Source organism: Gobio gobio, assembly GCF_949357685.1.
Source record: "Gobio gobio genome assembly, chromosome: 4".
NCBI classification, from domain to species: domain Eukaryota; kingdom Metazoa; phylum Chordata; class Actinopteri; order Cypriniformes; family Gobionidae; genus Gobio; species Gobio gobio.
This window is the reverse complement of record NC_137100.1, coordinates 44,685,232-44,967,855: the sequence shown is the minus strand read 5'-3', so window position 1 is coordinate 44,967,855 and position 282,624 is coordinate 44,685,232. Positions and strand designations below refer to the sequence as shown.

At 40.5% G+C, this 282,624-nt stretch overlaps 3 protein-coding genes across 3 annotated transcripts in view; 2 read left to right on the top strand and 1 right to left on the bottom strand.

Moving 5' to 3' along the window:
* The window catches only part of sfrp1a (secreted frizzled-related protein 1a), a 10,789-nt gene extending 4,994 nt beyond the window's left edge, over positions 1-5,795 (top strand). Inside the window, exon 4 of the mRNA XM_079814837.1 lies at positions 4,328-5,795. Coding sequence (XP_079670963.1) covers positions 4,328-4,653 — 326 coding nt within the window. The 3' untranslated portion in view covers positions 4,654-5,795. The remainder of the gene's footprint in view (positions 1-4,327) is intronic.
* Positions 5,796-41,440: 35,645 nt separating this feature from the next.
* zmat4a (zinc finger, matrin-type 4a) lies at positions 41,441-222,708 on the top strand. The gene is made up of 7 exons (XM_079814692.1): positions 41,441-41,563; positions 80,486-80,587; positions 110,984-111,073; positions 154,359-154,515; positions 166,315-166,539; positions 192,289-192,385; positions 220,897-222,708. Exons 1-7 carry the CDS (start codon positions 41,477-41,479, stop codon positions 220,922-220,924), a joined length of 786 nt encoding a protein of 261 aa, XP_079670818.1. The 5' UTR covers positions 41,441-41,476; the 3' UTR covers positions 220,925-222,708.
* Positions 222,709-274,145: 51,437 nt separating this feature from the next.
* tcima (transcriptional and immune response regulator a) lies at positions 274,146-275,071 on the bottom strand. Its single transcript, XM_079814437.1, has one exon. The coding sequence runs from the start codon at positions 274,991-274,993 to the stop codon at positions 274,691-274,693; it is 303 nt and encodes a 100-aa protein (XP_079670563.1). The 5' UTR covers positions 274,994-275,071; the 3' UTR covers positions 274,146-274,690.
* Positions 275,072-282,624: the final 7,553 nt, after the last annotated feature.

Below are 282,624 nucleotides of genomic sequence, written 5' to 3'. Positions count from 1 at the left end.
TCTCTCTCTCTCTCTCTCTCTCTCTCTCCTCTCTCTCCCTCTCTCTCTCCTCTCTCTCTCTCTCTCCCTCTCTCTCTCCTCTCTCTCTCTCTCTCTCTAGATTCTGGGTTAGTAAGGGTTTTTTTTTAAAGAAGAAATGAATACATTTCTATTTCAAATTATTTCTGACCTTTTAAACTTTCTATTCATCAAAAAATTCTGAAAGAAATGTATCACTGTATTTATCATTTCAACATTGATAGTAATTTCCCATTAATAAATGTAGCCTTGGTGAGCATAAGAGACTTCTTTAAAAAAAATCTATGGTATATTATAGAGAGTGTGTGTATGTATATTTTACCAAGGCTGCATTTATTTAATCAGTAAAAACAGTACTATATGTACACACAGTATATTAGTATAAATAGTTGAACATTGAGACATTGGTGGTCTTTATTATCTACTGTTTAAGTAAGGTGGGTTTAATTATTAGATTTTCAGTGTGACTGAACATTTAGATTTGTGGATGGTTAACAACAATGACTGTTAAATGAGCCTATAACTGCAGCCATTAAGGCCAATCACAGCAGGAGTTACCTCAACAAAGGGAGAGCAGTGTGAGAGTGACTTCCTGCTTCCCTCTAAAGAAGAAAACAAAAGCTGGTTTTGGTTAGCCTCTGACAAAACCATAAAGTTTCATTTAGTGCTTGAAATGGGTAAGCTATCTCTGGAAAGCTGCCGTCTTTCTCTGGTCAGCTTTATGTATACCAACTCCACTGACACTCTCTCTGTGACCTCAGTACTAAATTTCTAATCCAGGATATTGAAAAAGACAGACAGTGAAGGAAGACAGGGTTCACACTGTGAAGTATTGATTTGAAGTAAATGTGAGGAATAGTTTCTCTATCCTTAGATATTTCGAACGGCCCTGGATACTCCTATAAAAAAATTAAGTTTCGTCCAGATTTTAAATACCAGATTTTTGAAGACTATGGAAACAGAAACCAAAGTATAGATAGAATTGTATTGCCATCCTAGCGTTCCTCTTCTATCTTTCCTCTCCGACAAAACAGTACGGCATTAGCACACTTTAGTTGGCTGTCTATCCTGTGGTCAGTGATGCATGCAACTTTCCTGTAGTAAAACTGTATGGTGTTGCACTATTTTAACTGGAGCTCACCCAGAGCCACAGGTGCCATGTTTGTGAATTGTTTCAGCCCAAACTCTCCCTACTGAGTTTATGGCATCGTTACATCTGGCTGCGGACATGTCTCCAAAATGACAGAGGAAGCGAGGTCAAAGATCAGGTTAAAAGGTTTTTTAAAGCAATATTTATCACAGAAGAAATGTGAATACTTTCACTGTTTTTTTTATCAAACTGATTAATTTCATTTTGGAAAGAACACTGATTGTGACCGCATGATTTCTGAGATATGCTCTCTTTGTTTATATCTTATTTATCAAATATTTACCAAAGCTTTCAAGCATGAAGTACTTATTTGGACCATCTGAGATTGAAACATTATCTGCTTGGGCTTGTGTTTAGAATATGATCTACCGCATGTGCTCGTAAACGTTAACGTTATTATGGCTGCTTCTTGTTTTTGTGGCATACAATATAGATCTATATGTGGAGTCTTTGAGCACAATATTTGCTTATTATCCTCATGTGGTTCCGTAAACTAGTTCTGCTGATGTAGATCTGTTAAGACTGGTGGTATTCTAGTCAACACCCCCTTGTTTACTCATATTGTCTTATCAGTTTTAGGGAGATTAGAAAGGCATCTCAAACGGCTTGATTTATGTGGCGCTTTATTGTGGCGTGCCCTTTTTGAGACACTGGATTACAGTGAACAAGAGAGACTAACTCTGTTATAGCTTTCCCATTGTTATTGTTCGGAAAGTGTGGCGTTACATGTATTAGCTGTAAAGCCACATCTGAAGGTATTTGACTGTACCCATGCACCCAAGGATTACATTCACAAACACAAGGTGCAAAATGAGTTCACCATGGGGTTAAAGTGGGATTTGAACTAAGATAAAGTGGTTGTGGGAGGTAGGCAACACTCTTTCTAGCCTGACTTGATAATTCTTTAACCTTCAGACCATTTTTTTTTTTCATCAAACACTAAGCCCTTTTATAGACTTTAGATCAAGCTGTAATCCCTTCCATGTGCACTTATAATACTGGGAAGACTCTGGCTTATTTCTGCAAGAGTCATTAGAAGTGAGAAGTTGTGAGATATGGGTTGCAGAATAGAACACATTTCTTCATGTAACTCTTTGAATTACCATATGTCTTTAAGTGTTAAGCTACTCTTCTGACTTGAAAGGGGTCTTGTTGGGGGACTTTAACTTTGCTTCAGACTGCAGAGAATATATATAGCTCACTGACAGCCAGTGGAGACTGATCAGGGCTGCGTTTCCCAAAAGCATCGTAAGCATCGTAAGTTGATCATAGAGCCCATTGGTTGAGCCCATCTCAAATTTTTTCTACAATCAACTTAAGCTTACGATACTTTTGGGAAATGCAGCCCAGGTTGTTAAAGCATAATTAGCAGTAAATCTCAATATAGATGCCTGCTCATTTCCACGGGTCTTTAGAATCGGCCTGCTAATTGGTCCAAATTCTTCTGAATGTGCCTGAAGTTCACCGGTGGGTCACTGATGTTAGACTGCTGAAGATGATAAGATGTTACGCTCTGCATGTTTTTCCATCGTTAACCCAGAACGAGAAAAAAAATCTCCTGCAAGGCGATGTGACACAGGAACAGCCATTGAAGTTTCACTCTCTGGCAGGACCACCGTGGAGTTGACTCGTGCATAGCAAGGTTAAGGAAATGAAAAGATTAACAGGTTAAAGAGAGTTTACTGACAGATCAGACAGATTAAGGCAAATCTAAGAATGTGGAGTAAGATTAAACCAGGAGTTAAATGGTCATGACAGAGTTCCCCCTAGTAAAATTCACAAGAGTCTTACTGATATTACAATTAAAACACTGTAAGGTGCGTGATTTTTTTTATTTTATTTTTTTATTAAATTTTGCATAGATTTTTACCAATGGTTATTTGTTACTTTTAGGGTTACTCAGTATGTTGGTAACACAACCAGTATTAAAGTTTTTTTGGCCAATATTAGATTTTTTTTTTTTTTAAATCGGTATCAGTTAATATGGGATATTTACTTGTTCATTTAAATTGCTAATTTCCCTATTTTTATATTTAAATTTCCTTATTAATCACCTAATCTTTAAAAACACTAATTTATCAGTTAGTATTTAGCAAATCTTAAAATGAATATCCATTTTCATACTGTGCATTATAATGTTGTGATGCTAAAGTCACTTCTAGTATTTCAAATGATTTTAATGATTTTTAAATTGAGGAATTTTAATATCAGGCATTTATTGGTTGTCAGCCATAACAGAGAAATAAATATCAACTTGCGAATCAAGAGCTTAGTTACTGGTGCATCCCTGTATACTTTTGGTGTTTGATGAATGTGGATGGTTTTCTCCAGTGGAGCAACAGTTGAATGGGAACCATTTCAACTGCAGCCAATATATCCATGTAGAACATTTTTGAACTTTGACTAATTGCCTTAAGCTTATAAGAGAGGTATTCAAAGGAACAAAACCTAGTATCTCGTTACATCTGGAGGGGCAGAGGGCAGTGAAGCCGCAATTTGGGACATTCTTGCCCCCTGGGAAAAGAATACGGCACTGAGAGCGGTTTTGGTTTGCATGGATGTCGATGATTTCTCTTGAACTTGACAGAGTTCATGACAGAGAGACCAGTATCATTATGGCTTTGCCCTGAGCCCATTGGCAGAGAAGACAGGCCTGATATTGATTACACCTTCATTCTTCATTTTTTTTCTTCCATTCCTTCATTTCTCTTCTGCCCCCTGCATTACTTAGCAGCCTAATCTCTCTTTTATGGCCTTGGACGTTTGGGAACTGCCAGCGATACCCCTTGCAACCCAAACCCTTCTTGGCCTCTTTGAACCCAGCACATGGCCTGAGGGATTAGATGACTTTGTGTGGATGTGAGAGCGCTGCACAGTCCAGGGCACAACATAAGTTTAAATGAAGCTTTGGAATATCATAGACCACAACAGATGCAGTAGGTGGGAGCAGTGTTTAAAAAACACTGTGGGGGCTTTTCCTGGCAGCTCTCAAAATCTCCATGTCATTATGGCACTAAACACAATGGCTTATTTGAAGAAATACAGAAAACTAATATTTACTGGCACGATGATGTAATCTTCGCTCTCCTCTCCGCCCACCGGAGAAGATGATAATTTCAGAAAGCTGATCGCAGTTCTCTCTGTTCTCTTTATCCACAGCCATAAAGACTAAGATCAAGGAGGTCAAACGGGAGAACATGGACCGCAAGGTGATCCTGCAGAAGAGGAAAAAACCCCTAAAGATGGGCTCTTTAAAGAAGAAAGACCTGAAGAAACTCACTCTGTACCTGAAGAATGGAGCCGACTGCCCCTGCACGCAGCTAGAAAATCTCGGAAACACATACCTTATCATGGGACGCAAGGTGGACAAACAGTACCTTCTCACCGGTATTCACAAGTGGGACAAATCCAGCAAGGAGTTCAAAAAGACCATGAAAAAACTCAAAAGCCACAAGTGCCCTGCTTTTGAGAATGTCTTCAAATAAACACTCTCAGAGCTCCCACTTACTTAATGAACTTGCACATCCAGGCATCCCAAAATATTGTTTTATTTTTCATTGTTTATATACTATATATATATATATATATTTCTCATGTATTTTGTAGATCAAACACTTGTTTTGTCTTGGATCTGTGCTGTTTAAGACTGAACAGATAATGAATGACACAGTAGACACCTAACTCTCCACCAAAACCACCTGATCACTTTTGTACATATCCAAACATGTAACTGTTGATAATATCTTGTGAAATTATCAGAATTCACCTGCAACTGATTGTTGATCTTTCTTTTCTAACAAAAAAAAACACAAAAAAAAAAACCTAAACATGACCGATTTCCAAATAGTTCAACACGTATTGGTACATTTTTGTACACACTGTGAAAGTACATACCATATAAGCCATTTCTTTAGGCATATTGAGTCTATTATAAGTTGCTAGAATTACCCTAAATTTAAAAGACAATATTATTTTGCAGCGTGCATTGGTTACATTCTTTTCTGTGACCTGTACTGTGACCATCAAGCAATCAGTCTTCAAACTTGTTTAGCAACTCTCTGTTGACTCTAATAAGTCTGTTTTTCGTAAGTACTGACAAGATATATATGCATAACATTTATTGCACTGCTAAATCCATGTATATGACAAATTGAATAGCCCAGTCCCATATGATTGGGTTGATAATGGATTCTGTTTGATGGTAGGATACTATATACATCGGCCAATACTTTATCTGCTGTAGAACAAGCTGTTTTCTGACTAGTAAAATGATTATAAAAGAACAGTACTCAACAGCATTATAGCACAATATCAACAATACTGCTAAAAATGTTCATTGGTACAGGACATTTTTCCATGTAAACCGACAACTCGCTACAGTTATTAGTGTATACCGCTGTTTGCATTGCAGGTTTTATTCACTGCAAACCTCTTGACATTATAGCCAACAGCTTTTTCTAAACCAATCATTTTAAGAATGCATAGTGTGCGTTACATAAAGCATCTCTTCATTTTTTTCTTGCTGTGGTGTAGAACTCTTTTTCAATGTTCCTCAATTCCCATTTTTTATGTTGGCAATCATTTTGTATATAAAATTCTAGCACAAATATAAAATAAAGACTATAAAAAGGTTGATGTCTTCTGCACGCCATGTTATTTCCAGTCCTATATTAGACTAGTAATCCAAAGTTTTTAGGCAGAAAATGTTTCTTGAACATTTGCAATCATATACTGTCATTCTTCCATATACAAAAATATTCTGTGGTTAATCACACTACACTATAGTAGTAGAGCTAACTCGAATTAAACAAGTGAACTTTTATGAGTATTTTAGAGCTTTCTTTTGAGTTCTCAAAACTGACACTTTAAGTAATCTGAATTTGTTTTAGTTTTATGAACTTGTTTCTTTTAATTTAGACTAATTTAAATTGAACCAAAACCATGCTTTGCCGTGACACTCAAAAGGGACAGTAATAGCCAAAATGAAGAGATATATTATGTTTTTCTGTGCGAGTGGAGCATGAGCTTAGTTTGAGAACCTATATACAACGATCAGGTATAACATTATGACCACCTTCCTAATATTGTGTTGGTCCCCCTTTTGCTGCCAAAACAGCCCTGACCCGTCGGGTCATGGACTCCACTAGACCCCTGAAGGTGTGCTGTGGTATCTGGCACCAAGATGTTAGCAGAAGATTCTTTAAGTCTTGTAAGTTGCAAGGTGGGGCCATGGATCAGACTTCTTTGTTCAGAACATCCCACAGATGCTCGATTGGATTGAAATTTGGAGGCTAAGTCAACACCTCAAACTCGTTGTGCTCCTCAAACCATTCCTGAACCATTTTTGCTTTGTGGCAAGGTGCATTGTCCTGCTGAATGAGGCCACAGCCACCGGGGAATACCGTTTCCATGAAAGAGTGTACATGGTCTTCAACAATGCTTAGGTAGGTGGTACGTGTCAAAGTAACATCCACATGGATGGCAGGACCCAAGGTTTCCCAGCAGAACATTGCCTGTGTTCCCCAGGTAAGCGACGCACACGCACCCGGCCATCCACATGATGTAAAAGAAAACGTGATCCATCAGACCCGGCCACCTTCTTCCATTGCTCCGTGGTCCAGTTCTGATGCTCGCGTTCCCACTGTTGGCACGTTCGGCGGTGGACAGGGGTCAGCATGGACACCCTGACTGGTCTGCGGCTATGCAGCCCCATACGCAACAAACTGCGATGCACTGTGTATTCTGACACCTTTCTATCAGAACCAGCATTAAAAGGTTAGTTCAACCAAAAATGAAAATTCTGTCATTAATTACTTACCCTCATGTCGTTCGACATCCGTAAGACCTCCGTTCATCTTCGGAACACAAATGAAGATATTTTAGTTGAAATCCGATGGCTCAGAAAGGCCTCCATTGGCACAATGCACTGTACACTCTCAAGACCCATAAAAGGTACTAAAGACGTCATTACACATCTCACTACAGTGGTTCTACAATAACTTTATAAAGCAACGAGAATAGTTTTGTGCGCAAAAAAAGCCTAAATAACGACTTATATAGTGATGACCGATTTCAAAACACTGCATCATGAAGCTTCGAAGCGTTATGAATCAGCGAGTCGATTCAGCGGTTCGAAACGCCAAAGTCACGTGATTTCAGCAGTTTGGCGGTTTGATAAAATCATGATTCGACTCGCTGATTCATAACGCTTCGAAGCTTCAGTGTTTTGAAATCGGTCATCATCCACATGAGGGTAAGTAATTAAAGACAGAATTTTCATTTTTGGGTGAACTAACCCTTTAACTTCTTGAGCAATTTGAGCTATAGTAGCTCGTCTGTTTGATCGGACCACACGGGCCAGCCTTCGCTCCCCATGTGCATCAATGAGCCTTGGCCGCCCATGACCCTGTTGCCGGTTCACCACTGTTCCTTCCTTGGACCACTTTTGATAGATACTGTCCACTGCAGACCGGGAACACCCCACAAGAGCTGCAGTTTTGGATATGCTCTGACCCAGTCGACATCTATAGCCATCACAATTTGGCCCTTGTCAAACTCGCTAACTCACAAACTCGCTAAAACGCTTGCCATTTTTCCTGCTTCTGTGACAGATTGAAAATGAACATGTGATATATATCTATATATATATTCGCTATTTTGAATATGTAGAAACGTTTATAAAATGTAAATATGTAGTTTATGGTTATTCAGAGTTTATCTGTTATCAGTTAGTTGGCATGATAAGTTAGACGATCGATTGCTCTGGTCTGCGCGAACACTAGGGGGAGAGCTTGCGGGATTTCTCCATTCTACATAAAGCTTGCAGTGGAGAAACAGCGCAAGTTTTCTGTGATTGTAATATTCTCCCCTTTTCAGGGGTACAACACTTCTAACACATCAGTTTTGAGGACAAAATGTTCACTTGCTGCCTAGTATATCCCACCCACTAACAGGTGCCGTGATGAAGAGATAATCAGTGTTATTCACTTCACCTCTCAGTGGTCATGATGTTATGCCTGATCGGTGTATGTTAAATGTATTATTATATTGCTGTCCTGTCCTCATTCAGAAAGTGATATGCTATGCTAATGCATTGTGTAACCAATTAGCAAGGTGGCATTTATTGAATTAGCTTGATAAAGCTAGTCAAGTTTCCACTACAAAAAAATTGAGATTACATGATATTTTTAAGTTCAATGTATGAATTAGCTTACTCAAATATTTCAAGTTCAGAGCAATTCAAATGTATGATTACAAAATAAAAATCTGCAAGTTCAGCTTGATTAGACTTTACATTTCTTAACTTAAAAAAATTGAGCCAACTGATTGCTTCAATTTATTTGAGTATTGTCAACTTATTCGGGTTCACAGTGCATTGCAAAACACTTGTATTGTTCATACGAGTATTCAGTTTGCACATTTGGAACATTCCGATTATTTTCTTGTTGTCTTTGCTTAGTTGATTTTAGTTTATCCGTGAATTTGGTGCACTATATGATGTATGATGGATTTTTCATAATGATGGTTATGCCATAACAGGTAGCAACTGAAAGGTTCAGGCCAAACACACAGACTGGTATACATCATTTCAGAGAAAAGAGTACATGCATGCTGGCCAAGATACATTTTTCACAAAGTGAAATTACTTCAATATACTTAAAACAATAAATAAGAATAGCAGTATTCATTCTTACTGTCTGAAGTGTTTTTAAGCATGTTAATCCTGTCTGGAATGTTGCAACAGTCTTATATCAACAATGAGCACAAGTTCAATAAACTGCAATTTCACTGCCATGGTCCAGATGATTTATGGGCCATCCATGCTCCACGTAAAAAAAAAACAAGCCAGCTCTGGAAACGATTGCATGGATGAGTACAATAGACTGTCAGACTTAATCAAACTGTCTGCATCCACCGATATGACTGCCAGATACAGCTAATTGTTGTTTTTATGCTCAATTTTACCTCTGTGGTGTTTTGAGAAGAATCCCAACCATAGGCATGCTTTTCTTATTTGTTTCAATATGGTTATGATATGAAATGCTACCTCTTACAAATGTCTTATGTTCTAGCTGTAAAACTGATTTCACAGAGTTGGTCTTGGTTGATGGCATATCCATACCAACTATACATAGCCGAATATATTGCACGGTCGTTGCTGACAGAGCTTTAATAAGTTTTAATGTTGGAAATGGTTAATTACCTTTCAACATTCGTGTGCTCTGAAAATTACATTTTAATAGTCCTTGTTTGTGGTTTAGCCTAGCTCTCGCCTTTCCTTTTCTAAAACAGTATTTTGGCACAATGACTCACGTTTTAAGGTAACAATAAACCACATCAACCGATCAATTAACATGTTAAATCAATCAGTGAAACAACTACATAACCTAAGATTGATCGGTGTAATGTTCAAACACAGATCTATTGTTAAAATGCCAATAAATGCAGAGTTCCTGTTAACACCGGTAAGGACTAAAAAAGCTAATTACTTTGGTGTGTATCTCAATAGAAAAAACATAAACGAATGAAAAATGCAGGAATAATACCAAGACCAATCTTTGGACATATGGTTTTAGAAAATGACCTAGTATTGCAAAATGTATTTCAGATGTGGTTTCATCCCTGTCATAGTTAAAGCAGCTGTCTTCAAAAGCCTGGAAAGAGTCAGGCTGCAGCTTTCCCTTATTAGGAAACAATCTATGATTAAAACTCTCTCTCTTTTCAAAGGTCAGACAACACCTTCTGCTTTTAATTAGAGTTTGCATACTTCAGTGGGGTTTATTAGAGTTTACAATATACAGTGAGATGAGTTTGAATAATAATGAAAATGTGGACAAACATAATTTTGATCAAGAGAAAAGTGTGGGCAAATAAATTACAATCCACACAACAGGTTGTGTAACATGCTGAGTCATTCTCATCTAAATTATAAGTAGTATGTTCTGCAAATTACTGACTGCTTATTGTTGTAGATCAGATGTCATTTTGGCATACAAAAAGCTTGACACTTCATAAATTTGAATACACATCAATTACATCAAAAATAATTTGTTAATTCCAGGTTAATTTCTGCCATTTTTTTGAGTTCTTGCAACAAGGCTTACTTAGTGGGCGGGACTAGTTCTCACCTTTCACCATCAGCGTTTTGATTTCAGCAAATAATTTTGGACAAGCGCAAACTACTTGATAAACATTCATAGCGACAGACACACAGCTGCTGAGCATTCGCCATCTGGGGTATTCCAGAAAGCAGGTTATGTGTCAGAGTAAACGGATAACCTCGACTTTCAGTTCCAAAAAGTGGAGGTAACTTTCAGGGTATAGCCATAGCAACTATCTGAACAACCTGCTCTGGAGCAGAGGTTCTGTTCCAGGGTTAGTTTGTTTCAGAGGTATTCAGAGCATGATGAGGGTCCAGTGAGCATAACAGATTTCACATTATTTTTTATATAGTATCTGTTTCATAAAGCAATGTTATTTTACTGTAATTTATTTATCTTATTTAATTCTCTTCTCACACATCTTAGATGTGCATTCAAAAGGTTTTTGGATGAAAATGGGACATATTGTATAATGTATTTCCATAATAAAATGCATGTGACAAATATTACAACAAATGTGGAAGTAAAATAGCTAAACAAATAAATAAACGTTTTAATTGATATATTTAGCATCAAACTTGTTCAAAGTAATAAGAAACTGATTAAAGAAAGATTAAAAGATAGGATTAAAAAACATTGCAAAACCGGCCATTAGGTGGTGATATGTAGGCTACTAAGAATGTAAATCGCCATTAAACAAAAGAAGAAGAAAGAAGAAGTATCATGTGCTGCGTCCCAATAGAGTGCCGAAGTTATGACGTCACTTTGTAGGCCAAAACGCGGAAGTGAGTTAGCATTTTAGCACTTCCGGTTCCCTCGCCCTAAAGTCTATGGGTTTTTTGAATGGGTTTGTGCTAAATCGCCTGAAATAAGGTCTGTAGTTAACAAAGCCTCTAAATATTTTCACGTTTTGATCTATGACATAAAACACATTAGTTAAAACCTGCTTGTGATTTTTTAAAACTTTATTGTGTCTTAAAAACGGTGGTTGCTAACAAGTTGGCGGGGACTTTAGATGTCATCGTGACAAACAGGAAATCTCTCACTAGCCCGCGTTTCAGCATCACTTATGAAGAACTTATGTGGCGTGAATAAATCGCGCCAAACGCGCGAAGTTGGATGCTTGAACATTGAGTTTACTCGCTTCATTCGCGTGGGACACTACACAACAGAATTCGCGTCATAGGAGGAGCTTCTGCCAGCGGCTCATCTCGTTGAGAAATGGCTGACATGGGCTGTGTTTACACATCTTTTTTTTTGTTAAAATCTACTGTTAATGTGTGACAAAACGTAGTTTTAAGACTTTTTTAGGCGATAATGTAGTTGTTTAAAGCTCAAATCTGTGGTTTATTTATAAGAAGAGTGCCTATTTGAACATTTTATCTGGCGTTTTCGGAGTTGTGAGCTCCAGTGGATCAGCAGCGCTCCGCGCTTGTTTACCCGGTGAGAGTAGACTTTCCTCGGCTAGTCCTTCTGCCGTCTGCCGCTGGCTCTGATGTCTCTGTGGCGTCTCCAGCTATAATTCGTCTTTTAATATAATATAATATAATATAATTTGTTCCCTGGCAAATCGTTTAGGCTGAGGGCAAAGTGAAGTTGCATTACTTTTTTATTTTAGGCTATTTAACTTTACGTTACCGTTTTAGCCTACTAGCACTGACTTTGAATGTTTGACTGAATTGTTTGCTTTATTTAATGTATAGCTTGTACCTTTTACTTATACTTTTGTATTATTGATACAAAAACATACATACATAAACTTGCATTAAACAAAAATAGACTGGGTTGTGTTTCATGCCATTTAATGCTATCACAGTGATAATCATATTGTCTGAAAAAACATTAACAAAAGATAAATCTCAGAGAGGCACCCATAAACAAAATTAGTTTCTAACATTTTTGGAAAAAACGAATGGGCAATATTTTTAATGAAAAAGTGGATAAGTGTTCATACACAGCGCAGATCATAATGAGCGAGTTGGGTTCCCTCGATCGAAAAGCCATGCATTTTCCCCATAGACTTTTGGAAAATCGCAAAAATAAGATCTGTGTTCAACAAAGAGTTATGACCCTCACACGTTTTGTCTATCAAGATAATCTTTACAAATTAATCCAAAATGTATACATTTTGAAGCCTAAATAAAGCCGTCAGATATAAAATGCTAACGGTAGGCTATAAACGGACTACAGCACACCATGGTCGCGGATCAACGTCATCATCAAGCTTCCTCATTATGATCTGCGCTGTGTATGAACACTTATCCACTTTTTCATGAGAAATATTGCCCATTCGTTTTTTCCAAAAATGTTAGAAACTAATTTTGTTTATGTGTGCCTCTCTGAGATTTTTTTTATCTTTTGTTAATGTTTTTTCAGACAATGATTATCACTGTGATAACATTAAATGACAAGAAACACAACCCAGTCTCTTTTTGTTAAATGCAAGTTTATGTATGTTCAATAATACAAAAGTATAAGTAAAAGGTATAATAAGCTATACATTAAATAAAGCAAACAATTCAGTCAAACATTCAAAGTCAGTGCTAGTCGGCTACAACGGTAACGTAAAGTTATAGCCTAAAAATAAACAAGTAATGAAACTTCACTTTGCCCTCAGCCTAAACGATTTGCCAGGGAACAAATTATAGATCCATAAGACCAAAGATCGCCGTTACAAGACGAATTATAGCTCAATACACCACAGAGACATCAGAGCCAGTGGCAGACGGCAGAAGGACTGGCCGAGGAAAGGTTGCCCTCGCCGGCGTTGACAAGCGCGCTCACCGCCGCTGATCCACTGGAGCTCACAACTCCGAAAACGCCAGATAAAATGTTCAAATAAGCACTCTTCTTCTAAATAAACCACAGATTTGAGCTTTAAACAACTACATTATCGCCTAAAAAGTCTTAAAACTACGTTGTCACACATTAGATTTTAACAAAAAATGACGTGTAAACACAGCCCATGTCAGCCATTTCTCAACGAGACGAGCATGTGAAGCGAGTAAACTCCAAATGTTCAAGCATCCAACTTTGCGCGAATAGCGCGATTTATTCACGCCACATAAGTTCTTCATAAGTGAGGCTGAAACGCGGGCTAGTGAGAGATTTCCTGTTTGTCACGATGACGTCTAAAGTCCCCGCCAAAGTATGTAGTCCCTTTTAGCAACTTGTTAGCAACCACCGTTTTTAAGACACAATAAAGTTTTAAAAAATCACAAGCAGCTTTTAACTAATGTGTTTTATGTCATAGATCAAAACGTGAAAATATTTAGAGGCTTTGTTAACCACAGACCTTATTTCAGGCGATATAGCAAAAACCCATTAAAAAAACCCATAGACTTTAGGGCGAGGGAACCGGAAGGGATAAAATGCTAACTCACTTCCGCGTTTTGGCCTACAAAGTGACGTCATAACTTCGGCACTCTATTCGCCTACTTATACTACGTCCTAAAAGTATGTACTCTTTTTGTGAAGAAAAAGTACATACTTTTGAGTGTGTAGCAGAAAAGTATGCAAGCTTTGGGACGTACTACTTCGTCATCTTTAACAGACTCTGTTGCTTAGTTATGTGTCCCGTCACCGTTTAAACTGCCCTGTCAATCATCGTCACAGTTCAAATCCTCCACATTCAATTTAATTTCCTACCGTATCGGAGAGAAATGTAGTAGCACGTTGATCTGCCATTCGTGGGTCTTTAATGTAGAGACTCCTCTCATGTGTTTGCAAAGTTAATGGCCAAACGTATCATTACAAAAGTTCTCAATGCTGTTGCAGGTGAAAGATAATGTGGCTAACATTGAATAAATATCTTTTCGTCAGGTTAAATACTGATAATTGCTCACTCAAGCCCCTTTATCTAATCCTCTCTACTTAGCCGTCAGACTCGCGTAACCGCCATGTTTGTAGTTTTTTTAACACTTTTTATCCGCGTTTGTAGTTTTCGCAATGGGTTGTGGGCAATATCAGCCGTTAGAGTGCGCATCAATCTGCTATAATAGTAGACCATCCGGGAATCTTTGGAATACTCTTTTCAACATACTACGATTTGGGACATACTAATTCTTTTTTCGAATACTATTTAGTACGGATAATATGCGAATTGGGACGTAGCAATGGGCTAAATCCGAAATCGCCCACTAAACCCTCAATCACTATTTCCTAATTTAGTCCACTAATACAGTACAGTTTACTTGAAGGAGTGAATGAAAACAAGTGAGTGAATTCGGACAGCCGTTGTGTGTACATTGGCTGTACACTCGTTATAGCGGTGCAATGTGGGATACAATGAGTGCACTCAATAACGTCCACTCTGGTTTCGGACACCACTACAAATGGCTGTCCCTTCAAATAGTGCCCTATTTAAGGGTATAGTGGGCGATTTCAGATTCAGCCATGGTGACTCATGAGGTGCGTCCCAGTTTGCATACTTATGCACTATACTCTGATGTTTTGTAGTATAAATAGTGTGAGTAGTGTTCACACTGAAAATTCCCCAACAAAACATGAAAAAGTGCACTTTAAATACCCGAATGATGCACTTAATTAACCGAAAAAACGAAGTGTGAAATTAAGTTGGACACTTCATGCACTCAACTGTCACAGCTTCATTTACGTAGTGGAGGGGCTGACAGACTCTATGTTTAATGACGGAAAAAACGGTCGGACTGCCCGGTGCAGATTGCGTAATCACATCGGAAAGGTCACGCTAGACGTAGGCGGAAGTACCGCGCCAAGCGAACGTGCGAAGACTAATACAAACGCCCTTTACCAAAGAAAACTCTGTTTGTATTAGGGCGTTTGTATTAATCTTCGCATGTGCGCGTTGTAAACATAGTTGCGGTACTTCCGCCTACGTCTAGCGTGACCTTTCCGACATGATTGCGTAATCTGTGGTACGCCGCAGAGCAGTGAAAGATGAGCAATTTAGGTTAAAAAAAAGTATATAATTTTTTTTAAATGACCGATCGTTTCTCTAGTTAAGACCCTAGTCCTCATCTGGGATCGTGCATAGCTCTCTAAAGCCCTTCGAAGCCCTTTGAAACTGCATTGATTTGGACCTTCAACCTGTTGGTTGCCATTAAAGTACTTTATGTGGAGAAAAATCCTGGAATGTTTTCCTAAAAAAACTTAATTTCTTTTCAACTGAAGAAAGGAAGACATTTTGTCTTTCAATAGGAAATTTTCATTCTGAAATGAACTAATCGTTTAACCTTCTCGAGTAAGCAAAGTTTGGAGATTTCAGGGTATATGTGTCAGGAAAGTTAACCTTTCTTTCTGGAATAATCCCCTAAGGAAAGGCGTGAGCGAAACAGAAGCTTTCTTCGACTATTTTGATTTGTTAATCACAGACTTCAGAATCCCTTTTTTTCCTCAGAAACACATGATCAATGATGTCTCAACACAACTGCTAGCCAGTTTAATATGGAAATGTGCTTTTTAATTCATACATGATGCTTGATTGACTGTTTCTTAAACCTGTCCAGTTTTTGTGCTATCAAATTAAGAATATATATTTTTAAAAGCTGTTTAAAACTGTGTTGTATTGTAAAGAGCGGCTGATGGAATTTAAAAATGAAAACATTTCAGGTTGTTCCTACACCTTCTACGCTTGACTTGCATCCATTTACAAAACCAAAATGATACTTAAAAGGAATTTTCATGAGTCTGATAATGCTTGTTTAGATTCCTTACACATATTATGTTATGATTACTCTCTGTAAAATGCTTGCATCAAAGTATGCTAAGGTGCTTTGCATCTCTCAGTCACCTCTATCCCCATTTTGCCTTTGACTCCTCTCTTACTTAGGAATTTGGTTCATAATGTCCAGGAATAGATAACAGGCAACCTCTTGGTTAAATAAATGCTGATAAAGCTGGAAAAAGCCTCTGTAATTTTTAAAGACATAATATAAACTGTAAGTGCTACTTATCTTCATGCAGTGGCCAAGAGAGATCTAACATAGCGTTCTGGCACAACGTGGGAGGTCTGATCTGATATTTGCAGTGTTGGGCACGTTACTTTAAAAAAGTAATTAGTTATAGTTACTAGTTACTTCTTACAAATAGTAACTGAGTTAGTAACTGAGTTACATCATTATAAAAGTAACTAATTACCAGGGAAAGTAATTAATGTGTTACTTTTTTTTTCCTTCAAATGTTCAAATATGTCAAATAACTTGGATGCCCCCAATATTAAATATGTTAAATGAATGAATTGGACACTAAATAGAATAAATTATTATTATAAAACATTGTACATTAATGTACACTATTGTAATGTTGCTGTGGGACAATGTGAGAGACACCTGTCAAATTCAATATATTATTGTAAATATTATCAGTAGACCTACTATAGTGTACATATTGTGTAAATATTATCAGTAGACCTACTATAGTGTAAATATTGTGTAAATAGTATCAGTACTTCTTTACTACTCCTCTGGTAGTGGAGCTCACGTTATCACCTGGGTTTTTAGCCACTAATGTTGTGGCTGTGATGACGTGAGGCTTCATTAGATTAGAAATAGAATTACTTTCCACCGACGTGGAGAGACTCTTTCTTCTTGGGCATAAGCTGCACGTTACAATAAACATTCTTACCTTTCACCTCAACGAGGGAAAAGTAGCGTTTATACTTTCAGTTTGCGAAAGCTACCTTTGAAGTCGTTGGACTGCCATCGCTGACTGGGCATATGCGTGTGCGTCATAGGTGTGTGTGTGTGAACTCAACCTATCAACGCGCGCGCGTTGCACGTTGCAGGTCCGACTGACAGAGAGCCTGTTCGGATGAAAACCGCTTCAATGAGCTCAATTATAGTAACGCCGCATTTTTTTCCCTCAGTAACGCTAACGGCGTTGTAACGGAAGAAACAATAATTCGTTTGATTACTCGTTACTGAAAAAAGTAATTCCGTTAGTAACGCCGTTTATCTATAACGCCGTTATTCCCAACACTGGATATTTGATGAGTGGACACACTCATCTGACCTGGCTGAATTCCTGTAGTTCTAGTAGATGTTAAGATTTGACCTGACTGAAAAAAAGGGTTTCCGCTGAGTATATCATATAAACGTTTAGGACAACACTTTGACATATTTGTTAAATCAAATGGCTGGAACCTAGGAGCAGATTAACAATAATAGTTCCCTTTCGAAAGGGAACTCTCGCTGCGTCTAGCTGACGCTATGGGGGAACGCCCTCGGCGTGACTGGTGTCTGAAGCTACTATCGAATCACGGCAAAGTCTTTGACCGACGTCAGCCCATGACGTCATCAACGTGCGACCGGGAAGTATAAAAGGGCGCCGTGCCAACACATACACATCTTTCTCGTCTTCAGGGACTGTCTGTTTGAACTGCTATACGAGTTAAGGTAAAACAAATTCAATTATTAATACACACGAGTGTGTATTTACTGCCTGCGATCAAGAGCATGCACAGTCAAGTTCATTTGAAGTTGTTTGTGTGTGAGTGTGAGCGGTTTTCAATCTGAGATCGCTCCACTCTAGTCTGGCTTTTTTCCTGAGGGAAGAAAGTTTGGCATCTGGGACTGGATGATGCTGTCCCGCTCAAGCTGAGGCTGAGCGTTGGCATACATCATGGGTTCTCAGATGCTAACGGGTTAACGAGACTAAACAGCAAGTGCTCTTAGGGATGGCTGGTGAGAGTGGTATGAATCCTCTCAGCCACCTTGGCCGTGTATGCTGAGCTGATGAATGTTATGGAACGTGCTGCGGGCAGGCTGCTGCTGCCATGTTGGCGCGTTAGAGGAGAGATCGCTCGTGATAAATTGCACGATCGATTTCTCCTTGGCCATAAACCATCAGCTCAGATGAGCCTTCCATTTCTTCTTGATCTTCTTACAGAGATCGAGAGGGCATGGAAGAATCCATATTCTACCCAATGTTCATCAACATCAGCGTTTTAACTTCGCTGATGTCGAGGGGATAGGGGAATATGGATATGTGTTGAGGCTACCGACTGGCGAGGAAAGTTTGCGAACTTGTCTCACGTTTCGTGGGCATCAACACTGAAGAGCTCAAACTCTGCTTTTCTAAATCACGTTGTGCTTTAATGGCAGGGGCATACACGGCAGCGGGTCAGGCTGGTGCTGCTTTTCACACCATGGCGGTGTTTCAGGCGTACCAGGCGGACCTGCTGGAGGATCTCGACCAGGGGGCCGGGGTTGCTGAGCTGCGCCGCACCACAGATCTGTCTCTCCGGGCCACCAAGCAGACTGCTGCTGCTATCGGCCGCTCTATGGCGGCTATGGTGGTTACGGAGAGGCATCTGTGGTTGGGCCTGGCTGATATCGGGGAGAGAGAAAAGGGTTTTCTCTTTTCGATTCGCCGGATTCGCCTACTGAACTTTTCGGCACCTCCGTGGAGGCGGTGGTTGGAAAGTTCAGGGAGGCGAAGGCGCGCTCAGCGGCATTTAAGAATAAAACATGCATACCGCTGAGATCCGCGCCCCCACCCAGGCAGGCGGGACCTGGTCCTTCACGGTCTGAGGACCGTAGGCAGGACCAGAGTGCTAGCGTCTCCTCTCGTGCCCCCCCCCCCCCCCCTTGGAGGAGCAGGGTACAGAGGAGACGGGATTCCCGTGGGAAAAAGGATCTAAGGGAGGTGATCCAGGACAAACGTTCTCAACGAAGGCGTTGGTGATGGATCACTTCCCTTGAGGGCAATTACATCATAGCCCTCTCCTTTTTCCTTTTTAATGTCTTTTTATGACTTTTACCCAGGCGCTTCTTACATCAGGCCTGAGGCGGGCCTATGGTGAGTAGAACTATGTTCTGATGGTCCGCCCGGACTTGCTCAGTGAGAACGCCCCTTTCAGGCATTCAAGGGCGGTAGAACATGGTGGTGAGAACCGCACAATGAGTCTTCGCTCAGCATGCCGCAGGTGAGAGTGGTCATTTTTGTGTGTTATACTAAAAATATGTATTTCTTACAGACCCCAGGTTCCTGTATAGAGTTGGGTATTCATCAGAGAGAACTGTCTTTCCCCTGCTTAGTTAGGCTTTAACACAGCACCATTCTCTGGGCTGTGTATGTGAGCGTGTGTTGGCTTTCCCTGGTTGGTCAAGATGGCGCCAGATAGGCCACCGCTTATGGTTATCAGAAGATGGGCCTCCTCTCATATTGAGAGTAGTGTTTAGGCCGCCGCTCTTTTCTTTGAAATGTTTGCGGATTACTAGGCGGTAGCACACTTTTCTGATAGAATGTAGTGTTTGTCTACCGCTTAGGGTTACTATTGTCTTCGGTTCCCTAAGCCACTGCAGGTTGGATTAGTTTGTCTCTGTTACAGCTGAGCGCTACGGCGTCAGTCGGTATGTGGATGAAGGAGGCGCATTGCTGAGGCACCGTCACCTTTGGTTGTACACCACTTAGATCGGAGGCCTCCTCTCATTGAGAGTCGTTGGTTTAAATAGCAGTCAGTTTGTTTGTCTGGCAGTTATTTCTCGTTTTTGCGAAACTCGTACAGCTTGTAGGCTTTTACAAGCCTCCCTGGAACGGGTCCCCATAGTAATGGGTAGCTATCATGTGTTAGGCCTCAGCAGGCCTCCATGAAAACGAGCCGTAGGGTCTAATGTTACTACAACCCACATTTTGCAAATATGTCTGTCCCAGTTAGCAGGAAGGATTGCACCATTTTCAAGATTAAACGGTGACAGTGGTAGGCCTTATCAGGCCTCTAGTAAGGCAGGTGACAATGCTTAAGCATCAAGGTACTACTAGCCTAGCTGGCTATCAGGTTAAAAAGGGGTAATTACGCTCTCCTGAAGGTCGGCTGTCAATTGTAGGCCTCAGTAGGCCTCTTGAACAAGGCGCATTATCAGTTGGAAGGCCTCAAACCAGGCCTCACTGGAGGTATGTACCGATGTGCGCATCAGGACAGCTAGCCTGGAGGCTATCAGGTTGTAGGCCTCATCAGGCCTCCCCGAAGGCCCGCTGTTAGTTGTAAGGCCTTACTAGGCTTTCCTGAGGGTGAGTTCCCAGATTGTGGTCACTCTCAGAGGCAGGTTGTAGGCCTTATCAGGCCTCCCTGAAAGCCTGCTGTTAATTCTAGGCCTTAAAAGGCCTCCCTGACTCGAACAAGGTAGTAGGCCCCATCAGGCCTCCCTAAGGTGTTCCTGGGACCCAGTCATTTGAAACAGTTAGCACGTATTGCAAACAGGTAGTAGGCCTCTCCAGGCCTCCCCAAAGGCTGGTTATCAGGTAGTAGGCCCTAATAGGCCTCCCTTGAGGACGGGTTCCTTAAACAGGATGCCCGACTAGCCTGCGTAGCTTGACTGTCAAGTAGTAGGCCTCCATTAGGCCTCCTTGAGAAAACAAGGGTAACCTCAGCAGGACCATGCTTCGCTAAAATTGTCGGTATTGCTGTCAGGTAGTAGGCCTCACTAGGCCTCCCTGAGGACGGAGTCCCGAGCCAGGATGCTTGGGTTTCCAGCATGGCTTGCGGTTAGGTAGTAGGCCTCTATAGGCCTCCCTGGAATACCCGCTATAAAGTAGTAGGCCCACAGGGCCTCCTTGAAGGTGAAGTTCCTGAGCTAGGCACTTGATTACCAGTTCTCTGTGAGAACTTGTGGTAGTTGGGCCTACAGCTGGAGGTTACTCGCCAGGCAGGCTCAGCTGCTCCCCTCAATGAGGGTCGTCTATGAGTGCTCAGCCGCCTGAGCCTGGTCAGACGGTCGTAGGCCTCTCATGAGGCCTCCCTGTTAGATCAGTCATTAAGGCCCTTTCGGCCTCCCTACTGCTTTGAAACACAAGCACCTGGTAGATCCTTGATTTGAGCAGGCAGACTCCCCTCGATAGCAAGGGTTGAAAAGCACTACGCTGAGTATTGCTCTCTTGGATAACCCTTCTCTGAGTTCCGGGCTAAGTAGGACTGCCAGTGTTTCAGTCCCTTAGCTTGGACGCTCCTTGGGCACCATCCAGAGGCTCTGTTTTGAACAGACAGGGTTGGCTAAACCGAAGTGTCCATAACACTTAGGGCACCAGGTCAAGCCTCCCTGGTGGCACTCGGGAGAACTTTTTTCCCGGGTAGTGACTGGCTGGGGTTCCTTCGGGTCCCCTAGCCACATTCCCTTAAAGGGACCCCTTCGGTGGAAGTAGTGGTCCCGGGCCTTCGAGCTGTCTGGATGGAACCCCACGCAGTGCGTTAGGGTTCCGTTTAGTTGTGTAGCTTGGGCTATGACCGTAGGGAGTGCTGTCACTGTCAGCCCAGGGACCTGAGGGGGAATCGCTCAGGTTTTTCTATGAATTACTTGTGTTGACAGTTGTCACTGCCAATGGGCAGACACTCCCCTTAGCATGGCGGCGTTGGTATATCGTTCCCCATAGCATCAGCTAGACGCAGCGAGAGTTCCCTTTCGAAAGGGAACGTCTAAGGTTACGTATGTAACCTCTGTTCCCTGAGAACAGGGAACGAGCGCTGCGTCGCGTTGCCATGCTTCAGGGCCTATCTGCCATACAGTCCCTTCAGACGAGAAGATGTGTATGTGTTGGCACGGCGCCCTTTTATACTTCCAGGTCGCACGTTGATGACGTCATGGGCTGACGTCGGTCAAAGACTTTGCCGTGATTCGATAGTAGCTTCAGACACCAGTCACGCCGAGGGCGTTCCCCCATAGCGTCAGCTAGACGCAGCGCTCGTTCCCTGTTCTCAGGGAACAGAGGTTACATACGTAACCTTAGACGTTTTGTGGTGAATCAAAGGCAAACAACCCATGGCAAGCAAATATAAGGAGATTTTTTGGCAACTCACTAAAATATTTGCAACGATGCTAATCACAAATATTAGCGAGTGAAAAATATTTTAATCACTTTTATGTTAAACTTTCATTATTGATAGGAATAAAATATCCATGATGATGTTTATACATGTCATATCTGAAACTGTCATATTTCAAAATTCAGCTTAGTGGTCTAGCTTTCAAAAACAGATTAAATATCACATATCAGGCTTTACTTTTCAATGTGGGTCACCTACTAATAATAAAAGAAACCCAAGAGCATAAAATGAAATAAATAAATAAATAGGCAAACATCTAAATCTTACAATAAAGAGCATTTTATGCTACTAAAATGACCTAATTTATAAAAGCAACTATTTAAGAAAAAAAGTACTATTTAAGATTGTTTTCAGTCGTTCATAATGTTCCATTATTTGTTACAGCTCTCATATGAAAGCCTCTCTTGTTGCTGGAAAAAGGACGCAATTTGGCAAACCCAGGGTTTTATTTAACAGGTTCCTGTGTCCTGACGTAGAGTTTGCAATAGAAATGTATTCAGTGCAGGAGTTTCAGTTGAAAGTTCAGTGTTCTGTGTTGCTATTGTTGGATTCCTTTGGGTATAGCAAAACCCTAAAGGGAACATGAATGTAAAAGTAATTTACAGCCTGAAAGGCTCGCCTTTAAGCCATCCAAAAACCAGACGAACCAAATGAAGGTTAAGGGTTGAACGTTCTTGAAATTATCCATAAATATTACATTGAGTAATGAAGTGTTAAGTGACCAGGGAAATTAAAATGGTAGCATTACTGCAGAGACATATATTTACAGGTTAGCTGAGTGTTTTATTGAAACATGTCGCACTAAAGCTTTCAGTCTGAGGGAAATGTGCAGTAATTGTACATTACATACAGTATACATATAATTTATGGTTCACAAGAACAAAACATGATCATACAAAAGCGACTTTATCGTGGTTTAAATATAACTGTCTATTTCTCTTCTGGCTTCAAGGTGTCTCCTAACGAGACTAAGATGAACACAAATTTGCAAAGCTTTCCCAGACCCCTCACACTCTGAGAGACGGGGTGCTGAGAGAGACGGGGGACCGAAAGACTGGGGGTGTGGGAGACCAGGGTTTGCCAGCTAAGCAGCTCAGGCAGCTATTGTTGGTGCACCTGGCCACAAGACTCATTTCTAATTTATAAAGCGCCTCCCCGATCTGCCAAGGGGAGCTTACTCCTGAGGCACCTCAGACCACTATTGTTTATTATTCTCCCCCAGCTCCCACTTACAACTGACTGCAGAACGTTGACCAGAAACACACTTGTGGCTCGATTTTTCATTTTAGCGTGGAGCTTGGGAGGTGAGTCATGGTTAGAATGCGTTTTATACCAGGCATATACAGCACCCACATTTATTCATATTGTAAACACACTTAACCCACTCGGACTCCATGCAGCACACACAGAGCCATAAATGTACATGCTCAAACTGCTCATTCCATCATTCAATCATCATTAGTTTGTGTGTGTAAGGCCGGTAAAATATACAGCACATTCACAAGAATCACTAGTAATGTTCAGATTATTTTTATTATCATTATTATTAAAATGTATTTATTGTTTGGTGAAAAATGATAGATCCTTTTAAAAAGATTACTTTTACTCAGCTTTTGTCAGAGGATTTTGTATTTTTATAACTGAAAAATTATTCTGAAAGGTGTCCAGGTTCATTTCTGCGATTTAAAGGAATAGTTCACCCAAAAATGTCAATTCTGTCATCATCTACTCTCCCTCAAGGTGTTCCAAATCTGGACAAAAAGTTGTTCTTTCTTCTGCTGAACACAAAATAAGATATTTTGAAGAATGTCGGTAACCAGATGGGGCCCACTGTATGGAAAAAAATACTATGAAAGTCAATGGGGCCCATCAACTGTTTGGTCACTGACATTCTTCAAAATATCATCTTTTGTGTTCAAAAAGAAGTGTAAATGTCTCCTACTATATAATGTAACCATGTAATGTAATGTTACCAGCAGCCATATCACCCTGACGCCCAAGACTGGTTTCCCACTGCAGCTAAGCAGGGCTGAGCTTGGTTAGTACCTGGATGGGAGACCAACTGGGAAAACCAGGTAGCTGCTGGTAAAGGTGTTAGTGAGGCCAGCAGGGGGTGCTCACCCTGTGGTCTGTGTGGGTCCTAACACCCCAGTATAGTGATTGGGACATTATACTGTAACAAGCACCGTCCTTCGGATGAGACGTTAAACCGAGGTCCTGACTCTCTGTGGTCATTAAAAATCCCATGTCCTTCGATAAAGAGTAGGGGTGTAACCCCGGCATCCTGGCCAAATTTGCCCATTGGCCCCTGTCCACCATGGCCTCCTAATCATCCCCATATACAGATTGGCTTCATCACTCTGTCTCCTCTCCACCAATCAGCTGGTGTGTGGTGGGCGTTCTGGCGCAATATGGCTGCCGTCGCATCATCCAGGTGGATGCTGCACATTGGTGGTGGTTGAGGAGAATCCCCCTTCTATATGTAAAGCGCTTTGAGTGCCTAGAAAAGTGCTATATAAATGTAACAAATTAAATGTAACAAATTAATTAAATTTCACATGACGTTTTTATCTTTGCAAAATGCCAAGGAATGGTTTACCCCAAAATTAAAATTGTCATAATTTACTTCATTTTGAACATTCATTTAGTTGTTATGAATATCTTTTTTTTCTTCTTCTTTTTTTCATGGAACACAACCTGAGAAAATGGTGACCATGAGAAAAAATTATAAAAAGCCCCAAAAGTATTTTGTTCAGTCCATGTGCTATATTTTTAAGTTTTCTCAAGAAGTTTTTTGTAAGCAACTTAACAGAAGCTCTCAAATCTCATTCATGTTCATCTTGAAATGTGGTGCATCAGACCAGGTTTTGATGTTAATAATGCCAAACGTTGTTGGTTCTCAGGTGTCTCATGACCAATTAATTACAATATTCAAATAAAAAAAAGAATTGAGAGGTACATCAGAGGAGACATAAATTTGACTTTTTTTAATTAAAATATTAGTCTGTACTCACACAAAGCTACCACATGTCATATGAAATTTTTCTTTTTTAGTTTGGCTTTTTTTTATCATACTTGACAGCCCCTAGTCATTTAACAAATAACAATCAAAAATAACAACCTGAACTTTAACATCTCTTTTTGTGTTAATCAGAAGAAAGTATGTAGGTTTAAAGTTAAATTATGTTAATCACATGATGGCAGAATGTTCATTTTTGGATTAACTGTATCGCTCTTCTCTTCATTTTTTTTTATTGTGTTCTGGATCCAGAACACAATAAAACAGAATTTCTGAACACACATCTTATATGTGAAGCACCCAAAAAATTGCCTTCTCAGTAAAGAATGGACTGAGACTAGATTCAAGCTAATGAGCTCCAACTAGAGTCATACCTGCGTTTTTCTTCTAGACAATGTGTCTTTGTGCTAGACTTGGAGATGGAGAACTATCAACTTTCCAAGTGCCTATGGCTAGTCAGACAGGGAGAGAGAAAGAGAGAGACTGAGGAAAGATACCCATCTCAGAAGACCTTATTTTTTTCTAAATTTGACAGAACATTACCTTACTTAAAAAACAGAAAGGAAAAAGCAGGGGGAGAGCAACAGATAATACTAGGAAGATAAAGTTAATTTATCTTTTGGCTAATCTCCCTGTTGGAGAAAGTTTCCCTGAAGTTTACCAAAACTCCTACAATCGTGTCTGTCTCAAGTCTCCCCCTGTTGGAGAAAAGTGAATAGCGACAATTTAAGGCCTTTCCCCTTTTCACGGCCAATTAGACATTTGCCTTTGATAAATCTGTTGCTATTTGACAGGAGTTCTTCATTCTTCTGCCCGATTTTTTTTTTTTTTTTTTTTTTTTTTTTTTTTTGAAGGAGAAATACACATTGATGAATTTACAACTTGGCTTGATAATCATAGGGCATAAATGTATGTTGTGCTGTCCATGGGTAAAGTTTATTCTTTAATTGAATATATGTATGTATTTCATATTAATAGATCCAATAACAAACAAATATTTGGGAAGTGCTGCCATATAGCAACTATGTACCTGTAACTTATAGTGTTATTTTTGTATCAATTTCTCTAATTAAATTCATGTTTTGGGATATTCATGAAACTTGCACAAATAAATTCTGTTTTAGAAAATATGAATGTTGTCATAAGGCAATTCATAAGGTAAAATTGCAATAATGCATTTTCTAAAAATGGGGAAATAAAAAGGCAATAAGCCTTATGACAACATTCATATTTTCTAAAACAGAATTTATTTGTGGAAGTTTTATGAATATCCCAAAACATGAATTTAATTAGAGAAATTGATATAAAAAACACTTTTTACGGTAAAACAGAATTTACTGAAACTATTGTATATAGATAAAGTATATCTGTAAACAGAAACATCTAACATATACTGATGCATCAAAACAACTTTTCTACACCTCCATGAAGTTAATTATAGATTACATATCATCATGTGTCAATCATCAGATTCTTCTGTCCACCCTTTCATCACTGGGCATCACAGAGATTCCACTCCACTGGTTTGAGTCCTATATCACATAGGTCTTTCAAGGTTGTCTGGAGAGGGGAGGTATCCAAAGCATATCAGCTGACCACAGGAGTTCCTCAGGGCTCAGTGCTTGGACCTCTCCTCTACTCCATTTACACTACATCATTGGGACCCATCATACAGGCACATGGCTTCTCATACCACTGCTATGCTGATGACACTCTACCTTTCATTCCAACCAGACCACCCCACCCCACATTAGCTTCAAGAATCTCCAGCTGTCTGGCGGACGTCTCGGCATGGATGAAAAAACATCACCTGCAGCTCAACCTGGCAAAGACTGAACTGCTCGTCTTCCCTGCCAATCCGACAATACAACATGACTTCACCATCCAGCTAGGTTAATCTCGGATCAGCCCTTCAGGGTCGGTCAGAAACCTTGGCGGAATCTTTGACGACCAGCTGTCCTTCAAAGACCACATTTCAAAGACAGCTCGCTCATGCAGGTTTGCGCTCCACAACATCAGGAAGATCAGACCCAGAGCATGCAACCCAGCTTCTCGTCCAGGCCCTGGTCATTTCTAGGCTTGACTACTGCAATGCGCTTCTGGCTGGACTTCCCTCATGTGTGATCAAAACGCTCCAAATGATCCAGAATGCAGCAGCACGTCTTATCTTCAACGAACCCAAAAGGGCTCACGTCACACCACTCTTCATCTCTCTGCACTACCACTCGCTGCTCACATCAAAAAAAGTTAAGATTTGCTTTAGTAATACGAAATTGTGAAAAATCCTAAATTAACTTATCATATCTTAAGTTAAGACCTAAGATAGAAAGTTTCTGTAATATGCCCCCAGAAACCAACATTTTTTCATTTATTTTTACTTGGTCTCCTCTGGCACGACAGGCAAGGTAGTCATTGTTCACTATTATTCACTTACTGCGATCTCCAGTGTGCAAGGAGGTGAGACGTTGTTGGACATTTACACCCCAACCTAATACTCCGTCTCGGAGGAAGATGGGGACTTCTCGTATGTGAGGAAGAGGGAATCCAAGACTAACAGCCCAGTCACTGGCTCTTCTCCATCCCTCTGGGCAAGGCTGGCTCCCGTCATGCACTTCTCTGCCAGCACCTCATTGGCTCTGACTGCCTTCTTTAATTGCAAGCACCACTCATTCCCAGAATGCCTCACTCAGTTTTCCAGCTCATACCCCCCACATTTCTAGACAGTCTAGTAGTTTAGGGAAAGTGAAAGCTTTGGGTTTGGAATGAAAGAGTAAGAAATGAAGTGTGAAGAGGGAAGCCCTATATACACTGCTGTCGTAATCCACAATAACTACTCCCTTCCTTCAAGTTTTCCTGCTCTCAGCGGCTGACTCACAATTGAAAAAAATATGTTTTAAAACACTTTTTTTCATATAACTTTCTGTAGTTAATCAATATTTTCCAGACCACCACAAGAGGGAGACAAATTATTTGAAACAGCCTACTTTCATGTTAGAGATCTTTTTAAAACATGAACTATTTAGATGAGAACATACTGATGTAAACTGACAGTTTCCAAGTTTATATTTTAATAGGCTTTCAAATTTGTAAATAGTACATGATTTATTTTTTGCATATTCCACCTCCATCATAAATAGCACAGCCCCATGTGTGTAGTTTGATGGATGCTGTTGCTCTCGGGGACATTGATCTGTGGGTGTTTGTGGGCAGATTGCATGAATATCCCTATAACCCTCTCTGCCCACAGTGTTCTCAAATCTCTTATGTTCTTTTTAGTTGATAGAGACAATGATGGAAGATAGACTACTGGGGCCTGTTTCAGAAAGGAGGTTCAACAAACTCTGAGTTTAAACCTGAACTCTGAGTTGACTTACTCTGAGATGGGAAACTCTGAGTTTTGGGTTTCAGAACAGCTGAATTGAGGTAGTTCAATCAACTCTGAGTAGACTGACTCTGAGTTAAGCTCATGCATTCCAACTATGAAAAGCCACGATCAATGGAGCTCCGAAATTACGATTCACCATGGCAACAGCACCCAACAAAAAGACGTTTGCATACTTCCGGGTCAATACACAAGTTTAATTCTTATTTATTTTAATTAAGTTTAATTTTCATGGTATCCAAAAGGCAAACAAAGAATGTGGCAGCAGCTAAAAAAAAAAAAAAAAAAAAACATAATTCAATCAGGAAAAGCTTTAAGCATAAAATGTTCATGGGTGTAGGTTTAATGACTTTACAAACATTTGACATATTAAATAAATATCATTCAGTGTCCAATGTGCAGCAGCTTTTCCCACATAGACCCTTTTCACAGACTGTGATGACGTGTTTTAATGGTCATCAATATCGTAAATCCTGCAATGTTTTTTTTATTTATTTTTTATGTGTGTACATTTATAACACTAATACATTGTATTATATTACTTTTGCATCAAATTACAAAAATCAAGTTACCGCTGCTGTGAGAGTGTTTCTAATACAGCGTCTATGGGAGTGATAGTTAAAATTAACATCTTTCTCTCTTTTCACTGCAGTTATCAATCTCACTTTAATTTTTCCATCTTTTTGAAAGTTGTGAAATCACTATTGTGGAGTTTTTCTTTTGCTATTTGAGCAAATGGAGACACAAAAATATATATTTAATGTATTCTCTCATTCACCGCTATAAGAGTTAACCCAACTATGACGACTTCAGCTTCGGAAACCCAGAAATGTGAAAAGGGTCTATGCTCTTTTCACATAATGAAATGTTCTCTGATCCTACCTGTTACATTTATTAATCAGGGTAATGACATTATTGACTTCTACTCAGGCCAGCCAAACTCCAGCACCACTGACAGATGAAAAGGAGATGGAGGAAGAATATTAACACCCAACAGGAAAAAGAATAAAGTATTTGTAGGAAATAAAGATGACTATAAAAATGTAAATAAATGTATTTAACAGCTGTGGTGGTGGTTATGCCATATATCTCGTACTACCATCTGGCAGCATCCTTCCATTCCATACAGTAATCCGTTTTCAGAAAGTGTGATGATGGGTATATGAGTGTCATAAATGTGTCCAACCACTGGAAATCCTAAAGGAAATTCTAATTATTAGGTTACTTCTAGAGGATTATCAAGTGAACGTCAGGATCTTGTATAAAACATGCCATTTTTGTCACTTTGACAGTGTCCTCATGTGCTTTTCTTACTTTGTATTTTTGTCAAGTGGCAGAAAATTTAATTTGTTTTAAGTAAACTTTGCTTACTTTAGATTTAGATTAAATTTATAATTTTTTTTATATTTATACTTGAAATATGACCAAAATACTCAGTAAGAAAAGCATTTGTGGCGTTTGAATGAATGAATAAAGTATTTAAACACTGCTGGTGCTTTAAAAAGGGGGAGGAGAACGAAAGAAACTCTGGGTTTACCAAAGAAAACCTGCCTCTGACCAGGTTAGGTTCACAGAGTAAGTTACCCTGGTAACTGACTCTGAGTATAAGTTACCTCTCTTTCAGAAACGGGCTTGGCTTACCCTGCTTTCTCGGGTTTGACATACCTCCCATTCTGAAACAGAAAACCCAGAGTTTCCCTTATTTCAGGGTTAACCTACTCAGAGTTTTCACTTAACCTCCTTTCTGAAACGGGCCCCTGCTATTAGAAATGACGTAGGCCTATTGTTTGTCTGTAAAAAAAACATCATATTGTCAACAAATGCATCATACAAAACAGGCTATTAATAAGGTTAGGGGAGGATTTGTGCCTTATTTGCTGGCTCTAAAGGATTTTTTACCATTTAAAACAAATAGGTCACCTATCTCACTCCCTGTTGCGTTGCTATAATAAAAGTAGAGCATGTGAAGAAATGTCTCAATTTTGTTGTTTTAAAAATGCAGCATAGATTCCCCCTCAATAAATCTTAAGGGAATATTCTGAGTACAATACAAGTTCAATTGACAACAGTTAGTTAGGCACTTTCAATGGAATTAAATTGGGCCAATTTTATGAAAGCATTTCCAATAATTATCCCATTAAAGCTAGTATTATTTGAGCTAAAGTTGTTCTTGTCAATTATATAGCCATTTTAGGCTGTTGATTAGATGGAGGCAGATCTGAATGTGTGGTAGTTTGTGGGCGATTGTTGGGGTGGGGTTTAGGTGGACTTAATGATTGGAGAAGTCATAAGTCATCAGAGAGAAGTCTGTCATTTCACCGGAATGCCGAGCTAAAACATTTTGATAAAAAATTCATGAAAAAAAAAAACATATGCATGAATTAATCATTCACAATAGATCAATAGCAGGCATTTAGAAAATAGTTAGGGTGAAATTCCATTTGATGCTGGCTTTTCAGGGTATGCATTGACATCACTTTCCCGCCAGGAACCGCCCACTCAGCTGGACTGAGTGGCAAAACATACCGAAAGCTGCTCACTGCAGAGCAAATGGGTGGAGCTAGAATATAGAATATACAACCACACCATAACCCTACCCACAACTCTATTCATCCGCCCCTTTAGATGTCCGGAGAGGGGGAGCTGGACTAATCCTACCCCATTGGAAGTCCAGAGAGGAGGAGCTGGACATTATTTGACTCTGCAGTGAGTACCACTTGAAACATACTGCAACATGACTGGCTTTTATAGGGGAAACTACAAAAACGGAGTAAAACAAGCGATTAACTTCTTAAATGAAAGGCAGTTGGACTCGAAAGTGATTCTTACAACTTAGCAAAGAACCAGTGGTCCATGGACATTGACATGTGGCCAGGAATCAGGTTTCCTGACATTTATATGTACCTGATTTAGAAGCCATACAGGGGGGAAACATAAAGCAAAGCCTGTGAACTCTTTATCTGCTAGGCAACACTAAAAGGTAGATCTAAATCAGAATGATTACTTATATCATTGTTATATTGAAATGAAAATGACAAGGATGATATATGGATATTCTGGTCTTTTAAAGTTATCTAAACAGTCAGCGTTTACCGTGAGGCAGATGATACAGTGTTCTGGGGTGTAAACTGAATTTATTAAAAGAACGCCTTTGTGCTCCTATCTTTTTATCCATCCATCCATCCATCCATCCATCCATCCATCCATCCACCCACCCACCCACCCACCCACCCACCCACCCACCCACCCACCCATCCATCCATCCATCCATCCATCCATCCATCCATCCATCCATCCATCCATCCATCCATCCATCCATCCATCCATCCATCCATCCATCCATCCATCCATCCATCCATCCATCCATCCATCCATCCATCCATCCATCCATCCATCCATCCATCCATCCATCCATCCATCCATCCATCCATCCATCCATCCATCCATCCATCCATCCATCCATCCATCCATCCATCCATCCATCCATCCATCCATCCATCCATCCATCCATCCATCCATCCATCCATCCATCCATCCATCCATCCATCCATCCATCCATCCATCCATCCATCCATCCATCCATCCATCCATCCATCCATCCATCCATCCATCCATCCATCCATCCATCCATCCATCCATCCATCCATCCATCCATCCATCCATCCATCCATCCATCCATCCATCCATCCATCCATCCATCCATCCATCCATCCATCCATCCATCCATCCATCCATCCATCCATCCATCCATCCATCCATCCATCCATCCATCCATCCATCCATCCATCCATCCATCCATCCATCCATCCATCCATCCATCCATCCATCCATCCATCCATCCATCCATCCATCCCTCCATCCATCCATCCATCCATCCATCCATCCCTCCATCCCTCCATCCCTATTTTTAACCTGTTTTAACATCGGGAGACCAGAGAGACCAGAAAAGAACAGCATCCAACCTGAAGTTAGAACCCATGGCGGCGCTTATTGTTAGCTCCGAAAAAAAGTTGGTTACGTGTATTCGACTTGAAGCGGTGCTGTGCAGACCGATCGATATATGACATCAAAGTACTGCAAGAGTGGTGGTCAGTGACTGTATAACGTCTTGCGGCTATACTTTTGAGTATTTTAACATGTATGGATTGGCCCCACTCACCTACACTGTAAGTGCCTCACTGTAACCCTATTTATTGCATTTTGTAGTTATGCAAATTAATGAGAATTTCCATTAAAATTTATTTATTTTGTAGTAATCAACATTATGCCACAAGTGCTGTCAATTGATCTTACCTTGACCTCTGAACTCCTCTAAATCCCTCTAAACATATGCTCAACCAGAAGAATACAATGTCTAGTAGTTTTCACTCTTGAAGTCGGTAAAAAGACAAAGGAAAAAATGAATGCTCTTTTTAACAGTAAGCACACAGGAATATGATTATTAAATTAGCCTTGAACACTGGCACAGAGCGCTACAAGCTGTCCTTGCCCTTTACAACCCTCAGAATCACCAATGGTGGCACACAAGAGCTTGCAGCTGCGTGAGTGACCTCAATTTCACAAGGGCCTGATTCTGCTACACTACTGGTGCACACTTGGAATGGTGTCAGAGGAAGAAAAATCACATCTCCTCACATCATTTCCTTGGGCGTATTCATTCACCCTTGCCACTTATCAATCTTTAAAAAATGCCTATGCATAAGTGACTGACAGCCCAGCAGAAGCAACCATGCATTGATAAGACATCTTACCTTTAAATTGAAAACAGAATATATTTCACTTCAGGCTCCAGTTTGAGGCTGCCTTCACGTGCTTATCTTAAATTATAGCTTCCCTTATCCAGGCACAAGGCGTCCTAAAGGAAACGGCAAAATTGATCTCGAAGTGCCCAAAACCATTTCAAGCATCACCAAGAACTAGGTCTTGACACCTGTGGGTACACCGCATATGACATCACTGAATGTTTTACCCTGAGGTTATAGCGTTCACCCGTTTTATGCTTTATATAAATAAAGTGCTTTTTATAATGGTTCTTGACATTTCCACAGGTTTATTCACACGAGGCCTCGGAAAGGGTGTGGGGGTAAACATATTGGTCAGTTATAGAGAGATTTTTCCATTCAGTGGAAAGCACATCCAATTTGTTCTAGCAGAGGTCTGCTGTACCTCTAGAAACACCTTTGTGTCACATTCAGTGCAAAATGACATCATTTGTTGAATGTGACTTGAATCTTTTATTATGTCCTAAATCGTGCATTGCATGCGTTACAAAGCATGAAGGATAAAAATGGGATCAAATGCATCGCTGTTACAATCGTGACACATTGCATGTCCGTCTTTAAGTAGCTATAAAAAAAAATCTCTGGTGGACTGATAGCCCATTAGTTCCCCCATCTCTTCTCTTTTTCTTTTCTCTTTGTGTTTGTGTTGGGGAATTGGAGTTGCCTCAGGAAGAAGCTGTGACATTACTGTAGGTGACCTTGGTTCCCCATCAGCCATAGCCGTATGGAAACTGGTATGAGTGTGTGCGTGCATGTGTGAAAACGTGTGTGTGTGTGCTCAGGCATAGAGCTGTGCAGTGGCTGTGAACCAGAACATTAGCTTAACTTTTGAGGTGCATTTGGCTAAAGTGTGAATGAAGGTGTTTTTCTTGTCATTTTTCTTGTCTTCTGGAGAAAGCTGCAACCTGTGTCATACTTTTAAAACTGACATACATGCCTGTGTACTACAGAGCTTAGCAACCACATTGTCAGTAAGCAAAACCTCTATTTTTTGTACAATATATGTAAGATGAAAAATTAACTCATTCTAGTCAACCACAATATGTCAAATACTAGCAAATTAAAAAAAAAAAATTATATTGTTCCTTAATTCTGAAAATTCTGAACATATTATTTAAAATCAACTAATAAATGTAAAAGCACATGAAATTAAATAAAAAATAATATTTAATTCCTCAAAATTATCCAGAATTTCCTCTAATACTAAATCAAAATGTATGGCTTTTCAATGAGCTGTGTCTTAACCACATTTTCAGTAATATTTGTATGAAACGCATATTAACTTGTGCCACAATATATCAAATGCTGTAAAGCATTTATTTATTATATTATTGTCCCTTGATCATGCTTTTTCAGAAAATATTAATACATTAAAATGGAACAAATAAATATAATACAAATAAATAAATATAATAAATATAATTTAACAAAAATATATATTTGATGGCTCATAATTTAACCAGAAGATTTCTCTAATACTAAATCAAAATGCATGGCTTTTCAATGCCCACCAGGGCGAGATGATAAAATGAAAAAGTACAAGAGACGGGGTCATGGGTGTCATCTGTGAAGGACCCCAGGCTAGGGCTACAGACCTGACATGTCACATTTGGATCTGGCAGGGGCTGGGCAAAGAAACTGTATCTCACTGTGTACAGCTCCTGCTAATGGTACAGGTACGGGTTGAACATGACTCACTAAGTATAAGCAAACATCTATATGTTATCTGCTTCAGTATACATTTAAGGAATATTTATTTTAGTTATGAGCCACATTATATCACATTCTCTTTTTTCAGAGGGCACTGGCACTAGATTTTAAAAATAGTTTTTAATTGTTTCAACCATTTAGGCCTCTGCACTGCCGTTTCAATCTGCCATGACTGCTTTGATTGCCTTTGTGATTTATTATGCTGGTATGCGATGGCCATTGAACAGAGAAAGTCACACAGCTTCTACTTTTGAATTCTTGATGCCTATTTACCTAGAATTCCTGAAGAGAATGTAAATGAGCTGTTGGGAATTTGAATGTAGCTACAAGACTAAGAATGGAATGAAAAGGGAATACAGGAGATTTTTCTTCAGGCATTCTCCAGAATCTCAGAATTCGTAGTACTGTAATAAAGGAGTCTATATTAAATGACTGGGTTTATATAATAAGAACCTTTTATTATTATGTTTAACATGATGGATTTGTAATCGCAGTATTCTGGTGTACACTGAAAATGAACAAACCAAAATATCTTTTAAAATCAATAAGCCCTATTAATTCCTGGAGAGCTCTTGTTTTATGATTTAAGATATATAGAACATCTTTTTAGTAGGCCAAACAGGTCGTTGCAGTTGTTCTGATGAATCGTAAGTTAAAGGGATAATTCACCCAAAAATGAAAATTCTGCCATCATCTACCCACACAAATGTGCATGACTCCCATTTACAGTGCCTCAAAATAAACTCTATAAGACATCTGAACAACATAGACTGTGGCCTGAAAATTGCAAGCTGAGACAAGTTCAAACTTGTGCATAGCACAGGAGAAATAAACCAGATGATAATATTTAAATAAAAGCATTGATACATTGATAAAAGCATCAGCTATAGATATTTGAGTAGATCATTGATATTCAGTACTTGAGTGATGCAGTGAGACCCCGATGACCAATGATTATTTCAGAGATCAAATTTGAATAAATAACCGATTTTATTCGAATGTAGAATAATAGAGACAAATAACCGAATCAAGTAAATATTAAAATTGTAATAGCAAATTGTATTTGTGTATAGAGGGTCAATGGCCGTTGGTCCAATGATGGGGGTGGGGTGGGGTGGGGGGGGCTTATCTTAATTGAAAATGTTTTTTTTTTTAATGAAAAACATGGTAAGTTAATTTTGTTCAGTTTTGCTGAAACCATGTGAAGTTTCAAATAAAATCCGTTGGACTTATTAATGAAATATGTCTCTTCATTAGTGATGTTGTTACATTTTATTTGAAAACAATTGCATTCAGCATTGGGAACATGTGCCCTAATTCAATTCATTAAAATGTAGTTAAATGGTAGCACATTTAAAATACTGTAAGATATGTAATGGTCAAAGTATTGTACAAAGTAATTGATCATTCAAAGTAATTAATCATTAAAACAATTGAAGTATACTGATGATTAGTCTGGCTGCAAGTAAGCATATTCATTTTATACCAGGGATACTTTTGCCAACATTCTACACCTTCAAGTGGGATTGTGAAACTTGAGTGAATGCTCAAACATTTTCAGAGCGTGACAGCTTCTGTAAAACTGGTCTAAGTCTGTAATGGCTTGTTACCTGAAAATGAGATTTGATGCTGAGTGACTCTACAGCCACAGGAAGTGAGTGGAACGGTTTTAAGTGCATATTTAAACCCGTCTTTTTGGCATTTATGCTTTAATAAACAATGTAGACAAGAAGCGCTAATGACAGAATGCTGTTCATTGAGATAATTATGTCAATAATGAGCAGATGTCAGAACATGCAATGCTGAGCAGAATGAACAAAATCAATTGGGCATGTAAATGTGAAGTTGTCTCATGTCACAATATGAATCTTTGTCCTTTATTTAAAAAGAATTTTAATTTGACGTAGATGTGTGGCCATCTATCTGACGAATGGTTCTGTAACAAAAGAGAATATTTGCTTTTTTGCAAAGGATCTCAAAGTCGAGTTTAGCCTAAGGCCACATTCTCTTTAGTGTCATCCTGATGAACTGCTCCCCACACAGCCTGGCATCACTTCAAATTATAATCAAAATTCACTCTAAGGTCAATGGATTTTTCAGAGTAAAAACATGTGATATGTTTTCTTTAGGACCTTTTCAAGGTAAACACTTACACAGGAAAATGCAGTAAACTTCGGAAGCCCTAAGAGGAAATGTTTTAGCTGTCAGATATGAAAAGGACTTCATTCATAGACCTGCACTGTAAAAAAATCATGTTAAATTAAAAAAGCAAACAACAATAAATAAAAAAAACTTGCTGCTGTGGTTTCCAGAAATTCACATATAAATACTGTGATAATGTATCACATTTTGCTAGTAATTTGAATCGCAACAGAGTGATCACAAAATAAATAAATAAATAAATAAATAAATAAATAAACATATTGAGTAGATTTTAATAGATTTTAATAGTCTTATCAGAAAATTATCTTAAATCTTCTGCTAAGAAAAAATGGTCCTTAACGTACAGAAATATCCATAATAGCATAGATATAGGGCTGTCCCAATGCTCACACTTGCGGTCTTTGCACTTGTCAACTTACTTACATTAAGCATTTCTTGTATTTGGCTCAAGCATTCAAGCAGATATTAAGACCGCAAATATGTGTAGAACTTTTGGGTAACACTTTATTTTACAGTGTTAAATATGTTACATGTAATTATAGTATTAACTATAAATTATACATAATTACATGCAACTAACCCTAAACCAAATCAATCCCTAATCCATACCCTTTAAGTTCATGTAGTTACTTAATATTACTTGTATTACTTAATTACAGTGTAACAAAGACACCTTAAAATAAAGTGTAACTTGTGATTTCCCTGATTGGACACATTTTTACAACATAATGTTGTAAATAAAAATTATATGTAATATTCATTTAACTTACAATTTTCCTTAACTTGGAGGCTGTGTCTGAAATCACAGTAGGTACTTCTTTTGATTAAGTAATTACTTTGTGACCACAAAAAAAAAATGATGTTCTATATATATGAATGTAATCTGGATGTACTACAAACCCATGACTTTACACCCGTGAACTCGTACTAGATTGATGTACTCCCAGTTATGAGCTCTGACGTCACATAGCCTGCGAAACAACAATGGCAGCCCCTACGGATGTGGTGAGAATATACAAATAACGTAAAATAAAAGATATAAAAGCTTCTCTTGCTTTAATTATACGCCATTTTTCTCCTCCCTTTCCCTCAAATTGGGATGTGAGATGGTGGTTCAGTGGGTTAAACCATGGAACTGATACGCAGAAGGTTGCTGGTTCGATCCCAGCGGTCACCACCAGTGTGTCCTTGAGCAAGGCACTTTACTCCATGTTGCTTCAGGGGGATTGTCCCTGTACGAAGGGCACTGTAAGTCGCTTTGGATAAAAGCGTCTGCGAAATGCATAAATGTAAATTAGCAAGGAGTAAGCACCTTGGAGATAGAAATGATTGTAAATGAGCATAAGCCCCATACGGTCCGCCATTCTTTTTTTACAGCTACTACAATTTCTTGCGCTTTGCCTGAAACGCTACAAAGTCGTGAGTCGTGGTTTGAAGTAGTAATTTACGGGCTCAAAAACCTGCCTGGAACACAGCATTATTTGCAGCGCATGTGTTGTCAAACTGATGAAGATGTTTTCTTACAGTTTTTCTGAATTGCTAAAACACATTTTCTCGAAACCATCACCCACTTTCTCAAAACCTTAAACACAAAACCATATCCTCAAACTACATTCAGAGAACATCTGACTCTTCTGGCAAAATCAAACAACTGACCTTAAACCCATTTATCATATACTCACCTAAAGGATTATTAGGAACACCTGTTCAGTTTCTCAGTAATTCAATTATCTATAATCAACCAATCACATGGCAGTTGCTTCAATGCATTTAGGAGTGTGGTCCTGGTCAAGACAATCTCCTGAACTCCAAACTGAATGTCAGAATGGGAAAGAAAGGTGATTTAAGCAATTTTGAGTGTGGCATGGTTGTTGGTGCCAGACGGGCCGGTCTGAGTATTTCACAATCTGCTCAGTTACGGGGATTTTCACGCACGTCCATTTCTAGGGTTTACAAAGTATGGTGTGAAAAGGGAAAAACATCCAGTATGCGGCAGTCCTGTGGGCGAAAATGCCTTGTTGATGCTAGAGGTCAGAGGAGAATGGGCCGACTGATTCAAGCTGATAGAAGAGCAACTTTGACTGAAATTACAACTTGTTACAACCGAGGTATGCAGCATGGCATTTGTGAAGCCACAACACGCACAACCTTGAGGCGGATGGGCTACAACAGCAGAAGACCCCACCGGGTACCACTCATCTCCACTACAAATAGGAAAAAGAGGCTACAATTTGCACAAGCTCACCAAAATTGGACAGTTGAAGACTGGAAAAATGTTGCCTGGTCTGATGAGTCTCGATTTCTGTTGAGACATTCAGATGGTAGAGTCAGAATTTGGCGTAAACAGAATGAGAACATGGATCCATCATGCCTTGTTACCACTGTGCAGGCTGGTGGTGGTGGTGTAATGGTGTGGGGGATGTTTTCTTGCCACACTTTAGGCCCCTTAGTGCCAATTGGGCATCGTTTAAATGCCACGGCCTACCTGAGCATTGTTTCTGACCATGTCCATCCCTTTATGACCACCATGTACCCATCCTCTGATGGCTACTTCCAGCAGGATAATGCACCATGTCACAAAGCTCGAATCATTTCAAATTGGTTTTTTGAACATGACAATCAGTGGCGCAAAAAGTCGGTATGCGCTATATGCGGCGCATAGGGGCGCAGCACCTTACCAAAAAATTTTGGTATTTTCTATATGTAGCTGCTGTTGTGCGTTTCTAAATCATTTCTGTATTTCCTCAATATTATATAACATTTTAGAGGACTAACAGCAGCAAAACGCACATTCTTGACGTGTGATTTACCACAAAAACGTCAGTTCTTATAAGGTGCGCTTTGGGGTCAAGGAAAACGCGCGTTTCCGTTCCGTTCACGTCGAGGACGCGCGCTATGAGTCGGACAAAACACACGTTATTAACGTGTAGGCTAAACAGGTAAACCAAACAGGCAGTGCAAACTTGTGTTTGAAGTATCCAAACAGACTAAAGAACGTGCTCTTTCCTTGGTTTTCTCAAAATTGCATGCTTACTTTTTAGGGCACACCTCTTATAAAGTAAAGTTACATATATATTGTTGACCATCTTTTTAAGTCATTACACTATTTTCACTGGGTAGTTGCGCCCCTGATGACAATGAGTTCACTGTACTAAAATGGCCCCCACAGTCACCAGATCTCAACCCAATAGAGCATCTTTGGGATGTGGTGGAACGGGAGCTTCGTGCCCTGGATGTGCATCCCACAAATCTCCATCAACTGCAAGATGCTATCCTATCAATATGGACCAACATTTCTAAAGAATGCTTTCAGCACCTTGTTGAATCAATGCCACGTAGAATTAAGGCAGTTCTGAAGGCGAAAGGGGGTCAAACACAGTATTAGTATGGTGTTCCTAATAATCCTTTAGGTGAGTGTATAGATACAAAAATCGAGAATCCAAAGCATGCAGTAGTACAGAAAAAAATGTATATTGTAACAAAGAAAATTAATTTTGCAATTATGTAAAAAAAGATGTGCGAGTTCCAGCCATGACAACACCTTGCTCTTTCTCGTCCTCAGCCTCTTCCTCCTCATCCACCACCTCTTACACATACTCTTCCTCCTCTGCCTCTTATTGTTCCCATCCATTGTTGGTATCAACATTCAGTGCACCATTTTCAATCAATTTTGGCACTCTGAACTGACTTGTATGTACAGTTGGTTTGGTAACATCTTTAGAAATAAGTGTGAAGGATTTTTAGTAGTGTGTAAACAATGACAACTGTGTTGTAGTTGTGTTTAACTTTTGCCTGCCTGTGTGTAGCATTTTGAAACATAAGTGCATTACAGTGCAATGTGTTTTAGTGAGTGAGAATGTTTTGCAAAAAGTGTGCAGGTGATTTACAAACAGTGTCTAACTGTCTAAAAAACAGAAAGAGTGACTTATTTGACAAATTGAATTAGGCTATTGTGAATTTGGTTCAGAGAATGGGATGTAGTGTTTTAGCAATTCAGATTTTTTTTTTCTATTCTCATGTGTTTTCATTGTTGCAGCGTTGAGCTAGCGGCCACCATTAGAATCACTTTAAAAATAATGAACTAAATAAAAATACATCTTTTGCCTTGTTGAATTCTGACTTAATCCATCTAATTCAGCTTCATATTCTTTCTGATATTTCTTATTCGCGCTCTAAAGTGTTTTAGCCTACAATCTATGCCAGTTTAAGCAAAACTACTGCAGAAAAAACTACTCCAGCAATCCAGCCAATGGAGGACGTCGGGGCGGAGAACGCTCTGCAATTGAACTAAAGGACCGCAGGCAGCTGAACACGAGCATCCTCTATTCTACACACGCGCCCACATCACACAGTCAATGGATTACACCTTCTCTCTCCAAGTGCAACACCATCTGACCGTGTACCCGACGCACTTTTGCGAGGACTACAGCTTGGAGTTACAGGTATGTTTAAAAAAAAAAAATCAAAGTCGCATTGATGAGCGCGGCTCCAAACTAACCCTTCTCTCGACACTATTGAAGATACTTGGCAAACATATGAGCAACATTACCAGACCAGATATCTCGTATACTTTAAAATATGGCAGTGTTATACTTTCTCAGATTTCATGACGCTGTTGAACGCTAAACGCCAGTTTTAGCGCGAGCTCGATGAATGTGTCGCGTGCTGTGATGTTTACATGATAAGGGACACAGGAACTGTAGATACACTTCATAGTATCATAATTGCGTTTAATATTGAGAGATTTTAACAGTATAGTTTTCGTATGATCTTTGTTGCAGTGAAAAACAACACGCACATCTGTGGCACGAGGCACTGTTGACATTGCTCTCGGTTTCGTCAATCTCACAGCTGTTTCATTTACTGCAAATGATCAATTATGTATCACTGTACAGTCCCGGGAACCCTGTTGATGCAGACAGTGTCAATTTTCAGTCAAGTGCGCTTTGATCTTCGTTTTCACCTGTTGTGATCTGTGTAATTTACTGAGACAGGCTGTTTGATTGTTGTAGCGTCAACCCTTGACTATATCAGGATTTAGTGTAGTGCCCTGGGCAACAGTGGGATTATTACCTGTCATATATCTTGCTTAGCTGGGAGACCAATTGATTTAGACTTATAAAATTTACAGTTTTACTATGTAATAGGAAACACATTACTACAATTATTCAAAGTAAATTCGATTGTGAATAGTTATTTTTCAGAGTCTTTGTTGGCTGAATGATCTTGCTTAAGCAGTGTGCATTGTGCAGAACTCTGAATGTACACTGAAAAGGACTGGAGCAGAATGTTTCATGAACTTTTTCATTTTTTGCAGCCTTTGTAAGTTTTGAAATCGCTTTCCATAAAAGCATTATGCCCACATAAGTAATCATATTTATTTCAATTCATGCATTTTATTATCATTGATGAATTTTGATACCGTTTATTGTGAAGCTTTTTTGAAATAAAATGTATTTCATAAAGCATTACATAAATAAATGTGACTAAAGCAATTGAAGAATGTTTGCATTTATTTTGTACTAATATACACACCTGAGCTATGAATATATATGCATTTTAATTTTCAGTATATTACATGTAGCTATAGTCATTCTTTTATTTTTAGCCTTTGGAAGTGAGTCTGTCCCTTTAAAGTTTCTCCTCCAGGTGCTGCTTAGATCATCTTTTTGTGGAACAAAGGTAGCATTACATTTTCTCTTTCATATTCCTTGGAGTGCAAATATGTGACACAAAAGCAGATGTCTTTTCATAATAAGTAGCTTCCCTCTACTTTAACCCTGGATGTGTACTTAGTCTTCAGTTGATTATTTGCTAGTTAGTCAAGCGCCAGATCTCATTCCCTTAGTTTAAACTGGACTATTTGTGTATGTTCTATTAAATTCTAGTATTGCCATCTAGATGAAAAATACATTATGATAAGTGACACTAAAATCAAATTTTTTAATTTTATCTATTGCTGTATTGTCTAACAAGCTTGGCTAATAAGCAGTTGTTAGGAGAGAGTAGAGTGAGAGTAAGATGTGAATTATTAATGTTTTCTTGACTGTTTTTCCTGTGAAGAGAAAATGGGTTCATCTTTAATTTCTGGTATTATGGCGTGTTTACGAATTAGCATTCACTGCCTTCAAGCTAGTCAGTGGCAAACAGTATAACGAGTGAGGAGTGCCAGATATAACAGCATCACTTTTATTGCGCATGCATTATAGATGCATCATAGTCCGAAATGCCCAGCTATAGTGTGCTTTTCAGCGATAAGGAAGTAGAACAACTTCAAAGTTGGCTCATTTGAACATTATTTCCTGTCAGCATTCACACGTGTGCCCCCCTGCCTCATGCCATGTTTCTAAAATCAAGCCATTTTCTAAGTATTAGGGGCAATGAAATTGCACAGCTTTGGGTGGGAGGTTGGTTTAATTGTCTTAGAAAATGTTCATCCGTGCACCACAAGGTGGCTCTGTTTGTGTAGAGTCACCTATGCTCAGAATGACCTCTGGTTGGATCCTTTTTTATCACTGACTCCTGTGCAAAGCCCTCCTAACCCTACAGATGCATTTTCTGTTGAGGTTCATTTGTGTGGACTGCCCTATCACAGTAATGGACTGCTTTATACTTCAGAGTTTGTTTACTGGTGATAAAACCGCTGAGTGATAAAATCGCAATAATTGCAATAATTTAAAAAGAGACGTTCAGATCATGATGCAAAAATATTTGATAATAATTAGGGCAATTTAACTCTTTGAGGCATACTTATAACAACGTTTTTTTTCTAACATACAATGAAAAATGAAAAATCTGCTCTCTCTAACCAGAGCATCATAATTTTCCTCCCAGGACTTCTGAGCCAGAAGTGACAGCCCATTGCCTCTCCAATACTGTTTTTCCACTGGGAGTGACAAAGCCCACACTTATGGAGAGGAAAATGCCTTGCCAAAGCCTAGGGATGGGATATGATATGATATTATCTTTCTCCATCTATCTCCATTTTTTTTCCTCACAGGATTTAAGTAGCAGAGCTGAGGTTTAGACTCTCAGCAGTATTTACAGCAAGACTTACAGAAATGCTAGCTCAACGCACCGTATGCTGATAAAAACCTTCTAAAGTGCCAGACGTGTTCTTATTTACTAAAAATGTGGCGTTATAGTCATTTATTATATAAAATGGGTGTTGTCTTAACGTGTACTGCTGCTTGTCTTATATTGTTTATCGTCAGTAAAGGTTATTAGGCTTGAAGGAGTAAGAAGGTTGAGTATTTGTGTCCTTTATTTGAACCCATGTCTGTGGGGTCCTAGTGTGATAAAGAAAATGAGTTTTCTCATTTAATCTAATGTATAATACATATTCCACATAAAAAAGCTTAGTGTGAGTAAGGGTGTATATTCTTAGCTGGCTTTGAAAGCACCCTGCAGATATTAAAGGAGCGAAAAGGTAGCTCCAAATTAAGTGGCACAGTATATAACCAGTGGCGGTGTTCAAGGTCGTTTTTTTTTGTGCTTATACCCAGTGAATTGTCGGTTGACAACCTTGCAGTGCATGTTCTGAACTGTTTTTCGTGCTTTTTTTTAATTATTATTTTATTCGCTTATAAGACATCACATTGTAAGACAAGATATAAAAAGACAGCATCTAGTACTTCTCAAACAAGAAAGTTTGGTTTTTATATGTGATTTATGTGAAGTGTGTGTTGGTGAGGTTGTTCATGTGTACCTCTCTATCTTTCATGTATCTAAATGTATAGAAATAATAAATAAATAAATAAATATGTTTAATAAATATTATTTATTTAAATATTATATGGGGAGGGGGTTCAGTTGGTGAATGCCCCAAGGTGATGCAGGGTGGCCTATCCACCATTTGGGGGATTAGAGTGGAACAGCAGGGCAACAGCTTGCAAAAAAACAGCATGCAAAACAAGATTTGTATAGAATTAAAAAAGCACATTTGAACCCTGTTATTTTCTCTGGCTTTGGGCTATAGGCTGATTCATAGCTCAGGTGTGAGAGTTATGTGCTCTTCCATGAAGATTCAGGTCACACTGCATAGGGCTGTGTATTTTCAATACATGCTACCCATCATAAAGCACGAGACAAACAGGGTCGGAGGAGAAGACTGGAAAATGTGACAAAATGGACAATATTCGTCCGTTGCAATTCATGAGCGGTTCAGCGAGACAAACATTGCCAGTGTGAATCATGCACGACGGGCGCGCCTCCCTCTGCACATTTCACGGAGGAAAACATCCACAATCTTCGCGAATTCAATGCCAGATTTGCACAACGTCAGCTGCGCGAGACAAACACGGCCAGTGCGTGGATGCACGACGTGCGTGCTGCACATCTCACGGAGGAAAACATCCACAATCTTTGCGAGTTCAATACAGGATTCGCACCACGGCTTGTCCTGAAAGCTGGATTTACAAACACACTTCCGTATTGGCTTCAAGAGAAACTACGGGAGGTGCCGCTTGGTCCACACGATCATGAGGGTGCGCGCGGCAAAAATGACATCATCGCAGAGTGCTAAGCCTCTCTCACACACGCTGGTTGCTTTATTTGATCGTGTCATCAAACGCGGTAAATAAATTCTGTAAAATTTATTTGGTCTTTTCACTTATTCGGCCGAACAGCGAAAGTGCAATTTTTGCTATTTTCAGCCGAATAATTTCGGTTGCCGAATATTCGGTGCATCCCTAATGTTTTTACCCTTATACGGTTTTTAATTGTAACAGTAGCAAACCCACAAGAGTGGTCAGGTGTTAATTTGCACTTTAATATTCAAAGTCTTACAGTACAACACAGGGATATGTACGATTACAATTTATTTTTATTTTTTAAAGAAGTCTCTTAAGCTGAATATGCAATTTCCCCCCAAGAGAAAAGAACAGCATTTATCTGAAATAGAAAGCTTCCAAAGTATTGTGAAATTTTTTTCACAACTGTTTTCAACACTGATAACAATCACAAATGTTTCTTGAGCAGCAAAACATCATATTAGAATGATTTCTGCAGGATCATGTGACCCTGATGACTGGAGTAATGATGCTGAAAATACAGCTTTACATCACATGAATACATTACAATTTATTATTATATTCATAGAAAACAGCCATTTTAAATTGCAATAATATTTCACAATATAACGTTTTTTACTGTATTTTTGATCAAATAAATGCAGCCTTGGTGAGCAGAAGAGACTTTTAAAAACAAGAAATGTTGATGGATTTCTCTCAAACGTTAAACAGAACTTTTATTTTTGGCGGAAACACGGAAGGAAGAACCTGAGTAAGACCTGAGTACTTCTTTTAGTTGACAAGTCACTACAGATTTATAAAATTATTCTCATTACGGATTTGGAAAGAGGTTTGGTGCATGTTGCGTTCCCAAATAAATTTGGAGTGACTCAAACATATAGCACTGGCATAGAAGCATTTATTGTGAACAGAAACTGCAAGCTATGCTGTGCTACTCCGTCCAAAACATGCAGCACGTCAGACAAGATATTCGCACTAAACCATATCACATTCTCAACTCCATCCATTCATAAAAAGGTTACCGGGCAACTGATGAGTAGTCAGACTAGCACCGTTTCAGCGCCGATTTTTCTCGCACTTTGCACTTTTGAACCCTGGCTAACAAGCTGATGGTACCGGGAGTTTCCATTTCGCGAATTCAATTAAGTAACATACAGCAAGAAGTAAATTGATGTGCTCTTGGGGGGCCCTCTGGTGGTCAAGGGTCAGATCCACGTCAGGGCTGCGTTCAGCCCCAACAAAACGTTGCAAAACGTTTTTTAAACGGAAACGGTTCTGCGTTGAACACCCTGTTCTGAAGACGCAAGAGTTGCAACAATGGCAGCTGAGAAGACCATTCTTTGTGTTCTTTTTGAGGAATTTTCGGAGCATGATGAAATCGATATAAATACGTGTTTAATACTGTAAAATACATGCAATCACTGCCCTTGCCGTCCAGAATAAAAGACAACATCCCAATCCCATTTAATGAACCTTTTTTTTATCTCCTGGTAATTTTATTTTATTTCTAGTTCTTACTTTTTTAATAGCTTGTATTTTCTTTCTCATTTTTATGTAAAGCACTTAATTACCATATATGAAATTTGCCTTGCAATGAAGCTAAAAATATAAATAAATACATCATCATGTTGATATATATGCTGTATTTTTTTTTAATGACAATCATGTCTTCTAATATCTTCAAATGTTGCGTATACTGAGCTGTTGTAAACATCTTTATCCATTTGTAAACATCTTTACTTGGACCCATTGTGCGAGCTGTCTCTTTAATACCGCGTGGTTTATACACATGTTGCTGCTGATTGGGCTGACATTTTTGACACACCCACCAAACGAGATAAAACGCATCTCAAACCTGTTGCACACCGTTGCACACCGTTTCCAGGAAACATGACGTTCAACCGGAAACCGTAGCAAAACGTTGCGTACCGGTCCCGCTTTGAACGTGCCCCAGGTCTTAAACTGTCACCAAATTTGATTGGTTGATTGGAATGTTGTTCCAGGATCAAGAAAGATGTTAATCCAGGAACATATTGCACTTGGTGAAATCAGGTTCTGCTTCCTCATCTTCTTCTGAATCAGTTTTCGGTTCAAACATATATGGCTGAATTAAACCAAAATATTTCCAATTGCCATTGTGTAGCATTTGCTACAGTTGAGCGAGAGGATCATGTAGTCCGAGCTATGATATAATTAGCATATCAATGACTATAGGCCTGTACACAATCGCCAGCGTTTTTCGCGACGTTTTTCGGCGTGTCTTGAGTGTTCACACCCAATCGATTTTCACTGGCGATGCGGCGAGTGAACGTGCAACTAGCCTACCGGTACAACCAAGCGTTGGAAACGTGTAATAGGGTTTCTCATGTTTGTCGTGTTTCGAAAATATTTTAGTTTAGTTTGACACAACTTGAATATAGTGTGACTCTTGTCCAGGTCATTTTCCCCTTCAACTTCTTAGAAGCCAAAGTGCTTCCATAGTACGTTAGCTTTTAATGCAGAGGGTGCCGGTCGAATTTCTCGCTCAGCCATCATGCGTCTCTGTTATGTGCATGCCACAGATGGTCCGGGCACTGCACTTTATTTAAGCTATTTAATATTATTATTATTTTTTTTACATATTGATTTGAGATTTAACAATTATTGGCAGACCCCCTGCATCGTTGCTATGGGTACACTGAGGGTCACACACCTCCTGTCTCTCTGGTTTTGTTTCTTTTGCTCACATGAGGCCCATCTGAATGTTTCACGACTTCCAATTAAAGTGATAGAACGGGATAATGATATTTGACCTTCAGCTACCCACAGGAAAGAAGCAATGAGCAATGTTTTTGCTTTGAGAAATGGGCTGACATTGAAACCGTATACAAAGGTTTGCAAAGGTGAAGAGGGAAATAAGTTGATCATTTCTCAAGATATTTCTCCTTCAAGAGAACTGGTAATTATGTTTTGTGTTGTGTTAAATCTAGATGGCACTTAAAATGTCAGATATGTGATCGATTCTATTGTTAGTTGAATGCAAACTCATCAACACAGCATTTATTTAGTTAGATGGGGTTTATTGTAGCATGGCCACATTATTACATAAAGCCATCTTAATTTGCTCCATGATAATCACCCACCGTTACAAATGTATTATCTGCCGTCGGGAACAGGTCGCTTTCCTTCATCGTGCTTCAATAAATTCTATCACATCTCCTTGCTCCTCTGCACATGACGGCAGATGTTTTCCTCATCGCCTGGACACATAACACCACTGTCTTCTGTAGGATGGTGGAAAAAGCATTTTGTAGCCTACTATATCCACATAACAGCCCATGTCCATGAAGCATCCAAAATTCATGAGTCTGGCAAAGAGAGAGATACTTTGTTCTTGTGCATCGAAACATCTGCTGTGTAAAAGAATCTCCTCTGTCGCTTTATTTTGAAAACCGTTGGGGTTCAGGACCCGACCCACCCAGCATTTGGCGTGTGAAGCTCTTTCTGAGAAGTCAAGGAGCATCATTTTTCTCTCATTATTTATCTCGGCACATATTGTACACAGGTTCTGAATTATCCATAAGCACTCCAAGGGTAGTTTCAAAGCCCTGTCAGGGAGACTAAACAACTGTGTGAATACAACACAACATTAGAAAGATTAGCAGATGAGAACGGGCAGATGCTGAGCAGTGCAAGGCTCTCTTTTCTCTCTTTTACATTCTTTATCTTATTTTCTTGAGACATCTTCTTCTGTCACTCCTGTTTATGTAGTATGAGGAGGAGCTGCTGTTATTTTGTTTAGGGGAAAAAAGAACAAATCTTGTTTCTTGCCCTGAAGTTTTGTTTGCTTATAGACCTACTTAAGGGATGTTCTAAAATTAACTTTTGCAAAGTGTCACCCAAGTTATAGTTTCATGAAACATGGTTTTGATATTCTAATCTTCAAGTGATTTTTATACTCTCTTTGACTTTTAAATACAGCTTTATAGTGATCTTATAGTGTGTTTCTGTCAGCTCTTGAAAAGATAACGATAAACCGGAGTTCATTAACACTCCTGAGAGATGTACATCTCATTTTATCTCAGTTCTTTCCCTTTTGTCTTTCCTGTTTGCTATGAGCTTTGTCCTAATTTTGTCACAATTTTCAAATGAGTTTGCTTATGCTTATGAATCTTTTTAGTTTAAAAATTTATCTTTTATTCAATCTTCTAATACATTCGAGTTAAGATGAAAAGAAAAATGTCAATGACTAATAATTTAGTTTTAATTTTCATATATGCACACAAGTTCAAAAGATTAGGGGTTTGTTTTAAATACATTATTCAGCAAGGATGCATTAAATTGATCAATTATTTCTATTTCAAATAAATTATGTTCTTTTAAAATGTATCACAACTGTTTTCAATATGGATGATGAGATTTTAAAATGGGTATTTTACAATTACTGTACTTTTGTTAAAATGAATGCAGTCTTGGTAAGCATAAGAAAGTTCTTTCAAAATTGTACCAACCCCAAACTATTGAATCATTTTAATTATCAAAGGGTTAAAACCAATTGATAATCTGCACACAGTCAGTTTTGACAAGCAAAACAGCTGTTATGGAGTTGCTGTAGTAATTTAACAAACAACATCCTGCTGGAGACCCCCTCATGCATCAGTTCATTAAAATCCAGTCTAGCATATTGCGTTTGGAATGAAAAGCTTTTCAAAATCACAGTGTATGATTACAGCAAAATCCTTGATAACTTCTTTATATCATTGATTTTGTTTTTTTGCATTAAGGTAATCTATAACACAAAACCATGAGAGTTGTTTCTTCATAATGACCAGTGTTGGGAGTAACGCATTACAAAAGTAAAGGCATTACAGTAATGTATTACTCTTTGCTGTTACACAGTATTATAAAGCAATAGTTATAAAATCTCAGTAACTCATGTTACAACAACGCATTGTAACCCGAAATTAAGAGGGATTCGTTTTTGTTGTTGTTTTAAGAATTTACCAACAACGAAAGATATTCTATCACCAGATCAAAAAATTCCTTAGGGAAAATAGTATGTCTATTTCCTGTTGCTGGAATTCGATGGTTGAGATGACTGCAGAGATGGATTCTACATTTGTGAGATGGACATAGTCCCATTATTTTCAGTTCGTCAGAGAAAAGGACAAGAGCGTAATAGTTAAGTGCAATCTATGTGCGACACAGAGGGAACTCTCTACATCGAGAAATAGCATGAGTAACTTGAGGAAACACCTGGACCGGTGCCACGCTAACACTAAGCTAACCGAAAGAGCTGCAGGGTCAGAGACAGGCCCGGCTCTAAGCTTCCTCAAACTAGGGATGCACCGAATCCAGATTTTTGGGGTTCGACCGAATACCGAATCCACTGGTTAAGATTCGGCCGAATCCGAAACCGAATACCGAATCCTACTCCCATCCTCAGTCCATTATCACAGGAAACACATTAATGAAGTAAACAACTTCTACAGCAGTGTAGGCTATGCTATTGACCGTTTAACCGTTAACCGAAAGTAAGAACTTTGACCGATTAATATTATCAGTTAAACAGTTTAAATGTTTTTAACGTTTTTTTGCTGCATGGTTAAAGAAAAATATGCTTTATAGCGTTATTTGTTCACTCACGGAGCACATCGACATGTGCAACCACACACCAGACATATTTCGCAAAATGAAGCAATAGAAAAGCTTACTGTGGGACCAATTCGACAGAAAAATACAGCAGTAGTACAAGCTCCTGACTGGTGGAAAGCAAATGAACGGCGCTTCCCGAGGGTGGCCACTCTAGTGAGGCGTTCTCTCTGTATTCCCGGGACATCAGTGCCATCTCTATAGAGGTCTTCACGGGTCCAAAAATTCATACCCGAACCCGAAGAGACCCGTAATGTGCTTAACGGAACCGACCCGGACCCGTCTATTATTTCAAAAGCTGGACCCGGACCCGTGAAGATCCGAGAAATGCCAAAAACGTAGTACCCGGAACCGACCTGGACCCGTCTATTATTTAAAAGCTGGAACCGAACCCGGCGTGAAGACACAGACCCGACTGGACCCGTTTGTCACATATTCCACAATAACTGATATTAACAAGTCAATAAACAAGTTATGAAAAATATAACTTTTTGTCTTACCTAGCCGTCGTCTCCCTTCCTTGTAACGTTACTTGTGATGCATTACATCCTTGCCAAAAAGTTAAATCCATGTTATTCCTCTCTTGTTATTCCAAGCATGCTTAATTCACTCATCATTTCAGCTTTAAAAGTCCACTTTATGTCATGGTGACGGATGACAAATGCGTCTTTGCAGATTTGCATTTCGACTCGAGTTAACTCGCATAATAACTTTGACTGTTTGCCTTTTTGAACTATAATAGCCGTTCGGTGGCCGCTGACGTCCGCATTATTTATTTGCTATAATCTCTGTGAGCGAGCCTGACCACCAAAACTTTAAGAAATAAGACGGTTCATTCATATTATTATTAAAGTCAATCACAGCGGAAGCTCGGGTTGCCATAGAAATGACACGCGCTTGATACTGCGCACATGCGCGGTGGCTGGAGCAACCTGAAATATGAGCTTTTTTACGCAATTTGAGCATCATAGAAAACATTTGTGACAGTTCAACTGAGATTTTGTTGCTGATTTTAAATATATTATTTAAATATAATTTCAAATCAAACTTCAACAGTGCGTCACACGTAGACAGCACTTACTTTTTTCTCATGTTTGTCCACAATATGCATGAAGGATGCCCGGACAGAAGAGGTGCCCGTGGGTTTAACTTCTTTATATTCGTTGTTTTTTAGCTTTTTTCACACATCACTCATGAAGGTAACCATTATTATTACCGTGCGCTTGCAGAGAGAGCGAGCGAGCGAGAGAGAGAGAGAGCGCGAGCGCGTGAGGCGAGCGAGCAAGAGAGAGAGAGATCGCTCGTGTTTTTCTTCTTTCTTTTTTTTAAACCTTATTTCCCGGCTCACACTTTTCTTATCCTAATTTTACAGTTGCAAGTTACAAAAAACACACAAGCAGTGCTGACTGACTCTGATCACGGGCAGGTGTTCTCCGAGTCCGGATCGACTCGGGTATTGCACACAATATTAAACAGACCCGGGACCCGTAGTAATAGATTGGGACCCGACCCGGACCCGGCTGATCATTTAAAATATAGACCCGAACCCGTACGGGTCCCGGGTCGGGTCCCGGGTCCACGGGTCTCGGGGGCTCCGTGAAGACCTCTACATCTGAAGCCTTGTTTAAGGCTTTCGTAGTGTGGTTTTGGTCAAGTTTACTGAAGTAAACATTGTCACGTATGTTCTACTCGCCGCTATTTCCTGATGGTTTATAGAACAATTACTCCGAGTCGCCCTCTGTCATTTCAAAGAACAACACAACGGGGAGCGCAGGGGGCGCGCGTGCAGTCAGAGGCTCGCTCTGCGGAGACAGAAGGATTGAGAGGTTGTTTTCTGCCACGGGTTTAACTGTTAACAGACTGCTCTCCAGACTAACCCACATCATGTTACTTAAAAAAACAAAACAAACATACAAGCTGTGGTTTGAGGTAGGCCTGCTACCTGAAGTTGCTGCATTTTGGCTGCTGTCTGTATTCCTTCATGCACAACTGGTATTCTTTCGGATGTTTCATATGCAAATGTTTTAACAGCGGCTATTGTTTAAGGTCCTTGCCACCACGAGACAAATGGGCATTGCAAATTGAACATGTAGCACGACTTGAATCGCCTTTCTTTTGACTTAAAGTACTGCCACGTTTTCTGTTCATGAGTTCCATTTTCACTTTCTCACAGCCGACTGGATTCGAACGGTCCACCTAGTAAACACCTTCCTGTAGCCTAGTCAATGGCGGCGTCATTACGTTCGACCAGGGGAGCGCGCATAGTGCAAACCTAGGGTTCGTTCGGTGGAAAAAAATTCTGAGTTTCGGCAGAAACTGAACCCCGTCAAAAAGCCCAATATTCATCCGAATCCTGGATTCGGTGCATCCCTACCTCAAACGGAAGCAAGATCACCCTTAGTTGATACACTGATACAAAAAAAATATTTTGTGGTGAAGTAAATACTAAAGCAAAAACGTAAAATTTTAAGTAAATTTACTTCAAAAAATATACGTGCAAAAACTTGCCAAAGAAAAATTAAGTAAATCTTACTTATTGTTTTTTTCAGTGTACTGCAATTAGAGATGTTCCGATACCCTTTTTCCCTTCCCTATTCCGATACCTGGGCTCAGGGTATCCGCCGATGCCGAGTACTGATCCGAAACCTAGGTGTGTATCTGTATATACAGCTATATATACACTACTAGCCCTGTATGAATTGCTAGAATAATTTTATGGTCTGCTTCAGACTTATCCCTTAATAAAACATGAACAAATACATATGGTGAACTACTGTATTTATTACAGTATTTTTATCATCTGACATGCATTTGATAATAATATTATTTATTTTTCTTAAGCGAAAAAGAACTTCAAATGCAGCCACAAATCGAACACTTTTTTTTTTTTTTTAGATTTTTACAATATATAAATGTATAAAAAACAGTGCAACAAATAAATGTAGGAATATAAAAAATTATATATTAATCATAAAATAATCTCTTTACAACCTTCTAGGCATAATTATTATTATTAGTAGAGACGTATTATTATTATTACATAGAGACGTAGCTAAATCTACTGTAGGCTACAACAGTAGCCTAATATATTCAGAAAATTTCTTCACGTTAAACCGAACCTTTATTTTGACGGGTTGCCATGAACACATTTGAGTGTCTCATGACACGCCCGGGCGCCCGCCATCCAAACAGACGACATACTGCTAAACAGCGGAAATACTGCTAACGCTTTTTCATTTCTTCTTCACTGCTCTAAACAGTGGTTGCTTGTGGCAACACAGCACAACTTCCTGTGTTTGCAATACATTCTGAGCAGCGAAGAAGAACCGTGCAGCAGTTAGGCAAAGCTAGCGGTCATAATAACTAGGTCTTGTAAGAAAATGGTATCGGATCGGAACATGGGTTCAAGTACTCGCCGATACCGATGCCAGAATTTGTTGTGGTATCGGTGATATTTCCGATACTAGTATCGGAATCCGAACAACTCTAACTGCAATAATATATTGGTGAAAACAAATTTGGCAAACGCTCCCGTGCATATTTGTGTGTTGTGCTCTGGAGAATATCAAATGTATCTATTTAAAAGTTGTGGGTTTTTTTGGCAGCGATGAGCAATGTTGCCAATCACAGACATTCGTTGTTGATCTCTTGAACGCAATGGCCAATCAGGTGTTTAAAGTAAGATCAGGATTTTTGGAGCCGATCGCTGATCACAAGAAGCAGTATCTGCCGATAACGATCACCGGTACTGAAATTTTTATGGACGATAAATTGGCCAAGAAATTATTGCGATAAACAATAAAATTGTCGTTCTGAGACCATTTTCATCTAAAATAATGATAATGGCATAATAATGCAGGTACACCTTTTCAAAGATCAATAAACTTTTATTTCTAAAGACTATTTAACACTGAAAACGCAAAGAATTTTAAATATCCACAATAAATGAACAAAACAACCAAAACAAAAAAAGCAATGGACTCTCAGTCTGTTAACAAACAAATGCACTTGAATAAACAGCTGGAAAACTGCAACGGATGATTGTGTTTTAGGTAGTGCTGGGAATCAATAAAAATTTTTTTATGAATTAATCATATTTTTGTTCTGTAATTAATCATGATTAATATGTTTTTAATGTTTTGATATTGTAATCATTTCAGTTACTCTCGAAATTAATGTAGAAACTATTTATTGACAGCATATTTTAAATATGTGTTGTATTGTCATGTTTTTGTGATTGAAGGCCAGTATCACTGACCCAGCAGGCACCAGACGTCAATATGACGTCAGATTGACGTTGGACCCCAACGTCGGACAGACGTTGCATTTTGGTTGAAAATGAAAATCAGGTTGACGTCAGAACATAACATCAAATTGACGATGGGTTCTGACGTCAACCCGATTTTCATTTTCAACCAAAATGCAACATCCGTCCAACGTGGGATGTTGATGTCAACCTGACGTTGGGTTCTGACGTCAATCTGACGTAGGGTTCTAAACACAACACCAGATTGACATCAACCTCCAACGTTGGACAGACATTACATTCATATTGAAACTGGCCATTATCTCATCTGTCATCAGCCTGTGGATATAAAAAGAAAAGGATTTAATTGTCCAAATAATTAATAATACACCGGTTGTCATAGTTTTTGTCAGGTTCGTCATATCTAATGCAGATGTCACACTGGTTCTACTCTGGTGCTAGATGGAAGGTCATGGGCTCACCCATGCCAGGTTTTTATCTTTTGGCAACACAAGGGATAACATGCAATTCCAAAATCTAAAACCTAAAAATCTCTAAACATTTACTTAGGTCTGTTGTGAATATACAAAAAAAGAGAAGAAACAACAAACAACTGACTGAGCAAATATTAAAAGCAATGGTTTAGGATATTTAACACTATGAATTCAGTGATATCACCAGTCTTTAATCGTTGTCATTGCTGCTGCTTCTTCTTCGCTTGTTTTAATCAAGAGATGCTGTACTCATTCAGGAGATGTGTAATAGCGCCCCCTAACGTATAACATGGAAAGTGGAAAATATCGTAGAGATAACAAAAGACAGAAAAAAAATCACTCACGACTCTTGACGGAATAACTTTTAATAAGGGTTCATCTATATTTATATGCAGTGATATATAATTTAATGCAGACTATGCAGTAATATTTTACATTTGATTACTATTTGTGTACCTGAAAATCTAGTTTAGACCTATATTAGCCTACATCATTTGTATGTTTGTTCTGCTGTGCTGTTGCTCGTAATTTGATTATTTGTTCTTATTTTATTACTGATTGTCTTTAACAATATTTACAATATTATATTAGTTAGGCTAGTAGTTTTTGGAGTCATAAACTTATTTATTAAGGTTACATGGATCAAAAACCACAAAAACAATACTGGGCTTATTTTATTTTATTTATTACTTTTTTGTGGTGGGGCCAGTGAAAACTTTGGCAGGGCAAGTAGAAAAAAATCCTTATATAAAAAATGAGTCCTTATAAAAAATAAATTAAAAAAAACAACGGACGCGTGAGCTCCATGTAGAACAGAAAAGGTGACAATACTAAACAGACCGTCTACTGGGTGCCGCATCTGACAACACCACGTATCCGTAACACGCCCGCTCCTCAACACTAGTAGTTTCGGGAGGTCTACTTCACTACAAATGTGTTAAAACCAACAAAATATCAGCGTCTAATGATGTTAGAGTTTCCTGTTTCATGTTAGAGTTTCACAACCTAAAACGAATCAAATATCAACGTCTAATGATGTTAGAATCTGACGTCAATATGATGTTGGCTTGAGACGTTGGCTCAACGTTAGATTTTGGTTAGTTAATACCACAACCTAAAACCAACAAAGGATCAACGGCTAATGATGTTAGAATCTGACGTCAATATGATGTTGGCTTGAGACGTTGGTTCAACGTTAGATTTTGGTTACTTTACAACACAACCTAAAAACAACTAAATATCAACATCAGCTGACGTTGGTATTGGACGTCAAATTAACGTTGACATTAGACGTTGAATTTTGGTCACCTGACGTTGCAACCAAAATGTAACCAAATATCAATGTCTTATGACGTTGTGTGCCTGCTGGGCGATGTCTCTATGAAACTTTAATTACATTACATTACAGTATAACTGAAAGCTGCCAATTTCGACATTTATTAGGCTTTAAAAAAACAACTTTTAATTTAAGTGAACTTAAAACAATCTTTACATAAACCCATTATAATAAATGTTATTTTTACCTGTGCCTTCCCTGTTAGACATATACAGAAATGTAATAGTTATCAAACACCTTTCTTAACTGCATAAATAATAAATGAAATATAGATTAATCATCATTAAAGCTACATTTTTCTATGTTCCCGTTGTTCTTTGATGAACATTAATGACAGGCATCATCAGTGCTCCTGTCACTTTAAGAACGGCCGCTAACGAACATGCACGGGACAGCGCGTGAGATCCGCGTCATCTCATTTTCCTCAACTCTTTAAGTTCATTTAAGACGTTATTTAACTAATTTAAGACTCCTAATATAAGAATTCTCAAAATTCTCTGTGTTGTTGTTATTGTTTGTTCATGAGCAAAAGAGAACTTGATGGGAGCAGGAGACACACACACACACACACACACACAGACACACACACACACACACACACACACAGACAGGACATTGACATACAGCGCGTTATCTTGTGGCTTGTCGCGATTAGAAGCATTTACATGTATAAGAGCGTGATCATATAATGTAACTCTCTGCAAAAATGGATATAAAAACGGACGCTGGAAATTATCACGGCTGGAAAAATTATCGAGCTCATTTTTTTTAATCGTGCGATTAATTGATTTATTGACTATCGCGACAGGCCTAATCATGCAGAATTATTTATTGCTCCAATCAGGATTTTTTACATTCATTCAGGCCCTGAATTTCTTTTTTAAATCCCCCCTTAGGCGACTCTTTTTTTCCCCCCTATTATGGAAGTCAATGGGGTCCATCAGTTGTTTAGTTACCCATTTTCTTCAAAATATCTTTTGTGTTCAGCAGAACAAAGAATTTCATTCAAGTTTGGAACAACTTAAGGGTGAGTTAATGATGACATAATTTTCATTTTTGGGTGAAGTATCCCTCTAAGTTTGTCAAAATCAACTCACCGCTCAACTTTTATTATTCAGTGCCGAGTTATGCAGTCTTGCAAAACCTCCTAACAAACAAAGTGTAGACATGATGTAAGAGATTTATTGGCATATTTATTTTTGGCAGCTTTATTTATTTTAACAGAACTTTGTGAGATTGTGATGAACTGACAAAGCGACAGTGTTTTAGTCATTGCAAAGGGGGCGGTCTTGGGCCATTATATAGGCTGTAGCCTTGAAAGCGAACCAAGATTCTTGGCTGGCTTTCAAGGCTACAGAATATATAATCCATTGAATAAATCTATTGATTTTCATGCTGCTAAGAGGACCGACGGCCAATTGCATGCTGCAAACAGTGCAAAAAGTTTTGGAAGTGGCAGCTACATATAAATGCTGGATTCACTCTGCAAGAGACATAATGACATGTTAAAATAGTACTGCATCAAAGGGTTATTCACCCAAAAATTTAAATTAGCCCATGATTTACTCACCCTCAAGTCATCCTAGGTGTATATGACATTCTTCTTTCAGTTATATTAAAAAAGTCATGTCTAATCCAAACATTATAATGCAGTGAATTGTTGCATCGTTTTTGAAGTCCGTAAAAGTATATCTGTCTGTCATATAACTGCTCCACACAAATCTGGGGGGTTAATAAAGGCCTTCTGAAGCGAATTGATGCATTTGTGTAAGAAAAATATCCATATTTAAAACTTTATAAAGTAAATTATCTAGCTTCCGGCCAATCGCCTTCCATATTCAGCTTACGGAAGAAGTGTAGTGCCTCTCGCAGTTTAAAATGCTTATGCTACGTATGATGAGCGTAACTGGTGTGCAATGTCTTTTTTAATATAACTCATATATAACTCAATATAATTTGTCTGAAAGAAGAATGTCATTTAGACCTAGGATGACTTGAGGGTGAGTAAATCATGGCCTAATTTAATTTTTTGGGTGAACTAACCCTTTAAAGCAACGTCAAGGTAGCCTAATAGATTCATAGAAAAATATTCGTAGCAAAATATTTTTTATATTTTAATTCAATTATTAGTAAAGTGATGACTTGTAAAGTCTTAAAGTCTAAAATCTTGAATGTCTCACTGATATCTACACTGCTATGGTGGAGATGTCGCTTAGCCTACATCTGCACTTTACTAGAGCACCCTCAGCGATTTCAGAAGCACCCTCAGTGATTTGATTCTGGAAACGGCCCTGGGTGGAGAAGAGCAAGAATGCGGCAGATGAGAGCGAAGGCAAAACAAAGCAACAGAAATTAAGTTTCTCTTGGTCTGCCATGCTAGCCTGGCTTCGCCCTCCTTCGTACTTCTGGTCAATTTTCATTTTCCTTCAGTACTCTGGGACTGTGGTATATTCTTAGGTTTTCTCCGAACAAATTTTTACCGGTTCAGTCAGCGAACAGAAGGAGTGGCTGAGAACGATGACGTTGATGTCGTGCGCTAGTTTAAGTTGTAGTTCAGTAATGGCGGCAGAGAAAGATGCAAGCGAAGCCATTCATTCCGTTGTGGCACCGCTGCTGAATATCCAGAAATTAAAGCCGGAGCAAGAACAATCTTTGCTGAGTTTTGTTGGTGGCCATGATGTTTTGGCCCTCCTCCCCACAGGGTTTGTGAAAAGTTAGTGGTGAAGGAGTTGGCTGAAGCCCTATTCGGACGGTAATTGTTTCTCGTGGGGTTGGAAGGTATTGTCATCATTTACAGGGGCTAATCAGTGATTTTATTGCCGTCCATCTCCCATCACCTGCATAAAAATCCCCGGCCGAATTACCTACTTTTTTAGACAAACACCAAAGTCGTGTAGTAGTTTAATTGCTGTCCGAGTTTTCAAGAATATATCCCTTCAAAATTCACTGTTTATATCCTTTTTGATCACTGCAGAGCAACGTACGGTTGCGCTTCGCTGTAATTTGGATGCATTTCTAGACTTGTATTTCTTTAAATGCTGGCAAGTATTTACAAGAGCAATATATTTCATCACCGCTCAAAAAATAAAAAGAAGAAAAGCACGTAAACATTTGGATTGGGCCGTTATTTACGGCAGCATTTATTCTCATCATACCAAGCATATGACATTTTATTTACAGCATACAATCATGTTACGGACCACGTGAGCAGCGCGTTCCCAATCACAAAAATCTCCCCTCCACTGTGAATAAATCACAATCCGAAAGCACAAGTTTTAGGTTTTATGATTTTATTTAGGTTATTTTTTTATAGACTTCCATGTGCGAAGCAGAGGCGAACGGCACATGACATACGTCACAACAAAACGTTAGTGATTGGTTATGGCAGATCCAGAGTGGCTTTGGGCAGATCCAATAGTTTTAAACTTCAACAGAGTACCCGCCTTCAAGGAAGTAAAAGCTTGTCAATGGAGAGTGGCCAGACTCTCTGTACAAATGAAATGTATGAGAGTCTAGTAAGACCAGCCTACTGCCATGCTGCTTGAACCCAGAGAAGTAAACATACTTGTGGCCACCTAATGCATGCCAGGTTTGTGCTGTGAACATGAATTAAAAGAAAATAAAAGAATAGGAGTCAAAAATAAAGCTTGCAACATGTCAGCGGGAACTTCCAGCTCATGTTATCCTCTCGTGCAGTTTCAGATGCAGCGTTTTGACTGAATCACTTACACTTCTGCTGCATGAGATGAGAACACATTTTCTGGGTCATGAAAGATTCTGTATTTGTGATATTTCCTTCTTTCTTTCCTGCAAAACGTTCACTCTGTGTGGATGCATTTAAAGGTGCGGTATGCAGGACCTAGTGTTTGAAATGGGTATTGCAGTCCAAATTCAAAATATTGGAGAGCGTCCCCTCCTCCCCCTCCTCCTCAGACTCAACGCTCACACGGGTTGCAAGCTTGAGGACACAACAGGAGCGACCTCAATTGACAATGAAAGCCACACTGTAAATTGATGAGTTGATTTATCCGTGTTTTAATTTGCTCTCGGTCATAGAGATTTTTAGATGGATGCTGAAGCCTTTTAGGTCAGGTAGAATCTGCGATCTCTGACTGCGATCTAGCAGTACGCGGAGTTTTCCGCCAACTGGCAACCTGGGGTGTCTAAATACTTTTGGGTAAACTGGCAGAGTGCAGTATCGCACAGACCAAAACAAAAACAGACATTCCGACATGGAACACACATTTCAAAGTAGAATAACTGGCTGTAGCTTTGTTTTTCTGAGAAACAAGTAGGTGAATTTAGCATGTTTCCTACATATCTGCAAGCATATTATGGTATTTTTATGCTTTAGTAAAGTGAAAAACGTACATACAGCACCTTTAAATCTGCACTAATCTGTTCCTGTCACGTATCACACATGCGCACTTCAATAAGCCCACAGAAAGCAGGTTAATGTGTTTACGTGCCGCTCAAAATCGGGGGAAGAGAAAAACTACCTGTGTCGACCGGTTTATGCTTAAGCCATTTATGACCTTTAGAGGTCGACCGATAGTGGATTTTACCGATACCGATAACTAAGTTGGACCGCACTTGCCGTTAACCGATTAATCGACCGATAGTTTTTAAAATGGATACTGGTTAAAAAAACATAAGTAAAACAGTGCTGAACATTACAACAAGAAAAAAACAAAACAGTACTGATCCATGAAAATGTGTTAAATTAAAAACATATAAATATGAATATTAAAATGAGAAGTTTTAAGTGGACAAATTCTTTAGAAAATAATTTAAACATTAAAATATTACAGGTCAAATTTATTTCTTTACCTATAACCTAGAAACATGCATGTACATTTCATAGGTAACACTATGCAAGTCACTATGCAACAAGGATGTATTAGCTTACATGAACTATATGCATTATGCATACATTTTTACAGCATGTATTATATGAGCAATACAATGGTACCTTGATCATTCATGTTAGTTCATAGTGCATTAACCAAGGTTAACAGATAAAAACTAAAATTCTAACTCAATTTAATGTTGAAATTAACATACTAACAATGAGCAATACTTCCACAGCATTTATTAACCTTACTTGATGTTACAAATGGAATCTTATTGTAGTGTTACCATTTCATTTGAATCCAAACAGTCTGCTTTTTTAGAAAGAGATTATCTAATAAAAAATGAATGCTCTTCTGCTTTGTTTATGTTTCTGTCGGCAGCATGAATATTCAGTTTGGTTCTCACATCACTAATTTTATATATGCAACATTTAGGTCTGACTTGCGTGTGTTTTTATCACAGTGTTTTAACTGCTTGAGGTAGCGCTAATGTTAGCGTTCTCTCAGCCTCGTTGACAATACACACTGCTGTTCTTTACCTGTTAATGCAGCATCTAGTCAAGAAATTAATTACTTTATAATGATTTGGAAACAAATACTGTAGTGTTCTGTATTCATAAAATTTCGCTGTCGTGTTTTAAACGCGCATCTGATGTGTCAAGATCTCTCCGTGAAGCGCTGCGTGCAGCCTCATGTGTGAATGTAAACACAAGGCATGGGTGAGTTTTTATTTGGCCTCTAGAGGCCGCTCTCGTGCTATATAATGGCAGCAGGCCCTTCTCAGAGCTCTTGTACTGTGTAATGGCAGCGCACCCGTCTCAGCCGCTCCAGCAACGGACGCAACACGGAAAATATTGGTGTGGATTTTTGCCAATAATCGATTGTTCCACCAATCAGCTATCGTGCCGATTAATCGGCAAAAACGATGAATCGGCCGACCTCTAATGACCTTACTAAAAGAAAACGGGTTACCGCGTTTACATGACTTAGCGTTGTCTGCTTATTAAGCATAATCGGCTTAAGAACATGCATGTAAATGCAGTCATTGACTCACCCAATTTGTTCAAAAACGGTGAATCATTCAAGAACGAAACCACTGTTGCTGGGAGACGCAACAAAATTGAAAATGTTGTGTATAACAGTTCTCTATTCATATAATCCAACTTATTGTTTATTGAATTGTTGTATAAAATTAACATCACATGCTGGAATTGCAATAGTGCTAATATTCGATGAAATAGCACAATCTTGCTCATTTGATGTAGCTTAACTTAAACACAAAATACAAGAACTCATACAAGGCCAATTCCTGAATATCCTGAATTTTGGGGTCATTTTTATTCATTTTGGCAGCATTTCCGACCTGGCATGACACTATTTTACATCAACGCCGGACTAGCATGCTAACTGTATCGAGATGTTTTAATAGTGGTTTAATTTCACAGCGGTGACAAACCGTGTCGAAGTTTAGGGCAAACACGGTCATCACCTGGCTGTCACCAATGAAGGCAGCCGTGGATGCTGCTCGCCTGCTCTGCACAGCGCTGTGGTGGCGAAGGGATGTCGGAGAGTGGGAGGGGCTTGTGCAGGCTCACAGAATTTATTAAAAATAACTTGTCTGGCACACACTTAATAGAGAATTGATGCCACAGGCTAAATTTATTATAAAATTAAAATTAAAAAATGACTTGCAAAAAGGGCACTTATATAGTCAGAGGCCAAAAGGGCCAGGTGCTTGAGCACCACTTGGGGTCCATCGGTGCATGTGCCTGCTGCTGCCTATGGTAATTCTTCTTATTAATATAGAGGACACACCGACTCTCTCCCTGTGATTCCAGTTGCTTTGCTCTGTGCATTGGGATGTGTTGCTTCAGAATGCTAATGAGCTCAAGTAGGACATGAGGACATTACTCAGCAACCAGCACTGTGCGTGCCTGTTTGCAGCACCAGCAGGGATTGGAAACGTACTGAATTGGTTAGCATGCTGCTTTGCTTGGTTGCATCCTTTTGAGCCTTTTGTAAATCATTGGAGAAAATAGCCAAATGTACTTAAGCCATATCACATGAGGAGGAGTGCTGTTGTACTGAATATAAATGTTTGACCTTAGGGTTGAGGTCAAAGAAGCCAAAGCAGCCAACTGGTTAGGAGTTTGAGAGTGGAGCATCAGTGACTTCCTTATGTTTTATAGAGTGAGTGTGTTCTGAAAGTGTGTCTGCAGTGTTGGGACTTTCTCCAGCTGAAGACCTTGAAGCAGCTGGTGTCCAGCTCAGTACCTCCCCCCACTGATTACAGCACACCTTTGACAGCCGGAACATTTGTCAGTGCCGCCCACTGCACTGCCCTCTCTGCACTTCCTGCTGCATCCCACATGCATGCTCCTTACTCTAAGCACACACGCACAGTAATCAAAATCATATTTTGTCCTCTCAGTTTTAATGCAGTTGCTGTGTGGTTTGGAATAGACTTTGATTGCTCGATGGTAAGATCTGTTCACTTGGCTTTGTCTAGTCTTTAGATGATGATTTGGTTAGAGACCACCACATGAAACGCCATTCACAAACACAGTTCTGTGTGAAAAATAAAAAGAACTTCCTGACCCCAAACAAATGGTAGTGTATTTTTTATGTTTTAAAGAACATAATTCTTGCCAAAGGCAAAAGAGGCGATGGTGGCAAAGAACCAAAACTCCATCAGTTGACATAATGGAGAAAAAAAAACCTTGGGAGAAACCAGGCTCAGTCGAGGTGCCAGTTCTCCTCTGGCCAACAAACAAACAGTGTATGATTATGGTTCAGGCAAACATTACAAGTCAGAAGTCAGATAAGATCGGAACATTCAGAATATTTGTCCAGTTCCACACGGTCTCTGCTGACACTTCGGGATGCGTTGGTCATGTCTAGACGCAGGTCCACCATCTGATCTTGATATGGCCCGGATCCGGCTGACTACAGTAAACCTTGGGATGAACAGAGAGACTAATATTAGTGTAGATTCCATTCTTCTTAAGATGTAACGAGTACATCAGGTGTTATGAGAAGTGTTCCTAGTTCTGGCTGACCGATGTAGTGTTGACAGAACCAGGCTAATATGGTCATATAATTCCTGGTTCTAGTATGAACTCTAGCTGCTGCGTTTTAAACCAGCTGGAGTTTGTTTATTAAGCATGCGGGGCAACCACCCAGTAGAGCATTACAATAATCTAGCCTTGAGGTCATGACCCATAAACTTACTGTGCAGCATTTTGTATTGAGAGCATACAGGCATGTCGTAGTTTAGATATATTTTTAAGATGGAACATTTTTTAAGATGGAAAACTACCAAGTGACAGTAAACATTTTAAGCTGTTACAAAAAAACAAACAAAAAAAAAAACTATTATTTTTTAACTTTTTTATTCATCAAAGAATCCTGGAAAAAACATAATGATTTCACTCAATAATGTTAAGCAACACCAAATTAGCATATTAGAATGATTTCTGATGGATCATGTAACATTGAGGTAAAGGCTGCTGGAAATTTAACTTTGCCATCACAGGAATTATTTTACAGTTTAAAATAAAAAAGAAAACAGTTGTTTTAAATTGCAATAATGTTTCACAATAATACGGTTTATTACTGCATGTTTTGATCAAAGAAATGCAGCCTTGGTGAGCACAAGAGACAGTAAAATCTTACTGACCCCTTTTTATTGAAAAGTTTGAAAATCTATTATAAACCTCCTTGTTTATATCAGGAAAGAAGTTTGAGTCGTTATTTTTATTTGTGTAGTGCTTTTCGCTTGTTCTGTGATCCATTTGACAGTAGCAGAGGCAAAGAACGTTTTTGATTTAAAGATTTTGAAAAACATGCACTGATTAATCATGCAAAATAAAGCCAGAGACATTTGATTAAGAAAGGAAATGGAGTAAATTTGTATTATGTTGTCTTTTAATCCCATTCACATGGCAATTCCACTCTTTAAATGAGGGAGAAAACTCCTCAACTCTGTCTTCCCCCTCTCTCTCCCTATAAGCAGGCCTCAGACTGATTAATAATGCAATTGTTTCTTAGATGTATGCTGTGTGTGTATGTGTTCTTCAGAGCAATGGTCCTTGGGCTCCAGTGATGGCATATTGCCTATTTTGTTCTGCTGAATTTATGCACAGCTTTCTCAGAGTGGGAGAGTGAGCTCCTCTCCCCACACCCTCTTTCTATTTATTCTCTTTTCATTCTCTATGTCCCTTCTTCCCCTGTTCTGCAGCAGCTTGGGTTATCTCTTATAGTTTTATTCTCATTCATATCTTTAAACTTATGCTGCTGGAATGCCTATCTGATGCCTAGAGCAACTAGACACAAATGGAAACTGTTGTCTTGAATTTAGCACATCTACAGACGTTTGTCAGAGAGGGTTGCCTTTTCTCTGATGATGGGTAAACTGAGGACACAAACAAAAGGAGGCCGAAAGACCACGTATAGGTGCTACTGCATGTTTTTGTAGATAAATCACAAGTTGAAACAGTAAAGTACTTTGAACATTGCCCTACGCTGAAATTAAGAGTTGCGAGAGCAACTGAGCACTATTGAAAATTTACCTGAGCTCTCTAAATCTGATGCAGATTTAGAAAATGTCTATATTGGCGACAGCCTGGGAGAGATTTGAGCCACTGAAGTTAAAAAAAATTATTATTTAATTTGAATAGCTTGAATATTGTAATGGTGTGATATCAAATATGTATGCATGAATAAGTGTAACAAACCGACTCTATTTGGAAACTATTCAGGATGTTTATTTATTCTGTTTGAGAGAAGTTGCAGTCATTAGCATTTGCAAATCAGGTCATGCTAAAAATGTGGAAATCCCAGTGTCTTAATCTGGCTTCTCAACTAGAGCTGCTGCACAAAATAAAAAAAGTGCAAAGAGCAAGGCTACAAGAGAAGAACCAGCAACACCAAAGTAAAAAAACCCAGAATCATTTATTGGTGAATAATCCATTCTTTTACGCTTTTTTGTTATTTGAGGTAAAGAAAAAAAATCTAATTTAATGCACATATGAAATGACATTCACCCATTTATATTTTAAGAGCATGGTATTTATCTTATTGTGAAATATTTGTTTTGTTGCATGTTTCCTTTTTTTTTGTTTCCAGTGAAACAACAACATCAACATACTTCTCTCTGGTGAAGTATGGAGGACTTCTCCAATAATTTAGTCCGCTAAAACCCACCCTGTTAGATGCCTGGTCATTTTTTTACGGCAGCAAAGATGTATGATCTCCCACAATCCTGTTTGCGTGGGAAGGCGTGTGTAAGCAGAACATTGTTCCCTTGAACAAAGATTAGGGGTGTGATGAGATCTCGTGCCATTGACAAGTTTTCCGATTTCTCGTCGAGGTGAAAAGCTGTCTCGTGTCATATTGTCATGACCTGGTCATGAGGGAGTGTGAGGGTGAAGTTCGGATAGAATATGCCAACGCTACATTTACATTACGCCTCCACTGTAGTTTTGCTTTTTATAGAAATAAAAACTATTTAATTCAGGTGGATAACAGGTGAACAGTCGCTTCAATTCCATCAACTCATCCAAAACGAGCTATTCTGAGTCGTACATAGTGTGCAGCACTGATCACGTGACGAGAAGACATGGAGCGTGTGTTATGAGTGTGTTACATGATAGTAGACTGGACCGTGTCGGAGGATTCGTTGCGCAGCAGAAGCGCTAGACTTATATTTGAATATGTGCGTTCAGCACCACCGCTCCCTATTCAGAGTACGCACGATCGCGAATTTGAAAGTGAAAATAAACGGGAGCTTCAAACTTCAATACGTTATGCTGTTTGAAAGCGGCTCCCTGAGGCATGCAAATATCTCCCCAATAAAAAAGCTATCTCGTTGTAACCATCTCTTAGCTCTGTATCATGCTTGGGAAAAAAAATGTGGTCTCTATTTGCACTTTGAATATTGAGTACTTTGATTATGGCATTATGGTTATTGTTTGCACTTAAAATCTATGATCAATTTGTGGGAATGAGTTCAGTTAGGAGGTCAAAAGAAGCTCATGTGCAGTTCTAAGGTCTGAAGAGACAACCATACAGGACATAAGCCAGTCAGTTGAGTTTTTGGCAAAACCTTTACAGTGCTTGTTGTCTTTTACTGCACATGATAATTCATACTCAGAAAGTAGAACTGAAATGACATTCATTACAAGATGATGAGATAAAACATTTCAAATGCACCTGCAAACAATTCATGTATTTCATCATTGAGCATTTCTTAAAAATACTATGTAAAAATCTTGTCTCGTGAACCCAATGTCGTGTCTCGTGAGATAAGTGTCTCGTCACACCCCTATCAAAGATGGCATCAAACATGCCGCACACTTCCACATGTGCTCTCTCCAGGTATTGCAGACCTCCCTTGGCCTTAACCCAGTTTCCTTAGGAGGTGCCTTCATACAGAACTGCTGTCTGTTAAATCAGTGACTAACTGTGCAGCATGGCAGCTGCTTTCAAACACAGTGCTTCTCAATTAGATGACTGCATCCTGTTTACACCTGGTATTAAGAAGCGTTTTGGCGATCAGATCACAAGTGGACAACGCTAAATACGGGTGTAAGCAGGGTCTAAAACGTTTTGAGCTTGTCCACTTTCGACCATTTCCAGAGGTAGTAGAAAACACATTTGACTGTATTGCTTTCCTAGTGTAGACGCTCAAGTGGTCGAATGTGTTTGAACAGCCACAAAAGACTGCCTACTGACCAAATTTGTAAACATTATAGAAAGTGCATGAGCCAGACGGGATTTAAACTTTGACGGCTGAAGACCCAAGTTTGATTTAAAGACAAAAAAAATTCTCCGTGAACAATTCTCCACATCACAAACTGGCAAACATATCATAACAAATACACACTCTCTCTCCTCCTTCTCTCCGAGACAGACATTTCCAAACTTATCCTTTTCAATCATCCTACTACCTGTCTACTTGATCCTATCCCCACTCAACTCCATTTCTTCTTCAGTTGTACCTGCACTCATTCATATCATCAACACCTCTATTCGCTAAGAACAACATCCTGAACAACAACCAAACCGGCATCAAAAGCAGCCACTCAACTGAGACGTCCCTGCTCTCTGTTACTGAAGCACTGAGACTGGCAAGAGCAGCTTCCAAATCCACAGTACTCATCTTGCTGGATCTGCCTGCTGCTTTTGACACAGTCAACCACCAGATCCTCCTGTCAACTCAAATGAAGATGGGCATCTCAGGAACTGCACTCCAGTGGTTCAAGTCTTGCCTCTCAGGTAGGTCCTTCAGGGTGTCGTGGAGAGGGGAGCTTTCGAAGTCACAACTTCTTGCTACTGGGGTTCCTCAGGGCTCAGTGCTTGGACCACTTCTCTTCTCCATCTATATTACATCTACATTAGGATCTTTCATTCAGAAACATGGCTTTTCCTATCACTGCTATGCTGATGACAATCAACTCTACTTCTCATTCCAACCAGATGATCTGATGGTAGCGGCTCACATTTCTGCCTGTCTGACAGACATTTCTTGCTGGATGAAGGACCACCACCTTCAACTCAAGCTTGTTAAGACAGAACTGCTTGTAGTCTCAGCCAACCAAGCACTTCATCTCAACTTCTCTATACAGCTAGGTTTGTCAACCATAACTTCTTCCAGGACAGCCAGGAACCTTGGAGTTGTGATTTGATGATCAGTTAAGCTTCACAGACAACATTATTACAACAGCCCGGTTCTGCAGATTTGCTTTATACAACATTAGGAAGATTAGATCCTTCCTATCAGATGCAGGCCAAACAACTCCTTGTCCAAGCTTTTGTTATTTCCAGACTGGACTATTGTAATGCTCTCTTAGCGGGCCTTCCAGCATGCACTATCAAGCCTTTGCAACTGATCCAGAATGCAAGGGGCATCATGGTATTTATCAAATTCAAGGCACTGATGTTTGCCTGCTGACTCTGCACCAATATACCTTCCCAGCAGGCACACAACGTCATAAGACGTTGATATTTGGTTACATTTTGGTTGCAACGTCAGGTGACCAAAATTCAACGTCAGCTCAACGTCTAATGCCAACGTTAATTTGTCGTCCAATAGTCAAGTCAAGTCAAGTCAACTTTATTTATATAGCGCTTTTAACAATGTAGATTGTTTCAAAGCAGCTTTACAGTGTTAAACAGGAAAATAATGCAGCATAATTTTATTCAGCTGTATAGCCATTCTGGAAAAATTTCAAGTATCATACAGTGACAGTGTGGGCTTTAGATCAATAATTTGATCAGTAATTTAGTTTAAATGGTTAATTTAGTTTATTATTTAGATGTATTTCGATGTTTAGTTGAAAAATTTAGTGTCCCCAATACCAGGAGGGACTCCGTGTCCCCAATACCAACGTCAGCTGATGTTGATATTTAGTTGTTTTTAGGTTGTGGTATTAACTAACCAAAATCCAACATCGAGCCAACGTCTTAAGCCAACATCATATTGACGTCAGATTCTAACATCATTAGACGTTGATCCTTTGTTGATTTTATGTTGTGGTATTAACTAACCAAAATCTAACATTGAGCCAATGTCTCAAGCCAACATCATATTGACATCAGATTCTAACATTATTAGACGTTGATCCTTTGTTGGTTTTAGGTTGTGGTATTAACTAACCAAAATCTAACATTGAGCCAAAGTCTCAAGCCAACATCATATTGACGTCAGATTCTAACATTATTAGACGTTGATCCTTTGTTGGTTTTAGGTTTTCGTATTAACTAACCAAAATCTAACTTTGAGCCAACGTCTAATGCCAACGTTAATTTGACGTCCATTACCAAAGTCAGCTGGTGTTGATATTTAGTTGTTTTTAGGTTGTGTTGTAAAGTAACCAAAATTCTAATATCATTAGACGTTGATCCTTTGTTGGTTTTAGGTTGTGAAATAGAGAACAGGCCAATGGGCCATTGGCGTGCGAGATTTGCATCTCGCGCTCCGCCCCGCGCGAGAGCGAATGCACGCTGTTTTTCACTGAGGAGCCGAACTTAGTGGCTCAACCAGCAGTGATGGTACAGCAACTGTGGCGACGGGACGTACGTCTCCGTTCCCTCCTTCAGGGAACGAGGGTTACCATACGTAACCGAGATGTTCCCTTTCAGTTTTCAGAATTGGGATCCCTATGGAAAACGCCATAGTTACTACCACTTCCAGCGCCCAGCGATGAGCCCCTCAGACCCCGATCTGATGCGGGCGGGGAAATTCACGCAGGGAGAGTCCAAGCTGCTGTTCCGCAAGACCCATTCAGCTGACTGTATTGGATAACGCTGGGAAAGCGTGCCTGTGAAGGCCTCTGCGGAAGCCACATCATGCCCAGAGGGAGTTACCATGTGGAGAATACACGTTTGGGCTAGCCGTGGGTAGCACAACATACGGAAGTCCCAGGGGTGGCCCCGGCCAATTAGTGGAGGGGGACAACACGTACCTGGGACGGCAGAGGAGACTCTGCCAAGGGAAAGACACGGGCTCGCCGTAGGGCATCCGTCTACCATAGGGGAGGGAATGGCGCAGCAAGCCGACACTAGAACAGGCACTTCGGTGTTACTGACTATGGGAAGTGAGCACACAGGAAGATACCGGCTCTACACGGAGGCTATAGAATCTAGCGAACGTGTTAGGTGTTGCCCAGCCCGCAGCTCTACAAATATCTGTCAGCGAGGCGCCACGAGCCAGCGCCCAGGAAGAGGCAACACCCCTAGTGGAGTGGGCTCTTAACCCGAGCGGGCAGGGCACGTCTTGGACTCATAAGCCAAGACGATGGCATCCACTATCCAGTGGGCCATCCTCTGCTTGGAGACAGCCTTTCCCTTCTGCTGTCCTCCGTAACAGACGAAGAGCTGCTCTGAGGTCCTGAAGCTTTGCGTTCTGTCCACGTAAGTCCGGAGAGCACGGACGGGACAGAGAAAAGCTAGGGCTGGGTCTGCCTCCTCCGAAGGCAGCGCTTGCAGGCTCACCACTTGGTCCCGGAAGGGAGTAGTGGGAACCTTGGGCACAGATCCAGGCCGGGGTCTCATGATCACATGAGAGTTACTGGGCCCGAATTCCAGGCACGATTCGTCGACCGAAAATGCCTGCAGGTCCCCTACCCTCTTGATGGAGGCCAACACAGTCAGGAGTATTGTCTTTAACGACAGAATTTTCAACTCAGCTGACTGCAGAGGCTCAAAGGGTTCTCTCTGTAGTGCAGTTAGCACCAGAGTTAAGTCCCAAGAGGGTATGGAGGGAGGACGAGGCGGATTTAACCTCCTCGCCCCCCTAAGGAACCTGTCGACCAGATCGTGCTTACCTAGAGATTTTCCATCTACTAGCTCATGATTAGCGGTGATAGCGGCAACATAGACTTTGAGGGTGGAGGGAGACAGCCTTCGCTCCAACCCATCTTGTAGAAAGGCAAGCACAGATCCGATCGAACATCTTCGGGGGTCTTCTCGGCGAGAAGAGCACCAATCGACGAACAGGTTCCACTTCAACGCATAGAGGCGCCTCGTAGAGGGGGCTCTAGCGGAAGTGATGGTGTCAACTACCACTTGCGGTAGGTCACCTAGAACCTCCACGTCCCGTCCAGGGACCAGACATGGCCAGAGGTCTGGAAGCGGGTGCCATAGGGTGCCCCGTCTCTGAGTCAGGAGATCCTTCCTCAGAGGAATGGGCCAGGGAGGTGCTGTCGCAAGGAGCACTAGTTCCGGGAACCAAGTCCGGTTGGGCCAATATAGAGCGACCAACGGGAATTGCTCCTCGTCCTCCCTGACTTTGCACAGTGTCTGCGCAAGAAGGCTCACTGGGGGAAATGCCTACTTGCGTTCTTCCCGGGGCCAGCTGTGGGCCAGGGCATCCGACCCGAGGGTTCCCTCGGTCAAGGAATAAAACCACTGACAGTGGGTCGTCTCTGCAAACAGTTCTACCTGTGCGGCCCCGAAACAACTCCAGATTAGCTGGACCGCCTCGGGATGGAGTCGCCATTCTCCCGGAAGCACTGGCTGACGTGACAGCTCGTCGGCTGCACGATTGAGCAGGCCCGGAATGCTAATGGCACGAAGCGACCTCAGATGCTTCTGACTCCATAAGGGGAGATGGCGGGCGAGTTGTGACATGTGACGGGAGCGTAGACCACCCTGTTTTTTGACGTACGCAACGGTCGCAGTGTTGTCCGTACGGACCAGAACGTGCTTGCCTCTGAGCGGAACTTTGAAGCGGCTGAGTGCAAGACGAACTGCTAACAACTCGAGGCAATTGATATGCCATTGCAGTTGAGGCCCCGTCCACAGACCCGAAACTGCAAGCCTGTTGTACGTGGCACCCCAGCCGGTGGATGAGGCATCCGTGGAGACAACAGAATGCCTGGACACTTGTTCTAGGGGAATTCCCGCCCGTAGAAACGAAGGGTCCGACCACGGGCTGAAGGTTGGCGGCACCTCTGAGTCACTTGGACGCGGAGGGACCGCTGCGCCACGCCCATCTCAGGACTCGGTCGTGTGGCCAACGTTGAAGCTGTCTCATATGAAGCAATCCCAGCGGCGTTACTGCGGCTGCGGATGCCATATGCCCCAGGAGCCTCTGAAAATGTTTCAGTGGTACCGCTGTCCTGCCTTTGAACGAATTCAAGCAGTCCAACACTGACTGGACACACTCCTCTGTGAGGCGCGCTGTCATGGCGACCGAGTCTATCTCCATACCGAGAAAAGAGATCCTCTGTGTGGGACAGAGTTTGCTCTTCTCCCAGTTGACCCGAAGTCCCAACTGGCTGAGGTGACTGAGCACCTTGTCCCTGTGTTCGCACAACTGCTCTCACGACTGGGCAAGGATCAGCCAGTCGTCAAAGTAGTTGAGAATGCGAACACCATGGTCTCTCATGGGAGCAATGGCCACCTCTGCAACCTTCGTAAAGACGCGGGGCGACAGGGACAGGCCGAAGGGCAAGACGCGGTACTGACATGCCCGTCCCTCGAACGCGAAGCGCATAAAGGGCCGGTCGAGGGGAATCGAGAATGAAAGGTCGATCGCTGCAAACCAATCTTGGGGACAGACGCACCTGAAGATGCGCTTCTGCGTTAGCATTCTGAACGGCAGCCTGTGAAGGGACCGGTTCAGGAATCGCAGGTCCAAGACCGGCCATAACCCGCAGCCTTTCTTGGGTACAATGAAGTACGGGCTGTAGAACCCGGACCTCATATCGGCTGGAGGGACCGGCTTCATCGCGTCCTTCGCCAGTAGGACTGCGATCTCCGCCCGGAGCACGGGGGCGTTCTCCTTCGCTACTGGGAAGTGAACGCCTCCAAACTTAGGGGGACGCCGGGTGAACTGAATCGCATAGCCGAGTCTGATGGTACAGCCCCAGGCTTCCAGACACCGAGCAAGGGGATTAACCACAGACGTACCCGCAGCGTGGCAGCGACGCGGAATGCAGGGATCCGACTCGGACGGCATGGGAGCGGCCCGAAGTGGGATCTGAGTGTGCTGTGCAACACTTACCTGCGTCCGCGGAGGGGGCGTGCGAGTGTGGGGAGGCCGCTTGAGTGTTTTCCCACAGCCGGCGCCCCTTGCTGGCGAAGGGAGAGGCGTCTGAGGGTGGCGAGGCATGGGAGCGTCGACCACCGCCAGGCGCGCTCCCAAATGAAGGAGGGGCTGAGCGTGGCAAGGCTTTGTGGCGTTGCGCACGGTCTGCCTCACCTCCTTCCTCAGCGGGGAACAAGAGTGGCGAGGCATAGCGCCGCGCACTGTTGTCCACGCACCGCTGAGAAGAGGGGAATGAGAGTGGCGAGGCTTTGTAGCGTCACACACTGCCATTCTCGCCCTCTTGTGGGGAGGGGAATGAAAGCGGCGAGGCTTTGTAGCGTCACACGCTGCCATTCCTGAACTCCCGAGACCCAGAGGTATTGGAACTGCTCTTTTTTATTTGGGTACCACTGGCTGTTTTTAACATCAGTGGCGGAACAGAATTACTAATGGTTTTCCACCCAGCCCTCCTCCGGGGAAGAACAGTTCCAGACCAAATCCGGGTCAATTGTGTTTCTGGACCAGGGTGGACATCGTCTAGCCAAGGGCCAGCGCTGTGCGCAGCTCAACCTCGGCTCAGAACTACCCTCGTTCACTAAGCAGGGCGGAGGTGGCCTGCCGGTGGCACTGCCACCCCACCGATGAGGGTAGTGAGAGAGAGGAAAACTTAATACAGATTATGGCCCTATTGGTGTTCCATATTTTGGCACCAATAGTTCCACAATGCCAAAGCCTTCCAATGCACATCCGAGAAAAGGCAAGGGGCAGGCAAGGCGATTTACGCGTTGCACTATGCCTCAGCCATCCGGAAGAGCATGGCTGTCAAGTATGAATCTGATTCAGCACGAGCGCCCACTATTACGGTGGGAATCTCAGCATCATCTTCATTTTCAACACATAACAGCCCTCTCTCCGATGCAGCGGTTGACATCTGTCCTCTGCTAGAGCCCCAAATGAAACGCTAGGTCCCCTTTTAAGGACCAGCAATCCCATCTGTAAGCTACCAGCAGACACGTGAGACAGTGGGTGTGGCCGTGAGACGGCATACGGCGCGCTGAACACTCAAGCCCTTATGAAAAAGGCAAGATGAACAGCGCGCCGACGTGGCTATGCTCTCATGAGAAAACAAACACAGTCTCAACATGCTTGTGATGCGATAGAGGAGTGAGGGGCCCACAGAGATGTACGCGGCGGGGAAGCCTCACTGTAATCCTCAGGTCACCCAGGCTTATCAGCCAAAATAGTCCCCCCTCTGGTGCACCAGAAAAGAGACTAGCGAAGGGACTCAACCCCGTTTGAGGCATCATAGTCTCGACCGTGCATCGGAGGCGCCGAGTGACGCGCGCGGAGTTGCCGTGGAGTCACCCGGCAGCCAGACGGCACACGGCGCGCTGAACACTCAAACCCTCACGCGGAAGGTGAGATGACCAGCGCGTCGACGTGATCCCGTTCCCCTGAGAGAACATGGATCACCCACGAACACAGTCTCAACATGTTTATGCGAGAGGGATCGTGGCCGTCAGGACAGGAAACAACCGCATCCAGAAACGCACGAGTGGAAAGACGTCTTGAAAAAGACGCAGTGTCACACCCGTGTTGCTCTTTTGTGAGGAAACGCTCTTTAAACAGTGCTGAAGCACCCAGGGGAAGACCGCGGCAACACACAGGTGGTAAGTGCAGTCCTGTGTTTGCGCTCACTGAAACAAACGCCCTCACCAAACCGACAGTTGCTGTGAGAACAGCAGTTTGTTATGCTGATGCAGTGGTGAACATGCGGTCGCGCTGATTGTGCCTTTTCGCCAACACAGAGCGTCCTTCTCGTTCTCTGGGGCATCTCTCTTGCAGATAGGCTCTCTTTTAGAAAAGCAGTCTTGCTTCATCAACGCCGTTCGGCTCCGAAGTGAATGAAAGTTCGCTCTCGCAAACTCTAACATCATTAGACGCTGATATTTTGTTGGTTTTAACACATTTGTAGTGAAGTAGACCTCCCGAAACTACTAGTGTCGAGGAGCGGGCGTGTTATGGATACATGGTGTTGTCAGACGCGGCGCGCAGTAGGCTGATGTTTGTATTGGTGCATTTCTACTGTGAGCTGAAATGACAAGAGTGCACATTTGGTAAATAAATATAAAACAACATTTATTCATCACACAACTATTTACAACACAACCAAGGAGGCTTTGCTTGAGTTGTTTCTCCGGATTTAGTTGTTTTTAAGAAAAAAAAACCCTAATTTTGTCTGTTTAGTATTGTCACCTTTTCCGTTCTACATGGAGCTCAAGCGTCCATTGTTTTAAAAAAATGTTTTTTTATAAGGACTCATTTTTTATATAAGGATTTTTTTCTACTTGCCCTGCCAAAATTTTCACTGGCCCCACCACAAAAAAAGTAATAAATAAAATAAAATAAGCCCAGTATTGTTTTTGTTGTTTTTGATCCATGTAACCTTAATAAATAAGGTTATGACTCTAAAAACTACTAGCCTAACTAATATATATTTTAAATATTGTTAAAGAAAATCAGTAATAAAATAAGAACAAATAATCAAATTACGAGCAACAGCACAAATCAATACAGCAGAACAAACATACAAATGATGTAGGCTAATATAGGTCTAAACTAGATTTTCAGGTACACAAATAGTAATCAAATGTAAAATATTACTGCATAGTCTGCATTAAATTATATATCACTGCATATAAATATATATTAACCCTTATTAAAAGTTATTCCGTCAAGAGTCGTGAGTGATTTTTTTTTTTCTGTCTTTAGTTATCTCTACGATATTTTCCACTTTCCATGTTATACGGTAGGGGGCGCTATTACACATCTCCTGAATGAGTACAGCATCTCTTGATTAAAACAAGCGAAGAAGAAGAAGCAGCAACAACAACGATTACAGACTGGTGATATCACTGAATTCATAGTGTGAAATATCCAAAACCATTGCTTTTGGTTCCATCTAATAATTGCTCAGTCAGTTGTTTCTTCTCTTTTTTGTGTACATATTCACAACAGACCTAAGTAAATGTTAAGAGATTTTTAGGTTATAGATTTTGGAATTGCATGTTATCACTTGTGTTGCCAGAAGATACAAACCTGCCATCTAGCACCAGAGTAGAACCAGTGTGACATCTGCATTAGATATGACGAACCTGACAAAAACTATGACAACCGGTTCATAATGTGTTATGTTTTATTAATTATTTGGACATTTAAATCCTTTTCTTTTTATATCCACAGGCTGATGACAAATGAGATGATGGTCAGTTTCAATATGAATGTAATGCAACGTCTGTCCAATGTTGGAGGTTGATGTCAATCTGGTGTTGAGTTTAGAACCCAATGTCAGATTGACGTCAATGTCCAACGTTGGTCAGACGTTGCATTTTGGTTAAAAATTAAAATCGGGTTGACGACAGAAGCCAACGTCAGATTGACGTCAGAAGCCAACGTCAGATTGACGTAAACATCCAACGTTGGACGGACGTTGCATTTTGGTTGAAAATGAAAATCGGGTTGACGTCAGAACCCAACAGCAGATTGACGTCAACATCCAACGTTGGACGGACGTTGCATTTTGGGTGAAAATGAAAATCAGGTTGACGTCAGAACCCTACGTCAGATTGACGTCAGAACCCAGCGTCAGATTGACGTCAACATCCAACGTTGGACGTACGTTGCATTTTGGTTGAAAATGAAAATCGGGTTGAAATTAGAACCCAACGTTAGATTGACGTCAGAACCCAACGTCAGATTGACGTCAACATCCAACGTTGGACGGACATTGCAATTTGGTTGAAAATGAAAATCGTGTTGACGTCAGAACCCTACGTCAGATTGACGTCAGAACCCAGCGTCAGATTGACGTCAACATCCAACGTTGGACGGAGGTTGCATTTTGGGTGAAAATTAAAATCGGGTTGACGTCAGAACCCAATGTCAATCTGATCTTGTGTTCTGACGTCAACCCGATTTTCATTTTCAACCAAAATGCAACGTCTGTCCGACGTTGGGGTCCAACGTCAATCTGACGTCATATTGACGTCTGGTGCCTGCTGGGTTAATTCACTAGTTCAGACTTAAGCGCCCTACAGAAGTTTGCATTCTGCAAGTGAACGCGGCCTCGTGGTGCCATCACAAAGAGGCACGAAATCACTCACGGACCTTTTCCTGGACTGTTCCCAGTTGGTGGAACGATCTCCATTCGAGCAGCTAAGTCTTTAGCCATTTTCAAAAAACGTCTAAAGACACATCTTTTTCGTCAGCACAACAAATAAATATAGCACTTACCTGTTCTATTTGTCTTTTTCTAAAAAAAAAAAATAACATTTTGTGGATCGCAGGTGTCTTACATTAGCATTCGCACCAGCAGCCAGGTTCAAATGTAATACATTAGCTCATCCGTGAACATGATTTCTGCCCAAGTCCACTGGATTCCTTTCTATCGGCTGTGGAAGTGAAAACGACAACCTTTGAATAAGCGACCTCTAGTGGCGAAAATTGCATATTGTGCCTTTAACTGACTTTCTATTAATGCAGTACAGTAAATGACAACTGTCTGATGTCTCCCAGTGGTTTACATTTATGAACTAGCATTAAGGGGTTAATTTACAACAAAAACAAGAGAAAAACAAAGCCTTTATCTCAGAAATATTTTTTTATATTGCATTATATAATGAAATTAGACAGACTCAGTGAAGATTCATTGTCAGCTTATTCTTTATTCGTGAATTGGAATGTGTGCAAAGGATTGTGGGTAATTGGGATGCGAAGGATACACTTGATACATCCTTCAAAATAAGCAAAACGAAGAACACAAGATAAAGGCTGCCTTCTAAGGATCCTTCAAATCGAGACAGCCTTTGATGGAGCTTGATGATGTGGCAGCCTAGATATAGAGCCTTACTAGGCCGCAGCTTTTGAATTTGAGAAGCACCCACAGTCTGGTGGCTTTTTAAAGCATTGTCTCCACATCAGTGCAGCTGTTAGCTGGTAGTAATAAAGACACTAATTTAGTCCTATACTAGGCAAAGTGTGCAAAGGACAACTACAGAGTGATCAGTTCCTACAATATCCAGGACTCACAAATAAATTGTACAAAACCAGTAAAGTTTTTTCTTTCTAGCATTTTCCAAATGTAAAACCAAGAATCAAAAAAGCAGTTCTATTTATATAAAAAAAGTTTTCTTACTGTTCCTTTTATCTCTTTATTACTTTTCCCCCTCTCTACCTGTATTTGGCTGCTACTAATATGGGAATTTTAAACCCTTGACATGTTCACTTATCTTCTGCAAAGCACATGGTATTGAGGTTTAAAGTTAACTTTGAGGAAAATGTATTTTATTTTTTGGTGCTTTGCATTGGATTGCCATTTTAAATGCATATATTTCATCACATAAAAATCATATAAAGGCTTTTATCTGTTGCTCTAAACCCCTGCAGTCTGTTTATAAGCTGTTCTGGAAGTGAAAAGCAGCTCCAATAGAGACATGTCATGACCTTGTGCTTGCTCTGTGTTTTAATATGTGACACATGCTGAAATAATTAAAGTGACAGAAACAACATGTCTTCATGAATAATTCATGTGACACGTTTCCTTAACGGTGCACTGTTTTTCCCTAAAGTACGTCTAAAATAGCTGTGCAGTGGTTTCTATCATTTTCAAATTGATTTGTGCCTAATGATGAAAGTGTATAATAAAGTGCTTAAACAAAACAATGTTTTTTTTTGTCTAGATGAAGTCAACAGAGGTGGATCAAGGCCTTTTCACAGACAGTTACTGCAAAGTGTGCAGCGCTCAGCTCATCTCAGAGTCACAGAGAGTGGCACATTACGAGGTGAGACCAGGTTTCTGTCTACATCCTGTCTGTCTCTCTCTGCCCTTTTGTTTGTTTGATGTTAGTCATTTTAGATGCTTTTATCCAAAGTGAATTTATTATAGGGACAATCCCTCTGGAGGGACCAGAGGTTAAGTGCCTTGTTCAAGGACAATGACAGTAGTAACAACTAGTAAATATAGCTCCTACACTGTTAGCCTGCTTTCTAGACATTTTCTGTGATTGCTCATTGGAGGTTATGTGTGCATGTCCGCTGATCTGTGTTGTGAGGAATAGCAGCTTGGCTGTATTACAGAGTGTTTCCCTGTGGTCACTGAATGGTGTAGTTATATGGCCACTCGTCAACAGAGCCGTAACCTGAACTAACCCAGATGGGAACATGATGTACCGGTATTTGCCCAGGCAGGCATGGAGTACGACAAGATAGTTTGTTGGTTAGTGTAAAATATTAATTCTGGTTTTGTTTTGAGTGAGCATGTCATTCAGTTGGATTGTCCCATGAGGGCTGAATGATCTAGCCTCTTATCTAGCCTTAAAACCTTCTGGTCTCAAACGAGTCTCTGTCCATCTCAAATGATTTTATTTAAAGGTCCCGTTTTTCGTGTTTTTTTGAAGCTTTGATTGTGTTTACAGTGTGCAATATAACATGTGTTCATGTTTCATGTGTAAAAAAACACAGTATTTTTCACACAATTTACTTATCTGTATACTGCTGTTTTCACTGTCCTCAAAACGGCCTGAGAATTTCCTCGTTCTATGAAGTCCCTCCTTCAGAAATACGTAACGAGTTCTGATTGTGCCAGCGATTCCCGTGTTGTGATTCGACAGCAGCTTAGCTCACGTTGCCCGGAAAGGTCACGCCTCTTACCATAACAGGGAGACGAACTCGCTCAAACTACAGCCCCTGAAGGCCAAACAAAGGTGATTTGACTCCGGGATGAAAATAACAGCGTCTGAACGACATGGCGAAAAACGCAACCGAACCGAACGTAACACTTCCTATTCTCCACGAGGGAGCAACAAGACCACGCCCCCTTTTTCGCGTATTCTTGTGGGCGGAGGTTAGTCGACAAACTGCTCTACTGACGTAATTAAAGCAGGATGTACATGGATGTAGTCCTAACCGGCCGTTCGCTGTAGGCTTTGAAAGGGAACTTCTGTCAAATAAAATATCTCGCTTGGCATTGAACTTTGAGCTTTATAATTTTACAGGTATTATCAGCAACATTACACACTAACTAAAGTTTGAAAAATGGGATCACGAAGAACAGGACCTTTAAAAGTGTTATGTGTGTGAATTGATTTAAATGAATCTTATTCACTTTAACTTCTGACTGTCATATCAAGCAAAGCTCAGGCATAAGAAACTTGCCCCATTTCACTTAGTGATGCACCAAAAATTCAACAGAATATATTTGGGCGAAACGAGAAAAAAAAAAAAGGTTTTGATTTGGGATGCAGGGTCAGTCACTGACAGAAACTATTATAATTTTGACTGTGACAGAGTTCACACAATGTGAATTCAGTGTGGATGCACTTTATCGTCAAAAATGGTAGAGGAGCAATATGTAAAGTTTGTTCAGCTGAAATATTGAGAGGCGATTAATTGCTGAAGAATTGTGCAAATGTGGCACAATCCAAATGTGGCAAGACATGGAGTAGGAACTCTAATTTTGTGTGGAGACCCAGATTTGTGGAGGAGTTTTTGTCTCCAAAGTGTATCAAATAGGAGCTCAGGTATTAGAGAAACATGTTTATTAGAGAAAACATTAGTGATTAAAATAGAGAGCCACATTTCTCTGTCTTATTAAGCAAGCATTTTATTAGAGTATTTATAAGAGGCTTTGAAAAGTGCTAGGGAACATACAGAAGAAGTATAGAAGTATAGCTTCATTTTAATAATGGCAGCTAAAGGGCAAAGTATATTTGATCTCTATATAAAAAAACATTGTTTCATGATTTTCATATTTGCAGTAAGGAGTAACAGCATGCTTTTGAAATTCAATATACTGAACATAAAGGGTATTTCTCAAGTACACTCCAGGGGTGATCAATAAACTGAAACATAATAAAAAATGACTCAAACTTTTATTCATTTACATGGTTCATTTACTAAATTCATATTTGGAGTATATAGTCTACTCAATCCTTTCTGTCATTCAAGAAACTTACAGACGGTTTCGTGAACTAATGAGTTGCTTTTTGCACAATTTTGGCATTAGATTTAATAATAAAAGATAATATAAATAAAAAACATTTAAATTGCCCTGGAGCTCATTTTATTGGATCTGAACTGTGGAGTCGAAACATCTACAGAGGCTTTAGCGCTCAGGTCATGGTTTTAGAAATTATGCTGAGGCACAATTTTTTTTCTCTGTGATGAGCTTTTAATCCTCACTCCTGAAACATCAAAGACTGAAAGAAATAAAAAGAGCCAACGAGAGAGAGAGAGAGAGAGAGAGAGAGAGAGAGAGAGAGAGAGAGAGAGAGAGAATCCAGACATTTGAACTGAACAAATTAACATCAGCTGTATTAAGAGGGACATTAATAATGGACAGGAACAGCCCTTCCAGAATTGGATTCCATTTTATAGTCCTCAAGGCACCGGTGTAGGTTCCTTTATGTGCTCAAGATTATTCCATACCTTTTCATGTGTATCACCAAAGACTGAGAATATCACAAGTACAGGTGTGATAAAGTTATTGCTGAGCTCCAGGCAAACATCTTCTTAATGTTAAATCCAAGCATCTGGTATACAATTAAAGAATCCTTTTTTTTCTACATATCCACTACTGACAATAGGTATGCAATGCCTAAAGCAAACAGAAGTTATCTGGCTTCTTTTAAGCAGTAAGTGAGGTCTGTGATCTGTGTCTCCCATTGGGTGTACTCTCTGTGGTGCGCTATGCTATTTTACTGTCTGTTTGTGTGCCCTTGGCTTATGTGTTTCTTCCATGCAATTTCAATCAGATTTCTCTAATCTTACATATGTATGAGCCGCATAACGGAGAGTGGGAAGACTGCAGGCTCTTACTTATGCTTGGTCATGGCGATATTATCAGTGTTCAAGGACAAACCACCCTCTCGTTGTCCTGGACCCTCCTCTTCAAGATTGGAATGGTCCATGTGAGTTTGTTTCTGATGAGACCCCTGATTCACACTGAGGACTAAAGAACAACAATCATGTTCATGTTCTTGTTCTTGCTGCACGTAACTATTAATGTGCATAGACCTACACAGGAATCAGTCAACTATGTATTGAATGTATGTATATGTATGTGCTAACATTATGGCCACTTCCTAATATTGTGTTGGTCCACCTTTTGCTACCAAAACAGCCCTGACCCGTCGAGGCATGGACTCCAGTACACCCCCGAAGGTGTGCTGTGGTATCATGCACCAAGATGTTAGCAGCAGTTCCTTTAAGTCCTGTACATTTAGCCAGTGGATGTTTTGAAGGCGAGCACCAGTGCCTTGAATTTAATGCGAGCGGCTATTGGTAGCCAGTGCAGACTGATGAGGAGAGGCGTGACGTGTCCTCTCTTCGGCTCACTAAAGACCAACCTCGCCGCTGCATTCTGGATCAGTTGCAAGGGTTTGATGGTGCATGCCGGAAGGCCCGCTAGAAGAGCATTGCAGTAGTCCAGTCTGGAGAGAACAAGAGCTTGTACCAGTAGTTGTGTGGCATGATCTGATAGGAAGGGTCTAATCTTCCTATTGTTGAATAGTGCAAATCTGCAGGACCGGGTTGTTGCAGTAATGTGGTCAGTGAATTTTAGCTGATCATCAATCACAACCCCAAGGTTCCTGGCTGTCCTGGACGGAGTTATGGTTGATGATCCTAGCTGAATGGAGAGATTGTGATGCAGTGCTGGTTTGGCTGAGACCACAAGCAGTTCTGTCTTTGCAAGGTTGAGTTGCAGGTGATGTACCTTCATCCAGGCTGAAATGTCTGTTAGGCAGGCAGCGATACAAACACCAACCGATGGATCATCAGGTTGAAATGAGAAGTAGAGTTGAGTGTCGTCGGCATAGCAGTGATAGGAAAAGCCATGTTTCTGAATGACCGATCCCAATGATGACATGTAGATGGAGAAGAGAAGTGGTCCAAGCACTGAGCCCTGGGGAACGCCAGTGGCTAGATGATGTGACTTAGACACTTCACCACTCCATGACACCCTGAAGGACCTACCTGAGAGGTAAGACTTGAACCACTGGAGAGCGGTTCCTGAGATGCCCATCTTCATGAGAGTTGACAGGAGGATCTGGTGATTAACTGTGTCAAAAGCAGCAGACAAATCCAGTAAGATAAGTTCTGTGGATTTGGAGGCTGCTCTTGCCTGTCTCAGTGCCTCCGTAACTGAGAGCAGGGCAGTCTCAGTTGAGTGGTCGCTTTTGAAACTGGATTGGTTGATGTCCAGGAGATTGTTCTGTTCAAGAAATGTAGAGAGCTGATTAAACACAGCCCTCTCAAGTGTCTTTGCAATGAAAGGTAGAAGGGATACCGGTCTGTAGTTTTCTAAAAGTGCCGGGTTTAGAGAGGGTTTTTTAAGCAGTGGGGTTACCCGAGCCAGCTTAAATGCTGTGGGGAAAGTCCCAGTGTGAAGAGAGGTGTTGACAATGTGAGTGAGTGCAGGAGTAACAGAAGAAGAAATGGCCTGAAGGAGGTGAGTGGGGATAGGATCAAGCGGACATGTAGTGGGATGATTGGAAAGAATGAGTTTGGAGACATCTGCTTCGGAGAGCAGAGAGAAGGAGGGGAGCATGTGTGTGATGGTCGTTGAGATGTGTGTGTCGGTTTGTGGTGTGGAGAATTGGCTGCTGATGGAAGAGGTTTTGTTTGTGAAAAATGATGCAAAGTCATCAGCTGTAAGAGTTGACGAAGGAGGGGGGGGGGGACAAAGGAGCGAAGAGAATGTTTTGAAAAGTGCACGAGAGTTGGAGCAGTTGTTGATTTTGTTCTTGTTTGTTCACAACTTATCCTGTAAGTTGTGAGATGAGACCTCCATTGATAGGACTTGTTTGTTCAGCATATCCCACAGATGCTCGATTGGATTGAGATCTGGGGAATTTGGAGGCCAAGTCAACACCTCAAACTTGTTGTGCTCCTCAAACCATTCCTGAACCATTTTTGCTTTGTGGCAGGGCGCTTTATCCTGCTGAAAGAGGCCACAGTCACCTGGGAATACCGTTTCCATGAAAGAGTGAACAATAGTTTTATATATTCATTGTGTATATAAATAAGTCTGCTTCTGCCGCAGAGTAAAACAATAAATATATATATATATATATATATATCAAAATGTTTAAATAATGTTACTTTATTTCTTAATTTAAACCTTATCGTTTTTGCCATTTTTTTTTAATTCTGAGGTGGAAACTGGCTTCCACAAAATTACAGTGTGCAGTGATCCAAAACATCCACAGTCCAACATCCAAAATCAGTCAGGCAATATGTCATGGGTTAAATGCCCTCATGTTATAAGATATAGTCTGCCTTATGCACGTGTATCTTTTATTGTCACTGAGTTGTGAAAGGTCTGACTTTGATTCAGCACAACTCTATTAAACACATCTACTCTGTTATTATCTAGTGAGGATCAGCATGTCTTTAACTTTGGCTCTAAATTTGGCTGCCTCAATTAGCTCCTCTGCAGTTGGCTAAATCAGGATGTTCTTGTTGGCCTAATAAACGGTAGAATCATATAAAGAGACTAAATCATTTCTCTGTTAGAGGCTTCCTCAGATAGTGGTAATTAGAACAAGTTAGAATAAAATTACATGAGGCTAACCAAGTTTTTTTACATCACAGTTTCTCTTTCAAATTCAACTTTTTTTTTTTGGTATGAAAAATGCAACAGTAATTGTATTTCTTTAAAGTTAGTTCATTTGTGGGTGAAGTAACTGATGTATACTGTTACAGTATAATGAATCCATTGTAAGATGATATTACTTTTTCATAGCTGAGAACAAAGGCAGTTATATAAAGCATGTTTGTCAAGACAATATGATAACCTTTTATTTTTATTTATTTACTTACTCTAGAAAGGATAAATTAACCTAGAACAACGTCACGCAAACCCATCATTCCACTAAACAAGTGGAAGTTTTATCAGAAAACCAATCGGAAAGAAATCACTGGCAACTATCGAGATCACAAAACGAACATAATAAAAGCAGCCATTTGTTGCCATTTTTGTTGTTTACTTAAAGATTTAAAATCCAAGCATCGGATGTTTTACTACAATTTTACAATAACAAATGATGCATTGATCATAATGAATTAATTTGAGTCAAGATTACACATTAGTCCCACAGAAACTGTTATTTCACAAAAGGAGAACCTCACGACCTGAGGAGCTTTAGCACTCTCCCCAGTGACAATCCCAATACAGTAATATATTTTCAGTCAGGGAAACAGAGGAAGCTCCCGAAAAGTTGCTTTAATTTTTGACACAAGCTATGGATATCAGACAGTCCGGTGTAAATAGACGAGACGTACTGACAAATAAAATACTACGGTAAATACACGATTGTGATAGCCTATATGATTTGTCTGATATCTTCAAGCGGTCGTATTTACAATTTTTACTATAAAAAATTACCGTGCATGAAAGCTGTAAAAATAGGACATTATGGTATTTATTATTAATGTTGCTGTTATTAGCCTTATATTAAATATTGGGTAATATAAGGGCTAACAAGTCACTTTTATAGTATTTAAGATGTTTTTCATTACATATTGCATAGTTTATTATTATTAATATTCAAATGTATTCACCTCAGATGTGCTAGATATGTCACCAGAAGGCCCCCCTCCTGCATACCCCATGTAATTCTGCACAGTGTGCTCAAGGAGGATGCCTGCACTGCTGGTAGACCCAAACTGAGGTATAAAGATGTCCTGAAAAGAGATCTGATAGATTCCAGCATACCAACTAACTCCTCGACCCAGGCAGTACAAAGCCAAGTTAAATGGAGGGCTAATCTATAACAGAGGAAAGGCTCAAGACCATACCAACAACCTCCAGCGGCTAAAAGAACGTCACCAGGGGCCTGTACCATGATGGTAGTTTAACAAACTCAGGGTTACAGGATTAGTTTTGAGTTGACAAAACCAAACCAATCTATTCAGGCTTTGTTGGTCCCATGATGCTGATCAGTGATCATCAGCTTCCTCTGTCAACTCAGGCTTTGATCCTGAGTTTAGGAATTTAGCTGTGACATCAGTAGTGAACAGCCAATCACATGCTGTGGATCAGTGAAACTGAGATTTACTTCTCGTGAGAGAAGCAGCGAGATTCATTTCTCTCTTCTGCAGAATATTACAAGAATTTTAAAGGGGTGGTAAAACACATTCTTTTGAAGGCTTGACTGTGTTTGTGGGGTGCACTGTAACATGTGTTCATGCTTCGTTTAAAAAAAAATTGCCTTATTTTTCATATATTTGACCTTTATTCTACACTGCTCTGTCCCTCCTTGTAAAACGGTCTGATGCTTTCCGGGTTGTATGAAGCCAGTCCCTCAAAAATACGCAGTGGGCTCAGATTGGTTAGCTGGCCCAGTGTGTTGTGATTCGCTAACCGCCTAGTGCACGTTTGTCGGAAACGTCACGCCCCTTACCGGAGGCTGTGCTTTGGTCAGAAACAACGGCGTCAATAAAACCATATGAGCCCGAATCAGACCCAGAACATTTGAGTGAAGATGATCGAGCAGAACCTGTTCAGTCCTCAAGAGTAAAGACTGCGGATCTATAATGATCGCTACGGAATGGCACTTTAACTTTTGTATTTTTAGAACGATTATAGCCAAATATCTGTCGCAAGAACTAACCCAAAACGAACACTAAGCACTGGCTTTAACTAGTAAGTTAGCCAAATCACACACAGAACCATGTTTAGCATGCCTGTAGATAAACAATACATAAAAGCTCTAATCAAAGAATCATTTACACTAATGTCAGGTTCGCTGTTGAGATTTTAACGTTAGTGTTTGTAACGATAGGTGTTCGTCGGATAACGTTAAGTATGAATGAGCATTTAACAGACTGGTTTGCAGAACAGCGTTGTCATCTGTTTACTTCCTTGCTACAACCTATTACAGGAAAACACATCGATGAAAAATAAATCAGACTTACAGGTTGTGGCCCGTAAACAGCTTCTGTTTGTAAATCCAGCTTTCAGGACAAGCCGTTGTGCATATCCTGTATTGAACTCGCGAAGTTTGTGGAAGTTTGTGTTGTCCTCCGTGAAATGTGCAGCGCGCGCGTCGTGCATCCACGCACCGGCAGTGTTTTTTTCACGCAGCTGACGTTGTGCAAATCTGGCATTGAAATCGCGAAGACGGTGGATGTTTTCCTCTGTTAGATGTGCTGCAGGGAGCCCTGCGCGCGCCTGATTCCCCGCTGACTCAAACACACGTGCATATAACATGCGGTATGTTAAACGCTCGGATGAAAATAACAGCGTTTCCTTGGCATCGCGGCAACAACACTCCAGCCTCACTATACCACAACAGCGCCGCGATACAAAATGGCCTCACCCCCCCTTATTTAATATTCTCGGAGGAGGGGTTTATGTAAATATTGAGCCTGTTGATGTCACCAACCCTGGAGGAATGTGTGTAGTCGCCTGCTGGCCGTTTGCTGTAGTTCTTAGAAACTGATTTCTTTAAAAGCAAATATCTCCCTTTGCTTTAAACTTTGAACGTTGTAACTTTGCAGATGTTGTTTATGCTCAAGCAGCAACATTACACGTTAGCTAAAGTTAGAATAGTGAAATCGTGGTTTACCACCCCTTTAAGAACAAATTTACACAGCCTGAAGAAAAGAGCTGTCTATAAAAGAGGACAACTTAAAGAAAAATCTTACTACGTCAATGCAAGTAAAAGTTATGAAGTTAGTTTAGTTGATATATAGAGAGAATTGAACATTTAAGCTCACATGTAGTATAGCTTTATTTATTGATTTTAAAGCTTATTTGTATGACCTTTAAATAGGCTATTTATATTAATTTTAACTAAGTGCCTATTAATGATTGATTAACTAAAATGATACATGTGTAATTGATTAAGGGTATAATAATTACATAAATGATGATAAATAAACCATTCAAAATTATTATTATTATAAATAAGCATTGTTAAAGCCAGACGCTTTAGTCTTTAAAACCATTGGCTATAGTGACCTTTAATTTGGAGTAGAAACAGGGGGAGTGGCTTTATTGCATCAGAGGTGTGTCACTCACAGCTGATTGGTCCAATTTCAGTTTGAGTTCTCTTATCCAGAACATAACCTGCCCTGGAGCAGGTTAGCCGTGGAGCGTAAGTTACTATGGAGATGAACACTGCTAAAAGCCAAACCACTTTAATGGTACCATAAACCCAGGATTTGCACAAACTAAGCTTAAAGGGCATATTGCAGGTTAGAGACTCCAGTGAGTCAATGTATAGAAAAATAATGTAGGAACTAGATTTTCTTTAAAATATACTTTAAAATACACTATTAAGGCTTTTGGAGTCGTTTTTGTGAGAAAATTTTACTTCCGCATCTAAAAATGCCAAAACCGGACGTGACATAACGAGAGGGAGTGCGGTGAATCTCAACGATAGGGAAACAATGGATCGCAATGACAGCTCGGACGCTGAGGACATTATAAATGTTTATTAATACTCATATGGCAGACCACAGCCATACAATTATGACACACAATTAGGGACAGACCAGGATTAGACAGAACAACGATTACAGGAGACAGATTGAGTATTTATGTGAGGAGAAACAGTGGAGAACAGCGGCAGGTGTCTCGGAGAGAGACCAGTGTTAGCAGTGTTAGCTAGATAAAGCTAGCTAACGATATGATCACTGTGCTCAGATCACAACACTTTACTGATTATTATCATGTATCAGGCAATAGCAAAGCTGGTAACGTTGTCATCTAGTAAGTTATTGATTTACTTACCAATAACAGAAACTTATAGGCTTGACCGTCAGGAAAAGTCACACTCGTTAATATCCGTTCACACTAAACGTTATGTGATATAACGTTAGCGGTTTCTCATCAAGACTGATTTGGTAACTTACAAGACTCATGCCACGGTGCACAGTTCACGTTTTCTCCGAGCTACATCTCTGACGGATCCGGGACCGTCACATCTCCCGCCGGCCGCCGAACCACAGACAGTAATGTTGTGTTATTGTGTTTATCCTTTATTCATTAATTCTGTATTATGGGTTTATTTTGTGCCGATTCACCGCTAGTGTGAGGATGTATATGACGTTATGAGTATGCATTTGAGTGAACTTGAATGTGCATACATGGCATGAATAAAATATCACATAATTCAGAATTTTTTTTCGAAAAAGTGTGAGACTGTATTCATTTGTGTTAATGTACATACTTTGTATTCATTAATGTAAACACGACAGCAAAGAAGCATCGCGTGTGGATGTTTATTCATCCTTAGGCAAGCTACACACGAGCCGCGCCGAAAGTACATGCTAGTAATAGAACTGATGCGACACGCAAGAGTGTTGGAAGCGTTTCCAGGCAAAATAGAATAGGAAAAGCTGTTTGTCATTTTGACACGAATACATATTAATAAATTACATTTTTATGTGTGAAAGTCTCTAGGTTTTGACATAAATGCAGATATAATTGTAATTAATTTTTTTTATATAATATCGATTTTCAAATATTGCACCTGCCAATGCAGAACAAAATATTTTGTAGCCTATTCGGCCGTCAATACTGCCGAGTGCTGACGTTGTCTTTGCTGTATCAGTAGGCTATATATTTATATAAATATTTATTTATATATTTTATGTTTAACATGAAGTATAGGCCTTCCACTACGTCACCTAGCAGCAGCGTCGCCGCGTCAGACACGCTTCTGGTGTGCAAAGACACAGAAAACGCCACGCAGCTGAAACGCAACAGAAACGCCACGCTTGCAGTGTGTAGCCGGTCTACAGATAGAAAACGGCACGCTCATGTCACGCAGCCAGTGTGTAGCCGGCCTTACATGAGTATAACAATGTTTGACTCCATCATATCGCCGGGATGATAATCCTCCAGTCTAAAGCACTACACACCACCGTGTGTTTTGAAGCAGATGTGCGAAGGGAAGTCCCGTTTCTTCACCTGCACAAAACGCCACCATGCAGAATTCCTAACTTTTTTTTTTTAGGAAACCTGTGGACTCGATGCCCTGACAGGCTGGATAATAATTTACAATGACAATGATAAATTGGAATAGAAAAACTACCGAAAATACACAGACTCTACTGAATACCAACCTATTCTGCACTGAGCCAACGCAGAGCTCGGCGAACCACTCCCTCTCGTGACGTAATATGACGCGATGTTGAAAAAAAAAACGCTTTTTCCAAGCGGCCAATGAAATGGCCACTTTATCTACTAAATTTGTGCTCTTATGTCTTTTTAAAACATTTTAAATCCTGCACTACCTTTTCATATGGTATTTTCATACAAGGTTATATATTAATCTCGAAATTTTTTTTACCTGCAATATGCCCTTTAAACATATCTGGTTAGCCAGCTAAACCGGCTTCATTGTATAGGCCCCTGGAATCCAACCAACAAACATGATATGCTAGCCCCTATATCTCTTTATCCTATTGTCACCTGCTTTGTCTCTCGTGACAGAAGCATGCCAAAGCTTGTGGTAATTTTTCAGGATGAAGCTTTTTTTTTTCTTCTGTGTAGATATGTACCATTCTTTAACTGCAAAATAGTATTTCAATAATTAAGAGCCTTGCAATATAATGCAATATTAATTTTGTTAACCATTTGCAGTATACTCAAAACTATATATTATTATTATTCATTTCTGTCTTTTATTAATTAATTAATTCATTATTTTATTTATTCCATTTTAAAGCCTCAGTCCAGACCGCGCTGTGGGCCGCTCCATGGCATCCATGGTGACTGTGGAGAGACATTTATGGCTGAATTTATCGGGGATGAAGGAGAAGGATAAAACCTTCCTCCTGGATTCCCCGATCTCGCCTTCTGGACTGTTCGGCGACGCTGTTAAAATCGTCGTCGACAGATTCCAGGAGGCGAGGAAGCAGCGGGCAGGTGCAAAAGCAGAGCGTCGCCTCTCGAGCCCCTCCTCCTGGAGCTTGGCAACTGAGGCGGCGCTCGCACCAGCAGGCTTCCGAACCTATGGGCGATTTGAGAAACGTCCTTCAGGCTAGGAAGGCTGCTGGGAAGAAGTCCTAGCTTCGGCTGAACTTCAAAGAGCGGTCCCCCCCGCGCGGGAACAATCAAGGTTGTCCCCGCCGCGGCGCTCTTGGGAAATCAATGTGGTAATCCCGCCATCACAGACGCTTCGGGCCACATCGGTTTCCCGCGGACGTTCACTGCTCCAGCCGCCTCCGGGAGGACTTGCGACTGGGCAGTTAACGCGTCCGTACACCGAAAATTGTCCCCAACTACTCCCTGCCGGTTCGCCGCTTCAGGGGGTTGGGGACAAGGCTCGGTTGACACCCAAGGCCAGCCTCGAGAGTTGTGCAAGTCTTGGAGAAAGCCGTATTCGGCGCACGTTTCCAATCCCCCTGTATTGGACTATTCTAATGTCCTGGGGGCTCGTGAAGCCGGATACGGGACGATGCCGCGGGTGGAAGATGCTCTCGCGGGTTATCTTTCTCCCGAATCGGCATCGTCGCTGAAAGCCCCGGTACTGCCCACCAAGCCCTGCAGGGACACCTCAGCCTTGGTGGGCAGAGCCTATATGGCGGCTGGGCGGGCTGGTAGTTCTTTGCATACTCTTTCCATCTTGCAAGCCCACCAGGCCGACCTCCTGAAGGAGTTAGATGAGGGTGAGGGTCCCTCTCCCGGGGACATATTGGAGCTCCGGAAGGCTGCGGATTTGTCTCTCCGCATCACCAAGGAGACGGCCCGCGCTGTGGGCCGCTCCATGGCATCCATGGTGACTGTGGAGAGACATTTATGGCTGAATTTATCGGGGATGAAGGAGAAGGATAAAACCTTCCTCCTTGATTCCCCGATCTCGCCTTCTGGACTGTTCGGCGACGCTGTTAAAATCGTCGTCGACAGATTCCAGGAGGCGAGGAAGCAGTCAGCGGCCTTCCGCCAATACCTCCCTCGTCGCTCCAAAGGGAAGGCTGCCTCCAGCGGGCAGCCTCAGCCGTCCACCAGTTCCTCGCACCGGCAGGTGCAAAAGCAGAGCGTCGCCTCTCGAGCCCCTCCTCCTGGAGCTTGGCAACAGAGGCGGCGCTCGCACCAGCAGGCTTCCGCACCTATGGGCGATTTGAGAAACGTCCTTCAGGCTAGGAAGGCTGCTGGGAAGAAGTCCTAGCTTCGGCTGAACTTCAAAGAGCGGTTGTCCCCGCCGCGGCGCTCTCGGGAAATCAATGTGGTAATCCCGCCGTCACAGATGCTTCGGGCCACATCGGTTTCCCGCGGACGTTCACTGCTCCAGCCGCCTCCGGGAGGACTTGCGACTGGGCAGTTAACGCGTCCGTACACCGAAAATTGTCCCCAATTGCTCCCTGCCGGTTGGCTCGGTTGACACCCGAGGCCAGCCTCGAGAGGCTGGTTCCCTTAGTAGATTATCTCGGTGCGTGGAAACGCCTTCCGAGTATTTCTACGTGGGTCCTGCAGACTGTAGAAAAAGGTTACAGACTGCAGTTCAGTCACCCTCCACCAAAATTCTGTGGAGTGACATGGACTGTAGTGGAACCAGAGCGGGTTCGGGTTATGGAACAGGAAGTAGAATCCTTGCTGATAAAGGGGGCCATAGAGTATGTTCCCCCACCAGAGAGGGAGTCTGGGTTCTACAGCCGGTACTTCAAAGTTCCAAAGAAGGATGGAGGGTTGCGTCCTATTCTGGATCTGAGGTATTTGAACCGATCTCTGATGAGGTTCAGGTTCAAAATGCTCACCATTCCTACCATCGTGAGTCAGATCCAGTCCGAGGACTGGTTCGTCACGATAGATCTGAAGGACGCATACTTTCATATATCCATCCTTCCGTGTCACAGGAAGCTCTTGAGGTTCGCTTTCGGGGGCGAGGCGTACCAATATCGAGTGCTTCCCTTTGGTCTAGCTCTTTCCCCACGCACATTCACAAAGTGCATGGATGCAGCTCTGGCTCCAATGAGACTCCAGGGCATCCGTGTGCTGAATTATATCGACGATTGGCTCATTCTGGCCCAATCGTATGATATGGCGGTTCGGCATCGAGATGTCGTTCTGGCCCACATAAAGTGCTTGGGGCTGAGACTCAACACCAAGAAAAGTGTGTTGACGCCATCCCAGAGAACAACGTTCCTGGGAGTCGTGTGGGATTCGACTTCGATGCGGGCGCAACTAGCTCCCGCGCGAGTCGAGACCACGCGGGCGATGGTCTCAGGATTAAGGCTAGGCCACAGCATCACTGTCAGGCACTTCCAGAGGGTGCTGGGTCACATGGCAGCAGCGTCCAACGTAATACCTTTTGGCTTGCTGCACATGAGACCTCTACAGTGGTGGCTGAAGACCAAGGGGTTTTCCCCCAGGGGGAACCCGTTCCGTATGATCAGGGTAACGCGCGTATGCCTTCGTTCCCTAGCCATATGGAAAGAACCTTGGTTTCTGTCCCAGGGGCCAGTGTTGGGAGCGTCCTGTTGCCGGAAATCCGTTTCAACAGACGCCTCCCTCACTGGTTGGGGCGCGGTCATGGACGGCCGCTTTGCGAGGGGCCCTTGGGAGGGCCGTCATTCCTCCTGGCACATAAATTGCCTGGAGATGATGGCGGTCTACAAAGCTCTCAGGAGCTTTCTCCCGGACCTCGGCGGTCACCATGTCCTGGTACGGACAGACAATACGTCTGTCGTAGCGTACCTCAACCGGCAGGGGGGTCTCAGATCGCGCCCTCTATGCAGACTGGCGCATCAGATCCTCCTGTGGGCCCAAGGGAAACTGTTGTCCATCAGGGCAATGTATGTCCCGGGGGTCCAAAATCAGGGAGCAGACATCCTGTCGAGGCAGGGGCTGAGGCCCGGGGAATGGCGAATCCACCCAGAGGTGGTGGAGGCCATGTGCGAGAGGTTTGGCCCAGTGGAAGTGGATTTATTCGCGTCTCGAGAGATGACCCACTTTCCACTGTGGTTTTCTCTCACGCATCCGGCCCCTCTGGGGCTGGATGCCATGGTGCAGACGTGACCAAGGCTGCGTCTGTATGCATTTCCCCCGATCGCTCTGCTCCCGGGAGTCCTGGAGCGGGTCCGTCGACAAGGCGCCAACCTGCTTCTGGTGGCGCCACGTTGGCCGACTCGGGTTTGGTTCTCGGACATCATAACTCTGCTGGCAGGTCAACCCTGGGAGATTCCTCTGGGGAGGGATCTCCTGTCTCAGGCAGGGGGCACGATATTTCACCCCCGGCCCGAGATATGGAACCTTTGGGTCTGGCCCCTGAGGGGGCCAGATACCTAGAGGCTGGCCTGCCAGCGGATGTGATCGAGACCTTACTCAGTTCCAGGGCTCCGTCTACAAGGAGACTGTACAGCCTCAAGTGGAATGTGTTTTCCACTTGGTGTAGAGAGCGTGAGGTGGACCCAGTTAACTGCCCAGTGGCTTCAGTGCTGGAGTTCCTCCAAGATCGTTTCTCTGCAGGGCTTACCCCGTCCACACTCAAGGTGTACGTGGCTGCCATTGGGGCTTTCCACACACCGTTGGGTGATGGGCCTTTGGGTAGGCACCAGTTGGTTGTACGGTTCCTCCGTGGGGCTCGGAGGATGAGGCCTGCGGCTCGTTCCAGAGTCCCAACCTGGGACCTGGCAGTGGTTCTCGAGGGATTGGCTGAGGCCCCCTTCGAGCCACTAGAGTCAGCAGACCCAAAGAGCTTGACCCTTAAGATGGCCTTTCTCTTAGCCATCACTTCTCTGAGGAGGGTGGGGGACCTTCAGGCCTTGGCGCTTACGCCGACTTGCCTGGAGTTTGCCCCTGGCGAAGTGAAGGCCATCTTACACCCTAGGGCCGGTTATGTGCCCAAGGTGCCATCAAACGTGGTCAGACCTTTGGTTCTTCAGGCATTTCATCCTCCGCCTCACGTGACGGCGGAAGAAGGGAGGCTTCACCTGCTCTGCCCGGTCAGAGCCCTTAAATTATATGTGGTGAAGTCTGCGCAGTGGAGGAAATCTGAGCAGCTATTAGTGTGTTTTGGTTCATCTAGGAAGGGGCTGCCTGCGTCAACCCAGACTATCAGTAACTGGATTGTCCAGGCAATATCCACGGCCTATCAGGTGCGCAACCTGCCTTCACCTATGGCCGTGAGGGCACATTCCACCAGGGGCATGGCCTCTTCGGTGGCCCTCCTTTCTGGGGTCCCTTTGCAGGACATCTGCGAGGCGGCCGGATGGGCTACTCCACACACTTTTATTAGATTTTATAGTCTGCACCTCCCTGCGACGCCCGGTGCTAGGGTACTCCAGTCCTAGCTGTGCCCGGTCTCCGGCTTCACACTAGGACTGGTGCTACCGTCGGTGTGGCCTAGTGGGTACTCGTTCCCCAAATTCGTCGTTCCGATGCAGTGGGAGTTCCCTCGAAAGGGAACGGCTCGGGTTATGTATATAACCCTTGTTCCCTGAGAAAGGGAACGAGCACTGCATCTCGTCGCCACACCTCGGCAGGCCTGGAGTGCATGCCTCATCGCGATAACTGCCATTACTATGCCTGGGCTCCCCTTATGTATCTTCCGGGTATGCCGTCATAGTTACGTCATGACGCAACACCAATCAGGATTGGCCTGATTTCATTCATACTTCAGACGCGCTGTTGCTTAGGGAGTGTCCCAAATTCGTCGTTCCGATGCAGTGCTCGTTCCCTTTCTCAGGGAACAAGGGTTATATACATAAACCGAGCCGTTTGGGTTTCCAATAACGTGCATTTACGAACCCAGAAAGTCTGACACGCTTGTGTTGGACTGCTATTATTTAAATGCATGGCGCACGTCTCAGCAACTCGGTTGACAAACTTAATCTCTGCATATGCTGCCAGTTTGGGTTTCTTATAACGCTCATCTGGGTATAAAACTTGTTCATCGCAATTTCAAAATAAAAGTTTAAACCCTTTCTCAGAGTTTGCATATTTTGATGTCCACATGTTCAAAAATGACAAAGCACAATACATTAATTCAGGAAAGCAGATGCTTTGAAATCTTTGTCTTTTAGGCTGTGGGTTTTTATGCTTTGAGAATCTTACAGATTATCTGGCGAAACTGAAGCCATAGCATAGATCTTCATCGTCTGTGCTGATGCTTTCTTTAGCTCTTAGAAGGAGGGAGGAGTGGCAAACAAATTGGAAGATGAAAGTGTTAATGGACAGAACAAAGGCTTATGAAGATCTGAAGAAATATGGATGAGGGCCTGTCAGAAAAACGTGAAAACATATGTGAAGAGTCCTTGGGTCTAACAAAGTCTTTCATACCCAAGACAAAGACTGATTGCTAATGAACTCACTTTTCCAAACTTTATTCCCCAATTAGATTCACCATGCTCCACGTTTTCAGAATGTCAAGTTATGTCTTACTGTTTGATGCTCAGGATTTTTACTACCAGTAAATAAGTATTTGGTTTGTCTTTTGTTCATGCTAATGACATTTTGTCTGTTCATTATTTCGAGGCTGTTGTTTTTTTGGTAGTGCTAGTTCATACACATTCAGGTTATTGTTTCCTTTTAATAATAGCAAGATTCATGTGTTGTTGTTTTCATAAATGCTTTGCTGGAGGGTGTTCATGTTAAAATATGTCTGAGGGTTTGTTTAATATGTTTTCACAAAATAATGTTACAATAAGAAGCACTAATAGCATGCCCTAGTTTTTTTTCTATTGTTATCTACAGAGGTGCTGTTCCACCACCAGAGGTGTTGTCTACTAATCTTCTGTCAGCATGGTGCAGACGCCTGTGCAAGGAAGTTTTGGCTTGAATCTGAAATCTCACTCAGTTTCCTGGCATTCTGTCTTCCTGCTCCCTGGGTCTGAACATGCTATAATGACTAAGCAACTAGAGGCCAAATAGTGAAGATATTATAGTGCTTTGGAATAGAATATGCAGTGGATCTGTGGCATGTTGTTAACCCAGTTTATCTGATGCAGATGACTAATTAAAATGTATAGCTGTAAATGTATTTTTCAGCACCATTTGTTGGATTTTTTTACAACTTGACACATTTTTTTAAATATATCTTGGTACAAGATATACCAAGGGGATATATCAAGTTTATATCGCGTGGTATTTTCAGGGCCGGTATTACCTGATATTGAGACATAAGCTAAATAAATTAGCTCCTAAAAATTGGTACCAAAACTGTAAAAACGTTTAAAGAGCTAAAATAAAAATAATAAAATAATAATAATAAAATAATAAAAATAATAAAATAAATAATAATAAAAACTTTTTATTTTTTAATTTAAACAATATTTCAGTTGTCAGTTTATATTGTGGCTTTATATATGAGCATATACTTGCATATTTCCTCATATATTTTACCAAAATCAACCTCAAATGAAGTTATGAGCGTTTTTGACTAGTGAATGCTGGACATAGGTGTTTTTTTTTTCTATCATTAGAATGACTGCATCTGAGGCAGTAAGGTTTTTTTTTTCATCAACTTACAGGTTATGAAGTTTATTGTAGCTGTAGCTAAGTAGGTGATCAGTTTCTTTGTCATTTTTCCAAAATCTCATGTTATAAAAGATTAAGTGCTACGCACAGGCTATTTAAGACTGTACTTGGACTCGACAGAAAATGCTAGACTAAGTCACTCTTCTCCGCTCCTCAAATACATGAGTACATGCATAGTATTAGGATATTGGCTGTTTATTAGTACTTATAAAGCACATATTAATGACAATATTCTGCCTGACAATATTCTACATCCCTTAAAAGCATCACTGGGGTTGAGGCACCCGTTTCCAACTGATGACTGATAGCTTTGAGGCTGCAGATAGTCTACCTGACAAAAAAACAGATCTCTACCCAATACCTAACTATTAATGAGCAATAATTAGGAGTTTATTGAGGCAAAAGTTGTATTTATTAGTTCGTTAATAGTGAGAATTTGACCCTAATCTAAAGTGTGACCGTGTTTCATGAGTAAAGAAAATGCTGTACTTATTACAACAAACAGTTCTTTATTTACCCTTGCAAACAAACAGAATGGGTCCAAACTGTGCGGAACTTCATTCAAGATAGAGACAGGATGGAGTTATGAGTTTTGACCGACAGTTTGAAGATCCAATCGAGTTTATTCACAAGCTCTTTTAAATACCAATTTCATTTGTTAAATATTTGTAAAACCCACAGATGTAAAGGGTAACCAATAGTAATGATTTATGGTTTCTGGCCGCTAGTGTCAATATTTAACAATTTATAAATATTGCCTTACAGAGTTTTAGCATTAGAGTGAAATAATAATAATAACAATAATAATAATAATAATAATAAAAAAAGTTTTTCAGGTACAGAAAGCAAAGGTAAAATAACACTGCATCTTCACTGTATGATTTAAACATCATTATTAATTAAACCTTAATAAAGTTACAAAAGTTATTCAAACAAACTTTTGTTGTTTGATTGACATTTAAAGACACAGCCAGCAGCAGGGATATTAGGCTGCTGTCACTTTAAGAGCGAATGCAAGAATCTATACTGATACTGTACATATGCGTTTACTTAACCGACATAATTGGCTATGTTTACTATGATACTCGCTATTTTTTGACAGATTTGTGTCAATTTGTCCACTCAATTGAAAGAATTGTCTGATGCGGCTGTTTGGGTGAGCGCTTCGGATGTGTGTGCACACAAAACTATCCACACAGCACGTGAGCAACGATGAGCTCCCTTTCACGTTTTCTTTTCAAGGCTTAAACTTTCATGATGATGCAGTGCTGGCCCGTCAGCTGTCCTGAGCGTTGTTTATGTTTGTTCACATTCATGCATTGTTAGAGTTCAGAAAAATGTCACCTGGCGAGTGACACCGTTTCATATACTCACCATACTGGCGCTTAATGAGTGTTAATTTTAGGCCCTGCTCCTCTGGTTACTTCTGCGAGTCAAAGCTCTACCAAGCTAGCTAGCCATACAGTAAATCAGCATTGACAAAACCCCAGAACAACATGTGAACAGCTTGCAGCACGAGCAGGATTTAATGTGTTGAATAAATTAGACGTTTCCTTATGAACCATTTATCCTTTGAATTACATTGTCAAATTGAAAAACTCTAATACAAAATTCAACTCAGTGCTTTCGGGGGTTCTTCTAAAATGTGTCTCGGCATGGAAGTGTCTATGTGCCACCAAACAGTCTTTGACTGGTTTTAATTTGTGCGTCCTTATGGCATGCATGCTGTCTCTAAAGGTGTCAGAGGCTGCTTTTCCCTTGATGAAACCATTAAAAAGCCCTCTATGAAAAGGAGCATATTCTCCAACTACTACACTACTTGTTTAAAAAGGTACATTAATTAGCGAGTATTAAAATGCAGCATCATCACTATACATGTTTGAGGTAATAAAGATAAGATGTCCAAGTCCAATTCAAGTGAATAAACTTGGACGAGGTGCATTAGACAGGAATCCTGCTCTCAGTATTGACAGGGTCATCTACTCTTTAACTCACTTTTGATATGAAAACATAAAGTAAAGCCTGAAGGAGACACGTCTTACCAGTGGAGTGTGGGTCCTTTTACAGTAATGAGTCTTGAAAGCTTTCTCTATTTTTCCCCTGTGCTTACCCATGAGTAGAGCTCAATGTTTTCCTCTGGCCAAATGACAGTGGGGTTTGGAACATCATGTGCTTTTTGTGCTTGGAGCTAAATTGTGGCTCTCTAAATCTATTGCTGTGACAGTTCATCCCCAATCTGAGTTTACTTCACTCTCTGAGACTAGTTTAGTCTACCTCCATGTAATTACCTTACTCAAGACTCCCATAAGGACTGGACTCAAAAGTACTCAGCAGTATACTTCGGGTCAGATTAGTTCGCAAGTGGCATTTCTTCATATTTGCTTCTGAGGAGTGTGGCTGTAACGCGTCTGTTTATTTATAATCAAATTAATTGCAATCTCAAACATGAGAACACATTCAAACCCACACGTATATGATATGTATGCAAATTTGATATTATAGTGCCTGGCCTGACAAAATTAAACATATTTTTTTATAATTCAATTATGCTACAGTTCCAAAGTTTGGTTTCAGTAAGATTTCTATATTTTTGAAAGAAGTCTCTTATGCTCACCAAATGCATTTATTTATAAACAGCAATATTGTGAATAATAATAATAATAATTATTATTATTATATAAAATAAATTATTTTAAAATGTAATTTATTACAGATAAATGGTATCCGTGTGTACAGGCCTTAGTTGCCATTCCACCAGTCTTCAGTGTCACATGATCCTTCAGAAATCATTCTAATATGCTGATTTGGTGCCCAAGAATTTTTTTTTCTTCTTTCGTTCTTCTTTCTTTTTCTACTCCTTCCTTACTTCCTTCTCCTTCCTCCTCCTCATCTTTCTTCTTCCTCCTCCTCCTTATCTTTCTCCTTCCTTCTCTTTCTTCTTTCTCCTCCTCCTTATCTTTCTCCTTCATCCTCCTCCTTATCTTTCTCCTTCATCCTCCTCCTTATCTTTCTCCTTCCTCCTCCTTTCCTCATTCTCCTTCCTCCTCCTCCTTCTCCTTCCTCCTCATTCTCCTTCCTTCTCTTTCTCCTTCCTCCTTCTTATCTTTCTCCTTCCTCCTCCTTATCTTTCTCCTTCATCCTCCTCCTTATCTTTCTCCTTCCTTCTTCTCCTTATCTTTCTCCTTCCTCCTCCTCTTTCCTCCTCCTCCTTATCTTTCTCCTTCCTCCTCATTCTTCTTCCTTCTCCTTCCTCCTCTTTCTTCTCCTTCCTCCTCCTCCTCCTCCTTATCTCTCTCCTTCCTTATCTTTCTCCTTCCTCCTCCTCCTTATCTTTCTCCTTCCTCCTCCTTATCTTTCTCCTTCCTCCTCCTCATTCTCCTTCCTCTTCCTCCTTCCTTCCTTCCTCCTCCTTATCTTTCTCCTCCTCCTTCCTCCTCCTCCTTATATTTCTCCTTTCTCCTTATCTTTCTCCTTCCTCCTCCTCATTAGGGCTGCAACAAACGATTATTTTAATAATCGATTAATCAAACGATTATTAGACCGATTAATCAACGAATCATCGATTATTGCCATTGAGATCGACGACTAATCAGTACATTTTTCAATTAGTTAAAACATTGAATACATATTCTAACTATAATACATAAAAAAGAAAATCACTTCAGCTTTTGAAATGGTTGTTTTAATTAACTTTGAGCCAAGTTCTCAGAACTCAAATCACACACAAATGCTCTCTAAGCATTGTTTAAATATTCTGTTTCGCTTTCAATTGAAAAAATAAATAATAATAAACAAAAATTAGCTGCATTACAGACAAAAAAAAAAAAATAGATGTTTAAATGTAAACATCTCTTGGCAGCAGTATTAAGAGCTTCATTTGTAAAACAATAATAGGCCCACTGCTTCTTAGAACTGAAACAGAAAAAGAGGACATTTACTTCAGGACACAAAGAATGGTTAAAATATTAATCTGCAAATGACATTGCAGACAAAATGACATAATAATAATCTATTACATGACAATTGAGCTGACAGATTCTCATTCACCTTTTAATTAACAATATGAAAAACTAACTGACATGATATTCTTCCTAATATCGCCTTTTGTAAGTCTTCATGCATATGGAACAAAATACAGGCAAGTGATGAGACTATAATACCTAATAGTGTTATAATAATAAAAATAGTCCTGACTCCAAGCTCGATCAAACTTTATTCTATGCTAAATAAATCACCACATTACTGTAATTAAATTATTATTGTTAATATTATTACAATTATTAGTAGTATTGCATTCTCTAATAAAGAGATTTACCGCTAGTTAGTTAGTTGTTTCCTCTTTAAGTGCTCCAACATGCACGTTGTGCTCCCGTCAAAAGTTTTGCCTTGCACGTCTCAATCAGCTCCTAGTTCAGTAGTCAGGGCACTGATCAGGACAAGAATCAATGGGCTAACTCCCTGATCAGTGCCCTGACTACTGAACTAGGGAGCTGATTGAGACGCAGCCTTAGTTTGAAGGTTTGTGAAACTTTCCCACATCTTGCTAGTTCTACCAGAAAGACTCGGGAGATAGAATGATGAATGAAGCATACATTTATTGACAGCCCAGCAAGCATAATAAGTTTTGGCATAGGCCCCGTCCATAGTTTATAATCCGAGGGTAGCGGATCAGCATATTCCTGCCTGAAGATGAAGGCAGGGGCGCAGCCGACCCCCCTTTTGAGGTATGGACGGAACCATCCTGGTGGTGGTGGGGAGGGTGGAGGTTGTTGTCGCATCGGCATCTGCGAACTCAAACATGTGTAAGTACGACCTTTATACAGAAAATATGAAGACGTGATTGGATAGAGATGAAGTTAATAAGTGACGAAGTGATTAAGTCTTCCTGGCAGAACTTAAGCTGAAGCTTCCATTTCTACCAGAAAGACTCGGGAGATAGAATGATGAATGAAGCATACATTTATTGACAGCCCAGCAAGCATAATAAGTTTTGGCATACGCCCCGTCCATAATTTATAATCCGAGGGTAGCGGATCAGCATATTCCTGCCTGAAGATGAAGGCAGGGGCGCAGCCGACCCCCAAAAGTAGGTGGATTGTAGATCCACCGGGCGGGGCCAGCCTTCCCCCAAAATGGTAGATGAAAAGAATACACACCGGACGTGAATCCTGAGGTTCCTGAAATATAGAAAAATGACGGTTAGGTACTATGACGGTTTAAATTGTATTTTTTTATTTTATTTTTTATTTTTTTTGCGCTACTGGTTTAGCCTTACATAGCCAGACGTAGACAGGCCTCAATAGACCGAACAGATATAGCCACGTAGGCCGGACGTAGACGGCCTCGATAGGCCGACAGATAAGGCCATGTTAGGCCAGACATAGACAGGCCTCGATAGACCAACAGATAAGGCCACGTTAGGCCAGACATAGACAGGCCTCGATAGACCAACAGATAAGGCCACGTTAGGCCAGACATAGACAGGCCTCGATAGACCAACAGATAAGGCCACGTTAGGCCAGACCTAGACAGGCCTCGATAGACCAACAGATAAGGCCACGTTAGGCCAGACATAGACCGACCTCGATAGACCAACAGATAAGGCCACGTTAGGCCAGACCTAGACAGGCCTCGATAGACCAACAGATATAGCCACGTTAGGCCAGACATAGACCGACAGATAAGGCCACGTTAGGCCAGACATAGACAGGCCTCGATAGACCAACAGATAAGGCCACGTTAGGCCAGACATAGACAGCCTCGATAGACCAACAGATATAGCCACGTTAGGCCAGACATAGACCGACAGATAAGGCCACGTTAGGCCAGACATAGACAGGCCTCGATAGACCAACAGATATGGCCACGTTAGGCCAGACATAGACAGGCCTCGATAGACCAACAGATAAGGCCACGTTAGGCCAGACATAGACAGCCTTGATAGACAGAGAGATATGGCCACGTTAGGCCAGGCATAGACAGGCCTCGATAGACCGACAGATATAGGTGCGTTAGGCCAACCTAGACGGCCTCTTTTTTTTTTTGAGAGAGAGAGAGACGAGGTCACACAAGGCCATTACCGCCAGTAAACCGCCACCAGTAATTGCATAAAATTTAACTGATTTTTACTGAAGAGCTTGCTGAGCTTCGAGAATGGTTTTTGAATCGGGTCTGATGTATGATTCAAAAGCTGAGGAAGACCATCTGCCCATGATCTTAATGATGTAGAGATTCCTCGTTCAGCAGCTGTTGTAGCTGCCCCGTTTCTGAATGAATGGCCGGTATACTGTAGAGAGAGGGGGATAGACTGCAGCTTTTGATAACAGTGGTTAAGTGAGTTCTGAAACAAGCCTTGGAAAGGGTTGCTCTGTTAGGTAAATATAAATAGCGGTGCGTATTTGGAAGTTCTAGGCCGGATTTTAAGAAATTTAACCATAGCTGTAAAGGGATAGAAATTATTCTTCATCTTAGAATTGTTAATGTGATACCAGAACCTATAGAGTCATTCTAAAATGCTTAAGGAAAAGAGTAAAGAAATTGAGTGAGAAGTGAAGATCGGAATGGGAAAGACGAGAGTAGGATCAAGCTGATTAGTTTCCAAGTGAATTTCCTTGGACACATGAAGCCGAAAGGGGCTGATAAACACAGCTTCTAGCAGAATATCGGTGCAAGTGGAAGAGCGACCTTTACGATTTAAAGGTCCTGTTCTTCGTGATCCCATTTTTCAAACTTTAGTTAGTGTGTAATGTTGCTGTTAGAGCATAAATAATACCTGTAAAATTATAAAGCTCAAAGTTCAATGCCAAGCGAGAAATTTTATTTGACAGAAGTTCCCTTTCAAAGCCTACAGCGAACGGCCGGTTTGGACTACATCCATGTACATCCTGCTTTAATTACGTCAGTAGAACAGTTTGTCGACTAACCTCCGCCCACAAGAATACGCGAAAAAAAGGGGGCGTGGTCTTGTTGCTCCCTCGTGGAGAAGAGGAAGTGTTGCGTTCGGTTCGGTTCGGTTCGGTTGCGTTTGTCGCCATGTCGTTCAGACGCTGTTATTTTCATCCCGGAGTCAAATCACCTTTGTTTGGCCTTCAGGGGCTGTAGTTTGAGCGCGTTCATCTCCCCGTTATGGTAAGAGGCGTGACCTTTCCGGGCAACGTGCCCTAAGCTGCTGTCGAATCACAACACGGGAACCGCTGGCACAATCAGAACTCGTTACGTATTTCTGAAGGAGGGACTTCATAGACGAGGAAATTCTCAGCCGTTTTGAGGACAGTGAAAACAGCAGTATGCAGATAAGTAAATTGTGTGAAAAATAGGTGTTTTTTTTTTTTTTTTTTTTAACACATGAAACATGAACACGTTATATTGCACACTGTAGACACAATCAAAGCTTCAAAAAAACACGAAAAATGGGACCTTTAAGTGTTAGGAGTTAAATTAAAAGCTTTGAACATACCTGATGCTTGTTAAGGTAATCTTAATAGGTAATCTTAGATTTACCTTTGGAATTATGGGAGCCTGATGGTATGGGATGCCTGATGGTTTGAGCATTGCTGAAGTAAACCATCTTGACTATCATGGAATCCCACATGATAGTCTCTTCATGATATGGGAGACCTTGGTAGAGGATACCAACTCCACACATTGAACTATGTTCGTAGCAACACCAATCTGGAAGAATGTCCCATGCACGGTTAGTTGGAGAACCTTTTTTTTTTTTTCTCATCTGCAGTTAGGAGGATTCTAACCACTTGGCGTAGCTCCCGCTCACAGCTTGATAGAACACCATCTAACCGTCAAACCTGCTGACAGAACCCCCAAAAGAAAATAACCAGAACAGCATGACAAATACATAACGTGCGCATGTGATTGAGAACATCGACGATGCCCTTGCAGAAGATAAGAATGTTTTAAATGATAAAGCTTTACTAGCTAATAAACCATAGCTAGCTATATAGAACTCGGCACAGCTACCAAACCCATGACAAAAGATCAATGCGAGATTCATTGTTGGATACCTAAGCCAGGATAATACTGTGTGAATTTGGCCACGTTTGGCAGTATAAGACAAATATCGCAATTCTAAAATCCTTTGACCCTGGAATAAAATCTGATGTCTTTAATAGTTAGTTTGACATGCTCACCGACGCCATGAGACATTTTGGCCTGAATAATTCCACTAGTTGAATGGGTTGATGTAAAACTCCGGACAAGTTCTTGTGTGTCTGATTATCGTACAGCCTGCCATTAATGCACTGAGATCCCACAGTATGACATGAGGATCTCATTTGCACGGTCTGAAAAGCAACAAATCACAAAGACAATAGCCACGCCGTGTGTGCCAGCTTTAGTAAAGAGAAAAATCTTACTGTGAGAGAGGAGAGCCTTATCATTTACGGTGTGGCCAGAAATCGATAAGCATGTGCAGACTGTGTCAAATAGTCGTCGCTATATTCACTCCCCTGCATAGTGTTAGTCTTAAAAACGGTCATATATTGGCATTTACGATGCGTTTTGCAGTGTTGAGCATAGCCAATTCGCAGACATTTGATGCAATGACCAATGGAGGAGTTTACATAACAGAATACACGATCAAGATCGAGTGGTTCAGCGCTTGTTCTGGCTAATCAGCTAATGAATACAATCAACCATGAAGTGAGAACACGCAATAGATTCATAGTGCAGTGTAGGAAGACTAGAGTTTTCGCTACAGTGAAAGAATTTGCTGAACTGAAGCATTCAATAGTTTTAAGTGTTTAAAAGGGAGCGCACTCTGCTCACTGGACATAAAATAATTGGATATTTGTGTTCCCCTGCTGCGATTTCAGTAGCTATACAGAATGCAATCTTAATGTAACTGAATTTATGTACAATTTGTGCTGCTGTCGAACGACAAGTCGAACCTTGTTATGAATACAACCTTTAATATGCCCGAATATGCTGCTGTGAGTATGAGCGAGAGTGCACATTTCTGTTTTATTCATGATCGTAGCCATACGTCCTAGCACGAAACCAAGGGAGAACAGAACACGATATCCTAAAGTTCCTAAAATTGATGGAGGCATCTGATATCACAGTAGCTGAAACGCTATGGAGTCAAATTAACGTGATGTACGAGAAGACAAAAGCACAACATGCTATAGGGTTTTTTTTTTTTTTTTTTTTTTTTAAGATAGCGCATATTCATGCTGCAATATGCAACGACAGCCTTTATAGGAGCACAAGACGTTCTTCCTCCTAAGGAGAGAAGCCATATCAGATCGCAAAAGGAAGTTAATCCAACATACCCAGTAAATGAGCAAAACATGTACGCTGCTGGATGACAGCCCCAGACACTTTGTAGCTTGAAACTGTTAGTTAGTTCCGATTATACATATATGTGACAACTTGCAGCCTTTGCAAGGAAAGCTGAATCTAGCAGCATTTAATGTGTACAAATGCACTGATGCCAGTGCAGTGCTTAAAACTACTCTAAGCATATTAATTAAATTCACCTCGAGCGATCTCATAACGCTGTGCCAATTCGCGATTACTTTACTCAGTTAATCATGGAGCCCGATTGGGTGCATGTTGCTTTAAAACTCTTGTTTGAGGTTCCATTGCGTTCGTGGGAGATAGGCTAACATGCTGTGCCATCTGTTCTGTTTCAGCTTATCTAAAAAAAAGCTATCATTAACGGTAACCGGTGTAGTGCGTATAATTTACGAGGCACTATGGAAAGTTACTACACGAGCGACAACGAGCGATACGTTGCACAAGCAGGTGCGCGTCTGATGCATGTGTCTGCCAAATTGAAAGAATAAATACTACACCCAATCGGCATCGGAATGCAAAATCATATATCACTGTGATGAATGCTAATGTAGTGATGATGCCAGATGACGATAAAGATCACAGCCATGTCTTTTGATAACATGCCCAGATTGTCCTCCATGAAAGTGATTGTTCTGAATCAGAACGCGCAATTTTGCTCTCTTTAGTGAAGGCACTCGTGTCTGTTGCCGCGACAGCCAAGTGAACAGAATGATAGGCTGACATGGACTTAGAATGCCACTGTATGCACATTATTAACTTAATTAATTAAATAATAGAACCAGCGATCGATCGCTACGGAACATCCGGCTCGTCATCTGTTGTCGCATCGGCATCTGCGCAGTTGTTGTCGCATCGGCATCTGCGAACTCAAACATGTGTAAGTACGACCTTTATACAGAAAATGTGAAGACGTGATTGGATGGAGATGAAGTTAATAAGTGACGAAGTGATTAAGTCTTCCTGGCAGAACTAGCTGAAGCTTCCATTTCAGATTTGTTTGCATTCCGTCATTCGCGCTATTTTCTTCTACCACCTCATTTGTAAGGGCTGCATTACACTCTAGCGCTACAGCACCATAGCGGTCAAACCGCGATATTGCAGGCCCTTACATTAGGTCACATGAGATCAAACGACTACTCAACAACAAAGATATTTGTCTGCAATTTTTTATTGTCGACTTTGTCGACAATGTCGACTAATCGTTTCAGCCCTACTCCTCATTCTCCTTATCTTTCTCCTTCCTCCTCCTCCTTCTCCTTATTTTTCTCCTTCCTCCTCCTCCTTCCTCATTTTCCTTGATTCCTTGATCCTTTCCCGAAATATATATATCCCTCCTAGCTCATATTTTTTTCCATCCCTCAGGTGCTTTAGGGGATACGTAGAAAACAGTTGTGCCTTTCAGGATTCTCTGATGAATAGAAAGTTGAGACACATTTTTTTTTTATATAGGTTTTTTTGTAACATTGTAAATGTCTTTACTGTAATGTTTTATCAATACAATGTGTCCTTGCTGAATAAAAGAAAAAATAACAAAATATTATTTATTTATATATATATTAGGGATGTGATGGTGGAAATTATGGATATAATTGTTGTCAAAGAGGCTGAAGAGAAATATGTATTGTATTTGCACTCTCCCCAGGTGCTAAAGCAGCATCATTCTCATAACTCTGAGTTCCGTCTGTCTCTTTCGATCTCTCCATGTCTTTTTTCATATTTTCTCTCTTGAGGGGAGAAATAGGAGGACTGGGCTAATAAGATTCTCTCAGGCAATCTTCAAACACAAGGTGACATATCATATTTTTAACCACATCCATCTGTAGTCAGATGTTTCATCCAGGTCCATGTGTCATTTTTTTTCTAAGTCTAAGAAAATCAGACAGGAAATCTTTTACTTCTTTAAGAGGAAATGAGTGGCTTTCAATGCTGATTATTCCAGTGCCACTCTCTGTCCTTCATTTCCACACTTGAGGCCTTTGTGTTGAGGATGAAGTTCAATTACCCTCTTGTCAAACAACATCATTTTCAGGTAAACTGAGCAGTGAATTGATTTGGCCCACTCTCTGAAAGCTGTGCTGTCAAACCCAACTAATTGATGGGTTTGTGATTTGTGGCTCCACACTCACTTAAAGGCAACCACAGTAATTATTTATTGGCCTGTGCATATTATGGGCGCTACCAATTGCTTCTCACTCAGTCTGCTCCAGTGCTCTCATCTATGGTAATTTTTATACTTTTTCTTCACGATTCATAAATGTTCTAGTCTGTCCAAGGATAGGTGAACCATGACATTTTATTTGAAATTGATTTACAGATTGGGTACAGATCGGTCAAAATATTTGATTTAATACATCCATCCATCTTATTCTCTTACAATACTGTGATTTGCAGAATAATCATATTGTGTACCCCCCCCCCCCTTCTCTTTCAGAGTCGGAAACATGCAAACAAAGTGCGTCTGTATTACATGCTGCATCCAGTAGATGGGGGATGTCCAGCTAAAAAGCTCAGAACAGATGATGTGAGTATTCCATTCTATATATATATATTTTTTTTTTGTAGAAATGACACCTCTGTCATGTGTTTATCCCAGCATAATTTAATTTATCCCTTGACCTGAAGTCTGAACCATTCTTTGAAAAGATTTTTTGTTTTCTTTTAATGAGCTTTTCTTGACATATTTTTCACAGTAAAGTTCTTCATGAACCCCAGCCATTAAAACACTCTATTTTGTGTGCACATCCAAACATTTAATTTAATCGACTGATTTTAAAATATATTTTCCTCAATAACTAAAAAAAAAAAAAAAAAAAAAAAAAAAAAAAATATATATATATATATATATATATATATATTATATTACACACACACACACACACACACACACACACACACACACACACACACACACACACACACACACACAGAATAGATCGGAATTATATATTTTCCCCAAATCGTGCAGCCCTAATACAAATAATAATATTACACACATGCATATATATATATATATATATATATATATATATATATATATATATATATATATATATATATATATATATATATATATATATATATATATATATATATATATATATATATATATATATATATATATATCAGTGATGCGCGGGTCAATGTATAAACAACCCGCACCCGACCGACGTTTTCAACTAACCCGCCCGCAACTCGGACCGCAAAAAAAAAAGAAGAAAATATTGTAGGCTACCCGACCCGCTTCCTGACCCGCATTTTTTAAAAGTAGTAAATACTCATCGTAGCTCATTGGGCCATTGAAAAAAATGTTCAGGCCCTGACGTGGTGTGCTCAGAGGTGCAGCAGCGAGAGCAGGAAGTTCTTGAGGCGGCCCATCATTTTCCATTTCAGCTCCAGATGCATATTATTGATGAACGCGATGTTTATGTTTCGACCCGGCTTGAAGAATTCATCAGCCCACATTTGGAAAACATTTGGAAAAGTGTGAAAGCCCTTAGGAGCGCAAACTGTTATTTTTCTGAATGCTGTATGATATAGCCTAGTGTTATGTAATACAAGCTTGATTTATTCATTTATTTCGTTTAATTTTCTTAACAATTAAGATGCTGCATGTGTTTATCCAGTCTAATCGAAGTGTGCGTCTCTCCCCCGACTTTCCCAACAAAAATCCCGCCCCCTCTCAGAAAATACATAAAACTGACTTTAAATGCGTTTAAAAGTAGCCTATTAAAATGGTACAATGGCATTGCTCAGTTCAACGTTTTGGGAAATCGGGCATTTTGTCCCGCTTCAGCATTTATTCAAAAGTTAATAACGCTCAACATTCAAAAGGTAAATAAGGATTTATTGACGATCCGACCGACCGTGACCCGAATATCACCCGCTCATTTTGGATCAACCCGCGCATCACTGATATATATATATATATATATATATATATATATGTATATATATATATATATATATGCATGTGTGTAATATTATTATTTGTATTAGGGCTGCACGATTTGGGGAAAATATATAATTCCGATCTATTCTGTGTGTGTGTGCGTGTGCATGTATATATTAGTGGTGGGCATAGATTAATTTTTTTAATCTAGATTAATCTCACTGTAATCTTGGAATTAATCTAGATTAATCTAGATTAAAATGGCTCATTTGAATTCTGCCGAAGGCATTCAGAATATGTGTACTTGTAAGTGATCGTTTGTCTTTTTGTAGTTTGAATAATAAATAACTTCTGTCCCTTTAAGACCTGACACGCATGGATCCCACTGTTCCTGAGAGCTGGTTACGACTGTGTTTACGTTAAAACTCACCAAGATGGCCATTGAGACATTTTTTGAGTGTATTTGACCATTAATAAATTGGAAAAAGGAGCTCATTTTTGCACTTGTATGTCAGAGGCGGCTTTATTACGGTATGTGTGTGTGTGCTTCATATGCGAGCGCGAAATCTGCAGGAATTAGTAGAATTAACGTTATGTGCAACCCCGCACGATATTCAGACCGGTCACACCAATACTAACTGCTGTCATTAAAGGGTTAGTTCACCCAAAAATGAAAATTCTGTCATTAATTACTCACCCTCATGTCGTTGGACACCCGTAAGACCTCCGTTCATATTCGGAACACAAATGAAGATATTTTAGTTGAAAGCTGATGGCTGAGAAAGGCTTCACACAGGCCTCCATTGGCATTCAGTACATTGACACTTCCAAGATCCATGAAAGGCACTTAAAACGTCGTTACAAAGTCTATCTCACCACAGTGGCTCTACAATAATCATACAATGCGACGACAATAGTTTTTGTGCGCAAAAAAAAATCAAAATAACACCTTTATCCAACTTGTTCTCGACTTCCGTGTGTGCCTCCACGACGCATGCGCGAGAATATGACGTAGCGCCGGTGTTCGGGAATCGATGAAATACACACTTAAGCCCCATTTTGAGCACTACGCCGAGACCTAAAGCACGATCAATGTAGAATCCAACAGCTTAGACACGCGCGTCTTCCTCTGCTCGTAAACAAATCGCTTCTGGGTCATATGTCCGAACGCCGGATCTGCGTCATATTCTCGCGCATGCGTCGTGGAGGCATACACGGAAGTCGAGAACAAGTTGGATAAAGGTGTTATTTTGATTTTTTTTGGCGCACAAAAACTATTGTCGTCGCATTGTATGATTATTGTAGAGCCACTGTGGTGAGATAGACTTTGTAACGACGTTTTAAGTGCCTTTCATGGATCTTGGAAGTGTCAATGTACTGAATGCCAATGGAGGCCTGTGTGAAGCCTTTCTCAGCCATCAGCTTTCAACTAAAATATCTTCATTTGTGTTCCGAATATGAACGGAGGTCTTACGGGTGTCCAACGACATGAGGGTGAGTAATTAATGACAGAATTTTCATTTTTGGGTGAACTAACCCTTTAAGAATAATCCAGCAGAACACCCGTTCGCAATGTTCAGAGGGTTAACCGGACTGAATGAGAGGAGGCTGGTGCGTGTCAACTTGCTGTCGGTCGGAGAGGAGAGGAGAGCGCAGCTGATATCGATACTGTAGAAAATGAGTATTGTATCGTTTCAGATATTTCAGTATCGATACATAGCGAAATAGCGATATTTTTGATAACACTAGTAGGCATACACACAGGTTCGAAGACTCGTTCTCTCGCCCCTACAGTGCAATTCAGCTAGGTACACATCCGCGGCTCCGCGGTAAACCATCAAGGTGAAAGTCATTATAGCTTGCGTAGTAGGCTATAGACCCAGCTCATAACCCAACTTTGAGAATAGATTAATGGCAATATTTTTTTTATCGCCCGATAACAGTCGCACGTTAACGCAGCACGTTAACACAGATAACGGCCCACCACTAATATATATATATATATATATATACAAACCCAAATCAGAAAAAGTTGGGACAGTATGGAAAACGCAAAAAAAAAAAAAACGAAGTGATTTCTAAATTTACTTTGACTTGTATTTCATTGCAGACAATATGAACACAAAAATATTTCATGTTTTGTCTGGTCAACTTCATGTCATTTGTAAATATGCATCCTTTCCTGTCATTCAGACCTGCAACACATTTAAAAAAAAGTTGGGACAGTAAAGCATTTACCACTTTGTAATGTTGCCATTCCTTTTCACAACACTTAAAAGACGTTTAGGGACTGAAGACACCAAGTAATGAAGTGTTTCAGGTGTAATTTTGTCCCATTCTTCCTGCAAACAAGTCTTAAAGTGGGCAACAGTACGGGGTCTTCATGTTGCATTTTGCGCTTCAAAATGCGCCACACATTCTCTATTGGAGATAGGTCGGGACTGCAGGCAGGCCAGTCAAGTACCCGTACCCTCTTCCTCCGCAGCCAGGACTTTGTAATGTGAGCAGAATGTGGTTTTGCATTGTCTTGTTGAAATATTCATGGACGTCCCTGGAAAAGATGTCTTCTTGAAGGCAGCATATTATGCTCCAAAATCTCTATGTACTTTTCAGCATTAATGGTGCCTTCACAGTAGTGCAAGTTACCTTTGCCAAGGGCACTGACACAACCCCATACCATGACAGACCCTGGCTTTTGGACTTGTTGCTGGTAACAGTCTGGATGATCCTTTTCTTCTTTGGTCCGGAGCACACGGCGTCCATTCCTCCCCAAAAATACCTGAAAACTGATTCATCTGACCACAGTACACGTTTCCACTGTGTGATGGTCCATCCCAGATGCCTCCGAGCCCAGAGAAGTCGACGGCGCTTCTGGACACTGTTAACATAGGGCTTCCTTTTGGCACAGTACGGTTTTAACTGGCATTTGTGGATGTAACTACATATTGTGGTACTTGACAAAGGTTTGCCAAAGTAGTCCTGAGCCCATGTGGTGGTTTCGCTTATAGATGAATGACGATTCTTGATGCAGTGCCGCCTGAGGGATCGGAGATTACGGTTGTTCAGCTTAGGCTTGCGCCCTTGTCCTTTAAGCACTGAAATTCCTCCAGATTCCTTGAATCTTTTAATTATGTTATGCACTGTTGAATGTGAAATATCCAAATCTCTTCCTATCTTTCTCTGAGGAACATTGTTTTTAAACATTTCAATAATTTTCTCACGTATTTGTTGGCAAACTGGCGATCCTCTGCCCATCTTTGCTCCTAAAGGATTAGACCTTTCTTGGATGCTGCTTTTGTACCAATCATAATTACAATCACCTGTTGACATCACCCGTTTCAAATCACATCATTATTTAACCATTTTACCTCATTACAAGCCCTAAATTGCTCCTGTCCCAACTTTTTTTGAAATGTGTTGCAGGTCTGAATGGCATGCATATTTACAAATGACATGAAGTTGACCAGACAAAACATGAAATATTTTGTGTTCATATTGTCTGCAATGAAATACAAGTCAAAGTAAATTTAGAAATCACTTCTTTTTTTATTTATTTGCGTTTTCCATACTGTCCCAACTTTTTCTGATTTGGCTTTGTATATATATATAGATATATAAATAGGAGGTCATGTCAGGAGGTATGCAAAAGCAAGATCGAGTCTATGTCTTTAATATTAAATATGAGCCTCTTATGCATCCACTGTGGGGGAAAAACTCCTGTACACTGAAGAAAAACATATGGATTGTCATATACATTTATTTAGAAAAGTATTATTTTTCCTAAAATAGGATAGCGTGAGCACTGCTAAACACACTTGAGCAGAAACTCCACATTTGCCTCAGAGAGAAGTAATATAATGACGTTTTCAGGAAATCCCTAATGTGAAGCTAGCGCTGTGTAGCTGAATAAAAAGAAGATTGAAACACTTTGATAAACATGACTGCGACAATATATGGTGTATTTGAGTTCGTCAAGCCTTCTCGGGTATTTTCATAATAATATAGTATATTATAATGCAGCAGTGATGCAAAGTCTGAATCTCTTCTGGGAACCGGTTCTTTTCAGACAGTTTGGATTAATGAACCGGTTCAAAAAGCCGATTCAGAGGTTCCTGACGTCATCATGCAGTGGTGTCACTATGTAGATTCGACTGAAAATTGAACAAATACAGCCAGGGGTGCCACCAGCAATTTTGGGCCCTATGAAACAATATGAGGTTGGGCCCCACACCCATTCTGCACCAAACATACAAGCCAAGCTAGCTATCCAAAATCTAATACTGACCTATTACTCGAGCTTGCTCATTCCGCTCAGCGCTGCTCGCTCATCCCAGAATGCACAGTGTGACATGTTGGTTCAAAAATATGTTAAATAAGTAGGGCTGTCCCCGACTAAAGTTTTTTATATACTAGCAGTTGTTCATTTAAGCCATTCGTTGACTAAGCACTTTTATTAAATTAATTACATAAAAATGAGAGAATTCTAAACCCGAGCGTTTACGTAGGCTAATATATTACCGTAATGAGTATGCTGCCTATAATATAGGCTATTATTATCCCCACTCAAGCACACGCATTAAGCTTGCCACAAAGAACCGGCAAAAGTATTGATTATGAATGTGTCAAAAATAGCAAGGAGACATTTTAATTGTTTATCAATAAACTCAAGAGTTTTCTGTGTCATGTCGGCTGACGTGCTGCCTCGCCATTTCCGCAGCTAGTGGACGCGCCAAGAGAGAAATGCACATTTTATTACATAATCAGAGATTAGACTATTTCTTTTCGTTTTGAATTGTTTCGTTTAAAAGTAGACATTTCAAGCGACATATGTCTGATGTCTGTGAGACGCGCTCCAGTTCACATGCAATGTTATTAATGTCGCTGACCTCCATGTCATGATTATATTGACTGCTATATATTTCCTAATTGCTTATTAAATCCAGCCAATTAGTTTATGAAACATTGATTAAAATTAAGATAAAATTTATACAAAACAAAATTAATTTTAAAGAAAGACTTTATAGGAAACAAAATTCAATGAAGTACTCAAAAGCCATGTCCCCATATGCATATCTGATTATGTAGCCTTACTCGTGCTGCTCACTTTTCATAATCAACATATGAAATAAAAAAAAAAATAATAATATTTAAACATAGCCTAACTATGAAACTAAATATGCTACGTTTTCTTTAACCCATGTCCAACGAAGGCACCGGCGCTTCTGATGGATTTTTTCCTTTATGACAGCGGAAACAACTTGCAATACTGTTATTTTTAGCCATACAGATAAGCGCAAGACATAAATTATACACTATAAACTGTCTACTTTTATCAATAACAACAAAGGCCGTGGACTCAGGGAATGGATTATTTTGCACTCCACTCCAAACGCTTTCTTCATTTCAGAAATATATTTTGTTTATTAAACGCAAAGTTTTTCATTTCAAAAGCATTTCTAAATTCAGTTTATATTTCCAACAAACGAAATTCCGAGCCAAAATAACGAAGTGGTAAAAAAAAAACCTTTGAGTTACCACCATCAAATTCAAACATTTCGCTCTTCTCTAAATGTGGCAGCAATGCGTCACAATAACCTGGTGTACGTAAAAATGGATCATTCTTTACAGATGATGGTATGTTTGGACAGAAGACGAGACAGAATTCTTTATTAAACTAATAAAAACAATAGAATAGAAAATGCCACAATTTATCAAGACCTTGAAGCAGATAAGAGAGAGAAACACCTCATATGTGCCGCTCAAGTATATAAGGTGCTTTCCCTGCCATTAATGCTTGGATAACACACACGTCTCCTTCCATTAAAAATAATGGCGTGCGGTGGCTGGGATATAAACCTAACAACATACATGGCATAATTTTTGGAATGACTTCTCACGAGAGGAAAAAAATTGTTTTAGTCACAAAACATCAGTTAATGGAAACGCTGTCATTTCGTAATATTTTTTTAGCGACTTTTAAAAAAATATTGCAAAAGTGTTGTGCAAATTTGTAATGGAAACACGGCTACTAATGAGTGCGCTAAGGCAGGACCAAACCATTTCGTGCAGATACAGGGGGGTGGTCGGTCAATATGGATGTTTACTTTTTGGTCAATGGGGATATTTAACTTTTATTGCCAAAATAAGTAAAAATCAAAGACATCATTCATTTTGTTATTATTTGAAATATACTCAATGATGATGGTTTATGTAGCGTATAATATAATTACATTTTTTTTAATTAGTTTTTACCTATTTCTTGGGGCCCCTGTCAGTCATTGTCCTAACTTTCCCCCCTATACGGCGCCCCTGACTACAGCACACATTACAGGCACTGATCAACAAACGCGGATATGTTCTTTATGTCTAAAGTATACTATAGAACGAGTAAACCAAACTTATCAACTCCTTGTTTATTATCCTTTTAAACTCCTTGATTTAAAATATAATCTGTATGCGCAAAACCATAATAATTTGTATACATTTTATAAATAAATTTTAATCAAATGAAGGCCTATTTAATTAAACCAGTTCACTTAAGTTAATGGTGTTTGTGGTTACAGTTTCATTCGCGGATCCTTATTGTCGGAAACGACTGAACAATATTGAGTAGCCCACATCTTAGATAAGATTTCTAAAAGTTTCACACATACAGCACACATTACAGACATGCATAAACACAGATATGTTACATGTCTAAAGTAGCCTATATAGAAAGAATAACCAGTTTTATAATCTTATAAATTTCGCTTAACAACTTTAACCTCCTGGGACCCACGAATAGACTTTTGTCCACTGTAGTGGACATTATATTTTAGTGAATTTCTCTGAAATCATACATGTCGCAGTTTTAGGTCTGGGTGTCCTGTAAAGAGCACATTTGGGGCTTTGCAGAGATACCAAATGTTTGGAGCTTTCATCAGGACAACAACTTCTTCTTGGTCTTTAAAAACTGCTGACATTAATGTGTAGCACTCTTATGTAAATATGATAATATTTTTAATTATAATTTAAATCAGATTAATTTTCAAATTGTTTATAATAAATCAACATCTCAGGAAAATTTGATGGGGTTTCTAATCAAAATATGACTTTCTGTTACAAAACAGGGCATTGATTTCATAAATGTCCTCTGTAGGGGACACCAGGACTGAAATCATGTTTATCAGGCATTTTGGAGACATAACAAGTGAATAGGGAACGAAATATTAGATATATTATGAAAATGTTGCGAATAATTATTACACTTCTTTTTTCATTACATGTTGCACCAAGAACACATAAATATCCAAATTGGATGAAGTGTAGATACATTGTATTGAATGGGCCATTTTACCCACATATTTCATAAAGTAAAATTGTATATCAATGCATTTTGGTATATATTTCATAACATAGTTCAGAATCATCTTTAAACAAAGTTTGTTTTAAAACAAATCCTGAAAATTGATTGGTGAATTAAAAATAAATCCCATTGTTTTTGCCTATACATGCAATTTCATGTCATTTTATTTTTTAAGCAACTGAGTCCTGGTGTTAACTACAGAGGACATATCATAACATATGAATAAAATATCTTTTTTCAAAATTGCCCCCCCCCCCCATTTGTTTCTTATGCTCTAAACAATGTAATGACATGAAAAAACACTAAATTCCAAAACCGTTTTTTTCCTGGGTCCCATAATCTGCATGCACAATAAGTTACATTAAAATGTATTTAAATCTCTCAACAGGAAGGTTTTTGCAGGTTTTAATAAAATGTTATTTAATAACAGTAGTCATAATAAGCATATTTCCAGTAGCCTACGTGCCAACTCAATCATCAGAATCCTCGGCAAACTTCGGCAGCTGGTTGAACCGGCTCGTTCGGTTCTTTTTTAGTCGGCTTCTACTTCGGCTTTTTGCATCTTGTGTCATCAACACAGAACTAAAGTTCGATTCAGTACGATAAATGAACCGGTTACTTGCTGAGAATCAAAAGAGCGATTTGTTCAAGAACCGAACATCTCTATAATGCAGTGCTAATCGACATAGACTTCATCATTGTATGGAATACTATAAAATAATTAATTGTTTGCCTCATTCTGTGATAAGAAGCTACATCAATAAAAAAAAGTATATATCAAACACTCGACTGGCAATATGAAGTGAGTTAAAACATGTTATTAAACGTTGTCTTTTTTGTTTTTCCAAACGCACGTTAAAAGCGACTCAAACTCGCAGTGCTTTCAGACAGAGCTCATTTACTACTGATCACAGAGCCACTCTTCACTAACACAGTTAGCATATATTCGGTTCGATTTCGATTAATCGTGCAGCCCTAATTTTTATTAAGGCAGTGTTCATGTAGGCATTTTAAAAACAGCAAGCACAACAGATGATTATCAACAGGAGCACAACAGAATGAAAATGTCACATTTTCAAATGCTTGTCTGTGAATACTTATAGTGATTGGTGCCCTATTTATGTATGAATATAGTGGTGACTCAAGAGTTGTAGCATGTCCGTCCATCTAATCATCTTAAGGCAAGTGTGAAATATGTTTTGATCCATCTGGTTCCCTTTCAGTCGGTCACGTTCGACGTACGTCGGAACTGACCGACGAATTGGGATCTGTCTTCAGAGACCAGTCTACTTCGAGTGTATTAGAAACGAGCCAATTGTATTGGCATGCGGTCCACGCACCGCCCCGCACCGCGGGTATAAACACGGAAGTGGAGTACCGCATATTGCTTTTAACTTCGGAGCCGAACGGTTTGCTGTATCAAGCTGTTTCTGCGAAGAGTGTTTAAACGAGTCTCGAGGAGGATCGCTCTCTTACCTGGGTGCTGGTGTGACGGCGCGAGTCAGCGAGCGGCCGCTGCAACATACACTTGTTCCTGTGTTGGTTGGCTGGGCGTTTCCGTTCTTGAGTGCTCACACGCAGGCTTGCAATCGGACTGCTGTGAGCCGCGGTCATCTCCCTGAGCGCTTCAGCACTTCTAAAAGAGCATTTCCTTCTAAAAAGAGCAACATGGTTTGACCCTGCGTCTTTTTCAAGATGTCATTCAAACCGTGTGTTTCTGGATGCGGTTGTTTCCTGTCCTCATTTGACGGCCACGATCTCTCTCGCATATAAACATGTGAGATTGCGTTCGTGGGTGATCCGCGTTCTCCCAGGAGAACGTGGTCACGTCGGCACGTTGTTCGGGCTCGAGCGTTCAGCGCGCCGTGTGCCGTCTGGCGCCGGCTGACAGCGGGGGTTGCCACGGCAACCCAGCGCGTCACTCGGTCCTCTGGTGCGCGGTCGAGACTGTGATACCTCAAACGGGGTTGAGTCCCATTGCTTATTCCCCGATCTAGTTCCTTTTCTGGTGCACCGGAAAAGGTCTACTTTGGCTAATAAGTCTTGGTGGCCTGAGGATTATAGTGGGGCTTCCCCGCTGGGTACATTCCCCGTGGGCCCCCACTCCTCTATCGCATCACAGGCATGCTGAGACTTTGTTCGTGGGTGGTTCATGTTCCCTTATGAGAACATGACCACGTCGGCGCGTTGTTCACCGTGCCTCTTTCTTGGAGGCTTGAGTGTTCAGCGCGCCGTGTGCCGTCAAGTCGGATGGCCACGCTCATTGTCTCACATGCCTGCTGGTAGCTTACGGATGGGATTGCTGGTCCTTTTTTGAAAAAAGGGGGGACCTAGCATTTCATTTGGGGCTCTGGCGGAGGACAGATGTCAATTGCTGCATCGGAGAGAGGGCTGTTATGCGCTTGAAATGATGATGCTGAGTTTCCCACTATAATAGTGTGCTCATGCTGAATCAGATTCAGAGTTGACAGCCATGCTTTCTGGGGTGGCTGCCCGGATGTGCATTGGAAAAACTTAGCAGTGTGGAACTATTTGGTGCCAAAATATGGAACGCCAAAAGGGCCATAATGTTTAAGTTTTTTCCCTCTCTCACTGCCCTCTGTCCTGCATGCACGAGGGTAGTCCCGACCCAGGGGTTATGCAGGAACTGCATGTTGTGATGGACCTCGCCCTCCGGGTGACGGAAGTCACTGCACGCTCCCTGGGTCAGGCGATGTCCACACTAGTGGTCCAGAAAGCTGGGGCTAACCTGGCAGATATGCGTGAGCCCGACAAAGTTCGGTTCCTCAATGCCCCTGTCTGTCAGGCTGGCCTCTTCGGCGACGTTATCGAGAACGCCCCCGGGCCTTGCCACTCCTGGCTTCCCCTCTCTTCTTCGCCAGGGGGCGGTGTGAGGCTAGAGGACGCCCCCGGGCCTTCTCTCCCACACACTGCCCCACCCTGGAACGATCAGACACCACTCCGGGTCGCCTCCGGGCCGTCCGGGTTGGGTCTGAGCGTTCCACCTCGCTGCCCCACCCCGGGTACGTCTGTGGTGCCATTGGTGCCATTGGTCCCGCTTGCACGGCTTCTGGGGGCCTGGCTAAGAGAGCCCCCAGACCGTCTCGCTGGCTCATCCGTACTATCAGACTCGGCTACGCTACTCAGTTCGCGTACCGGCCTCCCAAGCACAAGGGCATCCTCTTCACCTCCGTGCGGAGCAGTGATGCCCATGTCTTGCGGTCAGAGATCGATGTCCTACTGGCGAAGGACGCGGTCGAGCCGGTTCCTCCAGCCGATATGAAGTCGGGGTACTACAGCCCCTACTTCATTGTACCCAAGAAAGGCGGTGGGTTGCGGCCAATCTTGGACCTGCGTGTTCTGAATCGGCACTGCACAAGCTTCCGTTCAGAATGCCAACGCAGAAATGCATTTTCGAATGCATCCGTCCCCAAGATTGGTTTGCAGCGATCGACCTGAAGGACACGTACTTTCATGTCTCTATTCTCCCTCGACACAGACCGTTCTTATGCTTTGCATTCGAGGGGAAGGCATATCAGTACAAAGTCTTGCCCTTCGGGCTGTCCCTGTCGCCCCGCGTCTTTACGAAAGTCGTGGAGGCAGCCATTGTTCCACTCCGAGAACGCAGCGTTCGCATTCTCAACTATCTCGACGACTGGCTTATACTCGCCCAGTCTCGGGAGCAGTTGTGCGAACACAGGGACCTGGTGCTCCGTCACCTCAGCCTGTTGGGCCTTCGGGTCAACCGAGAGAAGAGCAAACTCTGTCCCACGCAGAGGATCTCTTGTCTCGGCATGGAGCTGGATTCGGTCAATCGGACTGCGCGCCTCACAGAGGAACGAGTCCAGTCAGTGCTGAACTGCTTGAATACATTCAAGAGCAGGACGGCGGTCCCACTGAAATTCTTTCAGAGGCTCCTGGGGCATATGGCATCTGCAGCCGCGGTAACGTCGCTCGGATTGCTTCATATGAGACCACTTCAGCGCTGGCTACATGACCGAGTCCCGAGGTGGGCGTGGCAGAGCGGCCAGTATCGGGTCCCAGTTACCCCGTACTGTCGCCAAACCTTCAACCCTTGGTCCGACCCCTCGTTCTTACGGGCCAGAGTGCCCTTAAGACAGGTGTCCAGGCATGTTGTGGTATTCACAGATGCCTCAGCCACGGGTTGGGGGGCCACGTACAACGGGCAGGCAGTCTCGGGTCTGTGGACGGGGCCCCAGCTGCATTGGCATATCAGTTGCCTGGAGTTAATGGCAGTACGTCTTGTGCTAAGTCGCTTCAAGAAGCTGCTTCAGCACCAACACGTACTGGTCCGCACGGACAGCACTGCGGCCGTTGCGTACATCAACCGTCAGGGTGGTCTGCGCTCCCGTCGCATGCTCCAACTCGCCCGCCACCTCCTCCTGTGGAGTCAGAAGCATCTGAGGTCGCTTCGTGCCATTCACATCCCTGGTGCGCTGAACCAGACAGCCGACAAGCTCTCTCGTCAGTGTCCACTTCCGGGAGAGTGGCGACTCCACCCCCGGAGCGTCCAGCTGATATGGGACCTTTTCGGAGCCGCACAGGTAGACCTGTTTGCCACTCCGGACTCGTCCCATTGCCAGTGGTACTATTCCCTGAACGGGGGTACCCTCGGCAGACGCACTGGCGCACAGCTGGCCCCGGGACCTACGCAAATATGCGTTTCCCCCAGTGAGCCTTCTAGCACAGACTCTGTGCAAGGTCAGGGAGGACGAGGAGCAGGTCTTGCTAGTTGCGCCCTACTGGCCCAACCGGACCTGGTTCCCCGAACTTACACTCCTCGCGACAGCCCCACCCTGGCCGATTCCCCTGAGGAAGGACCTTCTTTCTCAGGGAGGGGGCACTCTATGGCACCTGCGTCCAGACCTCTGGAAACTCCATGTCTGGTCCCTGGACGGGACGCGGAGGTTCTAGGTGGCCTGCCACAGGCAGTGGTAGACACCATCACTTCAGCTAGAGCCCCCTCTATGAGGCGCCTCTATGCCCTGAAGTGGAACCTGTTCGTTGAGTGGTGTTCTTCTCGCCAGAAGACCCCCGGGAGTGTTCGATTAATGTTGTGCTTTCTTTCCTACAAGATGGGTTGGAGCGAAGGCTGTCTCCCTCCACCCTGAAAGTGTACGTCGCAGCAATAGCGGCGTATCACGATGTAGTTGAAGGTAAATTCTTAGGGAAGCACGACTTAATCGTCAGGTTCCTCAGAGGTGCGAGGAGACTAAATCCTCCTCGTTCTATCTCGCTACCCTCTTGGGACTTAGCCCTGGTGCTCAGAGCACTTCAGGGCCCTCCTTTTGAGCCTTTGCAGTCCGTTGAGTTAAAAATCCTGTCTATGAAGACGGTACTCCTGACTGCATTGGCCTCAATCAAGAGGGTGGGGGACCAGCATGCGCTTCGGTCAACGAATCGTGCCTAGAATTCGGGCCCGGTAACCCTCACGTCATCCTGAGACCCCGGCCCGGATACGTGCCCAAGGTTCCTACCACTCCCTTTCGGGACCAGGTGGTGAACCTGCAAGCGCTGCCCTCGGAGGAGGCAGACCCAGCCCTGGCTTTGTTATGTCCCGTCCGCGCTGTTCACGCTTACGTTGACCGGACACAAAGCTTTAGGACCTCAGAGCAGCTCTTCGTCTGTTATGTAGGCCAGCAGAAGGGAAAGGCTGTCTCCAAGCAGAGGTTAGCCCACTGGATAGTGGATGCTATCGTCTTTAGCGTACCAATCGCAAGACGTGCCTTGCCCGTTCGGGTTGCGAGCGCACTCCACAAGGAGTGTTGCCTCCTCCTGGGCGCTGGCTCAAGGCGCCTCGCTGACAGACATCTGTAGAGCTGCGGGCTGGGCGACACCTAACACGTTCGCTAAATTCTATAGCCTCCGTGTGGAGCCGGTTTCTTCCCGTGTACTCGCCTCCAATGGCTGGTAGACGTGAAGTGCCCGTTCCTGTGTCGGCTTGCTACGCCACTCCCGCCTATGGCCGGAATCGTGCGTTTATCTTCTCCAGTTGTGTTCCCCAGAAATGGTGAACCCTGTCGAGCTCCTCCGTCACCCCTTCGGTGTCAGACGTTGCGGCCGTCTGACGCCAGGCCTGCACCCGTATGCTTGTGGAACGTGTGTGTAGGCTGGGTTCCATATGTGTTGGTCCCCTCACGGCGACCCCATATGTATATTTCCACGGTACCTGCTACCCTACTCGGCTAGCCCCGTGTCTTTCCCTTGACAGAGCCCCGCTCTGTCGTCTCTGGGTGTGTTCTTTCCCCCCTGGGACCAGGTTGGATCCACCCCAGAGACTGCCATATGTTGCACTACCCTGATAGGTTAGTCCTTATGAGTATTCCACCTCTCCTCCCTTGGAGGACGTGGCTCCGCAGCGTTCCATCTCCCTGAGACTGGCACGCTTCCCAGCGTTATCCAGTAGTCACGCAGAGTGGGTCTTGCAGGAACAGCAGTGACTGACCTTCCCTGCCGGGAGTCCTGACTCCCACTCCAACATAGGAGTGGTCCAGTGAGCTCAGGCAGGGCGCTGGAAGGGCCAGCATCTCTGGCGTGTTGGTAGGGATCCCAATTCGTCGGTCAGTTCCGACATACGTCGAACGTGACCGACTGAAAGGGAACGTCTCGGTTACGTATGTAACCCTCGTTCCCTTAAGGAGGGAACGGAGACGTACGTCCCGTCGCCAGGTGCTGTGCTTCCGCTGAAGGGCCGAGTCACTTATTCGGCTCCTCAGTTGGAAAAGCAATATGCGGTACTCCACTTCCGTGTTTATACCCGCGGTGCGGGGCGGTGCGTGGACCGCATGCCAATACAATTGGCTCGTTTCTAATACACTCGAAGTAGACTGGTCTCTGAAGACAGATCCCAATTCGTCGGTCAGTTCCGACGTACGTCTCCGTTCCCTCCTTCAGGGAACGAGGGTTACATACGTAACCGAGACGTTTTGTGTTGCTCTGTCATTTTGAGTTAATAGGTGTTTTGCCTGTTTAAGCTTGGGTTTGAGAGTGGAAGTGATTTTATTTTTATTTTTTTTTGGCCAGTGGATTTTGAATGAAGGCAAGTTAAAGGGTTAGTTCACCCAAAAATTCTGTCAGTAATTACTCACCCTCATGTTGTTCCAACCATGTAAGACCTTCGTTCATCTTCGGAACATAATTTAGTATATTTTTGATGAAATCTGAGAGCTGTCTCACTCCTCCATAGGCTTTCAGAGGGACTGAAACTTGATGGCCCAGAATAGTAAGTAAAAACGTCATTTAAGGAGTCCAAATGACTACAGTGGCTCTGTATTAAGTCTATCATACGACGAAAATACTTTTTGAGCGGAAAAACAACAAAAATAACGACTTTATCACACTATTATTGTTGTTCAATTTGAGTGCCACGACGCATGCGCGAGAACTGAGATTACGGCGTTCTTCTTACTTGACTGGCTGCTCACTCTTTCGGAGTAGGGTTAATCTCAGTTCTCGTGCATGCGTTGTGGCACTCCCGCGAACTCTCGTCAAATTGAACAACAATAATAGTGTGATAAAGTCGTTATTTTTGTTGTTTTTCCGCTCAAAAAGTATTTTCGTTGCATGATAGACTTAATACAGAGCCACTGTAGTCATTTGGACTCCTTAAATGACGTTTTTACTTACTATTCTGGGCCATCAAGTTTCAGTCCCTCTGAAAGCCTATGGAGGAGTGAGACAGCTCTCAGATTTCAGCTCTCAGCTCTCAGATGAACGAAGGTCTTACATGGTTGGAACAACATGAGAGTGAGTAATTACTGACAGAATTTTCATTTTTGGGTGAACTAACCCTTTAAATTCAAGAAACAAATAAACAAGAAAGTTTAAGTCAAGTCTAACTCATCTCTGAACTTCAGCCATCATCTGAGATGAGTCTCGCTGAGATGAGAGTCAGTCTGCTGTTCTTCTCTCAGTAGGATAAAGCAAGCTTCTGCTTTATTGCTGTGTTATATGGGCTATTCACACAAAAAGAGGGGTGCATAAGCATAAGGTTGTGTGAATGTTGCTGGGATCAGCCTTTTTGTTCTCTCTGATGTGCAGAGAAAGTATATGATGCCTGTGGTTTTTGCAGATGTTACATGTTTTTTAGACTGCCTCCAAACCTACCAACAAAAGCGCTCACCACAGGAGGCCAAATGCACATCTAAATGTTTATGTGAGAGTCAGAGATTGCAAAATCTTAGCCATCGGCTATGGGATGCAGTTAGAATTAAATGATATTGAACGCCATTTACTGTATGTTTCATTGACATTCCGTATGGTCGCAGTTATTGTATACATCATTAGACAAGGTATTGAAGTGAGGACACTGGCAGAGAACTGCATTTATTCACAGCAATAATGAAGGTGATTAGTATTCGATTATTGTGTAGGGAACATCCACCTTCAATAGCCAGATTTCAAAAGACCATGTGCTTCTTTTTCGACTGAACTTTAACACTTAGCTTGTTTCCGATCGATAGTAACAACGAACAGACATTCAAATAGTCATCGATCTCCTTGTCGTGTGTCAATAGGCTCTGCAGACAAACTAGACTTTGTGCATGCTGGACAGCCATTACTCACGGAAGCAGATGTTAATGAGGTAAAATATAGACATGTCTTGTCAATGAATACAAATCATAGGCCAAAATCTGACTTTTTTGTAAAAACAACCGGTGAGGTTTTTTTTTTCTTTTCACAAACAAATCTATCATATGACTCCAGAAGACTGTATAGAATATACTGTAGCATGCGAGTCATATAAACCACTTGTATGACACTTTTACTCTGTGTGTGAGTGTGTGTGTGTGTGTGGGTGTGGTGGGGGGGGGGGGGTTGTGATCTGTTAATTTAGGTCTTCATTTTTAAGTGGGAAAAATTTCAATGTTTAGGGTAAGTTAATTAACTCAAACTGAGTTAATCCTCTTACACTCGCTTATCACTTATCAGTTAATGTACTTCTGAAAATCAATATAAAAATAGTGCAAGATGTGGAATTTTCTGTGATTACCTTTTCCCTGTCATTAACATAAAAACGTGAAAACTCAGGAGTCAGGAGGCGTTCAGTCAAAATCAGCACTTTTCACAGTGGGACTGAGTGAGTAGAGTAGAACTGAAAGCAATTATTTTTCCACTACATTGCCCTTTCTGATATTTATAGATCAATGAACTTTACATGGCTGTTGTTGTGTGTATGCTGCTGCTCAGATATGGTTGTGATGTTTTTGATAGGGGTGCACCGATCCGATATTAGGATCGGATATCGGCCGCGATACTGACAAAATAGCTGGATCGGGGATCGGAAAAATTAACAGATCCACAAGCCGATCCAGGTGTTTTTTTCCGTCGCAGCAGAACCTACGTCATTCGTCAGCTTCACGTGTGTCGCATGCTAGGAGCAACATGGAGCGAGCCAGAGAGTCGGCTGTGTGGAGGAGATATTTCACGCTTGCCACGCCAACTAGTTCGTCGCTGTTTCGAGGGTATTACTGCAAAGTCAGGGTCTTTCCTGCATTGACATTTTTTTGACGGCCAAAGCCTAATTTGATGAGTTATTGTGATTTACGAGTGATGTAGAACAGATGCTGCGCTTGTGACTGAGTGACAGAGAGACCGATCTGAGAGCTCCTCCCCCGCGCGCGCTCTCTGGGTCTTCAAAATAATCAGTGTTCGCTCTCATATTTCACATATTAATCCAAATCAAAAGCTCGGAAGACCGAAACCATGTTGCACGTGACACATTCGGACAATTTTGTCCTTGAATTATCACTGGGTGTGAATTGCGCTCAAAAAACATTGACTCTTCTCTGACCAGCTGACATAAAGCATACTTTCAATAAGCGGGAGACAAATTATATCCAGTTATGAAGTGTTTTCTGTGTGTTGACATCTTTCGCGATGTTCTAACAGACGGGATTCGCACACAACGCGTCTGCTAATGTCCGATTCGTGACCTAATGACTCCTTTGAACCGAATCATTTTAACGACTGGCCAGAACAACTGATCTGTCCAACACTGAACTCATGAACTCAGTTTATTAATTTACTCAGAACGCAACTGAAATGAGAACACAAGTGTGCTTACCCATTTTAGCAAGAGTGGGTAGTAAGAATTATTTTTAATTATCAACAGTATTTCATCTTATTTCTGTTGACAATGTGTAGTAAAATAAATAGGCCTAGCCTACAATCATTTAATCTGGAGTGAGGTGAAACCAGAACAAAGTTGTTATTAGCTAGCTGAAAATTTTTATTAAATTGCATATGGTAGAAAATTAGACTATTTGTTAATTTGTAATGCTACTTTTTAATATTGATATGATTATAAACCAAAACAATTATCTGTAGTGTAAAAAATGTTTGGTAACTGTCAGATTACTATTGTATGTTTGACCAATACACTGTTTTTTTTTCCACTGCTACATTTTATTTATTTAAAGAAGTTAGATTACATTCTATTTTAGATTTGAATGCACAATTGTTTTTTAAATAAATAAGAATTCAACACCTTACATACATCTGTTATTTTGTCTTAGTTATGTTTAGTTAGTAAAGTCTGGTGCCTTTAGTCTCTTCAAGGAAGGTATAAGGTGGAAGATATACAGTTTATTATTAATTCAACAATATATCGGATCGGTATCGGGTATCGACAGATACACAAAGCCCAGGCATCGGTATCGGTATCGGGACTGAAAAAGTCGGATCGGTGCACCCCTAGTTTTTGACTCTGCAGCAAGAAAAAAACCCTGAAAATTTTTGTGCCAGCAGTTTTACTTGTTCGAAAAAAGCTTAGATCTAGTGATTTTCTTGATCTCATCAATTACAATGTGTGAACATTGAAAAATATGCTTTATGTGCTTTTAGTGGAACACAAGAAGAAGGAAAAAAAACTGAACAGACAGGTCACTAAGGGTATCACATACAGATTATATACAGTTATGTTGTTCATATACGGAAAGAAAAAATGAGAGAAAAAAAGATATAGGAGAATGGTAATGGTCCTTTTTCAAGGCCATAAAAGGTTCAAGGTCCCATCATGAAAAATATAATAATCAGTGTTGGGCAAGTTACTGAAAATTAGTAATTAGTTATAGTTACTAGTCTTTTAAAAGTAATTGAATTACTTTACCAATTACTGAATATCAAAAGTAATTAGTTACTAGGGAAAGTAACTTTTAACCCTCTGGAGTCTGAGCTCTTTTGGGGCCCTTTAAAAGTTTTGACATGCTCTGACATTTGTGTTTTTTTCAGTTGCTTATAAACACATTAATGGCAATTACACTGTATTCAGCACAAACTGGGCGACCATAATATGTGAGCAACATGTATGGACATGCTTGTATTTTTAAGAGAAAAATGTTTATGCATGGTTTTCGAAAAAAATTAAATCAAATTGTTTTAAAATTAAGGCCTCAAAACACACAATAGATTGACTCCTGTGTGTTTTTGCATATAGTTTTTTCTTTAAACTGATGTGAGAATCATTGAGCCTACTCATTCACATAAAACAATATATTCATTTACAATTTGTAAGACAGTTTCTCTTCACAAAGCCAATATGCGAGGAGGCGTGATAGCTAATGAATAATGATGAGAACACCTGAGATTACAAAAAGACATAATAGTTTGCATAATGAGCTGCATAATTAGCTGCATAATGAATGAGCTTCAGGTAGGCCTGTGGCAGAGAGCAACAGAGCAAAGGAAATATATTTTTTTGTAGTTTATTTTATTTGGAATGTAATCAACAAAGGCCTATTATATTTTAAATGATCAGAAGATTTGACTACACTGCAAAAAATGCACTTCTTATTTGGTATTTTTTCTTGTTTCCAGTCCAAATATTTAAAATTCCTAAATCAAGATTAATTTACTAGATAAGTAAAAATTTCTGGGGGGAAAATCAAAATGAAGTGAGTTTTTGCTAAGTTAGTTAGTTAGTTAGTTAGTTAGTTAGTTAGTTAGTTAGTTAGTTAGTTCACTTTATTGTCCCCAAGGGGAAATTCTGCTTGGGCACAGTGCAGAGTTGCTTCATAAAGATAGACCAGATAACTTAAAACAATCTATATTGCCACAACAATTTATGATTTATTAAACCATAATTTATGATCTATTACACCAATTTATTAAAACACAACAATTAGCTAATGAGATTAAAACCATGTTTTTACTCCAAACTTACTTTATATCACAAGTCAAATGTTTTAAATAACCTTTTGTGATCTCATTTGGCTTTGGATCAAAAAATCTGACAGAAAATATATCATTTTACAATATTCTGCATAATTATAAAAGCTCGAATAGCATTGCATTATAAATATAATCTATTATGAAAACACCCAACATGGTATAAACAACACAGATAAGCCATATATTGTCGCGATTGTGTGTTTATTATCTTCAAACGTGTCTATCTGCATGTTAGAGCGATTTCTGGAAGCTGTTTATGTCAATGTCACATGGTATCTTCTTCATGCGTGCTATATATGGACTACATGTGCACGGAGTGTCCTCCGGCTGCCAGTATGAACTGAAAACACAACACATCAGAGTATCCAGCGCTCATAATAATTACATCTGCGATTGAAATAACTCTTCTCTGAATAGAAATTTGACACAGACATATGAAAATCTATCAATATTTCTCCTCATCTGCACACTTTTGAACTAAAAGCCCTGAGGGATGTTGTTTTGTCGTGAGTCTTCATGACGAGAATAGAGAAGTTTTTTATGAATGAGATCAGCAGACGCTCGTATTACAATCTTAAGAAGGTACCAACGCGGTTTTCATATTCATAACTCCTGACACATATTAACAAATTATGGTCACTATATGACTTTGAGAATAAAACAGAGGTCAAAAATGGAAGCTTGAGTCTTAGATCTTTTAAATGATGTATAGTTTGTCAAGGTAATTACTTACATCTGACAGTAATTTTGAGCTAATTTAAACAAAGAAAGCTTCAGTGCATCCTCGCGCAGGTTTTTGCGTTTAATATTCACAGATGCTTACAGAGTAAACTTAGCCTACTTACACACAGCGGTGGAATCCGCTGCTTTCAGAAATGAACAGCTATTTATGGAGAATAATTCCAGGATTATTAAAAGCGTCTCAAAACGATGTAGTTGAAGTAGGAATGCAGTACTTGATGTGTTTGTTTGAGCTGATGTGTGTGTGGGCGTCGCCTCTGGAGCCTCAGTATTTGAATCTCAATAGAGCGCACGCTTTGTGGGCGTGGTCGCATTAGTGTATAATGCGCCGCTCAGGAACAATTAACATCTCTCTGCTTTCAAACGGATTACATAAACACAGAAAATTTGTTTTTGATTTGGTTTACAGTGTTTAAAACCTGACATTTCAGCGTTTCTTTAGACATATGTCTCATGTTTGTGAGACAAGTATTCACTAAGCTAGAGGTCATTTTCTGAAGACTATCTGAATGAACGTCTTTGACAGAGAGGCTGCAGATCGCGCATCATGTTTGATTTCTTTATTTTGCAAAAAGCACAACAATTTGTTTTTATTGTGACTGTACTCAAAAAAAAGAAACTTAACAGATTATAATGGTGTATAACACTTGCCTGAATGATAAAAAACTTTATTTGAGTCTCTTTGGTACTGATAAGAAAAAAAGTGAGCCAACTGCGCCGGCGCGACCGCCTTCTCGAGAGGGTTAAGTTGCTTTTATGTCTGCTTTTTAAATGTAAATATGAACAGTACTGACCAGTCAAACACAATAAACATGATCATTTTTAGACCTATTTATTGTAATCAACAGGGCAAAAGGCCTTCAAATCAAGCAGTAGTACAGTGTTTAGTGTCCAGCAGCAGCAGCAGCAAGCGTTGGGAGAGTATACTGGGAGAGTTATGGTCTTTTTACACCTGCTCAGTTAATTCGTTTTCCCTGACCAGATATCTATCCGATTTTGAAAAGACCAGAAGTAAATGCCTTCTGAGATTTTTTCGAGACGGATTTAAATTCGATCACTCAAACAACCAACTCAGAAGGTGCAACACGCTTTGCTGCAAATGAGTAAAGCAAGCCAACACGCAAACTGCCGCCAGTGAAACTGAAAGTAAGTCTTATATGCTGAAAAACACAATCATCTTCATTAAAACGAATGAGACTAAATGATCTTTGCAGTGCTTAGTTCGCTCTTTCACATATTGCGGTCTTTGATCTTTTAACTGATAAATAAAATGCAGCTCATATCTTTTGCTTTCGTTGACGTGAACTCCGTTAAATGTGCATATTGCGTGGGACTTGAAGATCGGATTATATTCGATTGTGGAGAGGTGTAAGGTAAGACAACCTGCATGTTTTTATTTTTATTTTTTTAGATTGTGTAGCCCGTTTCGTTTGCGAGTGCCTACGCCTAACCTCAACTTATAAAAAATTTATTTTGTGGTGGTGGTGGGGATAGTAGTTTAAACTAACATTGTGATGTATGTTAGTTTATGTAATGGCAGCAACAATGTGTAATAGGGAGGATAAAAAAGAAAGAAAGAAAAAAAAACACAGGCCAGGCTAGGGCCTAGATCTGAGCTTCTTGTCTGCAAGCATTCAATTTTCACAAAAGAGAGTAACGAACTCATTTAAATTTCAGTAATTGTAATTGCATTACTTGATTAAAAAAAATTTAGTTACTTCTGCGTTACCGCTAAAAGTAGTGGAATTACAGTAACGTGTTACTTTGTAGCGCGTTACTCCCAACACTAATTACAGTGTTTCCCACACATAGACTAATTAGTGGCGGTGCGCCACAGAATCAACACCGGCCGCCACATATTGCGTGTCGTTATTCTTTTTTTTTACCCTATTTAAAACACGCAGCGTATTCGTTCAGCTGCACTTTCTTTCCCTGCTCTCCCTCCGTCTTTCTGTCACTCACACGCGTCTCTCGCTCTCAAACCTCAAACGCCAAACCTGCTTTTGTTATGAAGCAAAGTCTAAGCTTTTACATTTTTTAAAAGTTTTAATACGGAATTCAAACAATGAATAGCGTTTTGGCGCTAATGTGGCATAACAGAGGCGATGCTCTCATCTCCCGGCGGCGCGCGGCCACGTGGCTCACGGAGCTCTCTATACTTCTAGCGCTGGGTCAATACATTTGAATGGATAGATGACAGTTTCACTATTCAGGTATTTGCATCAAGTTTTGGTAAACAGTACAGCATAGTGTGCATTGCTTATTACGTCAACCACATTTACAGTATCATTTTATTATGGAGAGTGATGGAGATGCAACATCTTAACATTAATGTTAATGTTTTTCTTGTATTTAGCCCTCAGGTATTCCTCACTTATTGGTAACACTTGTACACATTGGTGGTCAAATGAGACCATACACCTTAACTATTTTTCAATTAAATAAATGTTCTACATTTTAGTTTAATAATGTTTATTGAATATTTTGAGGAGATCTTTTGGTACTAAATAGGCCTATTATTTGTGCAATAATTATGGTCCATTAATGGCCATTTAATGAATTAAATAAAAATAAATACTTCTAATATATTTTTTTCTTATTTATTTTAAATATATATTTATATTTATATTAAATAGATTAAATATCAAATATCATTTAAAATAGTTTGAAATAGTGCTAAAAAGGCAAACTTATTTTTCCTTATATGTACAGTAGGCTATATACATATGAATTGATACTGAATCAAGATCGAAATAAATCGATATTTGTGCCAATCACCAACCCCAAATTCCCCGCCCGCCCGCCCGCCCGGTCGCCCACCACCACAAATTGGTTTCTAATCTGTGGGAAACACTGGATTATAATACTGAGAAATTGTAAATGTGAGGAAGGGAAAAGAAAAAGGAAGAAGAAAAAAAAAACACACATTGCAGTACACTTACAATATCTAAATATGTTCCATCCACACTCCGATACATTAACCATTTTAACCAGTACTTAAACCAGTCAAATTTATCCATGTTTAATCTAAAAAAGAAGTTTTTACGTCCCATACATATCTTTTACACCCCCCCCCCCCCTTCTTAAAAAAACACACAATAACTTTTTTACAGTTTAAATGTTAATGGTAATGTTGAAAAGTTAACAATTAACTTAATTGAATTATACCTGCCAGTCAGTGCTACACACAAAGTGCTGCCTGAATTTTCTTTAGGTGCTTTCCCCCCCCTCCTCTCTCTTTTCTCAAAGCATAGGATTTTGTGAGAGTAAACTGGCCCTTGACCAGTGTGGAGAAGCAAAATCCACCTGCATTAAAAGTCATTGAGCAGCCAAGTTCTAACAAGCTGTCCTTTGCTCTCTCAACGCCTAATAAAGCGGCAGCAGATCGTACAGGAGATCACTGACCACATCCATCTGCTTTACACAAATCAGCTGTCGGCAGCAGCTACTAATAGCTACATGGTCCCCTAAGGACACTTTAAAAATCTCTCCCCAAGTCTCTAGCACTGTAACTCTATGCAGGGGCTGTGGTGGAGGATACAATTAGCAGCCTGGGACAACTTCTGCACTGATCGAATAGCCCATTGGATACTTACTCCTCTTTAATTAGCTGTGATTAAATCAACCCCTGCGGGGGCTCGAGTTTCCTGGGGAGAGGAGTCAGATGGAGTGCGTGTGGATGACCAGAAAGAAAAGAAAGTGAGCTGGAACTCGAGCCTGGATCTTCAGCTTTTGTTCTAGTCTTTAATTGTTTCACTCAGTTAATGACAGATCAGTGACTGTGTAGAGTGTCCAGACAGCATGAGACTGCTAAAGCAGTTTAGTTTCCTATTTAAATTTACATTTAATATTTCATTCTCATGCAGCTTGTGTATTAGCAGAACTCACTGCAATCTATAGGCAGTCAGGGTTCCACATACATCAATAATCACAATGTGTATTTTAAAGTTATAAAAGCACTGAATGACTGAACTGTGTGTTTACTGCAGGAAATTACTTAATGGGATGTGCGTGTGCACAGATAATGCATACACTTGGCTTTGTTTAGACCTGCTCTTCTGCTGCATTCATATATTTATACTTGTAGTAAATGATGTAAAGTCAGTAGTTGTGTATTATCATTTCTGATCAGATCAGTGTTATTATTATTATTATGTATATACTATTATTAATATTTTGAGTTATCTTTACGTTTTGTATTTTTAGTTTTCATTTTAGTTTTGGTAGTTTTAGTAATTTTGTAATATGCTTTTGTAATTTTTATTAATTTCTCTCTTTTTTTTTTTTTTTTTAGCTCTAATTTAATTTTTTCAAATTAAAGTTATTTCTTGCCAGGGGATAATGTCTAATTTTTGTTTTTAGTTTGCATGTAATATTTTATTTTATTTGAACAAAAAGGATTTTTAATAGTTTCAGTTAACAGTAACACCCTTTCTGATTTGACTCATAGTTTTGTTGACTGTCCAGGAATTTTCTGAAGACAACTGGCTATTACATTTTGAGAAACACTGCTCTATGCACTTGTTATGTCAAGACATATTGAATACCATTTAAGGGTCCAAGCCAGGTCTGGGTCTACTCTATTTCAAGTAAGAATACTATCTCAACAGCCGTTTATGAGCACTATTCATTTAAAGCATTACTTTAAGTGACACTTTTAAAAACTAGAAGAATACACTACAGTCTCTGGGCGCATTGTGTTTTATAATTTAATGATTAAGATTAATAAAATAAGTCACTGTCTGGCCAACTGAGATTTTGCTATAGAGATAAAGGTTGGAATCATGATTTTTCAGTAGTACTACAGCACAGTCTTAAGTGAATACTGATGTACTGCAGAGATTACAAATGACATGAATGTGTACTGAATAATTGTTAATGAAGAATGTTTTAAGAGATTTGGGGTTTAAAACAACATAATGCAATAGAATTATGATTTCAGAGAGTATTGTTTTAGATGGTAAACTATCCAAATATACACACAATACACAACATATATATCTCAAACTGACTGTCAAACTGTAAAATTGCACAAATGTAATCAATGCAAGAACAAAATATATGAAAGTTATGCAACTTTTACTGTGAACAGTGCTGCTCTGAGACACAAGCCTCAACCTATTTAATAAGATCACAGCATGTGATAAGTGCACTAAGCTATATCACGATTTTGTTTTCTGTTCAATTGACAGATGCTTTGCCAAAGCAATGGCGCAAAACACAATGTTAGTGATCTTTTAGGTTTATTACAAAACTGTTGCAGGACAGATTAAACTATTAGGTTAGGTTAGGTTAGGTCAACTTTATTATCCCCAAGGGGCAATTTGTTTCACAGCCAGCAGTAATACAATCAACAGAAACAACACACAACAACACAACACACAAGAACAAAATAATAATAATAATAATAATAACAATAATAATAATTTAATTTATCTAGAATAATAAAAAAAAGTCTTGGTTACGTCTGTAAACTTAGTTCCCTGAGTAGGGAACGAGACGCTGCGTCACCGCTTTGGGAACACCCCTGCATGATTGCGTCGTGAAGCACGTATGTCATCAGTCCAATAGAGAGACGGAACGTCATAGACGGGTGACGTCATCGGCCGGAAAGTATAAAGCATCCCCGGAAACACACGCCCAAGCAAGGCGCTCGCGAGCATGCAGGGAGTATGGCAGGGTGACGCAGCGTCTCGTTCCCTACTCAGGGAACTAAGGTTACAGACGTAACCGAGACGTTCCCCTTCATGGGAACTCGAGCTGCGTCACCGCTTTGGGAACGAGACTAACCACGCCCCCATAGGAGCTGGATGCCTGTGTACTCAGGAAGCGAGCACCCGAGCCCCCAGAGTAGTGTTAATATCTAGTTCATAGAACCTGACGAAAGTGAACGGCGAGGACCAACCCGCCGCATCACAAACATCCTGCAGGGAAGCCCCTGCCAAAAGAGCCTGAGAGGCCGCCATACTCCTAGTAGAGTGGTCCCGGGCCGCCAAAGGAGAAGGCTGCCCGGCCGCCACATAAGCAAGTGAAATGGCCTCAACCACCCACTTGCTCATTCTCTGCTTAGAAACACACAAACAACTGTTCAGATCTCCTCCACAGGGCAGCTCTGTGGACGTAAGTATCTAAAGCACGAACAGGGCAAAGCAGATTAAGTCTGGCCATACCGGGAGCAAATTCCAAGCACGAGGGTGCCACCGAAAGGGTTTGTAAATCTCCAATTCTTTCAAAAGAAGAAATAGCAAGCAGAAAGATAGTTTTAAGAGTCAAAAACTTCTCTGAAACATCCTCAAGCGGCTCAAAGGGAGCCTCGGAAAGGCCTTGAAGCACAATGGCCAAGTCCCAGGCTGGCACCCTGGTGCGCACAACAGGTCTTAACCTCAAGGGTCCACGGAGGAAACGAGTTACTAACGGGTGTCGCCCCAAAGAAACACCACCCAATGGAGTGTGGTAAGCAGCGAAGGCCACCACATACACCTTCAGTGTGGAGGTAGCTAACCCAGCGGAGAACCTCTCCTGCAAGAACTCCAGCACCGCACTCGCAGGGCAGTTAACTGGATCCCACAGGCGCTCTCTACACCAACCGGTGAAGAGTCTCCATTTAAGAACATACAGTTTCCTAGTGGAGGGAGCTCTAGAGTGTAGAATGGTCTCCACAACCTCAGCTGAGAGACCAGAGCTTATGAGCTGGGCACCCTCAGAGGCCAAGCCCACAGCTTCCACAACTCTGGGTGAGGGTGTACGAAGACACCGCCCGCCTGAGAGAGAAGGTCCTCCCTGAGTGGAATCTCCAGGGGAGAGCCGTCGAGGAGAGACACAATGTCCGAGAACCATACTCGGCTCGGCCAGTACGGGGCTACTAGCAGAAGACGGGCCCCGTCCCGGCGCACTCTCTCTAGAACTCCCGGAAGCAGAGCGATCGGGGGAAATGCGTACAGGGGCAGCCTCGGCCACTCCTGCACCATAGCGTCCAGTCCGAGAGGAGCTGGAGGCGTTAGGGAGAACCACAGTTGACAATGGGTGTTCTTGTGTGTTGCAAACAGGTCCACTTGGGCCCTGCCGAACTTCTCCCAAAGGAGCTCCACCACCTCGGTGTGAAGTCTCCATTCCCCTGGCCTCGGCCCCTGTCTTGACAGGATGTCTGCTTCCACATTAAACCGCCCAGGGATGTACATAGCTCTAACTGAGAGTAGTTTCCCCTGGGACCAAAGGAGACCTCAGACCCCCTTGATGGTTGATATAGGAGACCACCGATGTCCTGTGATGCACATGATGGCCCCTGAGATACGGCAGGAAGGGAGGCATCCGTGCTCAGAGATTCCCACTGGCACAATGCCCTCAGTAACGGGCCTAGGGCCAGAAACCGAGGATCCTTCCACATGACGGAGACATGGACAAGGAGCGGAGACATCGCCGCGAAACCTTGATCACCCGAAAGGGATTTCCCCTCGGGGAAAAACCTCTGGTTTTGAGCCACCACTGTAACGGTCTAATGTACAACAGGCCGCACAGAATGATATTGGACGCTGCTGCCATGAGACCCAGCAGTCTCTGAAACTTCTTTACAGTAAGTGACTGGTCTAGCTTCACCCCTCTCACGGCTGAGCGGATCGACTCCATGCGAGGCTCTGATAAGCGGGCCGGCATAGAGACCGAATCCCAACTCACGCCTATATACGTTATTCTCTGTACTGAAGAAAGAACGCTCTTCTTGGAGTTGAACCTCAGCCCTAACCTCCTCATGTGCGCGAGCACAACATCTCGATGTTGAACTGCGAGACGAGCTGACTGTGCTAGGATCAGCCAGTCGCCGATGTAATTGAGATTGCGAATCCCCTGCATACGCAAGGGGACTAACGCAGCGTCCACACACTTCGTGAACGTGCGGGGGGAAAGAGCTAGACCGAAGGGAAGCACCCGATACTGATACGCTTCTCCCTTGAAAGTGAATCTCAGGAACTGTGCTGCGGAAGGATGGAGATGTGGAAATACGCATCTTTGAGATCTATCGTGACAAACCAGCCCTCGGACCTCATCTGAGACACGATCTGTTTGAGTGTGAGCATCTTGAACTTGAGCTTCGCTACGGCCCGGTTCAAGACGTGCAGATCTAAGATAGGGCATAGCCCTCCATCCTTCTTTGGCACCGACTATGAAGTACCGTCTGTAAAAGCCTGACTCCCTGTCTGGGGGGGGGGGGGGGTGGGGGGAACGGCGAACCGGCAGGGAACAACTGGCCCGACAGCGCCACCTCTCTCCTCGGAGGGGGCGGGCCATCCTCGGATGACTCGCGAGGGCCCTCCACGCCCCGGCACTCGGGCGGGGTTGGTGGAATGACCCTGTGAGGGTGCTGAAGGCTGACGGGTACCGTATACTCATTATTAAGTAGGGGAAAAAATAACTGAATTATCCGCAAACTTAATGATATGATGCCTCTCTAGTTGCTTCTGACACTCGTTGGTAGAAAACACAAATAAAAGAGGTGCGAATATTGCGAATCATTGTAAAAATAAATCAGAAATAGACAGTTGATATAGAGTGCAATTAGGCAGAATAATTTATCAATTTGAAAAGGCTATTATTCACTGTTGGTTTGCATAAATTACATACAATAAAGTGTAACCTTTACTAGTCGATTTATGTGAAATATCAACCCACTTCTATGCCCTTAACATAATCATCAGATGACCTCTCCTCAGTGAACTGTAATGCCGCAAGATGCGTGATATAACAATAGATTGCTGTAAAGCACAGTTTTTAGTTTGTGATCTAATAAGACGACGACGCTATCCTGCTTCAAGGCATTGCATGTTCGTCAAAACGCATAACAAAAGATAGCTTTTAGACACGCTTAGCTACGGAAAAAAGCCATTGAGCTACTGTCAAGCGACCCCAGCACTGGTAACTTGTCCATCAGTTTTCTAGTATCTTGGCATGGTATTCAAGCTTTAGCCTTGTCAGAGCCATAGGCCAGTCCAGAGATGCTGATTTATGGGACACAAGTTTGAACCTGAACTTTAAACTGAAATTTGCAAGAAATAAATATATTTATGGCCTACAAGATAAGTGTCTCAAATATGGGTTTTATACAGTCATTTTAAGTATCTGTTGGAACCTAACTGATTTGATGTGAACTGACAGCACTGTGCTTGCCATGGTTGGCATGGCATCCTGTTCTCATGGAGACGGAGACCAGACTGAGTTCTCTGACCTTTTTTTAAATATTGGGTTCTGTCTTAAAGTGAGCACCCTTCCATTTTTGCTGTAAGAAATATGTAATAAACAATAATAAGTATTAGTGAATAATCTGCAATATGTAGTGAATATTTCTATTCCAGTTAAAAGCAAGGAATAGCCATACACAGCTGTAGAACAGTATACAGTGTGTAAACAGAATTAAATACAATAAAGCAATCTCTGCAAAGCCCCCAGAGCGCTTTCACCAGCAACTACTGCCTGCTAGCCTCAGACACATTGCTGAACTGAGGTCTTTCATTGTTCACAATTTTTTTTGAAGGCACACAATATCAGATCTAGAACTCAAAAAAAAGAGAGAGAGAGAAAACCGCATATACTGTAGCTTTTGAAAGAAAGGTGTGTAGGGTAAAGCATCTTTGCATTTAGTTTGAAGGTGTATTGTTGCTCTTATGGTGGCACTATGTATATTTAAAATATGATGTGATGTGTATTTTTTCATGCATTTTTGACAGTGTTACCAATACATTATTGCTCTCAAGCCAAATTATTTGTGCCAGTTTTATATTTGTTATACGTTTATTATATATATATATTTATTGTTATATACAGATGTCCTTTTTTGTACGTAAAAAAATAAAGTAACACAAAGTTTGTATCTCTAGTTTATATTTGTATATATACATACACAATCCTTTCCTTCTGGGACTCACTGAATACTGTGAGCACATCGTCATATCTCCTTCTTTCTTCTTGGTATTTGGACAGCCATTACAAATTCAGCATCTCTTTCCCACAGGCTGATTCTGCTGTTCCAATCAGATGGTTATCGGCTTCCTGATTATTCCATCACAGCACTGATGAACCCTGTCAGACTCTTAACAGTTCTGTCTCTGTTTAGTTAGGCAATAGGCAGTCATTTGTCACTTTGAATTGACTTTATACGATACTGAAGGGATATGCAAAATGCAGGCCTATTGCACAAATGAAGCACTAAAATATGAGACCATCAGAAAACTGCTTTCAGCTTTCAAACTCAGTTTGAGTTATATGATCTTAACATGATCCTTGACACATAGTACATTGGTAATGGAGTTACTGTAGCATGTGGGCAACCACAAAATGAACAATGGAAAGTGTTTACTAAGATCTGCGCATGGTAAATGAGTCAGTATCTTAAAGGGGGGGTGAAATGCTGTTTCATGCATACTGATCTTTTTGCACTGTTAAAGTTGGATTCCCATGCTAAACATGGACACAGTTTCAAAAGCTAAGGTGGACGTTTGATGGGAGTATTTCTTTGCCAAAATTAGTACTTCCTGTTAGTCATAAGTTTCGGAAAGTTTTTTTCGATCATGGGTCTGCTTGACGTCAACAGGGCGGAATTTCCTTGTATGGGCCGTACGGACAATTCTACCGGAAGAGCGCGCGCGCGAGAGAGAGAGAGAGAGAGCGCGTGAAAGCAATAGGCTGCGCCCATCAGAGCGCTGGCTCGTAGCCAAATAACCCCGCGTTAAGGCAAAAGTGGATGGAATTTGCTTTTCCGGATTTTCAAATCGCCTAATACTGAAGGATGGAGCGGTCCCAACGATAAAGGTCCCAACGTTGGAACCGCAGGCAGTGAGTAAGACTGCTTCAAATGTCTGTTTTTGCCTATGCCCATCAAGTAGCCCAAACATGACCACGTATTGATCAATGGAGCATGCGATATATAGTGTGTACATTTGTTTAGCTGGCCACTATATGTGTATGTTTGTGTATTGTAAAAGCACTCCAAACAACAATACACAAAGAATGGGGAAATATGTTGAACTAAATAAGCGCGCTTCTTCATTCAAATGCGCTACTATTCCATGTCTTTCTATGTAAACACTAGCCTGACGCGCAAAACCAGTCCGCTTACTACAAATCATGTCTACACAAACCACGCGTAAACACACACACACACACACACACACAAACACACACACACACACACACGCACACGCACACACACACGCACACACACACACACACACACACACACACACACACACACACACACACACACACACACACACACACACACACAATATAATTAAAGTATAAATGTGTAAATAACACAAGCCGCTAAGCATATTATATAGTTAGTGTAACTTATACCACATAGAGATGTCCTGCTCTAGTCGTTTTTGCTGCTGCTCCTGTTCAACTTCAGCCTCTGGGTCTGATTCCGGATCATAGATGTATGGCTGTATCTGATTAAAAGCCATTTTTTATGTTGAATAAAGTTTTTTCCCGCTTTTAGGGATGACGCAGCTTTCAGACGCACTCAACACAGTAACAGCGGCGCGCGCTCGACATTCTTTAGCTCCGCCCACACGATACGCCCCCAGCCACACGGCTTTTTTCGGAAAGACTCGGAACAGCGCATCTTCCTTTTATAATTATAATAAAAATAAAGACTTTTCGGAGATATGCAGGATGCAATGCTACTCTATAGGTACTCAAGATTGACATGAGACTGACTGAAACTGAGTGCCCCCCCCCCCCCTTAAATGTTAACTAACTTATTGTAGAATTTGCCATGTGTAATGAAGTTTGTATGAAGGAAGGAGGTGGGATCCAGCGAACGTTCAACAACTTTAAAGGTGCCATATAATGGAAAACTGTATTTACCTTACCTTGGCATAGTTGAATAATAAAAGTTCTATACATGGAACTGACATACCATGAGCTTCAAACACCATTGTTTCCTCCCTCATATGTAAATCTTATGCGTGCAGAAGACCACTGAAAAACGTGCGAATCCCAAAATAACTGTAACGTACAAGTGATGTTCGGTTCTTGAACGAATCGTTCTTTTGAGCCGGTTCTCAGCAAGTAACCGGTCGAGCCGGTTCACTAATCGGACTGAATCGAACTTTAGTTCCGGTTTGATGATGCAAGGCGCAAAAGCCGAAGTAGCACGTCCGACTAAAAAAGAACCGAATGATCCGGTTCAACCAGCTGTCGAAGTTTGCCAAGGATTACCGAGGATGGTTGAGTTGGCGACGCAAGTCTGAGGCATGTACTGGAAATATGCTTATTATGACTATTAAGTAGCCTACATTTTATTAAAACCTGCAAAAACCTTTCTGACTGCAGTTTATTGTGCATGCAGATTATATTTTAAATTGTTAAGTGAAATGTATACGTTTATAAGATTTATTATTTCCATATAGGTTACTTTAGACATAACATATCTGCGTTTACGCATCTGTAATGTGTGCTGCATGTGCGGAACTTATTGAAATCTTATCCAAGATGTAGGCTACTCAATATTGGTCATTCATATATTATCCGACATAAAGGATCCGTGAATGAAACTGTAACCACAAACACCATTAACATAAGTGAACTGGTTTTATTAAATAGGTCTAAAAAATTTTGTACTATGGTTTTGAGCGTGCAGATTATATTTTAAATAAACGAGTTTATAAGGACCATAAACAAGGAGTTGATTTATTGGTTCTATAGTAACATATCCGCGTTTGTTGATCAGTGCCTGTAATGTGTGTTGTAGTTGCGTGAGTTTCCGTCAATAAATGAATTAACTGTGAAAACAACACCATTAACTTAAGTGAATGAAAGGCAGTAATAAGCTAAAAACACTCACGCAAAGAACTTTGTTTGATTATTTCAATATGCATTGACACAGATTACTTTATTTGAATGTTTCCTTGATATAACATGACACTGAGACATGCATAAAAAAGCATAAAAGAAAAGCATAGTGACATCATTGCAAGATGACGTCAGGAACCTATGAATCGGCTTTTTGAACCGGTTCATTGAGCCAAACTGTCCGAAAAGAACCGGTTTGCGGAAATGAATCAGACTTTGCATCACTATAACGTACTACTCTGAGATTTTAAAGGCTGAGGATCCAAATGCAGCTTTATTGAAGGTTAATCCACAATCGTAGTCAAAAACAGGCAAAAGGTCATACACAGGCAAGTAGACCAAACAGGCAAACAAGACAGGAGAGACAGGCAAAAGGGTAATCCACAGAACGGGCAACTTATCCAAAACCATGAGACAAGAAACTTGGGAAAACACTCAGAAATGCAGTAATAAAACAAACAAGACTTCGCAATGAATGACTGGGTGAACAGGCTAGATATAGGCAGAGGAAATTAGGTAAATGAGACACAGGTGTAAACAATGAGTGCTGATGAGTCCGGGCAAAGGATTATGGGTAATGTAGTCCTTGATGGAGTGACAGTCCAGGGTGGAGTGCCCTCTGGTGGTAATCACGGGGATTCTCACTGGTGAATCACAAATCGTATATGCATTCACCTTTACTATTTCTCTCAAAAATGATGATTATGTTGGTAAGTACTCTGTGTATCCTTAAATTCTTTTTTACAACAACGGCAAAGATCGTTTACACTCATCTTCTTCTTCTACTTCTTCCAGCATGGATGTTATATAATTAATATAGTTCTATTAATATAACTAAATTTGTTATATAGTTACAGTTATATAATATACAATATTATATATTAATTCTAAAGCACTATTACAACAAGATAATGTTTAAATGTTAATTAAATTCAAATATATTTATTTATTTTGTCATCACACATGGATCTGCATTCAATTAATTAGCATCAAACAAACAATATAATCCTTATTCTCAGTGAATAAAGAATACTTATTAAACGAAAAGGTAAAAAAAATGATTGCACAACCACCAAATAGGTGACGATGTGCATTAAGTAGGTTATGTAAATCGGCATTAAACAAAAGGAGGACGTAGAATGGCACGCTTTTTCTTAGTGTCTGTTTCCATGGTGAATCATCGATTCGTCGCTCTGTTGAGAATGTCTTGTGTGTTAACCGGGAGCATAGTCTGAGTTGTCTGAACTTACTCCGGGACTCGTTTTTGGAACCAACATTCCTCGAGTAAGCATGGTTTGGGTTAATCAACCGGGAGTTTAAGGTATATGTGACAGTAAGAACCTTGCTTTCTGGAATACCCCCCAGGTTAGGTTCACATAGTAAGTTACCATGGTAAAAGAAATGGGCTTGACTTACCCTGCTTTCTCGGGTTTGACATACCTCCCATTCTGAAACAGAAAACTCAGAAATTCCCTCATTTCAGGGTTAACATACTCAGAGTTTTCACTTAACCTCCTTTCTGAAACGGGCCCCTGGTCCTCTCTCGTTTCACTGTCGTCGCTTCTCCTTTTATGCATCCGAGCTCCTCCGTGAGAGATACGAGAACGGTGACACTCATATGCAATCACGCCACTGGCCTCATGCAGTTCTCTCACGGCTCTTGTCCGCCCTGCTTGTCACATCATGATTTTATTCTCAGCAGTTTTCAGAAATTAGTGAACAACAGCATGAAGTACAAAGTGAAAGTTTTATTAAGAGTATGAAATATGATACTATGTTGTAAAATTTTGTGGCCACCGATGGCAGTAATCAAAACAAGATCATCAACAATAGCAGGATCATTAACAAAAGTTTTTGTGTTTGAAAACTTGATCGCAAAACCTTTTACATAACGTTTCTTGGGGTAATGCAAACATTTTGCTTATGTGTCATGTACTGGTCCCATTCATTCTCATTTTACTCTCCTTTCCTTATTTTCTGTCAGCTTTCACTATCAATAGCTAAAACCCAAAATGGAAAAATGCTCTAAACTGAGTAGAGTTGGCAAAAGGTATTCATGGGCATGCATACAAGGAGAAAAGATTAGCATCGCTGAAGCTGATGATTGTTGAATGCAAAGAAGCTTAATTGTTGTGTGTAAATGGGCTGCATTAGAAAACAAGCATTCACCAAGCATTAATCTTGAGTAGAAAAACAATGTCAGAGAGCATTATGTCTGTCATAGTTGCAGTTCTTTGAAATGCAGTGTTTTTTAATTTTAAGTTAGGGATGTGTGTAATTTAAAATATTCTCTCCTCTCCCACCATAATATGTAGGGACAACAATAAGTAAGTCATTTGCTTGTTGCTTCCCCTAAAGAGTGCTCTGTTGATGAATCAACCTAAGACCACAACAGTGGCTCAACTAATGGCGTGAGTTTTGTCTGCCCAAATGTTTACCAAACTGTATTTAAAATGCGTTTATTTCATACTAAGTATACTACAAATCCATTGACATATATACTGACATATTGCTTGAGACTTACTAGTCTCAGCCTCAGACGTCACGCCCACGGACCGTTGGCTGAACATCTGATGCATATGGCGCACTTATCTGGAAACACTTCAGGAGTTTCGAAGTCGTCATCTGATTGGTTGAATTCTACAGGATATCTGTGAGACGAGTGTGTTGCGTTCTTTAACGGTCCACCTGGAAACAAATGCCGTGACGCCAAACTCCCTCGCGGAAGAAGAGCGCTGTCGTGTTTACAGCTGTGACAATGAGCTCTTACCAGGATCAACTAAACACTGGATTTTCAAAAGTATGTGAGGTGCCTGCTGGCTTCATTGTTGCAACAAACTTGCACAACGTTCTTGAATGAATAATTTATAGATGCATGTTGGTCTGTTATTGCAGGGACATAGACTTTACATTTTCATGCCCCTAAACATGACGCAGAACAAAACAAAACTTGATTGGTTGCTTTACGTCTCAGCAAACATTCTCTTGGGCAGTCCTCGTCCAATGAAAGCCTTGATAGAGTCCAGACCTTCTGCCGTCAGTCTGAAGTTCTGGCTACATGAGACTAGAGACTTTACATGCACATGTCATGAACTTTAATAACATCCCATTTTTAGTCTGCAGGGTTTAAAATGGAGTTTGCCCACCCTTTGCAGCTATAGCAGCTTAAACTTTTCTGGGAAGGGTTTCACTGTGCACCTCAGCATGCGCTGACCCCGCTCTGTGATTTTACGTGGCCTACCACTTTGTGGCTGAGTTGCTGTTGTTCCCAATTGCTTTCACTTTGTGATAATACTACTAACAGTTGAACGTGGAATATTTATTCCACGTTCGACTTATTGCACAGGTGGCTACCTATCACGATACCACGCTTCAATTCCCTGAGCTCCTGAGAGCGACCCATTCTTTCACAAATGTTTGTAGAAGCAGTGTGCATGTCTAGGTGCTTGATTTTATGCACATGTGGCCATGGAAGTGATTGGAACACCTGAATTGTAACACCATCAATTTTGGCAATATAGTGTAAATATTACAATTAAAAATGTATTTGGAGTACTACTTTATTGCACAATGCACATTTCTTAATATTAAGCATAAATAAAACGTAGCGTCAGTTCTTGCTCAGAACAGAACCATACCGCCAATCCAAAATGTACGCTAATTGTCAGTTTTCTTTGACGATAGTGGTCCTGACAGAAATGTGTTTTAATAATGCTATGATCACTGTATGATATCAGTCTTTAAATACAAGATAAGTGTACCTAAAGTATACTTGCAATAGTTCCACTTCAGCACAATCAAATATACTTAAGTATATCTTTAGCTGGACCTCAACACTATTTCTGGATAACTAAAGTTCATTAAGTAGAAAATTAGTTGTTCCAATTTAGCAGACTTTAAGTGTTTTTATACTAATCAATTTAGTATACCAACAGTACACTTGCAGGGTATTTATATTGAGTACATACATATGTAAATGTATTTGTAAGTATACCTAGAGCATTAAATAAATATATTTCAAATACATTTTGGTATATTTTTCACTAGGGTGTACAATGGTGAATTTAAAAATTAACATTTGTTAACCTTTAACATTGAGATTTCGTAGTGTTAAAAAAGTAAACTTACTTTGTTTGCTAATGCCATAGCATTTAGAAAATGCAAAGTTTTACAGATTTACAGAATTGTACAAATCTACAAAGAAAAAAACCTCACAAAGAAGGGAAGGTAGCGTGACATAGTTTGTAACAGTTTTCTGAAGATGCAAACCTTTTATACGCTGATTATTTTCAGCTATTGAAGTTGCACTAATATTATTATGATAGTAAAGCTCTGTGAAAGACACTATGTTTTGTGTTGACAGAAAAGAGAATTTACTGCTTTCAAATAAAGAAAAAGATAATTTTATTGCATGAATGAAATAGACACAAATCCGTTTTGCTGAGGAGCAATGCGTTTTTCTAAGTGACAGGCTGTGAATTGCTGTGTAGACGTATATTCAGAAGTGTAATTATCTTCAGCTTTGCACATGGCTTTAGAATAAGTGAGCCGCACATATCTGATGAATCACATTGGAGATTAAATCTAGAAGGATACAGCCGAGTCAGGGGTTTTCTGTTGCGTTTTCCTATAGAAGATTCCAGGATGTCATTTTTCTGTTCAACATACTATCAATATTGTTCATGCACACACATATTTCTGGATTTTGCTTTTGACTCTGGAATTGATGCTTGGATATACGCATTTATTTTTCATCTTTAAGTCAACATTAATTTTTAACATTGTTCCACAATTTGATGTTTTTCCAAGTGAAACAGGACAGCCAACATGAAAATATGTAGTGCAAGACTTGATTTTATCTTTTGGCAGTTGAGTGCTCTACACACCAGAATGTCTTTAATGCCAAAGTGGCTGTAGTAACGTTAGTTGTTATGCCAAGAAAGAGGCGGGAACCGGTGAACTTCCAATGTAACTTTAATATCCAAAATCAACAAACAACAAAATGAAAGTAAAAGCCGCAGCCCCTCACAGACGACTGCCGCACACACATAATAAAACATAAACAAAACACAACGTAAAATACAGACCTTGTCCGCTCTCATCCTTTACTGCCGTTCGTTGCTCCTCCTTTTTACTTCCGTTGCTCCTCTGTGAGAGGTAGACTGGTGTGGCACGCAAGTGTCCTTAGCAATCACGCCACCGGCCTCGTGCCGTTCTCTTATGGCTTTCAGCCCTGTCCAGCTTGCCGTAGTGGCTTTTTGGCTATTAGGTATCTATCAAAGGAATAAAATGTTTATGCATTTTTTAACATTTTGTTTAAAAAAAAAAAAGGATTGTTTGTTAATAAAACCAGGTATAGGCTTTAGGAAAGTATGTGGACTCTGAAGATGAATTTGGTGAACCATCTTTCCCATTTAAAATAAAATTGAATTTAATATTTTTCACAAAGGATTTTTTACATAGTTTCTGCTATGATAAAGAGACATCCACTCTTGCATTGGGTGTTCGTGCATTTTGGGGGTGGAACAATTAAGGGAAGGGTGTGTTGGTTTGGGTTGATTTTTAAATATCAACAGTGTTCAACAGTGTTTCTCAGAAATCACTTACTGCACATTTAATTTTAGCATAAATTCAAATGTAGTATTTTTACGTCTAAAATGACAAGGGATTGTTTTAGCAAATAAAATGCTCTTAACAAATGCAAATTTGCTATTCAATGGTAATTTGCACCATTGTGCGTATCAAATTCATACTTTCAGAATGTCTAAAACAATCATACAAAGTAATTCAACAATTAAACTACAGTACTTTGAGCCAATGCAAATTTGCAACATGGTGACTTTCCAACCTCTTTACAGATGACTCATTAACACCTGCGTTCTTTATCAAATTAGCTTTTAATGAAGAGTCATGTTTTGATTTTGCTAGTGATTTTCATTTTTCTGTATTATATAGTGAATGACTGTAATACAAAGACCACGGCATTCTAAATGCACTGTACGAGGACTTGTGTGGGAGATTCCGCTTTTCAGAGCAGCTGAAGTCTATATGGATAAATGGATATACTGAATGTACAGTGCAAATACCAGAGCACAGAGCAAGGTCATTTGGAGAACTGCTGGTTTTGTGTGTGTGGTTTTTTAAGCTCCCTCCATTAGCACTGAGGACGCTTGGCTTCCATGATACTAACAAACAGAAAAGACAATGCTTTTCTGCAGACCAGCCTCAAGTCTAAGTGTGTAGTTCCCTTCTACACAGTATGCCAAAGCAGTATATTAAATGCAGTAAGTAATACTGACTTACAAAGGCAAATTGTTCCAATGTGAACTACATTCACATTGGAACTGAGAAAATATAGCTTCAAAGTTTTTTGATTGATGGTGAAGGCTCTTTTCAAGTGTAAGTGCTATAGGAAGTTAGCCTGGTCCTACCAGACTCTCGTACATTTAATTTGTACAGAGAGTCTGGCCACTCTCCATTGACAAGCATTAACCGCCACTCTGGATCTGTCATAACCAATCACTAACATTTGGTTGTGACGCATGTCATCTCAAACTAGAGCACAACATCAACGTCATTGTTCTTAGCCACTCCCTCTGTTCGCTGATTGGACTGGTTCAAATTTGACCGGAGAAAACCAGAGAATATACCGCAATCCCAGACGTGGAGTACTGAAGAAAAATTTAAATTGAGCGGAAGTACGTGGGCGGAGCCAGGCTAATAGGAAGTAGTTCCTTGTGTTTAAATTATTTAATGGTAGTTTTTAATACATCATAAGTCGAAGAATATACTTTGGACAACGCCAACATTTCAGATGTAGTACGTCTGGTAATGTGTTTTCAGTACACCATCTGCATGCGTATAGAAAATACTTTATACACACTCGGGTATTCTGACCTTATTTCTGTCTCACTCTCTTTTCTCATACTTCAGATTGTCATGCACACAGTTCTAAATGCAGTCTGTTCATCTCTGCAGTTTAGGAAGATGTTTCCTGCTCAGACAGAGCGAGTTTTTTGTGTTTGCTTGCTTGTGTAAGAATTCCCCCAAGCACAACCTAAGCCTGTTTTCACTACACTTGTGTCACACCAGTTTACCCTTCCTATAGTCCAAGGCTCTGTGTGGCAATGTAACAAAATTGCTGGAAAATTAATGCAAATAAGCTTCTTGTTTTATTCATAGAGCTGGAAACTGAGCTGTAGGGCAACAATTGTTTTTGATTACTATCAATATAAAGTCTCTCCCTGTAATTACAGTTAACAGCTACAACGCCTGTAAGGAACATCTAACAAGGCCGAAGACTAGCAAAGTTCACAGTGGAAGCTTTACAAAATAACAATGTTTTAGGGAAAGGAAGAGCAGAGTAGACCTGTTAGTAGGCGTGACAAAAAAAAAGGAAGGCCGTCACATCAGGTTTGGTGTCTTGATTCTATTCTAGGGATGTTTGAGCCATTCCTGTAGGTTTATGTAAGGTACTAGTTGGGATATCTGTCAGGAGTGGAGGGCATAAGTTAGTTTGTGAAGTGATGAGGGATGCACGATTTATTGGTAGCATATCAGTTATCATCTGATAGTATAAAAGGTATATATAATTAAGATTTTTGTTTGTTTCACATTTGAAAGAAGTCTCTTATGCTTACCAAGGCTGCATTTATTTAATCAGAAATACATCGAAACAGTAATATTGTGAAATATTATTAAAACTTGAATATATTTGAAAATGTAATTTATCCATGTGATGGCAAAGCTGAATTGTCAGCATCCTGTCACAATCACAAGTGAGAGTGCCCCTGATTACCACCTGAGGGCACTCCACCCCGGACTGTCACTCCATCACAAACTACATTACCCATAATCCTGTGCCCGGACTCATCATCATTCATTGTTTGCACCTGTGTCTCATCACCTCATTACCCCATTACCCCAGACTATATAAACCATGTTCACTCTGTCATTAACTGCGAAGTCTTGTTTAGTGTTTCTACTGCAATTCTGAGCGTTTCCCTGGTTTCATGTATCTTGGTCTTTGATTACTTGCCCGTTCCGTGGATCACCCTTTTGCCTGTCTCTCCTGCCTTGTTTGCCTGTTTGGACTGCTTTCCTGTGTATGACCTTTTTGCCTGTACTTTTGACTACGATTGTGGATTACCCTTTTATTAAAAACTGCGTTTGGATCATCAACCTTCTGACTCAGAGCAGTACGTTACACATCCATTTTTCATACTGTACTTTATAATGTTGGGATGCCTAGTGTTTGTTTATTTTATTTGTTTTGTAGAGTTTTAATATTGCTGTTTGGTATAGGCCAGAAACCATGCATCCCTAAAAGTGAATTCTATTGGATCTCCATCCCAAGCATATACTGAAGAATGTACCGCTGAGAAAATGAACTCAGTCATGAAATGGCTTCACAGATTTCACATCTTCTATTTGGTATAAAATGTGTAATAGATCTTACTGCAGGCAGTGGGTGAGGTCTTCACGTTCTGCCTGTGATGGTTCAATCAAACTGGCCTATTACTGTAAATCACCTCAATTTGCATCCCACCAGGAACCACATATAAGCAATCCCAAAGTAGCCGAGACATTTGCTCCCCTCCTGCTTATATTTTTCAAACTGTTATATTTGCAGCACATTTGCCCCCAAGCGTTACTGGGGGGTTTGACCTCCGGAGATAGGAGGAGAAAAATCTGCTATGAGAAATGTTGTACTGAGCTCTTGATTTCCTCTTTCAACCCCATGCCCTTGCTCTTTCTGACCTTCTGACCATTATAAATGTGTCTGATATGTTGCAGGGCAGTGAGGAGGGAGATGTGGATAAGAACAAGTGCTGTACGCTGTGTAACATGTCCTTTACTTCCGCTGTGGTAGCGCAGTCTCATTACCAAGGCAAGATCCATGCTAAAAGGCTCAAACTTCTGCTGGGCGAACAGCCTACCATTACAGCCAAAGGTAAGTGTAGCACACTCACACACACACACATAGCACTGAAAAATTATCTGGGAGGGTGCTTGTATATCAGGAGATCAGTCGGAGAAGACTGCGTGTGGCTGGAGGATCAGGCCTGGCGTTTGAAAGAGCCCAGCACTGCACATCACCGCCTACTTGCCTACAGGGGTAATTGACCTAAAAATAAGGAGGAAGAGTATCTATGTGTCTGTTTGAGGCTTTATAAAAGGAGCTTTATGGAAGCAGCCAACTGAAAGCAGTGTGTTTGAGAATACTGTCGTCACACTGTCTGCATATTTGTGTTTATGTCTGTGTTCATTCTTGCATTATGCTTCTATCATGCAGTGCTTTGCTGTGCATGTTAGGTTTCTGACCTGTTTAGAGCACAATAGTGGTGTGAGATTGTGCCGAGAATGAGCAGGAAACACTCGGGGATCAGTGGGCTCTCAGAAATCATCTGCCTGTAGGAGGACACACAAAGGAAATACAGTACAGTAGAGAGAGGCTTTGTGTGTCATTTCGGTTTCAGTCAATGGAGAGAGAGACTCCACTGGCTTTCAGTTCTGTTCAGTATCCATTACTTACCAGCTTTCCTACTGGCTGTGCCTCCAAATGCCCAGTGTGTTTATTAATTACACTCTTCAGTGGACAGCTGCACCACATATGGCATAGTTAGGAGGCTCACCACATCACATCCAGTGTTTAGGATCAATTACACAATTCTAACGCTTGAGATGGAGCCACAGTCTGTCCACTATGTGTATCAAACTGATGTAATCTAATGGGCATAGTGCTTTTTTTATCCACCAGTATGTTCTCTGGGATACTTGATTCTGATTGGTCAATGTTGTTGTCCATAGCAACACAACATAAATGACCACTCATCTGGGAAATCTTTGCTCTGAATAAAAACTGACAGGTTTTCATGCCCATTTATTGGCTATGCAGTTAGTAGAATTATTATTATTAATTATTATATTATTATTATTATTTAGGGATATTTTTATTATGATTAATTTACTATAGTAAATGTATGTTAATTTTAATAATTATCATAATTATAATAAAATACATATACATACAATCTAATAATTGTTATAATAAATATTACTGTATCTCAATAAATGTCGTGGAAAAGTTTATTTCAGTAATTCAACTTAAAAGGTGAAACTAATATATTATATAGACTCATTGCATGCAAAGTGAGATATTTCAAACCTTTATTTGTTATAATTTTGATGATGCTTATGAAACCCCAAAAATCAAAATCTCAGAAAATTTGAATATTACATGAAATCAATACAAAAAAGCCAATCAATACAATGCCCCATAGATTCTCGTTGGGGTTCAGGTCAGGTGAGTTTGCTGGCCAATCAAGCACAGTAATCCCATGGTCATTGAATCAGGTTTTGGTACTTTTTGGCAGTGTGGGCAGGTGCCAAGTCCTGCTGTAAAATGAAGTCGGCACCTCCATAAAGCGTGTCTTCTGAAGGAAGCATGAAGTGCTCTAAAATGTCCTGATAGACGGGTCTGTTGACTCTGGACTTACTAAAGCACAGTGGACCAACACCAGCTGATGACATGGCTCCCCAAACCAACACAGACTGTGGAAACTTCACACTGGACTTCAAACATCTTGGACTGTGTGCCTCTCCATTCTTACTCCAGACTCTGGGACCTTGGTTTCCAAATGAGATGCAAAATTTGCTCTCATCAGAAGAGAGGACTGGACCACTGAGCAGCAGACCAGTTTTTTATTTATTTAGCCCAGGAAAGACTCTTCTGACGACATTTGAAGCCCATGTCCAGGATCCGTCTGTGTGTGTTGGCTCTTGATGCAGTAACTCCAGCCTCAGTCCACTGCTTGTGAAGCTCCCCCACACATTTGAATGGCCTTTTCTTGACAATCTTCTCCAGGCTGCGGTCATCCCTGCAGCTTGTGTACCTTTTTCCTTCAACACTTTTCCCTTCCACTTAACTTTCTATTAATGTGCTTTGATACAACACTTTGAGAACATCCGACTTCTTTTGCAATTCCCTTTTGAGGCTTTGAAGGTGTCAATGATGGTTTTCTGCACAACTGTCAGGTCAGCAGTCTTCCCCACGATTGTGAATTCTACTGAACCAGACTGAGAGACTATTTAAAGGCTCAGGAACCCTTTGCAGATGTTTTGGATTAATTAGCTGATTAGAATGTGAGACTTTGAGCCTATAATACTGAACCTTTTCACAATATTCTAATTTTCTGAGATTTTGATTTTGGTGGTTTCATAAGCTGTACGCCAAAATTATAACAAATAAAGGCTTTAAATATATCACTTTGCATGTAATGAGTCTATATAATATATTAGTTTCACCTTTTAAGTTGAATTACTCAAATAAATTAACTTTCCCTTGACATTCTAATTTATTGAGATGCACCTATATTATTATTATTATTAATAATTATAATTATAAATGTATAATAATTATTATAAATAATTTATATTTTATTCAAAATAAACCCATTGTCCTGATCACCCCTGAATGGGATCGTTTTGCAACAATGACAGACTGATTGCATATTTATCCATTATTTATCAACCCTAATGGTGCATATTATTGTTCAATGGTCGTGAGTGCCATGTTAATTTAAAATTCAGAGACTCCATTTTTTGACAGTCTGATTTTTAATGCAAGGCTAGCATATCTGGCTTAAAATGAATTGCCCCTGTAGTCTTGTTTTTTTTTTTGCCTTTGCTCTTCTCTCTCTCTCTCTCTCTCTCTCTCTCTCTCTCTCTCTCTCTCTCTCTCTCTCTCTCTCTCTCTCTCTCTCTCTCTCTCTCTCTGCTTGTTCCTCCCATGTTTCCTGTCACTGACTGATGCCATCATTAGCTGTGCCATCTGCGTCTGATGGTTAGAGACAGACGAGGCTTGTGTCCCACTCTGAGGGGATTGAGGCAGACCATCAATCCCTCTGACATGTGGCATACTGAGACAGACTAGCTCAGGCCCAGTTTAACTGAGCAGAGAGGACTTCTCTTTAAACTTAGTGAGCTTTTCAGTGCCCTGACAATCTGGGGACAAACTGTTAACATGATGCAGTGTCGGCTCAAAATATGTTCAAAGTAACCAAAAACTGCTGACGTCAAAGTGCTTTTAGGGAAGTGTTTTTGGGAGAAAGAAATTAGGTGATGCTTGAATGTGTGGTTTGTTATTGATTTTTTGATTGGAAATGTTGACAGAAACTTCCTCAAAGTCTGTTCCTGGTCAATGACAAATGATGATGTCTTAAAAAGGAGAAATATTAGTTCAAAACACAAGTGTGAGATTCTTAGAAATGTAATCTCTGTATTCATGTTGTTTTAATTCCTGAAAATGTTTATTAAGTAATACACCTTGAGTACACACCTTAATCATTACATTTCAGATTGTTTACAAACCTACTTTTCATATGAAATTTGTATTAATTTTATATGAACTAACATTTCCTTTTTATAAAAAGCCAAAGTATGCCAAAGGTTTTTAAAAAAAATATTTGTTATCTTTTAAAATCACAATTTCTGGTCACGGCCCACAAAAAAAACCTGTTAACATATTTTTAGAAATAAAAACATAATGTTCAGCATAGATATGTATTCACGTCATTATCTGTATCAATTATTTTTTAATTATGCATTTTTAATAGATTGTTAAAAAAAATGTGGACTGAATTAATGCTTAATGAAATTCATTAAAAAAAGTAAACATGTATTGTGTGGTGGGTTTGGATCTTAGTGGCTCTACCACAGTGTGTGAAATAAAACCAGGTCATTCATAGACAACCCTTATTGATTTCTGCATAACAGAAAGTGACGCGGCTGAGTGAAGCCAAGCTCATCTCCTGGGAAACACTGTTGTTTCAGCCGGATATCAGCCAATAACACAAAGCATTCTGCCTCTTCTGTATTCATTGAGACAAATGAGAAACCACTGGAAGGCCACATGTATTATTGACCTACATGCACATCTGTCTTTATACATGGCATTTGAGGCTACTACATCCATCTTATCAAGTTACTCAGCAGGGTGTTTTGCAATCAGTTCTGTTTGTCTATGCTTCCTGTTAAGGATTGTTTTTGCCTCTTGTAAATATGGGAAAATTCTATTTTGTTTGTGCCTATGTGTGTCTAGATTAGATATACAGCAGTTTATTGTGCAGGCTACCCAATTATAATATATACAATTATTTACAATCATTTATTTACTTCCAGTGTCTTCAAGAAGCTTTCAGTTTATTTTCATGTTGTAAAATATTCCAAATATGTGGTAAAAAATTCCCTTCTTATATAATGCAGGGAACAGGATGAGATTCTGCAGCGAGAGAATTGTACAGAAACTCCAGTAAGGACATTTTCAGAGAGGAAAGTGGATAACTGCAAGGATTTAAAAAGATTTTTAAAAAAAAGAAAAGGAATAAAAAAGCTTTTGATCCTGTTCTGGTTGATCTAGAAATGGAATTTCTTTTATTGCATTACGATAACATTGTGTGGAAATTACATACATTCGGTGGTTCATGCCATTTTTTGCACGCTATAGCTGTTTACAAGGCTGTTCCACAGTTGTGTATTTGGATGAAAAATAATATGAATTTAGTTAGAATGTAAATAAGACACACTAAATGTACAAACATTTTGCTTTACTGTATGTACAATGGAATGTTGGTGTTTTAATTTTGTTAAAGGGGACATATTATGCACCTTTTCACAAGATGTAATATAAATCTCTGGTGTCCCCAGAATGTGTCTGTGAAGTTTCAGCTCAAAATAGCCCTCAGATCATTTATAGCTTGTCATATTTCCCCCTATTTGGGTGTGAGCAAAAAAATGCCATTCTTTACCTCCTTTACACGAGCTTCGGATACAACATTGTCAACAACAAAACAAGTGAATCTCACTCAGCCAAAATGTCAGAAATAACCAGTTGTGGATGTATAATAATAACCTTACATGTTTGAACCGGACACAGATGGAGAGACTCAGGAAGAGGTTGCAACTTATGGTCTGCACCTGGATGTTTCTGAATGGTTAGTGGATACATTCATGTAACGTTAGTTGTTGTGGAGTTACGTTGATTCAACTCATCGACTAGCATGTACCATCATGTTAATCTATACATTGTTTTATAGGTGCTCGTGTGTGAACGTAAAAAAGTCTGTCACCTGACTAAATACGTGCGTTTATGAATTACGCAGACGGTGAGCGTTTTCAGGATAAAACTAACGAGTCGACATAGCTCTAGTCTCTGTGAATACAGTCAGAGACTATGGTCATATTAGCCATACAGCATTCTAGAAAGTTCATTCAGAAAGGAAATTTCCAAACATTCACAAAATATGAAGTGCCATCCTTACTCGTTCTGGATATGAAGTTAGAGAACAAAACTTTGGTATTGACCCCTCATTCAGAAACAACTTTTTCGCAAATCCAGCATTGGTACTGACCCTCGTTGGTGAAGCAATAATGCGTAAAATACACAAATATATAACATTTTACCGACATTCTTCGGCACATTTGCTTCAAAAATCAGTCTATGGGACTCTTATGTTCGTTGGTACATCCAACAACAGAACATTTCTAATGTTATTTGACGCAGACATTATAATACTCGAGCTAGCTAATACAGCGAGTAAATAGAAATGATGGTTTCTGTGCTTTTCACTCAGGGGTGTGTTTATGCTAAAAGGGCAGATCATCGACAGTCATGGGCGGGGTTTGCTTACTCTTACGTATAAATATCTGGAGCCACACATTATGAGAGATTGATTGATTGGGGATTATAAAACAGTATTTTTTTACACACTGTGGACACACATCTGTGTTCAAAGTGTAAAAAAGTGAATTTTGCATAATATGTCCCCTTTAAAAACATACAATATACATCAAATCATTTCAGATATACATATTTGTATTTACAATATTGACTTGTTCATGTTCGACTTCTGAGTCGGAAACTTGTAATATAACTTGCAAATTTACAATAATTCATGTAGCACGTAAAGACAGCATAAACCTCATATCTAGGCTTGTGTGGAATCTACACTTGTAAAGTTTGACAAAGCATCATTCACATAGTTGAACACACATTCCCTGCTCCTTGCATGTTCATTTATTAAATATATCAGATATTTAGCTTGTTTTCCCCCGCAGCTAAATGTGATAAAAGTGTGTAGACGTGTGGGTGTAACGACACGCAACAATTGTCGCCAAGAAATCAACAGAACAAAGTTTTGTGCATATGACTTGCGCAGGTCTTATACTTGGATGAATGATCTCTTAGAATGTCCCTCTCCATCTTTATGTCACCCAAATCCTGCAGCTGTCTTTGTGCCTGCAGTAAATCTCCTGATAGATGACTCTTCCCTTATTGCCTAAACTGTCACCTGGAATTACCTGAAGTTTCTCTGTTATTTCCTTCCACAGAATCTCATTAATGTTTCAAATCTCCTGCCTGCTGGTGTCAGAGTATTGTTTGTTATAAAGAAGACAGAAAACGCATTGCCGGTGAATCTTTTTACTGCTGCTGTGGCCATGAAATGAATTTTTGGAGTGTAAGAAACTTGAAATGATTTCAATCACTGCATTATGAAAATTTTTCTTTAGCACAAAGGTTTTCACTCTTCTCGACCTGCTATCCCCTCCTCTGTCCCTAATTTAATTCCTGTTATATATATAGCCTATCCTTATCCAGGGATACCCAGGAGCCTTCTAAGTGATTTTAAAGTGCTTTTATGCTGCAGCAGGCAAAGGGCAGCAAATAAATAGAAGGATGGTGGTTTATCCACCTTTTGGGGATCAGACATGCTCATCGCTCCTCCCTGAGCTTGGCAGTAACAGACACAGTAGGGGAGTGAACAGTAAGGTTCTAATGATACACTAAAATAATGTAAAAGAGCTGGTTTCATGCCAAAAAGAGAGCGAGGAGGCCACCCGTAGTGACCAAGAGAACATTAAGTAAAACTGAGATAGCGGTAATGAATGACTTTAGTGTCACAGGCCTGTGGCACAAAATTTAATTTAGGCAATACAGAAGGACTGTTAAGGCAGAAGTCTGGCTGCAGTAATTACATTGGGGGAAACACTGCCGTCTGCTTTGGGAGACTAGTGATGGTGAGTGATGGTGTTATTGGGACATTCCCTGGGAATATATTAATTTATTCTTTATCACTTTTTTTAGGGGCTCACTGTTTCATCTAATATGCTTAAATATGCCCAGTGAATCGCTGTGAGATATTTCCAGACAGACCTCACACCACCGACTTATGAACAGTAGTATACAGTGTATGTGCTACTGTTAAAGGGTTACTTCAGCGATTTAGCATTAAGTTTTGTATCAGTAGAAATGGTAGTATATTCAAATTATGGTACTTTCCCCCCTCATATCCCCCTGAGACGAGAGAATTATATATTTTATTTATGGAAAAAATCCTCCGATGACACAAATATTGTCATTTTGCGTCATCTGATGATTTTTTGGCCAGAGGCTAGAGACTACATTCAGCCAGTAGAAGGAGCTAGTTCCGCATGCTTTAAACCCGCCCACAGCGGAGGGATCTCACTCACAGAATGTAAATGCGCACAGCCGCTCGGATCGGGCATTCATAACGGAGCAGAGCAAAGTGAGTGTTTCAATTTTTCAATGAATTTAGCTTCCATAGGCATGATCTGAAAACGCGCCAGACTGGACCCGTGCTATGAATGACTGTCGCGCTTACCTCAGCTCTGCTCAGCTCTTCGCTCTCGTAATGAATGAAATCTGACTCCTGCTGCGTCTGTGCCGTGACTTTCGTTCGGCTCACTCACACGTTATTGAAAAGACATTCAGTTTTTAATTGTAGTGTTTATTCGCTAACTGAAGGAAATGATTGTATACTATGAAAATCAAAACGACGGTGGGGTCGGTGTAATGGTGGGCAAGTGATAAACCAGTAGCCGTGGCTTTGGGAGTGGCCTCGTTGGGCAGCGAAGCAAGTGCATTCTGGGAGTTTTCTGAGAAACACTTTCTGTCTTTTCTCAGTCTAGAAGGCACCAAATTCAAAAATAATTTCACATTTCTACTACATAAATGACCCAGTTTAAATACACATTCATCTTCCCAGCGCTGAAGTACCCCTTAAACAATTTTGATTTAACTTTTATTTATTTATTTATTTATTCAAGGATGCATTAAATTGATCAAAAGTAACAATAAAGACTTCAAATAAATGCTGTTCATTTGAACTTTCTATTCATCAAAGACTCTTGAAAAATAATATATCATAGCTTCCACAAAAATATTAAGCAGCACAACGTTGAGAAAGTAATGACCAAAATAAGTATACTTGCATGATTTCTGAAGTATGAAGTATCATATAACACTGAAGACCGGAATTTGCCATCACATGAATAAAATACATTTTAAATTGTAATATTTCACAACATTTCTTCAAACAAGTAAACTGTCACACAAGCATACTGGCTATCCATTGCTTGAATGATATGCAAGCAATGTTTTATAATGAGGATCTGTGCAGAATATGGCATTTATAACAATGAATCAAGACATTCAGCTCCACATATTCTATTCCACACACAAAACACAGTGACAGTGACACTTAAAACCACACTATTAAGGGAAGGAACTATAAGTTGACTCAAAGGGAACAATGAACACAACAATACAAGTGCAAGTAATTTAGTGAATAATGTCAAAATGCTTGCTGACCTTGTATAAAAAAGCCATGGAAAAAAAACATGCTAGAGACGCATTGTGATAAAATAAAAAGGGGTTATCTAGTACAGGAATGGTCTTGTGTTTGTTTCCTGGAAACTAGAAACGTTCCTGTTTTTTCCTTTTGATGGATGTCATTCTGTAAACCCCTGAGCTTGTAGATCAATACTCCAATGTTTCAGTGCCGGATTCTGCTAATATCCACAGTGTTATAGAGCAAGAGTCTGTCAGATACTCCAATAACTGCAGCCAGGGCTTAAGGGAGTGTTACACATTATGTGCATTATTTTCCTGTCACTTTTATTCCGTTTTTTTTTTTTTTAGTTGCACTTTTATTGTTTTGTTTGTCAAGGCAACCTTTGTTCTTCATAAACAGATTAGCCTTACCACATAAAAATGCTTGTTTATCTAAATATAGCAAGAAGTGCGAACACTGTTCAGACAGGACTAATTAATTTAATGGCTTTAATGCAAATTATTGTCTTTATAAAGTGACATGAACTGATAGGCCCTGCAACATTTCTTGACAGGGAATCACCGTCAGTTAAAAATAAAGTAGATTAAGCTTTATTGAAATGAAGTTGCTTGCTCATGTACTCTCTTGTGGCAGCTCATTTATCTTCATTACATTTTCATCTCATATAGCATTTTAATTTACAGTATCAAATTTCATTTTTGCAGCAGTGGTTGTTAATTGCCTAAATTAAATTTTGTGACCCAACTAAAGCGTGCATTTATACTTTTATCAACCCAGCTCGAGAGAGAGGAAAAAGAAATGTGAAAAACAGATTGAAGGAATAATGCACCCATTTTGGCTGGGTATAAATTTCCTGGCACAACAAAAGTACTGTTCAACATGTCTCTTGTTCGCGGTTGTCCCAGTTTTTACAAATATACTAATATATCAAAGCTTTGTAGGAAGCATGTGAAGTCTCTTCCATAGCATTCGCAGTGACTACTAATGTAGTTTATATATCAAATCATATTTAAAGTTGCAAGTAGGGCTGAAGAACCGAACTTGATTTACTCCACCATTACTTGTAGCTTAACTAGTGTAAGTCTGTGTTGAATTGTTAACTCTGGCAAATATATTGGGTCAGTTCACAGTCACCCCTCAATGACAACTATGAACACTGACAAACTCAGACAGAAAGCAGCCTATTCTCTCCAATTGTCTCCTCTACCAAATAATAGGATGTGATGTCGATGGTGAACAGAGCTTTTGTAAACATTGTCTATGGCAGAGTGGACAGCCACTGATGTGTTAAAACTGATTGTTTTGTGTTTATTCTGTCCAATCTGTGATGATGGCGCTATCCATGCATAGGAATGCATAAGAGCATACAGTAAAACAAGCTTGGCTTTGTTTGTGGTGTGGGTCAGACTGAGGACTGTCAGAAACAATACAAAGCTTCACCTTCCCGTTAAAGTCAATGAAAACCACAAGAAGCTCCAGAAGCACCACGTCCTGAAAGACGGAGAAGAGAGCGACTGAACCCCGTAGCACCTGAAACGATCTGACAAACAGGACACGCCAACACACACATTAAATCAGCCACAGCTGATGCTGATAATGATCGGCACTTAATAGACCACACCCACTCAAGCATCCACACATGAACCGCGACAGTTGTAGTTCAAGTAGTTTCCAACTAGTTAGTGGTGAACAAGATTAACACACACACTTTGGTTTGTTTCTTTGGGTTACCCTAGCAGTAAAATTTACCAAAGCATAGCTTTAGGGAATAATTTATGCGAGTTTCTCTTTTGCTTTTTGAGCATGTACTTGTGGAGACAGACGTCCAAAAATCCTCAAGCTATCTGGTTTGCAAACAGGGTCCAAAATCACATTCTTTGAGTGCCAAATGAGTGTAAGACTTGGCTTTGGTAAGTAAATAAAACGAAGTTCAGTGCCAGCTGGTGCGTATGAAATGGCTACATTACATGCTTAAGCCTGATAGTCTGCCCCTTGTGATGTAAGTGATGTGAGCTATTCAAAACAAAGCCGTACTAACAGTAAAACATACTCAGACCCCCACTTCTTTTAGGAGCATTTGTTTATCTAGGATGCCTGAAGGCAGATTTTCTCCAGAAGTCTTTTGCGACAAATGTGTAGAATATTCTTAACGCTAAGCCTAAGAGTGACAACATCTATTTTTTTTCTGGCACATGCAGTTCACTGAGCGATGGAGACAGTAATGTTGCAAGTGACATCCTGTGATGTTTGTCAAAAATATGAATGGAAAAATAGCTAATAAAATTAAATAACATTAAACACTACTGTTCAAAAGTTTGGGGTTGTAATGTTGGGGTCAAAAGTTTTAATGACTTTGAAAGAAGTCTCTTATACTCAACAAGACTGTGTTTATTTGATTAAAAAGTACAGTAAAATCATTAATATTGTAAAATATCATTACAATTTAAAACAGTTTTATATTCATTTATATATATTATAAGTTGCAATTTACTCCTGGGATAACAAAGCTGAATTTTCAGCACGCATTATACTTCAGAAATTATTCTAATATGCTGATTTGCTGCTCAATAAACATCTCTTATAATCATCATTGTTAAAAACATTTGCACTGCTTAATATTTTTGTGGAAACCACAATAAACTTTTTCAGGATTCTTTGATAAAGTTCATAAACAGCATTTATTTGAAATGTATATATTTTGTAACAATGTTTACTGACACTTTTGATCAAATGAATGCATCCTTCCATATAAGATATATACCAAATAAAAGTGACAAAATTTTTCTAAATTTGTCCAACATAAAACTTTGGACCCTGATGTACAGAGAGTTTGATGAAACTGTGGAGTAAAAAGTTGTTTTCTGTGACCTGCGGTGAATCTCTCCCCCAATATTTAGGAGTGTTTCACAGAGCACAGAATCTCGTTCACTGACTAAAGTTTTATATAGCAATATACAGAATTTACCATTTTGTCCTTGATTGCCAAACCTCTGCAGACTTACTAAACACATCTCCCCAGCATATTTTGCTATTGCGCTAATAAATAATATATTAAATTAATATTCCATTGTAAGCCTTGTTCTGTTTTGTTTCTTCAGAGGTGCCACCTAGTCCAGTGAAAACGCCCTCCTCAGAAACTTCACCTGTGAGCTCGACCCGTCAGCACCGGGATTCTGATCGCTACTGTCAGCTGTGTAATGCTTGGTTCAACAACCCTGGAATGGCACAGCAACACTACGACGGCAAAAAGCACAAGAAGAACGCAGCACGTGCAGACCTGCTGGAACAACTAGGGAAGACTTTAGACATGGGAGAAATGAAAGGTACAGACTTTTAAACCCTGTCTTTATTGCTTATTATTGCTGCATGATTAATTTTTGCTGTTAGTTCATTACAGGCTGAGGCACTGAACTGAATGATAAAATATTTGTATTGTTTTACTGTCCTTTGATGATAATGTCCAGTGCAAATGACTAGAAATGTATTGGTTCTGTGAAACAGAAGCTGAATGCAAATATTTTCAATGTGGTTTTTCGTAAACTCACTCGTAGTGTTTTTTTACATTACCGATGTGTTATATTTCATTGAAATAACACACCCCATATATATATATATATATATATATATATATATATATATATATATATATATATATATATATATATATATATATATATATATATATATATATATATATATATATATATATATATATATATATATATATATATATATATATATATATATATATATATATATATATATATAATATATATAAAATGTAATTACTAATTATATTGTAAGCATAAGAATGGAAAGAATTTCTGCTAACACTTTATCTTAATGTGTCCTTGTTACTCATGTTACATGTATTTACTATAGTAATAACTATAAATTAGGCATACTTGCATGCAACAAACCCTAAACAAAACCCTAATCCTAACCCTATAGTAAGTACATGTAGTTAATTACTATTACTCAGTACTTAAAGGGGCAATATGTCATTTTCGCTGCTAGAGGCCATCTGTACAATACCTGGGTTTCCATCCAAACATGAAGCGAATCTTTTCAAAGTTTGCAAAAAAAGAAAAAACAGGGTCATGGAAACATAGCTAATGTCACCTGATCGTGGAAACATAGCTAATGTCACCCGATCGATGTCACAAATATACATTGAGCAGTTGTTTAATGATCTTGGAGTAGTGCAGATTTTTTTTTTTTACATCGTTTATTTGTTTAAAGTTTAAAAAAAATAAAAAGTCTGTTCAGTATTATGGATTTTTTCCATTTTGTTAAGACTTCCGTCATGCAGCACAGAAATGTCACAAATATCGGGTCATTTTCCTTTGATGCAGTGATGTCTTCAAAAGTAAATGCGTTCCTCTTGAAGAAGGAATTCAGAGTTGTGTGACTTTTTTTATGCCCTCTTTGTTACTCAAAGAATGAGACCTCAATGCTAAACTGTGAGGTCACAAACCTCTTTTACTCATGTTGTATTTAACTTTTTCTATTGAAGGCTATTCCCAGCTCAGAGCGAAAGTTGGTGCCGTGGGGCTCACTTCCTAGATTAATGAAACCGCTCACATAATACAATAAAGCTTCCTCTCAATGTGTCTTTTACTTCCCTTGCCTCATCTCCAGCCTGAGCTCCAAGAGAATAAAAGCAATAGGTTTGTGTGTCCAGAGACTCCGATACAGGCTATTAATTTCTGAGGGATGAAAAGTGTGATCTCCCATTGTCTCATGGCTCACATTATGTCAGAAACAATTACATATAAAGAGTCCGGGCTAGCGGTCACCTCTGCAAGGGCTTCCACCACCTAGCAGAACTGTTCAGTAACATGGGATGTTTCCACTCATTAGAGCTAAATGACTTACTCCGGTACATATCAAAGCTTTGGAGAGAATGCCGCTGTGAGACTGAGCTGATGTTGGGTTTAGTTTGTTTGGACTGAAGGTTATCCCCAGCTTAGAGTGATGGATGGTGGATTCAGAGCATCCTTGTTAATGGAAGAAACACTGGAGACTTGGCCAGGCTCAAAGTGACTATTACTTTGACTCTGTCAGCATAAGATTAGAAGAGAAAACAATTAGGTTGAGTGCTGAATGAGAAAATAATCTGGATATTTTACTTCTTTGAGAAGAGAAGTTATTCACACCTCCCAAGATCACATAAATAAAATATTTATTTTATACCTGTACGTTGTTATATCTACAGTAGGTAGTAAGGGAGACCACGGATTTTTGTAACACTTTTTACGTAAGTAACTGTTTTCCCACATTCACACCCCATTTTATTTTAAAATATTAACCCTTAAACACATACCTTGGGTCTTTAGTGAAAGTTAGAACTCGACCTTCTTATGCCGAGTTCACATTGCCCGATTTTGACTGGCCGACAAATGCCCGAAATCATGGGCAAATCGGTGCTTGTGCACGCGAGTGACAATCACGCAGTGTGAATTCTCAAAGACGCTATCAAAGAGAATCGCAGACACCCGTGAGTTATTTGGCCTGCTAAATATCTGGACTCCCGCTGCTAAATGTGTTCTGACTGAAAAATACATCTGCGATGACCTACAGCCAATGAGAGCGCAAGATACAGGGCAGCGTGAGGTTCAGGGAGGAGTTATAGACCAGAATATTAGTATTTTAATAGATATTTTTACAATCCTATCAAACAGAAACAAAGCACAAACATTTGCTTGACCAGCCGCAACAGCAGCACATTGCAAAATTATTTATTTACTTCAAACTCTCTTTGCAGAACACAATCCTTGCTCCCTGTGTCTCCCCAACCATTTTCTCCGCCATAATCTTTTTTTCTTTTCCTCCTTTTCGCTGCAAATCAGCGCAGACATTTTCTGCAGTTTATCATTTTGAATTACTCCGGTCTGACGCACGCGTGATCTTGCGTTGTTTACTTGTCACATCACGTGTGTTTGGTTGGGAAACTGCGGAGAGCGTTGTCAGTGACTCTTCCTATTGTAAAGTCATGCAGTGTGAAACCTCCTGTCGTCGATCCATCGTGCAGTGTGAACACAGCAGTGACTGAATGCTACCCCAGATAGTCATACAGTGTGAAAAGAACTGTGTTCCGACGAGTTTGAAAATTGTGTAGTCTGAACTCGGCATTAGTATTCCTCAAAGATTTCATTATAAACAAAATAACAAGAAAAAAAGAAAACAATTCCATTCATTTTTGTAAAAAAACGTATAGGGTCACTAACGACCCGAGGTATGTAACAGTGCAAGTTTCACAATAAACCTGTCCTGTCACGTGTCAGTACTGAATTGAGCTCAATTCACGAAGCACCATGATGCATGCGCGAGAATATGACGTAGAGCCAGCTTTTACATGCACTTATTTGTTTCTCACGGTGCAGGCATCCAGGAAATAGAATTCAACGTATACATATCTATGAGAATGCCGGCTCTACGTCATATTCTCACACATGCGTTGCGGTGCTTCATGAGTTCACGTCCGAGGCCCAGACAGAAGACAAGAACTTGTTGAATAAAGTCGTTATTTAGATTTTTTTTTTTTTGCGCACAAAAACTATTCTCGTTTCTTCATAAAATTATTGTAGAACCACTGTAGTGAGATGGACTTTTCAACAACGTCTTAAAGCTACACTGTGTAACTTTTTTAGTTTATTCTTAGCTAAAAACACTTAGTTCTTTCAAAAATATATGTGCTCATTAATGTATATTTACTTCTTTCAAGTAATAAAGTATTCTCGTAAGTTTATAATATGCCATTGAAAATACATACGAGTGAGGGGTTCGAATGGCGGTCGCCATGTTGCCCCTCCATCTTGAAAGTACATTAGCCAAAGAGGGACATACCCGTAAATTCAAGCTTCGCCTTTCGCGTTTTAACACTCGATGGCACCGTGTCGAATGTGGACGAGGTCGAACTGGAAGCCATGTTAATCTTGGACTAAATCGGCCACCGTAGGAGTTAAAACGAAATCGAAATTGAGAGGAACAGAAACGTCTCGGTTACGTATGTACCCCTCGTTCCCTGAGGAGGGAACGGAGACGTACGTCAGTGACTGACGAATGGGGGTTTCGCCTAGAAGCCAATTACCTTCGAGGTGTTTAACAGCGCCCAATGGCGTGCCAATGCCATGGGCATGCGGAATTTGCATGCGTAACTCCGCCCCACCACGTGGGTATATAAGGAAGTACGCTGGCAACATCGCATTATGTATCTGCTGCGGAGCCAAGATCTGAACTCCGCGTTCCAGCAGCACAGCTGACGTGGCTGAGGAACGTACGTCTCCGTTCCCTCCTCAGGGAACGAGGGTTACATACGTAACCGAGACGTTCCCTTTCGTTCAGTCACTCCGACGTACGTCAGTGACTGACGAATGGGGGTTCCAATATAACCGCGCCACTCAGCTGTCGTCCAGTGCCCTGCGTAAGTGTGAGATCCCGCCACTTAAGGCCGTAGGACTCCCACTTATCACAGGATTACCAAGGTACACTGGGAAGCATTTCCCAGTGAGGGAATGCCAAAGATGCCTACCCGTGGGGAGGACTTAGAGAGTACACATATGATCCGCTGCGGGCTGCATATGGGAAACTCTAGGGTACCAGCCGAAGGTGGATTTTTAACCCTAGGGGTGGCAGGGGCCACCCCTGCTCACTGAGGAGGCTTACGGTGGAAATACTCGTGTGGGGGTCGCCGGAGGGGAACCATGCACACGGGGCACCTGGCTGGACATGAGGGTCTGGGCTCGAGAGGGCAGACTGAACTGATGTCGGCGTCGACAGTGCTGGAGGAGCTCAGGGCTCTCGTGGAGCTCACCTGAGGAGAATATCGCACGTATCCAGTCCGTGGAGTGGAGTGGCGAGCAAGCAAAGACACCTAGAGCCTGGTCCATTACCGACCCCTCGGGGGGGCGAGTACATAGTCGGACACTGGCTCCACTCGGAGATTGTAGAATCTGGGGAATGTGTTGGGTGTCGCCCAGCCTGCAGCTCTGCAGATGTCTGTTAGCGAGGCGCCATGCGCTAGAGCCCAAGAGGAGGCCACACTCCGGGTGGAGTGTGCCCTCACACCAAGGTGACATGGTCGACCTTGCTGCTGGTAAGCCAAAACAATGGTGTCCACTATCCAGTGAGACAACCTCTGCTTTGAGAGAGCACTTCCCTTCCGCTCTCCACCATAACAGACAAAGAGCTGGTCTGAGGTCCTGAAACACTGCGTCATGTCTACGTAAGCGGGGAGAGCGCGTACTGGACAGAGCAATGCCAAGGCTGGGTCTGCCTCCTCCAAAGGCAGCGCTTGCAGGTTCACTACCTGATCTCTGAAGGGAGTGGTAGGAACCTTCGGCACATATCCAGGCCGGGGTCTCAAGGTCACGTGAGAGTTAGCCGGCCCGAATTCTAGGCACGCTTCGTCAACTGAAAAAGCCTGCAGGTCCCCGACCCTCTTAAGAGAGGCCAATACGGTCAGCAGAGCCGTCTTCATCGACATGAACTTAATATCAACCGACCGCAAAGGCTCAAAGTGAGGCCTCTGCAGAGCACTTAGGACTACTGAGAGGTCCCAAGAGGGAACGAGAGGAGAGCGAGGAGGATTCAGTCTCCTCGCTCCCCTCAGGAACCTGATGATCAGGTCGTGCTGACTTACCTTATTGTCTCCCAAGAGGTCGTGATGGGCAGATATTGCAGCCACATACACTTTCAGGGTGGAGGGAGACAGCCTTCGCTCCAGCCCCTCTTGGAGAAACTCAAGCACGGACCCGGTCGGGCAATTCCAGGGGTCTTCTTGGCGGGAAGAGCACCAGGTGACGAAGAGGTTCCACTTCAACGCATAGAGGTGTCGTGTAGACTCTGCCCTAGCGGAAGTGATGGTGGCGGCCACCGTAGGGGGCAGGCCACTCAAACCTGCCGCGTCCCGTCTAGAAGCCACACGAGGACCTTCCAGAGCGCTGGACGCGGGTGCCATAGGGTGCCCCGTCTCTGAGAGAGGAGGTCCCGTCTCAGAGGGATAGGCCAGGGAGGGGCTGTCGCAAGGAGTAGCAGTTCTGAGAACCAGGTCTGGCCGTGCCAATACGGGGCGACCAACATGACCTGCTCCTTGTCCTCCCTGATCTTGCACAGTACTCGTGCGAGAAGGCTCACTGGGGGAAACGCATATAAGCGTAGGCCCTGGGGCCAGCTGTGCGCCAGTGCATCCGTGCCGAGCGTGCCCTCGGTCAGGGAATAGTACAGGCTGCAGTGGGAAGAGTCGTGGGAGGCAAACAGATCTACCTGTACGTCGCCGAACTGTTCCCAAATCAGCTGGACCGTCTGGGGATGGAGTCTCCATTCTCCAGGAAGTGGCTGAATCCGTGAGAGCTCGTTGGCTGCACGGTTCAGTTCTCCCGGGATGTGGATAGCACGAAGGGACCTCAGGTGCTTCTGACTCCATAAAACGAGATGGCGGGCGAGTTGAGACATACGGCGGGAGCGTAGACCACCCTGGTGGTTGATGTACGCTACAGTGGCAGTGTTGTCTGTCGGGACAAGTACGTGTTGACCCCTCAGCAACGCTCGGAAGCGGTGCAGGGCGAACCGTACTGCCAGCAACTCAAGGCAATTGACATGCAGAAGGCGCTGGGGTCCTGTCCAGGAGCCCGCGGCTGCTTGTCCATTGCACATGGCACCCCAGCCCGTGGAGGAGGCATCCGTTGATACAACAACATGCCTGGAAACTCGTTCTAAGGACACGCCGGTCCGTAGAAAACTGAGGTTCGACCACGGAGTGAGTGTCTGTAAGCAGGCCCGGGTTATTTGGACCCGGAGCGTGCCAGACCGCCATGCCCATCTCGGGACTCGATCGCGAAGCCAGTGCTGAAGCGGCCTCATATGTAGCAATCCGAGCGGCGTTACCGCGGCTGCAGATGCCATATGCCCCAGGAGCCTCTGAAAATGTTTCAGTGGAACCGCACTCTTGCTCTCGATTTGACGGAAGCAAGTCAGCAGAGACTGCGCGCGCTCGCTCTTAAGCTGCGCGCACATGGCGACCGAGTCGATCTCCATACCGAGAAAAGAGATCCTCTGCACGGGGCAGAGTTTGCTCTTCTCCCAGTTGACCCGAAGGCCCAGACAGGCTAAGTGGTGGAGAACCAGATCTCTGTGTTCGCAAACCTGCTCTCGAGAGTGACTCAGTATGAGCCAGTCGTCGAGGTAGTTCAGGATGCGAACCCGGTGCTGCCGTAGGGGCGCAAGGGCTGCCTCGGCAATCTTCGTAAAGACGCGAGGGGACAGAGATAGCCCGAATGGGAGGACCGCGTGCTGGTATGCCCGCCCCTCGAAAGCAAACCGTAGGAACGGTCTGTGTCGAGGTAGGATGGAGACATGAAAGTAGGCGTCCTTCAGGTCGATCGCTGCAAACCAATCGCCGGGACGAACGCATTTGAAAAGGCGTTTCGCTGTCAACATCTTGAACGGAAACTTGTGAAGGTAACGGTTCAAGATGCGCAGGTCCAGGATTGGCCTCAACCCACCGGTCTTTTTGGGTACAATGAAGTAGGGGCTGTAAAACCCAGACTTCATCTCGGCTGGAGGGACAGGTTCGATCGCACCCTTCGCCAGTAGGGTGGCAACCTCCGCTCGCATGACAGGGGCATTGGCCCCGACCATAGTAAAGCGGACTCCCCGGAAACAGGGAGGAACCTGCGCGAACTGAATCGCGTAGCCGCGCCTGACTATCTTCGCGACCCAGCGGGACAGCCCTGGAATCTGAAGCCAGGCTCCCAGGAACTGCACCAGCGGGGTCATTCGGACTACAGACGTACCCGGTGTGGGGCAGCGATGCAGCGTTACCGACCCGGACAAGTGAGGCTGTTGGGCGTCCCGGTGTGGGGGTGCGGTTAACGGCTGCGTCCTGACAGAGGAGACCAGGGAAGGATGCACATTCCACTGGGGTCTGCTCTGCCAGGAGGCTGGCGACAGAGTGGGATGCGAGTGGCGGGACCCGTGGGTGGCGCACACTGACATCACCGATCTCTGGGGGCTCAGGGATGGGAGTGTTAATTCTTTCTTTGACCAGATTAGGGTGCTGCCGGGGGAAGGAGTGGTCCTGCTACCATCTCCTGGAAAGAATTTCCCATCCCTGAGCCGTCCGTCTCAGGAGTGCCGCTTGGCCTGGCGTTTAGCGGGGCGCGGGGCGGCCTGAGGGGACTGGGACGCCTTCCTACGGCTTCCTCCGCGACCCGGCCCGGGTGAAGGCTGCTGCTTGGACCGGGTGGGAGGGGCGGGAGCCTTAGGAGGGCGTCCTCGGCGGCGAGCAGGCTGAGGCGACTGTGCCGGCGGCTGGGTGGAAGCAGCAGCTGGCCGCCGGGGCAGTATATGTTTGATTGCCTCAGTCTGCTTCTGGGGGGTTGAAAACTGTTGGGCGAAGTTTTCAACCGCTCCGCCGAAGAGGCCAGCCTGAGATAGGGGGGCATCGAGGAAGCGTGTTCGCTCGGTGTCCCGCATATCGGCCAGGTTTAGCCACAAATGTTGCTCCTGGACCACATTTGTGGACATCACTTGACCCAGGGAGCGTGCGGTCACCTTCGTCGCCCGGAGAGCGAGGTCGGTGGTGGCACGCAGCTCATTTAAGAGCCCTGGATCAACTCCACCCTCGTGCATGTCCCTGAGGATCCTGGCCTGGTAGACCTGGAAGATCGCCATGGCATGCAAAGAGGCGGCAGCCTGCCCCGCAGCTCTGTGCGAATTCGCCACCAAGGTTGATGTGAATCGACAGGCTTTGGAGGGGTGCTTAGGATCGCCTCGCCAGGTCGAAGCGCTCTGAGGACACAGTTGCATCGCAACAGAACGTTCAACCTGGGGGACCCCAGTGTACCCTTTGGCCACGGCCCCATCAAGGGTGGAGAAGGCGGAGGAGACTGCAGACCGGTCACGGGAAGACAACGGGGACTTCCAGGACCGGGCAATCTCCTCATGCAGCTCGGGAAAGAAAGGTATTGGGGGTGGGGACTGACGTGAGTCAGCGCGGGCTCCCAAAAACCAATCATCGAGCCGCGAGCGTTCCGGACAGGGTGGAGGGTTCCACTCTAACCCTAAACTCGCGGCTGCCCGAGACAGCATGGCTGTCAGCTCTGGGTCCGACTCGGGCAATGCTGGCGCGCCCGAAGGCGGCAGCACAGCCGAGTCATCATCCTCAGAGGACTCGAGCCCACCTTGTGATGCGGTGACCGACATCGCATCATCCTCCGGAGCGCCAAACGAAATGCGCGAGGGAGCCGGAGCTGGCCCCGCGATTTCAGTCTGCACACTCACGGGTTGCGGAACGCTAGAGGGGTCTGGCCCGAGGCATATGCGTCGGGGCTTTGTTCCACACCGTAACCCTCAGGTCACCCTCACCACCAGCCGAAGTACCGGCCACGGGGGGCACGGTAGATCGGGGTGTGGTTGAGGGGACTCTCACTTCATTACGAAGATCCTTGAGTCTCGACCGCAGAACCGCGATGGTCATGTTCCCGCAGTGGGAATATGACTCATCCACGAACGCTGCTTGAGCATGCTGAACGCCCAAGCATACCAAGCAGAGATCGTGCCCATCGGAGGAAGTCAACGACCGGCCACACCCAGAAGTACACGGGCGAGACATCCTGAAAAGGACGTGCCACGTGTAAGCTCTTTTAGGAGAGGAAGCTTCGCAGAGACGCCGAAGCGCCCAGGGACCACACACCAGCCGTCAGACGGACCACTGCGCAGATCAGCAGGCAGGCAGTATGCAATCACTGGAACGCGCCGTAGATCCAACGCCTCTGGAAAGCTGCTCGTCTCGAAGGCTTGACAAAGACTCAGTTGTAGGCTTGAAGGAGTGAAGAGGTACTCTTGGCTCCAAAGCAGAAACATAATGCGATGTTGCCAGCGTACTTCCTTATATACCCACGCGGTGGGGCGGAGTTACGCATGCAAATTCCGCATGCCCATGGCATTGGCACGCCATTGGGCGCTGTTAAACACCTCGAAGGTAATTGGCTTCTAGGCGAAACCCCCATTCGTCAGTCACTGACGTACGTCGGAGTGACTGAACGAAAGGGAACTAATATTCACTGGATGGTCATATACCTTTTCACCACTAGATGAGGGAAAATATCACACAGTGTAGCTTTAAGGGTCTTGAGAGAGGAAAAGTCATTGCTGCCAATGGAGGCCTTTCTGAGCCATCTGATTTCAACAAAAATATCTTATTTTGTGTTCTGAAGGTCCGAAGGTCTTACGGGTGTCAAACGACTTGAGGGAACATCAGAATTTTCATTTTTGGGTGAACTAACCCTTTAAATAAATGTATGGATAGTTTAATTAGATAATATTATTTATTTAGTTATTTAAAAATGTTTTTTTGTGATTATTTTGCGGTGAAATTACGAATTATGCAGGATCACAAAAAAAATTCAACATTTTGTTGATTTTGTGTTGTATTCAGTGATCGCGGAATCGCGGAAAACTGGAGGGACTGGCTTCATACACTGTCCCATTTTGTTTAGTCTTTGTGGGTCCAGGTAAATGGGGAAAGTAGTATTACAAACAACCCCTTCTGCTCAGACCTGATATATATATATTTTATTTTTTATTTATTAGGGGCCAAGCACCTATTGTATCCGTTCCCGTATTATTATTCTTCCGCCATTGAAGTCTATGGCAGCCCATAGAACCGTTTGCGGGAAAGTTGTAGCGATTTGACATTTTGATAGAGGACAGTCCCAACATTAAATACACCAATTTTGGAGTTTCTAACTCAATCCCTCAAGCGCCACCACCTGTCCAAAGTTTCACTCATGTTTATGTTAATAACTTTTGAACCCTAAGGTCTAGAAACAAAATAATTTTTTCCTCTGATTCCTGAGCTCATGCCGATTTGATCGCATCCTATAAATCCATAAATTTCCCGCCATTTTTAATTTTCCCAAAAACCTTCTTTTGCAAACTCGTCCTAGACAGTTCATCCAATTTGCACGAAAATTGAGCCTGATCATCTTCAGGCAGTGCCAACAAATCTTTAGGGAATTCAAGTTGATTCATCAAATCTTTTTCGAAAAACGCGCAGACAAATTTTACGTAGCGGTTGCAAAAAATACACATAAGGTTAAATCTCCGCAACACTTTATTTTATTCAAACCAAACATGTCATCCCGAGCATGACCTGAGGCAACATGCAGTGTTTCGGCGGAGTGCCACCTACTGGTCCGGAGATACGAAAAAGCTATTTTTGCTTATAACTTCTGAACCGTTTGGCCAAAAATCATAAAAGTGGGACGTCATGTCGAGTCGACTGATATCCAATTTTACCATATCGGCCATTTTGGCTATCGGCCATTTTGAATTATGTGATAAAATGCTGTATTTTATGAACACATGAACGGATTGTTACAAAACTTAGTATGGGCCTGAGAAGTTTCGAAACAGCGAAAGCATTTCTTTCAAATGCTTATAACTTTGGGTGTGGGTGACTTATTTTCATGGGAGTAACTTTTTTTGGTTCCTGAATCCTTGCCGAGTCCAACGATACCAGACTTGCCATGTTTCAGCATATGGTTTGTGCAGCATTGTAATTAAGCGCTTATAAAACATTAGTTGATATCTTCGAAATTGCTAGTCCAATCGAGACGAAACCAGCATCAGAAGTTCGGAAACGTAGGTCGATAGCCAAATGTTAAAGACCAAAAGTCAAAAATATTGATAGTAAGAGGTAGTAAAATCCAATCAAAGTCAGGTGTCAGTAATTTTTTATGTGTTTTTTCATATAAATGTCTATGGACCCCCTTTTATATTAGTGGGGCCATGTCTATAACTCCCAAACGAAATTAGATATTTTCACCAAAATTCACACACATCTATGGGCTCACTTCGAGGACACATAAAAAAAATGGTAGGATTGTGCCTCTTGGTGACCCTATAATTAAACAAAACTATGACATTGGCTCTATACAACTCAATGTATTAATGTGGGGTTTCAACATTTTTGCTTAAAATTGTCTCCAAATGTCTTTACTCATTTTTGCAGTTGGTCTGCTGCCAGTTTCCCTGTTTGCTCCTGTTGCGCTTGGCCCCGGTATTGCTGCTTGCCGCTATATTTGTATTTATTATTATTTACACTACACTAAGTTCGAGTTTAGTACGTTTTTAAATAATATCTTTTATTCAGCAGGCATGCATTAAATTTATCAAAAGTTACAGTAAAGACATTTATAATGTTACAAAAGATTTTATTTGAAATAAATGCTGTTCTTCAGAACGTTTTATTCATCAAAGGATCATGTGATACTCAAGACTGCAATAATGCTGTAAATTCAGCTTTGTCATCACAGGAGTAACTGCAACTCAATATATCAATATAAAAAACAGTTCTGCAATAATATTTCACAAAAATACAGTAAAAACAGTAATATTGCTTAAAGAAATGCAACCTTGGTGAGCATAAGAGACTTCTTGAAAAAACATTAAAGTCTTACTGACCCCAAACTTTTAAACGGAAGGTGAAAGTTTTGAGTAAATGTTAAAATGTCAAATGAAACTAGACAATCTGCTGAGCCATATGATATTTTGTCATTTAACATTAACCTGTTTCTTTACAGGTGCGACTCAACAGCAAATGAAAATTTCACCCAGAATAGTTTTTTTGCCCCGTAAATCTTTTACATTTGTACTCAGGGACTTGGTTTTAAACTGATGATGCTACAACCATCCCTGTCCTTCCCTATTCAGTTATTATTTCTGATGCTTTCAGTTTGCATTCATTGTCACACACTGTCATGTGTGCAAAAGGGCAGGTCTGGACCAAAATGGACCTGTAGAAATAGCCAGTCAGTATACTGGCGCCACAACTGATCTTTCATACACATTTCCTCTTCACTGGGTTAAGGAGGGAAAAATGGATGGGCTAACCATCTCTGCAATTTTCCCCTCGGCTGCCCGTTCTCACTGTCTGCCCTGCAAGGTCTCTCACTAATGTCACCTAGTCATTACTCCAGCCAGGAAATGTCAGCACAGACACAGCAGCGTTCGGTAGTACTCCTCTGATGGCTTCTCTCCAACGTGATTATCAATTAGTAATGATGTGGCAAATCACCCTAACGGCCAGAGAGAGAGATGAGAGTGAAAGAGTGTTATTTGGCAGAGAGGGAAATGTTGCAGAAGAACTTGCTGCCTAATTCATCGGGCTGGGAGCTGCTGGTGGCAGGCTCATCTTTCACACAAAGCGTTAACACCTACAACACTTGCCTCTGTCTCTATTTCAGTATCCTTCCCATTTTTTCTCTTCTACTGTCTGCTTGCCTTAGACTTTTCTGCCTTTTCTCTCTTTGCATATATCTGTCCCGGGCATCCTTTGAGTGTTGTCTGCTGTTCAGAGCATCAGAGAGGGAGGCAGCAGTCACACTTTGAAGACCGCAACATCATGAAATATTCATAGATTTTCTGTTGAGCACTATGTTTGCGTGGTTTCTCGTGTGTGTGTGTGTGTGTGTGTATATATCTGTGAGTGCTTGGCATGTTTTCTCTTCCTGCGGCTTTGAATTGCAGCACCTCTCTATTTAAAGTATACAAAGGGAGGGCTACCCGATATTTGTGTTCTGCAGGTTTTAAGAAGGGTAAACATCAAGGGGTTCTCCTGTGCTGTAGAAAAGGGTGGTGTACTCCGGTCGAACAATATAACAAATGCAAACGTTTTTTTACAACTGTGAACTTCAACTGTATGCAGTGATTGGTGCAGTTATGCAGTTGATGATGCACTAACAAAGAATTTGACTCTTGTTCGTAACTTGCATGCATGATGTACTGATCAAAATATATTTTATGTAATGTATTTGGAAAATATTTGGAAATAATTTCTATATAATTACATTTATTTCAGTCAGAGGGGTAAAATAAGGACGGACGGACGGATGGATAGATGGCAAGCGTTTAACTTCCTTGAAGTTTAAAACTATTGGATCTGCCATAACCAATCGCTAACGTTTGGTCGTGACGTATGTCATGCGTTCGCCTTGGTCAACTCCTTCACCAATAACGGAGCAACCTGTAAAATCAAACTTTTCCTGAACCCTGTGGGGAGGAGGGCCACAACATCATGGCCACCAACAAAACTCAGCAAAGATTGTTCTTGCTCCGGCTTTAACTTTTGGATATTCGGCAGCGTTGCCACAACGGACCGAATGGCTTTGCTCGCATCTTTCTCCGCCGCCATTACTGAACTACAACTCAAACTAGCGCACGACATCAACGGCATCGTTCTCAGCCACTTCCTCTGTTCACTGATTGGAACGGTTAAAATTTGGCTGGAGAAAACCAGCGAACCCAGACGATGTACTGAAGGAAAATGAAAATTGAGCGGTAGTGCGTAGGAGGGCGGAGCCAGGCTTATCATTTAATATATGATATTTGAAAATCATAATTTATATCAGTTAGATATTGATTGATTTACAAATGTATTATATATATTTTGCTGTTATACTGTTACTGTGGAGGTGTTTTTCCTCCTTTTATCACAGCCTTTTAAGTTTTATTTTCATTTCATTGTTGGTGGCTTTTTAGGACCCAATTTTGTTTGTACAGATGTATTCAGTGCACAGAAATGTTTCCTACTCTGGGACTAAAATACATCCGTACAGTGAGGTGTTTGTGGTGTGCAGTAATAGATGTCTAAAGCCTGTCAAATTTTAGTTTTTTTCTGCAGTGAACTGAAGAGCAGACCTCATTTTCTCTCTTCCTCTTTTGCACTTCACTCTGAGTCGTTTTCCTCATGTACGAGTGTGCAGTTGCTATTTTCACCCTCACATTTATCCAATCCGTCCTTTTAACACTTAACACCGAACAAAAGCCCGACTCATTAGAGGGCCAATCCATAGTCATTTTGAAGGAGAGGCAGCAAATGGGGATTATTTTCCTCTTTCACAACACTCTGATAGACAGTGGAGGAAGCCCTTGTGATTTGAGCCGTCATTGCAATGTGTTGGAATTATGCATAGTGGCCTCTTTTTTTCAAAGCAATCTGTCTCACAAAGCTAAGCTATCATGTTGCAGTTTTCATGCTGACAACATTTGATGAAAATTGTATTTACAGTATTTATTTTATATTCTCTGTTTACTCATTCGAAGCAAAATGCTTGCAATATAACACTGCAAAGCACCAACATTGCACAAAACCTTCCAATATGTAACATCAGTCTGAGGTTTTCCCCATATTTTCAACAAAACAGCATGGTAACTTGCTTTTAATTGTGTTTTTAGACAGTTCTTTTATTATTTAGCATTAATGACTAGAAATGAATGTTGAGTTGAATGCTTTGGCTTGCCTTTGAGAAGAGCTTTAGTTTCACACACTTTATCAATCAAGTCTGTTTAGCTGTCCTCATTATAACAAAGAATGCTGAAATAATGCAAACTGATATGATTTCCGAAGTGATTGTGGCTCTTCTCTCTGAGTTTCTTTTAGTGTCATAACCAAGCCAATCAGGCAGTGCCTGTGACAAGTTCCTTATATCCAAAAACTGTCCTGCTGGTTAATTGGAAAGACAAAATTGGAGATATAATTTGGCTCGTCTGTTAATCAGCATCTTCACTTCGAAGGACTGTGCAATTACATTCTTCCTGCCTAGTGCTTCAGTCTATGATTAGTCCCACGTGCCGAGGAGCATTGTTGGATATTCTGTTTTCATGCTAAGGTTAGCTGTATTATTAACAATAATACATTTATTTTATATAGGGCCTTTAAAAGTTGCTTTCTTAAAGGGCTTTACAAGATTGCATAACAACAGATAAAACAACACACTTTAAATACAACAAGTAAAATGAACAATCAAGTAAAAGCAATTGTTTTATTGTGTCTCCTTCACCTGTGTTTTGATCAGGAGATTCTGAACTCAAGGCCTGTACACACCAGGACGAATATCGCGTGTGCTTATCGTCAGCGTTTTTCGTGACGTTTTTCGGCGAGTCTTGAGTGTTCACACCCAAGCGATTTTCACTGGCGATGCGCCGAGTGAATGTGCACATTCAGTAGATAGCGCTCCCGGTACACAAGATGGTGCTGCGGCACTTTACGTTTCTGACACTCGCTTGTCACACAGAGGAAGAAGAGAGACAGTATTTACGTGCTTGCCAAAACCACAGATATATTATGTCTATGGCCAAAACCATTCACACACTTTTTGCTAACTGGCAGGCAGCATTATCAGCTCATTTTCTTCTTTGTCTACTTACTACTTCTTCGTCGTATCAATGTGTGCTCGGCAAGACCGTTTTGTGCTTGAGCGCCACCAAGTTGTGTTTTACTGTCACTTCAGCAGCTCCAGGCACGTGAACAAAAGCGCTGATCTCATTGGTCGGCCAGTTTTCAACGCGCCGCGTCAAAATAAAAAAACGAACCCGAGGCGTTTTTTTTAAAAATTACGCTTTTACGCCTGGCGTTTTACGCATTGGTGTGCACACTCACATTGGCGCCCATTGTTTAGTCACGAGGCGTTAAACGTCGGCGATAAACGCGTGCGAAAATCGTCCCGGTGTGAACAGGCCTTCATTCAGGAGATGCGTACTAGCGCCCCCTAGCGTATAACAGTGGAAACCCGGAAAATTCTGTGTTTGGCGGGGAAAGAGTTAAAGGGATCCTATAATGCCTCTTTTTACAAGATGTCAAATAAGTTTTGGATGTGTATGTCAACAACTCTTCCTCTTCCCAACATGACCTCACCCTCTTTGTTGCGTGTTCCCAGGGGCAGGGTTTATGTACATTTTAGGGTTGCTGTCACTAACCAGGGAAGAAGCTCCTTGTAGTCCCTACCAGCTGTTTGTTGTAGGACTTTTTTTAAAAGGAAATATCTCCCTTTGCTTTGAACTTTGATCGTCGTAACTTTGCAGATGTTGTTTATGCTCAAAAAGCAACATTACAAACTAACTAAAGTAAAAAAAAAAGTGAAATCATAATCAACCACCCCTTTAAATTGTTCACCCAAAAAGTTGTCACACTTTTAATTTTATCTAAAAAATACCCCACATGATTTTATAGCATGTTAAAATGGTCACTTTTTGAGGGTGAGCAAAATGCACCGTTTTGTGTGTCCCTTTAAATGCAAATGAGCTGCTGCTCCCGGCCCCCTTTCTAGAAGAGCGGGGAGCTTCAAGAGCTTGTGTTAGCAGCTCCGATTACCGCGCACTGAAAAGGACAAAAACTGCTCAGCCTTTTATGTTCAAACCGGAGTCGGACATTGATGGAGAGACTCAAGAAGAAGTGAGAACATGTAGAATGCAACAGGACGTTTCTGAATGGTTAGTTCATGAATTTATGTATCTTCAAGTCATTGATTAGCATGTTCTGTCAGTGTTCAGTGTTGCCACAGTTACTTTGAAAAAGTAATCTGATTACTGATTACATATTACTCCTTTAAAAAGTAACTTAGTTACTTTACAGATTACTTGATTTTAAAAGTAACTAAGTTAGATTACAAGTTACTTTATTAGTTACATTCAGCAGTTGCTGACAACACCCCTGCCGCCTCGACATAGAAATGACAACCGTTTTTGCCAACACTCACTTTATTGGAAGTGCATTTTTAACTGTAACGTCAACAATGTATCTGCTGACATTTTGAGTTTAAATTAAAAAATATTTCCTGAACATAAAAAAAAAACATGTTTTAATAAAAAATGTAATAAAGACAGTCTTTCTTGACTTCACTTAATATAAATACTCTCCCCGAGACGCAAGAAGAAAGCAAAAATATATTTTTTTACTTAGGAAAATGACTAAAATAGTAACTCACAGTGACTTGGATAAATTACTTTAATCTGATTACTGGTTTGGAAATAGTAAAGCGTTAGATTACTCGTTACTGGAAAAAAGTAGTCAGATTAGAGTAACGCGTTACTAAGTAATGCGTTACTGGCATCACTGATAATAATCTATAAATCGCTCATGTGGGAACTGTTGTAAGATGCCTACAGAGCAAGAGAATATATGCTGCATGAAACTAGAACGGGTATAGTTTAGTTTAGTTACGGTTATAACTTATGTTGTCATCTTGCTTTTATGACATGCTTTTGCATTTGTATTGTATTGCAATAAATGTGAAAAGACGGATGTGACAGCTTGAGCAGACTGTTAAATGTGCTCTACTACAACAACTCTTCCTCTTCCCAACATGGCCTCACCCTCTTTGTTGCGTGTTCCCAGGGGCAGGGTTTATGTACATTTTAGGGCTGCTGTCACTAACCAGGGAAGAAGCTCCTTGTAGTCCCTACCAGCTGTTTGTTGTAGGACTTTTTTTAAAAGGAAATATCTCCCTTTGCTTTGAACTTTGATCGTCGTAACTTTGCAGATGTTGTTTATGCTCAAAAAGCAACATTACAAACTAACTAAAGTTAAAAAAAAAAGTGAAATCATAATCAACCACCCCTTTAAATTGTTCACCCAACAATTTGGTTCTGTCACACTTACTTACTTCTGTGGAACACAAAAGAAAATATTTTTTACGCTTTCAAAATATGTACACTTCACCTAATAATATAATTATCTCTACGTTACATATATGAACCCCTCAGGGCTCAATTTGTTTTCTGCAGAAAAAAGAATGTTACAGGTAAATGATGAATGGTTAACTATATGAGGTGCTTTTACCACATAATTGAGGTACTGTAATTATTAGTAGCCTATTTGAATATAATCAGGTAAGATACTAATTGAATTATGTTGTATTATATTTGTACTGCTAAATATGGGCGCTGGCCGTGGGCTTTTTCAATTTGATATGGTTGATTTGTTTTTTCTGCAGCAGAAGTGAATCAACGTTTGCTGAATTACCCACCACTTAGATGCCATCTGCCTCTCGCTGTACAAATATGGGCATATTTTTCTCATTCATTGTTGTTTAGCATATTTTTCCCATATTTAAATCCACACAGCAGAGCAAATGACAAATTGATGTAATCACATGGAACTTTGAGGCAAAAACATTGTTCATTTACAATAAAAACATGCTGATTCAACCCTTTCCGACAGGTTAGTGCTTGATAATGTGCTGATTACGACAGGATGTTTTGAATTTGACCTCTGCCCTTATGCTCATGCATGAAGCACTGCCTATGTACAATGATGTAAGTAGAATCTTCAGAATCTTTGTTCTCATTTCTCCCTACAATCATATGCTTGGGTTTCCTGGCTCAGTGAGAGTCAAAGTACCATCAGGCAGGCAGATGCCCGGAGGTAAAAAAAAAAATAGATGAACCAATGGTATGTGCTGTCAATCGATAACAATTTTTTTACTAATTAATTGCAATGTTTTTCTGTAATTCATTGTGATTAATCGCAAATAAAAACATCAGTTTTTCATATTTTTTATATTGTAATAATTTCACAGTTACTTTCCAAATACTCTCCAAAACAGTCTGCACTGCAAAAATAATAAATTAAATATAGATTAATCCTTATTAAAGCTACAATTTGTTCTTTGATTAACATTAATGACAGACATCACTGTTTTATTAGACTGCTGTGACTTTAAGGTCTGCCGCTGCCGAACATGGCGCGGATCTGACGCGCTGTCACGAGCATCCTTTTCTCACAACTCTTTAACTAATTTCTGACTGCTCTTATGAGAATACTCAACAAAACAGGCATTATGGCATAATTCTGTGTGTTATTGTTCGTTCAAGTGTGCAAGAGAACTTAAAACTGGTGCGGGTCTTTCTGTTCATCGTGTGTGTCAGGACATTCACAGACAGCGGGTTCTCTTTTGTCTTGTCACGCTTGAATGGTTTAAAAATGGTTTTAAAAGCAATTGCATGAATAAGAGCGTGATCATATAATGTAACGCTAGCCAAAGGATGACAGACAAAACAGATGTTACATTAATTGCATTAACAAATTTACGCGTTAAACTGAAAAAAATGTATCACATGCGCCAACGTGCTAATGTTGACAAAAGCCCCGTTTCCACCAAAATTACCCGGAACAATTTTTACCAGGATTTTTTTTTACAGGAACTTTTTTCCCCCAGACCTGCTACTGTCTCCGTTTCCACTGCGGTCTAAAGTACCACGAAGATTAGGCAAATTAGTCCAGAGACGTGGACTGCGCGCAGCTGCTCATCCCAGTCAGCGACAGACAGTGATACATTTTGTGATACTGTCTGCAACAATAACAATTATGGAGGAGATGCAAGCAGCGCTGCTTTTGCTAGTTATATATAGGTTTACTAAATATGTAATTAACAAAACGGTGGAAAAGTGACAAGCACTGATACTAAAGCGTATTCTGAAAGCTCGTAAAGCTAGATTTAAAATAAGATAACTTATGTTATTATCAGCTATTACGGACATTGACCGTGCGATTGCTGAGACGAACGCGCGCCATCAGACAGAAAGAGCAAAACTGATATTTACTGAACGCAGAACAAACCTCGCAAGACTTTTAAAAATGCTGGTTGAAGTAAAATGCTGTGTGAGCTCAACCAATCAGCATGTTCAGCGCTCAAGTCCCACCCCCGAAAGTTCCGGAACTTTGAAAAAGTACTACCTCAGGAGCAGGGCCGTATGGAGGGGGAAATATTTACCCGGAACTTCATTTAGACCCTGGTTCCTGCGGTCGAAACACACCGAGTACCACCCCAAAGTTCCTAGTTCCTGGGGAAAGTTCCTGTGGTGGAAACGCGGCTATATATATTTTGTATATATCATTTTGGCAGTTCAAATAGTTTTCTATCTGGTATTTTATCTCAAAGAATGTCATTTTTATTCCACATGGAATTGAGCCGAAATAAGTTAATACAGCCTCTTATTTACATGAGGTAAACATAATGCTGCTTGGTTATTTTAACATAGGCTACTATATAACTGCAGCCTGCCATAATAACGGCCCATTTCAAATGTTAACGTGCTTTTCTTCTTTTTATTTTTTGAGCGGTGATGAAATATATTGCTCTTAAATAGGTTCTTGCCAGCATTTCAGTAATAAAATCTAGATCTTTAAAATGCATCCAAATTTCAGCGAAGCGCAACCGTACGGTGGTTGCTTGGTCAGTGTCGCTCTGGGTTTTGGTTATTTTGCGGTTGTATGCTGTAAAGACATTTGAAATAACTGAAATCATTTGGCAAAGTGATATGGAACTGTAATGTGGTCAAGACTACTGAAAATAATTGCACACTTTAGAACATTCATCAGCCAATCAGATTCAAGCATTGAAGCGTATTGTGTTGGTCCCCCTTTTCCTGCCAAAACAGCCCTGATCTGTCAAAACATGGACTCCGCTAGACCCCTAAAGGTGTGCTATGGTATCTTGCACCAAGATGTTAACAACAGATTCTTTAACCCTCTGAACTCTATGAACGAACCGACACGTTCTGCTGGCCTCACAGACATGAAAGATATGTCTTTACAAAGCTTAATGTGTCTACTTTTATTTGTGTACACTCAACATAAAAACTAAATGTTGTGCTTTTCGCTAAATAAAGAAAACAAACAGGATGTGCATTCTCCTGTAAGTTGTGAGGTGGGGCCTCCATGGATCGGACTTGTTTGTTTCGCAAAACATGTATCAATGAGCCTTGGCTGCCCATGACCCTGTCGTCGGGTCACCACTGTTCCTTCCTTGGATCACTTTTGATAGATACTGACCACTGCAGACCAGGAACACCCCACAAGAGCTGCAGTTTTGGAGATGCTCTGACCCAGTCGTCTAGCCATCACAATTTGGCCCTTGTCAAACTCGCTCAAATACTTGCGCTTTGCCCATTTTTCCTGCTTCTAACACATCAACTTTGAGGACAAAATGTTCACTTGCTGCCTAATATATCCCACCCACTAATATGTGCTGTGGTGAAGAGATACTCAGTGTTATTCACTTCACCTCATCATAATGTCATAATGTTATGCCTGATTGGTGGCACTTAGTGTAATGGTTAGTGACTAATAGTCTAACTATTATTCTAAGTAGTTTAAGTTTAATAAACTTTAGGATCGACAGATGGGGATCTCAGTAAGTATGTCCCAGGGCATGTCCCAGTTCAGTGGTGTTATGATCCCTGACGAGACGAGAAGCCTGAGGTGATAATATCCCTGAAGGCATCATTAAATTTTATTGTGCCCCAGGAATTCTGCAAGCTGTTGGTTCAATTCCATCTACTTCACATTTTTATTCTGAATAACATTCTCAGCCAAATGGTCAAAACGTAATGTGTAAAAAAATGCTTAGATTTGTGTATAAATAACCAGCTGTGAAACACGGAGGGAAAAGAGGCAACATTTATTCCACTTGTGGTTCCCATTCGGAAGATGTTCTGTGCTAACAGTAATAAATCTGAGACAATGGCGACAAAGATGAGAGAGACTTCATAGGAGTTACGCTCTGGTTGACTCTTCATTGCTCATGTGTTCCGTGGGCAGCGCGACAAGCGGAACGGATGGCTAAAATTGATGGATGCATGGGCGGTGCTCAATTATTTCACCTTTTCAAAAAACGTTTGAGAGGTGGCCTGTCAAAAGGCCAGCTGGGAGTCACCACAAGCTATACGGTTCCGCCACATCCTCTCAATGCCAGTACCCAAGAGTGTGTGTGGTGAATACGGAGGGGTGGTATTTATCCGACAAATAAAATAAACTGACTGTAAACATTTGCGATTATGGTCATCAGCAGGCCCAAATTGAATCAGTACCCACAAAACTCAGCGGAAATTCTGCAGAAATCCCCCCCCACCCCAAACAAATGCAATAAAAAAATCTGCAGATTCTTTATGGGCCATCCATCTGAGACCAACAGTATAGGCACATTGTACAAATGCTAAACTGCTGAAGTCAAAAAAATATTTTGTTTATGACCGTTTATCTAGGTGCATTAAAAAAAGTTGTGGAGGACATTTTTGCTGTGCTCCTCAGTTCCGCTGTTGCTGATATGATTAGCAACTTTAAAAAACTCCTGCTGGCTGCCCAGTGGCAGAAATAATCAGGCTCTTGGGTATAACAGAGACAGGCACAAGGAAGTCTTTGTTCCCGGTCTGTCAGTGTCAGTTCTTTTTTTTTTTGGCCAACTTGCTGTAATACACAGCAAGTGTATATCAACAGAGGCAGCACACTCTAGGTATAAGAGTGGTTAAAATTAAACATGATGATGAATCAACAGCCAAGACATTAATTTCTGCATACCCTTCTCCTCCAAATGTTGTTTATGGGTTTAACTCAATTTGGTGGGGGAGATTGCAAAGGCCATTTTTCAGCTGCAATATCATTAGTGCAACATGACAGCAATTACACGGGACGCTTAATCCATAACGGGGGGCACAGGCAGGAAACACAACTGATGGAGAACCAAAGTGCTTCTGTGTCATGTAAGTCACAAGCTTTTTGCTGTTCAAAGTCAACACAAAAATGGGTAGATTGCAGGGGAGTAACTAACTAGAAGTAGTGATCCTACTAACTTCTAACTACTTTGTCCAACAAGTAGAACTGTGATGACAACATATTATTGTATTTTTTGCCATGTATTATTTAGTGATAGGTAAGTTACTACTTAAAAAAATAATTAATTACTACTGATTACATTTTCAATAGTGTTATAAATAATATATTTAATATATAATATAATAATAATATATAATAATTACTCTCAAATCCCTTATCAACCTCGACCAGTTGAACAATACAATGGTAGACACGAAAGCGCACTTTTGATTCTTTCATATAAACAATATACAATAGCATAAATTATTCTTGAACTGACCAAAGTTTGTAAAAGGAGAAGGATACATTAAAAACATAAATTTTAACATACCATTTTGATGTAAAATCCACTATTGTTTTATTTACAATTGTTCTATAGTTTATACAGAATTTAATGCAATTACATCAAGTAACTGTAATTAAATTACAGAAAAATTAAGAGTAATGCCTTACTTTACTTTTTCAAGGGAAAAGTAATTAAATTACAGTAATTATATTACTTAGTAATTAGTTACACCCAGCATTGGTATTATTGTATAGAAAGTGAGCTGAGGTTATAATCAAACTGCTCCTCTCTGTCATATATAGCGGATAACTTTTCACATTTTTATAAATTCACTGTTTGAATAAATTCACAATAAAAATAAAAAAACACATTCACTGATTTATTTTATCCTCTGTATATTTTTTCATCCACACATTAAGGCTTGATTTTTGAAGCAAAATATTTAGCAGTGCCTGTTAGAGTATTTGACACTATTAGGACTAAATTAGATTTATTCACGTTACCTAAAAAAATTAATTAGTTATAGTTACTAGTTACTTCTTACGAATAGTAATTGAGTTACATCATTATAAAAGTAACTAATTACCAGGGAAAGTAACTACTGTGTAACTTTTTTTGTTGTTTTCAAATTCAATACATTATTTTAAATACTATGAGTAGACCTATACTATAGTGTAAATATTGTGTAAATATCAGTACTAAACTACTCCTTTGGTAGTGGAGCTCACGTTATCACCTGGGTTTTTAGCCACAAATTTTGTGGCGGCGTGTGATGATGTGAGGTGCTTCATTAGATTAGAATTACTTGCCACCGACGTGGAGAGACTCTTTCTTCCTGGGCATAAGTTGCACGTTACATAAACATTCTTACCTTTCACCTCAACGAGGGAAAAGTAGCACTTATACTTCCAGTTTGCGAAAGCTCCCTTTGAAGTCGTTGGACTTCCTCCTGGTCGTTGATGTGTGTGATTGTGCATATGCGTGTGTGTCATAGGTGTGTGTGTGTGTGTGTGTGAACTCAACCTATCAACCTCAACCTTGTCTCCCACCCACCAATCATCATCAGTTATGTGTACCAAACACGCATGGCATGCCCGCACACACACACACACACACACACACACCAACCAACTAGAGAAAAAAAAACTTTGCAAGTCCGACTGACAGAGAGCCTGTTCGGATGAAAACCACTTCAGTGAGCTCAATTATAGTAACGCCGCATTTTATTCTCAGTAACGCTAACGCCGTTGTAATGAGAGAAACAGTAATTCATTTGATTACTCGTTACTGAAAAAAACAATTCCGTTAGTAACGCCGTTTATCTATAAGGCCGTTATTCCCATCACTGGATTTCTTAGTTGTATTTAGATTTTTTTTAGCCCAATAAGTGCTCTAACTACTGAATTACGGTTTATGAACTACTTAAAATTATGAGCAGCTTTAAAGTTTCAAAGTGGCTTCCCCAACACTGAACACTGTCTTTTCATTTCAGCCAAGTTTCACTCTTTTCATATTACTTTATAGCTGCTTAAGAGCGACACGATTCCTAGCTTCCCTTCTCTCACCCTTACAGGTGCAACAACATCAGTATACCAAACTGCATTACAAGCCACATGGTATTGTCAAATATTGATTAAATATTTGTCATTTGACACACACACACACACACACACACACACACACACACACACACACACACACACACACACACACACACACACACACACACACACACACACACACAAGAGAACATAGGAGCCTCCTCTCCTCAAAAGGTCTCCCATCCATGTGTCCCTAGACATCTCATTTCATGGAGAGACCTTCCATTGTAATTTCAAAGTTCTTAAAAACTCAAATAAATAAATAAAAAGGCTTGGCATTTCTATATTTATGTCTCTTTAATTGATTCTCTCCACACACACACACAGATTCCCTCAGGGTACAGTAATCAGGAGAGTTGATCAGGCAGAACTACGAAACACAGCAGAGCAGTGACCCGTGTGAGCCGCGGCTGACTGAGAGAGATAGAGACCAGGGTTATCGCATTCCCCAGTTACTCCTTCTGTTCTCGGGAATGGCATGATAAGGGTTTATTGACCACTCTGCCTGCTTTTAGCTTAGCATGCATGGTGGAGAGGCTGTGGACAAAAAGGGAGTGCTTGTAACGTTATTTCTATTTAAAGAAGATTATATTTTGTCCTCTAAATGTTATAAAGATGATGTCATTGAAATACATATGTGATGATATTTCACGGCTTCTTAGTTTTTCTTGGTTGCCATGTTAGGTTATGTGCATTTGAATTTGTGTACTTGCTAAAACAAATTTGCTTGTGTCTGTTTTCTCTGTAGGTCTAAAACGCTGCTACACATGTGATGTCTGCAGTGTCACACTGAATTCAGTGGCACAGTATCATGCACACCTGCAGGGCTCCAAGCACCAAAACAAGTAAGTGCCAATGTGACGTGTAATCTTTGTCTTTGTAGTTGTTTTATTAAATTCAGTATATTGCAAATTGTAAATAATTGTGTAAAAGTTAAGTAATTGTGTCAAAGTAATAGTCGCTTCCACAGCTAGCCTCATTGAAATTTAATTTAGGTGCAGAGCAGTGTGTGGAAATTAAAGCACAAATTATATCCTTGAGTAAATGTCAACAGGGCAGAGATACTGATACGATCCATGCTTTTTATTTTAATACAATGAACTAAAATAGTAGTAGTAGTAGTAGTAGTAGTAGTATTTTATTGTTCAGCCGTAGCTGAATATTGGTCTTTGGTCTCGCCATACAATCACAAAAACAATTAAAGGGTTAGTTCACCCAAAAATGAAAATTCTGTCATTAATTACTTACCCTCATGTCGTTCGACACCCGTAAGACCTCCGTTCATCTTCGGAACAGAAATGAAGATATTTTAGTTGAAATCTGATGGCTCTGAAAGGCCTCCATTGGCACAATGGCACTTTACACTCTCAAGACCCTTAAAAGGTACTAAAGACGTCATTACAAAGTCCATCTCACTACAGTGGTTCTAAAATAACTTTATGAATCGGCGAGAATAGTTTTTGTGCGCAAAAAAACCCTAAATAACGACTTACATAGTGATGCGATTTCAAAACAAGGCATCATGAAGCTTCGAAGCGTTATGAATCAGTGAGCCGAATCATGATTCGGATCGCGTGTCAAACCGCCAAACTGCTGAAATTTGGCGATTCAAACCGCTGAATCGACTCGCTGATTCATAACGCTTCGAAGCTTCACCGCGTGAGTATATAAGGAAGTACGTGGCAATATCGCATTCTGTTACCTGCTTGAGGAGCCAAGACTGAACTCCTGCGTTCCAGGTAGCACAGCTGAAGTGGCAACGGGACGTTACGTCTCCGTTCCCTCCTCAGGGAACGAGGGTTACATCCGTAACCGAGACGTTCCCTTTCGTTCAGTCACTACGACGTAACGTTAGTGACTAACGAATGGGGGTCCCAATATAATCCCGCCACTCAGCTGTCTTCCAGCGCCCTGCGTAAGTGTGAGTACCCTGTCGTAAGACTAATACGGACGAAGGACTCCCACTTAACACAGGAATACCAAGGTACACTGGGAAGCATATCCCAGTGAGGGAATGCCAAGATGCCTACCCGTGGGGAGGACTTAAGAGACACATATGACCCGCTAAGGGCTGCATATGGAAGATCTCTAGGGTACCAGCCGAAGGTGGATTTTTAACACTAGGGGTGGCGGGGACACGCCAAGGGAAGAAACCCGCTCACTGCGGAGACTTATGGCGAAATACACATGTGGGGGTCGCCGGAGGGGAACCATGCACATGGGGCACCTGGCCGGACATGAGGGTCTGGGCTCGAAAGGGCAGACTGAACTGATGTCGGCGTCGACAGTGCTGGAGGAGCTCAGGGCTCTCGGGGAGCTCACCTGAGGAAAAATCGCACGTATCCAGTCCGTGGAGTGGAATGGCGAGCAAGCGAAGACACCTGAGCCTGGTCCATTACCGGCTCCTTGGGGGGGCGAGTACATAGTCGGACACTGGCTCCACTCGGAGACTGTAGAATCTGGCGAATGTGTTAGGTGTCGCCCAGCCTGCAGCTCTGCAGATGTCTGCTAGCGAGGCGCCATGCGCTAAAGCCCAAGAGGAGGCCACACTCCTAGTGGAGTGTGCCCTCACACCAAGGGGACATGGTCGACCTTGCTGCTGGTAAGCCAAAACAATGTTGTCCACTATCCAGTGAGACAGCCTTTGCTTTGAGAGAGCACTTCCCTTCTGCTCTCCACCATAACAGACAAAGAGCTGGTCTGAGGTCCTGAAACACTGCGTCATGTCTACGTAGGCGCGGAGGGCGCGTACTGGACAGAGCAATGCCAAGGCTGGGTCTGCCTCCTCCAAAGGCAGCGCTTGCAGGTTCACCACCTGGTCCTTAAACGGAGTGGTGGGAACCTTGGGCACATATCCAGGCCGGGGTCTCAGGATCACGTGAGAGTTAGCCGGCCCGAACTCCAGGCACGCTTCGTCAACCGAAAATGCCTGCAGGTCCCCGACCCTCTTAACTGAGGCCAATGCGGTCAGCAGAGCCGTCTTCATAGACAGGAACTTAATATCAACCGACCGCAAAGGCTCAAAGGGAGGTCTCTGCAGAGCACTTAACACTACTGCGAGGTCCCAAGAGGGTACGAGAGGAGAGCGAGGAGGATTCAGTCTCCTCGCTCCCCTCAGGAACCTGATGACCAGGTCGTGCTGACTTACCTTCTTGTTCTCCAAGAGATCGTGGTGGGCAGATATTGCGGCCACATATACTTTGAGGGTGGAGGGAGACAGCCTTCGCTCCAGCCCCTCTTGGAGAAACTCAAGCACGGACCCGATCGGGCATTTCCAGGGGTCTTCTTGGTGGGAAGAGCACCAGGTGACGAAGAGGTTCCACTTCAACGCATAGGCATGCCGAGTGGACTCTGCCCTAGCGGAAGTGATGGTGGCGACCACCGTAGGTGGCAGGCCACTCAAACCTGCCGCGTCCCGTCTAGGAGCCACACGTGGAGGCTCCAGAGGTCGGGACGCGGGTGCCATAGGGTGCCCCGTCTCTGAGTAAGGAGGTCCGGTCTCAGAGGAATAGGCCAGGGAGGGGCTGTCGCAAGGAGTATGAGTTCGGGGAACCAGGTCCGGCCGTGCCAGTACGGGGCGACCAAAAGGACCTGCTCCTTGTCCTCCCTGATCTTGCACAGGAGCTGTGCGAGTAGGCTCACTGGGGGGTACGTATTTTTGCGTAGGCCCTGCGGCCAGCTGTGCGCCAGTGCATCCGTGCCGAGCGTGCCCTCGGTCAGGGAATAGTACAGGCTGCAGTGGGAAGAGTCGTGGGAGGCAAACAGATCTACCTGTTCGTCGCCGAACTGTTCCCAAATCAGCTGAACCGTCTGGGGATGGAGTCTCCATTCTCCGGGGAGAGGCTGAAACCGCGAGAGCTCGTCGGCTGCGTGGTTCAGGACTCCCGGAATATGGACAGCACGAAGGGACCTCAGGCGCTTCTGACTCCATAGGATGAGATGGCGGGCGAGTTGAGACATACGGCGGGAGCGTAGACCGCCCTGGTGGTTGATGTACGCTACTACGGCCATGTTGTCTGACCGGACAAGCACATGTTGACCCTTCAGCAGCGCTCGGAAGCGGTGCAGGGAGAACCGTACTGCCAGCAACTCGAGGCAATTGACATGCAGGAGGCGCTGGGGTCCTGTCCAGGAGCCCGCGGCTGCTTGTCCATTGCACATGGCACCCCAGCCCGTGGCAGAGGCATCCGTCGATACGACAACATGCCTGGAAACTCGTTCTAAGGGCACACCGGCCCGTAGAAAACTGAGGTTCGACCACGGGGTGAGCGTCTGTAAGCAGGCCCGAGTCACTTGGACCCGGAGCGTGCCAGACTGCCATGCCCATCTCGGGACTCGATCGCGAAGCCAGTGCTGAAGCGGTCTCATATGAAGCAATCCGAGTGGCGTTACCGCGGCTGCAGATGCCATATGCCCCAGGAGCCTCTGAAATAGTTTCAGTGGAACCGCACTCTTGCTCTCGATTTGACGGAGGCAAGTCAGCAGAGACTGCGCGCGCTCGCTCGTAAGCTGCGCGCACATGGCGACCGAGTCGATCTCCATACCGAGAAAAGAGATCCTCTGCACGGGGCAAAGTTTGCTCTTTTCCCAGTTGACCCGAAGGCCCAGACGGGATAAGTGGTGGAGAACCAGATCTCTGTGTCCGCACACCTGCTCTCGAGAGTGGCCCAGTATGAGCCAGTCGTCGAGGTAGTTCAGGATGCGGACCCCGTGCTGCCGAAGGGGCGCAAGGGCTGCCTCGGCAATCTTCGTGAAGACGCGAGGGGACAGAGATAGCCCGAATGGGAGAACCGCGTACTGATATGCCCGCCCCTCGAAAGCAAACCGTAGGAACGGTCTGTGTCGAGGAAGGATGGAGACATGGAAGTAGGCGTCCTTCAGGTCGATCGCTGCAAACCAATCGTGAGGACGAACGCATTCGAAAAGGCTTTTCGCAGTCAACATCTTGAACGGAAGCCGGTGAAGGGATCGGTTCAAGGTGTGAAGGTCCAGGATTGGTCGTAACCCACCGGTTTTCTTGGGTACAATGAAGTAGGGGCTGTAGAACCCCGACTTCATTTCGGCCGGAGGGACAGGCTCGATCGCACCCTTCGCCAGTAGAGTGGCAATCTCCGCACGCATGACGGGGGCATGGGCCCCGGTCACGGTATAGCGGACTCCCCTGTAACGGGGAGGAGCCTGCGCGAAATGAATCGCGTAGCCGAGTCTGACGGTCCGCGCAACCCAGCGGGACAGCCCCGGAAGCTGAAGCCACGCTTCCAGAGACTGCACCAACGGGGTCATACGGACGGCAGACGTACCCAGGGTGGGGCAGCGAGGCAGCGTTACCGGCCCGGACAGGGGAGGCTGTTGGGCGTCCCGGGGTCGGAGCACGGTTAACGGCTGCGCCCTGACAGAGGAGACCAGGGAAGGACACACGTTCCACTGGGGTCTGCTCTGCCAGGGGGCTGGCGACAGAGAGGGACGAGAGTGGCGAGACCCGAGGGTGGCGCGCACTGCCGTCACCGATCTCTGGGGGCTCAGGGATGGGGTTTTCAGTTCTTTCTTTAACCACATTAGGGTGCTGCTGACCCGGGGGCCAGCAGCTGAACAAAAGATTCTCCCCCGGCCCTCCACCGGGGGAAGGAGCGGCCCTGCTGCCGTCTCCTGGAAAGAACTGCCCATCCCTGAGCCGTCCGCATCAGGAGCGCCGCTTAGCCTGGCGTTTTTTCGCGGGCTGCGGGGCTGGAGCGGACTGGGACGCCTTCCTGCAGCTCTATAGGACTTCGCCACCAGGGATGACGAAAACCTACAGGCTTTGGAGGGGTGCTTTGGGTCACCACGCCAGGACGAAGCGCTCTGAGGACACAGTTGCATCGCAACAGAACGTTCGACTGGGGGGACCCCAGTGTACCCATGAGCCGCGGCTCCATCGAGGGAGGTGAAGGCGGAAGAGTTCGCCAAACGTTCGCGGGAAGACAACGGGGACTTCCAGGAACGCGCGATCTCTTCATGCACCTCGGGGAAGAAAGGATTTGGAGGAGCGGTCGGACGGGTGTCCGAGCGTGCCGCCCCCAAATACCAATCGTCCAACCGCGAACGCACAGGCTGAGGGTTCCACTCCAACCCAAGCGCTGCGGCGGCCCGAGACAGCATGGCTGTCAATTCTGGGTCCGACTCGGGCAATGCTGGCGCACCCGAGGGTGGCAGCACAGCCGAATCATCATCCTCAGATGACTCCAGCCCACCTTGTGATGCGGCGATAGACATCTCTTCGTCCTCCGCCGCGCCAAACGCCACAGTCGGGACAGCAGGAGCCAGCCCCGATGTAGACGCTTGAGCACGGGCCGGGTCAGGTGCATGAGAGAGGGGGTGTGGGCCGAGGAACTAGCGTCGGAGCTTTGTTCCACACCGTCACCCTCAGATCACCCTGGCCACCAGCCAAAGTGCCGCCTCCAGGGGAGACCGCAGATTGGGGGGTGGCAGAGGGGACTCTCATTCCGGCATCAGCACGGAATTCACAGAGTCTTGATCGTAGCACCGAGATGGCCAGGTTCCCGCAGAGAGAACATGAGTCATCCACGAGCGCTGCCTGAGCGTGCTGAAAGCCCAAACACGTCACGCAGCGCTCGTGCCCGTCGAAAGATAGAAGAGATCTACCGCACCCAGAAGTGCACGGACGAAACATCCTGAAAAGGACGTGTCACGTGCAAGCTCTTTTGTGAGAGGAAACTTTGCAGTCGATGCCGAAGCGCCCAGGGAAACACACACCAGCTGTCAGACAGACCACTGCGCAGATCAGCAGGCAGGAAGTATGCGATCACTGGAACGCGCCGTCACACCAACACCGACTGGAAAGCTGCTCGTCTCGAAGAAGCTGACAAGTCTCAGAAGGCTGTAGGAGTGAAGAGGTCCTCTTGGCTCCGAAAGCAGAAACATAATGCGATATTGCCACGTACTTCCTTATATACTCACGCGGTGATACGGAGTTACGTATGCAAATTCCGCATGCCCCATGGCATTGGCACGCCATTGGGCGTTTTCTCTAAGCTCGAAGATGATAGGCTTCTAAGCGAAACCCCCATTCGTTAGTCACTAACGTTACGTCGTAGTGACTGAACGAAAGGGAACCCAATTGACACAATTTAACGAGTCTCTTTTCACTGCAGGCAGCCACAGCTGCGTCACATACATCATATCTAACAGAAGCATCGATCCGCTCCGTGTTTTGCGTGCATTTTTGTAGTAGGCTACCTTTTGAGTTCTCCCAAATTGTGTGGGGGGGGTTTTGTGTGCAAGTTCTACGGGAAAGAAAACGCAACCGCATGAATGGTTCTTGAAAAATCTTACCAACAGTATGGCAAATTTATTTCAGGTGAGGTTCAAAGATAATACAAAGTTTTATATTAATTTATTTAAACCCACAAAACTCGCAATTTTAACAGTATGAAAATGTTGAAAATAATATATTAATAACGAAAATAATAATAATAATTATACATTTAGTTAATACATTTAGAAGGGAAAAAAAATCACATTCATCACGGAAAAAACGGGGCACGGATTAGCCCGCCCAGGGTTGACTCTAGGCTATACAAAATGTAAATAAAATGCATTATAGCCTACTCACCAAAATAGGCTATGATTATTTGTACACAAAACATGCCAATGTGTGCAGCTGACCCATGCTCTCAAGTAAATCAAGGAGATCAGCGGGACTTCAAAATCAGTGATGACAGTTAGCCTGGTCAGATCGAATAGCGTTCCGTGACTGTGCGATAAGCTGGAGAAGGCTGTATGTGGGAATTTTGAAAATGGCTTTGGGTAAGTATGTTAATTAATACATCAATTTCTTCTCCTCAGTCAGCCATTGGGGTTTGAAAAAAAAAAACGCTATTAAAACTACAGATGTTTTATCTTGTGCGGTTTGCTAGTTATTCTGACTAGGCCACTACTTATAGTACGCGTCGCTCTCTGACCATCCAATCAAAGGACGTGAAAATGCAGACGTTATTGTACGCCTGCTAGATGGCTCTAACAAAAGCTCTAACATAAATAAACACTACTGGAAGCAGCGCAACCAAGAGAAAAGCTATGAAATTAAGAAAATAGACTATTGGGACTAATTTAACATGCATTCATGGAAAAAATATATTAAAATTGAAGTCAGAGATTCTCGTCAAAAAAATTGACGGCCCACCACTGATTAAACCGTATATTATAATATAATTAGTTGTGATCAATAGTTAATTGAAATATGGAAGAGTTTGCTACTACCACAGTTTGCTTTGGAAGAATATATGGTTTTAGCGGATCTACATAGGCTGTACTCTCTACGTAGAGTCCATTGTGTGTTTGTTTTCCATTCAATGTCTATCAATGAAAGTGACATATTACAATTGTCACACTAGGTGATGAAGATACAAAAAAGACTAAACCGCTCCACTTAAGACATACTACGAACTAGAAGTAACTTTGTAACTACATGTTCGCTAACTCTCATTAATTTGCAACAATGTATCAACTTACTCTCATTAAAATATTAGTAGACTATTATGTTATGGTTAAGGTAGATTAAGTTTCCATGTATTTGAAAAGTTAGTTATAGTCAGTACAATCCAGCAGCCATATCACCCTGTAGCCCAAGGCTGGTTTCCCACTGAAGCTAAGCAGGGCTGAGCCTGGTTAGTACCTGGATGGGAGACCAACTGGGAAAACTAGGTAGCTGCTGGTAGAGGTGTTAGTGAGGCCAGCAGGGGGTGCTCACCCTGTGGTCTGTGTGGGTCCTAACACCCCAGTATAGTGATCGGGACACTATACTGTAACAAGCACCGTCCTTCGGATGAGACGTTAAACCGAGGTCCTGACTCTCTGTGGTCATTAAAAATCCCAGGATGTCCTTCGATAAAGCGTAGGGGTGTAACCCCGGCATCCTGGCCAAATTTGCCCATTGGCCCCTGTCCATCATGGCCTCCTAATCATCCCCATATATATATACGATTGGTATCATCCCTCAGTCTCCTCTCCACCAATCAGCTGGTGTGTGGTGGGCGTACTGGCGCAATATGGCTGCCGTCGCATCATCCAGGTGGATGCTGCACATTGGTGGTGGTTGAGGAGATTCCCCCCTTCTATGTAAAGCGCTTTGAGTGCCTAGAAAAGCGCTATATAAATGTAACAAATTATTACAATGTCTGTTGGCGGACCATCGAAATAAAGTGATAGCAGATATTATGCAGACAGTCTACTAATACTCTAATGACTGGTAGTTGACATGTAGTTGAATAGTTATTTAAACTTAGTAGAATGTCTAAGGTGGAGTATCGAAAAATAAAGTGTTACCAACTAAACGCAATAGTTTAGTTAACTAAATAGATTCCTGGAAGTGGTGATAGGTTCCAGGGCATTTTGGATTGCTCGTGAATTTTTTGACTGCTCTTATTAAATTGATCCCTAAAGTGGTCTCTTTGTTCCCATTGATATACATGTAAATGTGGCCTGTTTTAAATCTACTGTATTCTTCTCTTTATGAGTCTTGTACTTTCAATACTCCGAATTGGCAGTCAATCTGTTTGTTTGGAGCTTCCCCCTTCTTTCGACTGCTCCAAGCGTATTTGAATTAATTACTCCATAAAATTGGTACTGCACACACATGCGGGTCATTAGTTGTGCAAACATTAGGAGCACATCCAAAATTGAGATTTTAGTGAGCATTAAGACTAGACTCTCAGTCAGCTCTACAGTACATTGCTAATATAAAACCTTCAACCTCACTCCTCAATAGACAAAATCAGCTATTTTATAACTGAATCCTTTTTTTAAAAAGTGCAGCTTTACTCCATCTACATAGCTGTCAGATGTCCAGCCTTTTCATCATCATATTGGATGTCTTCCCTGTCCTATGGTCAAGTAGCATATGTTTTGGGGGTGTTCTGGACTCTGCCTGCAGATTTAGGTGGTTTATTTTAAGTGGACCACCTCAACAGAGTTGACGGATTGACACACAAAAATATATAACCAAACAAACAGAGCTGGACATTGGCGTGTTGCACATATATATGTGACCCTGGACCACAAAACCAGTCATAAGTCGCACCGGTATATTTGTGGCAATGGCCAACAATACATTGTATGGGTCAAAATTAAAGATTTTTCTTTTATGCCAAAAATCATTAGGATATTAAGTAAAGATCATGTTCCATGAAGATATTTTGTATATTTCCTACGGTAAATATATAAAAAATTTATTATTATTAGTAATATGCATTGCTAAGGACTTAATTTGGACAACTTTAAAGGCAATTTTCTCAATATATAGATTTTTTGCACCCTCAGATTCCAGATTTTCAAATAGCTGTATCTCGGCCAAATATTGTCCTATCCTAACAAACCATACATCAGTGAAAAGCTTATTTATTAATGTTGTATAATTATGTATACATTCCAATTAAAAAGACTGGTTTTGTGGTCCAGGGTCTTATATAGTGCCCTACAATGCAGAATGGATTTTACAGAATATTTTTAAAATACAAAAGTTATAACCTTATATTCAATCCTAAATCTTACCGATAGCATGTGTAAATGTGCTAAGATAGGGATGATTTGCTCCCTCTTTTTTTCCTGCTGAGATTGGAACCAGTTCCAAACGTGAAAGGGAAAACTGGTTGACACCAATATGTAGCATTACAATAATCAAGCCTCATTGAAATGAAGGCATAAATGATTGTCTCTATGTCATTAAAATATCAAAAAGATTTAAGGTTCCATAAGCCCCTAAGCTGGAAAAAAAACTCTCTAACAACAATTTATTTGCTTGTCGAATTTTTGCTCCGAATCAAAAATGAGTAGTATATTGAAAGTAGTATATATTTTTTCCTGTGGCAAATAAATAATTCCAAATTATACTGTACCTTGTAACTTGTTGAAAATGATTTCCATAAACCACTGAGCCGCTAAAGACCAACACCAAAGCTATTTGCACACAGGAACCTGTATCAGATCTTTATTCATGACCTGAGCTGACCACAGAGGTCTTATTTCAGTACTATATGGTACTTAAAATAACTCTGGGAGTATTTCATTTTTTCTGTCTGTGACTCTCTTGTGATAAGAGTACTAATAAGTCTTCTGATCAATAGACACACTCCACATGCCCTCCAACAGACTAAATGAACCCCCTGCCCTCAATCAAACACAGTAGCCAACAAGCCAAATACTTTTCCCCTGCCAAACTGAGAACAACCTTATATTGAGTAATTCAATTCAGCTCTGTATTATCCACTCCATTAGAGTATTTTCATTTAGAGGAACACATTTCTCAGGTTTATTTGAGGGCATGGCATTGCTGAGTCTAGCAGTGTATGTGATATATGATGGAGCAGGCAACAGCGAAGTGTTGTCTGATATGAACATGTGACTAATATGAAATGCTCTGTATAGACAATACTACCATTCAAAAGAGTCATTGTTTTCATGCTTTTGAAAAAAAAGTTTCCTTTGCTCACCAAGGCTCCATTTTTTAATCAAAAATACAGTAAAAGCAATTATTTAAAATTTAAATATTTACAATAAGTGTCTTCTATTAATATATTTTTAAATATCATGTGTTCCTGTGATGCCATTACTCAATGTCACATGGTCCTTCAGAATTAATTTTAATATGCTGATTTGGGGCTTTAAAACATGTCTATTATTATCAATGCTGAAAATGGTTGTGCTCCTTGATATTTATGTGCAACATTTATTTAAATGGCCTCCCTTTTGCTGCCAAAACAGCCCTGACCCATCAAGACATGGACTCCACTAGACCCATGAAGGTCTGCAGTGGCATCTGGCACCAACATGTTAGCAGTAGATCCTTTAAGTCCTGTAAGATGTGAGGTGGGGCCTCCATGGATCGGACTTGTTTGTTCAACACATCCCACAGATGCTCGATTGGATTGATATCTGGGGAATTTGGAGGCCAAGTCAACACCTCAAACTTGTTTTTGTACTCCTCAAACCATTCCTGAACCATTTTTGCTTTGTGGCAGGGCGCATTATCCTGCTGAAAGAGGCCACAGCCACCAGGGAATACCATTTTCATGAAAGGGTGTACATGGTCTGCAACAATGCTTAGGTAGGTGGTATGTGTCAAAGTAACCTCCACATGGATGGCAGGACCCAAGGTTTCCCAGCAAAACATTGCCCAAAGCATCACACTGCCTCCGCTGGCTTGCTTTCTTCCCATAGTGCATCCTGGTGCCATGTGTTCCCCAGATAAGCGACGCACACGTGACGTAAAAAATAAAATGTGATTCAAAGGCCAGGCCACCTTCTTCCATTGCTCCGTGGTCCAGTTCTGATGCTCACCACTGTTGGTGCTTTCGGCGGTGGACAGGGGTCAGCATGGGCACCCTGACTGGTCTGCGGCTATGCAGCCCCATACGCAAAAAACTGCAATGCATTGTGTATTCTGACACCTTTCTATCAGAACCAGCATTAACTTCTTGAGCAATTTGAGCTACAGTAACTTGTCTGTTTTATCGGACCACACAGGCCAGCCTTCGCTCCCCACACACATCAAGGAGCCTTGGCCACCCATGACCCTGTCGCCAGTTTACCACTGTTCGTTCCTTGGACCACTTTTGATTGATACTGACCACTGCAGACCGGGAACACCCCACAAGAGCTGCAGTTTTGGAGATGCTCTGACCCAGTCGTCTAGCCATCACAATTTGGCCCTTGTCACACTCGCTCAAATCCTTTCGCTTGCCCATTTTTCCTGCTTCTAATACATCAACTTTGAGGACTAAATGTTCACTTGCTGCCTAATATATCCCACCCACTAATATGTGCTGTGGTGAAGAGATACTCAGTGTTATTCACTTCACCTGGTCATAAAGTGTCTGGTGAGTGTATATACAACGATCAGGCATAACATTATTAAAGGGGTGATGAATTGAAAAATCAACTTTCCTTTGAGCCTTTGATATATAAAAGTTAATCGTGATATAAGAATATCCTGTAAGTTTAGGAGCTGAAAACTTCCTTGTTAGTCAAAGAAAAGCTTTTATTGACACCAGGCCCAGAAAACGCTCAATCTCAGAATATGTTGAAAATACCTCAAGCCCGCCCACCGACTCGTGGAGCTAAACGGGTCGTGCTACCATGCAATGAACATGCCGGTTCCAGCTCATGTGTAAGACATTGCGCGTTTTTTCGCTTCATTTCACCGCGGAATCGATTGTAAAAAAGATGCAGGTCGAGACTAGATTTGCAGACATATTGAGATTAAAACACAATGCTGTGCCTTCTATATTGGATCCAACAGGAATGATGCAACACACTTATGGGAGTAAAACATGTTTTTTATATGTGGTAGTATTGCATTGTTAAAGGCCCACTGAAGTGCCTTGGAACGCGCAGCATTATTCAATGTGTTGACGTAATTTCCCCTATAACGGCTCCAGCTGTTTGCAGCTCCTCCCCTTTTTTGAAACAGCCAATAGCATTTCGTTATTACCACAGTTTGACTAGCCTTTCTGTTTTTTTAAAGCCAGTTTCCTCCGAATCTAACCGTTTATCATCATAATCTTCTCCATATCTCCTTGAAATACAGCATTCTGTGCAGCATTTAAATGGGTCCGATATGTTTTTTGTCTGCGCTGACTCGCGCATATGATCCTCGCTGCGCTCTCGTGTCTGTAGTCAACGGCTCTGCTCTAGACTATGTGTGTGTGCTACTGCAGTGCACGTGAAACTATCGTGAACCCAGACTTCATTCGCCTCAACTGAAAGCATATTTATACAGTCTGAATCGTTTTCTATCGCATATATAGTGCGCTATGGGCCGTTCACCATGTAGAAAATAGTAAATGCGTGAACAACTGACTGTTTTCAGACGCAGTTCAGGGTCTATTTATAATGCTGGGGGCGGGACTTCAGATTCTAGAGTGCATTTGATTGGACAGAAGATTTCATGAGAAGGTGAAGTCTGCGATGATGTCATCAAAATCTGTGATACGTTTTAACGGAAGTGAGAGACTGTAAGCTTTGAATGCTTATATCTCCTAAATGCAAATTTTGTCATTGTTTTGGAACACACCAGCTTATTCCTAACCTTAAGGCTAAGATAATCATACTAAAAGCTAAAAAAACGTTATTTTGATTTCAGTGGCCCTTTAAAGATCGTGTTGATTATGTGTACATGTCTAACTGAACATACCTTAGCACGCTGTCAGGCTGGAGAATCCTTTATTTGAGGTCTTATTGGTTCATTCATGGTCAGACTCTGACTTGTAACATTATGGGCCAGGGCTCGCAAAGCCCAACGTCCCGGCGCTATGTGTTTTTCAGATGGGCTACCACAACGTAAGCCCAGCCTTCCGACGGGCTATCTTAAATAGTGAAATAGCATTCCTTTCTTGCGCGCGCACGTGTGTGTGTGTGTGTGTGTGGGTACGGTTTGCGGTTATATTCACTGATCGGGCCAGCCAAATAATAAAAAAAAATAACATTCCAATCAATCGTGGGTGGATGAGAGATGAATCATTGTGTTTACTTGATAAAGACATTTTGCAAGTTTTGTGAGCATTTCCCCAGACACTTTCAAAACAATTTCCACATGTACTGAGGGGAGCTGATGCTCATTAAATATGCAATTCTTATCCAATCCTAGCCGTGGGCGTTTACTTCCAAGTCTTCAGTGCGGCACGCCCATAGAAACCTCCAGGTGGGCGTTTCTAGAAGGGTGTGACATCACGTGAGAACTATGAATAGCAAATACAAAAATATGAATGGCTGTTTGAAACATTTACATTTTCTTACTGTTAAGAAAATAATGTAGCAGCTGCTTTGTTTACAGGGTTACTAGGGTAACGGCTGCATTTCTGATGTTGCATTAGCGCCATCTGCTGTCAGAGAGTGAATGTGCATTTGTATCATCTCCTTCCCTCGTTCCGCCATGAGCTTCTCATCCATGTTGGGCATGTTTATAGAGTGCGTGCATGCCTCTTTGAAGCAGCATACAGCGATGTAGTGCATTTTAAATGGTTGATGGGAAAACATTTTCTTAATTCATTCTGTGATGTATGGTATTACCATAAACCAACACATCATTGTGCATTCAGAGATGCTCTTCTGGAGACCTCGGTTGTAACAAGTGGTTATTTGAGTTACAAATGCATCAACAAGGCATTTTTGCCCACAGATCTGCCGCTCACTGGATATTCTCTGTAAACCTTAGGGATGATTGTGTGTGAAAATCCCAGTAGATCAGCAGTTTCTGAAATACTCGGACCAGCCCGTCTGGCACCAACAACCATGACACATTCAAAGTCACTTAAATCACCCCCATTCTGATGCTCAATTTGAATGTCAGTGGATTGTCTTGACCATGTCTACATGCCTAAAAGCATGGAGTTGCTGCCATGTGATTGGTTAATTAGATATTTGCATTAACAAGCAGTTGAACAGATGTACCTAATAAAGTTTTCTGGCGAGTGTGTGCATATTTGTTTGATATGGTCACAATTTAATGATAAATCCAGAATTAAGAAATTGATTAAAAGGCGAATTTGAAACCTATTATAGTATCATTGAAGCAAATATAAAACATGCATAATATGATTAGGTTTAATGATGCTTTATGCAGCAGGGCATCCCAATGAAAATGTTTTTTCATAGCATTTTATCTAAAGGCTAATGAACTCCACAGAAGGTTTAAAGTACACTAATTCTGATACAGGTCTCCTCCATTCTCATGAGTTTCTGTAAGATATAAACATTTTAGTGCTGGTTATACACAAGTGCTCATTGACACCCGTGTTCTATGTACATGTGATTTTCTGATTTACACTGAGAAGACAGACGATAAAGAAAAGACCTAGAGACTGTAGGATACGGACAGAATAAGAAAGAGGAAAAAGACACATTCCTTCTCTACTCCAGTATCAATAGGTCGAGCCCAGGCGACAGGCTCATTACCATGACATCACTACACTCCTATTGCACCATTCATCAGTGTCCCACCATCAAAGCATGCGCACAAGAATAGCATGCTTCATACAAAAATCACACCTTCCTCCATTCCCCTCATCAACAAACACTCTTTCTCTTATGCAGTGTGCAGCTCTTCTGATTGGTGTTTTGACAGGTTTCACTAAGCATTGATTGGTAACTGCAACTGTTGTTTCCACAATGTGAATTTCCTTTGTCATAAAGTATGTCTGAGAACTAACAACATTCTTATGGAGAATATTTGTGTTATTCTACTGTGAAAAATGACTTCATATGACCATAATTATGTTCATTCTTTGTAATCCTTTCCAACAAGATCCATTTTTTAATTAGTCTGTGGTTTGGTGTATTTTTACAGCTCTTAGTCACATTTGTAACTAGTGTTGTCATGGTACCAGAATTTCAGTAGTTGGTATAAAAATTTCACAATAATCGATTCTATACCACAGCAAAAAATAAGTTGTATTGATATATGTGTCAGTATCAGCGTGGTACAAAAGTTCTTTCATTAGACATTTTTTTAATTGTGAATGTTTGCCTCAATGTAAACTGGTGGAAACTCTTTTCAAATCCTGATAGCAATCAATACATATACAGTAGGGAGAACAAATATTTGATACACTGCCGATTTTACAGGTTTGCCCACTTACAAAGGCAAGTGTGTCGCTGGGCAATACGGACTTTCAGCTCCCTCCAAAGATTTTCTATTGGGTTCAGGTCTGGAGACTGGCTAGGCCACTCCAGGACCTTGAGATGCTTCTCACGGAGCCACTCCTTAGTTGCCCTGGCTGTGTGTTTCGGTCGTTGTCATGCTAGAAGACCCAGCCATGACCCATCTTCAATGCTCTTACTGAGGGAAGGAGATTGTTGGCCAAGATCTCCGCGATACATGGCCCATCCATCCTCCCCTCAATACGGTGCAGTTGTCCTGTCCCCTTTGCAGAAAAGCATCCCCAAAGAATGATGTTTCCACCTCCATGCTTCACGGTTGGGATGGTGTTCTTGGGGTTGTACTCATCCTTCTTCTTCCTCCAAAACACGGCGAGTGGAGTTTAGACCAAAAAGCTCTATTTTTGTCTCATCAGACCACATGACCTTCTCCCATTCCTCCTCTGGATCATCCAGGTGGTCATTGGCAAACTTCAGACGGGCCTGGATGTGCACTGGCTTGAGCAGGGGGACATTGCGTGCGCTGCAGGATTTTAATCTATGACGGCCTAGTGTGTTACTAATTGTTTTCTTTGAGACTGTGGTCCCAGCTCTCTTCAGTTCATTGACCAGGTCCTGCCGTGTAGTTCTGGGCTGATCCCTCACCTTCCTAATGGTCATTGAATCCCCACAAGGTGAGATCTTGCATGGTGCCCCAGACAGGGAGATTGACCGTCATCTTGAACTTCTTCCATTTTCTAATATTTTCGTCAACCGTTGTTGCCTTCTCACCAAGCTGCTTGCCTATTGTCCTGTAGCCCATCCCAGCCTTGTGCAGGTCTACAATTTTATCCCTGATGTCCTTACACAGCTCTCTGGTCTTCGCCATTGTTCAGAGGTTGGAGTCTGTTTCATTGATTGTGTGGACAGGTGTCTTTTATACAGGAAATGAGTTCAAACAGGTGCAGTTAATACAGTTAATGAGTGGAGAAAAGGAGGGCTTCTTAAAGAAAAAGAAGAGCCTGAATTCTTACTGGTTGGTAGGTGATCAAATACTTATGTCATGCAATAAAATGCTAATTAATTATTTAAAAATCATACAATGTGATTTTCTGGATTTTTGTTTTAGATTCCATCTCTCACAGTTGAAGTGTACCCATGATAAAAATTACAGACCTCTACATGCTTTGTAAATAGGAAAACCTGCAAAATCTGTAGTGTATCAAATACTTCTCCTCGCTGTATCTTCTGTGGAAGTGTCACTGTCACTGTATGATAATTGAAATGAACTGGATTTTTTCCAGAATGGCTGTACAGCTGAATAAAATTATGCTGCATTATTTTCCTGTTTAACACTGTAAAGCTGCTTTGAAACAATCTATATTGTTAAAAGCGCTATATAAATAAAGTTGACTTGACTTGACTTGAAGTCTTAGTGGCAACACCATGTTGTAATCAGCATAATTACAAGCTGGCAAAAACACTCTACTTGGAGCTGTTCCGGTCCTCAGACTCGGATTTATGCGTTTCAATGGTATCAATGTCGAAATGAATCGGCAACAGTCAGGTGGTACAAGTCAGAGCTCTTTGTTTACGTTCATTATTATTGTAATTTTATGTGCTTTGAAACATGATGTAATTTAATGCCATGACATTTTGCAGACTCTGCTCTGGCTGTGTTTTGGCGGAGACATGGCTTTAGAGACGCTCTGAAGGGAGGGTGGGAACTAATGTCTTCAAATCTAGCTTGCTATTCCTAGCCTCTCCAAAATTGCCTACCCTGCCTTTAAATAAAAAGACTCCCACACGGTGACTACAAATCTCAGTTCACTAGCTATCGCAAACGACAACTTAAAGGTACATTAAACTGAACAGTACACAATAAAATGCCTGCCTTATGAACTTCTCATCAACTTTCCCCTCCCCCAGCTATCCTCTACCCCAGGGGTCTCAAACTCGCGGCCCGAAGGATGATATTTTGTGGCCCCCTTCTTGACTTCAAAGTTTAGTGTTAGTGCGGCCCGTGTGTTGATCTGAATAGCACCTTTTTGCTGAGTCGTTGCGTGTGTATCGCTTGCCGCCTCCTTTGTGTGTGTGTGTGTGTGAGAGAGAGAGATTGGCTCGCCCCTCCCTCGTGCAGTATAATTGGTTGACACCGTGTGATTGACAGGAACAGACGAACGAAGCTGATCAGACAGTTGAAATGAATGTGGTCTAACAGCGCTCGTCAATGTCAAAATGATTGAGATGGCCAATCAAATCAAAATAGGCAGGGTTAACATTCTCTTTTGGCTCGTGCACACTACTCAGTCTTCACACACAGACAAGTGCGTCAATCTATCGCTTAATGCCGTTGCTGAGAGAGAGACTATTCTTTCTGGTGAAATCACAAAACAAAATGCAAACGTGTCCATGGTCTTATTATACAATCATTGATGAACATCTTTGATTTTAATGAAGAAAAACTACATGAGAGCGGATTAGAACCCGAAACCTTTGACACGGTTGACAAAAATTCTACCACCAGACCACTAGAGAATTTGAATGTTGTTAGCGGATCTATGTATTTATTCACTCACTCATGTGAAGAATATCGGGACTAATAATATATTTGACAAATTAATGCAAATATTGTTTACTAATAGACCCAAAAAGATTATTTCCCAACTAGAATTAGACCTAGAATTTCGCTCACTGTTCTGTTTGACCTGGTTACGGCCTTGCTGTGAATTAGTCTATTATTTAAAATAAAATTAAAATCATTCATTATTTCATTATTACATGATTTAATTTCTATAAGCTATATTTAGTTCAAATTCAGAGGAACAGTTCATGTTCAAAAGAAACATTCATGTTGAAGAACTGTTAATAATAAAGACTGAGAAGATTGGATCTGTTGTGCTACTTTTTTAAACACTTTTTATGTGTAATACTTGATGCGGCCCAGCCTGACCCAGAGTCTACCTCCAGCGGCCCCCAGGTAAAATGAGTTTGAGACCCCTGCTCTACCCCAACCGCTGCTTTTAACCCTGCTGGTTAATGAAATCCTTTCATCCTGGTCCCTCTCCTGTCTGTCATCTCATTCCCCATACAATTCTCCTGCTCAGCAACCTTACAGCCAGGAAGATATGTCTCCACTCAGCTAGCTGACATCTCTTTGATTCCAGTCTCATCCTGTCTGCAACAAGCTATTTGCCTTCAATCTTGCTTGCCCCATTTTGCAAACACCATCTTGTTTGATTTGTTTGTCTCACACAAGTAGTAAGCTCCCTAGGGTAATCTTGATTTTTTTCAGTGTAAAATAAACATGTCTACACTCCAAGCAGCGATAAAACATGAAGTATTGATTTTGTTACAGTCTGAACAAATAGCCTAAGACAGTCTTCAGACAAAATTGTTTGCTTTTGGCTTCATATTGTGATGAGACACAATGAGAAATTATTATGTGTGACAGAGTATAAAAACAGAGACAGAAGAGGTGTGTTTTAAATTTTTTTTTTGTTTCAGTCCCATTAATCCCAATATCATCTCACAGTAAAAAAAGTGTTAAATTAAATTTAAATTAACAAAATGTTGTATCTCAGTTGCATTGACATGATTCATATGTCAAATGAGTTTCGTCTTTTGAGAGATTGAGATTAATTTGATACATTTAAAAATAATTCTCTTCTCCACTTAACTAAGATACGCTACTTGTCTTGACAAATTACAATGTGGAGAAGACAATCCTGGGATAGTATAGCATTTACTCATACTCATGTTGTTTATTACTGCAAGCCAAACAGGTTAGGATAACATGACAGTGAGTATATTATGACAGAATTTCCATTTTTGCTCATCCAATCCATTCATTCTCCAAACTTCTTGTCCTATGCAAGATACTGGATCCTAGTGAACCCTCACCTTTAAATTGTATTTTATTTGACAACTTTTATCCACAGCAACACACAGTGTATCTAAGGTATACGTTTGATCTACCATGGGAATCAAATCCATGACCTTGGTGTTGATCATGTCATTATTTTCCAGTTGACCTACAGGAACACGATTTAAGATGTAGTATTGAAAGGCATTATGGATGACTCAGACATTAACCATTGCATTTCATCTTAAAAAACACCCTTGTTCAACAGACTTGTTGATCTTATGCAGACAAATCTGACTCATCCATGTCATTATTACTTTGAAGAGTGAAAACGTTGTTTTGAAGAATGTCATATGAAAACTTGACCTCAGAAATTTCTTTTTTTATGGGGTTTTGCTTTGTATTAGATAGGAAAGTGAAGTAGAAAGAAAGTGAAGAGGAAAATAACTCAAACCTGTTTTGTCAAGAGTGGACCAGAGCTACGCACCACACTACTTCTTTCTTTTTTCTTTTTATATTAATTTACCTTCCATTTTTTACAGGTGGTCTTAGTGTTTTTACTGCTCACTATGAGCTTTACTTTTATTTGCTTTTAAATATAAAGATAACATGCAGAACCTAAAAGGGTTTTCTGCAGCAATGCCATAGAGGAATCTTTTTAATTCCCCAAAGAACCTTTCAGTCAGATGTTAAATGGATAGTTCACCCAAAAATTTAAATTAGCCCATGATTTACACATCCTCAAGCCATCCTAGGTGTATATGACATTCTTCTTTCAGACTAATACAATCGGAAAAAATGTCCTGATTAATCCAAGCAATTAAATGGCAGCCCAAAATTTGAAGCCCAAAAAAGTGCATCCATCCATTTATTCGTAAGTTGAATACGGAAGGCGGGCTGGCGGAAGCTATATTTAACTTTATAATGTGTTAAATATGGATATTTTTCTTACACAAACGCATCGATTTGCATCTGAAGGCCTTTATTAACCCCCTGGAGCCGTGTGGAGTATGTTTATAATGGATGGATGCACTTTTTTGGGCTTCAAATTTTGGGCTGCCCTTCACTGCCATTGTAAAGCTTGGATTAGCCAGGACGTTTTTAAATATAACTCATATTGTATTTGTCTGAAAGAAGAATGTCATATACACCTAGGATGGCTTGAGGATGAGTAAATCATGGGGGAATTTTTATTTTTGGGTGAACTATCCCTTTATGAAGAGCCATTTTTTCCAAAGATAAAGGCATTGGGTTTCCATGAAGAACTCAACACCAATGGAACCATTGCACAAAAGGGTTTTTGTTGTGAAAAAGATATAACTTACCTGATATAATCAAATAAATATCCAAGACAAACTAAAATATTTTGTCAACAAATTACAATTATTAACTTTTTAAAATAAAATAATGGAATTTTTTGAATCATTAAAATTATACTCATTTTTGAGTTTGACAACAAACACATCGCTAAATACAGCTATACAGCATAGTTAAAAACATAATAATAATGAATAATTTCTGAACATTAACTCTCAGTCATTATTCACCCTTTTCTCATGGTTTCTCAAAAGAATTCATAAAAGTATAGAATATAATGGCATATTTCTAATAGGGGCTCATTGTATCGCAGTGTTACAACGCACCCTATCTGCACAACTGGGATTTAAACCGTGGCTTGTGTCTTTTGCTGGTTAGATCAGCATTAAAGAACTTTCTCAACTGTTAAATAACAGATATAAGTTTAAAATAATATCGGATTTGTCATATTTTAAATAAACACAAAAAACAGAGATGAAACCTAAACTTAAGTAAGAAATTTACTTTTGCTATGGTTAAATAAATGTTCAGTAATATCTTCCAGAGATTTTAAAATTTTGGCGCTATTTCTTCTCGAAATAATGTTGATATGGCAAATAGTAAATACACTAAGTTTCGTCATTCTGGCATGTTTGGAAAGTGTTAAAACATGCGTGTTACAACTAACCCCGCGTTAGGTTGTGCCCCGCGCTCCCCTATATTGTGCAACAGCAGCATGTCTTGCTCACAGTAGCATGTCGTGTGTGTGTGTATGTATTGGTAGTAGCAAGTCCCGTACTTGCTCTGCAGCAGCAGCAGCAGCAGTGTAGCAGATCTAACATACCATCATCCATTACCATGCCAAACAAGCATAGTTGTCATGAGAGAAATTTACTTAATGAAAACAAGTTCTTTCATTTTTTTTTTTTTTTTATATCAGTATTGACTATTTTTTTTTTATTATGTACTGTAAATGTCTAACATTCTACAGTGTCATTCTAGTGGGCAGATCCATTCTGAGGACCCTACACATGAAGAACAGCATTTAACATACACAATCCCACAACTTCAATGCAAATTTTATGATCCAAGTGCTTCCTCCATTTTACATCACAGCTGAGATTGCAGAAGATCAGACCATGGCTCTTTGATGTCTCTATCCTGAGACACCCACCCTCCACTCAGAAGCTTAATAGGGAAGCTGCTTGAGCATTGCCTTAGGAGAAGAATGAATCACCACTGCTGCAACTCATTTACTTTCAGGGTCCCGCTGCCCAAGTCCTGCTCATACAGAGGTCTGTGTAATTGAATCACACATAAATGACCCTGTGTCAGAACCAAAAGTACAATGTCACCGTGACATTTGAGGAAATATTTGTTTCATTTAACACTTAGTTTTCTTCACAAAACTGAAAAGAAAAGCGCATTGTTAAATGTATTTGTTCAGAATCTCAATTACTCTGCAAGGTAAAACCACACAAAACACTGCACGGGTGTAAATCGGACCATTCCATTGTACTTAAGCTCAGCACTTGAAAATAACACTGGAGGGAGGAAAGAAGGGAAGGTAGGAGGGAGAAGGTGGATGGAGGTCAGCGTTTGTTTGGCAACAGCAATTTAGTTTGAACGTGGGACCTAAAGCTGTGAAGATTATTATGTAAAATGTAGCTCCAGGCTACCTCGTTTTGCTTAATTTGGAATGTGAGAACTGTAAATTATTAACTACGGCTAGCGTGTTTTGTGAAGCTATTTTAAGTGTAAAGGCAGCAAGTTCAAATGCTGTATGAAACCCTCATGATGAAGGTAGGCCTACAGTATGTCTTCCGCAGAACAAATTTCAGCTTGTGAGCTTGACCTGTTAAGTAATCAGAAACATTTTGAAAGTAGGATAAAGCTTACTTTTGTCATAAAAAAAGGAGTTAAAATAGTGGTGTGGCCAAAATGGATGCAAAATGAATGTATTTCATTGCTTGGATTATTTTTGGCCACTGATTAAAATAGGCAATAAAGACAATAGAAAAAGACACGTTTTGTGCGATGACCTTTTTTTATATATATATATATATATATATATATATATATATATATATATATATATATATATATATATATATATATATATATATATATATATATATATATATATATATAAATATATATATATAATTTCCAACTAAACCATTACCCATACAGAGTTTTGCTTTGTTGTGCATTAAAGGTGCAGTATAGAAGTTTTTGAGGTAAAAATTACTCCTGGCAGTTTATGCCATTTGCTCAGACATCGTTTTTTGCATACATATATGACTTTAGGACATTCTTCTTAATGTCAGTGGGTCTTCTTGGCATGACAGAATGACAGATCTGCTCTTATATGGTGATCACAGGCAACCATGCATATACCTTAAACCATCAAAATCATTTTTGCAGAAGAAAAACATTTTTCAAACACAGATGCAGATAGAAAGGCCAAGGTTCTACACAAAAAAAAAAAAAAAAAGGCTCTTTATGGCAAAAATGGTTCTTCGTCGTAATCATAGAGGAACCACTTTCGGTGCTATATAGCACCATATCTTAACATGTTCTGTATATGGTAGCGGTGCTATATAGCACCTTAGTCAAAGAACCAGTGAAGAACCGCTGAAGAGTGCCATATAGAACCTTTTTTTTTTAGAGTGTATCGTGCAAATTTAAAAATGATGCATGTGATGCATATACTAATGTAACTCTCTAAAGTAGTGTATTGTTCATTTAAATTCAAATATATAGATATGCTGTAAGGCTTAATACATAAATGTTTTATTGTGAAAAAGGTTTGCGAGGAAATAACACACAAAAATTGAAATGGCACTTTTACAGTATATAAAACAACAGTTGTATTGCATTCAAGCAATTATGGAACAATTAGCCACTGAACTTATGGTCAAAGAGAGGATCTTGATTTAAGGCTTGAATTGGAGACAATTTGGGGTGGGGGGTCTTCCTAGATTGTACTGGGCTGTTTTAAATAGATTGTGTGCTAAAGAATTTATGTGTATAATCCTCTGAGGCCTGGCATTTGGAAATGAAGGATGGTTTTAGTGCTGAGGCATGGAATGCAAATTGCCCTTTGAAGAGGCATCTGGGGTATTTCATTACTATGGCAGAGATAAACAGTCCTCTCCCTCTCACTGTATCAAGTGACCTGAACCTCAGCAGAGTCCTTCGAAATGTCACATGAAGTGGTGTTTTCGCAGGATTTTTGTGTCCATTCTTTGGCTCATGTTGGTTGTAACAATAGCGGAGCACGTCAAAGATTAAGGCTGTGTTTAAAAGTCGGAAGTGCTCTCGCTGGTGCTGTTATTGCTCCATGCAATCAGTTCTAGCGCTACTCTAATTGTGTGCTTAATTTAACATAATTAGCCATGTACACGTCTGTTCCTTTTCATACGATGCACTATTAATCAGAACCTTTATCAAGTCTCTAATTTCACCTGCTTGATACTTGCATTTCAAAGAACTGCAAAAAATATTTTGTTTTGTCATGGATGTTTTTAAAGTGGTTACTTTCACATTAATTCGCTTAGCAGATGCTTTTATCCAAAGCAAGAATGGTGTATTGTGTTTTCAAATATACATTTGGATTGACATCAACCTTAGCACAGACTATTGTAGCATTTTCTTCAGCCATTCCAGTCTTAATCTGATTGACTGTTTAGGGCCATTGTCCTGCAAGCTTCGATTTAAGCTAAAACAGGTTGTCTTGCTTTTTTTTTACCATCCATTTCTCTTTAGGTAAGGTAGGGATGTTGATCATTTAATCAGTTTTATCCCTCACATTGCTGCTCAGACACAATCACTATCGTTTGACATGGTTCTTTCTGAGTAATAGCTTCTTTTGTGGCACCGTCACCTCCATACAGACCACCTGTTCTGCAGAGCTCTTGATATAGTCTACTGGTGTACATTGACTTTAGTCTTAATAGCTCCTACAACTCATTACTGGCTTTTTCACGGCTTCCCTACCAAGTCGTTATCTTGCTTGTGTGGAGAGTTTTGAATGACAACCGGTTCTAGGCAACATCTGGGTGTATACAGACTCTCCGTGATAATACACAGTGCCCACAAATCTCTAAGGAATGTTCTTGAGCCATCAGCTTTCCTTGAGATAGCGTAACTGTTGGATAATGATCCCTTATAAGTGTGGAGTTATCCAGAAAAGATATAGGATATTTGTCACTTGAAACTTGCAAGATTCGACAAATTCTACTCAGCTTGTAAGCAACTTGTACTAAATGACAACATTTGATAGCTATGCCCAGCAGGCACCAGACGTCAATATGACGTTAGATTGACGTTGGACCCCAACGTCGGACAGACGTTGCATTTTGGTTGAAGATGAAAATCGGGTTGACATCAGAACATAACATCAGATTGACGTTGGGTTCTGACGTCAATCTAACGTTGGATTCTGACGTCAATTCGATTTTCATTTTCAACCAAAATGCAACGTCCGTCAAACGTTGGATGTTGACGTCAATCTGACGTTGGGTTCTGACGTCAACCCTATTTTCATTTTCAACCAAAATGCAACGTCCGTCAAACGTTGGATGTTGACGTCAATCTGACGTTGGGTTCTGACGTCAACCCTATTTTCATTTTCAACCAAAATGCAACATCCGTCCAACGTTGGATGTTGACGTCAATCTGACGTAGGGTTCTAAATACAACACCAGATTGACATCAACCTCCAACGTTGGACAGACATTACATTCATATTGAAACTGGCCATTATCTCATTTGTCATCAGCCTGTGGATATAAAAAGAAAAGGATTTAAATGTCCAAATAATTAATAATACATAACACATTATGAACCGGTTGTCATAGTTTTTGTCAGGTTCGTCATATCTAATGCAGATGTCACACTGGTTCTACTCTGGTACTCATGGGCTCACCCATGCCAGGTTTTTATCTTCTGGCAACACAAGGGATAACATGCAATTCCAAAATCTAAAACCTAAAAATCTCTAAACATTTACTTAGGTCTGTTGTGAATATGTACACAAAAAAAGAGAAGAAACAACAAACAACTGACTGAGCAAATATTAGATGGAACCAAAAGCAATGGTTTTGGATATTTCACACTATGAATTCAGTGATATCACCAGTCTGTAATCGTTGTTGTTGCTGCTTCTTCTTCTTTGCTTGTTTTAATCAAGAGATGCTGTACTCATTCAGGAGATGTGTAATAGCGCCCCCTAATGTATAACATGGAAAGTGGAAAATATCGTAGAGATAACAAAAGACAGAAAAAAAATCACTCACGACTCTTGACGGAATAACTTTTAATAAGGGTTAATCTATATTTATATGCAGTGATATATAATTTAATGCAGACTATGCAGTAATATTTTACATTTGATTAATATTTGTGTACCTGAAAATCTAGTTTAGACCTATATTAAGCTACATCATTTGTATGTTTGTTCTGCTGTGCTGTTGCTCGTAATTTGATTATTTGTTCTTATTTTATTACTGATTGTCTTTAACAATATTTACAATATATATTTGTTTGGCTAGTAGTTTTTGGAGTCATAAATGTATTTATTAGGTTACATGGATCAAAAACCACAAAAACAATACTGGGCTTATTTATTTTATTTACTACTTTTTTTGTGGTGGGGCCAGTGAAAATTTTGGCAGGGCAAGTAAAAAAATCTTTATATAAAAAATTTGTCCTTATAAAAAATACATTTAAAAAAAACAACGGACGCGTGAGCTCCATGTAGAACGGAAAAGGTGACAATACTAATCAGACCGCCTACTGCGTGCCGCGTCTGACAACACCACGTATCCGTAACACGCCCGCTCCTCAACACTAGTAGTTTCGGGAGGTCTACTCCACTAAAAATGTGTTAAAACCAACAAAATATCAGCGTCTAATGATGTTAGAGTTTCCTGTTTCATGTTAGAGTTTCACAACCTAAAACTAATCAAATATCAACGTCTAATGATGTTAGAATCTGAAGTCAATATGATGTTGGCTTGAGACGTTAGCTCAACGTTAGATTTTGGTTAGTTAATACCACAACCTAAAACCAACAAAGGATCAACGTCTAATGATGTTAGAATCTGACGTCAATATGATGTTGGCTTGAGACGTTGGTTCAACGTTAGATTTTGGTTAGTTAATACCACAACCTAAAACCAACAAAGGATCAACATCTAATGATGTTAGAATCTGACGTCAATATGATTTTTCTTGAGACGTTGGTTCAACGTTAGATTTTGGTTAGTTAATACCACATCCTAAAACCAACAAAGGATCAACGTCTAATGATGTTAGAATCTGACGTCAATATGATGTTGGCTTGAGACATTGGCTCAACGTTAGATTTTGGTTAGTTAATACCACATCCTGAAACCAACAAAGGAACAACATCTAATGATGTTAGAATCTGACGTCAATATGATTTTTCTTGAGACGTTGGTTCAACGTTAGATTTTGGTTAGTTAATACCACATACTAAAACCAACAAAGGATCAACGTCTAATGATGTTAGAATCTGACGTCAATATGATTTTTCTTGAGACGTTGTTTCAACGTTAGATTTTGGTTAGTTAATACCACACCCTAAAACCAACAAAGGATCAACGTCTAATGATGTTAGAATCTGACGTCAATATAATGTTGGCGTGAGACGTTGGCTCGATGTTGGATTTTGGTTACTTTACAACACAACCTAAAAACAACTAAATATCAACATCAGCTGACGTTGGTATTGGACGTCAAATTAACGTTGGCATTAGACGTTGAGCTGACGTTGAATTTTGGTCACCTGATGTCGTAACCAAAATGTAACCAAATATCAACGTCTTATGACGTTGTGTGCCTGCTGGGTGGCTTCATCCTCGAGTTGCTGAACTGATTCAAGTTTTACCATGTAACACCAGTTCAGAGCCATAGAATATTTCTTGACAACCAGAAGAAAAATATCACCAATTTTCCACCGTTTTACCGTTCCTTTTGAAGATTTGTCTTTTTCAAGGGTGAAAGCCACTTATCAATATTTCAATGTAAATATTTAATGAGACGTGAACATGGTTCACAGGATATAGAAATGATTATTGGTGGCAAATTACAGACCTCAATCAAAATTTCCCCCTTCTCTCTCTCTCTGCATCTGCGTAAAGCATTAGAGTCTGGGTTATGGTAATGTGTAATGACATAACACCCTCATATTTTTTTCACAGCACATTATTATCTTTTGTTCCAGTGAAAATTTTCACAGATTTTTCCAGCCCTGTCATTACAGCGAGAAATGGATGGGTACTTTTGTGTTGAGTGCGGGGTACATTTACTGTGTTTTGACTTTAGTTTTTAAACCTGTCTGATAGAGACAAGGGATTGAACACCAACCACTCCAAGCCCTAAAGCTCGAGATCTGAAAGGTTTTCCTTGAGCTTTCCGATTAGATTACAGGGTTGGATAGGTGAAAATTTAAAGGTTTCTACAGTACAGTGGTTCTCAACTGCAATGAGCATTTTGCGGTATCATCTGACCTTCTGAACTTTATTTTTCTCTTTCTAGCCTAAAAAATCAGCTGTGCGTCCAGTGAGCCAGTGGGGAAAAACTAGATGATTGGATTGATGTCAGACAAGCTGTAATCAGCTTGCCCAGGATTTTCTGCCTCTATTCTGCCCTCTCTCTCTCTCTCTCTCTCTCTCTCTCTCTCTCTCTCTCTCTCTCTCTCTCTCTCTCTCTCTCTCTCTCTCTCTCTTACTCTGTTGTCTTACTCTCAACTTGACTGCAAAAGAAGATTGAAGATCCTCTTAAAGTCAGCCTTTAGTCATCCCAAAACCCTTTCTCTACCTCCCAGCCTCCTCTACAGCAGCTCTCCTCCTCATGACTCAAACACAGACATCAGGCTCTGAATCTCTGGAGGAGATGTGACTTCATCCAGTGACACCCATCTGGTACTTGTTCTGTTATTGCGCCAGAAGTTTATATAGCTAAACTCAGTCAGTTGTTGTGTGCATGACTGAATACCGTACTTGTGGTCACTTTCTCAGCTAAGCAATATCTGTCCAAAAATCTGCCAAATCGATCGTTAAAATCATAACAGAATGAACATAAAAAGAGAATGCACTCTATAGAAACTGTTTGTCCACATTTTACTTGTATGTCTCTCATTTGTATGCACAATTTGTTGTTTGTGTGCAAACAATACACGTTACAATACAAATATCTATGTGTTTTTGGCCCTAGAAATATGGGCATTTGGGGCAGGGTTCTACAGAAACAACATTTACTAGATGTGTTTGTTGTATGTGTATGTGTGATCTGTAGATAGCTGTTTGATGAATGGGCATTTGAGAATATTTATACGCTAATGTGAGCCTATTTAGATTTCTGGTCTGGTTTTTAATACATTTTTGAAGTTTTGGACAGAATGAAGTTATAAGTCTTCAGAAGAAGATCAGAAAACACAGATCAAGCAGCTAATCCTTCATTGTCCATCACTTATTTTACATGCCACTGTGAAAACAGGTTAGATGTGTACAAACTTACTGTAATAATTGATTTTTGATAATATTCTAATGATACTTCAGAATTATTGTTATTATTATTTTAAAAAAGTATTTTAAAAGAGATTAAATATAGTTATTCAATTTGAATAACTTAAATATAGTCATTATTCATTTGCACTTCTGCATTTCTATTCTTTGTTTAAAAATAAAGACTAAAAATGGGAGTTTACTTTAAAACTGAATTAATTTATGACTCTCTGGAATACTTGATTCTGATTGTGAAATCCAGGAATCCTTTGCTCTGTGTTCATGGTCTGTTTCTCGGTTGTCTCTGCAATTGAGCTAATATAATAATTTCAACCAATATCAACTCAAAAATGTGTACGTTAAATGTACAGTTACATGGTCATTATCCCAAAATAATCTCCTTTAGGGTGATGATAAAGGACACTTGGCGCTTTTTTTGTGATAATGGTTGACTGTCCATTATTCCTTCCTTATTTTACTCTTTATAGAAAGATGTTTATCCCTTCATAAAATCAAGAAAAAGCTAGATATCTTAATTGACACATAACACTTTATCAAAGCCAGATCTCTAGAACAAAAAAAATACCATTATTATGTTCATTATTTAGCCAAGTGTGGTCAGATGTTATCAGACATAATGTATATAAAGATTTTATTATTAACAAAGAACAACTCAGTGCACAAATAATCACTGCTCTGTCACAAAGATGGAATAATTCGTTTATGCATTGTTTCATTGGAACTAGTGTGTGTTCCCTTTAATAAAGAGAGCAGCTTCCTGTTCTCTCCCTCTTTGTGCTCTGGGTCATGTGATCTACTGTGTCTAAAAAAATAAAAGGCACTTAAAATCACTTCTGATGCAGTGTTTTGATTTTTATCTTCATTCATTATAAAGACATTTACAGTAGATATGCTTCTTTTATAAGCTCAGTGGGTAATTTCTCTGTGGGACATCATTATTTCCCAATTTTAGCTGCAATGAGTGGCACAGGTTCATAATTCACTCCACAGTGAGCAAAGGCCTTCGTCAAATGTAATTAACATTCAGACGTCCCATTTCCGACACTAATTAAGCTGCAGCATGACATGAAATTGCCTGCCAGGATCACACTATGCTTCTGATACTTTACCTTAGATACCAAAAAATCAGCTGGTGCACTTTCTATCCTCCTTTCCCTCTCAAAGGACCGATATTCAGACAACCATGTTCACTCCAAGCACCTCTCCACCTTCAGTCTCTCTGCGAGTCAAAGCCATTTATTTGATAATGAACTTTTCTAATGAAACGTTCCATTGCTGTGCCCCCCTTTCATGCATCCTGACCCGTAGAGATAGATTATTCTAATTAAGTGATGCCGGCAACGGCGGCAACTCATCAGAAGGCCTGAGTCATTAATTCTGCTCATGAGGAAATTTAAATAATGGAATGTAAATGGGGAATGCTCCCAAAAGGGATCTGACTGTGTGGCGATGTTAATGTGAGCAAATGACACTGTGTAATAAGCAGCTCTGTCCATCCCAACAGAGTCCAGCGACTGGCCTGAAAAAATAAAGAAATATAACACATTCCTAAGTTCAATGTGAAAGCTTTGATGTGCTTTCAGTTTCACTCAGGTTTGCTTACAGGATGGCAGAGCTATCTACGTCCACCTGATTGTTATTTTTGGTATACAGGCAAGTGCCTTTTAGGCCCCATAGACCGCAGCTCACTAGAGCCATAAATAATCTAGTCCTCCAAGCCCCTGTTCTGTGTCCTTGCACTGGAAAAGCAGATCCATTGGAAGCCTGAAACGATCAGAGGTATCTGTTTTTCCCATGTTTGTGTTTTCGAAGAGCATCCACGTTGTGGAAAGCTACAAAAGTGAGAATGCACATGATATCAACCAAAACCATAAGATGGTTTTAACTACTAAATAACTGTACGCAAGGGAGTAAAACGTGATGGAAAGTGTCTATTGCTAGTGCTTAATAAGGATGGCATGCTGGCTCAGGCCAGGTTGATGTAACACTCAAATGTGCTTATCAATTTATGGAGTTGATTTATAGCTTTCTAGCTTTATATACTTTACATGTTTGTAAAGAAGAAGAAAAAAAGAATATGTTAAATGGAGATTATAAATATTTTTAGCAAATATAAAAACACATAGCCAAAGATAAATATAGATCCGTCTTTTGTGATACAGGGTAAGTAAAAAATTAGGAACTATTTGACCGACTTGCTAGCAGGGAAAAGCAACCATTGTTGAACCTTAGTCTCCACTGCATATGAAACTATTCATTTAAAACGTTATAATTTCCTTCTCTGTTTTTGCAAATGGATTTTGGACACTACATGCAAACTCGATAAAAGGCAGGGAAGTAGAATAATTAATCCCAATTAATTTTCTTTACGCATAATTTCTAAAATCTATAAATAAATAATAGATTACTCTAGAGCAGGGTTTCCCAAATGGGGGTAGTGAGAGAACGGCAGGGGTTCTGCAAGTTGACGAAAAGCTAATAATTAATGAAATCTTAATGTCAAATGTGTAAAATAAGTAATTTTAAAATTAAAACAAAATATGAATTATGTTTAAAAGATGAAATATGTTTTGTTTACTTGCATGTCATGCCCAGTGTTACCACAGTTACTTTGAAAAAGTAATCTGATTATTGATTACTGATTACTCCTTTAAAAAGTAACTTAGTTACTTTTAAAATCAAGTAATCTGTAAAGTTACTAAGTTAGATTACAAGTTACTTTCTTAGTTACATTCAGCAGTTGCCGACAACACCCCTGCCACCTCAACATTAAAATGACAATCGTTTTTGCCAACACTCACTTTATTGGAAGTGCATTTTTAACTGTAACGTCAACAATGTATCTCCTGACATTTTAAGTTGAAATGAAAAAATATTTCCTGGAAAAAAGTGTTTTAATAAAAAATGTAATAAAGACAGTCTTTCTTGATTTCACTTAATATAAATACTCTCCCCGAGACGCAAGAAGAAAGCAAAAACATATTTTTACTAAGGAAAATGACTAAAATAGTAACTCACAGTGACTTGGATAAATTACTTTAATCTGATTACTGGTTTGGAAATAGAAACACGTTAGATTACTCGTTACTGGAAAAAAGTAGTCCGATTAGAGTAACGCGTTACTGGCATCACTGGTCATGCCACTATTGACCAACACCAGAGAAACTGAACATGAATATCTTGTTCCATTTTTTGAAAATGTATATTTAAAATCTCAGGAGCTACTACCTCAAGTAATTATTTTTTAGGTCAAAGGGGATTGGCTGAGAAAAATGTTTGGGACTCTCTGGTCTAGGGCATTTTACTGCAAAGAAAAAAAATCCACAAGCACAATCTCACATAAACAGGCACAGGTATATAATCTGTGGTAAAACAAGGCCAAGAGCCGTGGGAATGGAGCGAGGCTGGTGGCACCACTGTTAATTAGAGTCACACTGGTTTCGAGTCCCACAGAGGAGCTCTGGGAGGATAAAAGTAGGAGTGACGGCAGTGGAAGATGAGAGAGAGGACCAGGCCTGGGACATTGACGTTGGTGTTTTATTATGTTTACTGTATATGCAGCAGTCGTCCTTGAGGGGCTGCTGCTTTACTTTCGTTTTGTGTTTGTTTATTTTTGGATTAAAGTTTATGTTGAATGTTCGCCAGTTCCGGCCTCCTTCTTCCCAGAACACAAACCTTGTTACAATCTCCGTATATGACAAGAAATGTCTTTGGTCTTTGGTTTCAAGACACCTGAAACTTGCCCACACCCACCTTTCTATCCTATCCATACCGGCACTTCTCACATGTTAAAGGCCTAACACACACACACCCCTGGATTTCAACCGAGGGGGGACCCCTGGCACTTTTTTTCCCCACTTCAAGCACTGTTAACAACTAACCCTAATGCTCATACACAGTCACGAACATAAATGGAGTGAGTCATATTGAGTAGGTTTATGAATGAGGAGAGAGCAGAATAGATTAGCTGCTGTCTGTTCCAGTTAGCGCCAGCATGGCTGAAGCTCAGGCTTTAGCCAGTGGGAGACGTCCAGGTTGTCAAGGTACATCCATCCAGCCCGGCATAGGCATTATAGGCTCGTGTCTATGCTCGCACGTCCAGATATGAGGTAAGTCTGGCCCTCAGCCCATCCCCCACACTACCCCTGTCCGTCTATTCGTTGCGGCACTATAGTGGTTATTTGCTTTTAGAGTGCATGTTTGTAAACAGCTCCATCTCTCCCTCGCTTGTTCTGACATTACTATGCTGTGGGCAGAGGGGGTGGAGTGTCTGTCAGTGCATGTTAGTTCACCACCAGTCAAGGCCTGCAGTCAGAGGCTAAACCGGAGCAATGTTTCTGCCGCTGTTGTGCCAGTCAGCATCACACAGCTCCGGAGAGCCAGGGCCGTATACTGTAGCACCCATATCCTCAGCTCGGGGACGCCTTCCTGGAAAGGCGACTTAATTTAACCTCAGTTCCCCCAAGGTTTTTTGTGACTGTCCATGACTCCTAACCCCATCAACGCAGCACTGTAGTTTCCCAATTTGAGGAAGCACAGGGACCTAATTCGTCCTCAGTGGTATTGATGGTTTGTGCTGTGGCTTTCTGACATGCATTAATAATTTTTTAATGTTCCACCAGACCATAATTTGTTCAGGATGAAATGCTCTGCATGGCAATATTATGAAGCTGATTTAAATGTAATTATTACATTGTGTAATTGAAGAACTGATCATGTATTCACTTGTGGCTAGCTCTTGTGATGGAAAGCATGTCTGAAAAATGTGCATACATAAACAAAATATAACTGCATAGAACAAGGATTGCATTTCAAATTAGTTTTTTTAATACCGTATTTAAAATTACTTTACACAGTATAAATAAATTAGTTTCAGTCCCTGGAAACCCCTAACGATTTCTGCGCAATTGACTAAGTCCTTCAATCAACCGATTTGTTCAAATGAACTGATTCAGGAACGAAACTGTGACTGTGGCTATACGTACTCTCTGAGTAGGCACATCTTTTAAATAAGTAATTACTATGTGACAGTTAAAAGTGTCTGTATTTTTTTTATTTGTTTGTTTATGATTTTGGACACATCGGACCCTATGATACGCCAGCTGCAATGTGACGCCAGCAGCGACAAGTGTTTTTTGCTAGTTTCAGCCCAATGCAGTTATCATTTTCACGTCCTGAACCACGTTGTTTAAATGGCAAATGCACTCGTGCCCATCTGTTCACCCATGGGCGTGCTGGTCTGAAAATAAAGTGTGTTCATGCAACTGCACCAAAATCAACTGCACCATTGACCAACAAAAACCAGGTCTAAAGTCAATAGGGCAGTATTTTTTGTGTTATAGAGCGTGTTAGTAATATGTGCCTATAGGTGGGTGCACAACATGCATACACTCTGCTTATTACACATACAGGAACGTGCAGCAGCACAGAAACATGACACATATTACAAATAAAAAGATTACAACGTAAAAGATTATTATTGTGTACATAAAGATAAAAATGCCTACATGTCATAATGGATAGTCATTGCATGCATCACAATGACCTATTTGCAGTAATGACGAATGAAATTGGCTAATTATTTGACCAATTGTGGCAATACATACGTATTTAAAGGGTTTGTTCACCCAAAAATTAAAATTCTGTCATTAATTACTTACCCTCATGTCGTTGGACACCCGTAAGACCTCCGTTCATCTTCGAAACACAAATGAAGATATTTTAGTTGAAATCCGATGGCGGTGACCCATAAAAGGTACTAAAGACGTCGTTACAAAGTCCATCTCACTACAGTGGTTCTACAATAACTTTGTGAAGCGACGAGAATAGTTTTTGTGCGCAAAAAAAACCTAAATAACGACTTATATAGTGATGACCGATTTCAAAACACAGCATCATGAAGCTTCGAAGCATTATGAATCAGTGAGTCAATTCAGCTGTTTGGATTGCCAAAGTCACGTGATTACAGCAGTTTGGCGGTTTGACACGCGATCCGAATCATGATTCGACTCGCTGATTCATAAGTTCCAAAGCTTCATGATGCTGTGTTTTTAAATCGGTCATCACTATATATGTCGTTATTTAGTTTTTTTTTTCGCACAAAAACTATTCTCGTCACTTCATAAAGTTATTGTAGAACCACTGTAGTGAGATGGACTTTGTAACGACGTCTTTAGTACCTTTTATGGGTCTTGAGAGTGTAAAGTGCATTGTGGCAATGGAGGCCTTTCTGAGCCATCGGATTTCAACTAAAATATCTTTTCTCTTTGTGTTCCGAAGATGAACGGAGGTCTTACGGGTGTCGAACGACATGAGGGTAATTAATGACAGAATTTTCATTTTTGGGTGAAATAACCCTTTAAGCTGACTCGTCAGGTTGAGGGTGTCTATATTCCACCATGTAAGTAGCAAATTCACCATGCTGCAAGCACATATAGCTTTTAAAGGGAATGGGAGTTGAGACTCTGTACAACCCTTTTGGAACATGCGCATGGCACTCTGACCATTTTTTCCATCGTTAACTGGCAAAAGTGGATTTGGACATGCCCTAAGTGCACCTGCCATGCACTTAGATTTTTAGAATAGGGACTATACTGTTTTTTTGCCTACTGTATATAGTAGGAAGTATGCATATTCAAATGCAGCCTTTATGAATGAGTAATTGAATCATCTACTCAAGAGATTAGTTATTCTTACTTTAAATGAATTACAGTATTGCAGTTTATGTTTTTAAATCAATTCGATTTAGTCATTATGACTTCATCATTAGAATTTTAGCATATGGTAGTAGTAAAAATGTTTATATGCTGTGCAAACCCACCAACATCTACAGTTCACCAAAGTCCAGCACTACCAATTCAATCATGGGTGCAAAACTCCCCAAATTTTCCATTAGACTTCCACTTACTGATTTCATAAGATGTACACTACTCACTCTTAACCACTGAGGAAAAAACATTCGGCTTGTACTATGAAACTTTTCTTCAAGCTTCAGAGAATAAATTCATCTATTCATCCATTATGCATTAGTTCAAAGGCCAGCAACTACTTCAGAGTGCAAATGCTCTTCCTTCTCCTCATTCTCCTTTCCTTCATATCTGTGGGATCAGTCTTACACAAACCCAAGCTTCAGTGGGTCTCCTGTATAATATATCCCAGTTCATTTCAGATCTAATTGAAGAAGGGCACAAGACATCTCACAAACTGCTATTGCAACAGCATAATAACGAGAGATCAGAGGAGAGGACCAGAGGCCTTCAAATCAAGGTCAAACTATCTGTCTAGTTCAGTATTCCAATCACAGCATTCAAGAACAGATTCAACTAAAGGTAAATAGCATCTCAACATTTATTTATATATTTTTTTTTAATTTATGAAGGCCATAATCCTGCACTGTATCAGCTCAGCTGTCATTTTGAGCTACTTTTACTGTACTGTTGTTCAAACATTACATATGTAAATCCGCCCGGTCCCATTTGCACGTGCATACCCTACATACGCTATGCCGCTGCTTCGACTCATTTACTCTATGGGTTTAGATGAATATTGAGCATAGGGCAACAGAACAAACGTTTTATGCTCTCTAGACTTTAATAATTCACTCATATGACTTATTGAGTTGTGCATCTTCGAGACACAATAAATCAATGAAGGTCTACTTGCATCAAAACGTAGTATGAACTTAGTGTGTGCATATTACATTCTATGTTGCAAAAAAATTGGAATCTCTCATGGACATCTATCATAGATGTATCATGCACATCATGTGTCTAGCACATCTATCTATCACACCTATATCATTCATCCTTAATGAAACGAAGACATTAGTGTCAGGGCCATAACTACCACAGACATTAAGGGGGATAAGTGGGTGGATGGATGTATGTATGGATGGATGGATGGCTATTACAGTGCATATAGAAAGGTTGGTTGCAGGCAGCCCAAGGCAGAGCTATATGTAGGAATAGGAAATCACACACATATATATGTAAAATGATCTATGGTTTAGTAAGTGCTCTCTAGCGGATCATTGACCCTTAATCAAAGGTGAAGACATTTGCAGTTTGTTGTAAATGAGCCTTGCTGGACATTCACAGGGGTTAACGTATTAAAATCAATCTAATTTATAAATGATAGAACTAGGCTCAACATCAGATGCACCTGACCTGCTGTAATATCGCTCCCAGGATATAATATTCTATGAATAAAACTGTGCCTCATCATATCTGGGCAAGCTTTACATACGTCTCCTGTGAAAGAGGAAATTATCTTAATTAAAATTAAATCCCCCTTTAATTTATAACCCTGCAGTGACAGATGCTCCATTTCTCCAAGTCTTTACCATGGTTCTTCTGTGGCAATCCTTCATTTATACATGTATATGATTCTCTTCAATACTCTGCAGATACTGTAAATTTATACAGTTACACAAAAATAAGTTATCAGTCTGTCATGGTGCCAGGGTGATTATGAATCTCACACAATTTGACTGAAATTAAGAGAGATTTAATCATTAGTGCACAGTGTGTAGATGCCATATGCTCATGCTTGTGACTTAACTGATGCATAAAAAAAACAATGGCTCCATTAACATGTTTTATACTGCGGGGCTGTTGAATGTTTGATTCTGATTAGTTGACGCGTGTTCTAAGGTGTGCAATTATTTTTCAGTAAATGAACAGCTAAAGTAGTTTCAGGCAGGTCTTGACAGCATTATAGTTCCATATACATTATTTTATGTCTTCAATTATTCCTTACTTATATCAAACATAAATAAATCTCCTCTAATTGCAATATGATGCATAAGAGAGGAAAATAGCCTTTGCCCTCGATTATTCTTGAATGGTTGTTACTTTTCCACTCAACAGTGAGTACACTGTCTATGTTCAATGTGAACTAAATGTTTTTTTTGGGGGGGGGGGGGGGGGGGGGGTTCTCAGTGGATCCAGCATCAGCAATAAAGGGGAGGACATGGGCCATTAAGAAGCCACATTATGAGATGATATGAAATACAGTTATGAAACACAGATATATATATATATATATATATATATATATATATATATATATATATATATATATATATATATATATATATATATATATATATATATATATATATATATATATAACAGCGTGTTATTGTAATAGATTTAGGTCACATCCATTCACATTCACGTTTAGTCCTCCCTGCAACCTTCTTTTCCAGATTATAGCTTTACATCAGCTGTCTTTTTTCCCTTGCCACAATATTGGACCATTATGGGAAAGAAGATTATGTCTGTTCAAATAACGGAGGCTATTATAATGGCTTGATTCACTTAGAGTTGTGAATGTTTCTGTTTCTGCTTAGTAAACATTAAAATAAATCTATCACAATTCTGGACAGAGTTGCCAAATGTAATCAGGCTTCTTTTCAATGTAGTGAGTTTTCTGCCCTTTGCTTAACAGAGCACTTTTAAACACTAACTCTGTTTAATTCTGTCAGGAGCCAAGAACAAAAAAAAAAAAAACTAAACTAAAACAAATACACCTTTAAACCATAAGTATCACTCTTCCCTAAGGTACAATCAAGATGTAGACATTCGATCCAAAAAAAGAACTGTCTTAACATCAACCAATGGAATAGAAATAAAAAAAGTTACATCCTGGATATATTGCACAACTTAAACATGGCCACATTTTCTTATCAGGATCTACAAAAGATTAAAAAAGGACATGACAAGGTTATTATAGTTAAGTAAAGTAAAACTATAGTATACATATATTTATTTAGAAAAAATAAATAAACATTTTATTTTAGCTAGTTGGTAAAGCAACAATTCTCATTTTCTTTTTAAACTAAAACTGAAATAAAAATGCATTAAAAATAAAATAAAATATATATAGACATATTAGACAAAATAGACATATTAAAAAAAACAATGACTACATTTAAAAATGACAAAAAAGGTTATAAATAGTATTAAATAAAAAAACTGTATTGTAAAAAAAGATACTAAAATATCCCGATCCCTGAAGTATGTCTATAGCATGTAAAGTTTTCTAATGCAATCTTGTACCACTTACAACTGTTACTTATCCACTCTTTTCAGAGGCATAGATAAACAAGACACATCTTTGAAGTTACAGCTTGTGTTTTCGAATAGAGATAGGTCTTAACCTCTGTATTATATAGGACAAAGGCCCCAGAGCCCAGTTCCTCTCACCACCAGTGCAGTGTTACTGTCCCCAGCAGTGATGTGGAAAGGACATGTCGACATGCTTCTAGCTGACTGGCTGGCATTGCTCTCACGTTGGATAGCTGATATGAGCTATCAAGACCTTTTAAACAGACTACGTAAAGTATCAGGTGGTCTTCAGATGTGAGAGGAGACAAGACAAGCACTGACCCCTATTAACCTTGCTACGATACATGACTGAGGCCAGGTTCAGAACCTGTTGCTGGATCTAGTTGCACTTGAAACAAAATACCAGATTCAGCTGAGTGGGCAGGCACTGTCAGGTTACAATGCATTGCTAATGTACGATTATGCCTGCAGAAACAACTTCAACTTTTTTATGCCAATGATCCTTAAATAATCATCCATAAATATCCATTGTTTCTAGTTGATCATAAAACTGCTATATGTGCAGATAGCCAAATACTGATGATTGATTTCAACAGTAGAGCCACGGGAACATGAGTAACTTTTTCTAAAGGAGAGGATTGATCTGCTGGGAAAACTATGAATAATGATTCTGAACTGAAGTAACATCTGCTCCACTGTTTGATTTTTTCTTTTCTTTTTTTTTGACTGTTTATGTATTTGTGTGTTTTGGTTGTTTTGCTGTAAAGACCTTTGAAAGAACTGAAATAATTTGGTGAAGTGATTTGGAACTGTAATGCAGTCAAGACCTGCCTGGAACTACTTTAGCTGTGCATTTACTGAAAAATAATTGCACACCTTAGAATGTTCGTCAACTAATGAGTCTAAAAATATCTCACTGAAAGTAATTTGGCTTATGTGAGTTGTATTAATTACCATAAATGTATAGTTGGATTTAAAAACAAAATGCCACTGACAACCAAAGCAAAAGAAAGTTTTAAGACAACTAACACACCAGTGCTTAAGATATAATTCAGACATTTGTGTCCAAGAGAAAACATTTTCTGAAAGCCCCAAATTTTCACTAGAAGAAAAATGTTTTTTTGTAGTATTCAGTATACACCGATCAGGCATAACATCATGACCCTAATATTGTGTTGGTCCCCCTTTTGCTGCCAAAACAGCCCTGACCCATCGAGGCATGAACTCCACTGGTGTGCTGTGGTATCTAGCACCAAGATGTTAGCAGCAAATCCTTTAAACCCTGTAAGTTAAATCGGACTTGTTTGTTCAGCAAATCCCACAGATGCTCAATTGGATTGAGATCTGGGGAATTTGGAGGCCAAGTCAACTCCTCAAAACTCATTGTTGTGCTCCTCAAACCATTCCTGAACGATTTTTACTTTGTGGCAGGGCGCATTATCCTGCTGAAAGAGGCCACAGCCACCAGGGAATACATGAAAGGGTGTACATGGTCTGCAACAATGCTTAGTTAGGTGGTACGTGCTAAATTAACATCCAAATGGATGGCAGGACCCAAGGTTTCCCAGCAGAACATTGCCCAAAGCATCACACTGCCTCCGCCGGCTTGCCTTCTTCTCATAGTGCATCCTGGTGCCATGTGTTCCCCAGGTAAGCGACGCACACGCACCCGACCATCCATGTGATGTAAAAGAAAACTTTATTCATCAGACCAGGCCACCTCCTTTCATTGCTCCATGGTCCAGTTCTGATGCTCACATGCCCACAGGGGTCAGCATAGGCACCCTGATTGGTCTGCGACTATGCAGCCCCATACGCAACAAACTGCGATGCACTGTGTATTCTGACACCTTTCTATCAGAACCAGCGTTAACTTCTTGAGCAATCTGAGCTACAGTAGCTCGTCTGTTTGATTGGACCACACAGGCCAGCCTTTGCTCCCCACGTGCATCAATGAGCTATGACTGCCCATGACCCTGTCATCGGTTTACCACTGTTCCTTCCTTTGACCACTTTTGACAGATACAGACCACCGCAGACTGGAAACACCCCACAAGAGCTGCAGTTTTGGAGATGCTCTGACTGGTTCATCTGGCCATCCCAATTTGGTCCTTGTCAAACTCGCTCAAATCCTTACGCTTGCCCATTTTTCCTGCTTATAACACCTCAACTTTGAGGACAAAATGTTCACTTGCTGCCTAATATATCCCACCCATTAACAGTTGCTGTGATGAAGAGATAATCAGTGTTATTCACTTCACCTGTCAGTGGTCATAATGTTGTCTGATCGGTGTATATTCGGTTGTATCTCAGATGGGGGAGATGGGGAAAGTCACACAGAGAAGCTGTCACAAGGGCTAAAATCACAGTAACTATATGGTAGAGGCAAAAATACAACTGCTCAAATGCTTGTTTTCTCTTGCTGCAGTTTGTGTATGTTGATTTGAAACACCAACCAACCAACCAACCAAAAAAAAATTCTAAGATTATTATATAAAAATCTGGAAGTTCCTTATATTTGCTGCTCTTTTTTCCCATACCTCTTGCTTTTTATAGCTATAAAAGGGTTGTTAAGGTTTGCCCTAGGAAATCGTTATGCAATAGGTTATAGCTGGTCAGGGCCACTCACCCATTCCTAGCTCTATTTGACATGAAGGTTGTTTCAGTAATCGGTTTGAATGACATTTATTTCAGCCTTTCCTTTACACAGCCCGTCAGACAGCAGCTTTGTGTCAGGAAATGAGTTATAATGCTAGGAAGGTAGTATGTGCTATTGTGGTGGTGATTTGACATTGGTGGGGTTTTCCCCCTGACTGCAGTTTAAAAGACATGCATAGAGGGCGTTGGGAAGTGAAGCTTTTTCTATGTGTGATGAAACAGAGGTGAGGAGAGAGTCAATTATGGGTTTTCACGCACTTATAATATTCCTCCTGCACATCACTAAAGAAATGTCAGCTTGACATGAAGATGAAAGTATAAAGTGTGTGTGTGAGAGAGAGAAAAAGAGGAATTATTTATTTTCAGTGATACTGATTAAGCTTATTTGTGATGCTGTCAATGGGCATATGTAAAATTGATAACATATGTAAAATAAATGTAAAATGATGTCACTTTTCAGAACTACACAAGTATCTACCAAATATCTAAACCGATAAGCTAAACCGATAAGCTTATATGCTCATGCTTTGTTCTCCTGTGATTCTATGTTGCATCCACTCATGCAAAGAATCGCTACTGATCTCTGAAATTATGTAGCACTGAACATTTTCAAAACTTGGCACTGTTTCTGCCATTAGCATCTTAGGCACAGATATTACTCTCTCTCTCTCTCTCTCTCTCTCTCTCTCTCTCTCTCTCTCTCTCTCTCTCTCTCTCTCTCTCTCTCTCTCTCACACACACACACACACACACACGTCTGGTTTACTATCTTTGTGGGGACTCCATAGACGTAATGGTTTTGATACTGTACAAACTGTATATTCTATCCCTTACATTAATCCTACCCCCCACTGTGACACAAATCCCCATTAGTCAATATGCATTCAGGTTGAAGTCCCCATGCACCGGGATAGAAAAGCATGTGTACACACACACACACACACACACACAAAATAAAGTGTGGCAAAAATGTGAATTCCTGCAGGGTTGTGTCGTGCTAAATTGTAAGTACTCAGTCCCACTCCATCAGAGTGCACCCATGCACTAAACTTTATTGTCAGTGATTAAGATAATGTTGTTTTTATGGATGCCACTGTGATGATTTTTACCATATTTTACTTAGTGACTGTATAATTGAAACCAATTAATTTTCCGGTAAATGTCTATTTATTTAAAATGACTCATCTGGCCAAAGTAAACAAACTGATTTATGACTGAAAGTTCACAGGCACTGTTCTCAACTTCTGGCAACTTAGAATAAGCAGTGCAGAGTGATAATAAATGAGACAGAACCTAGGGAGACACTTTATTTGGAAGCAGACTATTCCATTAATCATATCTGAGATCAATCACAATGCTGCACAGAGCCATCAGCTGAATGATTCAGCAATAACTATAGTATAAATTACCCTATACACACATTATGAAACAAATTGGATGTTTCTTTTACTAGATTTCACTAACTGGTGGTAGCATGTGGCACAGGATACCAAAAAAAGCAAATGTTGTCGTAAATAATCAGACCTCTTTGTTTCTTGCTTTTCAAAGTCTCAATAAAGTGTTCTAAAGTGTGTGTACAGTATGCACAGATTTGATCTTACAAGAATAAACATTTAGCTACGTCTACAGCCGCGAGAGGGCGCTCTATGCTGCTCTTGTAGCCTACCCCTGAAAAAAATAACTGAAAACAACTGAAAAATGAAAAAACTGTTAACTGAAATATTAACTTAAAGACAACTGAGGAAGACAGAACACAAACAAAATGCCCCCCATAAAGAAAATCCTATTCTGCAAATTACAAACTGCAGGTAGTAGAATATGCAGCCGAAAACGGTAATCAAGCAGCAGAAAGAAAGTTTGGAGTGAGTGAGAAACTTGTGAGGGACTGGCGAAAAGCAGAGGTTACTTTAACTGTAATGAAGAAAACAAAGAAAGCTAATCGCGGACTGAAAGCAAGATGGCCAGAGCTGGAGGAAAGAGTCCACAGATGGGTGCTTGAACGCTCTGCCGGGAGAGGCTCAGCTGCGCGAGACAAAAGCTGCCAGTGTGAATGCACAGCGAGCGTGCGCGGCTCCCGCTCTCGGCGCTGCTTCTGCCCTGCAAACGCTTGCGCGTGCTGTGTGAAACTGACGTTATATAATGCAACTTGTAGTCCAGTGCGACTTATATATGTTTTTTTCATGACGCATTTTTTGACTGATGCGACTTATACTCCGGAGTGACTTATAGTCCGGAAAATACGGTAATAGGCTATTTTCTACCCTGGTTTTGAGGCTCTCTCCTGGAATGCTCTGTTTTTATGGGCGTGCCGCACTGAAGACTTAGAAGTAAACACCCACGGCTAGGATTGGATAAGATTTGCATATTTAATGAGCTTCAGCTCCCGTCTCAGTACATGTGGGAATTATTTTGAAAGCGTGTGGGGAAACAGCAACCGGAAAGAATCGGCCACAGGGCTCGCAAAATATCTTTATCAAACAAACACAATGATTTATCTCTCATCCACCCGTGATTGATTGGAATGGTTTTTTTTATTACTTGGCCCGCCCGATTGGTGGATATAATCGCCCTTCAAATATCAAGTCAAGAGAGTGAACAACGCACATCAAGAAAGGAATGTTATTTCACTATTTAAGATAGCCCATCGTCAGGTCGGGCTTACGTTTCGGTAACCCGTCTGAAAAACACAGAGCCCCGGGACGTTGGGCTTTTCGAGCCCTGGCCCATACATGTCCGAGTCTGATCCCGAATCGCAATGACCCAACACCACCACAAATAAAGGATTCTTCAGCCTTTGACAGCGTGCTAAGGTATGTTCAGTTAGACACAGACACATACACATAATCAATACGATCTGTAACAATGCAATACTACCACATATAAAAACATTTTTTTACTCACATTAGTGTGTTGCTTCATTCATTAATGTAATCTCATCCTGTCTGCATGTGAGTTGGATATTAAAGGGTTAGTTCACCCAAAAATGAAAATTCTGTCATTAATTACTCACCCTCATGCCGTTCGACACCCGTAAGTTTTCGGAACACAAATGAAGATATTTTTGTTGAAAGCTGATGGCTGAGAAAGGCTTCAGATAGGCCTCCATTGGCATTCAGTACATTTATAATCCCAAGACGCATAAAAGGCACTTAAAACGTCGTTACAAAGTCCATCTCACCACAGTGGCTCTACAATAATTTTACGATGCGACGGCAATAGTTTTTGTGCGCAAACAAAAATCTAAATAACACCTTTATCCAACTTGTTCTTGTCTTCCGTGTGCGCCTCCACGATGCATGCGCGAGAATATGACGTAGCGCCGGCGTTCGGGAATCCATGAAATGCACACTTAAGCCCCATTTTGAGAACTACGCCGTGACCTAAAGCACGATCAATGTAGAATCCAACAGCTTAGATACGCGCGTCTTCTTCTGCTTGTAAACAAATCGCTTCTGGGTCATGTGTCCGAACGCCGGATCTGCGTCATATTCTCGCGCATGTGTCGTGGAGGCACACACGGAAGACAATAACAAGTTGGATAAAGGTGTTATTTTGATTTTTTTTTGCGCACAAAAACTGTTGTCGTCGCATCGTAAAATTATTGTAGAGTCACTGTGGTGAGATGGACTTTGTAACGACGTTTTAAGTGCCTTTTATGCGTCTTGGGATTATAAATGTACTGAATGCCAATGGAGGCCTATCTGAAGCCTTTCTCAGCCATCAGCTTTCAACAAAAATATCTTCATTTGTGTTCCGAATATGAACGGAGGTCTTACGGGTGTCGAACGACATGAGGGTGAGTAATTAATGACAGAATTTTCATTTTTGGGTGAACTAACCCTTTAATTAAAAATAAAGTTAATCCATGCATTCATAATATTGGAATCCAAATGAAGCTTATCCAGTATGTTTATTGATTAGAAGTTCAATCCGGTTTAGCTCCATGTAGGCCTATATCAACTCAGGCACGAGTCGGTGGGCGGGGCTACAGAATCAGACGTTGTTGTTCTTCTGTTGAGGAGGTGTTTCATCACACGATGACGTCAAGGTGTGGCATATTCTGAGATCGATCGTTTGCTGGGCCTGGCGTCAATAAAAGCTTTTCTTTGACTAACAAGGACGTTTTCAACTCTGAAACAGGATATTCTTATATTACCATGACCTTTTATATATATATAAAAAGCTCAAGGGAAAGTTAATTTCTCAATTCATCACCCCTTTAAAAGGAGGAGAACTGTAACCATTTAACTTAATCTTAAGTTCAAGATCATTTGTGATTTATAGATTTCACATCTGAAAACGTATGATTATTCATTTAAATCCCACGTACACACATTTGAGAAATGACCGTAAGATCAAATTTAGGACGAATTCTACGCAACATTTTATAAGGTGACAAGGCTTCACAGGGGAGGTGCTTCTCTGTCCGCAGGTTCAAAGACATTATATTGTGGAATCACTTGACATTTGGCATTTGACCATTCCCCGCACCCCACTTCCTTCCTGCTGGCAGATAATTGCATCAAACATTCATGATGACCTATACAAGCAGGTTGCATGGAGGGCATGGCTCAGCTGATCCACACACTCAACTCCACTCTGATCGAGCGGTAACTGGGATGGATTAGTATGAAGCATGCAGATCGCTCATGCTGGAACCAGCAAGCCTCTAGGGAGATATCAGCCCACTGACGCTTTTGTTATTGATATCACACTATAGGAGCCTGGGCCACAATGAATAACTTCAGAAACAAAACGTTTTTGTAATATCTTAACAAAATTGTTTTTGTTATTTTATCAATAATCCTCATGCCAAAAAAGCCAACAAGACACATCTCTGAAATAGAAGCTTTACAATAAATATGATTTAATGAACAGTATTTGTTAGATCCACATGTAGCAATTGTGAATATGCAAATATATGAATATGATTTTCCTTTCGCCACCAAAACTAGCATTTTTTTCTACATATTTAATCAGCAAACTGTAAAAGAAAAAGTGGCTCACTGTCAGAAATGTAAGGTTTTAGTGACATAATCTCCGTCACCAGGCAACAAAAGCACATCTGGAGTTATTCTCTTGATGTGCCCTCAGTGCCAAATGTTGTCCTAATAAACCAGCGCCAGGGAAGCACTTGTATTCGGTAAAGTGCAGACCGCAGAGAAAAGCAGTAATTACGTCCTAAATTAGTGTGCAGGAATGAAATTGAAAAACTGTTTCTTTGCTGTGACAAAGCACGGTCCCCTTGCTGGTATGAATGTAATTTTGTCTGAGAACTGAGCATGGGCAATGTTTTCTTGAATAACATGAAGCAGGGGTTTGGTTATTGTGATCTGATCAAGAACAAGTTTTCTCTGTAAATTGGGGGCATTTTGGTGGGAGAAGAAGGTCACAGGATTTTAAAGTTTTGGTTGTTGGCTTATTTGTTTGCTGCAGGGATCACAGAGAGCAACACAGAAAGATTGATTTAGAAATCGCTTTGAAAAACCACTGAAATTACAATAGTCTATACATGCAGCAGGATCAGCTACATCTTTTACAGATAAGCTCTCAGCACATTGGACTTAATAGAAATAAAAATGCATGTCTTCTTATAGAAGGCAAGAACAAAGATGTCTCCGAGTACTGAACATCTTCAGGGACTTCTTAACACGCTTGCGCTGACCTTTAAAAAGTCACGGCTGAAGAAGTCCAGTTAAAGTTCCATTCAACCCCTTGTTTCCTCATCCAGTTTTAGTCTTAAACCTTGAAAGTTGTATTTTAAACAATGTGCTTTACAACAGTGCTTAATGTAGACCATTACACTACAACCCATCGGGGTTTAAAGGTGACAAACAAAATGGGTCACATTTTACAATGAGATTCATGAACTATTATTTTTTACAGCATTTATATACGCACACACACACAGTATATAGGATTGTTAATTCATGATAATGCTAATTCACACAACATGAAATGCTAAAAGCATTAAAGATTAATCAATGTGAAATTATTGTTTATTGTCAGTTCATACCTAATGCATTAACGAATGTTAACAAAAGGAATCTAACCTTGCCATGTAAGTGTTCTACAATTTAGCTTTACCTTTTCCGAGACCGCTGAGTTGATATTCAACGTTTTACAAAGAACAGGGAAGTTTAAATGTGAAACAACAATAAACAATTAAAGCTGCGAGCAGCGATGACGGGCCCAAGCCGGTGGCACCGCCACGCCGGTGGCATCAGCATAACTGTGCACGGCAGGCAATATGCATTTAAACAGGATAATTTTTTTAAATCGCTCGAATATGTCACATTTACCGCAGCAGCTGGTGCCACTATCACCACAAGCCACACCCATGATGTCATTTAAATGTAGATGATTTTTAATGTCATGGGATGAAATAGATCTCTTTCAAATATGTGAAAAGTTATCTTTTCCTGCTCAAAATGTTATAAGTCCAGAAGGCCAGTATTTAATTCAAGGTATTTGTATAGTTCTTTTTTTACTTATTCACAAGTGATAGTTATTTGTGATAGTCTATGATATGAAAGGGGTAAATTATCATCATCAAGAGAGAAAGGCACACACTCAAACTCACAGGGTGAGAGAGAGACTCCACACACACACACACCCAGGGTGAGCCTGAGAGTGAGGGGGGAGGGGAAGGACTGAGAGAGAGGCAATCTGCACATTGAACAAGATTCACAAGATTTTAACAACAAAAAGAAATAAAATCTAAATGGTGGGAGAAAGTTTTTTTTTACTTCAATCTCTGAAAACATTATTTTGAATATATTTGAAATCACAGATGTTGGGTGATGAGAATTGTAACTCAAATATAATTTACAAAAACTAGTCCTGTCTGAATAGTGATATGTCAGTGAGATCAGCTCGGGCGCGCACACCGTCTATGGGTGATGTCACGTATTTTGCGAAATGCGCAGTTAGGTGATGTGTCGCCCTCCACACGTTGCGAAACAGACTCCGAAATGGGGAAATGTAAATTTGCGGACTCCTGGTTGGAGTAGGATGAGTTTAAACAATGACCGCAGGGTTTTTCTATGGTTTTTCCTGCATAGCGGCCGCCTCCGTCACATTTCGTGCCACCTCCGTCTGTCGACAAAACTCAAGACAGGCAGTCACTTGCTCAGATTAGGCATGTCGTGGTAATTAAATAATCATCAGAAATATATATTGTCACATGATCTTTCAGCAATCATTATTAGTATTTTATGATTTGCTAGTACAAAGTCATCTAAAGCCATTCCATAGCTGAATGTCTTTCCTCCGCTGTAGCTGTCCATCATTCTCCGTTCAGCATTCAAACTGCGCGTCGTGTTTGGTTACAGTCAGTCAGCTGCTCGGTAAAGCTCACTCCAAGATGATATATTCCCGTTATAATACTTGATATGCAGATAAAATAATTTATCTTCCTGGAGTTTATCTAGCGGTTTCTGAACGATGTTGTGCTCCCTACCCGGGTGACAACACAAGGCATCACACGCACAATAACCGGAATTTAAAACTGTGAAGAAACCGACCGATATACATAGTAGACTAGGATTTGTGCGCTCAACGCTTCTTTATGCCGTGAACTTTTTAATGTGCACTCGCGCTGCACTGCACCCTCTGACTCCATGTTGCTTTAAGCGCATCATTCTGCACCCGGGATGCGCATAAGCGCATTGTGCCACGCTTTCATATATTTTCATAGTTTTGTGCACTTAAAGATGATTAAAAAAAATCTTGTTCTCACGTATCTATCATATATTTGTTGCCCCTTTACAGAGCTGCACATTACGTTTACAATAAACTATAAATCTTGAAATGTTATATTATTTGTGTAGGCCCATATAATTATTTACATTCATATATAAATTAAAGATAAATTGTTTTTTTTATAAATGTATTTAATAAGAACACAAAGTAATTTGTACCTTTTCATTAACATTTTTAGATTTTATAAAATTAGTCCAGAGATGTTTTTTCAAGAATTACTTTTTGTAATTGCAAATTTTTTTAACTATCCACTCACCTAATTTAATATATATTTTTGTTATAGCTTATGATTATATATTTTTATTTTATTGCTCAACAGTAGTTCTCATCGCCGATGAGGTCTTTAAATATTTTGAGAAGGTCTTAAAAAAGTATAGTATAGTCATTCCGTTTCATGTTGACCGAGTTTGGTGGTACTTTAGTTGAGTATTTGTGCACATTTATGTGTGTGCGTGTGTGGTCAAACTGCAAACACAAAACAATTCACAATTATTATCTAGTAATGTTCACATCACCAAATACGTTTCTAAAACATTGTAACATCAGCTTTGTGTACTAAGCATTAAACTTTGTTTAACTAAATGCAACATATTTTACAGGCAATACAAACTGTAAATGTCTAAAACAAAACAAATATATAACATATAGGCGTTTAGGCGCTAATCGCAAATAGCGATCTTCATAGTGATACACAAACCATCACAACACTTAAACAACATAACACTACTCACCACGCTGGGAATATAATGTAAGATAATAGTTTTAGCTTGAATTATTAAATGTTCAAATCTTCATTTGAGATCAACATGGCTTTCTCACTCAGTTCTCTAAGTTCAGTTTGTTTTTCCCTGCACTTCTTCCTGCACGATCACATCACTTGGGCTCACCGGAACAACGTCCTTAAAGGGGCAGCACCCAACATCAGGGATTACCAGTCACACACACACACACACACACACACACACACACACACACACACACACACACACACACACACACACACACACACACACACACACACACACACACACACACACACACACACACACACACACACACACACAAACACACACAAACACACACAGACACACACAGACAAATCCCTGAAGAGATGGAATGTTTTTTTTTTTATCCTGTTTCAAAACTAACACAATGCTGCCATCTTGTGTTCATTGAGGGGAGGGCACACACAGGCGCAATACATTATACAAATAAATATTTATAAAATATATATATATATTCATCTGAAAAATAGTAGCCTATAGTCATTTAAAATTAATCTAAGTTCAATTGCCAAACATACAATCTTAATTTAATTGAAATCAAAATATGATTTTACAAGATATGAGACAATTTCTGTTCCCCTTTTTTGTCCTTATTTAATCCCTTGCCATGGAAACACCGTTTGAGATATCCAATATCCGTTCACATTTTAGCATCTTCAGTATCTTTGTTTCATGTTGACCGAGTTTGGTGGAGATTGAATAAATCGCCTACGAGGAGAACGTAAAAACTCAGACCCCGATTTAACCAAACATTCACCTTCAAACCAAAATATCTGACTTCCTGTTGGTCGGAGCTAATGACTGTAAATTAGAAAGTTGTCCGGCTCGATGAGGTCAATATATATACTGAGTTTGGTGATTGTAGATGAAACGAAGCCCTTCACTTTTGTCAAAAGGTGGCGCTAGAGAGCCCCTCATCCCCGCCCGTTTCTGAGGCTTTGCCCATGTGTACTGACTGACATCTCTGATGTGTGTGTTGAGTTTCAAGCAGTTTCAAGCAATTTCAAGCATGCTAAGAGCCTCAGAACAACACTGCTACCTTTTAGTGAGGGGAGGGCAGACAGAGAATAAATATTCAGAAGAAATATATTAAATAAAATAAATATATTGATCTGAAAAATAGTATGATTATTTTAAAGCTATTTGGTTACATTTTAATAAAACATTGTTTTAGTATGTTTTTAAACACACACACATACACGTTATAATACCAGTGTAATACCCATGTCATTATACAAATTTGTGTCCTCATAAATCACAAACAAGAGAGAGAGAGAGAGAGAGAGAGAGAGAGAGAGAAACAAGTTTTTTTTTTATCCTGCTTCAAAACTAATACAATGCTGCCATCTTGTGTTCATTGAGGGGAGAGCAGCAGACACAGAGAATTTCTGTTCCCTTTTTTGTCCTTATTTAATCCCTTGCCATGGAAACACCGTTTGAGATATCCAATATCCGTTCACATTTTAGCATCTTCAGTATCTTTGTTTCATGTTGACCGAGTTTGGTGGAGATTGAATAAATCGCCTACGAGGAGAACGTAAAAACTCAGACCCCGATTTAACCAAAAATTTACCTTCAAACCAAAATATCTGACTTCCTGTTGGTCGGAGCTAATGACTGTAAATTAGAAAGTTGTCCGGCTCGATGAGGTCAATATATATACTGAGTTTGGTGATTGTAGATGAAACGAAGCCCTTCACTTTTGTCAAAAGGTGGCGCTAGAGAGCCCCTCATCCCCGCCCGTTTCTGAGGCTTTGCCCATGTGTACTGACTGACATCTCTGATGTGTGTGTTGAGTTTCAAGCAGTTTCAAGCTATTTCAAGCATGCTAAGAGCCTCAGAACAGCCAAAAGATTATTAAACTTTGACACGTTGCCATGGCAACAGTATTTGAAATTTCAGGAATCCATTTCATACGTCTCTATCTGTCATGTTTTCACATTATACTGATGAAGTTTGAAATAAATCTGGTGAAAATAAGATGGTGATTCAAAGCATTTTTGAAAGTGACACACTTCCTGCTGCCAGTTGGTGGCGCTATAACTTTGACTCACAAAAGTCATATCCATGTGATCGGCTTCTTACAACAAACACACAGCTGAAGTTTCATCCAAACCAGTCAATGTTTGCACAAGTTATAACACACTTCCTGTTTCCCTTTTCTCGCCATAAATTCGTTGCATCGCCACGGCCAGACTTTTCGAGATATCAAAAATCCGCTCGCAATTTAGCATCCTGGATATGTTCACTTAATGCTGACCAAGTTTGGCAATGATCGAAACAATGGCCTCGGAGGAGTATATTAAATTCCAGAGCATGCGTTTTCCGAACAACCCATAATAGCTCACTTCCTGTTGGGCTGACACATAACTATGAGCACGAAAGTTGTTCGGCCCGATGAGATCTAAATGTGTACCAAGTTTCATACATGTACGTGCAAGTGTGTTTGATATATGGACCAAGTTTTCAGACCCCACTTAAGGGGGCGCTGTCGAGTCCCCCTGCCACGCCCGGGTACCAGCTTCAGCCCGGCTCTGATGGCCGCGCATTCCGACGCCTGTGCGAAGTTTCAAGAGTTTTCGAGCATGTTAAGTGCCCCAAAAGTACCCGAGAAGTCGAAAAAAAAAAAAAAAAAAAAAAAAAAAACAAAGAATAATCTGAGGAAGAACAATAGGGCTCTGCGCCCTTTCAGGGCTTGGGCCCTAATAAGTGTGTCCAACCTGAAATAAAAAAGCATAATTTTATTTAAATGAACTGCGTTAAATACAAAGGCCAAATTAAAATGCAAGCAAACCATATTCCCAGTAAAGCAAAGCAGAAACAATCAGCTTTTCTGTAAGAGATTGAATGTAAAGGCATATTTTGCTGTGCTACAGTTAGTCATGGGTGACGTTGAGTCTCAACAAACCCTGCAGTAGTACTCCATTATTCTAGGCTGATGTTTCTCTCATTTCTCTCTTCCAGTGTGGGAGGATGGGGTGGGGTTATTAAATTCTAACGGGACTGCGCGGATCCCCACATATCTGAGCTCTCACTTCAAAGGCTGCAACTTAAAACACCTTTCCACTGATCTCAAGGCCTAAGTAATTGAAATACAGCTTTACACGCTGAAGGGGAAATTAATAAAGGAAACAGCCTTTAAATTCCCTCTAAGAACATGAAGGGAAAAAAGACCATTGGTCAACCAGCCTCACTGTGACCATGGGTGATGGCTATGACTAGCACAACACACGGCATTAACTAGGACACACTACACTAAGCTCTTTTCAACAAGATAGTCAGAAGTAGTTCCTCAGATTTATAAAATGCTGTTTAAAAATTAAAAATGATCTCTAGTTTGAATAGGAAGTTGAAGAGAGTGCAATTCTTAATGTTAGATGAAACTACATGCGTGGGTAGAAAAAAGGGAAATATTCATCAACTAATGACATTAAACCAGCCTTCAACATCCTTGCAAGTGAATTACAAACAGACATTAAAGAGATTGTTCAGTCGGGCCTCCCTTTGATGCCAATAGCCCCCCTGATTTTATATTCTTGAGGACATATATAATGAGGAACATATTTAATGAGGACATAATTAATGAGGATCAGTCCAGTTGTTACGGATGTATGGTGCAGCAGAGAAGAGGCGATTTGGGACTTCCAACAAAGACAGGCTTTATTCAAATAAGTGTTGGACTGAACACCAAACAACATTGACATAACGTAAACCGGACAAAGCAAGGGTGAACAAGAGGGAACTAAATACTGACTAACGAGGGGCACAGGTGACACAGATGAGGATAACACAGCAGACATAGATAAACTAATAATGATGTTAACCGGGGAGACAGACAAGAGGCGGGAAATTGAACAAAGCAACATGTGATACATGAAAAGAAACACAACAGAAACAGACCAACATGTAACATAACGCCCCCCTCCCGGTAGGCGCGTCCTCGCACCATAGAAGTCCAAATGGGGCGGGAGGGTGGGCACCCTGGAGTCCTGGAGGCAGGAGCACTGGGATCTGACAAGCTGGGAGGCCTCCAGGGTGGAGCCGCGGGCGGATCAGGAGACTTGGGCGGGTCAGGAGTCCTTGGGCGCCTAGGCGGGATGGGAGTCCTTGGGCGCCTTGGCGGGACGGGAGTCCCACCCACATGTGTGCCAGTCACATGTTTCCCACCCACAGGTACATAGCAATTTCTTTGGCAAATTCAGGGGTGGGGTGGAGATCTTGTGGAATGGGGTGGCCTTGTGGGTAGGAGCAGCCTCATGGAAGCCGGGAGCGGCCTCGTGGAAGTCTGGAGCGGCCTCGTGGAAGTCTGGAGCGGCCTCCAGGAGACACAGAGCGGGCACAGGAGAGTCTGGATCGGAATCCAGGAGACACAGAGCTGGCACAGGAGAGTCTGGAGCGGAATCCAGGAAACGCAGAGCGGGCACAGGAGAGTCTGGAGCGGAATCCAGGAGACACAGAGCGGGCACAGGAGAGTCTGGAGCGGAATCCAGGAGACACGGAGCGGTAGGATCGCTCCCAAAACTCTATTAACCACCGCTCCAGTGGATCCGCTGTGGTCGCGGCCATCACCACAGGAATCGATGGCTTTGCAGCGGACCTCCTCGTCCGCCTGGGCTTAGGGGCAGGCAGGACCTTACCGGCAAGCCCACTGGAGGGATATGCGGAGGAAACTGGCTGAGGGTGAACTGACCAGGCAGCGTGCTTTTCTGAGGGGACTGGACGAGGAAGATACGTATTCTTAGGAACCTCTTCTACAATCTCGAACTCGGAACAATATCAGATTGATTGTCTCGACTAGGGAAAAGGAACAGGCAGGTTCCAGGAAACAAATAGTGTCCTCGTCCAGGCCCATCAGAAAAACCGCATTAAGCGGTGCATCTGGCCAGTTCACCAGATAAGCAAGCTCAGAAAATTCCTCCACATACCTCTCCAGTGGGCGACCGTCCTGCCGAACCCCACACAGGTGATAAACTGCAGATGCCTCAGTTTTTGGAGGCGTAGGAGAGACGGGGATGAGGAAAAGGCACATCTTTAAATAGAAGTCCTTTCTGTCTTGGTCTGGTCTTCTGTTACAGGTGTATAGAGGAGAGGAGAGGAGAGGAGAGGAGAGGAGAGGAGAGGAGAGGAGAGGAGAGGAGAGGAGAGGAGAGGAGAGGAGAGGAGAGGAGAGGAGAGGAGAGGAGAGGAGATGAGATTCGGGACTTGGGTATGGTAACTAATGAGGATAACTAAACACAGCAGACATAGATTAACTAATAATGATGTTAACCGGGGAGACAGACAAGAGGCGGGAAACTGAACAAAGGAACATGTGATACATGAAAAGAAACACAACAGAAACAGGCAGACATGTAACACCAGTTTCCTTTCTACCCTTTATGTTTGATCACTATCTGGTAACATGCATTACTGAGTAGGGGAGAGAGAGAGACACCATTTTGTTTGTATGAGCATTTCATTTTGTTCTAGTGTCCCCAAAATAGTACTTTACAAGGGCAATGATTGGGCGGGTACTGGGGTTCTTTATCTACTCGGACTGTGAAATGAATAGCTGCAGCGAGAGAGAAGAAGAAAGGCAGAGCAGATCAAGATGAGGAATGCTGTGTCACAAGCGTCCTAATCAAGTTTTGAAGATTCAGCATGATCTAGCAGAGAAGAGGAAATAATGTGCTAAATGTGATGGCAGAGCAAAAACACAAGTGTTGGTCCACACTATCTGTTTTTTTTTTCTTCTTCTCCTTTTCTTGACTCATAGTTCTGGGAACAGTGATTTCTGCCTTTGATCGCATTGTAAACACATTCGCTTTTCAGACGGTTTTGTTTTACCCAGCAGACCACAGTCAGAATCAGTCATTTAAATGACGTGAGAGGGATTAAGTGCAGTTTGTCGGGCTATAAAACTGATGATGCAGGATCATTGATTTTGAAATCATTCATTAGCAATGGTCCATGTACAGCATGAGGGATTTACAGGTGCACATACACACAATAACATACTTGAATCCATTTACCTAAGGTGAGATTTATGACGGGAAGCTTTGAAGCTAATCAAAATATCTGTCTTTGTAAAAATTAGTTTGTCAGGTCGAGTCAAAATTAATTTATATGACCAAATCAACCTAATTACAATAACTTATATACTCATGAACGTAATTTTGAATGATCAGATTGATTCGAAAAAGTTCACAATTTCACAATTCGATTTTAACATGCAAGGAAAGAATTTCCTATCCGTTTTGCTGCTGTAAAGTAGCAAAACTCCTATCATGTTATACATCCTTCAAATAAATCTTGTTGAAATGTTAGACATCCAAAAGGATTAAAAAGCACGTGTGGTGTGTTATAGCCTCTTCCCTCCCCCTGCATAGAGACAATTGATTTGTGGCTTTTCAAAATTTAAATAATGGATGGATCTGGCAGTCAATAGTGCATGGCCATTAATCTTGATTTATGTGCTGTAGGGGCCCATCTGGCTGCTCTGCACATTATTCTCAGTGGAACCCATTGAACAGAGTATTTTACACTAACTCCAAAAGTACAGCAGGGCCAGAAGCATCATGCCCATTCAAACTGACTCATGAGTCAAGTTGATTTTAAATACAACTTCCGAATTTGCATCTTTAAATATGTTACGTTGCATGATTATTGTAGAATTATTATACTAAAAATATGTAGGCCTATTATTATTATTATTATTTATTATACATTTGAAGAAAATAAAGTCTACATTTGTTCAGTCGTTTTACACTACAAATTCTGTCATCATCTTCCCACCCTCATGTCAGTCTCATTTCGTATTACTTTTTACCCATCGATCAAAATGTCAAAGAATGTTTAAATAAATAAAGGGAAGAAGAAGAAGTGTAACTTTTCATATATTTATTTATACCATTTAATGCAGCATATCTTCAGTAGGCTTATTTATTAAAGGGTTAGTTCACCCAAAAATGAAAATTCTGTAATTAATTACTTACCCTCATGTCATTCGACACCCGTCAGACCTCCGTTCATCTTCGGAATAGAAATGAGTAGTGATACATAGTGATGACGATTTCAAAACAAGGCATCATGAAGCTTCGAAGCGTTATGAATCAATGAGCCGAATCATGATTCAGATCGCGTGTCAAACCGCCAAACTGCCGAAATTTGGCGATTCAAACCGCTGATTCGACTCGCTAATTCATAACGCTTCGAAGCTTCATGATGCCTTGTTTTGAAATCGTCATCACTATGTAAGTCGTTATTTAGGGTTTTTTTGCGCACAAAACTATTCTCGTCGATTTATAAAGTTATTTTAGAACCACTGTAGTGAGATGGACTTTGTAACGACGTCTTTAGTACCTTTTAAGGGTCTTGAGACTGAACCGTGCCATTGTGCCAATGGAGGCCTTTCAGAGCCATCAGATCAAATAAAATATCTTCATTTCTGTTCCGAAGATGAACGGAGGTCTTACGGGTGTCGAACGACATGAGGGTAAGTAATTAATGACAGAATTTTCATTTTTGGGTGAACTAACCCTTTAAGATGCATTTTGACTTCAAATCTATTTGAATCAAGATCTTCTCTCTGGCACAGTTTATAATCCTTATATAATGGATGTTCACAATTATTTCTAACAACATTCTGAATTCACCATAATTTGCACTTCATCCTCTAGAATACAGGTGTCACTGACTCATGTACTGTACCACAGCCACAATGAAAGTATTTTATACAGTGACAAGGATAAAAACAATGACTTTGTTGACAATGACAATGACATTGAAGTATTGATTTGCTGTGAACACTTTTTGAAAAGGTCCGCTGTCAGTCAAAAGGTCAAAAAACTACAATGAAGCACTTTGACATTGCCTTACAAGCATGATACAACTATTCATCAATGTAGCACATAGAAAATCAAATGCATGGTTCTGTGTCAAAACCTGAAAGACAGGCACTGAGTTGTTTTAACACAACGTGCCACAGGATCTTCAGAGATTGTGATACTAAGATTGACTTTCATTCTGGCCCTAAAGAGGAGCAAGCATATGCTTATTAATATTAGATCAAATGAAGTCTAGACTGTGCAATATGATAATGTATGGCAGAAAGCCATTATTTTTTAATATTACCAACAAAAGGTAATATTTATTAAAGTGAGACATATGTACTGAATTAATAACTCAGCACTAACACCACGTTTTTTAGAAAAGCAAACCAGTTTAAGTTACTATGATTATTTGCTCTATAAACAAAGTGCCTCATTGTCACAATTTGTCATGCTGAGGTACCGATCCATTTAGTTCCACTACAGCTATAATACCACACAAAACAAGGCATCTCTCAAGCAGACAGATCATGGAAAATAGATTGCACAGGGCTCGCGGGTGCAATTCAACAACATGTCACACAGTTAGTGAAAGTAGTGTACAAGCAAAAGGTGATGATTTTAGACATTTAGAGTCAACTCCTTTCTTTTCCACTGGGATTTGCTGTCTTGACAATTTGTTTGTTTTGTTGCCTCAGGGCTGCCTGTAATTTTACTACAGATACACGAGACAAGCGAACAGTGTTTCGTAATGATTTTATGTCAACTCTTTGTTTGCTATCCGTGGGACGATGATTTAGAGGTAATGCAGCTACTCTGTCACGGGGATTTTGGAAATACATAGTGAGACAGTGTGAAACTGAGAAACGAAAGACACATCTGCAGTGTTACACACTGCTATAGAAACTTTGCACTGACCTGACATTTCTCCAGCTCTCAAAAATCCAATAGCCAATTGCTGACCTGTTTCTGAGGTGACAAGTAGATACTATCTGAAATTGAGCTTGTTTTGGGCAAATCAAACATTCTCACAGTTTGGAGCAGGTTCAATTATTACCAGTAAACAGAAGTTTGAGGCATGATTACCACAAGCTTAAGTCTAACCTGAGGCAATCTTATTCTCAGTAAAAAAAATAGGCTATTCCCAGCGCTAACACCGCAGAGAACGAACTTGAGACTTCCTTATCCCGGTGTTCTGCGTCTGAAACTAAATCCTCTTATTTTTATAATTAATCAAAAGAGATTAGATTATTATCTGAAACATTATCCCCAGCAAATGTGCAAACTGAAGAAAATGTTCATCTGCCTGCCTATGCAATGGTATTTTAATACGCAGCATTTAAGATCAAGAGGGAAAATCAGAAAGTTAAGCTAATGGACAGATGAGTGAATGGATGAATTACTGTTATAATTAATCAACAGGAGACTAGATTATTATCTGAAACATTATCCCCAAAACTATGTGAAACATTCTTCTACCCGCCTACTTGACACTTTTTACCAGAAGTGACAATCAAAAAGGAAAGTTAGTAAGTTGTGCTAATGGACAGGTGAAAAAACAGATGCTTTAAACGCAGCCCATTTTATTATACTCCTCATGTCCTTGTGTGAGGTTTAATTGAGTTTCATGTTTTTGTGCAATCGCCCCATAAAAATAAAAACTACCATTACAGTATATGCATGCCATTTACTGCTGTGCCACTTTCAGATGCGTGTATTCGGCATGCCAGGTGGATTAAATTTATGCATTTATCACACAGCTGATGGTTAAAAGCTAATGGTTTCTGATAGTTATCGGACCCTGTGGAATACATCAAGTCTGACGGCCTTGTTGCACTCGCTGTCATGCAGAAAGACTGTCCGTCATGGTGCAAAATGGCCAGCCCATGGAAGTCTTTAGATTGTATTAAATCTTTTAGATCATTAACTCGTAAGTTGCGACCTAAAAAATGATCTGATATGTTCTGACAGGAAAATATGTTTAATGTGTGTGTGTTTTTTTTTAATTGTAGTAATAGCTAAATAATAACACTATTACTGTTTTTACTTTATTTTTAAGCAAATACATGCAGCCTGGGTGAGCATAAGTGACTGAATTGACATAAGTGAAGTTACATGCAAATAACTACTCTACACAATTGTTTTTTTATGTGTGTATGTATGTATGTATTGTGTTGTATTGTATTGCATACTTGCCGTGTCATGATCATGATGTCTAAGACAAATTTCCCAGGAACGGGAAAATAAAGTATATTCTATATTCTATTCTACAGTTCAAACATTTGGGATTGGTAAGATTTTTTTATTGATTTAGAAATAAGCCCCTTATATGCTCACCAAGTAAAAACAGTAATATTGTAAAATATTATTACAATTAGAAAAAAAACTTAAAAAAGTAATTTATTTTTGTGATGGCAAAGCTACATTTACAGCATCATTACTTCAGTCTTCAGTGTCACATGATTTTTCAGAAATAATTTGAATATGGTGCTCAAGAAATATTTCTTATTATTATCAGTTGAAAATAATTATGCTGTTTTATACTTTTGTGGAAATCATGATAAAAATGTTCAGTATAATTTGATGAATAGAAGGAATAGAAGTCTTTTGTAACATTATGATTATATTTACTTTTTTATGATTATATTACTTTTGATAAATTTAATAAGAACAATATAAAGAAAAGAAAAGAAAAAAGAAAAGAAAAAGACCAATACTTTTAAATACAGGTTCACTTGCAAAAGGATAAACAAAAGGATTGTCAATTCAAGGGTTTCCTAATGTAAAATCTGGGTTCTGAAACAAAACCTTGTCTAACTGAAACAAAAAAGACCATTTGTGTTGTGCAAAATGCAAAAATTACATGTACAAATTCCTTTACAAAAGAAGACCCTCAAAAGTCATAGCATAATTTTTAGATTGCTGTCAAGTCACTGATTGTTGTCATGTGGCCACTTACGCAGTGATGTCATCTCACTAGTTTAGTGCAGAGAGAGAATGTAAGTGGAAGTGAGATGTGAAGATGTAGGAGGTTTTAGAGTGCTGCCCTGATTAGGTGACCCGAACCAGGGGGAGGATGTACAATTATGTCTCATTGCTGAGGGCAAAATGAAGCTGAGGTTAATGGTAGGAGACAGATGGACTGGGGGTTGAAGAGCTGCATTACTGTAGCGCTGAAAGTGAGCTAAGGTCAAACTGAAAGATGGATAAAACTTCTGTTTATGTTACAAGGGAATGTGTGGACTGGATTTTTGACATTAAATGTTCAGTAACCAGTGACCTTCATCTCCTTCATCTTGTTTTTCTGGCCTACAAATGTCTCGAGGCATCACGCATGTAAAGCACAGAGATGCAAACTGGGTAGGATGGTCCCAAATTCCAAGCATTACTCAAACATTGATGAGTAGGTGGATGCACAGACATTCTCATGACATAGGTGCCGCTATAATAAGCACAATTTGATTTTCACTCATAACTAAGGAAATCGTTTTTCCCCCTGCAAAAAAGGTTTAGCCATTTATGAAAAATCTACATAGTAGGTTTTCAGCCAACTGGAAAAAACAGTATAAGAATCCTTTGTAAACAAATAAATAGTTCCCATTCAGTCGGTCACTCTCGACGCCACGTCGGGAACATGACCATCTCGTTGTGTTGTGGTCTAGACTCCATCTCGCAAGGGGTGGAGTCCCTGTGCCTCTGCCTCGATCTAACCCTCCACAGAGGGTTACTTCAGGCAGTAGCGCGGGTGATCTGAGGGTTACGGTGAGCGCGCTTCCCCCAGGGGACAGTCATCCCAGCCCGGTACCTGCATTCCACCTCGCAGGCCCACGGTGGGTACGCCGGTGGTCCCTATGGTCCCGCTTGCACGGTCTCTGCGAACCTGGCTAGAGCTCCCCAGTCTCGCTTGCTCATTCGGACCATCAGGCTCGGCTATGCGATTCAGTTCGCCCGGTGCCCCCCCAGGTTCAAGGGCGTCCGCTTCACCTCGGTGAATGCCGCAGATGCCCATGTCCTGCGTGAGGAGATCGCTGTCCTACTGGTGGCATCATGAAGCTTCGAAGCGTTATGAATCAGTGAGCCGAATCATGATTTGGATCGCGTGTCAAACCGCCAAACTGCTGAAATTTGGCGATTCAAACCGCTGATTCGACTCGCTGATTCATAACGCTTCGAAGCTTCATGATGCCTTGTTTTGAAATCGTCATCACTATGTAAGTCGTTATTTAGGGTTTTTTGCGCACAAAAACTTTTCTCGCCGATTCATAAAGTTATTTTAGAACCACTGTAGTGAGATGGACTTTGTAACGACGTCTTTAGTACCTTTTAAGGGTCTTGAGAGTGTAAAGTGTCATTGTGCCAATGGAGGCCTTTCAGAGCCATCAGATTTCAACTAAAATATCTTCATTTCTGTTCCGAAGATGAACGGAGGTCTTACGGGTGTCGAACGACATGAGGGTAAGTAATTAATGACAGAATTTTCATTTTTGGGTGAACTAACCCTTTAAATGATTAGTTGGACTTGCATAGAAAAGAAGAAGTGTCAATTAACCATTTAGTTGAATGGACAAAAGATATTCAAGTAAAGCTGAAAAAGTGTATTTGAGTAAATATAACAATTCAGATTTGTCACTATTACACATTAGTTATATGTACATTTTACTTAATAATGTTTTGTTACATTTATGAACTTTAAATGGTAAGATGAACACGTTTATTGGTTTTTTTTACTTTAACTAGCTCTACAAGTGTAAGCAGAGCTGCCAACTCTCACTCTTTCGCTGTGTGACACACGGTTTTGCCTGTTTTCACACGCACTCACGCCACACATCCAATTTCTCACGCAAAAAAAATTAATTCTGATCTTGGCCCGAGACTCATTCGTTCTTTTCAAATTCCCAGACGGTATAATAATAAATAATAATATTTTTTTACATTTATACAGCGCTTTTCTAGGCACTCAAAGCACTTTATATAGAAGGGGGGAATCTCCTCAACCACCACCAATGTGTAGCATCCACCTGGATGATGCGACGGCAGCCATATTGCGCCAGAACGGCCACCACACACCAGCTGAGAGGAGACAGAGTGATGAAGCCAATCGGTATATGGGGATGATAAGGAGGCCATGATGGACAGGGGCCAATGAGGGGGAGGACATCCTGGGATTTTTAATGACCACAAAGAGTCAGGAACTCGAATATCTATATCTGCAATAAAACTGAAGCAGATGATTTTATAGGATTTAATTTATCATTAATGGTAGATGATTCTGCATATGCTAAAAAAAATTGGATAAAGATCTTAACATTATCTTAACATCATTAATATTATTGATCATCAGAGAACCCTACAGACTCATTGCTCAGCTTTTAATGAAAGCAGTAAACTCATTATAAACAAGTTAATTGGAAATAAATCATAAACCGTAAAACAATCAATCATCAAAATAAATAAATTATAAAATTAGTGATAAATTAGCTTATGTGTTTAATAAACATCGATATAAACTATTTATTCAAACCAAGTTTTAAGAAGGCCTGATCATTATAATTATTATTTGAAAGCTTAAATTCTCAAAAATCATCCCTTTTTGCAATCGTTTTATAAAAAAGCTTTATAAAATGATCAACATCACATAACTGAATTTAAAAAAAAATTAAGAACAGGGAAAACTATAAATTAGGAGTCAAAATGATAAATTATTAATTTATTTAAAATATGATTATAATATGCTACATTATTTGAATGCACATAGCTTATCAATCCGAACATGAATCAGAATAAGTTCAGGTATTGCACATTTTTAGCAGACCACCCCAAAATCCACTAGAATGCAGGAAATCACACCTACATAATCCAAAATTTCCTGGTGGTGGACCTTCTGCTTCACAGAATGTAACCAATATTGTCCATCTCCAGTAGGCTGCCCATATCAACGGCTTTGGGCCTCCCCACAAACCACCAGAATGCAGGGTATACATAGGTACAACATCAAATTAATTTCAATTCTCTGATATCTGAGCCACCAACTTGTGTGGCTGTGCGCGGCATAATTTTGATCTCCCCTGACAAAATCTCACTCCAAGGTTTTTTGATAAGTTGGCAGGTATGGTAAGTGGAAAACTATTAAATGAAAGCAATGCGTGATACTATGGCAAGTTGACCAATTGAACAGTTGTTTAGTAAAGCCAACAATACAAAATGTTTGTATAAATAACAGTTAACTTATGTTAATTTAGTAACTTGCATTCTTTATGTACTGTGAACAAGGGTGAGTTTAGTAAAAAAAACAATAGTGATAGTTCATTTTTTTGAGTGTAGACTCTATTGAATAGAGACAGGATATTATTTAATATAACTCCAGTTGTATTTGGCTGAAAGAAGAAAGCAATAAACACTTAGGATGGCTTGAGGGAGAGTAAATTGTGGGATCGTTTTCATTTTGGGGTGAACTATTCCTTGCTCAAATCTACAGGCCTTGTTTTTTTTCTTCTGTTTAATGAAAAGGATTTTCAGCCAATTAAATAAAACTAGTGCAGGAAGATTCTCTGTAGTGCCTTTGCCAATAATGATCAAAAACATGTTGAATCTTTAATCACATATGCGCCCCCATGCAGCAACTAAAAGTATCAGACATGGCCTAATTTATTCAAATGGCTTATAACTCCTGAAAGCAATGACCAATTTTTATTAAATGCAGTACAAATATATAATATGTTTTGACTCTGAGGACACAAATGCTATAATGATGCTAAATCTAAAAAGGACTAGAACTGTAGTACTGTTGGTATGATCGACTTGAAATGTTTTCTTTATTATTATAATTTCTTTGTGGACGAAGACAAGTGCAAAGCGCACTGACTGCCATTTAAAATTATCTGTATATTCAGAAAAAATAGAAACTTCTGGAACAAGCCTACCAGACTTTGATCCCTTGACCTGACACAACTATTGTGTATGCAACACTTCACCACAAGATGGTAGTATCACAAACATATTCAACACATGTATATCACAAGTGCCTTCATGCCACTTCTAGTCAGAAATTATCCTGTGGAATTTAACAATTTCATCACTCATTCTGAATTTAATTTCTGAAAATGTTGTTTGGAGAAAGATTTGGAGTTATTCTACTCTACACAATAAGAGAGCTTCAAACAAGGTAAGGAAGGAGAATACTGCTACAATACTTGAGCTTATTTTATAATTTGATAGTGCACACGAACGCCAAATGGGTTAACTGTCTTCATTCGGAATGCATATTGATGCAAAATACATATTGTTGGTGTGTTTCACTGATTATCCACTAGATGGCACCCCTGACCATTTCCCAAAAGGAGTCAACAAGCAACAAATGTGCTTTCATTTATTTTTTCACAGAAAGAGTAAATTTGAGCAGAATAAAAGCAGACCAAAAGAGCGCTATGATGATCATCACTGACTAACAATGACACAAAAACAGCATTCAGGACCAAAGATTCAGGCCAATTAGACGAAAGATCTGTCTTATTTTGGACGGCCTGCAAAATTAATTACTTCCCTCCTTTCACTTCTATTTGTGTACACTCAGAAAAGACATTCCTTCACAGGTCCACAAAAACACATTTAGAAAGTGCATGCCTGACCTGAACTAAGCATGCTTATTCTTACAAACACACACACACAAGCTGGATGCTCTTAGCAGATGCCACGTGGCTGGCTGGCCTTAGCTGAAGGAGAGGCAGTCTACGCAGTCTACATAAACAAATAGCTTTTTTTTTTTGGCACATTCAATTGGGTAGGTTATACAAAACAGCTGAATAGTCAATAAATAATCTTAAGACACTATTTTTGGCCACTACTGGATCCGAGCCACATACTTTTGTTAAACAAGCTCTCACTCTCCCTGAAGGGCTAGGAGTGATTTAGTACACTTAACTCAAGTTTGTGTGAGTCCAATTTAGCATTTTTTGTTGTTTTTCTAATGAATAGTAACAATCTTAAAGTTCTGTGGACCAACTTATGCTGAGATGTGATATATAATTGCTCTCTGTCTTATGTATTCTTTCATGTGTAATAAGCCTGCCAAATTTGCCCTTTTAAATGTTCTAAGACTTGCTTCCCCTAACCAACCTGAACTCATAATAATAAATGAACACCTCAAATAATCTCAGCATAAAGTCAGAGAGGTTTTTCAAAACCATCAGGCTCCAGCAGGAATGCAGAGAGAGCCTGAGGTAGGCTAAGGATGAGTGTTCAGGTGACCTAAAGCTTGTCACGAGCAGATAGCCTAGAGGGCATTGGAAGAAACCTAAAAGCTGGACAGTCTCACACATTGCATTTGCATAAAACAGATTTCCAAATGTTTCTTATTCAGGCGAGTTAGCTACACCATAGGGAGATGTATTAAAAAGAGCAACTGGTTTGCGTGCTGCTGTATTTAACGTGCACTTTAACGCAGCCCAGGTTGTGTGTGAAGTGGAGTTGAAAGTGCACGTTTCGGAGAGCTGAGCTGCTTAATGGCTTTAGATACCAGGCAGCAGAATTAAGCCCATGTGCTCTCTCTTCTACTCTTGCCGGACTGATCTGGCTATGGTTAAGATGAACAGTTTTGAGACCAGTTCTTTCACAGGCCCACCTGCATTCTCTTAGGCCTGTACTATTGCTTCTGCCACTAGAAAAACATAGCCAGATGTCTTGGATCTCGGATGGCTCCAAAAGTGTCATGGGGTGGTTGGGGCTGCGTCTGTTGTTTTGACACTTGATCATTTCAGTGTGGTCTTTTCTGTTAATGTTATGTATTTACAATAGGAGTCAATGCAGGGTTTTGTTAAGCTGGAACCCTTCCCAAGTACTGAACGAAAAGTAAACTAAAACAAGGCACTGCAGACTTATCCAATCAGTAATGTTATTGTGAATGACAGGAGAGTTACGTTGTGTATATAAAAATAAAAAATAAATCTAGGGCCAAAATTGTTTAAAATGTTTAGATAATTTAAGGCATCTGAAATCCTCAACTCCATTTTATACACTTTTAGTGCATGGCCATATTTGTCATTGATATGTTTATATTTTCAGTACTATGTTCATTTTAGTTTAAGTTTTAGTATGTGCTTTTGTCATGTTTATTAGTTTTTGCATTTTTCTAAATAGTTTTAATTTACTTTTATTTCAGTTTTATTTCATTTTTGTGTTTATTTTTCATTTAGCAATTTTAGTACTTATTTATGCAGCATTTCAAATTTTGTTTAGTTTTTCATCTAACTATTTCACTTATAGTTAATAATTTCCTTTACCCCTAAAACAAAATACAATGCCATGTTCAATTCAAAATACAAGTAAAACACCTGTGAGAATGCAATATGGAAAAGTCCTTCATATAAGCACAATACATTGGGCCCTATTTTACATACTTTTCTTTGCAGAAGCTTTTATCCAAGGTGACATATACATAGCATTTTCTGGTCATGCATTTCCCAGGAATTGAACCCATGACCATGCTTTTTGAACAACAGAAACTAATTTCACATGTATTGACAGTGGATTTTAAACCAATGCAACTCGAACTGCAATTTTTACACTCCATGGGAATTGAACCTATGACTTTGCTGTAATGCTCTACTGTTTGAGCTACACAAAAGAATAAAGAAATTAAATGCAAATACATTTTTTAATCTGTCCCTTTTTTCCCCAAAAAGTTTACCTTCACAGTAATGTCAAACAGTGGGTCTGTTTGGTTTGAAACTGTAATATTGAACTGTCTGAGATTTGGCTTCAAGATGTTCTATTTCAGTTACAAATATGAGGAATTAGTCAGCTGGCGTCTATTTAGGTCACATTGTTTTATGTGACCTGGCTCATTTCCCATTGGTTACCCATTCTAATCCTCCCCACTACAATGGTCATGCTCCCATCATGTGGCCTCCTTGTCCAGCCAGATACCTCACCATCATCACCCGATATACGCCATCTCATCTTTTGCATTTTCGTCCCTTCTCTTTTTGCTTTCTCTCTTCTCTCCTCACTATTTAGACCAATTTTTCAATGTGATAAATAATGCAGAAGCAGTGATAAAAAAGCCCACATGGATGGAATGAGCAAAACAATGACCCCCCACACTGTTCCTAAAAATATCACAAGACAAAAAACAACATGCAAGAACAGACAGAGGATTCTGGAAAGTGCATGAGGGGAGTGAGTTTATAGAGAAGAGTAACTCAGGCTCAGTATAAACACTGATTACAACTTTCCGAGGACATACTAAGGAAACGGTCGGTCGCTTCACAGCACTTCACAAAGGCAGGCACACAATAGCAGACATAATTTATGAAAGCTTTTCTTTGTGATTTTATCATAATCGCTTCACCTGCATCTACAACAATAAGTCCTTCCCATGATTCGGTGCGATAAAATCATATATAGGAAGTTAAGAGCATTTGCAGGGCCTCAACGTGGCGCAAGACTGAACTGAAAAAGGTGACAATGCCAGGCTCCTTTCACTTCCTTTCCAGTCATTGGTAGGTTCAAACCTTTTACATTAGGATCTTATCAGCATGAGCTTCTCTTATCAACCTCCTATATTAAACAGCGCAGTTGTATAGTTCAGAAGTCCTACCTTAATCTATGAGAAAACTGTGTATTAGCCAAGATCTCGATTATGAAATACAAAAATGTCAGTTACATGCAGATATTTTTGAAGGCATAACATGGAAACACACCCGTACTGAAATTATGTGTAAAATATGTTTCTGTGATACACACTATTCTCTCTATCTACAGTTGCATTTTGTATGAGTATGAGGCGTTTTCCCTGAGTAAATAAAATAAAATAAACAATTTTACAAAAATCTAATTTTGTAATATTTCTTGTTTTATTAAAGTGGCTCCTCGGAGGAAAAACCTCACGCAAAATGACTCAGATAATTGCAGGTACATTTCTGAAGCCATGTCTTCAGACACATTTAAATGACTACAGACAGGATGACTATGAAATCATTTACTATAGATAACTAAGTAGCATAGCATTTACCAGGTTCCCCAGACAACACTCAATGAGTCATTGAACCAAGCCACGCAACAACGACCAAAGGACAGCCTTTCTGATTTGAATAATGCTGATGGGATTTGAAAGTGATTCCATTGTGATGTAACCAGGATTCTAGTATTCAGTCTAACTAAGCCACTAGACACTGTCAACAGAATAAGGGTTTAGCGAAGACTCCAATAGTTCACACATCTTCATATCTGACACACACACGGTTGACACAGTGCACTTTGCCAACAACCACAAGATTAAAGCTTAAAAGTATTTAAAAGACAGCAGTCTGACGATGTTTAGCCTGTCATCAGTTTTGAAACAGACTGTTAGCTCATTCGCCCTGATGAAACACTGAAACAGTTTGTGACGCGTTTAACTCTACACTCCTTAATTTTGTGTAATAGCCTACAGGTAAATATGGATGAATAATATTATCAAGAGCTCTCACATCATAGGAAATTTCTTATGAACCATTTTGGCATAAATGTTCTTTAAAATTGAGTTAAGAGCCCTAGGGTTCTAAATAGAATCCAATGGAGCCTTTTCCCCTATAAAGAGTCTATGCTTCAAATGACACCAAATATCATATAGCTAAGCAGGGCTGGGAGAATTGTTTTTTAAAAATCACCTATTTTTTCGCTTATAGGCGACGAGGTGGACAGAAGTTATACTGCAACAGAGGGTGAAATGAGTCATCCGTCACGTGACGTAATTTCTCTTTCAAGCAGACATGAGAAAGCTATGCGGGACTACCCAGTGCTTCTGAGAAAGCACAACAGTCATTGTTTCCCATACATTGATTTATTTGTGGTGGCCCACCACAATATCAAAATTGACCATATAGTTCCGAAAATGGTTCGAGGTGTGGGAGAAGTGTCCGGTCTCACTTCATAAATATTAATATAGTAGGCCCAGTAGGCCTAATGAATGGCCTGAAAAGCCCTCTCACTACTCGTTTGCGTCAGATACAGATACCAATGTTGAGAGAGACAGAGTAGCCTATAAGACAATAGAGCTGCGCGGTTATCGAATCAAAGACCCACGGGTTTTTTTTCCTAAATTACAACAATTTGTCTGTATAAACCAGGGGTTTTCAAACTAGGGGTCCTCCAGAAGGTTCTAAGGGGTCCCTAGAAAATTTCAGGGAATAAAAAGACAAAGCAAAAATGGTTAAAGTCTACTGAGCATTATAACTGAATTTAAGAATTGTATATGTTTGCTTTGTTTTTCTCACTATAGTCCCCTTTATCTTACTCACTGGGGTTGTAATATTCTTAACGCAGTACATAAGCTGCTTACATACATTCATTGTGAAAGTTGTTTATACAAATAATTTTTAATTGAAAATGTTCTTCTTCAGGTTTATAAATCCAACATTAAGTACAGCCAATTGACATTTGGAAACAATATGTTGTATTTATAATGTCATACTTACTATTTATCTAACAGTTTAAATGTTTTTTCATACATAAAAGTATGTGACCCTGGAGCACAAAACCAGTCTCACGGGTAGGCTATATAGCCTACAGTATGTGGCAATAGTCAAAATTATAAATTTTTCTTTTATGCCAAAAATCATTAGGATATTAATTAAAGATCATGTTCCATGAATATATATGTATAAATCTTTATTTAAAAAAATTGATCCTTATGGTTTTGTGGTCCAGGGTCCAAATATAGAAGGATTTTAGGAAGGGGGTCCCTCATAAAAGGTTTAGCATATTTGGGGGTCCTTGGCATCATAAAGTTTGAAAACCCCTGGTCTAAACCTTTGACAAAATCATATCGCAACATTAAAATCTGTGTCGGCGCTGCTGCTGATCCAGAGAGAGCAGTTGTCATTATTTCAACCTCATAGTAGCATATAGGCTGTCATTATTTTTGCGATATAATAGTTCAAATTATCATAGAAGTACTGGAATAAAAATGTATAGTTCAAATAGAAACACTGTTGTATAAGGTAGAGATCAAAATAGTCACCTTTTGAAAACAGCGCTAAAAATAACGACTAAAGTAAGCCCTGTTTCGCCACTAGGTGGTGACTGTTAAAAATGTGTTTTTCATTGAATCATTCATTCAAGAGAATGTAGTATACTAGGCTAATGTATGATGCTTCTGAAATAAAACTCAAAAATTAGATGAATTGTTTTTGCAAATATGACTCATCTTATACATCATGTATTCTGTATAATGCATAATTCAACATGATTCTTATAGACAGAAAAATCTCAATATTGAGTCGCAATACTTCTACTAATTCTTAAAAATCACAATAGCTACATATCGTATCAGCACCCAAGTACTGTGGTATCAAATGGGTGTATCATCCCAGACAAGCAATTAACAAATGTATTTCTATAACAAATGATCTGTTGTGTTTATCAATAGGTGGGCTAACTAGAAATAATACATCTGTTTAAATACATCAGCACACTTTATTTAATAACCATAATATTAAAAATCATACATTTATTGGTATGACATTTATCAAAATGACACATGACCGCCAAAACACAGTGTGCATTTCTAAGAAAATGCTCTATAGTGCAATATATAACCAACCATATATAAAAGTTGTTTGTCTCTCTATATTAAGTAAATATTAGCCCATTATTATTAAATCACTTCTCCCGCGCACAATTAACAGCACTCCAAAAATACCCAGGAGAATAAATAAATAAGCAGAGAAATTGATATATAAATAGGAGGGTTTATCTGCCATTGTGTGGTATTGAGAGGGCTTCCTTCTCAACACCTGCAGAGAAAAAGGAGGACACAGGCAGTGGGGAGAGAGGTGGAGAGGGGAGCAGGACAAAGGAGAGGAGGGATAGAACAATGGCAAGGCCGGCCAGTGGAACTGCAACGAGACAGAGAGTCTGCTGGCCGCGACAGCCGCCCTGCCCTGGGGGCAGCCAAAAGAGCCACACAGGAAGAGGCTTCACTCCTCTGTCCAGAACACACACGACAGGGAAAGAACAATAGAGAGGAGATCCCCTCCAGAGAGAACTCATTTGATGACTGAGTCTATCTGAGGTCTATAGAGAAACACAAGGTTAAAGTGCAATAAGGGACAGTGAATGTAGATTATTGCATGCAGCAAAAGATGGCCTTATTCTTTCAGATCTACCTGGAACAAATAAAATCACTAAATTGGTATGTTAGGGAATTTCGTTTTAGGACCAGATTTACTAATCAGGGCTAATTAGCTATTTAAAAAAAGCACCAATGGGAGTGGAAATTTCTGTGCGTGATCTACTGATGACAAGCAAATGAAAGAACACAGACAAGCCGGATCATTTCCAAAAGTATCAGTCTACCAAGAGCAAGCGCAAATTAGCGTCTGTTTGAAGACATGGTTTTTCGGGCGTTAAATAATGGCGCCAATACCAGTAAATTGACTAGCGCAAACCTATAGTAAATCACCTAGTTTAATTCCTTTAAATACTCTCCTCCCATAGGCTAAATGTTTGTGTAAGGGAAACTTCTAAAAAATGCATATGCAATAAGGTCAGGCAAAAATATAACGTCCACGCCTTTTCAGCACTAATATTTCACTGGTGTCTTTGGTAAATCCTGACAGTAGTGTTTTAACACCAAAAGAGGGTTTGTGTTGATGCAAGTTGTTAAGGGGGGGGGGGGGGGGGGGGGGGGGGTGTTGCACTACGTTTCTGTCAATCTCATGTCAATCTTGAGTACCTATAGAGTTGTACTGCATCCTTCATGTCTCCGAAAAATCTTTAGTTTTATTATATTTATAAAGGAAAGATACATTGTACCGAGTCTTTCCAAATAAAACTGAGCGACTGGAGGCGTATCGTGTGGGTGGAGCTAAAGACGATCTACAAATCCGGCGTCGAACTGGGCCTTGTTTATAAAACAATCGTCTACGAAATGCAGGGAACAAACAAAAACACTTGCACAACTCCATTGCTGCTCCGGAAAAACAAACTCCATCCACTGTTCTTTGGGAAGCTGTACAGGGTTGTCTTGCCCTGACAACCAAAAACACACTTCTTTGGTGACATTGTTGATTTCATGAAGTCCTGTGACTGCAGCGCAGCCGGCTTCCCTAAAGCCGAGTAAAGCGCGTTAATGGGCGTGCATTTGCTCTCTCTCGCTCTGGTCGCCCACGCGCCATTCCGGGAGAAGGGCCCGTACAAGGACATTCCGCCCTTGTTGACTTCACGCAGACCCATACTCAAAAAAAACTTTCCGAAATTTGTGAGACTTTTTTGGCACAGAAATACTCCATCAAACGGACAAATAATTTTTTGGAAACTTTGTCCATGTTTAGCATGGGAATCCAAGTCTTTAACAGTGTAAAAAAACTCATTATGCATGAAACAGCATTTCACCCCTTCATGCTGCACTTGGATTCTCACTCAGCTTCATCCCTGCTCACAGGTTAAAATAACATTGTTCTAGTGTTTTTTGGATATTTTAATCCAAAAATCTTATATAATGTGCCTTTAAGCAAAATCTGAAATTAGTAATTTGCAATTTGTCACAGTAGCCATTTTTTCATTTTCTCAGCCTGAAGATATAACAAAAACACTTTTTTAAATTATAAGCGCATAATAGAAGGCTGGACTGATGTTTCTTTAATAAAATGTTCTCTCTCAAGATATTTTTTTGTGTGAACAGTGTGACTAGTGTTTTTACAGTGTCTCCTCTCAAACAATTCAGAGAAAAGAATATACAGTATAAAAATAATAATAAAACGCAAGGTCCAATAGTGTTTAAAGCATACATGTTCTAAAATAACACTTTCCAACTCAACACTAGCAGATACACAGGATTTTCAATTAAATATGCCTCATGCAATAAAATTAATAGACGCATTGTTCAAAAGTTTGAGGTCAGTAAGATTAAAAATAATAATAATAATAATAATGATTATATATATATATATATATATATATATATATATATATATATATATATATATATATATATATATATATATATATATATATATATATATATATATATATATATATATATATATATATATATATATAAAAATATATAATTTAGAATAACTGTTTTCTATATTTTAAAATTTAATCTATTCTTTTGATGGCAAAGCAGAATTTCCAGCAGTCATTAGTCCAGTCTTCAGTATTAATTAAGTATAAATGTCTTTTTAAAAAGAATACAAATATTTTAAATCTTACTGACCCCAACGTTTTGAGTATATGGGACTTCAGATTGTAATGAACTCAATGTGTAATTATCATTGTATGTGTGTGTCACTTAGTCATTCAAATTAGCTTAAGCTGTTTACTTTGTTCTCAAAAACATCTTTTACACTTGTTTTTTTATTTTCAATTATCGACTGCAAAAATCATCAAATCATCACTTTTGATGGATACGTTTGTACAGGAAATTGCACAAATATGACTGAAATGTCCCAAATATTTTGCTTGGGATGTGGACTTTGCGTCAACACGAGTCAGCAGAGCTGGTCTCGAGTGACGTTGGGGCTGTTGGGGTCAGATGCAATGTACTGCACTGACGTTACCACATATACGCATGTAGACATACACATACAAACAAACTCAAAGAATTGATTCATCCATTGGTAACAATGGGCTTTTCATCAACATTGTGAGACATCTCTCATTCAGCGCCATCTAGACTTGAAGTGACTTACTAATAAAGTATGTGCTCTAAGGAAACAGAAAACCATATCCGCATGCGTAGCGGAAAGCAGTCTGAACACACTAACGCCTTCCCCACATGTAATCCCTTCTTTCCTGTAAATCAACCATTTCTCATCCTGCTTGACATCTGTTGGATGGCCGCGGTGTAGTGGATGTTTCCCTATCACCACTTTCATTATAGGTTCTTTGATGCCAATAGAGGAACCTGGTCACAATGAGCATTCGCGTGTAGAGAATCTAGACCGTCAGCAGCTGAGCTGGGCTGGTGACATGACAGAAACGAGACTTCTTACTATTCAGCTGAGGAAAAATGTGTACGGAAGCGTCTGACTGATGACGTTGAAAAGCTGCCTGGTTCTGCTTTTGTGACAACCACATTTGTTTCAGAAGACCACTTTTATAATGTGTGTATCTTTATCTAAAACGAGCATAGCAGATGGCATGCCAACTCGAGAATTAATTTGAATGTTACACCCAGATATTCAATTCTCAGCCTAAAGGTATACAGTTTAAATGGGAGAGAAAAAAAACACCTGCACTGAAATTATTTGTGCATGCAGAAATCCATTGAGGACCATATGTGTCTGTGATACCCTGTTCTCTCAGATCTAAATAATCAAAAGTACAAAAATCAATTAAGCCAGAGATGACAAATAAAGCTTGAGGACGAATGCGCCCTCAATCCAGTTAAAGGTGAACTATGTAGGATTTTTGCAGTAAAATATCCAGAAACCACTAGGCCAGTGTTATATATTTTGTTCAGTTGAGTACTTAGAATATCCCAAATGTTTTCAACTATTTGTAAATCGTGAGAAAATTGCTATTTTAACCAAGGAGCCGGGACGTGTGAGCTATGCGTGTGAGGGAGTCGCCTGTCGATTGCGTCACCCTCGGTTTCCGGTTTTATTCAGTGAAACACTTTACTCTCACTGCATTGTGAACAAGTGTCATAGCAGCCGCCGAGCGAACGTCATAACTTCCTTTTCAACACACTCAGATATATCTAATACGATAAACAGAGTTGCGTTACCTCAAACTCATGACTGGAAAAGAGGAAGTGGCGCCGGCAACCGTGTCATAATAAAAGTCCCGCCAGCGACTATGCCATAATAACAGTCCCGCTCTTCAATCGCTCCTGCGGCCTTGCTCAGCTCCACAACACTCGGTCCTGCTCTGCTTCAGACTACAGTAATGTTAATAATCGCATCCATGAACATGATTTCTGCCCGAGTCCTATCCTAACTGTTTCCCACCGGCTGTGAGGTGTAGACCACATGTCCCGAGATTCTGCGCTCAAACGTGCCGTCATCAAACTACGCCTTTGTTTTGAACAGGCGACTTCTAGTGGACGGAAAAGTTACATAGTGTAGCTTTAAGAGGTCTAAATAATCAAAAGTACAAAAATCAAGCCAGAGATGACAAATTAAGCTTGAGGACGAATGCGCCCTCAATACAGTTAGGAGGTTAAAAGACCACAAAATACAGATGAAAATTCATGAGGTGTAATCATGTCTGCGTAATTTTCAGTCAAGTTACCAGTTTACCAACACTACATTTCCCAGATTCCTTCCGGGCTCCCACCTGTCCTGCACATGCTTCACCATCACCTGCACCTGCAGTCAATCACCCTCATCAGCTGGTCTACAACTAGGTCCCCTAAACCCTCAACTACAGGGCTCAACATTTACGCTTGTCTGGGACAAGTGGATTTTTTGAAGGGGCAAGTGAAAAATAATTGTACTTGCCCGATGGACAAGTATCCTGGTTAAAACGTCAAAACAAAAAATTACTAGGGAATCACCAAAGTGCAATAATGATTTTGCATTCAGTTAGTGTAAGTGGAGATCGATAGTGGATAATATAAAACGAACTGACGTTAACAAGTTTGTGTTGTTGAGGCTCGCAGCCTCAAGGAGAAAATAGAAAACAAATGAGCGCCGCTCATACAAAGAAACTCAGTTAACATGCACGGTTAAAATTGTGTAGTTTTAATATTTATTTCATATGATACAGTTAAGCAACATCACACTAAGAGTGTTGTTTTCCTGAACACCATCACGACTGAACATGACGCTGATTTCATACGCCAGTTCCATAAACAATTAATTAACATTAAGTCACTTACAATTTAGATGCAATATGGAGTGTTTTTGTTCTATTTCAGCAGCGAAAATAGTTCCAAACAAATATCGCAGCAGAAATGTAACGCATCTCACAGCATCAGTGTGTGTTTCTGAATGATTCAGCGTTCGAATGAATCGGTTGAATCAAAGATTCAATGACCTATTCCTAAACGACTGCCTAATTCTTGAATGAATCAGTCGTTTGAACGAATCGACTCAATGACTCGGTCACCTGCCGCCACCTACTGGTGGTTTAGTTTCATCTTTCCAACATTTCTTATTTGTATATAAAAAAAATATTTAAAATAATCTCATAAAATTATTTAATGCAGTTGTAATTTTTCAGTGTAAATAATTTAATTTGATTGGTAACAGCCTATTGTGTATTATTCTAATTTAATTTATAGATCAAATTTAAAAATATAAAATGAAAGCTGAAGCATAGCCTATATTTAATAAGATTATGGAAAAATGCCCTTTATAAAAAGGTAAAAATATCACAAATATGCAGATTTAAATATGTCAAAGCTGATTGAACACTGGTGAGAATATTGCTTCAGAATAGATTATATTTACAAAAAAAAAAACGGACAAGCTAATTTTTTACTCGGACAAGTGAATGACAGATTTACTTGTCCGAAGGACAAGCATGTGAACCAGCTTAATGTCAAGCCCTGTATTCCCTACGTTAGTCCACTTGAAGGAGTGAATGAAAACAAGTGAGTGAATTCAGACAGCCAGTACATCAGTTGTACACTCATTATTGCGGTGCAATGTGGGATAGAATGAGTGCACTTGATAAAGTCCACTATGGTTTCAGACACCACTACAAATGTATGTCCCCTCAAATATTGCCCTATTTGAAGGTACAGGGGTTTCGGATTTAGTCTAGGACTACCCGATGTGTTGAACTATACCTTTGTGATGGGGGAGAACTGGAGGAGAACTGGCACCCCGACTGAGCCTGGTTTCTCCCAAGGTTTATTTTTCTCCATTAGGTCACCTAATGGGGTTTTGGTTTCCTTGCCACTGTTGCCTCTGGCTTGGCGTGCTCAGTTGGGGACACTAAATTTTTCAACTAAACATCGAAATACATCTAAATAATAAACTAAATTAACCATTTAAACTAAATTACTGATCAAATTATTGATCTAAAGCCCACACTGTCACTGTATGATACTTGAAATTTTTCCAGAATGGCTATACAGCTGAATAAAATTATGCTGCATTATTTTCCTGTTTAACACTGTAAAGCTGCTTTGAAACAATCTACATTGTTAAAAGCGCTATATAAATAAAGTTGACTTGACTTGACTTGACTTGATTGTCTCCATGTCTCCAGTCTCCAGTTTCCCTTGTGTTTGCTTCATAAACCTGTAAGAGAAGGATGTCCTTAATCCCTTGAAGACAGCAACATTCGGGTGTGTGCTGTGTGTGTGGTGTGTGGGTGTGGGTGGTGCAACTCACCTGGCCTTGGACTGTTCCTCGTCTCCTCATCAGTTGATATTTGCTGAGATACTCACCTTGTGCACTAAAGCTTGTGATTTGCATCTCTCTGCAAGTCTTTTCCCTGACCTGGGTTAAACTGTTGGAAATGGACAGGCTAATTACAAACTCAACCTGACATCACTTTTAGTTTATTGAATTGATTATCAGATGCAGTGAACATTCACCTTGGTAAAAATGTAGACCCCAAGGTTCTGCAACGTTCACTACACCTGGGCTTACAGAGGATTTATGACTTTTTAAAAATTTGGTGACTACTAAAAAATAATTATAAAAAAACAGCCAAACAACAGCTGTTAATAAATTAAAGATACAGATACATATTTGTTATTATTTTAAAATTAAACTTGAAAATTTGATGTGGCTTGGTATAGCCTGTCAGTGTCCAGGGGGGTATTCCAGAAAGCAAGGTACCACCATAGATATACCTTGAACTCTTGCTTGATTAACCCAAACCTGGCTTACTCGAGGTATGCTGGTTCCAAAAACGCAGGTTATGTTCAGAGAGTGAGTTGCTATGGCTACCCAGAAAGTTACGTCCGTTTTTGGAACTGAAAGTTGAGGTTATCCGCTTACTTACCCTTAAACACCCAGGTATGTCACATAACCTGCTTACTGGAATACCCCCCCTGGTAGCAGGACACTGTCATGCTTTTGTTATTATTATTATTGACTTTTTACCCCCATCGCTTTTTTAAGTAATAATCATAAATTAGGTCATTCAAAAGCTTAAACATTAATTCTGTGAAAACCGATGTGAAATTGGACATTGCATTACCATGGTACTTTAAAACCATTTAGTGGGCACAAATTTTTTTTTTATCAACTTTAAATTTATTGGAGCACAACTTGGTTAGACATTTAACACATTTTCTAGCAATTTTAGAGTGCACTATATATATATATTTATTTTTTTATATTATTATTGTTTTATATAAAATAAAAATGTTTAGTTCAGTACATTTGCTTTACAGTAAATTTAAAGTTTTATAACTTTTATTTTTGGAAGCTGCTTTCACTTTTGCATCTGATTCAGACAGTCCAACCTTATGTCTGTATTTCAAATAATTCATGAATTACAACCATTTAAGTTGAGATCTATGCTTAAAAAGTGAGTGACAGTTAACAGGTTCAATAAATAGGATATTAATGCAAACATAAGAATGTTACATGTTAACACCAAATTGACTAGGCATATTAATTTATACTGGATTAAATAAAAAAAATAAAATAAAAAAAAAACAGGACTTTACTTTAAGTCCACCAAACACTTTTTCTTGTTCACCTAAATTAACCTTTTCCTTTTCTAATGCAACACCACAAGCGTTGGTTCCTTTATAATGTCAGTCTCTGAACCAGTTTGAACCGGAGAGGCCTGTGTAAACTGATAAAAGCAGCTTTGCTGTCAGTTCTACCTCGCTCCTTCTGTCACTATAGAAACTTACACACACACACACACACACACACACACACACTTACACATATTGCTTCCACACAGTCTATTGACTTCAAAGTCCCCTGTTCTGAACACAGTGAAAGACAGGAAATGGGTGGGAGAGAGAGGACAATCTTTAGTCAAGCATATCATACAGCACACAAGACAGACAGGACAATTGGCTTAAATATTTATCTGTAGCAGACCTAAACATGTTGCCGTAAAAGGAAAAAAAAACAAACAAGGAAATTAATGCTGACAGACAAATTGAAAAAAAACATTTTAAAAATTTGTGGTTGGTTTAAACGGAAAGTTGGATGCTGCAAGCTGACAGCAAATAATTCAAACACATTGCAGCATCTGCGTTCTAACAAAATCATGTTGCATGTCATTATGTTATTAAACTCCCACAGCTGCTCTAGTTCAAAAGCTTTTAATAATAGCTCACACTTCACACAACCTGTAACAATCATTTTTAAGTGTGTGTGTGTTTGTCTTCGGCAGGTGAATGTTTACAAAGGAGATTCCCTCTTGGCATGCAGCGATGAAGCAGAGGTAGGGGGTTGGGCTCTCTGTCGTCTAGACCTTACACGACCGCCAGGTAGTCAGATGTCAGATGACGCATTCCCAGCCCATCAGAACTGGTTTGAGCCAGTATACAGCGACTGATCAGAGCATTAAGATTAACAGGCATCCACTGATCTTCCCCTCTTCCAGGCCTAATCCTAAACCATGCCAAAAGTCCGACAAAGCACCTGGATGTACTAAACTACTTATCGCTATATATCAAATTATCAAGAAAAACTGACACAGAGGAAGATCTAAAGAGATGAGCTCCTGTTAAAGCTTATCTACACCATGGTAATGCAATACACCTTTAACAAACATGGCTGAATCCACCAGAAACTGGTTCACGCTGGTCTGGTAAGCTGCACAGCAAAGAGACGAGCCTGAATGAAAATGAACCAGACCAAGTGCTGAGTGCAGGTGTGACCGTACGTCCTGCAAACAGCCTTATTTCACAAAAAGTGAAAGTAAAACCCAAAACAAATGAAATACCCCTGAGATCTAATAAAAGTTTTATTGTTGATGATATTATCTTTATTATCTTATATCTACTATACAACTGAAATGGTGGGTTTGTGGGTTACGCTTTGCAGTAATAGCTGTTTAGTTTTTATAGTACACAACATCAATAATGTGTCAGACTTGATTTTGTAGAGTTAGGACCTTAACTGCAAACAAGGCTGTATCAATTCCAGGACCCACGATTTCAAAATTTGTGCCTAAAACGATGTAGCCTACATTTAAGCAGCCAAGAGTCCTGACTGTAAATCATCCAACTCCATGCCATGCATTTTATGTGAAAAGACCGTGTCAGTCATTTTAAAACCAAATGTAAAGTCAAGAAAGAGAAGAGTCACTGTTTAGTTAATAATTTATTATACAAATAATGAAAAATACTATTGTGGAAAAAATGCATTTACTCATACTGTGACAAATAAATAAGTGGCCATTGAATGTTCAAACACATCACAATATCAAAGTGGCATAGAGACAAGGCATAATATTTATAGGCAGTTTTCAGGCAATATAACTTCTGTCTCCAATCACAGTTCGTGTGCACCAACAAATACACCTATAAGGTGCAACAGTAGGCTACGTGATAAAGTTCATTTGTTAAATGAATAGTTCACGAGAAACATTTTCGCCCGTCTTCATATTGTGATGCACGAGGGGATTCCTTCACGGTTCACACTGAGCTCTCCTCTTCAGCTCCAGTCTAGATACTGTGCGGGGTCCCGTCCTTCGTGTCTTGTGTCAATGGGCTCGTGTCATTGACGAGGCTTTCCTTCATATCCGCGTGGTCCTTTCTCGTCCACTCTGGACGTGTCCGTCATCGCCCGGTTGTAAATGACACCGGCAGTCTGAAATGAACGACCCTGCAGCCGCGAGTCATCGCTTGAAGACGCTCAACGCAGCTTCAGAAAGTGTCGCACCATCCCCGCGATCCGAAGGAACTTGTCCTTCTTCCTCTGTTTGAGGGCCATCAGAGCTTTGGCCGTCTCTTCGGGGTCTTGCGCGAAGGAGAAGATGCTTCTCACTCTCTCCTCGGCTTTCATGTCTCCCGTTTTCTGGAAGAGTCTCATGAGCGCGTCCTGGTTGACGTTCTCGAAGATGTTCGCTACCGCCCGCTTGCGGCTCGCTGTGTCAAACTTGTTGCCGTGGATCGAAGGGCAGACCCGGCGAGATTCTGAGTACATGACGGTCGACATCTCGCGGCTTTCGTGTTGCTTAGCTGCGCTGGAGTCGCCAACTCGACCGAGCTGAGCCGCTTTGATGGCTGTGAGAAGAGTGAGGAGTTTCCAGTGTCGGCTAGCTCTTTATAGAGCGCCCGCTCATGTCCCGCTTACGGAGATGACATCATCAGCGCGGCCTCCCTGGAGAAACGCCTTCAGCTGCCATTTCGCCAACATGCCACTAGCTTCATTGGAAATGCTAGTAATTATGGATGAGAGCGCTGACGAGTCACAAGTGCGCAAGGTTTATCTCATTGACCTGTGTAATTGCAACCAAGAGTTTTTTTCTCTCTACCCGACCTGACCCTTAAGACATTGGCTATTAGATAATAGTTTTTTTTTTGACTGGCATAAAATCAGTTAATTTACATTTTACCACGTGAAGCACATTTTGTAGGGTTTAAACTGGGATTTTGGAAGTGTGGGAACCCTAAAATCTGGTGGCGATTCTGGTGCCCAATACAAGATGACATGACCTCACCCATACAAAATACACTGCCATTCAAATGTTTGGGGTCAGTAAGATGGTTTTTAAAGAAATTAATTTGATTATTAAGCAAATACACATTAAATTGACAGAATTCAAATGTCTATAGGCCATTGTTACAAAAAATCTATTTTAAATAAATGTTGTTGTTTAAGTTTCTATGCATCAAAGAGTGAAATGAAAAAGAGAAGAAAAAAAATCAGACCTCAAAATGTTAAATAGGCTAGTGCAATTATCCAGGTGTTATAGTGTAATTATCATTTAGTCATAGTACTAAAAATGTACATTTACATTGAATCATTTAGCGGACATATCCAAAGCTACTTACAAATGAGAAGAAAAATAGAAGCAATCAAACCAACAATAGGGCAACAGTATGGAAGTGCTGTGCCAGTTAGTCTAGCATGTAGGCTACATACACACAGTTTTTAAAAAAAATATTAAATATATACTAAATATACATAGGCCTATATTTACTAGAACAAAACGGGGGTTCACATTTGGCTGCATTGAATTGTGTTTACCCAAGTGCAGAAAGAGACCCAGGAACATGTCATAAAAATAAGCAGCGAGTTCACCGGAGTCTTGCATACAGAGCACAATATGACCTTTTGACAGGGAAAAGGAAACATTGGATACATAAATAAATAAATATTCTAAATTTAAAAAACTGTTTACAGTGTTTTTGTTGTGTCATTTGATACATTGTGTTCTTGTTTTGCGAACACTCTAAATTACTGTACTGTAGTGTCGTGACAAAAAGTCACTTGACTCTCGTCTTAGAATTCTGAATAATTATTGTGTCATCACAATGTTGTTCTAATTAGGTGTCATTAACTGTATTAACCTTTTATATCAAATTCTTTTATAACTATGCCATGGGTTATGTAATATTCAAATGTTTGTTTAAAAGACTGGTGCATCATTAACATTATTACATCGTCCATAGCAGTCCATAGCCTGTAACTGGTCATCTTTGTAAAACTAAGATAAGTTTGGGAACTTAAAAATAGAAAGGCTTTTCAGTAAAAACTACAGGCCTAACTATATAGTTGACTATAAATGTCCGTTTTCAACATTTTCGACTTTACTTAGCTGGATTGGAATTATAATTGTTAAATCGCTGAGGACTTTTCAGATAACACGGCTATAGGACAAAACTCAACACACACATTCTCATGCATTCTGTTTACTCTCTTTCTGGTTTGCTGTTGAGAAATTCCCTTTGAACCTGCGTTGCGGTCATGGTGGAAAACAAGCAAGTCAGCCAAGTTCTGTATAGTGACATATTATTTGGGCCCCAGAGACCCCCCAAAAATGTGCCATTGTTGCAATAATCTTGTGGAATGCCTTTTACTTGGCATCCATTGTGAGTCTGGCGCGAAACAGGATACCTGTCTTTCTCAGGCTGGCACAGTTATGACTGGAGTCAAGGAGGATGGGAAATGTGCAGAAAGAGACGCCAGGAACATGTCATAAAAATAAGCAGAGAGTTCTCCGGAGTCTTGCATACAGAGCACAGTATGACCTTTTGACAGGGAAAAGGAAGCATTGGATTGAGAGTCTGGTCCTGCCCTCTTAAACACAAGCTGAGTGTACTTTATCAATCCTAACAATGGGAAAAGTAAATTTATCTCAGGTCAAAGGTCGCCTCAGCTGGTCTGTCTGAAGGATAAAGAGTTCCCTCCCCTGCACACGCCTGGAGCCAGTAGCTGATTTAAAAGAGTAAACCAACTTAACACTGAGAACTCACAGACATTACTGTACTCCTTTGAATTAGAGACAAATTTGTGCTCATACATGATAGACTATGTGGTTTTTACATAAAAAATATAAAATTACAAAAGTAAGTTTTAATTCAGTGTTTTAATGAATTACCTTCTTGCATTATTATGCAGTGCAGTCAGTCTTTTAAATGATTAAACGTTTCAAATGCAATAAATTAAATTAAATTAAATGCAATAAAGGGTACATAACACACAGTTTCTGCCAATCTCATAGAGTAGTATTGCATCCTTCATATCTCTGAAGAGTCTTTAGTTTTATCATATTTATAAAAGGCAGATACGCTGTACCGATTCTTTCCAAAAACAGTCAAGCTCGTGCAGGCGTCAGACAAAGAGTCACGAGCACACACACATGAAATACATCATGGCATTATCCCTGGATAGCTTTCGATTGACTAATTATACGTTCGTGTTGTTTATATTATATGCACTTATGCGCCGATTGCCAACAAAACACAGACATTTGATGCAATTTAACTCACCACCTGCAGTTTCGACTCATGACCGGGAACAAGCAAACACACCTGCAGAACTCTGTTGCTGCTCCAAAAACTGCATCCACTGTTTCCTTAACGCTTGGTTATTTGGGAAGCTGAACAAGGTTATCTTTCCCTCACAATCAAAAACACACTTCTTTAGTGACATTGTTGATTTCATGGTCTCAAAACAAAATGACAGCGCTGCCGACGGCTTCCGTAACCTGAACGAAGCTTGTTGCTCTTGCTCTCGCTCTGGTTGATGTGCGCACGCGCTCATCCGGGAGAAGTGCACATACAAGGAATTACGCCCTTCATGACGTCATACAGGGCCATACTCGAAAAGGAATGCTCCGTCATATGTCTAACTCGTTCTTTGAAATTTTGGCCATTTTTAGCATGAGCAGGGCGACGGACTGGGGGTAAAACCAGGACTGCCTATCCATAGGGCCCGGGATCTTGTGCTACGCCCCTGAGCATGAGAATCCAACTATTTAACAGTGCAAATAAGTCAGCATGTCCTTTAAATTAAATAAATAAATTGATCTGGAACAAATTAATATACACTCACCTAAAGGATTATTAGGAACACCTGTTTAATTTCTCATTAATGCAATTATCTAATCAACCAATCACATGGCAGTTGCTTCAATGCATTTAGGGGTTTGGTCCTGGTCAAGACAATCTCCTGAACTCCAAACTGAATGTCAGAATGGGAAAGAAAGGTGATTTAAGCAATTTTGAGCGTGGCATGGTTGTTGGTGCCAGACGGGCCGGTTTGAGAATTTCACAATCTGCTCAGTTACTGGGATTTTCACACACAACCATTTCTAGGGTTTACAAAGAATGGTGTGAAAAGAGAAAAACATCCAGTATGCGGCAGTCCTGTGGGCAAAAATGCTTTGTTGATGCTAGAGGTCAGAGGAGAATGGGCCGACTGATTCAAGCTGATAGAAGAGCAACTTTGACTGAATAACCACTTGTTACAACCGAGATATGCAGCAAAGCATTTGTGAAACCACAACACGCACAACCTTGAGGCGGATGGGTCACCGGGTATCACTCATCTCCACTACAAATGGAAAAAGAGGCTATAATTTGCACAAGCTCACCAAAATTGGACAGTTGAAGACTGGAAAAATGTTGCCTGGTCTGATGAGTCTCGATTTCTGTTGAGACATTCAGATGGTAGAGTCAGAATTTGGTGTAAACAGAATGAGAACATGGATCCATCATGCCTTGTTACCACTGTGCAGGCTGGTGGTGGTGGTGTAATGGTGTGGGGGATGTTTTCTTGGCACACTTTAGGCCCCTTAGTGCCAATTGGGTATCGTTTAAATGTCACGGCCTACCTGAGCATTGTTTCTGACCATGTCCATCCCTTTATGACCACCATGTACCCATCCTCTGATGGCTACTTCCAGCAGGATAATGCGTCACAAAGCTCGAATCATTTCAAATTGGTTTCTTGAACATGACAATGAGTTCACTGCACTAAAATGGCCCCCACAGTCACCAGATCTCAACCCAATAGAGCATCTTTGGGATGTGGTGGAACGGGAGCCTCGTGCCCTGGATGTGCATCCCACAAATCTCCATCAACTGCAAGATGCTATCCTATCAATATGGGCCAACATTTCTAAAGAATGCTTTCAGCACCTTGTTGAATCAATGCCACGTAGAATTAAGGCAGTTCTGAAGGCAAAAGCGGGTCAAACACAGTATTAGTATGGTGTTCATAATCCTTTAGGTGACTGTATAAAGTGAAATGTAAATTAATCAATAATAAACAAGCAAACTTCTAAAATATAATCTTCTCCATAGAGATCAACGTCCATCATTTTCCGACTACACTGCCAGTCTGTTTGCTGTCCATTTTCAAGCCCATAAAACTTCAAAGCAGAAGAGAAGCACTAACAGCAATAAAGTAGATGAAAATTAAGTAGTTCTACACACTAAGGCATTTAATTTACTGTGCTGTTTGCAATGACGTTATGCGATTTGCAGTCAAGCACAGTAAATGTTCAAAATCAGGATTGCCATGTTAAAAGGTAATTACATTCGTTGTGGCTAAACTGCACATATTTATTGTGTGTCTAGAGACACCACTTCATTATTTACTATTTAATAAATGTAGCTTTCAGCTTTCATTTCGGTAGAGAACGACGTCATGCAAGAAAACAAACAGTGACACAATGTTCACTGTATGCAAGGATTACCGAATAGCAAAAATCAAAGGAAGCAGCTGTGAAGATGTTTTTAAAAAAAAATAGCATTTACCTCAGTGTGCTGTATGGAGTAAAGAATGTTGTGCTTTGTTTTCGACTCTTCCTGCATGCTTTGCTTAACTCAGCACTGTGGGGCCAGAGTCTTCAGCTTGTCGGATATGACAACATTTGTCCCTGGAGAAGATGACTTGATGTGTTGCAGACTTACATAGAACATTACCAAACTTCTTTTAACATTTAAACTCTGACAATTAATTATTGATCAAATGTTTTAATGCAGTCATGATCGTTTTATTTTTTGCCTATGAGACAAGAAAACTCATTGAAACACTTCTTAGGAACAGAGACAGTCTTCTTAATCATAATAAATGTTCCGATTAATTTCAGTCGACCCAATTCACTAATAAATCAGAAATGGAATGTCAGCCATTCTATGCAGAAGTTTAACCTGCTGTATTAACTTGTTTGCTTTAGCCAAACGAGTGGGGAAAAAATGAACAATAATAGTGTAACTGAATAGGCAAACATTTGAACGGTTTTGATAAGTCTGTGTTGGCTGTGTTGTCATATTTTGTGAATTGTAACTGAAAAAAATTTAATATATAAAATGTAAACATGCATACTCAGCAGCAACACAAACCTTTGACACAATTCTCAGAAACATTAGCACTGTTCCTATAATAGTTGGCATCAGGGCACTGCAGTCAAATCTGTCCACAGGGGAATGTGTGGCAGGAGATTCCAGTTTAATTAAAGGACTTGTTTTTAATAGTAGGCTATCATTTGCATCTGTGTATAGAGATTCAGCATTTGAACATGCTGTCCAAGTTCAAGTCAGTGTTTTTTTTTTTGTACTTTCATCAACAATGACAGTGAAACAATTCTAAATTTACTAGATTATTTATCTTTAAAAAATCTTAAGCGTTTTTTTTAAAAGGTCAGATTTCAGGTCAAGGGCCGTGCACAGAGCCACTGCCCCTCTGCCCTCATCGGCTGAGGTGCCCCTCTTGCCCTCCTTACCTCCCTCGACCCCAGAGGATTCCAATAAAAGCGTTCTGTTCCGCTAAGAATCCACTAATTCCGCCAATCCGCTCCGTGTTTTCCCGCTCGCTCCGCAGCATCGCTCACAGTCTATGGCAGTTTTTATGCAAATTATTTTCAACAAAAAGCATGTACAAAGCCATATCTCACTGTATAACAACACACATTTCACATGGCATGTCTCCACGGTCTATGGCAGTGCCCGCTCTCTGTGGCGACGACAGTTCCAGAATGTCGCCTCATTAACTATACAAACTACAATTCACATTACAGACAGTGGTTGATCCGCGGAATTAGTCATTAGGAATTAGTAAAGTCTTCTAGTAGAGCTAACAAATTGTGCAAAATATCCACTTGAAAGTTAATTCATTGTCTAATCAAATTATTGTCTGATCTGATCTAAATAAAACCAAATTTGATGGATTCAAACATGGATTCAGAGCTCCCGCCAACCAGCGGGTAAATCAATATTTGTCACACTTTAACTCAAGTATATTTCCCATTCCCATTATAATCAATTGTTAATACTTGTTTAAAAAAATCTTTTTAGCAAAGTTTGTTGCCTACTATTTTCTGTTTGTTTTGATAAATAAAAGAATTCATTATTGTTCAATAAATATCAAAATATGTAAAAATATAGTTAAAAAGTACAGAAACATTTACAAAAAAGTAAAGATTCAGAAAGCATTGAATGAGATCCCATAATAATTTAATAAAGCTTTAGTAACAAATAAATATATTTTTATCATATTATATGATCATTATCATAATCTGATGGTTTCATTATAAATATGATGATTATCTCTAAGGTGGACACCCAACTTGATATATGATATTTACCATCTGAATCCATGTCATGTCAACAAATGGAAAATTCAACCGGCTGTTTATTATCGTGTTAATTATTGTGCCTTTTGCCCCAAATACCATACTTTTACATGTTCTTCCATTATTGAAAAACTGGTGCTTTATTTACTTTGAAAAAAAATATATATATATTCATTAATGTTTGTGATTCTCATTTGCTACATAAATCTACAACATTTTAAAAAAAACATAAAATATTAGATCAAATTAGTACAGAATCAACTTTTTGGAAGCATAATTACAACAACATAATTTGAATTTGCACTAACACCTAACAATTGTATTTGCAATATGATTGTAAAAGGTTTGTTATTCAATAAGATGATTCTCAAAATGGAAATTTGGAACTGAACTTACCTTCGCAAGCAGTCAAACCACAGGCCTCAGTCATTCCAAACCCACAACTATGCAGCTTAATCTAATAACTCAGCATTTGTTAGTTCACAGACTCACAAATTGCTCCTTTTAATCATACTGGAGGCCGTTTACAGGAAGATGTGAGGTTAACGGTAACCATCTTTTATGACAGCCTGATTCCGGGACTCAAGTGCTATGTTTTGCAATCACAGTTTTGGCATTGTGCTACATGGATCCACAATAAAAGACGAAGAGCTGGCATTTAACAGTTTTTTAAACAACCAGTCATGTCTTGACCAGAACCATCATACACAGCAAAACTATGATGGATAACTTCTTAAGAAAAAGCAATTAAAAAGGCATC

What these genes read in the sequence shown, in the direction of transcription:
- zmat4a (XM_079814692.1), top strand. Translation starts at nt 41,477, where the DNA reads ATGGATTACACCTTCTCTCTCCAAGTGCAACACCATCTGACCGTGTAC. An exon ending in AGAGAGTGGCACATTACGAG is followed by an intron (nt 80,588 to 110,983) that starts GTGAGACCAGGT and finishes CTTCTCTTTCAG; the next exon opens with AGTCGGAAACATGCAAACAA. An exon ending in GGCTCCAAGCACCAAAACAA is followed by an intron (nt 192,386 to 220,896) that starts GTAAGTGCCAAT and finishes TTCTCTTTCTAG; the next exon opens with CCTAAAAAATCAGCTGTGCG.
- tcima (XM_079814437.1), bottom strand. Translation starts at nt 274,993, where the DNA reads ATGTCGACCGTCATGTACTCAGAATCTCGCCGGGTCTGCCCTTCGATC.